At 39.4% G+C, this 288,358-nt stretch overlaps 3 protein-coding genes across 5 annotated transcripts; 1 reads left to right on the plus strand and 2 right to left on the minus strand.

Annotated features, from left to right (window-relative positions):
• Positions 1-1,443: 1,443 nt before the first annotated feature.
• On the minus strand, positions 1,444-8,180 carry EIF1B (eukaryotic translation initiation factor 1B). The gene is made up of 4 exons (XM_050320334.1): positions 7,933-8,180; positions 5,737-5,900; positions 4,926-5,027; positions 1,444-4,344 (listed from the first exon to the last, which is right to left on the minus strand). Exons 1-4 carry the CDS (start codon positions 7,961-7,963, stop codon positions 4,300-4,302), a joined length of 342 nt encoding a protein of 113 aa, XP_050176291.1. The 5' UTR covers positions 7,964-8,180; the 3' UTR covers positions 1,444-4,299.
• Positions 8,181-18,841: 10,661 nt separating this feature from the next.
• On the plus strand, positions 18,842-20,835 carry LOC126638299 (prolactin-releasing peptide-like). The gene is made up of 2 exons (XM_050312064.1): positions 18,842-19,007; positions 20,503-20,835. The coding sequence occupies exons 1-2, from the start codon at positions 18,860-18,862 to the stop codon at positions 20,679-20,681; spliced, it is 327 nt and encodes a 108-aa protein (XP_050168021.1). The 5' UTR covers positions 18,842-18,859; the 3' UTR covers positions 20,682-20,835.
• Positions 20,836-22,370: 1,535 nt separating this feature from the next.
• Positions 22,371-232,022, minus strand: MYRIP (myosin VIIA and Rab interacting protein). 3 transcript variants are annotated; one of them, XM_050312037.1, is made up of 18 exons: positions 231,780-232,021; positions 217,020-217,169; positions 141,091-141,312; positions 76,300-76,436; positions 74,566-74,649; positions 73,973-74,070; positions 73,564-73,644; positions 71,793-71,942; positions 60,200-60,377; positions 55,179-55,828; positions 47,288-47,527; positions 39,176-39,238; positions 32,875-33,069; positions 28,661-28,822; positions 26,921-27,025; positions 26,765-26,825; positions 25,837-25,955; positions 22,371-25,183 (listed from the first exon to the last, which is right to left on the minus strand). In XM_050312037.1, the coding sequence occupies exons 2-18, from the start codon at positions 217,127-217,129 to the stop codon at positions 25,151-25,153; spliced, it is 2,688 nt and encodes an 895-aa protein (XP_050167994.1). In that variant the 5' UTR covers positions 217,130-217,169; positions 231,780-232,021; the 3' UTR covers positions 22,371-25,150. The 3 variants fall into 3 exon arrangements, with proteins under 3 accessions (XP_050167994.1, XP_050168011.1, XP_050168002.1); XM_050312054.1 differs by lacking the exon at positions 26,921-27,025 and having other exon boundaries at positions 231,780-232,022; XM_050312045.1 differs by lacking the exon at positions 39,176-39,238 and having other exon boundaries at positions 231,780-232,020.
• Positions 232,023-288,358: the final 56,336 nt, after the last annotated feature.

The raw sequence follows: 288,358 nt of genomic DNA on the forward strand, positions 1-288,358 counted from the left end.
GTTTTAGAAAAGCATATATCAAATAACATTTGCACACTTTATTTCAAAACCTTTTGTTGTCTCAGCTCTGTAGCAACACTCCAGTACAGGTTAAGACTTGTACATTAGGAGATCAATGACAGTCAACTTTAAAAAGGCAAGCCAAGTACAAACCCTCTTTTGAGATTATGCTTTTTTTAATGTAGACTGAGAACAGTAGGCATGAAACATCTACACAGCAAACAAACATAAAACAAGTATGCCATTTTCCCCTTATTCATCTCAAGAGTTTTTCATCTGGCAACTGGAAAAAAACCTTCACGTTGCCAGGTGTGGAGGACACATTCCTAACTAAACAGTATGGATGTACGAAGAGTCATAGTACTTAAACACACATGACCCTCTAAGACCACTTCCATTTCCCTAGTGGCAACAGCACACTAGTCAGAGGAACACTCGGTGATACTAATCAACACTGAACACATAAAAGGGACAGTAACCCCTAGAGTGTCCCAAAGTGATCTATAAAAAAGGCCTCCTCCATTCTCTAACTGGCTAAATACTGATCTTGTATGTATTTTCACATAGTGTGAGGAACTACTGAGCCACTTAGAGCCTTCCAAGAAGGACTAAGGAAAATAATTGCTGACTGGGACTCAAGGTACATCTATCCTACACTGTAAACTTAGAGTAGTACAGCCTGTAAGAGTGCAGCATGTTAGACAAGATCTTACAAAAACTACACATTGCAAATAACACATGCATCTGCAGGGCAACTACACACCAACTATAAGCAGGATGGCAGTATAGGACAAAAGTAAGAATTCTGCCTAATCATTACTATTATTAATATTTGAAACTTAAGCTTCAACAACTCTTCACAAGTTTTATAATGGCTTTAGATGTATTTAGAACATTAAATGTCAAACTCTCAAGGAAGTTTAACTGGGATTTTTAAAAGATACAGAGACAGAAACAACGTTACAGAGGTCTTGCAGGTCCAGGAATCTAAGTTAATAAAAACAGACTTCAGAGATAAACGTATTTCCCAAGGTAGATTTTTTTTTTACTGCAATTCCCTCCTCTCTCCAAAGCAAAATGCTTTTCATTTAGACTGTGCAAGAATGCAGTGCAGGAACCAAGCTTTAAGCAAAGCCACTGAACCAATGAATAGCACACATACACACACCACTCTTCCACACAGATTCCTCTTTTCAAAGGTTCTCCCACTGTAGAAAATTATCTGCCCATCACTGTGCTCCTCATGCTCATCTCCAAGACACACGGTCAAATTTAGCAGGTGATGGTCAAGGGTCTGATAATTTACACAGCAAGAGGAAGTAGGCAGTTTACAGATTTAAATTACTAAATCTCATATTCTACAAATAGGGACTGCTGCCACTGTTTGGCAAGTGAGGGTTTCATTGCTCATAGCTGCATTAAGTAGATGCAGACTCAGAAGAGTTGGTTTAATGAATTTATTTATGTAACACCTTACTCCAGTGTATCAACTCAGAGTCAGCTACAACAACTATGCACAAGGCTGTGAATCTGAAAAACAGTTTCACATCCAATAACAGCTTCTGGTTAAGCCTAAGTATCACTAAGAAGGCTATCTTGATTTGCAGGTTTGAAGGACACAGACTTCACAACATTCCAACAAAAAACCCACCACTCTTTGCAGTCTGAGCTTGGCCAGCCTCAAGTCCTACTAGTGAATTTCAAAAGTGTTTTCTGTTATAAGCTCTTTTCCTGCCTTGACAATTACAGGCCACATCCTTTACCGTTGGCATAGATGAAAGACTGAAATCTGCCTTCATTGTGAAAACAAATTTTCATGGCAGCACTTTAAATAGTTCTTTTCCAAAGCCGTCATTTTCAGCATTCTTGAAATGTGAATATGTATTCCAAGTAAGTTTAACTTTGACAAAGAAGTTTCAGAGTAAGATAAAACATGAAATAGTAGAAATCTTTCATCTAGAACATAGAAAGATTACATGGTATGTTGCCACAACAAATCTCATCTCTTTAAACTTAAAATGTGTTACTTCTTACTTTCAATTTTGCCCTTCAAAGGTCATAACACAAGCATCTCCCCTAAAGCACAAAAACCAAGCCACCTATCAACTTCAAGAACAGATTTTTAAATGAGGAGGATGAACAAAAGGTTTTTATTTTTTATTCCAAGAAGAATGACTATGGAGAAATGACTCAAGTTTAGGTAGTAGAAATTAATGGAATGCCATCTGAAATGAAGACTGACTCAGTAACACGAGATCTGCTAGTCATTCGTTAATCTCAAATTCAAAGCCCACTAGAAGTACTCATATAATATCAGGGAAATAGGAGAAGATAATGCTTCTTTTTCCTCTTGGGCAGAACAAGCTTTAAATGGGAACATCAGTTTTTCTGGCATATGATAAAATGAAAATCACAAAGTGCTATGTACCCCCAAAAGATTAATTACTTTAGCACCTAAGAATCAAGACTAGATAAACTTGCAGTAGAATGATTTTATTCTGCTAATCTCCAAGACTTGCATAAGACTTATTTCTGTTTTTTTCATTTGGTGTGTAGGTATTTTGCATTTTGCAGCAGCCAGTCCTTCCTCCTGAACACATTATACCTTAATAGTTACAATGTTCTGGAACATCCTTTCTGTTGAACAATTAAGATCTGTAACACCAGGCAGAATTTGTGAGGACTGAGAGACTGGATACTGGATTCTTACAGGTGGAATTGTCTAGATCACATGGAGAAAGAAACTGTCATATAATGCTCCCCTAATTGTTGCTAGTGCCATAAGGGTTCATATCTGAACTCAGAAATCTAAAAAAAAAAGAAAAGTTCAAATGAGTTAAAGGTGAGCATTTCTGTTTAGAAAGGCAAATCTGAGTAGGAAATAAAGTACAGACACATGTGATATTAAGTAATATAGTTTTGCCTATTCTTGATGTTTATTTAGGTAGTCATCAATTTTATTTTTCCTGGCTAAATTACTAGTAAGTGTTAACAGTACATAAATGTCTCTTTCTTCCTTTCCAGAGAATACACGGTATTACATAATGTTTCTTAAACATTTCCCACTATTGTTATAGTTTTGCAGCTCATCGTATTTTGAATTGCTTCAGAGAAAACTTCCATGTCTATCTCAAATGGAAGACAAGATCTGCATTTTTCACCAAATGAATTAATGTCATTCTTCAAGAGACATGTCTTACAAGCAGAATATCAAATGCCTTAGTTAACTAAACTAGATTAAATGCATGGTGGAACAAACCTATTATAATTTCCAATAACGCTGAATTAATTGCCTTCTAGAAAAGTAGACTAAATCAGTTTTCTGTAGTATCACCCAAACTCTATTACAAAACTCTCTAAATCAACTTTTAATCCCAACAGAACTTTTCATACCAAGAAAAAGGTCAGTGTAGAGCCTGTTCCCTTCCTTACTTCTGCAGCTAACACTACAAGCTCATTAAAGCACTTTGCTTGTCAACATCAAATGCACAGTCATGGCCAAATCAATGTCTTCCCTCCTCACCCAGTGACAATATCCCATCCACTTCCTTCAAATATTTTGGGAGTACTGTGTAAGACCTAGATATTTAGCACATTGTCAGTAACAGTAGCCTTAAGTTCAGCTTATTTCACCCCTACTAGGCTTCATACTAATACCTCATAGTCACTGCAATAAATTTTAGAGAAGATTCAGTTACTTAGTGAACAATTTATGACTTATGCTGCTATTAAGATACACCTACGCTACAGACCTTAAAGCTCTAGTCTTACAGCTACAGGATAAAATCATATCAAGCTAAATCTACTGATAATTCAGCTAATACTTCATCATGTAGATTTTCCAATTTCTTCAATCAGCAGTGAGCTACACTTGCCATAAAGCAGCTCAGCCATTCTTCAGCAAGGCTGCTGTGCTAGTTTAAAACTTTAGCTAAAGCATTTCAGATATGCCAGAAAATGTATGAACAAACTTTTATTTTTAAGCAACAACACACACTATTTGAATACAACTCACACATTTAAGTCAGGTGGAGAGTACTAAACTGAACAATCATCACTAATACATTTCCATTGGAAATGTGGTAAAGTTCACAAGTGTCTTCGTTACCACCTTACTGAAGTTTTCTTATGTGTTTCTAGTCTACACACCACCTGTTTCATGCAGTCATGCAAATCTGAATCAAACTGTAAATGTTCAGGTAACAGGGAAGTCCATTCACTGCAAAGATTCATTTTTCACAGAAGAGCCAGGTTAGGTAAGACCAATACTGCAGGAGTCTTCATAAGTGTACAGGTATATTAGAAACCATGAACTTTCAGTTGTTCTTCCTTGACAATGCCAATCTAAAGAAGAAAAGCAACATGTTTTAGTAAAGCTTACATACTTAGGGTATTACAGCAATATCAAGTTACCACAGTCTTATACTTTGATTAAAGAAACTGCTATACAGTATATACTCAAAAAACATTCTTCTAGTTCCCAGACTGTTTCTGGGCCAGCCAAGCAAAAGAACTGACTACACAAAAAGAAAATCTTATCAGGTATCTAATTTCTTCTATAGTAATAGCCCTTATTCTTTGACAATGTAACAACTCTGCATTGTGATTTGTATCAGTAAGCCTCTTTCCTCTACAGTATTTTCAGTCTCACAATTATGGTTTGCATCAAACACTTGATTTTACAAACAAAGAGTTCAAGTTACATTTGCCAGAGAACAAGCAGTGTGTTGTGACAGGGTAAAGCCATTCTACAGTGCTTTGATTCTTACCAGAGGTTTATTCTTACTGTGCAAGCACCAGTTTACTTTCTGGCTTAAAATACAAAGGAACTATAGTGGACATCTTTAACTGGCTAATTAGCATCAGTACTATCTGTCACTCTACTGCTTCCAGAGAGGTTTAGATATTTATCTGCAGTCTCTCACCTCCAAGAGAAATTGGCAAATATTCTTCCTCTGGTCACCTTGCAGCTGGATAACTTCACCGTATTCAGGATGTTCAATCACAGTACCATTACAAGCAAATTTCTAGAGAGAAACATTCATATTGTAAGACATCTGATGTACATCATGATTTTGCTTAGTCAGTCTTTTCAGAAGAAATTTGTCTCAGAAGCTGCTTACTAAATTTTGATGACAAGCCAGGCAAAGGCTAAATCTATATTACTGGTTTTGAGAGCAAATGGAATATATGTGCTGATGCATACATACACAAATTAAGCTGCTGAAGATGGTAAATTCAGGCAATGACAGGATTAGCAACTGTGCAGAAGGAACTAGTCAACAGTCATTGCATGGATGAAAACCAAAGAAGTCCTAAGATACAGCCTTTCAACTCCATACTATTTTAAAACACATATTTTTATCCCAGCAAAATTAAAGGTCTCCACTTTAAACAGCAACCCAGTTGTCAACAGAGGCAGGAATGCAAAACCAGTTTACTTTAAACTGGTTTTATTCTTCACATCAACAAAGCCACATATCCGGGAAATTTTAACTAAACATTCAGAATGTATTTTATTTACTTCTTTATAGAATAGAAATATTTAACTTAGCAAATATCAATCTCACTAAATACTGATAGGTGTTTTGAGGAAGAAGTGAGAGAGATCAACCTGAATATGAAAGTGACGTGCATTGCCAAAAATGAAATATAACAAATATTCTGTTACTTAGTATTAAAAGCTATCATACTCCTTTATATATTTTTACTATCAAATCAGATCAGAAACTTTACCTTTTTGAAAGCTTTCACAAGTTTCTTCTTGTCATAATCATCTGCAATTCCCTGAACAGTTGTTAGTGTCTTTCTTCCGTTTCGTTGCTGGATCCTTATATGAATGTAATCCTCAGTCCCCGCCGGGAGTAAGTCGTCGCCCTTTGTTGCATCAGCAAAGGGGTCTGCAGGAGGCAAAAAGATTCATGTCATTCCCACAAAGGAAAACACCCAAGCTCAAAACTAACCAGGAAGTTTCTCACTTCACAACATTTATTGTTATTTAAGGGATAATCCTGATGTTTTCTCCCTGTTTAAAAACACGCTGTTAAAATCAGAGCGCTTTTTTCTACAGCTGTATCAAGTCTCATTCAGCTGCCTACTCAGGACAGCACTCTGTCTGTACTGTGCATCCAGTTCCTTCAATGCCTTCCCAGATATAAACATTTTTCTGCTATCAGTTTACTTCACTGTTTCTTGCAAACTGTAAATCCTGCAGCTCTGAACTTGAAAGCATGGTTCTGAGAGAACGTCAAGTGCACATAGGTTTTAGACGGTCACAGGTATTTAAAGCAAAATAAAGCAATCGTATCTCTTAACAGATCAACTGGTAAATACAAAGAATTAAAAAGGCTCTAGTACACACACTCCCTTTACAGGTCCAGAAGAGAAGTCTTATACTGTGATAACCACCACTCTACCAGCACTTTAAGGCATGGATGTAATTCTTGGCTACTAATAGAGACAAACCACAAACACACACCAACAGATGTCAGAGGCTGTCTGTAAACCAGCACTCTTCCAATCAGCTTTAGGTGAGAATTGAAACAAAATTAATTTAGGCTTTGATTACAGAAATGTCAGTTCTCTATTTCTTCCATGATTAAAATTTATCTAGCACAGATGAAAGGCATTTAGAAAGAAGGGGGTTTCTTCATTAATACCAGTTATTCTCTGTATTTCACAAAAATGTATTTAACACTCCATCTAGAAATTTTACAGATCTGCAAGTCTCCTAATCAATAGCTCAAAAAAAACCTTTAAGCATGAAGTACTTCACTACTTTTTAAGATGAATCACAAGTAATTTTTTATACTGATCAGAATGATATTGAAGAGTCCATGTAGGTTCAACAGCCATGCCAACTAAAATTTCCCAGACTTCCGTCCAAAACTCAGACCTAAAAGCACTGATCAAGCTTTGCTATCCACTCAAAAGAAATGTCCCAAATGAGTAAAACTTCAGCAGAAATGCAAAAAGTAGTTGTTCATCTGCAGACCGACAGACCTTTGTAGAAAGAAGAATGACAAGAGCATTAAAGGAACTGAATGCAGGATGAGGATTCAAGCAAAGAAGTACAGCACCGGGAATCTTGAGTAGTTTAGCTTCTACTAAGGCATTTGTTTAACCGTGGTGAATGTTACTGTGCCCCACAATTTGTGGGGCAAACACCAATAAAAAATTTTAGTCAAAGAAAAAGTGAAAGGAAAAGAGGACTTTGGCATTAAGATCACATGGCAGATTTTAGGACACGAGGGTGGAGATAAACCAAGATCATTTGGCAAGAGTTTAGGGCTCTAGGCTGGAGATAAGCCAGCACTTTAGGTGTTAACGCTGGATGTTAACACGGCTTATACATGCAGAAGATTAGAGTCAAAGCTGTGACCGAAAGTCTGACGATATTACTGTATAAACTGCTAACTTGCTCACTTCTGCTGCCTATAGATAAGGGAGGCGCCTGGCACGGTTAAACTTCCCTGCTGATACAAAAGAAATTACCTGCCATCTGCACAGCTCAATCTACAGAAACACTAACCTTTGCAGGGCTTGCATCACGTTTTGGGACACTGCTAAGGATGAGATGAGGCAGCAAATCAACAAGCAACTGGAACTGAGGAAATCACCCCCAAGGATACGAACCCTTGATAGGGGGTGTCGGAGCAGGGAACATGGCAGCATCTCCTAGGGGAGCAGCGAGGGGCTGAGCCTGCCGCCCCGGGTCTCTCCGCTGCGCACCCCGAGCTCGTCCCGAGGCCGGCGGCACGGGAGGACAAGGATGAGCCGCCGGCGCTGCCTCACGGAGCAACGCGGGGACGGCGACACCCGCTCAATGTCACCGCGGGGGCGGGGCACCGGGGCCTCGGGAACGCGGGGGCCACGAGTGGGGTTTGCTGAGGGGGTGGCTGCGGGGGTGGCGGGGGTGCCGGCGGCTCTTACCGAAGGATTGGAGGTTCTGGATCGAGGACATGCGACTCTGCGGCGAGAGGCTGGAGCTGCGGGGAAGCGAGTCCGCTCGGGTCACGGCTCTGGCTCCGCAGTGCCAGGAGGGGGCGGGGCGCGGGAGGGAGCGAGGGGTGGGGTAACAACAGCAGAGGAACGCGGGGGGGCGAACCTGAGAGGGAGGGCAAGAACAAAAGGAAGGAGTAAGAGGAGAAGGAAGCGCGATGAGGAATAACACGGGGAGGGAGGGACCCCCCGCCCCGCACCGCCCCACGGCACCGCTAACGGGCACCGCCCTCCGCGCTCCGCACAAAATGGCCGCCCGCACGTGACGGAGCCGTGGGAGACCCGCTCCCAGAATCACAGAGTCATTCGGGTTGGAAAGCGAACGTTGTGACCGAACACCACCGTATCAACTAGACCACGGCACGAAGTGCTACGTCCAGTCTTTCCTTAAACACCTCCAAGGATGGTGACTCCACCACATCCCTGGGCAGCCCATTCCAATGTCTAATCACACTTTCTGTGGAGAAATTTTTCCTAATGTTCAATCTAAACCTCCCCTGGCACAGCTTAAGACTAGGTCCTACTGCTAGTTGCCTGGGAGAAGAGAGCGATCCCCACTTTGCCACAATGCCACAAGTTGTAGAGAGCAGTGAGGTCTCCCCTGAGCCTCCTTTTCTCCAGGCTAAACAACTCCAGGTTCCTCAGTCGCTCCTCATCAGACTTGTGCTCCAGACCCTTTACCAGCTTCATTGCCCTTCTCTGTCCTTCCTCACCTCAGTCAGCTGGGGCCCTGACAGTGCCCCTGGCAGGTTGCTGGAGCCCCTTGCTCTCCACCCTGATGGCCATCAGGGACCCCTGTGCCCCGGCAAAGGTCAGCCCCATGGAGGTGAAACAAAGGGGCCTCTTCCATGCTTGCATCCCTTTGGCTTGGGTGCTTTTCAAGCTGATCTGAAATTGAGAGACCACTTTCCCTTTCCCCACTAAAATACATTGCAAACGTCCCTCCTTCAAGCCTCCCTTCCCTGGACAAAGTGCTGCTTTAAATGTTGAATATACTGAGGGAGGGAATCCGTGCCCCACAGACAGCCTGCATCCCCACTTTGGGTACAACTTGGAAACACAAGAAGTTCCACCTCAGCGTGAGGAAGAACTTTCCACTGAGGGTGGCAGAGCACTGGAATGGGCTGCCCAGGGAGGCTGTGGAGTCTCCTTCTCTGGAAACACTGAAAACCCACCTGGGTGCATTCCTGTGTCACCTTCCTGAGGTGACCCTGCCCTGGCAGGGGGGTTGGACTGGATGATCTGCGGAGGTCCCTTCCAACCCTAACAGTCCTGTGATTCCGTGAGCTTTACACCTTTGCCCTCCCTCTCAGGTGGGTGCAGGTGCCATTCCCCAGCCCTGGGGGGCAATGATGGATGGCTGGTGTGTGGCCCCACAGGGCACCCATGCGACAGCCTCCCACTGACCATCCCTGTTTTGGGAGAACATCAGCGGTAGTGGGAAAGGTTTGCATTTAAAAAGGTGTGCAGGTGTTAAAAAGCTTGCCAGTTCTCAGGAGATGATTAATGGCTTTGCAGATGTCCAATAATCTAGTTGCATTGGCTCAACTGCCAGAACCTGTATTTTTTTTCCCCTTTTTTGGCTTTTATGCTAAGCTTCAGTCCTCTTAAATCAGAGGGATATTTCTTTTTTGCAATCCAAGGCCTGGATCAGAACCGCAGTAGCTTTGTGAATGCCAGTGTGCAATGGTCTAAGCAAGTTTCTGATCCTGGCTCTTTGCAAGGAACCTTTTCTTTTTCCCATGGGGAAGGCAAGGCCATTTGCTATGGTACAAAACCTCTGCTTACCGTTTGCTACCATGATTGATGCAGCCTTTCACTGAAGATGGGCTCTAGAGGAGGGTTGTTTAAGTCTTTCCCAAGCAGCTGCAAAAGGCACTCTTGGGGCCTTAATGGGAGAATGAGGCAAGAACTTGAGGTACCTGCTTCAGTCAGAAACATGCTACAATCTGGACAATGTCTGTGGATTCAGGATGCAGAGCTAGACACTGAGAGGCCTTCTGGGAAGGTTGAGGAAGCTCAGGACACCCATCGTCAGGGAAATGACCCCAAGGTGTCTATAGCAACTCTCTCACAGAATTTACATTACTACTAATGTCGAGAATGTTTGTCTCTGATACATTTTTGCTAATTCTACATCTCTCTGTAAGACTTTCTTGTATTTTTTTCTCTCCCATCATCAACCCATGAAACATTTTCCTAGCAGCAAAGCAGGTCCATCATCCTTTTTTTCTTTCAGACACTGTTTTTTGTTACCTTGTCTGGGCTGGTCCTGGTGCTTGTGGGGCACTGGGATGAGTAAGATCTGCAAACTGATTTGAGTTAAAAAATGAACTCAAAGGTTGCATCAAATCCACTCCACTTGCATAATATTACAACAGTTGTGCTGAGACAACCGAAGAGGACAGAGCCTGGGGACAGGCCTGGCTATGGATGAGAGGACAGTGGATCTTCACACACAAATCCCAAGTCCAAGTCTGTGGGTTTAGGCAAGTATTCTGCTTGCTCTGTTTACTTTGAATCCCCATGCATTTAAAACAGTTTACATTTCTAATTCTCACTGCAGGGTTAATACAGTCCTATGGGCTCATTGGGCATCTCTGGAACTCATCCTACAGTTTGCAGACAAATGAGATTTGGTGTCTGGGAAGCAACAAAGCTCCTTTATAAGCCAAGAAGATGTGATTATTTTATCCTTAAAATGGATCCACAATGAATAGTCTTGAAGTGTATACCTTAGCAACTGATGAGGGAATGGAAAAAAACCCGAACTGCACAGCTTGACATATACTGGGCAGCAATTAAAACAAGGGTGGTGGCCAGCACCCTTATTGTTCTATTTACAGTCTATCACTGTCATGTGACAGTGTCTGTCAATGTCCACGTGCATTGGTGGGGTCTCTGTGGGGCTGTGTCCATGCAAAGATCTCTCTCTGCTGTCCTCCTCAGAGGGAGCAGCAGGTTTCCGTGTCACATCTGTCACTATGGTCTGACACAAATACAGTCTGTGCCACCACCTTGCGCAAAACTTTGGTGACTGTGGGCTGAGACAGGTGGCATCCTGCTGGAGACGTGCTTCTCTTGCTATTGCCCCTTGACAGCAGTTATGAGGTCTTTTGTCCTGAGTCCTTTGCATTGCTCTTTGAGCAGCTGCTCATGGCAACGGACCTGTGAAAGTCCTGGTTGCGAGGGCTTTCAGCCATCCTAGGCTGAAGAAAGGTGGGCAAAGCAGACATGGCAAACAGCAGCAAACGAAAGAGGTAGATGCAATTAAAATAGGTTTAAAACCTAAGTGAAGGCAAGAGGTGTTGTTGTTTAACAGTTAAATTTCTGATTACGGCTAATTGTCCTATAGCCAAGGCTGGAGTGAATCTCATTCACTAATATTAGACATCAGAGTTTAAACAATGGATTGGGAATGAGACTCTTGCCTCTCCATGACTAACATACACCCTGCCAACTATGGTGCCAGAAAAAAAGAACATCATCACTAATTAACTTGATCCTGGCTTCAAGCTATTTAAATGTAATAGTTGCAAGACCTGGTTATGAATTGCAAATAGAGATCCCTTTGCTTGCCTTTTACTGTATTTCACTTCATCTGTCAAGCTGCATGTGAATCATTAGAGGTTATTTATGACTAGATGAGCTGCAGGGATTAAAATCAGGGACTCACTGGCATACAGATGATAAATATAACATACTGAAGCCATAAAGTACACTTTAAAATGCCACCCTAGTGCAGAACTTCAACTTCACTGGGTACCCTCAGAGGTACTTCAGATGCCCTTGAGGAGCAACAGGTAACCCAGACCAGTGGGAGAAACTTTGTTCTTCCAGAGAATTGCTATGTTGGAAAAATGGGCTGGGAATGCCATGAAAAAGCCTCGCATGAGGAAAAAAACAAGTTACCTACACAGTAGGGGCTCATGATATGCTTTAGTTTAGGACTTACTATGACATATGTCTTTGGTTTTGTGCTTGCACAAGGCCACACTTACTTGCAGCTGCCCCTCTGTAATAACTAGAATGAACAACATTGTTTTTCACTTCCTGTGGACAAGATTGTAATATATATTACTATTATTTTCATGTGCATCATCATAATATTTTAAGTTTTATTTCTTAGCTGCTTTTACAAAGCTAAAATTTAATTTAATTAAGGCCCACTCCTGTAGGCAGATCTCCTGTACCTGGTCCTGCAGTCTACCTTACTAGAAAATGCCAGGCTTGCATGCTGACCTGTCCTCTGCAACAGCCTGGAAACCCAGTTACTGCTTGAAGCACTCAGTGTTCAAAGAGCAGTTAAAGTTGCCTGAAAAAGTGATTGTGCATGAAATGTGCAAATGGCACGTAGCAGCACTGATTTCCGTCTTGCAACTACTCTGTGCACAAAATCTGCTCCACTCCAGCACCAGAAGCTGACCTTTGCTGGCCTAATATTGGCATTCTGAAAATAATGTCAAAGTGCCAGATGCCTGAGAGATATGCAGAAATATTTCCATCCTTGATTTTTTTTTCTTGAACTTTAATCTTCCCTGCTCCCACTACATGATTCTACCTACAGTATCCAGCTCCATTTGGAATCTGGACATTCTGAACCTCTGTGCAGGAGGTTGCCCGGTGGTTTTCTAGCACAGAGGAAGAATAGCAAAAGTGTCTGGAGAAATCCTCCCTCTCCCATCAGGAGAATAGTTTCAAAGGTGGCTGTAACCATGCCAACCCTGACTTGTATTTTTCCATCCAAGCTCTTACTGTGGTGCAAAGCCTCCACAGTGTGCTGAGGAAGGGCTTGTGGAGGCTGGCTGATGTCCTGAGCTGTAGTCTATGCTTGAGCTGCCCAGCTGCAAACAAGTTGTTCCAATAAGCATGTGCTAACTGGGAGATTGGGCAAACTGGAAATTGTGCTGATGATAAACACCTGGATATCCAGCCTAACTCATGAGAATTGGGATTTTATGTAGTTTGGCTGAGCTTCAGTACATGGCCAGATTTCAAGATACACATGCTTTTGTTTGAAACTTGGGGGGGGGTTCATTCCTTGCTCAGTAGTGATTGAAAATAAGATAATTTTGGCATTAACCACTAGATGGTCCTCTTTCTCAAAGAAAAAAACTAGCTCCAAAATAAAACCAGTCCTGGCTTTTCTCTGAAGCTAAATGTTAGTAGAGAACAGTTTCAGTATAAAGCTAAATGTAATTAGAAGTTCCATGTAGTTGCTTGAACTGGTGTCTGAATAGGTTTGAATACAACTTGTCATGAATCCTTCAAACTCAGAGCAACTGGGCCTCTTATCAATCATGAGATTCTTCCTAGTTAATGTCAGTTAAGAATTTCCAGCTCCAGGCAGCCCAAGTGTCAGTCTTATCCCCTCCTCTGATTCAAAGAAGAATCCAGGATGATTTCTGTGAAGCTTCTGAGTACTGTACATAGCACTATGGTAGTTCACTTGTGGTCTGGTGGAACGAAATGGTGAAATCCAGTCAATGAGGATGGAGTTAAATAGTACTTTGGTAAGAAAAATGCCTGATGAGGCCCATTTAAACAGACAGCCACGCAATTTATTAGTCTTTGTTGCTAAGAACATTTTCTAGTAGCCTTTTATAAAGTCAGAATGACTGAAAGTGAAAATGAAAATACTTGAATGAAAGTGAAAATGGAAGTTCTTGAAACTGGCAAGTGGTGTGTCCAGAACAGGTAGAGAGCTGTAATCCTTCTGGTAGGAGAGGAAGAGCTGTGAAGTCCTTGGCAACACAATTTTGTGGATGCTGAGAATTTACATGGGTTCAAAAAGCAATGGTGAAAGGGAGGTAGTCCATCAAGGGCTACCTACCACAAAGAAACATTTGGCTCAAGGGTCTGTGAGAAGAGTCTAGTGGGGGAATGTCAAAATATGTTTCCCTGTTTTTAGACTTTTCCATAGATGTTCTTTGCTGTCCACTGTCAAAATCAAGATGCTGCAGTAGATTGACCTTGGGCCAGAATGAAGGCAGGCAGACCATATTAGAGCATTTGGAATGCTGGTTCTCCTAATAATGGTTTGGGTTTTTTGCTTGTTTGTTTTTTGTATGACATATTATTTTGCAGGCAGCATTTACCAAGAAGCAAAACATGTTCACATGAGGACATCGAATAATTTCGTTTTACATAGTAACTTCCATATAGGTGACAACTGGTGAAAATGACTGTGCTGTTGAAAGGCTCACACTGCAGTGCCAGCAAGACTAGAAAGAATAAATGGGATGAAAACTACTTTTACTTCTGTTTTAAGATGTTAGGGTCACTAGCAAAACAACAAAGCAAGACAAGATTCTGCATATCCTGGAGAAAAAACCCTCTTACTTCAGCAATTGCACACTAGACATTGAGAAAGGATACCCACATTTTCTGGTTAAAATAAATGTGAAAAGCAGTAAGGGAAAAGTTCTACTATGAGACGCCATGAAGAGTGTTACTTATTAAGCAGATACCCTCTTGCATGCATGCACACAAAATTAGCACAGCAGAAGCACAGCCACTGCCTGGTTCTTGGATACAGATTGATTTTTAGGTAGGGAGCGTTAGCAAGGTTCAAAGGGAACACGCTAAAAGGAGGTTTCTGAGGAAAGCATGTATATCTATTATTGATTATATTAGCTGTAAAAAGACTTTTTGTGCCATCATGGACTTGAAGTGCTCTTCATGTTTTGTAGTTGTAATCCTGAGTAGTCTGAGTAAACTCTTGAAAACTTGGATGAGAAAGACACTTCTTTTAGCTGTTGCTAGGTAGAAATTGGAGAAGAGAAAGTATTTCTCAGGCTTCTTTACCATTTTGGTTCATACATATACCCACAAAACAAACTGTTACCCAGAAATGAGAAATTTATTTTAATCCCCACAATTGGTGACTATACTCTTCCAAGGGGTGGTGGTGGGGTCATCTACTTGATGCCTGGATGCTGAGTAAGGGCAGGGCCAGGCAAAATATCAATCATATTTCCTCATATAAGTACCCAACAAATTGCCCCTAGGAAATAAAATAATCTTATTTCTTTTGGGAGGTGGCTGCAGTGAAATAGCATTAATTGTACTTTGAGGTGTTCCCAACTGGAAGCATCTTTATAGCAAAACTGAACGACAGATTTGCTATTGAACTTCCTCTTAATCCTAATGGGCTTTCAGCATTTCCTATCCAGTGTCAGTTTATAGACAGAGTCAGGCCTCAGATCCTCCTTTCTAAGCACAGCCTTAAAAATTGTTTCTTTAGGTAGTCAGTCCCACCAGGAGTGGAGCACAACACTGTGTCTGTGAAGAGAGAGCCTGTGGTTCCCAGGCAGCCCAGTAATGCTTCACATCTCAGCCTCTCTGCAGGATGGTGCCCAAGGAGTGAAACACCTGCCAGTTCAGCTGCTGCTCCTCTACAAACCTTTGTGGTAAACACGGTCTTAACTTTTAATGCAGTGAGGTCTTAACCAGCAAGGCTGTGATGACACGTTAGTCAAGAGACAGAGTTAAAAATAACCACTCAAAAGAGATGCCTATTGCAGAAATACAATATTGTTCGAGATAGTCTCACGTAGGTGATATTTTCTCTGCCACTAAACTGGTAAGTGCCTGCTTAAGCACTGAATTGCAACTGATTTCATCAGCTACTTGGGTGTTGTGCTGCAGTATGACCTAAAACTTATACGTGGGTGAGTTGACTCCAGCTGTGAGTTAGGGGCTTAATGAAACAAGAGCTGCCATCAAATAAGATCCCAAGCAAAAGCCAAGGATGGGACAACAGCAAGAGGAACAAGGGCTGGGGAAGGAGTGCATGTACTGCACTGTTCCAGCTTGCTGGCCCTGAGAGCTTCCCATTCTCTCCTCTTTCTCCCGATACCTCATCCCCAGCCATGAGTGTTTCCCCACTTTAGACGTGCTCTTCACACAGAGCATCTCAGCCGATCAGCACAGAGGGCTTGGCTCTCCTTTGTAGAGAACTTAGCAGCTAGTGCTGCTCTCGGCTGCTTGTGTCCCCTCACCCATAGGGACACAGCAACAGCCCCTTCCCGTCTGCTTTCCTCCTGGTGGGCCTGGGGCCTCAGCCCCGTGTCCTGCCAGGCCCCCCTTGCACACCCCTGGCGCTGCCCTCAACTCCTGCTCCCTGCCCCTTTCCCTGATCAATGGCTTTCTAATAGAGCCACCGTTCTCTACTCCTCCTTTTGTAAATTTAAATCCTGCTCACTAGTACTGCTGACGTCCTCCTGGCCCACCTCTTGACTCCCCCTCCCTGCTTCAAGCCCACTTCCCTCCAGTATAAAAGGTACATGCCCCCATCAGCCGCCCTGCTTCTACTTGGAGCAGCGACTACCTGAGAAGCAGCTTTGGTGCAAACAGGTGAGTGCCTCCCTCTATCTGCTTCAGTGCTCGTCCAGGCTCTTGCTGGATTTCCTCTTTGTGGGCTTTAGCTTACCTACACTAACATACACAGCTGTGCTCTGTGCTGAGTGACTTTTGTCCAGTTTTGTAGCAAAGGAGACTGTGCTGAGGCAATGTGGCTGAGCCCTCAGGCAGTGGTGTGTCCCTGCAGGGAGAGCACAGGCAAGAATCTCCAGTGCAGCCCTGCACCTCTCGTGCCACTCAACCCTGAAATGGGCCATGGTCCCAGGCCTGGGTTCACCCAGGGTCTGATCTCTCCTGGGTACTTCCAGGGCTGCTTTTGAACATGAAAGTTATTCACGTTTGCATTGCAGGAGGTGTACGCACCGCTGATCTCCAGTAAGATGCTGGTTTGGGGATTAAAGAGTTAATAGAATCTTGTTTGGGGTTTAAAGAGCTAATAGCACCTTGTCTTCCAAGGACAACCATGGTAGGTTTGTACCTGATGGATCTGCAGCAGAGCTTGAGTTTTGTATGCTGAGAGCCCCTGTGTGCCCAGAGGCAAAGCCAGGCTCGTCTCCCGCTCCTCATGTGAGGCAAGCTATGACACCGTGACTTCACTGTAACTTTGTGACTTCAACTTTCCCCTCTCATGTCAATGGAAGTTGCCAGACTACTGTCACAGGTGTTGTTCAGCCAAAATTTGAAGACTTACTCTGCTTAGGCACCAAGCAGAACTGGCAGGTTAACCAAATAGCAGCGGTGCCGAATTTTGCTGAGATCCAGGAGTAAAATTATTCCTGAAACTTTTGTGTCAAGTTTTGTTGCAAATAGTTGGTTTTTAAATTTTTTTATGATTATTTAATGGTTGAAAATGGATGGCACACAGAGTGACTGTATGAGGTCTTGTTTTTTTTTCAACTTTGCCTTCCAAAGAAAGCTGCAGGTCTGTGGGAACAGGGGTGGGACAATTAGGAGTAGGAAAAATGAGGGAGGATTAGAGATGCTGAGCCCCCTGATTATTTAGGGGTGGCATGTTACTGAGGAGCAGAGGGAGCAATATGCTTTGCAGAAACCCTAACCAGGACAAGAGTATGAGTAAAATGTTCAATAAATAACAGCACTGTACAAGGTGGCTGGGATGATTGATTTAGGCATAGGACAGCTGGTGGAGACTGAAACATGGTATGCTTAGGAAAAAGTGTGTGCTAAAAGCTTTACTCTGTATTTTTGTCTTTCATCAACAATGAGCTCCAGGCAAGCTCTTCCTTTCTGTAACACAGTTCCCAAAAAAAACACAAGACACAAAACTGCCTGGTAAGGAACTGTCAGGGTGGGAAAAAGCCCTCTAGAAACCTTCACTGAATACTAGGGGTTAAGGAGTTTTTGACTGCATTTTAATTAAAGGCTCAACCAGGTTCTCCATGTGCCTTTGCTGTGCTGCCTGTTTGGTGAGCTTGGGAGCATCTTGCATTAAAGATTTTCCTTCCTGCTCTGCCTGTGCTGAAAGCAGGCTATGATTTTGGCAGCAACGCAGGAAAAACCCCACCCATACATAACGAGAAGCCTCTGTGTAGCCACAGCTGAGAGGATTTTTTTATAGCTCTGTGCTTCTGCATCTCCTGTAAGTGATGCTTAAGCAAACAGGGCTCCTGCTGACTTCTGTAGGAGCGGCTCCAGGCTGTCAAATATATAGGCAGATCTTGCATGTTACAAGACAGACTGTCCTGGCATGTCAGGTGGGAGAACTGCTGCAGGGAAGTTTGTACAAAATTCAGTCTCTTTTATCTACATAAACTTTCTCTCAACTAATTAATAACTATATAAGAGTGTAAAGGAAATTAAGCCAAGGCAAAACCGCGACAGCCAGAGACAGTGGTAACCCAAGCCTGGGTTCCTTCACCTTCTGGATGCAATTTTCCCAGTTTAGCACTTTTTGTTCTGCCCAGCCTGTCCCATGAGGAGACATTTCTCATTCAGTTGCATCTGGGTGCATTTACAGGATTGCGACATCTATCAGTGGAAACCATAAATGGAAATTGTACTTTTGCACTCTGGGTGTGATGATACAGGAGGATCATTCTCTTTCATATTGAAATGCATTTAGTTGTAAAAAGACTGTAAAATGCAAATGTTAGACAAATTTTACAAGTGAGGAAAGGATGCTGGAGGTAGTGGCTGAAACAGACTTTGGTGTGTTTTACACACACAGAAGTCAGCGGTGAGTTCAGGGCCAGGACTTGACTGTCCTATGAAACCATGTCAGGGGCTTTCACTACTGGAAAGAAAAACTTCTTTTGCCTCAGTAGATGGCTCACTGCATAGCCTTGACCTTCAAAGAGAAATGCCCAGGACATCCACAGCATCAGTGTTCCACAGGACTTAGAGCCAAGGAACGGCTGTGTTGGATAGGAGCACGCTGTTACAGTTGATGCATTACTTCACCTTCAGAACTTTAACTCACGTGTGTTCCCCACGTTTGCTTTTCTCCTTACAGCCTTTCCACCACTGCTCTGTCATGTGGCATCCGATCTCCTGGACACCACGTGCCCAGTGGTCTCCGAACCGCTTAAAGCTGGTCACTGTCTATGTGCTGGTGCTCTTGGTGTCGCTCAGCTTTGCTTCAGGACAGAGCAGGCCATTTAAACATCAGATAGACAACAGAAGTAAGTATGAATCTCACCTGACGTAATGGTGACCCCACAGTCTCTGCTGCACTGAGGGATCAGGGTTAGGCTGTCAGGCAGAGTTCAGCAGCAAATCCATATAGGTGAAACGTTGGTGCTCTGTGCTTCCATTTAACACTTGTCAGTGCATATTCAGAACTTTGTGTCTTTCTCACAGCCTTTAATTAGCCAAGGCAAGTAGCATTATTGTTGATAAATATCAGAGAAGACACTAATGTGCAAAAGATAAGAAAATGTAAGGTGATATACATCATATATTTAAGCACCAAGTTTTCAGCTGTATTCTGTAGACCTGATGTAGTTCACAACCACTTCTATATAACAAGAAAGCAAGGGCCAGAAGCTTATGTTCACTTTACAGACATCTTCATTTCTGTCTAGGAGCACAAGTTGTCTGAAAGTCCAAATACAAGTAGTTGAAGTATCTCCATTTAGAGATGCTGTGAGGAAATGAGGCTGGCCAGGTAAGGGACAATACCATGTGTCCCAAGTAAAAGCTTACACACAGTCCAAAAGATTTTTGAGAAAATCGTATCAAGAATTCTCGTCTTTTCCCAAGGAGCAAAGACTGATAGTTGTATGTGGAGTGGGAGAAAGGTCTGTGGGGACCAAGGTGCGTGGGCTCTCAGGAGCACATCTTTCCCCATTAAAGAGGGCTAGAGTTGTTGGGAACCTCAGATTTTAGGTACATGGGTGAAAAAAAAATAAGTTACTTGGGTTTTGTTGGGTAGGAAGCTGAAAGACTTAAAAGATATATTTATGGAGAAATTTAAAGGCAAAGTTAATTTTTTATTTTCTCTGTTAAAGCATCAAAATGCACTGGGGAAAATCCTCCTGCCTTGCCTGACACTTTCATATCACCGGGATGATATATAATGTGCTTAAATTGTAGTCTATTCCTGTTCCTGACAGTTCTCTGGCTTCGGAATGCTTTGCCATTTCCTTGGGGTGGGATCATCTCCAGCACATTGTAGAATTTCCCTCTTGCTATATCTTAGTCTTTTAATAGAACTATACCCCTCTCCACACCTGCTCCAGAACTGCACTAGACTACAAAAATAAGTCAAGTGTCAGATGCTTTAAAAGGAAAAAGAAGTCACTCATAGAAACAATTTGCTAACTGAACAATAATTAACTTCTAATGTTTACCCATCACATAGGAATCTCCTCTGCAATGCAGTGGATTTGTTAGCATGTAGAAATAGTATACCTGGTATACACTGCACAAAAATCTGATGGATAATTTGGGATATGTTAAAAATACAGGTTGCAGACAAGATGGATGAAAGTTCATTTTGTGTCTGAATCCTCTTCTTTCGGAGTCTATACATAGAAAGCAATTCTCAAAGGCACCAGAAAGTTGGGTGTCTGGCTTCAGCCTTGTTTTTTCTCGTGGGCTACATCCTCAAGATGTTCAGGAAACCCTGCCTCTAAGTGCAGTGGTAGATGCCTCACTGACTGCTTTGAATTCCAGGTCCTGAGATTGATCCTTTTTGGTATGTGGGCCGTGGGGTTCGTCCCATCGGTAGGTTTGGGAAGAGGCAGCTGAGAAGCAGCCGTGGCAGCCTCAGGCCTGTGAGCAGACACCTGGATTTCATCTGGAACGCTTTGTGGGAGCAAAAAATGTTGGACACAGAAGACAAGGACTGGTGACCTCCGTTCCCCAAGGTGGTGACTCAGTCTCTGTTCTTTGAATTGTGCTCTCTCCTGCACCTCAGACCTGCAGTTCTGCTTTTACCCAGCAATCCCACGCTGCTCTTCTTTTTGCTCCTTGTGCAAGTTCATTCAAAAAGAAACATGTTCAGGGTGCAGGTAAAAGACAGTGCATGGACATAAGCACCGAGCGCCACCACAGCTTATAAAAATGTTTCTTCATTGTGCTTCCCCACCAATCTCCTGATGCTGTTCACTGTAATGGCAGGTTTATCCAAAACCAACACAGCTTTTGGGCTAGGATTTAAACTTTGCAGTGTTAAATGTATCATGAAACCCTCCTGTCACATTTCCAAGTCAATGGCTATTGATATGTAAAAATAAAAAGCAATGGTTGGAAGACAGAAAAAAAGGCTCTCACTGATTTTTAATGTACCTTCATGCATTGATGGAATGAAATGCTTGTTCTCTGTGTGTAGCTTTTATAGAGATTATTAACATCCACTCATAAGAATGTTGCCCTGAAGTATCCATTGGCCCTTCATGATTCTTCCTGTACTGCTGGAGAGATATATTAATGAACAAAGAGGAGCTCCTATTAAAGATAAGTATTTTCCCCTACAAGGAAAAAAAAAATTGGCTAATTGAACTCCTTGGAGTATTTTTGTGCCTAATGCATATAATCATGCACCATTATCCAAAAGGGGTAAAGGCTTGAACTACCTGATTACCTTTAAAACAATGTAGCTGTTTCCAAGTACCTTATCAGAGCAAGCTAAAGTCATTCTTTGAGGATTGCAAGCCATGTACCATCTACAACATTAGTCCACGTCAATAAGCCTGGGGTTGTGGCTCAATACTCGTGTTTACTCATGTTAATATAACCCTTGTTATATTAATTTCATAAGAAGTGTTATTTACCATGTGTTTAATATTGATTAATAACTATTAGCAGGAATAATGATGTTTAATCTATGGCTTATATCCAAAAGATATAGTTTACAATTTAGGTAATGACTGATAGTTAAATCCAGGCCATGAATCATTCTGCAAAAGACAAAGTAGAATGAACTTCCACTTCTAGTTGTGCTTTGTTAGAATTACTACTAAAGTTGAATCTAAACAGATATCTTAACCCTTTTTTCTCTTTGCAAATGGTCTGTCAGCAAGGGATGGATTTTTATTATAATAAGGTAGTTACTACCATTTATAATACAATATATCTGCTGACCCAAAGTGTTACGTAAAACATGCTAGTTTTAATGAATTCTTTCACGGTGGACAAGATATGCTGATAATTATTTTGATCAGCATTCATTGCACAGGACTTTGGAAATATGAGATTAGGATGATTGGCAGGGTTCTTGCTCATATTTTGTAGCAATCCCAAAGAGACTTAAAGAAATTCCACCTGAGAAACTGTTTGAGAAACCTAACAGACTTGATATTTTAGAGAAGACTATCCATCAAATGTTCCTGACATGATTCCTCTCACTCCAGCCCTAAGGAAGGGAGCCTGAACTGAGTGTGTCCCCTTTCCCTCGACAAAACACGGTACCTCTGTGGAGCTGCCCCTCTCCCAGGTGCGACCGTGTCACTTGCGGACAGGCAGCACCTGAGCACGGTGTGCGGCTGTGTGTTCTGCACGCCTGCTGGCCAAAGTGCACATAAATTGAAACAACAGAGAAGAACTTTTTGGTTTTCTTTATGAATCAAGTCCTTGAAAAGGCATTCTTTTCATAAATCGCTTTTACTCTTTTATAATTTCTCTTGACATATAATTCTTGGTGAGTATGCAGATAACAACAACAAGGCAAGCTTAATATTCACTCAGACTTAATCAAATAGATCATATAGTCTTGATTTTACCCATTAAAATATTTTCATTTATAAAAATTAATCTAATTATAAATATTAACACTAAAGATTGAAATCACTTGATGACAAAATAATTCTTTGTGTGCTATAACATATGTTTTTATGATTTTTTTAAAACAGTAAATTATATCTTTGCACATATTTGGCACAATAAACATTTGTAAAAATTCAAATGCCTTAGAGCAGGTGGGATTTTTTTGAATTTTTTTTTTTTTGCAATGCCTACACAGTACACATTTTTCTGTCAAAGAAGACTGAATATTTTAACATTGTAACACAATAATAGTTGCTTTTCATGCCTCTTAAGGAAAACGACCTATTCCAAACTTCATTGGCTTGTTTAAATCACACTAACAGAACAAAAGCCAAAGAATTATTCTATTAAAATTAGTCATTTCTGTATTGATATTACATACACAATATTAGTTATTATTTATTAGACGAATATGCAGACCAACCACCATTAAAGACATTTCATAACACGCATACCTGCATAAACCAGAACCTGGGGAATGTATTGTATACATACACAAGAACAGTCAATGGAGGAAGAGACTGAATAACAAAAAAAGTACTAGGCATCCTACTCTGTTTAATCTCCTTTACTGGATTGCATATATGAATAAAATCCATTTGTTTTATGTATATATTTATATATTAAACAGAGTGGGCCAAATTCTGCCCTGACATCTGTGCAAACCAATTTTAGAGAACTAGTTTTGTGTGAGAGTAAAAGAAGGCCTAATTTCACTCAGAATGAACACACTGGGTCAGATCTTGGGCAGATGGAAATTCCTTGAAGGGATGGATTGACGCTTATGTATTCTAGATGGGAAGATGGATGTATTTATTCCAAGGGTTCCTTACATGCAGCTGGACATCAGAGTATGACAAGCTAGATGTCAAGTATGGGTAGCAGATTTGCATCTGGCACCATTTTTCCAGCCAACCTGTCCAGCCATTCCTTGTCTTTCCCACTTGCCTTCCTAAATGCAGCCTAGTCAGGAAATTTGCCCAGTTTTGCCCATATTTGCCTAACCACAGACATTTCATGGCCTGGCGTCTGAGGGGACTGCTTTCCTGCTGTATGGCAGGTAACGTGGCACTCCACTTGTGGGTGTTCACTGAGAGCCCAAGGAAAGAAGGAACTCTCCTCCCTCCCTGGTACCCAAGGCTCTCAGGAGAGCTTGCCACTCCTTAGTGCTGAGGGGGAACTTGCCAGCCTGTGCCCTTTTTCACAGCACATTTCACGCCAACCCTGTCTGCATTTGGGTACCTGCTCTGCCACCTGTGTGGAAGCTTATCACCTCCTCTACCTACCTCCTTTGTATTCTTCAGAGCATAAAATACCACGAATTGGCAATGCCCTTCCCCAGGGGGGTGAGAGGAACACCCTGTAAGCATCATATTTCCTCCAGGGCTTCTGCTCAAGGGTCTTCCAGTTTGACTCACCTTTTAAATGTTTCAAGAAATGAAAGAAGAAATATTACTATTCACAATCAAATTCAGAGTGGTCCAGTGGTAGTGGGGTACATGTGGCACCAGTAACAGGACCCAGCTACTCTATGTTGGCTATAGACTAGTAAAGGAAGAGATTTCTGGGCTGTTTGCCCAGAAATTTGCCCCCTTCTCAGAAACACCAGGGAACATTAGAAAGGAACCTCTTACAGGCTGCAGTCACTCTACAACCACCAGTCAGTCAGCAGAGATCTCATCCACAACACTTTTACTTTCTTTTTCCAATCTTAAAGTTTTGGACAGAATTTATTCTGAACTACAGTGTGGTTGGCCACCGTCAAGAGGACAATGCTACCAAGAAGAACAAGACATACAGAGGTGTTGGTTTCACAACAGGCTTCAGATGTTTCCAGACACCAAGATCATAACTCAACAGACATCTGGTCCACATGTGTGGCCACTAATTCATGGTTCAGCATGACATCCATGTTCACCATGCCACCAATTTACCTAGCTCTAGAGCATTCAATCTGCCAAATGTACCCTCAGTGAACAGAGAAGACTTTGCACATCACATCTCCTCCTACAAACCCTCTCAAAACTTCCACTGACTCCCTGGGAGCAGAGCTAGGTACACTGGTTCTCCACACCCACCATGCAGCTGAAAAGCAGCACACACTGCACAGAATTGTTCTTATTGCTCAACAAGACAGATGCCTATGTGAATAGTAAGAGGCGAGCAAATATGGATCACAGGTCTGCTTTGGCAGATAATTTGGCCTATAATTATGACTGATTGAGTGTACAAAAACATACTGCAGTTTAAAGACAACATACTTCAGTACAATCAATAGGGAGAAAAAGTGCATCTTAAAATGTGGAGCCTTGCTTTTGAAACTCAGCATCCTGTCTAGAGTCCCATGAGAACTTTAAGGCAGAGTTTCCTGTAGCAGATCACAATGCTGAAGACTTGGACAGCTTTTCTCAGTGAGGTATCCAAATGAAGCCCTATAACTGAGGCTCTGGGTTCTTGAGGGTCCATTTTCAGCTGGACATACACAATGGCTGTTAAATAAAGGCACTCTAGTGTACAGCCTTAGGCAGTGTGTTATTGGCAGTAGGGAAGTGTAAATTTAGTACATCACAGCAGATCCTATAGCAGGTTCCTAGAACAGAGAAGGACAGGAAAGAAAACACAAGTGAAACACAAAACAAGCCTGCTGAAGCTCCATAGACCAAGGTCCTTCCCCTTCCCACATATCCAGTGTCAGACTGCTTCAGAACAATCAGTTTTTTCCCTTTATCCCTATACGGCTGCTGTAGAAGAAATGATTGACACCTGTCCAGTGGAGCCTATTTGTTCAAATCCTGCAGAGAAATACGTGGCCTAACTACCCCTTAAATTCCACTTAGGCAACACTGGAACATTTCTCAACAACTAATGAGAATCAAGGTGACTCTTACCTGCCAAGTTACAGCATGCAGCTGGTTCTATGAGGTGCTGTTTCAGAAGTCTGAATTGCAGGGGACCACTAATTTATTAATTAATTTGTTTAAAAGTAAGGGTAGCATATTCCTGGAGAGCTGGCAGCCGGGTACATTTTCACAGGCTGACATTCAGGAGCTGCTATACTATGTGTATAGTTGGACATCTTCCAGGACACTGGTCAGATTTGTTTAGAGCTGCCTCGGCAGTCTCTATTTTCTTTCCTCTCAAACTATCAAGAGATGTTTTGTGAAGATGCTGAAATATAGATGCCTACACATATACTGCTATCTCTCTACTTACTGGTTTTAACAGAGTTTTAAAAACATTTACCATTAAGTCCTTGGCAGTGCTCTTCCTCTCTTTAGTTCTTTGTGTTAGAGATCCTTGAAGCATGAAGTTTCTGTTAAATGTCCTGACAGTGGCAACTGGAGAACTATTTATTGTTTCACCTGAGAAAGATGCAAAAAGGGAGATTTTTCACATAAGAGATTCAGGCAGATGTAAAAGTACTTATGAAGAGTCACAGCTTCCAGAGAGATAAAACTTCCCCTAAGATGTATGAGGAAAGATGGATTTTATTTAAATTAAAAACAGCAGGCTGTGGTACTCCAAATTTATTAAAGTTTGAGACTATGTCAATCTGTGGAATTACAGAAGAGTAATGCAAGGTGAATCAGGTCCTAGAACTGATTTTTTCAGCACCATAGGGCTAAAAAAAAAACCAAAAGGAGAAAACATAAAAGAAAAAAAGCACTTTATTTTATGAAGCAAATTCACAGCCATTGCCTAACATACCAGGAACATTGCTGAGCCACATCCTATAGACTGAAATCAGCAAACACAAGCTTTAAGAAAGTGGTGGATTGTGGAGGGTGGCAACTGGCTTTTGGTAAGTAAACACTTCGACCACTTAGGTATCACAAACTACCCCCAGGCATGCTGGAGGGGCAGTATGACTCTTGCAAGTATTCAGCATTCCTCATTTTCTTTTTCTAGCCTTCTGCCTCTGTTACTGTTTGTTTGCCACTGTCACAACTCTCACTGAAGAGAAAGTGGTGATGTTTTTTAGTATGACAAATCGGTATATTGTATAATGCATGTACAATGGAAAATGAGGAGGATGGACATATTTAGGCTTTTATTTTGTAATGCAATCTTTCCTCTACTTTGCTGAACCATACAATGTACTGAACTTTTAATAAAGAGAGTCTCTCTCTCTCTCTCTCTCTGTCTAATGTACATAATAATCGAAGCGCACCTTTTATTGGTGGAGCTGGAAGTTTTCTCCTCTGCTGTCTTGATGTGTCTATTGTATGCATCTGTAAATAACACATATGCATTACTCAACTCCATTACAGAAAAAGAGGCAAGATTTCCCCAATGTATTTTTGAATACTACATAATGTTCTGGCACCTGGTTTGTTTGCTTTTGATCCCGTTTCCTTGTCAGGCGAACACAGGGAGCCACGTTCAAGCCTGCAACAGTGAGAGCTGATATTCTGCTCTCAATATCTGAAATCTTCAAAGAAAATAAAAGAGAGAGACAGACAGATGGGGAGGGGGGAGAAGAAGTTTTAAAATTACTGTGGATGCCACTACTAAAATATAACCCTCCCCCAGTCAAATCCTCTTTAATAAAAAAATATAAACAGATGGCTAACTTCTTCAGCAATTCTGACACTTCCCTGAATTCTTTAGTCCTGATGTTAAAAGGGGCTCAATTTGTTAGTAAAGATGGAGTAAAAGAACAATCCAACCTACCTTGTGAATCCAAGGAAGAGGCATTTTACTCCTTTTGAGGAAAAAAAAGAAAGGAGGAGAGAAAACCTGCATCTGCCATCTCCCAGTTACCTTTAGCTGCATAGTCACAATTTCATTCAAACTGTGTTTTTCAAAGGCTACATTCAAAGAATGACTTCATGGGACACATTTCCTAACTCAAAATTATTTCATGCAAAGTACATCCTCTGTCACAAAATCTAAACATTTGATCTTAAATACTTATAATTTAAATGTATATGTATATTAAACACAAGCATGCAGGCACACACTATATAAAAACACTGAATGGAAAACAAATTGTTTGGGGGAAAGTAGTCTGATATTGAGAGCAGTGGAAACAAGTGCTGACAAAAGGGAAAGAAGTATCAAAGAAGTCAGACATATAATCTGACTCCTGATTCACCACGACACATGAAGCTGTTCATTCTGCAGAAGACCTTCCATTGGCCTCCTTGTATAGCTTAGGCATCTCTCCTCACCTGTCACCTTCATTAACAGATTTAGAAAATAATGACCAAAGCCAACAAAACATCACTGCCAGTTTGCCAACTAGTGTGACAATGCACTTCTGGCATCAGGGAGATGTCAGACTCTCAGAGTATTGCTCAGTCCTGAATTAAGCACGCTTCTGCTAAGTAAAATCACCAGCTACTTCCTATTAGACCCTGTCACAGGCAGTTCAGGGTGTCCTGCTGGATACAGACTGGTCAGTGAAATCATTGGCAGTGCAAGCAGTGTCAGCACCCTGAGGTCTGTCAGCATTACCTTGTTCAGCTTTTAGCACCCGATCACGATGTGTTCTTCTGAGCCTTAGAACTTCTGGAGCCTGCTAGAGTGATGCTAGATTGCATGCCACAAAAGCAAGTGCCTTTTGGCTGGGATGTGTGCTGCTTAGCACCTAAATCCCACTTGCAAGTGCTAGGTCCTGTGCTTTGCTCAGCCTCTGCCATCGGCCTTTGTCAGTAGAAAGCCACCGACACTGGCTTCTTTTGGGAAGTGCTTTACGACTTGCTGATTAGATAGACTGCCTAAGACTGTATTTGCAGTCTGACCACAGCCACACACGACACAGTGTGCACCACGTGAGCTGCCCGGCAGCAACCAGTTGTTCAGTGTTAGCATTGCAACAAGAGGCTGCTGCACCCCCATGTCCAAAAACAAGCCGAGGGAAGACACAAACAAACAGAGTACATCTGTCTGGGCTGAGTTACATATCTCAGTTACGCTTTGCTCGGCTCATGTGATGCAGTCAGCATCCTTAAATCATCAGACCACTGCAGTACAAAAGAATATTCAATAAGTGTGTGTGGTGAGGTGAGTGCTAGGCAAGGCAGTGGGAAAACTGCAGATGGGGAGGAGCTGCTGGCCTCACCTGAAGCTCTGCATGATGAACCTGGGCAGCTGCTGTGGCCACCTGATCCTCCAGATCAGCCAGCTCAGATTCTTCAGTAACACTGCTGATCTTGCGTGCGGCATCTTCCAGGTTGGTGAGCTGCCCCTCCAGCCCATACACCGTGCTGGCTGTCAGGTACACCTGCAGGGCCAAAGCAGGGAGAGATGTCAATGACTTCTGTTTTGTGGACATGGAGGTTTGAGCAGACTGCATTTTCCATGATACCTTTTGAGTTCCTCTGCTTGCTAACCCACTACAGGGAGACTTACCCGGCAGGAGAAAGGCATGGGGGAATAATCTGAAGCGCACACACACCCACAAAGAGACGGGAGGAATGAGGTGGCTGCATTACAAATCTCATAGGTGCTACAATGGTGTTCCAAAACATATTCGTTCCAGATTGATCAGCAAAGAAAAAAGTTGAAAAGTTTGCTTTTTCAATATTGATATTCAATTGCACAACAAACCCCCTAAGTCTATAAGGGAAAATCAACAGATCACGCCTCATATAAAGCTGTGTTTATTAAAACACGCCTAATGCCTTCTAGCAATCAAAGGTGCATGAATAACTGTTCAGCAGCACATAATTACTAACTTCCTATAGTCTTAACTGTGCTTACATGTATAACAGTTTTCCTTCCCATACTTCTCTCACCCAAATGTACAGCAGCCAAAACTTTCCCACCTCCTGGGCCTTTTAGTGAATCCTTGGAGGATCAATAGACTTATCTGGGCCTCATAAGACAGAATTACTGACTTTCTAATTTAGAGTTCTTCTCTAAAAACAAACAAGTTTTAATATTTTGGTCCACCTACTATACCTATGATAACTACAGCTAAACGTTTCATTTTCCATTCAGCTCCTCAGAGCAATAATTCACGATACACTGCATTTTATTGTTTCTTTTATTTCACAAAGACATCTAAGGTCCATGGCTGAATGGAGGTCTCTGGTTTTTAGAAAAGGATAATTTTCAAGCATTAACTTTTGGCATCTGTGCTTAAGACTGTGCAGAACCATGTGAAAATACTGTTCTTTCTGCCTATTTACTACGTTATCCAAGAGATTATTTCCACGAGGCTGGTAACAGCACAGTGGAAATGAAATATATATTCTGATTTTCCACATTAGCAGCCTCACTAACTGTAACAGCAGTAAAGACTGTGTTGCTACAAAACTAGCATGAATTAAACATGTTCTGTGTCAGACTTTATCGTTCTGGGGTCAAGCCAACAGAATCTACAGCAGATCTTTGAGCCAATACCTTCATTTCATACATGTCTTTCACTCTAGTCATTCTATCTGCCCAAAATTCCTAGATCACACAGTCCTTTGACATAGCAGGTATTCAAATAATTTCTGGCCATGTTGTTACTTCATGGATCAAAAGAGCTGAAGAATAACCAGATTAAAATTTAATAATTTACTTTTTATTAATTTTCTATTTCATTATTGTTTTTTAATTGCTTGCAAAAGTGTTTTTTTTTTCCTTGTATCAGTTGTTTCAAGGCATAAATGTAGATAGGGGTTTTTTCATACATGTGACTTTCCTAAGAAACAAATTCACTATATCTGTACAAACTGCATCTTATAAGAACACAAACTAACTGCAGGCATGAAATCTTTGGAAAAGATATCTAGAACAAATATGTGATCTCATTTAACATTTTTGCTGAAGTACTTGGAGACACAGGTGGTCCATAAAGTTAACATGCTGATTTAAATAGAAATGCTGCTGGTTTTGTGGGTTCTAATTATTCTTTCCATTCATTTAAATGATATATCTTTGTGGTATAACATATCACACACACTTCAGATTAAATGGCACTTTTTTTTTTAAATTTCTCTGTCACATCTAAAAGCTTAGAGAAAGAAGAAGAAGAAACATTTTGAACCAAAGCATCTTTAAAAAATTAAAGAAAAGTTGCATTTAAATGCTGTACCAAAAATCTCTGCACAGTAAGACATACTTTTCAAGAGGGGGGAAAAAATCTAAAGAAAACAGGACTGATAGAAAAATGTGGAAAAGGAAGGTCATCAGTGTTTCTTTAACTCAATCAGCCCCTACATTCGTTAAATTTTAATGAACCCTTTCCAGCTAGATCTAAAGAAAAGATTTTTCTAAAAATATTCTCTTTACCTGAACAATTGGTGCACTTCCCAACAGCAACGGTGTCCTTGCAGGACTCCCCTAAATGACGCTCTTATTTATACACTCACATTCAGATGGCGCAGATCTATTTTACCACCATTTACGTACAGCTTCCACTAAAACCTGACCTTGAGTGGGTACAGGTGGCCCTACATTCTCCACACTGATGCATGCCCAGTCCCCAAAATAGAGAGAGCAAAAGTGAATAGTGTCGATAAACACCCAGATCCTCTTCCAGAATTTACTGCAAAGAGGATGTGCTGCATACGATGGGAAAAGTTATGGATTCCTGGATTTCTAAAGGCTCTTTAACTCTACCATGGAATGCGGTGGTGAAATCTTGAAACTGAGAATTCTTGCCACCTACTTCATGTCCTGTGTGTGACAGAAAGATTTACTGTGGGGGCACAGCAATGCTAAACTGGATACCTTACGAATTCTGCAGGTAGCTGAGAGATATGCTGCAGTGAGGGCAACACCAAAGCAAGGAATGCTCAGCCTCAGTGCCTGCTTTCTGCTCCGTGAGAAATGCTTGGCCCAAATGAACGACTAGCTCCACACGCATGGGAGTCAGAGTGCAATTGGGGAAAAAAAAAAGCACCTTAAGATAGTTTACAACACAGTTCTCTACAGAAAAAAAAAGTGTGGGAGTAGGTTTTCCCAAATTGCTCTCTGTCCTGCAGAATTTCTTAGTTTTTCTAAAGATGTGGTCCAGCCTGGACTTCAATTTTCATTCCATATTCACTCTCCTACCAGATGAATTCTGTGGTGCTTGGAGCTAGGGCACTTTAGTATTTCACGGGAGAGAAGAATCTCCATCTACTCATCTACTTCCATTATTCTGAAAAAAATTAACTAAAGTCAGCTAGAAGTTGCTGAGTTCTAGGGGGTGGGTAAGAGGTCATCCTGTTAGTGTGGGCAGGGGGAAGGTCTGAGGTGGAAAAGGTTTTGGAACAGATGAGGTTAGGAGGGGTAGGACCTAGTTTGGGAACCTCCAAACTGGAGCAGGGCTGGGAAATTTGAGCTCTGAAAAGGTGTAGTGAGAGGATTGGGCAGCTGTGGGAAGCTGTGACAGGTCTGGAGTTGACAGGTTCAGTGCCAGGACTGGCTTTTCCTGCCATAGATTATCCCCCACTCTGTTCTTAGCCTGGGGATGATGTGGAAGTGTGTTTCTGTGGAGGAAACTGATTTTATCCCCCAAAAAGAGATCCTGTCTGAAAATTTTCTGCAGCTAAAGAAACACAGGATTTGTTTTCTTGAATTGATCAGGATGTTATAATGGGACAGCCCAGATTTGTACAAGACCTTTAAGAGCCCCTAATGAAGGGAAAAATCACTGAAATGTAATCACTCATATGTGGGAAGAGAAAATCGGAAGTTACAAGTGTACCAACTCCATTAACTGGTTGCATAAAAATTTCCAATGAGTAGTGACATCCCCCTAAGATTCAGCACTGTACTGTCTCCTGCAGATGGCAGGGACTCATGAAAAAGGATGGATGATTTGGATGTGGCCAAACAAACGTTAGTTTAATTCAGATCCTCCAGCCTACTCTTTCTAACAGTGCAGCAGGCAGCTTCAGCTCCCTGGGTGCTCAGCACAGTGTGCTGGGGATGTGTGGAGCGAGGAAGAGCTTCTCCACTTCTCTGTGTGGCTGGGGACATGCTTTCCCCACCCACCCTTGGAATAATGAGGCTGTGCTGAGACTGGGAGACGTGGCTTCAGCCAGGCATGGCACAGCTGCACAGACACAGAGGTTCGGTGTCAACTTTTGAGACAGAGATTCTACATTTAGTTGTAAACACCAAAGCATCCAGCTTCCTCTCCCCACAGTATTTTAAGGTATGCATAAACCCACCAACACAGTTAAGAACCTGTTGAAATTGGATTTTTGGTTCTGTTTGTGTATTTGTTTAATAACCCCAGATTAATTTTGAACATCCACTGATGCTGCTTATGTGCCTTCCCTTTCAAGTTGGTGCACACACAGGTACAGTCACTCACGCATGTGACTCTGACATACTGACTCATGTTCTTACGTTTTCTTCCAGTGTGGTGAGTTGCTCATCAAGTCTGATGGGGTCTGTACCCAGTGGGAGGGTCCCTCTTCCTCTGTCCTGAATGTCATCTGGGAAATCACAGGGATCGGTGGATTCTGCTATTAGTTCTTCAGTGGCATTGATGACTTTCAGGACTTCTGTAGATATGTTGCAGAGAGAGACAGCAGAGTACTTCTGTTTTGTTTACAAGAGCAGACAGAGAAAACAACAGCATTAAATTAGCACAGGGGGGTAAGATATAAACCATCTTGCTAACAGCCACAGCTTTAGCCACGCTAAAACCATATCCATGGCTAACTGCTTGGAAAAGACACAAGAACCATGTAATGGAATTGGAATCTACTTCTCTTTTCCTCCCTCCCTTTTTCAAATATGCACACTGCTACAGCATGCAGAATAACATACACATGCAGTTCTTCTACAACACACCTCTACAGGACGGATGGTCCAAATCTTATCCCAAAGGAGCAAACAAATATCCAGCTTTAAAATCCAAATGAGCTAGATAAAGCTGGTTTTGCAATAGTGTTTTAAACGGGTTTTAAAACACAGTTTTCCTTTTTGGATACTGGCAAACAGATGTCTGTCGTATGGAATCATCTGTCTCTGTATCCACAGGAGCCACTGCATTGCAGATGCAAATATGGGACAGCAATCTTCAGCAGCCCTATGAGGACAGCATTTTGCTAAAATGCTTGCTACGAGTTAAATGATCTCCCCAAATAACCATAGTTTGAGCTATCAGTGTGTAAACACTTGTATCTTTATTTCTTAAAAATTTCAGTTTACCATTTTAAAAAATATTTGCGAAATAAATTATATCAAATACCAAGGAAAAGCACGCAGCTTTATCCATTTTTTTAAACAATTGAAAACGTTTTTATCACTGTTTCTTACTTGTAATTTGTAATTAACTGTCCTGATTCTGATGATTCTCAGATAGCCTTAAGCTTCGGGCCAACTTCCAATGGCAATAAAATTTCACATGATGTATCTTGAAGCACCAAGCTCAACATCCAAACTATACAGCTTAAGAGATTGAGCCAAAGCTTGTCAAAGCCAATACAAATACCGTCACTGAATATATGTGCAATACCTTTAGTGCTGCTTTGCCTAAAAGAAAGTGTGGGAAGTTTAGACCAAAATTTAATTAATTTCTCAAACCTGCAAACACTTATGCATGTGAATTAGGGGCCCAACCATCTATAAATTTTCTCACAAACAAAATATCTGCAGATCCATACTGAGGAAGCAGACAGTTGTTGGGATTTCTGTAGTAAATTATATAGTACAGGAAAGTATAACTGATTAAAGATGTCTATAGGCAGGATATAGGAGAAGTAATGTTCTTTTGATTCCCACAAACTCTGGTGAGCTAAACTGGAAAACCTCTTTTATTATCTCTTTCCTTTGATTAGCTGTTCATTTTTATGTTAGATAAGACTCTCACTGAAAAACCAGTTTTTCAGCAGCAGGTACTCAATTGTTGTGTATCAATACATTAAGGCATCTTTAGCACTGTAACTTTTCTGAATTGCAAGAAATAATTAGAAACATGAGATTAAAGAGGAGAAGAACAAAGCAAATACAGTATGTTACAGCACTCAGACCTTTAGCTTGTTAGGACAGCCAACATAGCCCTGAACAAGCAGGCCTAGGACTCTCTTATTGAGAACAAATACTTGAATCCCATAAATAGCCTACTGTTTTTTCCATTTATTTTCACAAGTGCCAATTAGGTTAAAAACAGATCAATAATTTTATAGGACAGAAGAGGAAATCAATGTTATTTGCTTCTACAAATTCTTACTCTATTCTGTGAGTAGTGGAAAAAAAAGGAGAAAGGCCAGACACTACAATTTCTTCATCATCTCTACTGATGTATGTTCTCAATTTCAAGAACTGTAGCCTTGCTCTAGTGTTCATTATTCCTTAAATTTTTATTATCCTTTGTAGTCAATGATGGATGTCCAAAAATATTAAATTAAATTAGAAAGAGGTGGTTTTATACCTTAATATGAGAATCCATATTGGCATTTTTACAACTTACAATGAAAGAGTTTTTTCTGTTTTCCAGGTAAAGTGGTCAGTGATAGAGATCTTTGTGAAATTAAGATTTTGAGTAAAAGATACCTTTCCTTCTCAATAGGTAATGGATAGGAAAAAAAAGCTCAACAGGAAAGAACAGAATAGAATAGATTATTTTTCATTTGGAAGATGATCAGTGATCACCTAGTCCAGCCACCTGACCAATTTAGGGCTGACCAAAAGTTAAAGCACATTGTTAAGGACATTGTCCAAAAACCTCTTAAACACTGACAGATTTAGGCATTGATCACCTCTCCAGGAAGCCAGTATCTGATCAACCCAACAGTGAAGATATGCTTCCTGAAGTCCAGTCTAAACCTCTGCAGGTGCAGAAATGTGATTTTTAGATTTTCTAGAATTTTCAGATAAGTTCTTAGTGGCAGACAAAGTTCCATTTATAAAACCAAAGATTTGCTTCCCATTAAATACTGCACAAGGCAACTAGGTGAATGTTCCTAAAGCGTGGCCATCCTGAATGTATCTCAATCCCAGCCTGCAGGTATTTAGACACAGGAGTCACAACATTAAAGCTTTTTATTTAAGCTTGTGAAACATCTGCTTTTAAAGTATAACAAGGATACAGGACTAGAGTTTAAACATGGTAAAGAAATACATGGCAAGCAAAATTGATTTTCCTTAGAATATATCTGGAGAGTAGATCTCCCAGAACTTAAGAGCACAAACAGTATTTCAATGTATTTAAATCTAACATTTGTCAAAATTTTCTGCTAAAGGGTATTTAGAATTCAGCTGTACCTGGGCTGTATTTTACAGAGAAGCAAGAAGAGACTAATATCTCCCTGAGGGAAACATAAAATCGACACCTGGGGAGTTCAAGGGTTCTCAAACTGGAAAGACTGGATATTCAATTAATGGTTTTGCCTACGTTTTAGCTTCTTTTTTGAGCAACTGTCAAAAGCTGGTAAAACAGCCCTTGTTCCAACATGGTCAGTTTGTAAATCTAGTGGGGTATTCTAGATATAATTATTTAACATCTGTAAGGGGGAAAAAACCAAAAGAAATTAAAAAAATAATAAAAAATGAAAATATGTCCCAGGTTTTAGTACTTCACAACCCTCTCTCCTCCCACCCACATCCATCTTAGGATTTATGAGATCATATAAAAATCCCCTAAAATTCACAAGCACACCAAGATCATCCTGGTATGTGGACCTTTCAAATTGCTCTAAAGACTTCTTGGCTGTCTAATTTATCTTGCCCTTGCAGGAAAGGCCATTATTAACAAACCTAAGTGATTCAGAGGGACAGCCATCATAGCGTGATGAAGACTCTCCTTATCAAGCAGGTCAGAGAACTAATATGGATGTGGTAGATGTAGAAAGCAATCTCTATCACAAATACCTAGCACAGAAAAGCTGAGTGCAACCATTCTTCTCGAAATACTGTGATGCATTCTGATTTCAACAGTGCTACCCTACTTCTGAATTAACACCAGCCCTCCCCAATAAAATCAATGCAGCAGATCCAAGTTTGAATGTTTCTATTGATTATGAGAATTTCTTTTTTTTTTTTTACTGAATTTGAGAATAAGAGTTTAATGGAATGAGGAAAGCATGCATTTATTCTTTTTGTGATGATTAATGTCCATGGTCACAAATATGTTAAGGACACAGTCAAAAGGAGATGCTCAATTTCCCTGAGTTCTTTGTGGTTGAGTTCTAAAACCAATGAAATAATAAAAAAGTGTGTGTATGCAAGCACATATACATATATGTGTGCATTGAATTTAACAAAGATCTTGGAAAACTTCTTTTCTGTATGTGGTTTGACAGATGGAAAGGATTCCTTTTCTGAGAAGATTGTGTTTCAGTGGTCTAAGCTACCTCTTGCTGACTGTTAGCCACTTCCCTTCTGCTGCCTTTCTTTCCTTTTCCTGCTGTTGATGCCAATATTTCCTTTGTTGTTTTACTCAAGCATGCTACACTGGAAGGTGCTTTATAGACTATTATTTTGCATTCTTGCACAAAGGATGATGAGTGACTGAAGGAAAGCAGGATGATTGAATGAAAGCAGTGTAAATGTCCGAAAGGCTACAAGTAGGGGAGCATTAAGTCCTTGTAGGCATCTCAGCAGCCTAGGACACTTTCACATCATTTCCTTTGCATGAACATTATTGCTATTAATGCTCTTAAAATAGTGAAGTTCTCTATCACTTGCACTATATTTTTCTCCACATTGCATTTTCTCTTTTTCTGCTACTATAATATTGTGTCATCACTAGGTTCCTTTAAACGGGCATGGGAGGCAGTGACTTGCAATTCAACAGAGAACAGTGACAGCAACAGTCAGATCAAAAAGTAGAGCAAGAATACCTTTCCATCACTAGCAGCCATGGCATATTGCCCCCATCCTTGATTACTTGTGGTGCAATTATTTTTATCTGCAGTCTCAAGGCATTATATCATGCTCTGAGTCGCGTGCCCATTGCGCAGTTGGTATCCCCCATTTTTTTGTAGGGAGCTGAGGGGTGAGAAGTCAAGTTTTGCTTTGCCACTGATTAATTTGTCCTTTCAGAGTAACTTGACTGAATCCAAGCCTGATGACAACACAAGTGAATCCCAAAACCTGTCTCCCTTATCTCCCCACCCTATGGGAGTTCATTGTACAGCTTTGAGAAGGCCCTGCAGAAAAAAAAAAAAAAAAAGCCCAAAAAAGCCCAACAGAAGTCCTTCATGGGAAAGCAAGATGTGAGACACAAGTGACAGTGTGGGAGGAAGAGAGACATCAATGTCCAACTGTCTGTGGTCTGTGGCAGTCATCAACCCTGACCTTCAAAAGTGTCCTAAAAGTGAGTCGTAAATCACTCATTACCACAAAGACTGTGGGGAAAAAAAAGGCTAAAATTTGCCTTGATATTTGATGGAAGACAAGTATACTATGATGAACTGTGATATTAAGGAATTATTTTTCTGTGCAAGTTTAAGACTTTCGGTCTTGACCTTTAATGTGAATATCTTCATTTATGGGCACTCTTTTACAAAAAGAATTATCTTACAGACTGAGAGCTATTATTCCAGTGACATTCTCCAAAGTAAGACACAGAGAAATACAGTCTCTCTTTGTGCTAGGTAACTGTGAATATTGTATTTTTACTAATTCAATCCACAAACTTAACATAGGAACAGATGTTATGCCTATTAATTTGTAATGCCTTATTTATTGAGACAAGTTGCCTATAGTCATGAGAAAGGAACTGATTTTCCAAGAGGTGAAATATTATGGGCTAAGTTGGGAATGGAAATATTTACATTTTAAAATCCACACAGAATTCTGATCTACAAGGGACACAGGATGACATTGCACAAATGGAAAAATAATTTCACTTTAAAATCGCCCTCGATATTTTTACAAAATAAGACCAAGATAATGAAAAGATGATTAAAATTCATAGAACAAAATTTAAATCTGAGAGTAAGAAAAAAAAGAAAAAGTTGGAAGGAGAAGTGTTTTGCTAAATTAAGCATCAACTTTTGACACTAAAAAGTGATTCTTATTTTATGACTGAGAGAATGATATATGACATACTAAAAATAGCAAGTATTTTAAAATATAAGCATATGTTTGCTCAGGGAATATAATGAAAATGTGTTTTAATATCTGATCCTCATAAGCTGAGATTCAAACAGCATAGAATATGAAATCTCTTTCTACCTAGAAGAATGATAAGCAACAGACACTAGCAGTAAAGTAAGAAAATATCTACTCACTGTGTACAAATGCTACAATGAATTAAGGGTTTTGATTAATTTTTAAATTGGGAGCTTAGAAAGATTTTTGAAGACCACTATGGTCAGAAAATTTCCATCCAGATTTCTTAATACAGGTGAGCACATAAGAATAGAAAGATCCTCATCTTTGTCTTCTGTTCTTCTTTACTGATAAAACCAAATTATCATCACAAAGCCAAACAAGGGGGCCAGTCTGCTCCACATGTTTACTTCATGCTCATCGCTCCCATCATAATACAGGACTAGATGTGATTATAAAGTAATTTTCTGCAATGATTATTGATTATGGCCAAAAGGTATGGTTTCTCAGGCCTGATATTTCCAGGAAAACGTTTGGAGTTTGAGAATGTTGGTTGGGAAATGTGGAAACCCTCAATATCACTTTATGGCATCTCTTACTGCATAAGAGATGTAAGAAGACAGACAAAACAAAGCTTTCTCACCTGCTGCAATACAGTGGATAAAAACTGCAGCTTTAAATGAAGATCAAAAGCCTTTTGTTTTTCCTAAATAGTGGGAAAGCAGTTAAATGAAAAGGCAGAAAAGTTATATTAACAGCTACAAAGGTTAACATTTATATAGGTTCAGACTTACAGGGAACTTTAGGATAAATAGCAAGGATAAAGAAACTACTAAGAATAAAATACTATAAAATTTAGATTTTACATTTACTAGTAAAATATTTAAAATAAAGCAATGCCTAATTTATTTTCATTTGTGAGATTTAGAATAAAAGACCTCATTAAGACAGATATTGCAAATCACACTTTTTTCTATAAAATGAAGCAGATGGAAAATAGTGATTTCCACCATCACAAAACAAAGTGGCACTAGCAATGGAAAAATACTTTTGCAGCAGTGTTAAGATGAAGAAAAGCCAGTTATCTTCAATTTTGGGGTGTACATGATTGCAATTTGGACACTATGGTGTTCCTACTTACAAAAGGTCTGTACCTCACTTAAGCTACTGTCAGATGCTCAAGTAGGAAACACCTGGGCTAAGTTAAGTAAGACGTCCTGTGCCAAATAACTTCCTACTGTTTTCTGCTGTCCCTCTCTTGGACTCACTGTCCCAAAACAAACAAGTAAAACCCTTCAAAATAGAACTCTTCAGTGCCCAGTCAGTAGGCTTACCATAATCCCCCTAATTTGCATAGGCCTGTTTAAACTAAACTGACTGGGTTTGCCCTGAAATAATGACACAACCACAGTCACCCTGTTGGCTGTGCTGGGACAGAAGTATCTTCCATCTGAGAAGCAGCATTTCCTTGAAACTCTTCCAGCTATATCTGAAAGACCTGAACTTTCATTGCCAAGTCTCTGGGCAGCTTACAATAATTCCATCAGCTTGCACTAATCTTCACTGATTTTCTGCAACTTTATCTGAAAAATGGCTGGTACATTTTCTCCAGAAGTAAATAAATCTTTGGTGATCAGAGGACTCAAGGAGATTCTCCTTGTATGCATGCTGGACAGAGCTGGCATGCACGTACAGTATCAAAATTGAGACTATAGAAAGAATGTTGTTGACAGAGATGCTGCATTCCCTGTGTGAAGCCAGCTGAAGTTTCACCAGAAGTTCCTGTACTTCTCCAGGTAGATCCAACAGGGCTTTGATTCAGTTGCTTAACCACAGGCAGACAAAGTGCAATTTGAAACATCTTGAAGTATGTGAGGGTTTTCAAACAGCACTGTCAGATATGACATGGACCTGGGAGATGCATTTTTGCTCTGGACTAGCAGCTTAAGGCCCTGTGGGACACTCTAAGGCATCTCAGATGGTCCGTCTATATCACTATGCAACTATATTAAGCCCAGAAAGTGTCAGAATTGAAGGGCCACAAACATCACTGCTCACTTTTGAAAACTTTAAAAAAGTAAATGTTTGTGGTCTCAATTCTTGAAACCAAAGACTCAGATTCTGACAAACGTAGGATCAACTTCATCTTTCATACCAAAGAGTGATAACTAGTACATGGGAGAAATTTCTTAAATGGGATATTTATCCAGCAAACCACTTAATCCTCAGTTTAAAACTGAACATATACTTGACTGCTTTGTTGAATTAGGAACTTTAAACTTTGGATCCATTAGCCCTATGTGAAGAGTATTGTATCATACCTCTTCTAGATGAAAAAGCCACTATTCACTTTCCTGAACCAAAATCTTTTTTTTCCTCTGCTGTCATTCAAAATCCTGTGCATAGATTATCTGCAGTTCATAAACCTTAGAGATCATTTTTTACAATGATGCTGACATTCAGTTTTCAACCCTGGACTTTGGGAGACTGCTCAGATAATCAACATAATCTTAAAAGCAATGACCCATGATCCAACACAAGAATTGGTCTGAGCACCTTGCATACAAAAATGTGAAACAAAAGACACAAATATCTTCTAAGCTGTTAACCCAGGAAGATATAATTGTACTACACTGTTCAGCATTATTACCATATTGGTAGCAATGCAGTAAAGCTACACTATTACACTATATCTATAAGTTACATATTTATATAAAGCTACAATATTACACTATTACATTTTCTTGCTTAAGTGACCCATGTGGTTCTGACTCCTTTAGGAATTTTTACTCAGACACTTCTAAAGCTTCCAGCATATGAAGCTGCATGGCAGTTTCCCATTAACCCCTGCCTGGACCAACACACCAGCCAAAATACCCAGGAGTTCAGGGAGTTGCAAGATAACAATCACAAAAACTACGACATCGTCCTCTTTGAGGGTAGTGCATGCACAGGCACAAATGATAAACAGAAGTCCAGCCACCAGGACACACAGGCTCAGCCTCGTTATTTTAGTACAGCTGTAGGGTGTCACATCAACCCTACTGTGATGCTTTAACAGGTCTGTGATACACAGGAGAGATTCACTGACATGAGCATGTCCAACGCCGTTCTCCAGCTCCATCAAGGAGCTGAGCATATTCTGACCAAGTCCCATGAGCCTCCCTTACCTGACCTCCCTTCCTGAGGCCTGGCCACCCTCTCCAAGGCCATCCCCAGGCACAGGCACCAGCATACACCACACCAGGGAGCTGGCTGTCTCTTCTGCTGCCATAACATGCACCCAACATGCACCGCAAGTAGCTAATGCTCTTGCTAAAGAGAGAGGCCAGGCAGATTTTCTAACAAGCATCAATCTCATTATACCAGTAGCTGAACAGTGGCGATTTACCAGGTGAAAAATGTAAGACGTACTCTCTTGGAACAAAGAATATAGGCCTCTGGCACAAATTGACATGAAAATGTTGTTTGTAGTACAAACCTTTCCCAAAATAAAGCTTTGCAATGTTTCCAGAGAATGGAAGCATAAATATTTTATGGAAAGATTATTTATGCTGTTATTCATACTGTCAAGAAACTCAGGAGGTTTCACTTAGGAAACAGGATCCCACTGTGCTACTTAACAAACTCACTTAGAGGTTGTCATTCAGAAAACAGATACTGTGTCATATAATAATTTCAACAGACAGCTACTAATCCTTGGTTGTAAGATTCTCTGAACAGAACTAAATGCATAAAGGGATTAAAAGAAATTCCTAAACACACAGCACGTTGTATATAGCTAATGCAAAGAGGAGAGAAACTCAACGTTACTACTGAAGTTTGCTCAATAGCATATCTTAAGCAAATTGTAGTACAAAGTAGAAGGAAACAAAGAGAAAAATACAAGGTTTAAACAACTACTTCCATTTTTATATTATGGGTCGATTTGCAAAAATGGCAGGGTCTATTCTGTTTTTTAAACAGTATCTCTACAGTTTCTGATAGAGTGGTCACAGTGATAGACTGCATTCAAAATGCAGCCTGCCAAAATTGCCTTCCAGAATGTAATTCTGGCATATACTATGAAATACAGACCCAACCTATTTATCTTCATGAAAGCATTAAAAAAGAAAGAGAATGGACAGAGGAGAGCATGAACTAAATACATCCCATTTATCATGCTTGCCACTCTCAGGATCGGTACCACTAAGACACTTCCAAGGGGATTTACATTTTGCTTTTTATTTCAGACATTTGCTTAGGGTTTGGGGGGAGTAAATCAAAAAGCCAACAAACAAAAAGCCCTCAACAAAACAACAACAAAAAAATGAGCACGACAGAAAGAACTGTGCAAATCATTGTGCTGGCACAAGATGTTTCACTAAGACAAAGTTTACAAGTGTGAATTTTGGTTTGTTCACACCTGAAGTGTAGAGGAGCTGAAGGCCAATTCTACCCTGAGCACACCTTTGGATGAAAACTGCTGCTATTCACTGCACAACTAAGACAAATGGACTTTTCAGGGCTCTGCATACCCCTGAAAGACCATGAACTGCTTCTGTAGCTTAATAAGCACAAAATATTTTCCATAAAAACAAGTCTGCTGTAGGACTATGTTAGCTTTAAAACAAGAGCTGTGAATTTCTACAAGAGCATTTTAGGCAATCACAAATTGAGAGATAATGAAAATGATTGTGCTGAAGTCTAAGAAAATTTAAATCTAAGCCACAAAATTACCTTGTGTTAATTAATACTCACCTTAATCCTCAAGTACCCTACATGAACTAAATAATTAACTCAAAGGTCTTCATATTAAAATTTGCATTTTAAAGGCAGACATACAACACAAAAGCTCAGTTTGAAGTGAGAACATAAATGCCCAACAACTTTAGCTAACTCTCCATTCAAGCTGTCTCAATTTTTACCATTGCTTCAGATCTTAATATACTAAATACCCTTTCAAAAGCATCAACTCAATGTGTGATTACATGATATTCCCAGCTTCCATTAAAAGCAGAAGACTAAATTTTTAAAGGTGCCAAGAGGTGAAAGTCTGATTTGCATGAGCACCAGGTACTTAATTTTCAAAAACAATAGATTTTTTTTTGAAGTCTTATTCTACAGGGAGGTGTACTAGAACTAGAAATTCCCAGTGATTTAAAGTTGCTAATGTGTTCCAAAATAAGTTTATGAGAACAGAAGACTAAAGAAAACAAAGACAAGCAACTTCACTAAAATATAAGCAAGAAGGCTAAAGTACAGTATTTATGTTCAGGAACATAAAGCAGATTGTAGGCACTCCAGCTCTCTTTCTAATGGCTCAGAATTAGCGCTTCTGTATACCTAATTTGAAACTTAATGCCCAGGTCAGAAGTCTGTCTCTGACCAAGAATGTTGAGTGCTAGTCTGAAAGATTTGTAAATTCCTTCATATGCATTCTCCAAAAATCAGGTTTCTTAAAGAGATAGCATATTAGGACATATGCCTTTGAAGGTATCTAAAATTACTGGTTCCCTGAAAATAGATTTTCTATGCTTGTCTTCACATGCCATCTACTCATCTTAAAGTTATTTAAAGTTATTTAAGATATTAAGTTATTAGCTATGTCTTTGTATTTTAGATTGTCACAATTGTTATAGCCACAACTGATATGATGCACTGTCATCTTCAGTATTTCATTGTAAGATGTTGGTCAGGCACATTTCCAGAGAAAAGGCACATGTCAAAAGATTTTAAATTGCCTTTAAGGACAACTGTCAAGAATAAGAATGAAAACAGTGTGCTTGTTTCTCTACAGGTGAAGGAAGTTCCCCTTATGATTCCACTGAAATCTAGACCATGATGAGTACTGGGGTGTTCTGGTTTCTTTATTATAGAAAAAAAGAATAAATACTGTCACCATTAATGACTAAGATTTTTTTTTTTTTTAATCCAAACCCAATAAAGAATCAGGAATTCCAAGCATTCCCTTTTTTGTTGAACATGGTATGCCTCTTCTTTCTTTAAATGTAAGAAAATTTTATTGAGGAAAAAATATTAGTCTTTATTTTAAAGAACTGACTTGCAAATGTTAAAGAAATAACAAAATTAGAAGAGGAAAACCCAACTAAAAATACTTTGTAGATGTGTGAAGATGATAAGTACACCACAAAACACACATCTGGCATTTTCTGTGGTCAGTTCACCATATAGGAGCATAAAGCCCTATTTACAGCCTTTAATTCTAGACTTCAGTTGCATCATGCTGTACCCTAGCTAAATGCCGTTGAATAACGTGGTATTTCTGTTTTGTCTTTGTAAATCAAAGAAAAGAAAATTGAATGCTGCTAACAAGCAGTGATGATAAAAGCTTTATGTGATTTCCTTGGAAAGGAAATTGTGTGTACATCGTGGAGGTACTACTCCTGTGTAGTCCATGGCTAAATAACTCAGAAACAAAGACTCACAGACTACTTAAATTTGGAAAGGACCTCTGGAGATCATCTAGTCCAACCCTTCTGCTCAGAGCAAAGTCAAATAGATCAGATTGCCCAGGGCCATGTCCATTCAAATTCTGATTATATCCAAGGACATACACTTTACAATCTCTCTGTGAAACCTATTCCAGTATTTTAACACCATCACAGTGAAAAAGCTTTCTGTTTGGGTGGAATTTTTTGTATTCCAGTTTGTGCCCACTGCTTCTATTCTTGTCAATTAAAAGAGTTAAATTTCCATTTCTTTATTTCCCACATCAAACACTCTCCACTTCCCCCAATCAGGTATTTAAATACATTGAAGAGATTCTCGCTGAGCCTTCCCTTTTCTCTAGGCTAGGCAATGTCAGCTTTCTCAGCCTCTCCTCACATGATGGATGTCCCAATTTTTTTATCATCTCCATGGCCCTTCACTGGACTTACTTCAGTACATTCATGTGTCACTTGTACTGGGGAGCCCAGAACAGGACACAGCACTCCAGAAATGGCCTCACCAAAATACTGAATTGAAGTGCATGAGATAATCACTTTCCAGGTGCAGGACTTTGCATTTCCCTTTGTTGAACTCCATGAGGTTATGTTGGCCCATTTCTCCATCCTGTCAAGATCCTCTGAAAACAACAGGACCATCTCATGTATCAACTGTTACTCTAAATTTAGGGTGCACTCTTTCTTTTTGTCTGTCAGTCGTGAAGATGGTAAATAGTACTGGGGGACAGCACTAGTGACTGGGTTCCAGCTGGGTTTCAAGCCTCTGATTGCAATCCTTTTGGCCCAGCAATTCAGGCACTTCCAATGCTCCTCACTGTCTACTTATTTAGTCCTCACTTGCTCCATTTGTCTGGGAGGATGCTATGTGAGACTGTTAAAAGCTTTGTTAAAGCCAAAATAAACAATATTCATCACTCGGAATGTCTCAGATTTCCATAATCTTTCAAAGATTAATAAGAGTGGCCTCACAATGACATGGGTCAGTTTCCCCAGGACTTTGTAAGTGCATCCCCATCAGACACCATGCATGTGTGCACATCCCATTTGTTGAAATATTTGCTAACCTGATCCTCCTCTACCAATGGTAAGTCTTCACTGCTCCAGGCTTTCCCATAGGTCTCAGGGACCTGGAATTCTTGAGGGAAAATCTTACCTGTAAACTGAGGTGAAAATGTTGTGTAGCAGCTTTTTCCATGTAGTAGTGAGCCCTGTTTTCCTTCATCTGCCTTTTGCTGCTGAGATACCTGTAGAAAACCTTTCTATTTCCCTTTGTGTCCCTTGGCAGATTCAACTCCAGATGGGCATTGGCTTTCCTGACCCCATTCCTGCACACTTGGACAGATCTCAATCGTCTACCTGGGTCACTTGATCCTACTTTCACCTCTCAGTGTATTAGTTCCTGATATAATTTGAACAAAACACCTTTCAAATTATGACAAACAGATTTCCTTTAGAGAGTTATCCACATCCTCTTTCAAAGCTGAGCTGCTGTGCAGGCAAGACTCCCAGAGGCAAGTGAAGATGCAGCAGACTAGGATGAGCCTAAGTGGACCCAAGGAGTAAGTGCTTGACTGGCAAGGGGGAGCACTGGGCTCCTATAGCACCAAATTCAAGCACACTACATGATCTGAAGAGAAATTCAGAGGTAGAATGGGAAGAGAGGAGCTGGTAAGTCCTGTAGAGTGACACGAAAATCAGATATTGCACTGTAAGGATGAAATGAAAAATCTCACATGTTACCAGAACTGACACTGAATTTCAGTTTCATTAGAAAATGTTACTACTCCCAGAGGCCTATTAGCTGACAGAGTAACAGGGTTGGAAAGCTTTAAAGAAGCCCAAAATATTTTGATAGAGAGACAAAATAATAATCTATGGCATCAGAATGAACTAAATGATACTAAAATGGGAGGATCAACAAAAAGGACAGAAAAAAACCACTTAAACTGCCTGGTTAGCAAGCAGCAAAAAAAGAAAACTGGGTATGTTTTTAAATGAAGGAGTGTAAGTCAATTCTCAGTCACTATAGATAAGACATAATTCCATTAAGATTGCTCAGTTAACAGTTTCGTTGCACAAGGCAAGTTCCCTGCTTGAAATTGATGCTGAAGGCTGTTCCTCACCGAGAGGAAAACACAACTTAACTGAACTTTTATCTATGCAAGGGTTTCAGGCTTAGACCCAGTATGGAAGACCTAATTTTTTTTTTTTTTTAAGCAACTATGTTCAGTTTTCTAATCGGAAGTTTCTATTTTTGCGTTCTAACTTTTACAGTACTGTTCCACCCTGCTACAATGAACACTTACCTTCTTTAACTCTTCCTGAATACTTCTGTCATTTTCTTCTGAGGACAAACTCTCCTTCTGGTTTTCAGGATCCATTCCAGGTTCTGACTCTTGTTCTTCACCAGAAGATGTTTCCTTGTCACTCATTTTAGCAGCAAGCTGAAATAACCTGGATTTAAGTTCCTCCTCCATAAGGTCAGGCTTGATATTTTGGTGCTGATCTTCATTGCTTATATCTGCCTCTGATAAATCATCAAAATCCTACAAAGAAATTAGAAGAACCATATAATTCCTGCATAGGCACAGAAAGAAAAACAGCTTCCTAGAAAATTATAGATATGATCACCTTGCAGGGAAGCTAGAAAGAAAGCACATTAAGTGTTCTGATAAAAAAAGGAATGACAGTAATACTTGTTGGATTATACTTATCATTCCGGCTTATTTTCATATTCCCTAAAAAGGAACTGTGAAAATCATTATGTATCTGTGTGCAACTAATAAAATACATCTAAGAGGCACTTTCCGTTCCCAGCACTGCCATCGCTCTCAGGTGTGGTGCAGGTTAAGTGAGTTGTGGGAATTAAATAACCTGTGACCTCACAGTTATGTTCAGCTTTTCGCTGAAAGCTGCGCTCACATGCCCTGACTGCTTGGTCTTGAGCTTTATCTGTGTTCTTCTTAAAGATGACTGGAAACAAGTTTGGAAAAATCTCTCTTTTATTTCATGACGGTGCTTAAGATTGTCAGTTTTCCCAGTGATTATTAGCATAGGTGGATCCTCTACAGAGACAACTGTTTTCCAAATGCCAACTTCCTTGGAACAAGTTCAATCTTCAGGAGCACCTTCTTTTCTGACTCTTGGATCCTTAAAGGTGGAAAACACTTAGAGGGTCAGTCAAGTACAGTGGGTGCTACAGACTTGATCACAAGTCCCTTACTTTGGAGGCTGAAGAGAAGAAAAGCAGAATTTTTTGTAAATCTGCTTAGCAGGGTGCCTGCCCTGCATTTAATAATGTGGAAAGGGGGGTGGTTCATCAGCCCTTGCAGAAGATCTGAGAATATCTCTGAGTTGTTCTAAAAACTAATGCCCAGGTACACACCAATTCATTTCCTGGATCTGTGCTGGCTGATCAGGACCCAATTTTGCCTGATTTCCACTACAGTCCCTGGAGAAAGACAGGCATCTCCCAGAGCAACTTATTCTGCCTGTAGTGTTTAACTGCCTTCTGGAAACTCTCTCCCTGCTGACTGCTAAGGGAAAGTTTTGAACCATTAGAGAGTTTGTTCAGTGTTTCAGCCAAGTCCATAAAGTAAGATGGAATTAGGTGGTTTTAAAAGTGATGAATTCTTTGAAATGGAGCATAATCGTGTAGAACCATCCAGAAGGAGGCTATGAAGAATTCAGCCTGGCACCAGAGTGGTAGGCACATCTCAGCAGGTCTAAAGGGATGATCTGAAGCAATTCTCAGAGAGCAAATTATTCATATTTGCTTTACGTTCTCATACTGTGACAGGACCAGACACTGCCGGAGAGACTAAAAGCTGTATTCTCTCTACCATTCATTTGGAAATACATAAATAGGAGATTTCCTTTGCACAGCTACTCTCTCTGCAGCTATAGCAGCACTGTTTATGGATGATCCAATTACCTCCAGTTCCCAGGGGAAATGTTAACCCTGCCAACTCCCTCACAACCCCTACCTGCCAAAGTGCTTTTAATGGATTGACACTTTGTGTTCATAATGTCAGTTCTCCTCTCTCATACAGCAAACTGTACTGTAGTGTCTAGCACTTTCACAGCTTTCTGGACAACTTTTTTTTTTTCCTGGAATTATTTGCCATTCAATCTATTACACAACTAAATTATTGGTTTATAGCTGACCTTCAGGAGGCAGAAGGCCCTTCTAGAAAATCAAGATTTGAAAGAAAAATAGAAATTTGAAAACTACAATAGTAGGGGAACCGTGAGTTTATGCTGAAATTCTTTTTCCAAACAATGAGCTTCTGCAGAATAAAAAGCTTTTTCTGCCAAACGAACGCTGAAGCTGTTCAATGATCAAGAATAAGATCTCAAATCAGTATGTTTCCACTTTAGTTTTATAATATGATGTGCTTTTATATACATGTAGAAAAGTGGTGCATTTCACAGTTTTCATTAAAAATCTGTATTTATCATAACGGCACTTCCTCAGGTTGTAAGTAGAGATGGTTTTTTTCAGACACATCTTGCACACTATTCAACAACTCATTACAACTTACAAATATGTGTATAAAATCTAGTGGAGTAGTGAGGGAAGCTGGCAGTCCAGAGAGGCAGATTTTCCCACATTTCCTCCTCACTGCTGTACCGTGACGTACTGACAGACTTCACTGTGCAGCGAGATAGGCATGATTCCTCTGGGGGCTTCCTACATAGATCTGCTTAGATTTAATTTTTTAGCAGCTTTATTGGAGTAGCAATGCACACATACCTCCATGGGAAGCGCCACTAGTTAATTTAAAGAATCCACATTAAGAACAGCAGAAAGACAACACCTCTTGACCCTGAAAATATCCCCGTCTTCGTAGGATAACACGTGGCAGCACCTTTTGGGTTGATCTCTACTGCCTCTATACAAAGCTCAGCAAAATTCCGTAAAGCCTTCCGGCTCATTTCCCATACACTTTGGAGGAAGGCATGGCAGGACAATACTGTCAAATTGCCCAGATTCAGCAGGATAAAAAATTGAGGTAGTTTTCTGTAACAAGCTAGTGCTGCTGAAAGAGTCATCCTGCAGCTTCCTCCTCTTTAATTGGTTGAAAGGTGTTCTGCAGGCTTGGCAAAGGGGTCCAAATGTATGCTAAAGGTGACAAGGGAGAGAGTGGACCGCACTGGAGGCAGATGGAGGGGAGGCAGGAAGGAAAACAGGGTGGAGGTATTCCTCTTTTGGCAACAGCAATCTGCAATGTTACCTTAGCCACGCGTCACACCATTACAGAAACAATGCAAATACTAACCTGTGCTTCAACACAAATACAATTTTTTCCTGCCTGTCTAGGAAACCTAGAGAGCTTTTTGCTACACCTGCCAACACAGGTAAGAGTCACGAGTTGCCTTGGCAACCCAGAAGTCTCATTCAACATCAGCTAAATTTGTGTTTTGAATTACACATAATTTCTTGGAGGAAGACTCACCTTGAGAGTATTGATTGTATTACAGCTGAATTCAGGAATGTCTATTAGCCCTTTCCTTGCTTTCCAACCTCCTTACAATGAGCAGGTGGATTATCTACGTTTACAAGAGCTGCTAGTTCCTGTGCACATGCAGAGATAATGATATCTTATAGTGCTACACTTCGTGGTTTCTGTTACTGTAGCATAGCTGATTTGTGTTTTGGGCTTTTCACATAGTAGCAGTGAGCTATTCCTGAGGAGATTATATATCTTTCATGGACTGACAAATTAAAAAATGCATTAGAAGCCATGACAACAATAAAAAATAAATAAATTGAAAGGTACTACCATTATTATTTATTTAATAGCTGCTGCCTTAAACTTCATTATTCTTTACTGTTCACATTTTCACTCTTTCTGGTAAGTTTAATGACATCTTTGTGTTATTACACAAATCATTGTGTAAATTCCCACTTGCATTTATCAGCAACATATAATACTAATGTCTGCAAACAAGAATAAAGGGCTATCATTTTATCTGAAAACTGAGCTTTAGTGAGGGCCTGGCAGACTGACACAGCCACGATCCCAGTCCCAATAAAAGAAAATCAAGTGTTTCTATGCAAGCATAAGTCCTTTAGCAGACAATGAAGAACCAAATACACTTTTCCTCATATACACTGTCCAAATCCTTGTATGGAAATCGCTCATGACTCAATGTAATCATTGTGAAAAACAACAACAACAACAAAGCCCCAAAATAAAGCAAGCCAGCAAAGTACTGCCTTGGAGGCTCCAGAACCAAATCCTGTTAAACTATAAACTCCTGACAGAAAGCCCCCTTCCTACAGGAAACCAAAAAACAGAAATTACAATTTTTAGGAGAATACACAAATGGTGAGGTTTGCAGACAGTTTCTCTGTGGCAAGAGCCACTGTGATTTCAGGGCAGCTATTTTCAATAAACACATCCCAAGCGCCATCCCGTGGGGACCGGCAGTCTGACAGTGCTCACCCCTCAGCTGGCAGCAGGGCTGGAATTAACAGGTGGGGTCTCCTGATCAAAGAAGTAAACTAATAATGAGGACACTTCTTTCATTTCAAGCAATTAAGCCACTTCACTTTCTGTCAGAAATATAAAAACAGCAGCAACATTAAGCAACATATCCTCCTCTCAAAAAGATAATGAAAGCCAATATCTCAATGTTTTTATTATTCATATTGTCAACTATTAATATAACTATTAAGATTAAAGGCAGACAAGGATTAGTGGCTTGAGTGCAAATTTCTTTTAAAAAGTTACAATTTGAAAAATAATCCTTATTAAAAGCAAGGTTGCACTTCCCAGTACAGCTTCCACAGAAACCTAAGTCTTCTGTGGTACATAAGTAATAAGATTATTAGAAAATTATTATAGTAGGGCCTTGGTTTTATCAGGACAGTTTTCATGTCTTGCTTCATGACTGTGTTTACAGCATCTCTACACATAACCCAGTAAAGTAGCTTGTTCTTCTACCTATTATTAAGGGGCAAATACTCAGATACAGTACGTTTTGGTATTTTTTCTCAGGTTTCCCTTATTAAGTCACTGAAGACTTTATAAAAAATTCTCTCTCAGTCACATAGTCAGCATTCCCGTGTTGAGTCTAAAATATATTTTAAAAACATGCCACAGCCTTATATAATCTAGGTACTGGATCTTGATTAGAAAATATCTGATTTTAAACTGAAATTCTGTTGTGAGTTATGAACTGACTGCAGCTGTTCCAGAACCTAACTACATACAATCCTCTAGACTTGGAGCAAAGAGGAGAAAGGGCCCATTTTCATTGCACTGAGAGTCTTGGAGAGCAGCAAACAAGAAAGCAACCTTCACAATTTGAAAACTAAAAAAGAAACCCCAACTTCTAGACTGCTAAACTGAAATCCTGCTCTACAATGCTGATGAAAACGTAACAGTTAAGGAATTATCATCTTATTAATACAATGCAGTAAAATACTATTAAAATATTATTAAATTATTATTCATATTACCAATATATTAAATTATTAATATTATTAAAAGGTTATTATTGCAATGCAGTAAGTTACTGAAAAAGTATCTTACTTCACCTCAATTTACATATAATCAGTTGCTCAGTGTCTAATATTTAGGTGCAACATGGTTTGTAAGAGTTTGTATGGTCTCTGCAAATTCTGTATCACCTTATCATGTGAAAATCTGCGTCTGGTTTAAGACACCACAGTGAATCTTCTTGAAGTCTATGCTGTCTGCAGTTCTTCATGCAGCTGCACTACAATTTTGTACAAACTGTTCACATGTAGGGCTCCCCCTGCTGCAGCCTCAATCATTTTACCAAGATCAATACATTACTTTGGGGAATATATGAAACCCTGACATCCCTTTAATTTCATTTTTCTAAGCAGTATAAATGATGTCTGGCTAATTCATTTTCACACCTTAAATCATATTTCTTACACTCATGATCATTTTAATTGCTTCCTAGAATTATTCAACCGTGCAGCATCCTTGCCATAAATTGTGGTAGTCAGTCCTGCTCCCAGCAGTGCTTGTGTACCAGAGGCTGGAGTAACAGTTCTACAAATGTGAGCACTGGTTGTCAAATCAGCCACCTGCAGGGGTGTGTGACCCCCCAAACACAAACTAAATGCATGCAAACCCACCCATACATAAACTTCCAAGAAAACACTAGAGAGATCTGGAGGCACTGCCCCTGCTTGCCCCACTGTGGCTAAGGGAACAGGAACAGCCTCTTTTAGCCCAAAGGGTAAAATGAAGGAGAGAGCTCCCAATCTTGCATTTTGAACACAACAGAGAGCTTATAAGAGGCAAAGCAACGCAAAAAAGAAGAATCATTTTCTGCACCAGCTTGTACTTTGAGGGACACACTAAGCTGCTGAAGGATGCCATCATGTATGTCTGGAAGCACCCTGCCTTTCTGACCTCCCCCATATGAATGTGGGGCAGGTTTAGATTGGACATTAGGAAAAATTTCTTCACAGAAAGGATTATTCAGCACTGGAACAGGCTGCCCAGGGAAGCGGTTAATTCACCATCCCTGGAAGTATTTAAAAGATGTGTAGTTGTGGCATGGTCTAGTGGTGGACCCTGCAGTGCTGGTTAACAGCTGAACTTGATGATCTTAAGTTTTTCCAACCTAAATGATTCTATGATTCTCTAATGTCTCCAGGACCTTCTCTGTGAGCTCAAATCCTCTATGCTCTGCAGAACAGTAGTACCTGAAAAGCCACAATATGAATACAGACACACACAGAATGTGCATAAATACACAAAACCAGAAAGGGAAATGTAGAAGTCTGCATAAAAGATATGGTCTTTGTGCAGTCCCTGGCAAGTTTTATAATTCTGCCTAATGTTCTAAGAAGTCATTAATGGCCACTGATGTGTTGTCAGAGCACATTATCATACATAACTCCCCTTCAACAACTGTTGATTGTAAATACATGAGCGCATGAGTATAAATAAATCAGTATCCCAAACACCCGCATCTCTGTCCTAAAAGCAGATGGAACAGCTACAGAATTAACAATCGTTTACCCAGCTGTAAAGCCCTGCTGAAATCCTAGAATCCTAATCTTGATTTACGATCAGCTGTACTGATGTCTTTCTATAGGAAATACAGGCTAGTAGCATAAGCAAAGAAAAACTATTCCAAGCATCCTAAATTTGTTCAGATAGCTTTAAGCCTGAATCAAGTTGCTTGTTGTCAAAGGCATAGAGAGAAGACAGCCCTCAGCTTCTTGATTCAGGCTTACCATTACTCTGCTGCAGTAATGACGCAGCTGCAGGATTTAAGAGAGGTAGGACATGGGAAATGGGACTGGACAAGGGGTCAATATTCTCCTCATCTAGTGTGCTTTTACTCCTAAAAAAATTCTGGGGGACAACAACATCCCTTACTTAGTATCAATCCCAGGCTTGGACAAACTCAAAACAGAGAAGACTTTTTGGCTTTCTGGTTATCTAACCCTTGTTTAAAAGAAAGTATTGACAAGAGTTTGAGAAGTACTTTGCTGTCTTCAAGTTGTATGATCAGTTTTTCCCAGTTTGAGCTATTACTTTCTGGGGTTTTTTGCTTGTTTGTTTGGGCTTTGTTTGTTTTGTTGATCAACTGACAAACTAAAATTTTTCCATCTGACAAATTTGACAAAATAAAATTGACAATTTAAATTGAGGTAGTTTGCAAACACTCACCCTAACACATCAGAACTCATCATAAGGTGACCAACTAAAAGCAGACATCATTTGGACTGTATTTTACAAAAAGCCCTTTCTGAATTTCTGCTTCTCATTAGCTTTATCCCTTATCAGGACTTTTGCAAAAGCTGCACAGCAGATTCCCAGGCATATGTGTTATTTCTTATTCCAAGAACAAAGGAGTTAAAAAACCCCCAAACAAACAGCACAAAAAAACGGTGATTAATTAACATTTTTTAGCTGTTGACAAATCCTGACTTTTTTTTTTTTTTTTTTTAGGAACACTGTATTTTACAGCATTAACAATGTCTTTGATCAGATGAAAGTGGCACATTTGAGAAAGCGGCAAAGCCTGCTCATGTAACACTTCACCTTTGCTTCTTCTCATTTAGGAAGCATGAGGAAGATAAAGCTTACAAGACTCTCCAACTCCCATTCAAGATTCACATGTTATTGCCAACATAGTTTAATTAGTTTAGTTCTTTTTGAGAGTGCATTTGCTAAGCTCAGATACAATTACCTGACTTAAATTCATCTTGCTCATTTTTGTCTGATTCTTGTCTTCACATAATTCTTCTGAGGTTGCTTTGTTCTTCCTCCACCTTCTTGATCTCTTTTCTAAATCATAATGGACCTCTTCAGTCTCACTGCTGTCCGAATACTCTAAGCTAGTTGCCTGTGGATTAAAATTTACATCCAGTTCTCCATGGAAGTGTTTCTTTTCCATTCTGGGCATATCACTTTGAGTTCTGCTTTGCAACCAGAGAAGTTTGCTAGGTCCTTTAGCTTCCTGGGAAGAGTTTACTGAAGATGTTTCTGAATCAGAGAACTGTGTCTCAGTATTGGTGTATAACCCAGAGGAGGGGGAGGTCACTGCCTGGTACTGATCACTGCCATAAACCCATTCGGTACCATACTGGGAATTAGTATAATAGAAATCGTCTGGTAATTGTCGAGGTCTCCTACGCAGCTTGTTCAAGGCCACATTCCAGTCGTAGTCATCCTCACTGTCTGAGCCCATCTCGTCATAGGCAGACACAACATTGGATTCATTCTCCAAAGCTCTGAATACCTGACTCTTTGGTTTGGCAAGCATTCGAGGACGAGGCAAAGTGACATTCTGCAAGGCCACCCAGTTTCCATCAGTGCTTTGCAAGACAGAAGGTGGACCTACAAAAATGAAACAAGAACAATCGTGATCACAGTGTGAAAGGCTCATTTTACATGGACACAAGTTGGAGAGTTCAACAAAACTAACAAACAAATGCAAGTATTGCTGCTACATGAACTCTTCCACGCTGAGAGCCGTGCTGCCATAGTACTCAGAAGCCACCACTTAAAGTTGTGGCGATGACTATTTAAAATGTGAGAGTACTTGGACCAAAGCTTTTTTTTTCTAAAAGAATCATTAGGTAAGGTTAATGGAACACCAGTACACAGACATGTATAAATCCTGAGTTTCGCAGATGTCTTTGATTCTGTGTGCAGTTCTGGTACCCCGTGTTGAAAATGAAAGATGGAAAAAGGATGAAAGAAAAGCAACAAAGGTTGCACCAGATTCTGAAACGTTGTCCATTCAAGGAATGATTAAGTAAACCAGAGCTCTGCCATCTAGAGGAGAGAAGAGTGAGAGGATACAGGCTAAAAGAGATGGCAGACTCTCTTCCAACCTAACTATTAGAGGACATGAAGAGAAGCTAGAGAAATCAAGGATCTAAACCAACAAAAGAGAGAAGTGGGATGCAATGGATACCAGACCTATGGAGCTTCTTGCCTAACCTGTTATGGATGCTAGAAATTATCTGGGATAAAACAGAGATGGCTAGGGATATGGAAGAGAAATCCACTGACATTAACTAAATATAGAAAAAAACTTCTAGATAAGTTGAAAGTTCTAGAGGTTCGGAGCCTACTCAGAGGCAGCATGAAAAATATGTGCTTTGTCCTAATCTTTCCTAGACTCTTGCTTATGGCTACTATGGCTGCTGTTGTTGTACCTCAGACTGAATACTAAATAGCTTTCTGTCTGACACAAGCACTGCTGCTCTTGTATTCTCACACTTTTTCAGAGTATGTTTTACCACTTCAGCAGAAAAAAAAGAGTCACAAATATGGTGAAAAAGTGCTGTATGTAATAGAAGGGTTAACTTTGTTCATAAAATCTTATGTGTATGAGGGAGTCAGAAACTTTTTGTTGTAATTAAACAAGATAAGTTTCACAGACAGCTTGCCAATCAAGCAAGTGTCAATAAACAACTGATAAGAACTGCATCTTTCATCTCTAACAAGTACCAGACGACCACTTAACAGCCACGAACTCAAGCCACAAACAAATTTACATCCAAAAACCCGGGACTTGAGAATATATAAAAGGAGCATTTACTACATTTCAGGGTGTGCCTCGGCAGGGCGCTTGCCCTCCAGGCCACCCAGCACTGTTTTGCTTTATTATCGCTTGCTTAATAAATTTATCAATGTTTAATTGGAATTGAGTTGTCTAAATTCTTATACTAACTTATAACACTGTATAACGCATATAACTCAGAGAATCTAATTTTTTTCTAAATTTAGATTCCATTTTTAATCAAACTTGAAAATACCCCTCTTGGGAAATACGAATGTGTGATGACTCTATGTTCTGCAGCAGTTTAATAAATATATAATGCCACGGATTTACACAGTAATCTCAGCCTACTGAATGAACTTTTCAGACTTATGGATTCCTCCCAAGGGTTTAAATTTACCATTTCCAGAAAATTATAGAAACTCTTAATATAAATATTAGTTTTCTCAAACTGTGAACAGAATGTCATTATTTTAAAATGGACAAAGTAACATCTGGATCTGTTGTAGATGATAATCAAGAATTTTGCATTAGATGATGACAAATACTTGGATGATAAGACTATTTCTTCCCTCCTGTTGTTCATAAAGAACACCACAATGCAGTAAGAACGTGTGTTTAAGTAAAAAAAAAAAACAGTCTGAGCTGCACTGCCACCACCAAAACACTCCCACAAAAATAAAACAAAAATTAAATTGTAATTAAACTTGGGAGCTATGCAAGATACAGAACAATTTTTGCATTTTTTTACTCATTTGAATCCTTTTGGCTTGTTTTCACTTCATGAGTTTCATGGCAATTCAGAAAACTTGAGAAAATACATCATTGAAGTAATTTTTACTCCTGCCTAAAAGGAAATTAAGTAATACCAGTTTTCTTCTGGCAGTGAGCAGCTGAGGATATAACTAAAGCCAGGTTTGTAGGGAAAACTAATATCTGTTCATTGTAACCCCTGATTTTGGAGAAAAAGAAAGAATCCAAGCTATCGAGCATAAAAAACTTCTGCTTATTCACTCTTTCCAACTGTGTTCACTAATCTGAGAATAGAATTATCTCGAGAGAAAAAAGACCTTTCCTGAAAAACATTGTTCCTTCAAACAAAATATAAATCTCCAATAGGAACTGAATTCAGCTGGACATGACAAAAACGTAAGGGAGTACCACATACTTTTTTTCTCCCCCAAACCATATCCCCTTATTTTGTTTTATAACAACACAGGAGAATCAGTCAAAAAACCTCGGTTAACTGAAGAAAGGACAGGGTAGTAGTTGATTATATCTTACAGGGCAAACAGAAAGCCACTGAGAACTCTATATTCAGAAAACTGACTCAGTTTTATCGCAGCTTCAAGCAATGTCAAGTGCTCCCTTACTCATTTTTCGAAACAAAGCCACTTGCTTGAAAGAATCATTTTTGCACACAATTCTTTGGGAATAAACTATAATTTTCATGTGAAAATGAAAAAATATTTAAGAAGTTTCATTGTAAAACTACTGATAAAAGGGAAAATCCCCCACAAAGTCACGATTTGGTTCTTGAGTCATCACTTAAAACAATACAAACTGTAATCAAAATGAACTGCTTTTTGGCTACATGACCAGAAAGACCATTGATGTTACCACTCCAGACTCTTGGTTGAGATTTCTTTGGTTTTCTGAATCCTAATACAGAGCTGCTTATTACTGCATAGGTGAGACCATATTTACAAATATTAGCACAGTCAGCTATTTTCTGTAAGCTCAACAGGTACCACAATTTCATCACAAATGTGATTTTTAGATGAAAGAAGCAGAACAAATCCTTTGAGTAGAGCACCTGAAAGGAAACTGGGTCAATTTATCGTTCAGCTATGGTTAAGCAACTGTTAAGTACTAAATTGCTCAACAGTTGAATTCAATGGGATTGAAGTGGGTTCTTAAATTTAAGCACCAAATTAGCTGCTTTACTGAAAATAGGCCTTCCACTAAAATGCCCAGGAAAAGAACGTTTCTGACAGGGGGTTGAATGAGCAGTTCACAAAGGGATGCATACTTAGTTACGTCAGCTTTTAATACTACTTTACTAAAAATTTCCTTATGGGGGAAGGAAGGTATTGAAACTGTGTAAATTTCAGTCTCCCGAGTTATCTACTGGCATTAGAGATTGAATGGATGGGCAGCCCCCATCCCTGGTCTCCACTAAATCCGAATACATGTTTTGGCTGCTTCTGCTTGCCAGCACCTGATGAGCCAGCTGTGGGGGTCACAGCACCAGTAAACACTCTATAAAAGAGAAGTTTTCTGCCTGTGTAGCTTCATGAACCAATTGCCACAGGGGTCAGATAGGTTCTACAGCTCTTAGAAGAGAAGAAGCAGGAACAAGCAGACTGTGTCATGGGAGGACAACACCTGGAGCCAGGGAATGCTGCTACAGTGAGCAGTTCAGCTCTTCCCCTTGTGCAGTTGTAGGGTGAAAAGTAACCAACTCTTCTGTGCACTCGTTGCCTGGTGCTACCCTCCTGTCCTTATGTCATCTTGAAATAAGCAGGGAATTGCATTCTATCCCAGGGTGCTGCTTCAGGAGTGGGGCTGACTTGGAAAGCTGCTCATGATCCAACATCCATACCTAACACATGACGACAGAGGACAAACCTAGGGAAACTGCTGGTCTGTGAAGTTCTTATTCACACACCTTCCTCAAATTCATATGGAAGCACCAGATAGTAGGGCTGCACATTTGTGAACTCATCAGGGTTGAAAATAAAGCTGCAAGGGGGAATTCTAGATGTGAATTGTTTCAGTGCTTGGTTCACCATGTAACCTCATGAACAGTTACCCTATGCAAACAGAAGGGATACTATGGACAGCTGCAAACCCTTTCAACTGGAGGACAGATTACAAAGGATTCTTGGGCTCTTGTGTCTTAGAAGCTCTGAAATGTATCCAAACTAGTTGCCTAATTTTTGTGACAATCCAAAACCAACTCCACAAAAGCCCAAATTTTTAATCCTTTTTTCAGATTAAAAAAGGTAAGATAAGCAATGACACAGCCCAATGAAATAGTGACACAGCATCATCAAATACACATTTTGCACGTGACCTCTGAAAGCACAGACGTCAGCAGAAATGCCCTGGAGAAGGTCCTTGCTTTAAGTCGTATTTATTCTGCATGTGAGTGAGAACCAAAAAGGAATCTTATTCGTACTAGAAATATTTACTTGTTTCATTTAGCCTGTCCACACTCTTCCAGCTGGGTAATGAAGATAGCTTGCGTTCCTTCTGCTTCCTGGACTGCCCCTTTTGCTGCTTCTGAAGAGCCTCGGTCACAGATGATGCAGAGTCTTGTCCTTTACTGGTCGCATCTTCACTAGCCAGGGAGAATGCAGACTGAGACCTCTGTGGAATTAAAAATCAAAGAGTATAATTTAAAAATAGAAATACTTAATTATCCAACTCTTTATCGTAATCAGTATTCAGTTACCCAGGGAAGTGTGGGATCTGCCAGCATCACAAATGGAATTTAATGTATTCAAAAGAATTGATTCAGCATTAGATTGCTTATTTATGTGCATTTCTGATGCCATGCAAGGAGGCAGGAAATTCTTTACACTATCACAGGCCAAACGGAAAGAAATAATTAGGGTGAAGTTATTGGGAATGTACTTGGTGAGGACTGATATCTAACTGCTGTGACTCAAGTTAGTCAAAAGGGATCCCACTGTGGTGAGACGTGATGATGTACTGTTGGCTCAACAGGCCATCTGGTGTAACAATTTGCAGAAGTTAAAAATTAAAAAAAGCAAACAAACAGCCTGTTCCTCAGAAATAGATATGCAAGTCAGATGATTTAGAATTCTATTTGCTAGGACATACATATCACCCAATATGCTGAGCGGTTTTATTCAGTCTTACTAATGAAGTGGCTAAGAAGGCCAATGGCATCTTGGCCTGTATCACGAACAGTAGGGCCAGCAGGTCCAGGGAAGTGATTCTTTCCCTGTACTCAGTGCTGGTGAGGCCACACCTGGAGTGCTGTGTCCAGTTCTGGACACTGATTTCAGGAGAACTCACACTTGCATATCAAATCACATATGTAGTTCCAGAAACAAGGCTACAGAGCTCGAGTCAAGTTGCCTCTGCAGCAGAGTCAGTAGAAGACTGTATACGCCAGGGATTCATTAAGAGATATGTTTTCAAGTGGCTCAGCTGCTTTGCACAGGCCAAGTTGGCACTCTCAAATCTTTGTACATTTTTGCTGATGTTCAAATTACAAATAATTAACTAAAACTGTTACTCTCAAAAGGGCCAGTCTTCCCCTGTATCAGAGCTCTGCTTTGCACTGGTGCAGATGAGGTAAAGGGGAACTTGACTTTTAGCTATTTTCAAGTCCCTCCAATTCTCAGGACAGTATAAGCTTTGTTGGGAGTCCTGCTGGCTTGAAAGCCACAGTAACAACACTTTCTGGCTGCACTTCCTCCCACCTGAAATGCTCCTGTATGGGACCCATGTACCATGCCAGAAGATTTAATGAACTGCAAATCTTCCTGTATCCTTGGCTCAGTGATAGGATTTCATAACAAATTTGATAAAAAGAAACACAAGGGTTTAGTTTGGCTTCAGAATTCTGGAGGAAAAGTCAGAATTATTGCCCTGGAATAAAATAATTTCTATAACTGCAGTGACCACATAACTTTGTTGATCTTTTTCATAATAAGATGGAGATAAGTCCTAATGGGATGCATTGGAGTGTTTCCTTTCAAATTCAGGGAATAAACTACTCACAATAAGCTCATCGTACTGTATAATTTTACTATAGGGAATCTTTCAGGTGAATCACTATTTTTAGCCTACACTTTATTCAAGTGTATATTTGGGCTGTTTCAAAGCAAACCTTGAACTAGATGTTCAATTGATCAAGTTCATCTGAATCCTCCTCAACCTGTAAAAGGGTTAATAATACAATACATACAGGTACATAAATTGTTTTGCTATAGGAAATTTGCTCATTAACTTTGATTTCATCCTGTCAGGATATATGGACATTATAAGCAATTCTGCCACAAGTTGCCACCTGAACTATGATGAGTTTTAGCTGTACTGTGGTTCATTTCCCTTCATTGTAAAGCAAGAACTACCAAACTTCCCATGCTTTCAACAAATTAGGTCCAGTACATATCTGTCATATTCTTTGGTATCTTTTTGTTAAAGTTGTTACATACTGTCACCGCCGAGACCCGGGTTCGATTCCCGGTCAGGGCCACTCTCGGGCAGGTGGGGCTCGTTAGCCCTTAAAAAGGCAATCCATCTACGTCCTAAGGACCTCGCTGCCACCGTCCAAGCTCGCTTGGCCCCGGCAGATGAACCTTAGGATTAAAGGGTGGGCTCAGTTCCGCGCACACTGTGTCTCACCTAAAAAATCCAATGCGCAGGCTGGAAGGTGGAAAGACCTTCCCCGGATCTTCGCTTGCGAAGACTGGCCATTATTATTTTTTTTTTTTTTTTGTTACATACTGAAAGCAGCAACACTATTTTCACAGTACCATGAATATTCCCTCGGAGCACATTCTTTTTCCACAGGAGATAAGAGATGCTGAAGACCCAGAAGAAGGAAATAGCCTACAGTTCTATCAGTAGTAGCTATTTTCCCTTATTACTTAAAGAACTGAATTGTAAGAAGAAGAATATCAGAAAAAACTAAGGTAGTCTGTCTAATGATAACCTGGACCCAGATAATGACAGTAACATATTTTTGTTATTATGTAAAATCTGCGGTTTTGACAACTTTTCTATTTTGTTTAAATGGCAGCTTCTCCAGTGCCTACTCATTGTCTCACAAAAAACACACTAAAGGCTGCATTGCAATGGTGGCAGCACCTGCACTTTGCTCTCAACTAACCTGAGAGCTGCCAGCAGACAACCCTTACAACATAGACCTCGGCATGGGCTGCAAAACCCTGCTTAAGGAGCTGGGCACTCCTGCCCCCAGACCTATGCTTACACAGCAATGCTGCCATCAGCACTGTCTGAGCAATTTAAAGCTGGCTCAGGTGCATCTACACTATAGGGCAGATAGAGTTTTCAGAAGGACTAGAAGCTACACAACAGCTTGAAGGATCTGAAAAGGAGAAGATGACCATAAAAGGCCTGACGGACAAAGGGCAATGAAAAACAAGGAAGAGCAGAAAAGAAATCAGATGTAGTCCCATGTGGTATAGTAGACTAGGATCTGAAATAAGCTTATCCAAACAAGCTTATCTAAAAAAATAAAGCTGATTTTTTAAAATTCTGTGCTAAAACTTTTGTGTCAGATCAGAGGGAAACTGCTCTTCATGGTTTCTGCAAGCTCTCTGTGGTGAGAAGGAAATTGGTATTTTTCAGGAACTACTGCAACTTCCCAGGAAATCTGATCTTAATACAGGAAAGGGTAACACTTTTGGTGCCTCCAAAGTTTGGCTTGAACCCATCCTCTCACAAAAAAGGAGTGTCATTAGCCAAGCCTGCTGTAGAACAGGAGAGAAGCATATCCTGGCATTAGAACAAATTGGCATAAACTAGCCATATCTTTCAGAGCACAAAAGCAAACGTTTGTCTACAAGTTTATCTCCAATCAATGAGCAGCCTAACTGGTGACTCTATCTGAAATGCAAATGGCTCAAGACCTCATTTGTGTTGTTTTTGCAATAAAGAGTAAACGAGAAAGTTAGTTGTTTTTGTGAGACTATGCAGAAGGCCTAATCTTGCCTGGCACATTTGTGCCAACTTCGACTATTCATCCCCACAGCTACAGCATGGGTTTCAGCATGGGCTACATTCAACATACATGCTTGCCCGTGCTGCTGACTTCACTGCTGTGCTTACCAGCAGCAGAACTACACGTTACTGTGCTGCATTTGTGTCTCCCTTCCTCACACAGGTAACAGCCCATCTGTAGATCCAGAGGGGACGTTTTTCCCTTGAAGGTATTTGTGTAGGAAGGAAAACACTGAACATAAGGGAACAGGATTGAGAAGCTGGTGCTCCATGAAGTTTCCCCATGCATGGATGCAGGGAAGTGCTGGAGGTAAGGCCAGCTACCACAATAAGCTCTTGGATCAGTTTGCATTGGAACAAGGGATATTTACTGATCAAACCAAGGAACCATGCCCCTCCATCTTTACCAACTGCCTACATACTTGGACTGCAACAAGATCTCAGGGCAGAAGAACCAAAAACATCCAAAAAATACAAGAGCCTAAATACAAATTTCAAAAGAAGGCAGGAATGTAGGAACTTTGGTCCCGATGGACATGAGATGTGAAGAAGGGAGCTAAAGCTACCCGGTGTCTTTTCAAACCAGAAGTTCTGGTTCATCAGCAAGAAATGCCCCCTCTTAGGCAGGTGCTATTTTAGGTGTACTCTTGTGTTATGAATTAAAAGGCTGCCCTGCAAGTTTGCAGTCAGACACTGCTAGTTTCTGCAGTAAATTAGTACATCAGCAGATGGCACTGCAACCCAGCAGGCCTTTTGCTGTGCTCACTGCCTACACTCCATGGAGGTATGGGCTGCATGCTGGAGCGCTGTGCAGCACAGCTCACAAAATATAGTTACAGCATTGGCAGGTATTTCCAAACACTTGAGTTAGATGAGTTCCCCACAAAATCTTTGCTACTTGCATCTGCTCCAACATGTTTCTTTCAAAATTAAAATTCCTCACATTATTATCATCTTTTTTTTTAATCCCTCTTCAGGGATTTCTGCTGAATAGTTTATAATGTCTGGATGGAGAGAACTCAGCCTTCATTTTTTACTGGGCTAGAACCAAAAGGAGTCATCTGTTTCTTAAATGGCCTTCAATAAAAAAAAAATTCTGAAGATTAAAAAAGAAAGGGTGAATAAAAAGTAATCACATCTTCTATTCCTTAATAAATATAGATATTCCATCTACTGTCTATAACTATTTAAAAGTTCATTCTTCTGAACACTGATAATTAAAAACAAAACAAGTAATCAAAGGAAAGAAAAGCTTTTTGTAAACCACTAGTGAATATTGAGTCTAATGTTGATAATCTATGGATTCTTTAGCTTGAAGAACTCTCTTATATGTAAACATACTGATAGAGAGACAACATGAAGATTTTGCACTACTTCATTCCTCAAAAGATGAAAGAGTATGGGTAATTCCTCCTTCTTCTAAAGAAAAGCCAAAATGTTAATTCAAAATAGGTCCTAACAGTAGCAATCCCTAAGCATCAGCAGCTTCTTATCCTTTGGTAAGAAAACTCCCACACCAGGAAGGAGACAGTATGAGCTTGCAAATGGTGCCACTCTGCCACAGCCTATTTATCCCTGGAAGTGATTTTCGCTCTGCTCAAATGTATGCAGTCCAGACATTTAGCAGTGGGAGTGAAATACCAAGGGCTTCAAGCATCTGTTCCTTAGTTAATCTTGTATGTGGCAAAGGATCTGTTAACAACCTTCTGAAAAAGGGCAAGAACAGGCAGATGAATAGAAGATTTTCACACTCAATTGAAAGAAAACTCCCTTCTTCGTGTCCTGACCAAAACCCTTGCGGAATATCACAGCCATCAGGGAAAATCCTTGAACAGCAGGCTGAGAGAAAGCAAAGATGATTGCTCCCCGTCCTGCAAAAGCCTTAGAGCAACATGACCCTCTACAGTCTGCCCAAATTGGCTTTTTGTTCACTAGTGACACAGACATAGCTTGGCTGCACGGGATCGTTTCTATCCTTCTAGTCACCTCTTAGACAGCTGATGCCTTTAAAAGCACTGTTCCTTTATAAAAGAGTACAAAAATTATGATTAGTTAATCACGAATGGGTCTGTCAGCAGGAATAAATTGCACAGCTGTATAATAATATGTAGAGCCACATCTGGGCGCACATTTATTTTGGTTCAGTTTGGATTGACTGATCCAGAGATGGAGAGAAGGGTTGTAAGGGAGAGAGACTGGAGGTTATTCCACAATAAACCTATTGCTACTGGGCATGCAAGCAGCCCTACACTAACACCCACAGGGTTTGAGGGACTGCCCTCTCCCTCCTCCCTCTGGCCCCACATGTGAAAGTGCTACTGCTTTGATTGAAAGGAATTCACAAGCTAATAATAAGGGATATTTTGTATTGTATGAAATTTGGCTTCATACATACGGTTTCATACATACTCATATGGTCCTGAATATGAGTATAAACATCCTTTTATTGCACTTACGGGGAGCTAACAATTAGGAAGGTGATAGGAGCATAAAATATAATAGTTTGATCAATGTAATGGACTTATGTGACCAAGTTTATTGCAGTTTGTGGAATAGAGGCTGATGTACCAATGCAACTGTAACCCAAGCAGTGCCTTTAGAAGGTACCCTTTTGCATTTAGCCATTACTGTTCCTCATATGGTCCCCCATGGCCCATTCTTTTTCCCTCTTCCCAAACTGGGAATATTGTATAACTCCTTTAAAAAAAAAGAAACCAAACAAAAAACAAACACTTCCCTGTTGCATAAAACCCTTACTTGAAGACACTGAGAGCTCAGTTAGTATCCTGTGATAACAGTATTACCATTATACTTGCAGAAGGGAAACCTAAGCAACAGCAAAAGCCAGATCCCTGGTTCTGGTGTAGGACAGTATGATTTTCATTTGCTTACAAGTGCATGCCTCTGGGAGAGTGTGTGCATATAGGAGGGTAGGGAAGGAGGTGAGCTGGCATCCTTGTCTCAAGTCTAATTGCAGCCTTACAAACAAACTCATCATTTTTGTCAAGTGAATACTCCTCACTAAACACAACTATTTTTTTTTGTTAATCTCTAGGTGTCTTAGTTCCCTCATGTCCTGTTCTGACCCTCATCTACAAAGTTGTGCTTAGCACAGCACACGCCCATCAGAGACAAAATCACTATATCTCCTACTCAAACAACCAACTGACAGAGGAAATCTTAAGTGTTCTGTGTTTATTTGTTTCTTGCCATGACAATAATCTAAATCTTGCCCTGCTTTAATCTAAAATAAAGTAGGACTTGTCAGGTAGCCTAGGTCTGGTTTTAAGTTAGACCTGAAAATTCTGAGACACCCAGGAATAAATCTGGGAGAACAACATATGACCTAAACTATTTGGAGAATAACATTATAGAATGACCACCCTTCTCTGTCCTCTCTCCTACTCCCTTTCATGCCTTAATACCTATCTTGGTTTGTTGAGAGTAAGTGCAATGTGGCTGAATGTAGGCCTGCATGGGCTTGATCATGTACCTAGCATCCAAAACTGTCTTCTTGAACGTTTGTCAAGTGTATGGATAGTACTATGAGATCAAAAATGAGTAATCTTATGCTAGTGATACATCTCAAGATGAAGTACATACTCGAACTATACAAACAACCTTCAGAGGACAATGCTGTTGTGTTTAGCCTTGCACTGATTATTTAGCAACCTGAGCCTTAAAAACTACTAGTAGTTGCTGAATCAGAACAGCAAAAGTAGTTGTATCCTGTCTCTCTGCAGCAGTGGAAGGAGGGAAATCAACCAGATTACTACAGGCAGAGTTGTCTTAATCTGAAATCCAGATCACTTCTGCAGTGAGATTACAATATTACAATGTCATCTGTGAAGTCAGCAGATGCCAGCGTTATCTGCAACCCGGAAAGTACTTAGAGAAATTTGGATTTTCACATAATAAATATTAATAAAAAAGACCCTTTTTTTCCAAAGCACTGAAAATGTACTGTTCTTTCCCATTCTGTGCAGAGGAGATGGTGCTGGAGTGGGCTTCTTTCGGAAGGAAACAAGACAGCAAATAACCCATCAGATCCAGCTGATGGGCTTCTGGATGAATGCACGCCTGCCTCATTGGTAGTAGGTCCCAGCAATACATGTCATGCAAACTTCTGATGGTAGCTCATGTATAAAAGCTAAAAGCTCCATCTTCTCTATGTCGTGATACATTTATTAATTAGACATAAATATGATGTTTCTGAGACAGAGTCATTGACAGGTAGTAACTGATGTCAGCTGGTATCAACTTTCTACAATGTGATGCCTCCCTCATCTGAAATCACTCTCCCACTGTGTTGTATGACTACTAAAAAGGCATGAACCTCAAAAAGGTTTTCTTCAAGTACTTGTTTGAGACAAACCTAGCAAGGTATTGAGTATCTGCAAAACCTCCTGCTTGCAGAATCTTCCTTCTCTTTAGAACAAATCAAATAGGTGAAAAATAAAGAAGAAAAAATAAACAACTGTCAGTACACTGTGGACCCTATAATTAGCTTAACCAGTAAATTTCTGCTTCCCCTGAGGTGCATCATAATGTGTATTTAATGAAATCCTCCTTTTCCCTATATCCCTAGCTGTTTTATATACTATAAATTATGGATGAGCTTCTGTTTATATGTGCAATCTTTTAGCTGTAAAATAAAGACCACTAATACAGCACTTAAAACACACCAGGGTGCCTGCACTCCATCAATGTTTAAATGGGATACAATATGCCAACTGGTCGTTTGCTCTCTCGTTTTCAGTGATGTATAGGGGGGAACTGGGCTGAGAAAGCAGAGGAGTATCCGCCCATTGCTCTAAGCTCCTCCTATCCCAACACTGTACAGCTTTTGCTTTTTGGTAATGAGAAACAGATGGTGCCATCCATCTCTTTTTATGGGATGGGGAAATAAAATATTCAGCCTTGTCTGACTATTTTTAGCATGGGCAAGGGATCTCAAAAAAATCTAAGAGGAAAGAAAGGGAAAGACAGTATCTATAGACACTACCACTCCATAAACAATGTTAAACAATCAATGCTATATTTGAGGGTGGGGGGAGGGACAGGGAGGGAGCTTAAGATATTTAATGATGATTTCAAAGCAAGTGATTTTGGATTAGCAATGGAGGTAATGTAGGGTTTCCACAGTCCACTGGAAGTTTCTGGCTGATATGGATGAGCTGCATGCAAATAGCTGAGATTAAAAGAAAAACTGCTTGGTAGGTATAACCACAAGATGATAGCTGGAATTACAGCACCCCCAACACTGAAAGTAAGTGACTTTGGTAGTAAAATGTAATGCAATAATAAACAGGGTCTGTAAAGGCCAGTGTTATAACGTTTAACTGCCCTACGTTGTATGTTACCAGCTTTACTATGCTAGCAAAACTGCATGAATTATTTTCTACACTGAAGACAAATAAAAATATTTTCTCTGAGAAAAATTTCCAGTTTTAAATTATGAAATCCTGACCGCCTTAATATTTGCAATCCTTACCTCCCTTTCCTCTGCACATCCATATTTTTGTTAATTGTTACTTCTTTCCTTTTATTTAATCTATCCTGTTTTTCCTAATTTGTTTGCCAGGTACCAAAGAAATACTTAAACAAGGGAAGTTCTACTTAAATAATTCTTATTGGGAAACATGCTCACATACATAACTCTGACATAGTAATAGTCACCTTGAGTCACATTTGATAGAAAAAAACCAGAACACTTGTTTTAATTTTTCCTTCTCTTGGGATTGCTGTGGTCACAATGTCTGTCTACAAAAACCTTGGTTAAAGTAGCAACACCCATGCTAATAAATTTGTTGCAACAGACATCTTGTCAGCTGTGGTGTGTACTAATATTTAAAGGTTTTTTTCATTACTGGCAGATCTCTGCTCAAACTAAGTCAACACACACTCAATGTTAGAACGTGTACACAAATCAAGAGTTTGGTTTTTTTGTTGGTGATGTAATGTCAACAGTTAGGAACTAAGAAAACTTCATATTTTGCACTGGAGCCCACAGAGATTTGCTGTTATAGACTTGGACTCCTGGGAGTAAGGAGCTTTGCCTGGAATGGGCATAGGACCATGGCCCTCTCTGCCAGCTTCTGTAGAAGCTCAGCTTTGTTTTGGAAAGAAAAAAAATAATTGCAATTCTGTTGGCAGAAAAGATAACTTTCTCATATGATATACAGAGGAGAAATTGGTGAGGTTTAATCCTGTAAAGCTACTGACAGATGCATGCTTCCCAATTGTTGCTGGATGAAAACGAAGTGGAATGGAAAGTGAACTTAGGAAAAGGAATCTGGGTTGTTTCAGCACTGTTGATGAGAATAAAGCAGGCTGTAACTGCTCTGCATTTGCTCTGCACAAATTGCCTTTCAGTAGGCTTTCCAGCAGGCCCTTTGTTAGAGCTTCTGTGACTTTAATTCTGCTAGTCTAACAGGCTAACATAACTGCAACTATATTAGCTATGGGAACAACTAGAGCTATACTCCCATTCCAAGGGTGTTTTGTCATACTAACAAAATTCTTCTGTTCAAAGCAAAGCAAAAATAAACACTTACACACTTCAAAGAACAAGGGAAAACAGTAAAACAACACTAGCAAAGCAAAAGGCAGAAACTAAACTTATGGGAGAGGTGAAAGAAATCACAGCAGATGGCCAAATTCATTCGTGTTCCTTAAAGCACTGTGGGAAGGCAATTGGAACAAATGATGACAAATGTAACAAAAAACCCTGTGAAGAGGTAGAGAGTCCTTATAAAGCACTGTACACATCTGGATCTCTAGTACTGACTGATGGGTATAGAAGTTTTGAAGCTGTGCTCACCTTAATGTGACATTTCTGCTACACCAGTATTTTTCAGAAAGTCTACTATTACTCAAACCAATGAGCCCCCGTCTGGCAAAAAAATTAGGACTAAATTGCTACTTTAGAAGAGGATTCCAAGCTTAGCTATCCAAATGCAGAGCACCAAGCTTCTGGTATAATGACCACAGATTTGAACAGCATATTTCTCTAGTTCCTGTCCTTAAACTCAAAAAAGAAACCTCAGCTGAGTCAGACACAAAATTAACTCTCTGTCCTGGCTCTTATATTCTGCAAGCAACTGGCCTAGGAGTGACAGAGTAAAACTCTTAAACATGCTCACCCTGACTTCTGATCACCTGGTTAACAGCAGCATCTTATAGGCATTACACTTCCCATTCGGATAGAGGTGAGGGATTAGAATGCAAGTCTGTATCTCAGCAATTCTGGTATTCTGGCATAAATCTATTCTCATTGGGAGTGTAAGTGGGAATTAAGACACAGCCCACATTCAGTTCTGGTGGTTCCGCTCAGCGAGGGAAAGGTGATTACTGGCACAGCAGCAGGACACTTAAACCACAGTATCAAAATGCACTGGAACTAACTTGTCTGTCCCTGTCTTTTCTGTCCAATTGTAAAGCAGCCTGTCCAAGTCTACAGCTTATTTTAACTTCTTTTTACTTGCCGCTCTTTTAAAAGTGTTACTAATGCAGCTTGTCAGATTTTCTTCAGCTTTGTAGCAGGAGCTAAACACATTACGCTGCAAAATAAGTGAAAGGAGGAAACACTCTTTAGTGTAAGACATAAATGATGCTCTAGAGTTGGGTTTACTTTTTCTTTGTAGGTGGCAGCTGTTTCTTTAAGACTGCTAAAGAGAAAAAGAAACATTACAGAAATCTAACATTATACAAAAGAAAACATAATGCTCAACAAAAATCTAAATCAAAGCTAAGCAAGCAGAAAAACTGTTTAGAAGAACAAACACTGAGGCATTGAGTCCTATTAACATTCAAATCAAGCAGTGAGATTTCTCATATCTGAAACTTAGTACTCCTCAACACAACACAACGTCTGTGATGTACTTCCATGGCTCATGGGATGGTAGGAAACATGGGCAACACTTTGTCCAGCCATAGGTTTAATGTCTGTTCTCTATAAGTCTCTACACACCATTCCAGGCAATAAGTATACTTATCCATGACCACAATCTGCTGGTCTTGTGCATCAGAAAACATCAATGGTTGTGCTGTGCCACTCACCCATAACGTGTAGGACCCCCTGCGGCTCCCTGGAAAAGTCAGCATGCTCTGATCTGAGACAGCGACAGATGCCAGGCCGCTGCTCCTGGATGGTGGCCATTCAAAGTCAGCCTCAGCCTGCTCGGTTTTGCTTTTCTGCTTCTTTATGATCTGTAAGGCAGGAGGACAAGGGGTGGGAGAGGAGAGAAAAGAGGGGCTCAGAAAGTACTGTCTGAGCTGTACGGAGAAAAACTACATTAACCCTCTGTCAAGGCGACCTGCCTAGGAAGAACATTTGAGTTTCCCTTTGCTCTTGCTCCAGCTCATGCAAAGGATGATTCTGACAACTTGCATGCACTTCTTCTCATCTGAAGTCATACTGCTTGCAAGCACATAAGCATTGATACAATAAATCAAAATCAAGGGCTGTAGGAACAATAATGAAGGTGAATTAAATAAACATGGAAATTTGTTCCTACGGCAACACTTTAAACATTAGCAGTGTTTAAGTGTCAAGTATTTTCTCAGACAAGACTTTTTGCCAAGAATCACAAAATACTACATAGGAGGGGAATTTCAAATGCTCCCATGACATCTAGACACATTTCTAGTGAAAACAATGAGGTCTTAGGTGTCTAGGAACAATTTTTTTTTTGAGAATCTACACTATCTTAAGAGAGAGAGAGATCATGGAGGCTACCTGTCTCCCTACACTGACAGATTATATCCCACTGTACTTAATTTCCACAACTTTCTTTGACTCAAATATAAAATATCTACAGAATATTATTATATGGCATAAAAGATCTTATTAGGCAGCTCTTGACAAAAGCAGTAGCAATTCAAGCTTGGCTGAGGCAGGTTCCTGACTATGAAAGACCCAATAAGTAGAATTAATCTTCTAACATCCCTATTAAAAAAGAAGGCAGATTATTTTTCATTGAGAAAATGCTGCTCTTCTGGCTTTTTTTGATAGCCTTATAAACAACATGTTTCTCTTCTGGTGTGTGATACATTGTTTAATGCCACACCCCATACACATATGTGGCAACTAGCTTACTTTATATGGAAGGAGATTATCATAGCAGACTGGTTACTTTACTGATCATAGGAGCTCAACAGCACTCTGTTCATGCTAATCTTGCCTTGCTCAAACTGTCCAGACAAACTCAAGGGGTATTTGTTCCCAGTAGCCCTCCACTTTTGTTCTTCATCAGTGCCAGCTGCGAGCTTTGCAGGGAGAAGAACGAGCTTTATGGAAAAAGCCACAGATATCTGACATGCCAAGGGTTCTGTGATTTTGTCTGTGTATGTGTCTCTAGAAACATCATTAACAAAATTCTATTTTAATGGTTGATGTTTTCTTTGAATGTATTGCAGATGCAGGGTTCAGGAGAGGGTATGATCAAGAGCCACAGCTCTTGCCACTGGAAAACTTCATGCCCTTGGGGAAGTGAAGTACAGATGTAAAATTCCATCAAGCAGGGGCCAAGAAAGGATATCACAGACCTCAGGGAGTAGTACCTCTCAGCACAGACCTCAGGTAGTAGTACCTCAGCTCTGAGGGTGTAGGGCATCAGGTTAAGCACTGGATTAATCTCATTTATAAATTGATTTCTCTGTCAGATGTAGCTGACTAAGCCTATACTGTCATAGTTGAAGTTTCAACTTGTCATTTACTTTACTTTCTATATTGGTATCATCCTTTTTGCTGTTAGCAGAGTTAAAGTTCACCAGACTAAAGCATTGTGTTTCGGCTATTAAACAAGCTAAGGAAAAAAGCATCCCATACCTTTTGCACAATGGTTGTGGCCAGCTCTTCTATGAGGTCCTCCTTGTGCTCCTGCAAGTAACAAGCTTCATTCTGCTTGTCCTGCATGAAAATGGATATCTGTATTTGCTAAAATCATATAAAACCAGCCTTTCCACAGAAGTTGTATAGACTGGGAAATGGATAATATGCCCTACTGGCACTGTGGGAAAAAATTCCAGGCACTTAGATTGCATGTCACCTTCTGAAACGTAACATGCATCTTGGATACCAGTTCATAAAATCCGTGTCCAACTCTTTAGGTATAGCACGGGATAGCCACTACCTCTTTATGTTTTCTTTTGTATCTACTTGGTTTTGTACCACTACCCAAATCAAAAGAAACATAGTTGTCCTATTTAAATTAATACATTTTGTTTGAAATTGTTACCAGGCTGTCACTGTAGGTCTCTGCCTTAGAAATAGCTTCTTCCACTGCTTCCTCTGCAACACGTAAGGCCACAGCAAGGGTATCCATCATGCTGTGTCCTAGATGAAGAATAAGATAAAACCACCATGTTCTTTATATATGCACATTTTGCATAATGAGCTCCAAAATTCAGACTCATATTCTGGACATACATTAAAATCCTATACTGTTCATGATAAAGTTCATTTCCTCAATCTATATTTATGCACAGCAAAATAAACAACTTAAGACAGATAAATTTGTCTCAATCTCCATGTTTCTTCCTAAATGTAAATCTTAAATACAGGAAAACAGAGTATTTTTTATGTGGCTGTTAGAAGAGAAGTAAAAAATTAACATTAAGGAAATCACACTAGAATAGGCGTGTATTAGCTGTACACACTGAAGCAAAATATCCCAGCATGGTAGGCAAAAGACTTTTAGTATCTTGTTGAATGTTTCAGCCAAAGTATTTTTGGATCTGTGAACAAGACTTACCAGCGCTCTAAGCTAAATTGTCCATTAATTCAAAGTGTAAGGACTGTGTTTAATCAAAAGAGTTTTTAGCAGCATACCTTCTGTCTGTTGGTAGAACGTAGAGTCACTGCCACAAATGCTTCCTTCATTCTCAATGCTTCCTTCAAACAAACTCCCTTCGGCTAAAAGGAAAGAAAGACAGAATTTCGTGTTAGTATTAGATGTACCCATTAACAGTAGAGGCATTATTAGATTAGAAGATTCACTCAAGATAAGGTGGCAGTGCAAACAGCGAGGGATAACTGGAAAATTCCTCCTAGCTGTTGTATAAATCATGACTGCAGCAGCTTTTGTACAAAACATGTTTGCTTTTATATCAAAGACCTCTCATTCACTTTGGGTGGAGAAAACTATTACAACAGTAAAAGAGAGGGGAAGAGGTTAGTAGGCATAAAACTCACATGGTGGAAGTACAGGGAATTTGCCTTTACTATGACATTTTGGGTTCAAATAGATTCTACATTTTAAAGGGCAATGTTGTATAAATAAGACACCTATACAAGTATTTATCTTCAAATGGAACAAAAGGTTTACTTTACATTCACACAGAGAGTTGCAGAAAGTTAGCAATGACATTTAGACTCAAAGGCCTTCCTCAGAAAGGTCTCACAGAGAGTGCACATGCCACTGCAACTTATCATGGCACCGTTCACACTTCCATTCAAGGAACAAGTGACACTATGGCTTAAGTAAAGAACTTTCATCATAAAAGTTCTGAAGCATCCGTTGCCACAGTTTTTACTTCCATTATTCCACTTTTGCCCTCAATGACACAACTTTGCTTGTCTTCATGTGTATTTATTCTCCATTGTTAAGGAAACTTCTCAAGAGAAATAGATTTGATACCGAGAAAGAAAAAAGACTAATAAATCACAATTTAAAACATAGGTCACTTCTCCCTAGAAGATTTTATGTCACTTTCATAAGAAACACCTAAAATTTCCACTCAGGTCTAGAGAGTCTACTTACGATCCTCTGTAATTTCAGAAAAAAACAAAGTAAAGACTGTAGAATAATTACCAGTCTCTGTACAAATGTTAAAAGAATCACATTAGTAAATTATCTAGTCAAATATATCCAAAGAATGTCAAATATTCAGCTAGCTGTGTTTTGAGTAATTTGCTGAAGTTACCAGTATGACACCAAACTCCACTTCTTCCAACACATTTTATATGTCCAGTTACTCTTCTTATGGGGTGAGGTATTAGAACACCATAGTTAAGGGAGAATTGTATCTTCATTTAAAAGGATGATGCCAATACTTTATCAGTATCTTTTAACTATTTATAAACATAGATAAAAAAAAATGTGGCCAGTTTCAGATCCTTAAGCATGCAAAACTCTTGGTGAGGGAATCTAAGCTTTAGTCAACTTGGATACTGAATGGATCCCATGTTAATCAGATTTTGTTTCAAGCACCACAGAAATATGCTCTAAGATCAAATGTGGTGCACAAAATTATTTTCTCATTCACTGACCACTCAGGAATGTGAAAAATTTTGGGACACAAGCTAGAATACAAACTGTAATTTACTTTACAGACAGTACTGTATCAGTGACATAATTAAGATAAAACATTCTTTAAATTCTTAAACAGCTCTCTAGACACTTCACCTATTTTTGCTCTCCACTGAGGCATTTCTTTTGCAAGAAAAAAAAAATTGCTTTAAAAAGATCTCTGTTGAAATAATCTCAGAATTTCCTTTGTCTCAACTTGTATGTTAGAGTAGATATGAATAAATCTTATAAGAAATCAACACAGCTGTTCTTACCTACTGTATCAGGACAAACTCCGCTCTCCAGCCTATGCTTTTTGTACAGGTTCTTCAGGACCTTGGCACTTCCAAAACACTTAAAGCGGCTTTTGACATTATTATAGTACCAATCCAGAGACTGGGTCCTTAGGAGCCTAAAACAGAAAAATAAACTACATATTTAGAATGATTCTACAACAAATAAATGTGGGGGAAAAAAAAAAGAAAACAAAAAGAAAGAGGATCTTTTAGACCTCACAGCATAAACATATTAACTTCTTTATTGTTTGTAGTTCACAAGTGTCTGGTATATTAAGGTAAAAAAACCCACAATGTAATTCATAAGTAAATATCTTATTCACTTTACTCAAAGTTTTATTTAGTTTTGGTTCTACCAGAAGAGGTGGTCTCCCTTTTATATTATAATGCCAACACTACAGCCTCTTAGAAAAATACAAACAAGACTTTGAACAGCACAGAAAGGTTTTAAAAATAGCCTTTACACAAATATACAGATACTGTAGGAATACCAGCCCATTAATGCACCACAAAAAAAAAAAAAAAAAAAAAGAAGACATTTACATAAAAATACATCACTGTTTTTATTTGGGGAAATCCATATAGTAGAGAAAGCCTAATCAGAGGACCTCAAAGCAGAATGAGCAAAGAATGGCACAACTGCGCTTTGGTTTCTGACTTTCAACAGGAAGCATCACTGACGTCAATAATTCATCCTGATGGATTTCTCCCCAGAGTTCTGATACTTTTTATAAAGCCATGAGATACTGGCAAGCTCTGTATTCTTCTCAATGTAGTATGTGACAACTTGCTTCACCTGTTACTTCAGCAGAGTGTGGAGAGAATCTGTGCCCTATTCCCAGGCAACAGCAACCACAGGTGATTGCAGGGTAACCCACAGTGGGCCTGTACGTTTCCTACCAAGGGTGTCACTGGAGAGGGGGGATCCTAGGGTTCTTCCTATAAATTAAAGCTGACTTATTCTTAGCAACAGGATTTTAGAGAACAAAAGGCTAATGTTAGTATCCAGTGTCACTATAGGAACTCCTAAAGAAATGATGTTACTATCAGGAGTTCTGGACTCACAGCACTTCCAGACCTGGACATATTCAGATGATTTAACTCCATTTTTTTAAAGCTGGGGCTATGTGTGAAAAACAAAGTAAAATGAAAGTCCCCCTGTAACCTTTAGATTCTCCTTCAAGGACTCTGCAGTTTTCTTTATAAAGTGCAAGGCAAGCGACAATGCACAATTTTTGTTTAACACACAACATTTCATAAGTAAATAAAACCTCACGAATTGACAGACCAGCAATGTAGTTCTTACTCAGCGCCGAACCTCAGGAGACACTTGTTAAGAAACAAATATACTGAACCTGGTTTCAACTAAGCGCTTCCAGTCCAAATCCAGATGTTTTAAGTTTCAGTATACTGATAAAAAAGGAACATCCACTTCACAAAAAGCAGAACAACATAATATGGTCCACTTTTCTGTCACCACTGGAAAGCGTTTAGTAGCAAACACTAGCAGTGGAAAATTAAAAATAAAAATCAGTGAAGCCTATCGTATTCAAACTGTGAACCCTTAAAGTTACATTAGCTGCTCTACTTAAGTCAACTGAAGAAAAAGCACATAATGGAACAGAAGTCTATTTTTTCTGTATCCCGTGCCAGCAAGTAGATGAAAGAGAGGTATTTACAGATAATGTAATAATATTAGCCCTTTACTATCTATTTGCACAGTAATATCCCAAGCCTAACTATGGCTCCCAGGAGGCTGATCGGTTTCAATATTCACCATTTTACAAATATAACTAACATGTGACAAGAGCAAAAATCCTTTTCATTTTCTGGAAAATATCTTTACATGTGGCACACAGATGATGGACATCTGATAAAACACTAGTGTCCAGAGCACAAGCAATGCCTTTGTCTGCCTGTGAAGTACAGAATCTCTGAATTCCTACAATGCTGACACCAAGAAATCTGTTAAGATGGCTGTCCAAGACCTGACCCACTGACCTGGGCTTGGCCGCTGGCACAGTGATGAACCTGAATGGACGCAAATTTCTCTCTCAAACCTGCAATTCTTTGGCATTTTGAGAACCTGCCTTCTTTGTGGGCAGGAACCACTCGCTCTCATGGAAACTGCATCAGAATACTATACCTTCTGCTTGCTGAATTTGATTTGCTTTTGTCCACTGAGTTTCTACAGGTGCTGAGAGTACAAGAATTCAGTCAATAGCACAGAGACACAATCATTACGATGGATAAAACTGCACTGATGGGTTGGAAGGGACTTAGCAGGAGTTACTGACCAGAAAGGATGCTCTTCTGCCCAGTGAATGCAGTGATCCATGCAATTCACAAAACAGTTTCACAGCACCATCACCATGGATTCACAGCACTGGGAGTCCTCAAACACATTGCTTTAGGGCTTTCAAGATCACTACCAACTACCTTAGCATGTTTACCAAGCAACCTCAGCTTTGCTAGCTCAAAACGCCAAACTTGTTCTTAATATTCAAACTGAGTGACAAGGTAAAAAAAAGCAGAGAGTCACCTATCTTTGTATACCCCATGCGAGTTAAGATAGTTATGAATGCTGACCCAGCAGCTTGGAAAAAAACAAAAGATGGGACTCATTGCAAGCTTGCTTCCTCACCTCTTTCCTCACATCACCATGTTCTTCTGGGTTTGATCAATACTGCTTCTTTAGAAACAGAAAGCTAACAACACTGGATTTTTTTATGAAATAAAGAGTATTTAGCAACTAAAACAGGTTTTGTACTTGTAATGATTACATTTTCTGTACGCAAACTTCAGAAGATTCAAAAGGATAGAGATTATACATCTCAAAGCAACAATGAACAGAGATGCTTGCCTCTTCGTACTCGTTAATCTGGTGTAAACATGAGGATTGGGATTTTATTTTTTAGATTTCCTCATTGCTGCAAGATTAACACTTCATGAGTAACCTAATCATGTCATGCTTCTCTCCAATGTGTTGGAGAGATACCAACAACTCTAAATCTATGCCTCTGCCCTGTACATGTTTTGTAACAGATTACAATGCCTCCTCTAAAGCTTTTCAGCCTCTTAACTTTCAAGTAAGTCACAATGTCCCTGCTGATTCCTCCTGGGGAGAAAGGATTTGGAGAAGAGAGAACTTCTCTTATAGGTACTAAAATAAAGGACCCACTCAAAAGAGGAATAAGAGCATTTTCGCCTTATTTCAAAATCCTTTAATGTTGACCTATATTCTAAAGCTGTTTTCTGCAAAAGCAGTCCACAAGTCCAGAATAATGAAAGACTATGACAGCGCTAGCATTAAATTGTTGGAATGAAACCCTCCCTTATTAAATCTAATAGAAAGTGTGAAAGTTCTCTCTGTGAAATGAAAGTTCACACTTTAGGGATATTAGTTGTCTGCATTTTAAAGAAGCAGGACTGGTTGAAGCCATTTCTTGCTCTTTCTGTACCACAAAGACTGTTATGTCCTTATTGCTACATAACAGCTTTAAACACTAAGGACATTATTTATGTTACATAACATTGCCATGGAGTTGAGTTGCATTTTGATGTGTTTTTGGCAGAGGAGAATACTGTGATTTTAAAATTCTGCCTTCCTAGCAAGTGTGAAAGCTAGGCAGACACTTCTGATTTAATAACATTAAAATTTGAACGAGTATTAAAAAGCCTCTGTCCTTTTTATAATGCAGCAATGCATTTGTCTTAATCAAGCAGCACCATAAAAGAGGATAAGTCCATTAAAATCTTTACAAGTGGTTTTCAGTACAATTCTCACCCGCAGCACCCAAATAGTAAAGTTTTAATATTTTCCTGAGGGAAAGAAGTACATCAGCTGTGCCAGGGAGTGGCAACATGAACCATCTCTCTCATTATTAGTGATTGCCACAAGAAGATCACATGAAAAACATCACTCACACAAGTACTCATTACTCAAAGCACAGGAGGTTCTCTAGTGACTGATTTACCACTCTAATTCTTTTTTGTTCTAAAAAGTTGTGAGGTTTTACTTGCTCTAACGGCAGCATGAAGCTTCTTCAAGAAATTTTCTCAAAAGGTTTTACAAACTTAATATTCATAATCTTACTCTTACTTTGTAATGCAAGCTGGACTACGAGGAAGCATTTTATAATAAAAACATTTTTCCATTTTCTATTTTTCCATGAAGTTTGTGAGAAGTTTCCCCCCACAAGATGAACTTGTCACTTACTGAGCTGCAGCCTTTCTGTAAGTCCAGAGGTGCTTCCTGAAATCCGAACTTACGTTATTTGTCAGAGTGAATATATAGTCACTGGGAGTTTCCTTGGTGCTGACTTGCACTGGAAGATGAAGCTTCCTTTTTCAGCTTTTCACATCTATGTTAATGCATCTTCAATAGCTTTGTGCTGACAGTTAGGCCAGTAAACTCTTCTAGCCCCTCAGTGGCCATCCTATGCCTCTCCTGCTGTGCCAAGGACTTAGTGTAACACCCAACCTCAGATGTCACTTGAGATCTGCATTCAGCAGTTGGCTCATTTCACTCAGGAAGGGAGCTGCTTTACAATTGCTGACCTTTTTACTTTTGCGGATGTGACAATTTTTAAAAATTAAGTAAAGAAAATTTAAAAAGTCAAACAAACCCACCTCTGAAATATAGGATTATCCACAGATCAGAATTGCTGCTCTGTAGGAGATTACAAAACACAACACAACCACATCAAGCTGAAGAAATATTAGAAATGCAAATTGTTAGTGGAAAAGCAACATCAGTGTTTAGTTTTCACTCTCTGAAAGCACTCCCAAGGCTTCTTGAACTGCCTTGAGGCTCAGCCATGAGTGAAGTGATGGACGGAGTGGAGTGGGAGCCAGGAGAAGACTGCCTACTGAACTATGTCAGACTTGGGACAGTGGTGGACAGGGCGCCTCCAAAGCAGACATGCTTAGCCACACTGCTGGTCTGGAGGCAGAGCCATGCTGCAGTTAAATATTATATATTCTTGTCTTTAACTATGATGTTCCCTCACAGACAGGTGACTGGTGCTGTGGGACTGACATCCTTGAAGCCTTGGCACCTCCTGGGGAGCTGCACATCCATCACCCTCTGGCTTGCATTCGTGCCATGTTATGCATCAGTGGTTGGGAAACTCCAGCTAATACAGATTAAGCTGTCTCAGGCACACCGGCTGTCACAGGCCCCCCCGACATGGGCTCTCTCCCCATACTGACTCACAATATGAAGCTCAAGGCCCTTGTTTTCATTTCCCAGCACTAAGTGTCCTCAACCTGGTGCCCAAGGAAACAATTAGGATTTAACCTGTCGCTTTTCATTTACTCGTTTTGGAGTAAAATTGCTTCAAACTCAACATCCTAAAATATTCTTTCTCTGCCAATAGCAATATTTGCTTTTCTCCTTGGGCTGATGTTTTAGAGCTTGTAATGTACTGCTCATTGTAAATTGCTGAATTAGAGGGTTTCTGTTCCTTTCAGTTTCAGTGAAATCAAACATACTTCCAGGTTCAAGAATGCAACTTCGCCTTCATTCCCTTCAGGATGAATCATTATTATAGCACACAAACAACAAACACATGAATATCTTGCAAAGGCTCAGTTCTCTAAAATCAGACTCTAAAAACAAATATTGAGAAAGTTCAGCACCCTGAAGCCCTGAACTTTGGCCAAGCTCATGTCATTCCAAGATGGAACTTATATTTCCCCGACTATTTTGCATCTCTCCCCTGCCTATGAAAGGCAGTTGTTCACACCTCAAGACTAAGAGTTCTTAATCATTCAGTCCAGCATGCCACTTTGAAACACTTCCTTCCCAAGCTTTAAGTTGAAATTCTATTTATTTTTTTCTTCATGGCATTCTGCAGATCACCTATCACTCAAGAAGCGCTGTTCCAGAAAATTTCTTCCTCCAATTATCCACAGCAGGGGGCTGCACATGGATTACACTGTGACATGTTGAAGTGCCATGGAACACTGACTCTGCAGGTGCTTTGCAGGAAAGGCTACAGCAGTGCACGAGGAACACAGTGCTCTGTGGTCAGCAAAATCTGAGTAACAGCAGAGGAGAGACCATCTCAGGTCAAAGCATCCACCCCAGAATGAAAACTGTGCAGCCCAGTGAAACTATCATCTGTCTTTCTCACAAGTGGAACAAAGGCAACTGGCCGTGTCGTTCACAGTGAAATCATGACTTTCCTGTGCCAGCCCAGTAACTTCACTGCAGTCTACAGTATGTTTGTTAATTATTCAGAGAGCTCAACCAACAGTACAGCACTACACAAGGAATTTCCTAAAAAACCCACATCCTTCCAACCATTCCCTGAGAAATTCACTGCTTTGATTGGGTTTTTAAATTCCAGCATGGAGCAACATACATGAAATAATAAAATAAGGTTAGAAGAGAGAAAACAAAGCTGTATTTGTTTGTTTACAGAAGACAGCTGTATATGTAACCCTCAAATTTACTTACTCTCTCTCCTTTATCTCTGAAACCAGCAATCAAGAAGTCGGGTGAGGGAAACAGACTAGATTTTATACCGAGAACCTACATATACTTTATGCATAGAAGAAAGACCAAAACTCATAACAAGCTCACCTAATCCTGGTTCTTGAAGGAAGTACTAAAACTTTTACCACCCTGGCCCCTTTAAATCAAGCTTCAGTGCCTTTCTGAAGGGAGATGACAAGGACTATTCACGGCAGTGTGTGCCAAAGTGCTGGAATCACTTGCTGTGTTACAAAGCAGGCTCCAGTAAGTGATGGCTAGTTTGTAAAAATAAGATCATGAGCCATATTAGTTCAAATAAAGGCTTCACCTAGCCTCTTACTCTTTCTCTGGCCAATGGCAGATGCTAGGGAAGAGATGACAGAAAAGCTGCAAGTGTGGAGAAACCCTGCTTTCAGCACACTCTGCACTTCTCAGCTCAGGACTCTGTGCTTGACATTACACCAAACCACCCTCGGAAGACACTTATTGATGGACTTACATTCCATAAGTTTGGCTATACCTTACCTAAATCTAGGAATACTTCTGACCTGCTCAAAGCTCTCTGATACTAAGAGTCTGCAGGTACATGCCATATAGAGATGCTTTGCCTTTCTCCATTTAAACATCCACCTCCTAATTCTCTGGATGGGCCATATATGCCCTGACGTGGGATGCTGCAGTAAAGCTGTGTAACACTGGTATGTAAAACTGGGAGCAAGCTTAAGTGAAAATACAGGCACTGTAGAACACCTAAGGAAAACCATCAGGTAATGATCTGGTTTGAAAATGAGTCCAAGTTAATGTAGAACCCCATTTTCCTTTACTGGGAAACATTTCAAAGCCCACTAACAAATGAGAAATATCTTAAATAGGTGTAATGCAGAATTCACTAAAAACCCTTTCTCCATTCACAGACATTTCTCTGTGCCATAGGTTTGTGACCCATATACTCATTGGTAGTCTTTTCTAATCTAATCTATGTTAAAATAAACCATGAGATTGCTGATCCTTAAACATATAATTCAATTACTGGACAGTAATCAGTATGTAAAAATCAGGAGTCAAACATATGTCTCTAACAGTCTTTTTGAAAACAAGAATGGAGAAGATACAGGTGACCCTCTTTTAAAAAAATCACAGACTTTAACTGTATTTTATTAAATAAAAGAAAAAAAGAGAAAGATTAATGACAATTTGTAATCCCTATGCTAATCTTTCTTTCCTCCAGTAGGAAAACAGACACAAGAGTAGAACATGTCAGCATTTAACTGAGCTATTTTGCCCTGTATTTTCCCTGTGAGGCTGTATGTCAGGAACTCCTGGCTCACAAAATTAATGGTCCCAGAAAGCATGTTTTGTTTTAGGATAATCCAAGTGCAGTTATAAAAGTCAATTTTTAAAAAGAAGAGAGTTTTCAAACCCAGTGCTCCACTGTAATTTAGCTGACTATAAATGCCAGGGGTGAAAACATGCTCATGGAGAGTTAACAGCAGTTAAAGCAACAACCTCAGAAGGGGCAAGACCTCTCTTCAGGCATCTACCAGCAGTAAAAGACGTAAGAATCCACATCCAATACAGCTCCTGACATTATCTCAGCAAGAGCTAATAAGATTTTGCCATAACAACATGCTTATAAAGACATTTGACATGTCTTACAGTCACTAGTGAATATTCTTTCTCCATTTTTGCTTTGTAAAGTGAGCATCAGTTGACTGGTATTTATTTATTCAGAGCTGACTTCTGAACCTGTAAGTTCAAAAGGCTGCATTGCATGAGAGCTCACAGTACAAGTTACTGCTATTTTCAAGCCACTTTGGCAGAGCCTTAGGCCATGAAAGAAATGTCCCCACACCTGATGAGCTATACCTGGATCACTCCCAGCAGATATACAGACAGCCTGTTCTTAATGACTGCTGATGCTGCAGAGCTCCTCAGCCATCCACTCTGGTGTTTTCCTATCCTAATGTTAAAAGGTTTGTTTAGCATTAAAGCTGAACCTTCCTTGTTTCTATTTAAACAAGACAGTTTAAGATGTTTGCTCTTTTCCTTTTTCATTTTTTAAAGGTTAATGAATCCTGTTTCATCCCAGATCGTGTTTTAGTAATCTAATCTAATCATTCTCACTGTTTTTTTTCCTGGGATGAGGAAGAAAATACCCAAGTGGTCTATAGTGTTGTTTAAATACAGACCCAGAACTGCTAATTCGAGGCCATACCAATACTCTTTCAAGAAAACCAAATGTAACTGTGGAGATAAGACTTAGCACAGCGTAGTCCCTATGGATGACATCCCACCAGATATGCCACACTGACATTGAATCTGGGCTATGCAATGCTGTGAGTCACACACATCTGTCAAAATCTTGCTGAGACTTGCACCATGGAAACTGCCAAAAAAAAAAAAAATTCTGGTCAAACTTAGTCAAGGCTATTTTCACTCCACCTTTTCTTTAAACTACAATTACATGGATGCCACTTTCCTAAATGACGTTTAAAGATCTCTCACTGGCACTCAGCTGCTACACCTTGTTATTGACCAGCAAACAACTCTCCTGCATAAGAGAACCATGAAGCTGGCCCTTCACAAGAAGCCTTATGGTCATATCCATAACACTACGAACTCCACATGCACAAAAAGCCCAGTTCTCATCATTTTACTCTTGCTTTCACTTCTAGGTTGGTGTGTAGCAAGCCACTTAGGATCACTCAGTGGTCAAAGCTGGTCTATAGACCTTATCACTAATTGTGTAAATGAAAACTAAGAATTTGTCCCCTTCTCTTATCAGACCTTTTAGGCATTTCATTCAATGCCTGGAAATTTCTTCCCCACCACATTGCCAAATATTTTCATTAAAGCCTTCCATTAAAATGCCTTTCATTAAAATGTGTATCTTTACACAGCTCATTAATACTACCTGTCAATCCAGACAAAAATTAAACACGTAGCCACTGGATATTTGAAACTAATGGAAACAAGTCCAAATACCTGTGTAATAGCTGGAACACTCAGACACTGCAAAAATTAAACTTTCTACATGTTCACTTCAAAGTGCTTTTGGTAAGGTTATTTTACATTACAGAATACTGTCCTGACATTTGTATATGATCCACAGGATTTATTTCATGACACAAAAATCATAAACACACAAATAAAATATTACCATTGACATAAATCTTTCCCCTTTAGCAATTTTCCCCCAAAATTAAATTCCATGTAAAATTTTGGTTTTTTCTGGTGTTTGTATTGTTTTAAAAATCTTAATTTGCAGTAAAATACATTTTCAATATCCCACATTTTTCAGAGGAAAGAAATTCTATATCCTGGCCATCTGAGACTAGATAATTTTCTAGGCAAATTGTAAGAATTAATCAATACTGCATCACTAGTAAATTTATGACACTTGCATGCACACAACATGCCGAAGCAAAATGCAAATAAACATGAATCAAAGCAAGTTATTACAGCTACACTGAACACACATATATTGGCTTTCTCTGTCATATTTGTTTTTGCTTGCTACAATGCATCAGCGTAATTTTTATTTCATATTTCTGAAAGACGACAAGCAAAAAGAACAAAAATCCACGCTGACAATACCTCAAAATGAATATATCCTGCTGCTTTCCTTAAGAAACAACAACAGTAATAGATATTAATAAATTCTCAATTGGAGAGACATTAATTTCCTGCTGTGCTATTACTATGAATTTATCCTTTGCACCTACCCACTGAAGTGAAGGAAAATTCATACAGAAACCTCATGTAAATAAACTTCAGAATGCAGAGAGCAACATCAAAACACCCTCAGGAATATCTGGTCATTGAACTTTGCAATCATGTTACCGAAACAAAAGTATTTACAGTCAAAATGCAGCTGAACATAAATGGCTGTGAATAAATGCACCGTTTACCCACACAAGAAATGTCTTCCATAACCACAGAAGATACCAAATGAAACAACAGAACATAAAGGCACTTTGATACACTACTCATATTACCTAAGTGAAGGCTTTTCTTTCTGTAAACTTCATTTTTAATCCACAGATTCTCGAAAAACAGCTGAACAGCAAAAAAAAGTACAGACGATGAAGCATAAAAATTTTCACAAAAGAGATGCAAACTCTGCTCCATCAGAAAAAAATTCCAGAGGATAAACCATGCAAATTAATTCTGTAATCCTGATTAGAAAAATACGCATGGCTTTTAATATAGAGCTCAAGAACACCAAAAAGACAACAATCCTCTGCTTGAAGGTCTGTTTCTGTTCTTGTACTGGGAGAAAGCTGTGAACAAACAGCTGTGAAATGCCAGGGAAGATGAGAATATTCATCACCACGTAAAATCAAAGAGAAAGTTGGGCTCATTTCAAGATTATTTAAAAAAGAAAGGGGGGGGGGAGGAAAAAAATACTTTAAAAAAGGCACCAAAAATCTTAACACTTTGCTGGGAAGCAAAGTGCTGCAATTCCAATTCCTATCTTTTGTACTGGTTATCTCACCCTGCAAGCCCAACTTCTGCTGAAGTAGGCTGCACTGTTTTTTTCCAGGAGCTGTGCACACAGTGATTCCACCACCCCTTTCTGAGATGACATACTTGTAGCTTTGTGACTCCATAAGCCACAGAATAGCTTAAGAAACACCCTGTTCAGCTGGAGGCATGACATCTCCAAATCCAAGTCCCATGCAGGTCCCTAGCTGGGAGGTGTAAGAAATGTACTTCCTTGCTTCCCACCCACCACTGTGGAAGGAGGAACAATTCAACAGTGAGGGTGCACTCCCCAGAGAGAAAACTACCCTGACATAGTTCAGATGTTTATCCAGAAGTTTAAAGCAATAAGATTTCCTTGAACTATAATGGAAAATGGGCTAGACGTAGAATAGCTGGTCAGCCCTGGGAGGTGGGCTCAGTCAACCACTGCACCTCAGCAGCTCTTCCCAGAATGAACCAAGGGCAAGGTACTGAGCGAGGGTATCTGATGCTGTGTAACAGTACTCTCTACTGCTCTGTGCAAGTGAGCATCCCGAGCACCCCATGTGTGCCTCCTAATTTGATTACCATTCTCTTTCTGCTTTTCTGTATGTTGTGCTACTTGTGAATGGCACTGTCTTTGATTAAGCCTTTGAAACATCCTTTATATATATTTTTTAAAATAATTTGTCCTTTTTCAAAATGATTCCATAGTCACTGCATTTAAAATGTGGAGGTTTTCCGGGTTGCAGAGAAAATATTTTTAGTTAGAAGCTTTATTGTGCAAGCTGTCTAGCAGTCTGACAAAAGCTAAATTCCAGCTTATGGCTGAAAACCGTAGGAAAAATTCCAAAGCCTTTACAAATTATACAAATGAGACTTTAATCCCAGCTGGCCTCACTAACAGGGACTCTACATCTGGGCACACATACAAATGTACTTTTCATATGGATTTTCAGTTATTTGAAAAATGAAAAATAATTAAAAAAAAAAACCAACCCCAAACCAGTATTTTTGCAAATACTTGTATAACAGTAATAAAAAAACCAAGCAGTCCTGCAAGCACAGATTAGTCAGACTGTCTGAGAAATACAGCTGTTTCCCAAAACTGGTCCTGCTCTGAGCTCTTGGGTAAAACTGATCTACTGTTCAGAGGATTCACTTCTCTAACAAATAGAAAGCTTCAAAGCCATTCAATCCTCCTGTCTTCTCCCAGGCAAGCTTATTCTCATCTGCACAGTGCAGGGGGTATTCTCATAGGGTCACCCAGTTGTGCTAAAATGCATGTTTGTGATATCAGCAAGTGTGAACAACAGCAATCAAGAAAAATGGGAGGAACCAAAATAATGAGCATATTAACAAGAGGGATGAAAACAGGAAGAGCTGCAAAGCTACCTTGGTCATGGACGTAAAGATGACAGCATGCAGTGGGTCTTTGAGTCAGTCCCTTAGTGCTGGCCTTCAACTGCTGGCAGTGAGTGGAGCGCAAACATCACAGCCCTTCTCTGCTGATGTCCGCAATGCTTGTTTGAGAAGAGCCCCCACTTCACACGTGCCAAGGACTTCTGAGTTCCCATTAAACTGGGATGAATATGTGGTAGCCAAAGGATTCATGTAACTTGACCTAGAAGCCTCTTCCTGCTTTAACTGCACGAGGCATCACTACCACAACTTTTCATGGTTAAGGCAAACCCAAAGAGGTAATTTTTTAAAAATAAGAAATCAAGTTCTATCTAACATTTTTCCAACCATGCTGCTTAAGGCCCTAAGTGACTGAATGCAGAATTGCTGCATACAGACATGCTTGTAGTTTCATCTGACAGTGGCAGAAAATGTCCCATTGCAATAACAGGAGGTATCTTTACTTGAGCATCCCTCCTGTGTGTGATAACCACAGGAAGAGATGCTGCCAACAGAAGCTATTTGTAATTTCTGAGACATCATTTACTCTCACCTCTCTCCAAAGGGGAGGGAATTTAGGTCCCTTCTAAAGCAGAACTCCTCTCATAAAAGCAGAGAAACTTGACAGTAGTTTCTGGGGAAGCAATCCTAGCTACAGGAATCCTGCTACAGCAATCCTGTTGAAATGTCTAGTATATATAATGCTTAAATTTTATCACGCAGCAGGTGCAATTCTGCATTTGCCCTGTTGAAAAGACAGTGCAGGTGCTAAAGTAATTTCTGTTACAGGGGAAAATAATTAAATAACCATTTTTAAAGGACGTATTTATGGATCGAGCACACACATTTTCAAGCACAACAAGTTAAAAGGCGCCGCGCTATCACCGCGGAGACCCGGGTTCGATTCCCGGTCAGGGCCACTCCCGGGCAGGTGGGGCTCGTTAGCCCTTAAAGGCAACCCACCTACGTCCTAAGGACCTCGCTGCCACCGTCCAAGCTCGCTTGGCCCCGGCAGATGAACCTTAGGATTAAAGGGTGGGCTCAGTTCCGCGCACACTGTGTCTCACCTAAAAAATCCAATGCGCAGGCTGGAAGGTGGAAAGACCTTCCCCGGATCTTCGCTCGTGAAGACTGGCCATTATCAATGAGACACAAAACAGATTAGTCTTTAAGAAGACAGATTAATCTATATGGAGTCAGATGGATACATTAAATCTGGTAATTGTGTAAAGGAAAGTGAAAAGATAACGCAAATTATCTCTTCTGGATATGAAACAAACAAACTTTGACTACTCAAGGGTGTTAACCCTCAACTTTTCCTTTAGTTATGATGAACTTTTGTTAAAAAAATACTCTTTCTCATTTTTCATTCATTTTTGAAACTGAGTACAGACCCCAGGGGTAGAAACATGAGGAAAGGAGGGAAAATACACAAAAATCAGAAAAAATCCCCACCTGACTTGAGTTTCAAGATGGAAAAAAAAAAACCAAGTCATTCTTCTCTCCCATTCCCCAAAAGTAAGAGGCTGTACTAATATAAATTATCAAGAGTAGCTACTTACTTTCAGCATATTATGGGAAATAATAAAAATATCTATATTCACGGACCTTTGACTCCTAGAATGAATCATACTCTCAATAATGACAGGTTAGTAGTGCTGCTCTAATATATTTAGGTTTTATACATCTGATCCATCTCAATATTATTAAATAACACAGTCTCAGAAACAAATACGTTTCAAGCTGCAACAATGGGACTACTTATTAAGTATACCTAAAATAAAAACACAGGTAGTGAAAAGAGATTTTCCAGTAAATGTCTAGAAACAGAGTTAAAAATAAGAACTTCTTTAATAAATAGTAACCAAAGTATTTTTCAGAGCCAACTATTAAGCCTGTGATACAATCTATGATCCAATTCCTAATTTTTTGAGAGATAAACTCTGTAAGGGACAAAGTGCCACAATTCTACAGTAGGTGAAGCAGCTAATAAAACTATTTTACGTATATCCTATTTCATGCTACATTTTTATATGGTTTTTTATTACTTTTTACAATCAGTAAGTATATACCATATATCACAGTTATTTAAAGCTTACTACCTCATTTGACAACACCATTATTTTAAAGCAATAAAGATTTTTGAAAGGAATCTGACTAAAATCACAAGAAGTAAATAAAAGAAATGGCCAAATATCCTTTAAATCCATTGAGGCACCAAAAGACCTGCTTCCATTTACTTTGGAAATCCAGCACATTGAGAAAGGAATTCCGATATCTTGATTCCAAAACCTGCATTTTCCACTCAAGTTGACCCCTTTCTAATTTTGATCCAGGAAATACTTGTCTTAAAGCTCAATTTTCCTATCTGCAATTTGTTCAAATTAGATATTTTAGACTAGATACTTGTGTTGAAGAGAAAAGGAAACCAACACTCTCAAAGTCTTCATGCACAAAGAATTGTGAGTGAGATCAAAGGGTCGAATAAGGCAGTGTGACAATGCATGCAATCTCCTTCCAAATCCACCAGACAAGCAGAGTATCTGAACTTGGAAACAGCCGGAAGCCAAGGATTTTGCAGATTGTTTTGTTAAGATATACAGCAAGAATTATTAATGGCTGAATATGTGAGGACAGATGCAAATCTTGAAAAGTGATCATCTGCAGTAAGCCTATTTAGCACTTCTACTGCAACAGCTACACTGCTGTGCTCAGAATTGTATCAGAGAAATAAGACTCTCATATTTTAGAGCCAACAAGCCTCAAATACGTATCATATATCTCAGCCACCTCCTGCCCTACAAATTCCCTTGTGCAAGCCTGAATGCCCTGTATCCCAAACACTGGCTTTATTCTCAGATGATTTGGGATGACACAGGAACCTATGTGCCCACACCTATGGGCTTCTTTCAGATATTTCATGCTGCCTCATTCAAAATAAACTATCACTGCTCAAGACAATAATTATTGATGGGGAAACATATTTCAGAAATATTTTTTTGCCAGTGTGATCAAAACCATTCCCGTTTCCCAGGTTATCACAGTAGCAAAAGTCAGATCAGCCTAGCTGAATGCTTTTAATTATATTCACTGTGTTTTATACACAAGATCATCACTCCAAGTTTGGACTTATTGAAACTTATTGAGTCCCAGGGTAATTAAAAGCTCCATAAAATAGCAGATTGCAGAAGAAAATTGAATTGTTTACTCCCCAGTATCACCCTCAGATCCAATGTCACCTCTGAATCCACCTGTAGCATATTATTTTGGGTAAAAGCTTTCATAACAGTCTTTGATCCTATTAGAAAAGAACTGCTGTATAACATTCATAGCTAAATGTGTCCGCCACTGTACAAGTAAAAACATATTTGGAAAATTAACATCAGTGCCCTGATTTAACTTTTGTACTAACATGCAAATTCAGAACAAATCAGCCACCGTAAGCCATTGGTCAATACATTGGGATATGAGGACAGCAAAGTCATCAATAAAAACCAAGGGATGGTTACCAGCACTGTCATATTGGACCATACAGTACAGAACCAAACTGGAATATCCACCTCCACTCTAAACAGTTGACATTTTCCACACATCCATATGTATGGTACAAGTCATAGGGAGGGAGCATAGACACATACAGTACTACACATGTACACATCTTGTGCAGCACCACAGGACCATAGTAGGTCTACATATGCTGCTTTGCAGCTACAGAAGACACACACGCAAGACTTCTCTGCTTGCCAAGCCAAACTACCTCAACCAGTACCACAGCACTTCAGCTGGGTTATGTTCAAACTACCCATCAACTTACTGGTTGTTCAGTGCAACCACGAAAGTGGTGACTGGAAGTTGGCGAATGTCACACTGATCCACAAAAAGGGCCGCAAGGAGGACCCAGAAAACTACAGGCCTGTCAGGGTGACCACAGTGCCTGGCAAGGTTATGGAGCCAATCATCCTGAGTGCAATCACACGGCACCTACAGGATGGACAAGGGATCAGACCCAGCCAGCACGGGTTTAGGAAGGGTAAGTCCTGTCTGACCAACCTGATCTCCTTTTATGACCAGGTAATCCACCTGGTGGATGAGGGGAAGGCTGCTGTCTCCCATGGCATACTCCTGAAAAAGCTGGTAGCCTGTGGCTCAGACAGGGGCACTCTGTGCTGGGTTAAGAACTGGATGGAGGGCTGGGCCCAGAGAGTGCTGGTGTACAGGGCTGCATTCAGCTGGTAGCCGGTCACTGTGGTGTCCCCCAGGGATCAGTGTTGAGCCCAGTCCTGTTTAACATCTTTATTGATGGTTTAGATGAAGGCACTGAGTCCACCATTAGCAAATTGGCAGATGACACCAAGCTGGGAGGAGTGTTGATCTGCTGGAAGGCTGGAGGGCTCTGCAGAGGGACCTGGACAGATGGGAGAGATGGTCTGATTCCAACGGGATGAGGTTCAACAAGGCCAAGTGCTGGCTCCTGCACTTTGGCCACAACAACCCCTGCAGCGCTACAGGCTGGGCACAGAGTGGCTGGAGAGCAGCCAGGTGGAAAGGGATCTGGGGGTGCTGATTGACAGGAAGCTGAACATGAGCCAGCAGTGTGCCCAGGTGGCCAAGAAGGCCAATGGCATCCTGGCCTAGATCAGGAACAGTGTGTCCAGCAGAAGCAGGAAAGTGATTCTTCCCCTGTACTCAGCGCTGGTGAGGTCACACCTTGAGTATTGTGTTCAGCTCTGGGCCCCTCAGTTCAGGAAGGATATTGAGGTGCTGGAGCAGGTCCAGAGAAGAGCAAAGAGGTTGGTGAAGGGACTTGAGCACAAGTCCTATAAGGAGAGGCTGAGGGAGCTGGGGTTGTTTGGCCTGGAGAAGAGGAGGCTCAGGGGTGACCTCATCACTCTCTACAACTACCTGAAAGGAGGTTGTAGCCAGATGGGGGTCAGTCTTTTCTCCCATGCAACCAGCAGTAGGAAAAGAGAGCACGGTCTCAAACTCTGCCAGGGGAAGTTTAGTTTGGATATTAGGAAGAAATTTTTACGGAGAGAGTGATCAGACGCTGGAATAGGCTGCCCAGGGAGGCGGTGGATTCACCGTCCCTTTTTAAGATGAGGCTGGATGTGGCACTCAGTGCCATGATCTAGCAACGACGGTGGTGTTGGATCAAGGGTTGGACTTGATGATCTCAGAGGTCTTTTCCAACCTGGTTGATTCTATGGTTAATTGGAGGAGGATCAAATTTCTTCACAGGGAAATTAATTTCTGTTAACCAAACCTCTAACAATAAAGGAACAATATGTTGCTGCCTTTGGAATTGAGTCACTTCAGTAGGAGGACAGTGAGGATTAAGAGAATATTGAAAGCTTTTTCCAACATTAAGTCTTCAAACACATCGTCACCCAATTTGAACGGATGCCAGCCATTCCTTTTGGCAGACTGCGTGATGTATTCTACAGCCAATTTGTTGACTCTAATTAGCAATTTGGGAATAGAGTAACAAGAAAAGAGAAATAAAAAGTTTAGCGTGCACAGTGCCAGTTACTATAGTGAGACACACACTCTTTCATTATTATTTATTTAATGTAGCTGAACATACGTTGCATCCAGCTGTTTCTTCAAAAGCAGACATGGACGTGAGTAGTTCCACAGAACAGAATAGAATTGTTTATACCGGAAAAGGCCTTTTAAGATCATTGAGTCCCACCCTTAACCTAACACTGCCAAGTCCACCACTAAACCATGTCCTTAAATGCCCCATCTACACATCTTTTACATACCTGCAGGGTTGGTGACTCACCCACTTCCCTGGTCAACCTCCTTTCAGGTAGTTGTAGAGAGTGATAAGGTCTCCCCTGAGTCTCCTCTTCTCCAGGCTAAGCAATCCCAGGTCCCTTAGTCGCTCCTTGTAAGACTTGTGATCCAGACCCTTCACCAGCTTTGCTGCCCTTCTCTGGACTCACTCCAGTGCCTCAATGTCTTTTTGTAGTGAAAGGTCCAAAACTGGACACAGGATTCAAGGCGCAGCCTCACCAGCGCCGAGTACAGGGGGATGACCACTGCCCTGGTCCTGCTGGCCACACTATTTCTCAAACAAGTCAGAATGCCACTGGCCTTCTTGGCCACCTGGACACACTGCTGGTTCATGTTCAGCTGGCTGTCAAACAGCATCTCTACATTCTTTCTGCTGGGCCATTTTCAGCCACTCTTCCCTCAGCCTGTAGTGCTGTGTGGGACTGTCATAACCTGGCACTTTGTTGAACCTCACACAATTGTCCTTAGCTCATTGATTCACCCTGTCCAAATCCCTCTGTAGAGCCTTCCTACCTTCCAGCAGATAAGCACTCCTGTTCCTCTAAAAATCCTTATATTCTAGTATTTTTACCTTTTTTTTTTTTTTAAGTGATAAATGAAACAAACTGGTGGAGTCAACACAATAAACCCTACAAGATACACTTACACCACCACTATACTCTCTCACATGAACTACTACATTTATGTTACTATGTTGTTTGATGTGAACCATCAGAACATTTGCAATCAAATATCTTTAATATCCTACTGAATTTGAAAGATTAATGTTTTAAGGTAAGAAAATAAAAGGCAAAAGAGAAAAGACTTTGATGATTAAGCAAAGAAAAGAGGCACATCTGTCTGTTGTTTAGTGTGTTTTTTCTTCATTGTATCCATGTTTCTTTCAGGGATATTTGGACACAAAGTTCCAGCAGATGGAACCTTTTCTAGGGTTTGCTATACAGTATCCATAATGCTTTCCTCCAGAAGCAGATCTTTTGGGCCCTTGTGCCCAACTACTGCTATTTCAGAGAAATTAGTTTTTCCCACAGCCAAAAAAACTAATAGTTCATCGCCTCTGTTCAGCTGGATGCAGGGCCTCACACTGCCTGCAAATGGCCTGTTTTAGCTGAAGGGGAAGAAGCAGTCGATGTCACATAAGGTCCTCAGATGGTCGTTGCTTCAGTGAAATGAACTTTCAGCTGGTGACTTGGACTCTCCCCTGAGGCTTTCCCAAGGCCCTGCCTGCCTCAGCTCAGGCAGCATCTGACTAAGAAGCAGCAGCAGCAACGTCCATGATCTCTCAGAGCTCCATGGATGCTCTTGTCTCTCTCCAAGTACAAGACCCGGGTACCACTGCCCTTTGAAAGATGTGGCTAGAGAGCTGTCAAAGAAAAGCAACGTCCCCTCTCCTGTATGTATCACAGGTAGCACACACTTCATATGAGAGAACGAAAAGGAAGTTTTAATCTTCTTTCAGGTGTTTTTTGAAGGGTATTTTGCAACCTCTGTTCCCTTTACAGATGATGGGGGTGTGGGATGGCAATCACAGAAGTATGAATCAATGCACCTCAAAGAGATGGATGAAGCACTTTGATATGAATATCCACCCTAAAACAGTTTCCCTTCCTCTTCAATGTCTTCGCTGTCTAATGCCAGACTACTCTGACACATGCAAAAATATAAAAGGAACAACTCATGCTGCTCCCACCAGCACCTCTCCTCTATTCTCAAAACTCATGTTTTTTGGTTTTGGTAAAGACAGCTGCTATCACAGCTTTTGTTGCTGGCTGAGTACAGAGCACTTCAAGCAGCACAGGTGGCTATAAGACACTGATCGGTGCTGAAGCAATTTTTCATCATTTCTTTCTCAACAAAAGCAAGTATATCTCAAACAGCTGCCTTTTACAGAGAAAGAGAGCGAGCCAAAAACTTGCAATGACTTTGGTGAGAATTGACATTAAAATGTCAGAGACACAAGAGTGCTTACATGGAATGGATGAGTACATTAAAAACTACAAAGAATGCACAAGTAATAACAATTTTAATTATATGCTTTATAGGAACATTTCAAATCTGCATTTTTAAAAATATTGTACATTCCTAGTGAAAAATGACATTTGATTTTGAAACACTAACTCAGGACAGTTAGCCCTGAATATTAGGCTGCTAAGATATTTGTATCTCTTTCAGGAAGAAAGAGTTTCCAAGGGGCATATTTCACAGAATCATAGAATTGTTAAGGTTGGAAAAGACCAGTAAGATCATCAAGTCCAACCACTATATCAAAACCATTAAAATTTACATGATCACAGTAGGATTACATACAGAACACTCACAAATCATGAGCAATTAAAGAGGTTATACAATTCCTGTGTACAGAGTTTCTTTTGGGTCTCCTAAATTTTGCCTTCACCCTCTCCTTCTTAATTCTGTTAGAACAATAGCCTTGCTGGCATGTGGTAGCACTTCAACCAGGCACAGGCTAGCACATCTACTGGCAGCTGCACCCCTTGGGCCAGCTCACATATTTTTGGCATGTGCAACAGCTCTTGCTGAGCCTGCCAGCCAAAGAGGTGATGAACACAGCAAGAGCTGTGGTCTTGAGGTGGGCAGAAAACAGTGGGCACGAAGCAGTACTGGATGTATCAACACAGGCGAGAGTAATAGATGCAGTTCAAACAGGCGTTTACTTATTGTACATCCCTACTCTGAAAGATTTAGGGCAAACCAAGCTATAAATTTTTACTATTTGTAGGTGTCACCACAAGCTACTGTAATGTATTAGAGCTATTGCAAAATATAGGAATATAACAAGCATCCTTTCCTCTAGGGAGTAAACACAGTGAGTGTCATAAACAATCACCTAAGTCTTGGGAAATTTTGCATGCCTCTGTGTGAGTGTCCTAAAAGCTCTGGTTCTATGTAAAAACCTTTGCTTAGTACAGCAGATAACAAATAAAATGGGTTCACTGTGCAAACAAGATCACAAAGTTTGACTTGAGGAGTGAAGAAACCCATTTTGAAAGGTCTGTATTTTTTTCTGCACCTCTTTGGGATTCTGTTAAAGGCCTGACTCATGTTGATGCTTTCACCTGGACCTATTTTCAGTCCTCAAAGCAGGACTAATATGGTCTAACTGATGGGCAGGTGTTGTAGTAAAAGTCTAATACAGCTTCTGGAGGTGAAGTGTCAGAGTTGTGAGAAAAGGGGGTTGGGTTCATCTGTGCACCACTTCTTCCTCCATTCCCTCACCATCTTTGTTCTAATTCTTTTGCAGTCCCGCTCAGAAAGGGGTATCCAAAAATCCCTAACTCTCTCTCAAAACAAAATGCCTTTTTGAAGTCTTACTTCTGTGCATTACACCCACCATGCCAAATTCACATCAACACTTTAGCCCACTAACATCCCAAGCCCAGCAAACCCTACTATAATTAAATGCCACCTCCTGCCTTGGCTTCAACAGCTGATTCCTATGTGTCTGCCAATTTTTCTGGCTCTTGCTTTGCATGTACTGATACTCTCCTTAACTATCAAATTTCAAAGAAAATAAAAAAATGCATATTATCAGATTACAAAACTTTTCTCCACTCTAGGATGACTTAAATTTTTTCACCTAAGACTTAAGGTCTCGGGCAATCATCAGCAGCTTGCTGTTCACACTTGGTATGCTGGCATGAGAGTTAACTGAGGGTGGCCAAGGAAACCAGCCACCCACTGCCCACATCAGACTGTCTCACTCACTTGCTGGAACAGAATGCCCCCCACTGCCAATATGTTGGTAGTGATCTTTCACTTTACTGCAGGTAAAAGAGAACAGAATAGATTTTATGTAAGTGTAGTCCAACAGTGTGCCAAGTTATGATGGCAGGAAAGCTGAAAGGATAAAATGCCACCAAAAATTTCTTCCTCATTCTTTGAGAGAAAGGTGGATTGACTGCACTTGGTACAGCACTGAATCTGCCAAATAGCATGTTCAAAATATTATACAAACTGCAGATTTATGTATTTCAGAAGGTTATGCAGAATTAGTCTTTGAGAAGCTCTTTCCATATACATACACTATAAATGCTTGCAGGATGAAAACTGTCATGGGATACAATGTACATATCTATTTGGTTAAATGAGAGGTCAGAGAGGAGTATCACAGAGACAGAGAGGTTAATGACTGCCTCAGTTCATTAGACATCATTTCCATGCTTTCTGTCAAAGTTCAGCCAGACAGTTCAGAATAGTATTTGGACCACTATTATTTCATGATACTTGATAGGAAGAGATTTGCAGCAGCTTCTGAAATTAATTTCTAAATTGTCAGCTCACTTGTATAATTTGTCAGGCACTTGTGGTTTCAATAGCCATTAATAAATAAACCAAAGGTACAGTGGCTGGACTTCTAAGATACAAACTGTGATTCATGTTTATATGCAGGCCCAAGGAAGGTTAATGATTCGCAAATATACAGTATGTAAAACTAGAAACATTCTGTGTTACAGATAGCCCTCTGCCCCAGACACCAAATTACTGCAAGTACATGTAGCAGGTAATATTAAAGGGGTTTATTCTTAACAATTACCTTAGGATTAAGAAACATGACCACAAGATTGCACACATCTGCATCTTGCATATCTGAGATAGCCCTAGAATGGTTTTTCAGACTAATTTGGTATCTGATAAAGGGAAAGACAAAGGATTAAGCAAACTTTTGCAAGAGAAGTACAACAGAAGAAAAAGTAGTCTTTTTCTATTCCACTTACTACATTTTCATTGCAATCAGAATTTAATTGCTTGTTTACAGAACATATATACGGGCAAAAAGGAAGTATTGAAATTGAAGTAAGATGACTGCCCTACTGAGGAAAAATTTCAAAGCATTTGTTCTGAAGATCCTTCTTACAACAGGTATAAATCTCTGCTGTGTAGGAGACGAGACATTTGGAAATAAATCCATAAGATTTCTGTAGAACAAAAATCGTATCTTTATAGTCTGACAGATTAAAAGATATTTCTAATACCAAATTTGTTCATGTCTTGCTACTGACAAAGCTTGTCTGGATGAAGTAGATGGTTCTGCTTTATTTTTGGATATAGCTGGTTTCTAGAATTCTTAGGATTTATATCTTAAAATGAGCAGGTACTTTTATTCATTAGAAAGTGACACAAAACGTCAGGATGAAAAAATGCTCCAATGAAAAAAAAATTACATATGGGCTTATCCTCTTTATTCTACATGAACATCTTTCTTAGCATATTTATCTTGGTGTTATTATGATCAGAACTGGATTCCTGAAACTACATATATTCATCTGCCTCGGTGGCTGTGAAAAGACACTGCCATAGATGTAAAACTCTTATTGGAGTCTTTGATGAGTAATAACGCACAAAAGGCTCTTGCATGGGAAGGCAAAAGTGACCACCAAATCACAGATTCCAAAGGCTGGCAGTAATGCAAGTCCCAGAGAGGAACATTCTCGAGAAAACATGTTGAAATCTATGCTGGGTGGCAGCAACTATTCAGAAAGGCACTTAGACCTGCAATGGAGGTACAAGGCTATTATTACTCTTCATAGTAGTATCTGTAACCCAGAAATAAGAGTGGTGGCTATTCTTAGCTTTCTGTACAACAAGATCTAATGAATTTTTTATTATTTAGCACAGCACCTTCTTTTTACTGTGAGGAACATCCATTTACAAAATTGTCACTAATGGTAACACTATTTTTCAACCTAAGACAAGATACGTGAACCACTAACAACAGGTTCTTCCTTTTTACTTTGCTCCTGCTGTCCACTGAGAGGACATAACTTAAGCATGAGTGTGTTATTTCACATATAAAATCTGGTGGGTCACCTTGGCCAGCAAGCTTTCAGTTATAGTGTTTTAACACCAGTATTGTTGTTTGTGGACTTCCTACAGAAACATAAAAATATGAATGCATGTACAGAGCATAGAGATAAATTTTGCACTACAGGATATCGGGCAGAACCTGAATTTTCCAGGAGCTAGAGTTCCCATAAAGTCATGAAAATTGAGATATTGCATTACAAATGCTGCTGCACTGATCACTGTGGAGTAAAGCATAGGTACTGTCATAGTTCGTATTTTTAGCAAAGAATTTTTCTTTCCTTTCCTCCTGCCTGTGTGTGTGCTCTGTGATGGGCCATTTTAGTTGAACAAAAGAATCACCCGGAGCCCTTAACGATGGAGATTTGTCTCCTTGACAACGAAGGGGGGAGTTGGCTGGTGTGTGACTGGAAGGGGGTGGAGGCTGGGGGGGGAGGAGACTCTCTCTCTCGCACTGCCGGGGAGAGAGGCTGCTGCGGGCTGCAGACACTGCCGGGCTCCTTTGTTTCTTTTCCTGTCGGAGGGGAGTTTCTGGCGGCTGCTCTTGGCTCACCTCTGGCTGACTACAAGCTCTGCTTACAACGGACCCTAATCAGCTGAAGTTTGTGAGTTTTCTTCCATTGGGAGAACTTTCTGTTTTATTGCTGTTGTTCCCCCCTCCCCTCTCCCGGTGGCAGCCAAGGATCCAACAGCGCCACCTGGTGACGGGCACTGGACATTACAAGTTCAACTCCTTCAGTGATCCAACAGCGCCACCTGGTGACTATAATAGGACACTACAAGTTTTTTACACCTTCAGTGACCCAACAGCGCCACCTGGTGAATGGTACAGGACATTACAAATTTTGCATCTCCAGTGACCCGACGGCGCCCCCTGCTGACTGTGGTTGGAACAGCACCAAAGGGTGCAAGAAATTGAACTATTTCTTTTTTTGCCGGTTTATCAGTTTTGTTCTTGAAGGGGATTATTGGTGGGTATAGGAGTATTACTTAGTTATTTTACTTGAGTTTTTTTTTTTCGTGTTCCTGTTAATACACACATACCTTTTAATAAAGGGCTGTTATTTTCCCTTTTCCATAATTTGTTTTCCTTCAATTGGAGCCTCTTAATTTTGGATTTATAATTGTTTGGAAAGAGAAGTTTGGGTCTTTTCCTCCTAATTCATCCTCAGCAAAAGACCCTTGTCTCATTTAAACTGGGACAGGTACACTGCCTAATTTCTATGTAAAGCATCACATATATCAACTGCATGCTTTTTTTTCAGCCTCCAAAACATACAGAGTCCTTCAGCACATCAACACAACCAGTCCCAAATAGCCTGGTCATTTAGGACTCACATTTAAATCCTACAAAAATACATAAAGGACAAGGATGTTTAAAGGAAAAAAATATTTGGGTTTAAATTCATTAGTGTCCTCAAACAATGATGTGCAAAAAGGGACAAATTTGGGGGAACTGGAGCTCAAGAAGTGGAACTGTTACACAACCCTATTGACCAAAACAGAGTAGAAAAGGGTTTTCTACGAGATTAGCAGCACAGCACAGGTGGGGAACCCACCCTGACAGGGCTAATGTCCTCTCAGTTTCTTGAGCTGTGCATTAACATGCACAAGTACATTCTTTCCCATGGTGCTGATTTATAAGTGTGGGGTGGTGAAGCTGAAAGGGGTACAAGACACATTGCTCACATCCCCACACCTGCACCAAACAGAACAACACATCACCAACTGAAGCATCACTGAAGGTCATTATTACGCAGGAAGAAGGAAACCCATGTTCCTTCCAACTATTACTCCTTCTGCCACCTATTGCCCAGGTATCTGGCATTTGCCCAAAGAAGTGAAAACATGCCCCAGCAGGTGCTAACAGAGGGATCAATCAGAGAAGATTGTACCTGCATGTGACCCTCTGTCTCGTAAACATCGTGTTGCCTTTGCAGAAGACTGGCCAAGTCATTCACCAGCTCTGTATCACGGCTGGCGTAACAGGAGAAGGAAGGGGCAGACAAGCAAATCCAGTAAAAATGAGTTAGACGGAGTCTTTATCTAATGACTCAGAATAACAAGTGAATAACAGGGATTATGAAAGTACAGACACTGCTGCATGAGGCCATTCATTTGACTTGTGTTCCCCAGTGACGCAAGAAGCAAATGAACTGAGAACTATTGACAATGTACGATTCCTATCTCACTGCCTGCAATACAATTTAGAGGCTGCTTCCAGAGATAGTCTGAGCCAGAGATAAAAAGTGACATGAGGCAGCTGGTAAAGAAAGAGAAACAGACTAAGTTGATTTTTTTCTTTTTTGTTTTGCACTGTTTCGCCACCAGAGAAATGGAAGTAAACTGATTGCTAAAGGCTTATCAAATGGGGCTTGTTCTTCTAGTGGCAGTGCTTCCCCTGGAGAAGCAGAGAAGTTTTCTGCATGACTAAGGCTGTCTGGAAATAGAGCTCCTCATAGCCACACGTGAATCACTTGACACTAAGGAGCATCTTTCTCCACTGGTCGGTCATGGGCAGGCATGAAGACCAACTGAAAACCCAGCTAGGACTTTTCACAGACCCCAAGGTAATTACACAAGCCTGAATTGCTGTTATTCCTTCTAATAGTTCAGCAATTAAAAAGGATGAAATCTTAGCCTCCATCACCAGGATTTAGGGGTTGAAATCCCAGAACATCGCTTAGTTTGTATGCCAAGAAAATACTAATGGTGACATTGCCCAAGGCTTTTGCAGCACTTTTTGATTTGCATATCCAGAACCTCACTGTGTGAATTGTCAAGTCTTACCTCCATTTTACAGATGGGATAAAAGTATTAAGCACAGAGAGGAGTGTTCAGTGCATAACGGACTAAAATCTCTTGTGCATGGGGCACACAAGTGAAATGGTCACTCACTGATCATATCAAAGGAGTCAATAATTGCCTTGTCAATAATCAGTCCACTTGCCTTGTATTTCTCATGTCTGACAAAACGAAGTTTCTTCAAACTCGAAATACCTTACAGTCAAGTGATAAACACACTGAGTAACAAGTGATAGGGAACAAATGATAAACAGTTCAGATTAAAAGATGACCTAGTGAATAGAGATGCAATGTTACCATTTTCCAACATGGAACAGAACAAACCCCATGAAGCAGCAGCATTGCGTGTCACTGGTCTCTACTCTGCCTGTGGATAAAAACCTCTTCAGAATGGATGGTGCTGCTTTCACTGACCTAAATTCTCCATAAGAAGTCAGGAAGGAAGGGAAGGTTTAAAGTGCACGCATTCTACTAGTTTATTTTGCACAAACTGCATGGGGCAATCCTACGAAGAACTATGCTTTGAATTCAAGAATTCCAATGAACTATGTGTTACACTGGCAAAATACTGGTAGATTTAGTATTTTCTAGTATGAGACAACACTACATGAATGCCTTTACCTCTTCCCAAAAAGGTAACTTCTTTGATAAAGTTGATGAGCACTTTTAGCCATTAGGGATCTTTCAGTCATTGCTCAAAGGCTACTTTATTAACTCCATTTTATCTAACCAAACACTTCCTGTAATTTAGGCATTCTTAATCTCTCCATTGTACTCCAGATAACAAAAAGGAAGCCTAAGATCCAATAGACTACCAAAATATTGTTCTCATCTGGCGTCATACTTTTTGATAGAGACTTGTTTTCATAAAATGTATCTGATTAATTTATTACTTAATGAGTCTAAACATACAATATACCAGTTTTCTAGGCCACTTTTTTGCAGAAGAGTTGTTACTTTTCATTAAGAAATCACGACAGCCAAAGCAGAGCAAAAGCTACAGCTTGAATGCTACAGAAAAGGCAAGAAGTATGCCAAGCTCATTAGAAGCATTAGAGTAAGAAAGTTAAAAATAACTCTTTCTCTGCCCTAATGACAGAATCACATTTGCTTATAAATTGCAAATCTTAGTGTCCATCCGTGGCGCGATATCAAAACCAGCAATACCCCTCCCTTCCCAAAAACACCCACAGGCTTACAGACTGACTCAGCCAATGGAGTTTCTAGACCTTGCCCTCTCTTTTAACTGGGGCTAATTAAAACAACAACAATAACACTTCTTTCTTCTTACATTAATTACATAAAAGGTTATGAAACTCTGATACAGCGGCCACACAGATATCTGAAACAGAATCTGTATTCATTCCCACTTCTCTTTAAATCTTCTTATTGGGATTTCCTTTTGTAGCTAATACGATTAGCAGCACGAAAATCTCAGCCTCAGCTTCCTCCCTAAAACCACTTGTTTACTACAAAATTTGCCTGAGCTCTTCTCTTACTGCTCCCGTAATGCTTCCAGTCTGGTCAAGTTACTAAGCTACTGAAACTCTGTGGATCAAGTAGGATCATTAGCTCTGCAGTTTCTGAAGAATGCAACATCTTGGAAACTGGGCAAGAAAACACCAATTCCCATGTATAGTTGAAAGTCAATCAATGTGTTCTAGGTTTCACATAATGGATGTGTTCAGGAGTTAAAAATGGGTCTCCTGAACTCAGCAGGGCTACACAGCAGGCCATGGTTTCTTCTGAACTACCAGCACACCACACAGCAGTTCTGTGAAACACCACAAGGATCCGTTCAAGAGCACTTCAAAACTTCACACAGCTTGAGTGTGTTTGAAGCAAGGTTCCTGATACAAAAGGGTAGGTCTAGCTTTAAGCTATGTTTGCTTCACTTCACATTTCCTTCATTCCTCAGTTGCTTCTGTGTCTCTTTAGAAAGATTTATTCTCAAGCATATTTAAAAGGTATTAACCTATGCTTCTAGAAAGCAAATGTGCTCATAAATTGTTTCACAGAAGAAAAATCACTTTTGTCAGTTACCAACTCTTCCTTCTCTGATTTATGCTGTAGAGTTCACTGGCCTCTGTAAGCATCTCACAAAATCGGAAGCTGTTGTAAAAGCAATTTTTCAATCCCTTACTCTAGTAAAAGCGTTACCAAAAAAAACAAACAAAAAAAAACCAAAACCAAACAAAAGAAACAAGCAAAAAACCAAACCCATCAAAACACCAAAGCCCCAACTTTCTCCTCCTGAGCCATCACCAAGAAAAAGCATCGAAATCACACTGTGCTGACACAGTATTACAGAAAATCACAGGAGAACACCAACAAATGTAATAGACTATTTCCCTTATCAACACTGGGATATTGGTTCTTAAACTTCAGAAAAGATTGTGAATCCATAAATGACATCCCGGAGCCCTTCAGAGAAATGCATCAGATCACAATCGCTCATCTTTCTTTGTGTGATGAGCTCATATTCTGAGCTGAAATGCCTACAGGCATTAATAATGTGAAAGTCTATAGAAAAGTATATACCGACATAGGAAGTGTAGAAACGACCTTTAAATAAGCTTTCTTTTGGTCAAATTCTACTTTTTATTTTAAATTATTAAGTTATTTCATTCCCAGACTTCTGAAATGGTGATCTTATATTTCACTTCAACTAAGATAGGTTTTATAGGTAATACATTTTAAAATGAAGAAAAAAAAATCAGGTATTGAAAAAGTATAATTTGTCATTACTGTCCAGTGCTTTGGGGTTTCTCCATTTGTTACAGTTTTTCCTTTCTGAACTTTTCCACTTCTATCCTTTCTTCTGATGCCCTACTTTTACCATGTTATTCCTACATTGTCAGAAAACTGAGGAAGCAAAGATTTAAAACAAAATTGCTCATGAAGGGCAATGCCTCTCTAAATCTTCTTGCATTATGATGGTTCTACTCTCTGTATGAAAAATTTGATGAGCATTACCCTGTACAGAAGCTACAAACACAACTGCAGGAAGACTCAAACACAACTGTTTAATACAGTCAACTGTCTTTCAAGTTCGTTTTGCTTCCATTAAGAGATCAGACCACTTTTCAAATACCCCAATAGCCTGCGTGAACATGATTAGGATCACTTCAAATAAGTGGCCTTATTATGAACTATATGGGACCCTAAAGATGGACAGCAGCAGCTCATGGATTAACCATTCAGAAGTCAACTTGAAACTTTTTGTCACCTGCAGGGTAACTCAATGACAGCTAGCACTGAGAAACACGAGTCTCTTGTGTTACCATTGTGGAGCCTGAGCAGCTCCATTCACGTGTTGGCCAAAGTAGACCATATTCTTCAGAGTGACTGATCAGAAAGGAACAAATGGGGCGTTTTGACATGAGCTGAGCTTTATTTATGGTTGCAAAGGGAAAGATGACACACTGAAAGAAATAATTTTAAGTTGCTGACAGAGATCACCAAGCTCTGAATTAAATGTGTGCAAATTAAAAAACAAACAAAACAACAAAAATCCCTGAGTGAATAAAATGTGCTTCTACATTCACACAAATAATACCTTCATACATACAGTTGATAGAGATAGAAAGATATTTAGAAACTGAAGAGATCTGGGTATCTAAAGCAATCTAAGTTGCAGACCTATAGAAAGAGGCAGTGAGAAGTGGATCAGCTCTAACCTTGAACTGAGGCATGATGAAAATTACAAAAAAGGAGAGTTATACATGACACAGTGAAAGAAGAAAGGGCTGAAAAAAGCTAAAGACTTAAGTCCACTAAGATTATCTGTGAAACAGATCATTAAAAAAATGCATGTGTCAGACTGAAGATTTTTTATGAAAATAACAATCAGCACGTTTTTTTGTCACAAAGCAGGAGCTGCAGCTAAAAGTTCACAAAAGGAGCTGCACAGTTAGCATTAGATACCTAAACTTCAACAAGACCATAGTCTAGAACATATAGTGTTTCACAACTGGCAACAGTGCTGTAGATCGAGTTTGTTGATGGTGGTGCTTGATCCTGGTCTCCTGGAGAGATGGAGACTCCAGGAAGCCTGTCTGGGATCAGTGAGCTCCCCAGAACAGTTCTTAATGCTGGCGAGGAAGGAGCAAGATGACATGTAAAAAGGAAAAAGCCAAATACTAAGACATGGCCTGCTGCCTTCTACATCTCAGCAAGGGAATGGCAGACTTTCAGATTAGTCTGTAAAACATAAAAACACTGATCCAGTGCAGTGGTAAGTTTATTCCCAACAGTGCCTGCTGCCCCCAGGGCAGGGTAGGACCTGAGCACCGCAGCCAAGAGTTACCTGCAGGATTTAGTCTGATTAAAAAAAAAAAAAAGTATATATTATTTGTGGGTTTGGGGTTTTTTTGTGTTTTGTCTTTTTTTCAGTTTTCTGCAGAATTGGCACATTGACCAAATCTGAGCATTGTAATGACTTCAGCTACCCATCTCTCAAAGGAAAACTTTGCATTTAGTTAAGCTGTAGACAATTAACAAATTACAGTCTTCAAGGCTGTTTATTCTTTCTGAGAGACTAACAATTTATCACGAGCATATTTAACAATTTGTAGGACAAAAAGGAGGTTGGAGAATTCAGTAACTGTAATTAGACATATGTAGCTGCTTTCATTAAAAGGCTAAATGTAATAAAACACAGTTAACTAATTTTTTTCTATCATTAAACCAATTCTTACAACTTTAAAGGCAAAAGTTCTCTGTTAATAAACTGGGGGCTGTGGGAAGAGGGTAAACAACCACAGGTTGCATTTGAAATAGGATGAAACAGTAATATTTGACACTTTGGATATTACCAAAGAGAACCTCAACAGGAATAAGCAAGGGTTAATTTAATGAGTTTGATGAAGCTTGTGTCAGGAAAGCAGATTGAATTACATGTTCCAGCATCAGGCATGAAAAGGCAGTATCATCTCTAATTCTGAACAATGATTTCATCCAGGGAAGCCCAACTTACATTCCAATGGTGGGGAATACTACTACCCACTTTTATAAAAGGGAAAACTAGGACACAGGGGGCTAAACTGGATGTAAGCAAGATTTCACAGTTGCAAAATTACCGGACCCTGTTTAGCAGCTTGTTATCAGCTCAGTCAAGTTGCTTCCTAATACTTTTCATGTTTTATTTTAACTGTGATTATAATCTAGCTCAGTTCTTTAATTAAAAAACTAACTAAATATGTACTAATTCTTATAATTGAAAAGGGAAAGAATTTTTCTTTGGAACAGAACTGCTACTGCTTTACACACATGGTCAAATGACATTGAAAAAATTCAAAACTGATGATAATTAGTACAATATTTTTGCCCAGATTTTTTTACTCTGCTTTGGTGAATGAATGAATTTTCCTTTTTTTTTTGCTGTAAGGGATCCTTATTCTTTTCAATACTTGAACATTAACAACATGCAATTATACAGCATTTGTTCCTGCTCAGGAGCCTTTACAGCAACAGAGACTTCTGAGCTATGATTGTGATAAAAATCATTAATTCTTACAGAATACAATTTTTCAGAGTCCAAAGGAAATTAGCAGCTCATTGTTATTTCCTGCTCAGCCTAAAACCACCTGAAAAAAATTAACAAACAAAATCAAAATCCCTCAATTTACAAAAAAAAGTTCTTCAGAGGGATCAGAGTGACTAGAAACATAAGAGTCTAAAAATATTCAGCCTAGTTATCCTCCCAAAGTGAAGGAAACATCAGCACGGTCACTGAGACTGCAAAATGATTATCCATTATCACGTGATTCTTTTATGTATTTTTTCCTTTCATCTACCTGTTGCAGCTGGAATACAGACCTCAATGGGCACTTTATGGTGCAAATAGCAAACACCTGCACTTCTGAATGTGGCAGTAGCTTTGCCATGGACTGTCATGGTGTAAAATGAGGTCATTAATGTTGGATACAATGGAGCATTTCTGGCTGTCATCAGCCTCATCCCAACAGTAACTAACAAAATGACTGAAAAGCTTTTGACTGTTTGGTTATGATTAACTCCCCTTAGGGTGACACAGTCTGTTGCAATACATCAAGGCACTATTGAAATGGGCTTGTGACAAATCAGTAACTTATAGTGCACATCAGCTCTGTGCAGGAGAGACCTTTGTGTTCTGCATCATAAACTTGACTGGAGCAATGCAACAAAGCTAATTGTATTCTTGGCATCATTCTTCAGTGAGTGCTGGCAAAGTGCTTATTCTCCATTTCTCTAAATTTATTACCCAGCTCTTATAAATGAAATTAACCAACAGGTTTTCATCTTGCCAACTACTGGTAAATGGCTATAATATTTGAAATAAGATTCCATATCTAGCCAGATAGATGGGTTTTCTCCTATATTTTATGCCATAAGAATGACTGTTTTTCCATGTCTTTTTCTCATTCATATTATATATTTATACATGTACGTGTATATACATGTTAAGAGGTAAAAGTAGGCATGAATTGTATTTTGCTCTATGAACACACACAAAATAGTGTGCCGTTTGTATGAATCAGCAATAAGCATCTTCTAGTATCTATATACACACATTCTTGTATTTTTTAACTTGCTTGAATATAGTGAGATGTATTTTATCAGTTGGAGACATACTGGAGAATCTATCAGAATAGAAAATGTACTTTAAAATTGCCATTGTATAAACATTTTGTCCATTACAAGAATTCACCAGTTTACAAAGGTATACAATAGGATATTTTTCTATGGTTTGTTCCTATTGAGGCTTTTGGTTGTTCAATGCTTTCCTGAACAGGAGAGCATAAGAAAACCCCAAGATATTTCTGATATTTTTTTCCAGATAACAAGAATGCGTTCAAACATCACTTTCAGTTCAATATATTTTAAAAAAGCATCTGTCATTTGCTATTTCAGCAGTTCACAAAGAATATTTTTATCGGTAACTTTCTTTGAAATACAAGTTTAGGATGGGCTAACTGTGTAAATTTTAAGATATGCAAGGAGGTCTTCTCTCTTTAAATTCAATTGATTTTTTCCTAAATTCATGCATAAGCTACAAACCCACCTTTCCTTTCTAATTCCTGATAATTACAATGACCACTGGATAACAGAGGTTTCTGCTGGGGAACTAATCGTAACAAGTCACTTGTGAGAGTAACCCACTATGTAATCACAATTTTCACCCTCCTCCTATGCAGTCAGGGCAGGAGCAGGGCCAGAAGTCCAGTTCCACTCCTCCGGGTAATGTCAGCACTTGGAGCTGATGACCCTGCAGGCCCTAACTGGCTTTCTTCTGAAACTGTAGGCAGAAGCCTCCCTTGATCCTTAAGGCTTCCCAAGAGTGAAGGCTGAGCAAAGAAAGCTTTATTAGAAAAACAGAAGCTAGGTCTAACTACTCCTCAGAAGACAGGGGAGAACGGCACAGCGAGAGAAACCTGACTGACCTGGCACTGACGATGGGGCTGGTACCCTTCCCGTGCAACCAAATGCAAAGGACAAGCTCCTAAAAGTCACTCAACGAGATGTGAAGAAAGGAGAAGGTGGAAAGGAATGCTTAGCACATGTCAGAGCTCCAAAGACACCTGCCAGCATCCTCCATCACTGCAGGCATTTCCAAGGTAAATCCATGCTCATAATATATCAGCAACTGAATCTAGTCCCTTTGTTTTCCATAGTACTGCTTTACTTTTGCCTCCTCCTCACAGCACCGTACAAGCCCTTCTGTTCTGTACTGCATCTAACATCCCCCTGACAACTCAGGCATTAAAAGTGTGCCAATGCATGCAATTAAAACACCTGAAACCTGATGCATGTGTTACTCTGTACCTGCAGCACTGCTTTTAAAAGCGCAACAAAGACAATATTTTTAGCTGAACCTGCTGGCACATCCTTCTATTTAGTCTCTTGCTTGAGAGAGGCTGAATAACCAACCACGTATTGTGTGGAGCCAAAAAAGTAGAGCAATACTCTGGTGGGTGTGCCAAGCATTATTTTACTAAAAACTTGAGGAGGAGGTTGAGGCGGGAGGCCCTGACTGGTAGGTTGTTCTGAACTCCCGCCCCTTGCCTGTGGCTCCCACTCAGCAGCCAAAAATTCATATGGACAAACAAGTGGACCTCACGTCCCTTCAAGGATTTCCTCTGCTGCCAACCTGGGCATACAAAGATACAGGTAGTTTCTTGGTCTCTCCCTCAGTCTTCCCCTATTGTCGCACACTCTCCAGCAGCTCATGTAGGTTTCTCCACTACAAGGGCTTTCACTTCTAATTGCAGAAGCATTAGCAGGGATGGCAGAAATTTCTCATTAGCCTCCTGGCAAAGGAGGGAGTTAGGACAGAGTTGTTTTCCCGAACTGGATATCAAGGGAGGAAACTCTGCATAAATTTTTATAATTTAAAAAACTGGGGTCCCAGGGCTAAAGCCTCTTTAATATCTTTGCAGCTGCTTTTTCTACTGGTAGCCAGAGCTATGCTGTCTGTTTCCTCCAGAATGATGAATAACTATCAGTTATTCACAGCCCTATTTTCTACAAACAGTACAGAGAGAGACTCATGGGCAGAGACAGTAAATCATCTCCATAGCACAGGGAGCAGAGATGGGAACAACTCAGCAGCAACAACAAGCTTAAGGTACAGTCTCTAATGGCATGTCCTGTGCCCTGTGTCAATTCAAATTGCGTATATATGTGAGAGAGACATTACATCCTTTAAAGCTGTCCTTAGAGAAGAACAGGAATATGTTTCACAATGACCCAAAACAGTTTGTTACTTGAATGTGCCTAACTTCTTTTTTTGCTGTCCATCCTACAATAAAAACAACCATCCAAGATATTGAGGCTGCTGTAGCTGGCAAGATAGAACATAACAGAGAGAACTCTCCTCCAGTACATGCAGTGTAATAATGTTTCAGCTTCAGCTCACTTCTGAAGTTGTGATTCCCCCTACCTTATTGGGATAACATACCACTGCTCTAGCATCACAACACAGATGCTATGATGCATCTGGTAAGACTTCACATTGATGCTTGTAAAACCTGTGTTATGACTGCAGCAGTAGAAAACAGTGTTTCATGTTAATGCAGCTTCCTAGAAAACAGTTAAAAGGCATTAAGAGAGAACATCTGCAGGAGCACTACAGAATGTTTATCACAACACTGCCAATACAAAAAAATATATGCAATGCTGAAGGAAGTGTGTCCTACATCAGTTACAGAGAACACTATGGATCATCGAAACGACATTAAATCAATAAGTAGTTTACTTTGCATCAGTGAGCTCTCAGTACATCTATATGTCTGAGTAAACTACTGCTATGGTTGTGTCCACAGAGCACTGCACTGCTTGGGATTTCAGCAGTGCCAATAAACACTGACTAAACATTTGTATTTACTCAAAAATTCAAGAAGCAAAATTATTTTACTCATGTAAGCCTCTCTGTTGCAAAATTTGTTTTTTTAACTCTGCATTTGGGGACTAAGCTATTTCAAAATACTTTTTAAAGTCATTATAAATGTAAAGATAAACCAAAGCATCCTCAGGAAAATCAAAGCTCTCCCTAGATAATCCAATAAATATTATACAGAGATTTATTTGTCACAAGTTCAAAAAACGGAAACTTAACATTTTTGTCATGTTCACTGCATCTCAGCATTCAATATCGAAAGGTACTCCCAATCTTATGATTAAATCACACATTAATGTTATGAACCGAAAAAACTGCATTGCAAGGAGTGATGCACAACACAAGGAATGAAATCATCTCATTGTAGTACCATGCATGACAAAGATATGGGTATCATCATTACAAATGACAAGAAATAAAGCAATAAGCAGATTTACCTGAAGTAGTAACTGTTCTATTCCTGCTCTGTTTCACATTCCTTTCCGGAAAAACACCCCTAAAGTATATTTCCCACTTTGTACTAATATTTTATTCATAGCATATGTATTCTTCACTACTAAGTGAAGAACTGTAAGGCTTTCAGATGGAAGGTAGAGGGTGGGGGGAACAGAAGTCCCCCCATTCTCAGCTCTCCCCACTGAACTCTTATGATGCAGGTGGACAGAAGGGTTCTGCTGAAGGGAAGTTGCAGTGTATGCAGCTTCTCTCAGCAGCGCTTCTCTCCCCAGCAAATGCAGCTCACTCACAGTGGAACAGCCTGCAGTAGAATAACAAGAGAATTTCTCAAGTGCTAGTGTAAGCGAAGGAGGGGGTGTGAGGGAAAGCAAGGAAAGAGAAGGCTTGGGAAGCTGCTTCTTTCTTCAGCTAAGGCATGCTGTACATCCCTCTTTCCCCGGGGTCTCATGAGGATAGGCACATCAAAGATTTTAAGGTTCTAACACACAGAGTTAGATAAAATAACCAAGGTTAAGGAACATAAAATATTAAGTTTTCAACAGCAGTATCAATACCTCCCTGTTATAACTCCTGTAACATGATGTACATTTTGAGACAAACAGCAATATGGTGTGAGATAATGTCTTTGGCCTGAAATCTAGTTGCGAAATCAGTCTTGCTGCACTACCCCTCCTCAAGATGCATTTACCACTTTTTAAATTCTGTCTGAATTTACAGATACCATTTTCCTTAATGTATTCTTTAGTATTTTCTCCCCTCTGATAATGAACAAACAACAAAGGTGATTAGACAGTTCTGTTTACAGCCCATTGTTGAATAGCAACTTTAGTGACCATACAGATGAAAAACTACTTTGCGCGTACAAATTGCCAGCAAATCTACACAGCTTGTGCTAAAAGATCAGACTTTTTTTCAGATGTGTGCAAGGCTCATCCAGGCATCATGTAACTGCAGTGTAAAAGACCTGCTGAGCCTCATGCTATGCATGAGGGCTATTCATCTGGTATCCCCTCCTGCAGCTCCCAGGCAGCTCCAGGGGCTGAGATGATGTTCAGTGTGTGTGTGCTGGCGCTTTCCTCCAGCCCTGATGCCCCCTTCCCTGGGGCTGGATCCTCCACATGCAGTCTCACAGTTAGCCCCAGTATGTTACTGCAAATAGCACCTTTTGCACTGAACAGGAGCTGAAGTGTTTCTTCTCATACGTACATTGCTAAAAGATAGCAGATGTTTTAAGGGAACTCTAACTCTTAAATTACCACAGTCTCTTGTCCATGCTGACTTTAATGACCAGCTCTAAGTGATATGAACCCAGGTTTCCGTCACCCACCACTTCAAAATAACAATATTATTTACAATTAGTTGTTTTAAAAAAGCAATGGTAATGGCTATTAAGTGTTAATACTATTCACAGTGATAGAGTAATGACTATACTTTGCAATCCAGTAATAATAACTCAGAGAAGTTTCTCTCAGGGAGAACTGTCATCCCCATGTGGTTTATATATGCTAATTATTATGCAAATTAAGAACCCACTGACACATCCTATTATAATACTTGTCCATTTTGAACATGTATTTGGTGAAATCATCACAGTCATATTATGCTTTGGAAGATGAACACATCCCAGCCTGTATTGTTGCCACGACAAGAGATGAGATATGGATCCATCATGGGAGTGTATCCTCCACTTTGGAAAGTGGGTGTTTGCTACAACTAAAATGGCATGGACAGTGGGTGGCAGCAGGTTATAATTTCTTTCCTACATTATGTAATTAGTTCTGTCAATCCTGACCTCTTAAAAACTCAGAGTATAAGAAATAGAACTAACTGCCGTATTTTTATTTATTGCTTCAATATTCTAGCATTTTAGATTCATATTTTCTGTTCTAAAGAGCTGAGCATCACAACTATTTTTAAAAGAGAAGCCAGAGCTTTCCATCACTGTAGAAACTGAAGCTTTAAGGGAAATCACAAGATCCACAATAAAATCATGACTGCCAGGAGCCACCCCACATAGCACGTGAAGAAGAAACCCCTTAGCAACATCATGTTGTCTCTAAATACAAACTGCTGACAACTTACAAGGAAGAAACAGCAAGTAATGCAAGCTAGACCAGGAGTGTCATGTTAGTGTATGACAGAGCCCGGCTGGGACACTTCTGGATGGGAAAGGGGAAGGAGCTCATGGTTGTGAAGGGAGTGACACAAATGTCAGCCCAACAGGCAGTGCCATATGTATTGTACTGACAGTGCCTGCTCTGGTGAGAGTTGTGAGAAAAGGCAAACAAAATTGCTGAAAAATCTTTCAAAAGAAGAGCACTCCCTCAAGGATGAATGACTCTAACAAGTCAGGATTAAGGAAATCATGAGCTCACAACATTTGTATGCTGCTTACCTTTACAACAGCTAGTTAATAGTGGGTACCCTGCTTTGCTTTTACATGCAAGCACAGTAGTGCATGGCTCCAACCAGTCCTGAGTGAGGACAATACTGAACATTCTCTCTCTTAGCTCATGTAGATCTAGATCTCTAACGTGTAAGGCCTTTCACTGTTCCAGACTCCAAAGAGTAATGCAGACAGATCATGCAAGGGTATAGGGGATCAACGCTTCCAAAACCTATTACATGGCTGCAGCCCTGAGTATGAGCATACCTTGCAGATATGCAGGGCCAGCTGGTTGACAGAACACATGCCAACTGAGCACATCTCACTCCTGGGCCACCCACACGAGCACAGGGCATGTCACACTGCTGTGTGTGTGACACCGGTGTCACAGAGCAGGAACAACACTTGTGTGAGTCCTGGTCTAGGCTCTGGAGATGTGATGGGTCTGACACATCAAAAAGAGAGGAGCCTTATCATTATAGCTCCCTGTTGTACACTATTAACACAAGGGCCAGGAACCTTTGAGAGGATTAGGCTCCTCAGATCTGTATATGAGAGATAAGTGGTAGAACTGATGTGAATCCTTATTGTTACAGGGTTGGAGACCTCAAGGCCTCCAACAAAACATAGACAACTGTACAAACAAGAGGCATTCCTTGCCTAGGGGAGCTAATCATCTAAATGAAAAAGACAGGCAGGGAGTTGGAGGGAAAGCAGAAGCACAGAGAGGTGAAAGCAATTTGCCCAAGGCCACGCAGCCAGTCAGCGAGCAAACCAAAAATAGAGGCTGACCCCCTTGATTGTCAGGCCATTGTTCCCTCCACTAGACTGAATCTCCCATGGTGAATGTGACATTAAATTGGTATTTCTGTTTTGCTGCTGTCATTTTTAAAAATAAAGCATGACGACAATGTCTCTGTACTGAGCTGCTGTAATCGAGGCCACGCAAGCACTTAGAGAAACAATACCATGGAGAACTTTTGTTAAGAGAAGAAAGCAAGGCCACTGGACACAGGGATTAGAGAGCATATTCCAATTACCAGCTACTCCTCTGCCATTAAAGACAAAGGTTACTGCAGTTTTGAAAGTTCTAAGCATCAGTGCCGTTACCAGAGAAAACGCTGGACAAGAAGTGCAGCTGAAGAAGAGCACGAAGGGCAGACACCATTAAGAATTGAGAAAGGACCCAGATATGCAGACGATTGTAAGGGTGTGTGGAGTAGCTTTCAAACTGGCAGGGTAAAATCTGTGCAGAACTTGGCACTGCACATGAACTATTGCTGATGACTGATCAAGATCATGGCTGCTCTGGACACTCCTCCAAGATGCAGGGCACTTGTTCTTTTAAAGCACATGTTTTCATAGTCTTTAAATGTCACTTTAAAATGCAGTAAAGTCTTCCAAAAGACCCATATCTACGTTTTTAATGGGCTGCACCAGCGTTACTTCAGGCACTGCAAAACAAGACTTCCACCAATGTGTACCTGAAGCAGTTTTTCAGATAACCCCAATGAGCATATGACCGTGGAGGCCTCAGCAGGAAGAAAAGCCTCACATGCTGTCCTCATGGAACAGGAATTACCTGCATTCCAACACAATGACAACTTTTCCCAAGTGCACTGATATTTTATTCCATTCATTTCAAAATAAAATCGCACAGAATTACTTCAGTTACGTTTTTAAACACACCTCCTTGGTACTACATGCATAGCCTTCATTCCCCAAACTGAAAGATAGCAAATGTCTCTCTGATCTTCAAGAAGGTCAAGAAGGTAGATTCAGGGAATTACAGGCTGCGCTGCCTCACCTCAATCCCAGGAAAGGTAATGAACAAAATACTCCTGGAAAGCATTTACAAACACATGAAAGACAAAGTAAGTGGGAGTAGTTAGCCTGGAGTTACAAAGGGGAAATCATGCAAGACCAACCTCATTGCCTTCTGCAGTAAGATGACTGGATTGGTGGAGAAGTAGAAACTAGTAGAGGTTACTTACCTTAAAAATTTGATACTGCCTCCTGTAAGACCATCACAGTCAAGCTGACAAGGCACAAGTTATTTACGCAGATGCTGAGGTAGATTAAAAACTGTCTGAATTGTTAAGATCAAAGGGATGTGATCAGATGCACAAAGTCCAATTGGAGGCAAGTCACTAGTGGTGTATCCTTTGGGAAATACCAACATCCAATTGATGACCTGTACAATGGGATGGAGGGCACCCTCAGTAAGTTTGCAGGTAGTGCAAAACTAGGAGGAGTGGCTATACAGCAGATTGACGTGCTGCCATTCAGACTGACGTGCTGCCATTCAGAGGGTTTTCAACAGACTGGAAAACTGTGCAGAGAAACTTCATGAAGTTCAACAAAGCGAAATTCAAAGTCCTGCACCTGGGAAGAATCACCAGGACAGTCTGACAGTTCATTGGTTGGAAAGCAGCTTTGCTGAGAAGAACCTTGGGGATCCTGATGCAAAAGAAGTTGATCATGAACCTTCAACATACTCTTGCAGCAAAAAGACATCAAACAGCATCCTGAGCTGCATTTAGGATAAGCAGATTGAGGAAGGTGATTCTTCCTCTCTACTCAGCACTGATGTGGATGCATCTGGACTCCTGCATCCAGTTCTGGGCTCCCCAGTACAAGAAAGATAAGGACTTACTAGAGCAAGTCCAGGGTAAGGCTAAAAAGATGATTAAGGTCGATGAGGAGAAGCTAGTAGAGCTTTATAATGGAGAAAAGACGACTGGTGTGTGGATCTTACCAACGTGTATAAACATTTGATGGGAGGGGATGAAAAACAGTCAGCCCTGCTTTCCTCAGTAATGCTCAGTGACAGGACAAGATACAATGGAGGCAAATGACAACAGACAAAAAAAATCTATCTAATCATAGGAAAACACTTCATTTTTCATTTTGAGGGTGGTGAAACAGTAGAACAGGTTGCCCAGGAAGACTATGGATTCTCCATGAAGATATTAAAAACTTGATATGTTCTGGGAAAACCTGCTCTAGCTGACTCTGCTTGAACAATTGGGCTGAGCAAGGTGATCCCAAGAAATTGCTTCCAATCTCAGTGATTCTGTGATTTGCTGGTGCTTCAGTACATGAACAGCAGCTTTACCTGCAATGACCATACTACAGCTGGTGCAGGTGTATGCAAATACCTCACCATGGTTTCTTGGTGCACTTTCTCTCCTTCTGCCAACAACAGATTGCATCGAATTTAATTCTAGTCTGAAGACTTGAATGGGACAAGTAATTAATTTCTTAGTTAGGTGTGCTAATTCACCTTTGTATTTGTGTCCCTGTTACAGCTGCTGTGCATATTCCACTACTTCTTACCTTTTGGTACGAGAACTGCACTCATTTACCTCATTCCCACTGAAAATGAGAATGCCAAAATTAAACTGAAGGTAAGTATGTAACTGTGACTTCTGTATAGGAAGTAGAGGATACTATTTTAACAGAAGTAATCATGTCTAGCACAAAAGTTGCAGAAATTTGTGAAAGGAGAGTGAAACAATTCAATTTATAAAGATATTGTAGTCAACTATTAATACAGGAAAGGTACAGGCTCACCTTCAGACACTGAAATGTGTCAGAATACCATACTTTAAGTGAAAGAAAGGAAGTATTTAAATACTTAATTTACCAATGCTAAAGCATTTTAACCTTTTTAAGCAATAAGCTGACTGATTTCAGCATGTTATTAAATAAAAATATACAGTACTTGTTCCTCTCTTGAGAAAAAAAGGATAAGAAAACTATTTTTCTGAAGAGTAAAACTTTCACTGTTCCTAGACTGACTTAATTGAGAAATTATTAATCCTAGAGATCTGTAATAAGGATTTCTCTACATCTACTAGGATATCCATATACAAAACATATTTGAACATAGATGGCAGAGGCAGTTTCATAATTCCACATATCCACATTTCCAGTACTCTCTAGGAATGGAGTCCTTTTCATTATTACAGGGTGACACAATATAATGTCAGAAGTTCAGAATTATACAAAACAATGATGCATCAATTGACTATAATTTCTTAAATGAAATGAAGTACAGATAAAGATTTTACAGAATTGTATGCATAGTCTGTTCTTTACTTTGAGAAAGTACTGCACCTTTCCATATATTTGGCTAATATATTAGAAAATAATAACAGAGTATCACCAGCGGAATAAATATCGCCAGTTTCTAATTCTTTTATGAGAATCCTCTTGTCATTTAAATCAGCAACAGGCTTAAGAAGATTCACCTTATTGGAAAAAATAAATTTCCTCCATGTGTAGCTTCCCATAGCACACTCATTTTTGAATACAAGTTCTGTGGCTATGATTGACTACTTTTTAAAATTAAAAGATGTGACAAATTCCTAAACACATACAAAGGACTTGATAAGGTTTAAGAGAAATTTGTTACATGAACTTAAAAGTAATAATTCTAAAATTACTTTGAAACCCTTTTCTTTTGAAAGACAGTTCTGAAAGAGCAGTTTTGGGATCTGAGAAATAGGACGGGGAGACTGGAGAGGGATGTGGGACTTCCTATTACCACAGGAACTGAAACAGTTATGAGTTCCCATTTCTTGTTTTGACATTATCTATTAAAGACCATAATCTACAAGCAAATCCCTAAGACTCATACTTGAACTCCTGAACTTCATTTGACAGCAGCAGAAAAAAGGTCCTCTCATTTAAAGGGTTTTTATTAGTTGTTTTTTTTTTCCCTTCCCAAAGGATCTGACTATATTTAAAAATAATATATCTTACAAGCCAAATAAAATATTGACTTCTGTATTATGATGACAACTACGGCAACTCTGGCTTCCTATTGTAATCTGCACAGCACAGCAACACTTCAAAATATAACATTGTCAAAGTAGACTTAGAAAAAAAAGGAAGATTGGGAAATTTATGTAGTGTAATTTCCTGGAGAAAAAAAATTTAAAAACCCTAGTAAGGTGGCAAAGTTAAAAGGAGGCTTTCCAAAACAGTTGAAGTTCATAACCCAGATCACTAGTAAAGTAAGGAAAATAAAGCTGTGGCTTCCCTTCTGTCTGTTCTGAAGTCCACTCTATGTTTAAATTGCACATGGATTTTACTTCAGTAGAGTTCAAATCCTGAAAACTTGCCACTCTCAGGTCAATACTGTTGTGTAATCAAGGAAAGCAAGTAAGAGACTTGCCACAGAATAACCCCCAAACTAAATTTTCGTTCTTGTATACTACAAAGCTGACTACCGTGGCTAGTTTACTTGAAGAATTAGTACAGGAATAGGTACACTTGCCTACAGGAAAATATAATTCTTCAGGACCTCTGGATATGCAGCACTCTGTTGAAAAAGTAGTTTCCAGCAAAAGAAAACCAGTTACTCTAGGCGCAAACCCAATCTGACAGCAAGAGAGCAGAAGTATGGATTAAGATTTCACAGTACTAGTTCCAACAGGTTTTTAAAATAGCTGTGCATATGCTGTTCTACCTGTAGGTGAACTGTTTTGCCCAGTATCATAGAAAATTTTTAAAAAGATGATCACAACTGAGCATTCTTCTACTAGAGGAGAATGCATGCATGAAGCTGTAAATTTTCATACTTTCCTCTACACAAAGTCCCATGTAAGAACTACTATAGCTGTTGTGTTGTATGCTTTCAGTAAAATTAAGTCCAACACTGATGAGGACAGTAATATTTAAGGAGGCCTTTGAAAAACAAAATTAAGAGTTAATACATCCCTAAGACTTCAGGTCTCCTTTGCAATTAAATTTAAAATCCAATGGCTCTGAAATAATCAACAAATATGTCTGCAAATTTAAGACGTACAGCTCAGATCATGTGCAATCGCTATTTAAAATGCTCATATATGGTACATATATTGTATGCAAATTGCTCCCTTGGGCCTGGAAATAGTATATGTATTTATGCAAGATATGTTTCATTAAGTAATGCTGACATGAAGCTTCCATGTTAGCTCACATAATTAATGAAAAGAGTTTTGGAATGTGCATGCAACAATTTTTTTTTAAAAATATGTTTCATATATATAAATACATAGACATAAACACTTATTGTTTGAAATTATTAGATAAGGGTAACATGGGAAAAAAATCCTGTTAATGTACTTTCACATTAGAGCGGTTTTGATCATGTGATCTTTGATTAAACTTCCTTAGAAACAGATGATTACAACTGATAGCCTAGAGAGCAAAATTTAAAGAGAAGCTGGCAATACTTTTAATTAAAACTTCAATATGGTCCACTGTTTGCAACGTCACCTTTATATTCAGAGAAGACAATCTCTCCCACTACTGAATTTTGCCTTACATGGTTAACACTTAATGGATCATCAGAAACAGTAAAAGGATCTTGAGTTCAGCCTGGATTGCAATGACAAGAGAAGCCACATTCACATGATCAAATAATCCATGCTGGAACAACTCCCAACTCTGTGTTAATTAAGGTTATAACTTGATTTTCAGGCTTTAAAGGAAATTTCCACAGAAGGATGAGAGGACGAAAGCAAACCCTCCAGACCTGAAGGAAACCAGTATTGCATATCACACAGAATTTCTGCAGCAAGTCCATCAATATTAAGGCCCTACCCCACCTGACAAGAAAACAAGTATGAGGAGATACCCTCTGTAGAGAAGAGCCCACAGTCTGGCAATATGTGGAACAACCTACGAGAAAAAAAAAAAATTTACTGATCTACCAGAACCTTGATGGATGTTGCTAACCAGAGCATGTGGAGGCTCCACTACAGCAATGCACTCCAAGATTTTGACTAGGCTGCAGCTAAAGAAGTCAAAAAATTCTGCTCTAGACAGGAGGTTTTACTTTATATAAACTCACCCTCCAATGGGAAAGAAAACTTTCCTACCAGCATTAAAAAAAAATAGTTTTTGATGCATTCCTTTACAGACAAGAAACATGGATATTTTCATAGAGCACCTTACAGCCCTGAATAAATTCCTTATCCCCAGGATGAGAACAGAAATGAGGAAAACAAGTGCTCATATCTGAAACAAGACTCTTGCTTTCTGCTCTTTTTCAGCACCTGCTGGTGTCTCAATGCTTTTCCAGCAAATGAAACAGCACTGCAAAAACTGGCAGAGTTAGAATAGAAAGCAATATGGCTTCAAGGCAGCGTGACACCCTTATGGGGTGGCTCCCTTGCTGAAACCAGCTACTTAAGTGTAGGGAAAGGTAAATATACCCTGTAATGTAATTAGCTTCTAAGCACAGTGATCAGAAGAAGGTTTATTAGCATCACCAATGAAAACACACAGTAAGAAATGAAAACACTAATCAGTGGTAGGAAGTGTGTTGCTATTAAGTTAGCTAATTAAATGGTTGTCAAGAAGTGGGCATGTAAGGTCTGAAGTATATTGTAAACTGGCTTATAATTCACTGCTACCCTTAAGATTACCTGACATCTCCATCTGTTGTTTGTTACTTTGATAAACTTCAACTCCTTTGAATCAATTGTGTTGTGTTGGGAATTTGCCTTACATTAAATATTTGGAAAAAAATACCAAAGTTGTTCCGCAATTTCTAAGGATGAGGCTAAAGAACAACATATTTTTCAAAAATACGGGAACATTAATCTTCTGATTTTTTCTTTGAGATGCTTTTCTCTTGCATGGGTTGGAGGACAGCTTCTGAAAGACACCAGAAAGTCTGTGAATCTCCATGAAAAAAAAACAACACCAACTCGGCAAAATTATGTGATTTTGAGAAACCACAGTGAAGTTTACAGAGACTTTGCAGAGTTGTGTGACTTTGCCAACACACTCTATGTAAAAATAAACGCTCACTAAAGCATACACCCTTGCAAAGGCAGGAGCAGAGACTGAGTCATCTGCTGTTGACAGATCTCTAAGAAACAAACTGACAAAGCATCCCGTTTTTACTCCCAGGCTGCCTCTCAAAGGGTAATAACCACATGCTACCCCTCTTGCCTCCAATGCCAAAGACCTGCAAGGTTTTGAGAAACGTGCAGGTGTTGCCAAAGATGCACACAGATCTCAGTCTAATAGAACGTGAGGAAGACTGCTTTTGGTTTGCTCTTTTCTTTGCGAAAAGACTACAGAAGCTGTGACTCCTCTAGAAATGTAAGCTGTGCCTCCAGGGCAATTTTTGGCTTATTGACCACATTACTCTCAGCTTCTGAAACAAATGAAACAAAACAACTGCTTTAGCCTTTAGATAGTCCTATTTTCTCTTCTGCAGTGGGACTGCAGGAAGGCAGATGTCCTGTGGGCAAATCAGTAAGAAATCACGGTCTGAAAAATTATAACGCACGTCTGAATTATCCCTTCACAATATTCTTAATCACTGCAAAATATATCTTTCATGTGCTCACTATTGCAACTTAAACTGCTCTTTAAACATCTTTGTGTGTGATTTTTTTTTGTAGCCCTCAAGCTTCTACAAATGTTAAAAATGTTTTTAAGAAACTGAAAAGAAAAAGATAACTAGATCATTACAAAGATCACTGCAAAGAGTAAATCTATTGTATTAGCTGATAAAACATAACGTTGATAAAAATAACCAGGGCCACTACAATTGACCTAACTCTATATTTTCTCAACAATAAGTAACACTTATATTTCAAGGTAAAGTTACTGAAAGGGAAAACAGAAAAGTGAAATGTTATCATGGAAATGTTTGACACTAAAGACAAATGGAAAGTCTCTAGGAAAATGGCTCAAGTTTTAAGTAGTAGTATCCAGTGTGTGCACAAAATCCTAAAAAAAGGAATCTCTGTAGAGTAAGTTACATTTTTCTTTGCATTCAGTTACTTATCTGTTTATTTGCTCTGAGTTTTCTCAGTACCTCAACTATTCTTTACAATCTGGAATTCCTAGTATTTTTACTGGAAAATGAACTGCCAAAATTGTCTCCAAAAATTCAGGAATGTTTTTACCCCTTTCAAAATTTCAACGCTTGGTTCTAAGTTTTAAGCCTATTTCAATCTGGCATTGGCAGTCAAGAGTCTGTAGAAGTAAACTTATGTTAAAAAACCCCAAAATATCTGTAATTTTGTGCCTTCTATCCCAAACTATAGCAAACTAAAAGGTCAACTTACATCTGAAACATTAAGGTAGGTAACTGTAAGGCAGAATTACTTAAACAACTAAAAGCCTAAAATTCTATAAGGTTCACAACCCCAGCTTAGATTTTTAAGATTTTTAAAGAGTATTTTCCATGCCCACTCATATTGTACTGTGGCAGAACAAAAGTTGTGGTTCATTTGGGATGCAACATGAATATGCCGACACTGAACACAGCAGGGATAGTTTAGGGTCACTGTCTGTTCCAGACAGCACTTAGTTCTAGTCCCTTTAAGAAATCAGTGAATAATGCGTATTTTAAAAGACTGTTCTGCTGAATGTAAGTGTAGGGGGAAGTCATTTTGAGACAGCAAAGGGATTTTAAGAGTTTGTGTCAGTGAAACATTATGTTTTAATTCCCTGCTGAAAAATAAATTTCATTATAGAGAATAGCAGAAAAATCATGACCTAAGAGCAAATTCTCCAAATATACCAAAAGGTTTCAGTGATTTAGTGAAATGGGAAGTCTGCACAGCTTGCCCTGTTCTGCCATTATGCTGTATTATGGACAGAAATTATTTTCAAATTAGATTAAATTCAAATTAATCAAGATACTTATAAAATTTTCAGAATATTTACTTCAAATCCCTAAATGTATTTGTTAATCTTAGTAGTAATATGAAGCATCCCTCTTGTGAAGTATCCTTCTTGTGGAGCTCTGCTTCAAATATTAAATTCATTTTAACTTCAATTATGGAAGCATAAACAGTATTGACATAATAACATCAAGTAAATTTCACGGAAGATGTTTGGGAATATTTATTTATAATGATTATTTATTTATATAAATGAAACCAGAACCACATGATCCCATTAGACATATGCACACTGACTCTGAAAGGCAAATTTGGTTTTAGAGTGTTTTTTCCTCTCTCTGACAGCACCACTGTGAATTTTTAAACATACCAAATTAGCAGTCCTCATGTCCTTCTTGTAATAAGGCTGAAGAGGTTGCAAATACACAGAAAAGCCATTTAGACATGGTACTTTTACATACAACTAAATCCTTGGCAACAAATTAAACACAGAACAAGAAATGACATTTTGCAGAGGTTTTGTCTAACCCAGTTAAAAGGCTGTAAGTATTTTGTGATCTTTCACTGTAAACTTATGACAGTTGGACTAAGTGGAGGAAAATAACCAAAAAATGAGATAATTTTGGAACAATAGAAAACTAGGCGACTCACCTCATGGGATGAGCTTATTATCTCTTGGAAAAAAATATTTTTCTATTGCAAACTCACGTATTAACTTAGTGATTTGTTAAAAAAAAGTGAGATGGTACAGCTTCCTGTCAAAAGAAAAAGCAAAGCTCATTTAAATCCTGATGTCAGCTCGAATTAATTTATTTTAGACCCATGGCAATATTCCCTGACACTGCAGGTTTTTTAATTATTAGGCATAAAAGCAGCATTCTTAATAAATCCCAACAGTAATGATAATGGCAGAAGTATTTTACTTTCTGCAGACTCTCAGAGACCATAAATGCTACATTTATTCTGAGGGCAGTGTTCTGATCGAGATGAATCTGTAGGAGCATCTGGAGACAATTATTCAGCCAGAATTAAAAGCAGAATAGACCTGTGAGATTTGAGTCTGAAAGGAGGAAGCCTTTCTGCACTGCGAACAGCACTCTGCCAATTTTCTTCTCTGAATCTTCTCTGAAGATTTGGTTTAAGGGTTTCAATACCACAGAACGTTTTACCTTATCTAGGAAGATGGTGCACTAGTGAAAGCTAGTCATTTTAAATGAGGAAAAGAGAGCATTTTCTGCTCATCTTGTGTATATGTCTAATAGGGAAAAAAGCCAAGCAACCAATATGTTGCTGTTCCAATGGGAGTAGGAAAAGTCACATCCCAGAGAAGCAATAAAGCTATTTTGCACCTGGTTCCCCACCCCAGCTCTCTTTAGATTTGTCATAATCTTTGCTACCAAAGGGAAAAGACATTTTTAGCAAGAGGAAGGCATCTCAAAAGCACGGTAGGGCAGTTATGGTTTCTGGCTTAACTTAACAAAAACTTCTCACTACTGAGGAAATCCTAACTAATACAGAGCCCTAGTTAAAAGCATTCTCTGATTAAGCTAATTCTTTCCCACCACATATTGGGGGGTTTTTTGGGGGTTTTTTGACTTTTTTTTCTTGCAAAATATAAATAACGGAATTTGGGAGGTTCCATCTATAAAGCTTAAATAACAATTTCCTCAACACACAAAAGCATGCCTGCAGAATGATCCAGATCTTACTAATGAAGGGCATCATTCCATTTGTTACATGCTGATTTTCTCTAACAGGTTCTCTAATAGGTTATAACAATGCAAGCAACATGCAGGATGAAACATGTAGGATATATATCACAGAATCACAGGATATTCTGAGTTGGAAGGGACCCACAAGGATCATGATGTCCAACTCTTAAGTGAATGGCCCACAGAGGGGTCAAACCTGCGACCTTGCCATTATTAGCATCATGCTCTAACCAACTATGTTAGCTCACTTTATTTCTACAATCCCTGCTAAAAGGAAATTACTTACAGAGTCCAAATTCTCACTTATATTAAGCTCTTATTCCTGGCCTGGCTCCTCAGATATATCTTCTTTGTAAACTTCATCTGCTGGTCCCCCCACCCCGAAAGGACAGGAGTATCTGCTCTTTGTATGAGTACACCCAGATCTGATTTCATGAAAAAGATTTGCTATGATTTAGGAAATCCCATCACAATGGATCAGGCTACTTGTGAAAAATTCCATTAGAAGAGAATGTTAAGAGTTTATTATATCAGTTGTCTGATTTCAATCAAATCAGCTAGCCTCGGACACAAACCTTAAACAGTCTGTTAGTTAGAATGTATGATGTCTATCTATGTGATATCTAGGAGAAGCACCACTTTTAGATTTTTGCTTCACTATTAAAAAAATCATTAAAACCATGAAATCTAGCAGCTAAAGACAGCTACTACGGAGGAGGTGTTTCCCCTCGCTAAATGCAAAGCTTTATTTTTATGTTTGTTTTTTTTCCTGATCAAGATTTCCCATCTGCTATGTTAACAACTATGAATTTTCCAGAGAGGTCTCTTCAGAATTCACTACAATTATTTGGACAGGAAAGGCTGCTTTTCCCACAGGTGTCTCTCAGGTTCAATTGCAGTGCCTTGACCATTGGAAAAACATCACTGCAGTAACAGCAATAGTTATCTACTTTTAAAAGTGTGGGGTTTTTAGATCTGAAGGCAGAAGCCCCAGTTCTGTGTCCCCCGCATTCCACCATTTTCCCATGTTATAGCACACAGGGGAGCAAATTCTGAGCCACCTTGATGCTTTTCTGACCATGAATCTGCCTGTGGATAAAACAAAGTAACGTGCTCTTCTGCCTTGGAAAGCCCTTCTTCAAACTCATGTTCTGCCAAAAGCAGGCACAGAGCATACATGGACACACAGTAAGGCTAAAAGAGAAAAGTAGACTGGAGATACCCTACTTCTGATAGATGAGATGAGACTCTGGATTGATTCTTACAGAGGATGCAGAAGGTGAAAAGCTTTAAAATGTCTGACTTAGTTAACTGGATGGTGTATCTGTTATTCCCCACACAAGACACAGTAAGATTAACAGAACCTGGAGCTTTCCAGAACCCTAATTTCCCATATGGAGCCTGTCACATCTCTGTTTTTCATTCAAACATTCCAGGCCTGTAAGACACCAAGTAATAAAAAAAAAAAAAAAGAGCACACTTTATCAAGGTAGGGATTACATTTCTGTCATAATGGAGCAACAAAGTGAAAGCCAGAGTGACCTACTCAACACCAGATGGGGAGCAGGTTCTGAGTAGGAAGCAGAACCCAGGTCCACCTGGGTCTACTTCCTCATCTGATGAATTCTGTCACCTACAGAGTAATAAAAATATTTCCTCCCTTCATGTACTATAAAAAAATACCTACAAGCCCTCATATAGATCTGTGATATAAGATATGTAGAGACATGGAGGAAACACTCTTTTCCGCTGTAGCAGGATCTATGCATTAATTTTCTACCTTTAAATATACACCAAAGCTATGTTTTGATTTGAAGTTCTTCTACCCTTCACAGACCTTTCAAAGACATTTGAAATGCACACAATCAGCATCAGCAACCATTCAGGAAAATGAAAGTGTCCAAATAATTTTGGAAGTAACAATGATGCCTTCATAACCTAAATGAAAAGTGTGCAAATATCAGATAGCTCATGAGATTCAACACAATTCAGAAGTCATTGCCTGGCTTCAACAACAAGAATGCATACATTCACTTTTTACAAAGTAGTTCTGACAAGACTTTTCAGCTTAAGCAATGCTGCAATGACAACTTTTCCATGTGCCCTTTAGTAACTGGAGTGGTACATTTGAACTGAGAGAAGCAGAATCTTTGTGTGACAGGAGCTAACAAAGCCCATGAAAAGGTCAAACCACATACTCAAACCACATACCCATTTATGAGAGAATTCTTACGAGAGAAGTGGTGCTGATCGGTATTTACATTCTGGTAGCACCCATGAGATGTACTGTGTACCTGAGCTATGAGCCAAATTTAGAGGTGGCGCTTTTCCAAGAAGTTTTATACTTAAACACAAAGGAATTGTCATCATCGTCTATGTCACCAGAAAGGACCTGGGGCAAGCAAAGTTTAACACAGCTGCCCTTAGATAGAGACCATCTGAAGGAAAGCCAGGAGCTAAGCCCTGACTTTCAGAATTTCAAGGCAGTAATTTCTTCACATGACTCTCTAATATCAGTAACTGGTGCATCTGAGCAACGGCAGCTGTGGGAAGGACACTGCCAAACTCAACACAAGCCTTCAAGAGGTGACATATATGCTCACTGAACACAATACTCCGCATCCCTTTGAAAGTCAGCAGATTTAAATAAAGCCTGCTAGGCTGAAGTCCTGGCTGCCTGAGATCAAAGAAGGTTTCTGTCTTAAAACTCCTTCCTCCACGTTTTTCACATTCAGCTTACCCTAGCTGCTATTACTGCAGCTAGTCCACGCTGATCACCTGAGAAGTTTATTTGTCATCCATTAATCCTATCAAAAGTGAGCTGTTGCTAAAAAAAGGTATCAAAAAAGTGATATCACTGCAGCAAGCTCAAAGTGTATGGTTTTGAATTTACACCTCTGCATTTTTCTCAGGCTCTTTTTTGTAAAGAAAAAATCCATGAAAAAAAAATCAAGTATGCAACTTTTAGTTGCAGTCACATAAATTACACATAAATGGTCAGGTGAAGGTTCTGGGGGTCAAATCACCGCCCACAACTACCCTGTGGGAGGATTTAGAGAAGGAAGTGCCAGACTATCCTCAGAAGTGCTCAGGGAGCAACAAGAGGCTATGGATGCAACCGAGGACATGAGAAATCCTGATTAAATATAAGGAAACATTTATTCATCACGACTGTGTTCAAACACTGGGACAGAGGCCCTGAAAGGCTGCAGGATCTGCATCCTTTAAGAGCTTAAAAACTTGACTGGAAAAGTCCACAAGTAAAATGCTCCTCCTCGTCCTGCTTGGAGAAGGGGATTAGGACGGAAACCTCTGGAGATCATTTCCAGCCTGAATTATTCTGTAATCTTCTTCCCAGAGACCATCTTAAGGGGTAGGCATATGTGCAAGTGTAGCTTCATCCCACATCTGCTAGCAGCCTTCAAGCTGGTTCAGCTTCCAGCGGTGCTGCCTTTACAAGCCCTGTACAACCTGCTGTGAATCACTTGCTCTGTTTCACCTTGGACCTCCCTTATCACCAGAGAGGGGCTCACTGGAGCCCCAGCCACGACAGCCCAGGGAGGAGGTGGCTGGCACAGTACCCTGACACCTGAGGAGGAATAAACAGTGTGATTTTTCTGGCTGTCTGTCCTTTTTTTTATAAAGTCTATTCATGCAACAGGCATACTGTAAAGTCATAGCCGGCTACCTATGGAGCTGCAGTTCCGGGTTTGCTAAGACTAATTCTATTAAGCAGTGGAATATGTTAGTGTATGGAGTATATGAGGCAGGCATCTGCCAAAAAATTTGCTAATTATATACTGGTAGTGCTGTTCAAGATCCCTCTAGTGTTACTAATCCTTTATGCAGACATGTGCTGTTTAATTGCCAGTTGGGAATTACCATGACACGTTACATGACTAATTTTTCAAACTACAATCGTGCTATTTCCCCCACCCTCCTCCTTACACTTTTCTTGTCAATCTCCTTTCACTCTACTCTGTTGCTGTTTCTCTTGCCAGAACCACCTTCTTCGGTGGCAACTGCAAAACTTTGAAAGTGGAAAATACAGTATTTAAATGTTCTGCACAGAATGGACTCAGAAAAATATGCTTTTGCAGGTCTCAAAACCAACCCTCTCTACCTAAACCCTGTGGAAGACTACTTTGAAAGCTGGTGTTTCTCAAGAATATTCAATCTCTAATTATAATTTGCATGATAAGAAAAATAAACCACTATTACCACACTATGCTTAGGAGTAACAGAGATACTAAGTTACGTATGTTCTCTGTGTGAGCAGTCTAGTTTCTGTACTCAGATATAGTTCCAGGGAGCAATGGTGAAACAGACATGTTCCAAATTATTAACCCTAAATTCCCTTACACCCAATAGCCCTTTGATCCTAGAAGCAAAACACAAAAAGGCATTTTATCATAGGTCACAATACCCATGACTTAAAGGCACCAGTTGTAATGTGGTGGGTTTTTTTAAAACATGTAACAGAACTACTTCCCCCAGAAATGAATGGCTCAGAATTTCCGGAGCATAGGAGGTACAGGCATTCAAAATGTAGCTCACAGTGGACACTTCTCAGTAGAGCACTTTACAGATGTTTTTCCCCCTTGAGACAATTTCTAAAAACATTTTTCATTAGAAGTATGCACTGCCATCACAAACAGAGCCTGGCTATTGGTGAGTTTGCAGGACTGGGACAAGTCATCACAATTTTTTTCCCTGCTGTTAAGAGATATTAATTCACTTTTTATCTTGCCAGAGTTTAAAAGTGCTTTTGACAATTGCAGAGATTGCAATTGTCTACCTGAGATACAGAGAACTCAAGAAATCCCCTAGGTTACAAAGTCCTGCAAACACATCAGTGAGACAAAATCACAGCTATGACTCCTGATACAATTTCTACCACCCTTTAAATGGATTTCCTCTACATCACAAGCATTCATTCAAGTTTCAATACTCCAGGCACTATTCTACAAAGCCGCTACATTGACAGCCGGGAAAAATCATGATCACAAAGCAAATCCGTCATCAGCAAATTGAAAACAAGGTGAACCATGATATCTCTATTACCCTATTAACCTCACATACAACCTCAGACTGTGAGAGATAATGGAAAATAATATTGCCTAACTTGATGAACAAACTCTCTCATTCAAGCCTAATTTTCTCTTGGGAGCCTCATGAAAAGAGGATGGCCTTCTCAACTTGAGGTCTGGAGAAACATCCCTCAAGTCTTCACATCTATGAACAGAAACAGAGACGAAACACAAACGAACCACTACAGACATCTAACTCCCACATATTGCCAAGAGACACCACTTGATGAATTACAACAACATGGTTACAGCATATTAAATTTCAAATCAAAATTATCAGGGCCAGCAGTATTACAGGTCCAGCAGCCACGCCCACATCATTACCTTACAAAGATTCCTTCCCAAAGCAAAAGTGTTCAACCCAAGAAGTAAGACCCCTTGTTCACAGAACAGCCCCCCTAAAAAGTGACTAACAAAACCACATCAAAGAAGTGTTAGCAACTCCCTGTTGGCATCCAGCAATCTAGAGACAGAAGTCAAACTGTAAACCCATACCATGTCTTAAATTATGGAGGGGGAGGGGAGAGCTATGAGGAGAGTAGAAGATATATTTGGTAGGATTCTGAAGAAAAGTTTTAACTTCATTGCCCATGTTTCAGGCAACTGAACTGCAATCTCTTACAGATTCATTTTCAGATTTTTATGTCAGGCCTCATCATTTTCCTGTTAATGTGAAGAATTTCACTTTTACTACAACAGCTTTCTGATGAAAACAGTTTATCAAAATAAATCCCAAGAGCCCTATAAATCCAATAATCTGAAAACGAACAGGAAATTTTCTTTTGCTATGTTCAAACAGCACTTTCAAATAGTTCACAGCTTCTGCATGCAAAAGTATTCTTGTTTAAGGCAATTTTTATTTAGGCACTATCTCAAAATTTGGTCATCATTTTTTGAAGCTGTTTTTGGGTAAAAAAAAAAAATAGAACAATCTGAAATGAATGGAGATGCAAACTCAAAGACAGCTTTAGATCATAGTTGGCTTTTCCCCCTTCGTTAACATTATCTTACTTGTGAATACAAAATAAATGAAAGAGCTGCCTGTTAACTCCCAGGTTGAAGTGAACAAGACATTTGTCTGGACAGCCAAAGCAAAAGACGTAGGTGTGATGCAAGACAGGAAAAGGCATTAAACATACTTCCAGTACAGGTAACTGGCAAACATTACCACTTATTTCATGATCCACAACTGTAGGGTCATATTTTGAAAGTTGAGGGAGCGGAAGATGCACACAAATTTTGAAAATGTCATCTTTGGCAGAAAGACAGGGCAATTGCTTTTTCCACCTTCCTTTTCCCCTGACTTACGGAAGCAGGACAAAATATGCAAACATACGATCTCACGCATTCTTACTGAAGATACTAAGCAGTGAGTGCTTTGCTACCTGTTTTGTGGAAGAGGTGGGCCTGAGTAGTAAGAACATTGAGTGACTTATTTATTGATGTGGTCAATCTTCTTTAAAATGACAAATTAAGTTCTCGCTTTAACTTCTTTGGTAACACAAGAATGTTTTAAGAGGGTAATATTGCAAACTGCACTAGCTAGAGGAAAGAAACATTTGTTTTGCCACATTTGATTTGCCATTCACTGCTGGTGGCTACAAGTCTGGAGAATTTCCAATTTTCTTGACAAAAAAAAAACAAACCCTGTGCTAACTACAGCATTTATAATGCTTCTAAGGGTACACACACATAATTGGGCAGCTAATCACAGTTAACAGGATAAATCTCTTGGAGTAAAGAAACACTGAGGAGGCGCAGAGGGTCTTTATCCATAGGAAGTGGGATAAAAATAATATAATTTGGCAAAGTAATCTGAATTTCTCGTGGATTGCCAAAATAGTCTTCATATAAATCTTATAATGACAGAGTCGGAGAGGCATACAATACAGATATAAGACAGTCTTCCTTCCTTGTAAGAGGTGTACAGGAGGTAAATCTATATGGTGATTTAGAGGGAGAAGACTCTTCCTTCATGGTAAACATAGCATCACTCCTCTTGCCCAAGAGACATCACCCCACAGTTCCTCAAATTCACAGTGGGTCCCACCAAACATGAAGAATAGAAAAAGCAAAGAGCATGCATACAACATGTCGCTTGGGGACTGGCAGAGTACAGGCCAGAAGCTGACTTCACTCCTTGAGGTGGCAATGCTAGAATCAGTTGGAGCAAGATTTCTGTACTTTGTTAAAGTTTGACGTTTGCATAAATGCAACAGAAGAAAACATGATGACTCAGCAAATGTTGAAACAAACATACAACAAACCAAGTAGCAATCTTTCATTATTAATAATGAAAAAATGTTCAGTAATATGTCTATGTGAAAGTTACTCCTTAAAGTTACTTCAAGAGTGTTAACCACAGCATGACTTTGTGCTTTACTACGTTCATTTTATGATGTGAAAAGAAGTAATAGGGCAAAATAAGACTTAACAAGTCAAATCTGATTTTCCCTTTTCAAAAAATAATCCAGCATAGTTGCCATTTAATAGAGACCAGAAAAAAATGAAGCAATGATATACAAAGATACTCTGATTTCACCCAAAAAATCGAACATCTGATCTAGAGGAGCAGTCATGAAAAATGCTGCTTATACAAGTTTTTTCTATTAAAAAAAAATCAGAAGATTTAGTTTTAAATTTTCACTTTTTTTTTTTTCAAAGGAGACTTTCACCGGTACTAAATCAGTGCTCTTTAAAATAAAGAAGTTTAACAGATTTTTTTAACAGTTTTTTCAGATTAACATGTTTTGAAAAACAGTTTTCAAAGAACATTATGATAAGAGGATTTTAGAAACCCAACACAGAGAGGAAAAACATAAATCAGAAATCAGTCTCTGTTAGGCAAGTAAACATACAGTGATCCTGAAGAGGACAAGGAAAGGGTGATGATTGCCAGCGCTGAGGAATATCCCAGTGTGTTCTAAGGCCAACAGATAGTTCAGTGCTGCTGCATGACCTCGGGAGAGGGGCAGGGGGGCTGAAATGCCTGGGCAGCAAATGTCTCCTTCTGAATGTTACAGTTTGGACTGACTGAAAAGTGCTTCTCTGAAGCCCAGTGTCTCACATTTCAGCTAATGTTAGTACAGAACAGAGCCAAAACGCTCTCCCTTCTCAGGAAACCAAAAAGAACTCACTTGTGACCTTCCACAGGGTATCAGGGAAACACTTTAAGTGTCACCCAGAAGCAGACAGCAGCACCAGTTGGAGAGAAAAAGAGAACCCAGCATGGGTAAATCAGAGGGGTTTATTAGAATCCAAAGCTGCCTGGACACACTGAGTTTATCATAACTATCAGAACTAACACTTGTCTCAGTTTACTCAAAAATCTTCCATAGTAGAGGAGTTGTCAGAAAAGCAAACTTCATCCCTTCTGTCAACCGGGAAAACTCCATTGCAACACACAAAAATATCACCCTACTTAGACTACATATGTCCAGGAACAACTTTCTCAAGATTGAGCATCTGAAAACATGAAGCCATTGGCAAGACAGTATGAAAGGAAGTAACCACTTTCTTCTTTAAGACAGAAAGACAGCAGATTAAACATCTGATATATTTAAAAACATTAAGAATAGTTACACTACTGATACAAAGAATTAGTTGAAGTGGTATTGCTTTAGGCAGAACCCCTGTATTAATGAGGGATGCATAAATTTGATATTATGCTTCAAAAGGAAGAAAGGTACAAGTATTATTGAGTCAACCACCCAGGAGGCAGAATGACAGACTATTTTTTGACAAAATTTTTTTAATTCACTCTTGTAGGAAAATCTCGGCTTGCGATCCTTTACCTATTTGTAAGTTTGAGCCCTCTAGTTATTGTCATCTCTTATTCTTCCTTGTTTGACCCCCATGAACCCTACGTCTTTCCTGAGTGCCACCAACACGACGTAGGGGCTGTGGTGGCTCACAGCCCTCCAAGTCTCCCGCAACAGCAGTCAAGGACAAGGTGAACAGCACATAAAGTTCCAGTTGCAGAACTGATGCAAGGGAAGTTCTTCCATAAATTGTGCTTGATATTTAACATCTTCTATATCAGCTACTGTAAGGCATGATGTTCCCACTTGACACTTAAGTGCCCACAATTAAAGAATCCTATGTAATTTTAATTAGCTCTCAGTTTGTCACCTTCACTGAAAGTCCTTCAGCTTTTGCAAAACTGAAAGTCGAAGTCCAATCTATAACTTATATGCTGCTTATTATTGTGGAAAAACTGTGTTACATCCTCTCATATTCCACTCCTCCCAGTTTAGCAGTCCCAATATTTTTGCACACTATTTACAAAATATTCATTCCTGCTAGAGAAGATGTTTGATAACTTTTCCTACTATGACTTGCCAAAGGTAGGTGGAGCCAAACACAGGCAAGCACTTTTATATTGAAATTGAATATAAAGTTGTGGTATTCTACCCTCATTCATTCTCTGCAAGAATCCAAGCACTTACTTTTCTGTGCGGCTAAAACACAAAGGCTTTAACCATGCTGACTGCAGCAAAACTACTATAATAGGAGTACATTTATAATACTTAGCACTTTACAGCAATAGCATTTAACTTTTCAACCATCGACTTCCAAGAGCTCAGCATCATCAAATCCATTCTGCACATGGGGAAACTTGACACATGGAAACTATCCCAAGGTCACTTGACAGTTAAAACTGGAATCCAGTACTTCTAAACCACTAATTAGTCCTCCGGGCACTCAGACACATTCACTTCCAAGGCTACTTAAAGCTAGAAAAGATCGCTTAATTAGCACTCGTATTTAGCTGTTTTAATAGACCTCTCTTTCTTACTCTCCTCTTCAATTCCATTTTTAGATACTTTTCTTAAAGCTCAGTGTAGCATTGCAGTCTGCTGTATGTTATGCAAGTTCAGCTTTATTCTGTCTAGCAGAAATGAAATTCTTCACAGTGCATACTTCAAAATAATTAACACAGATCAGTATAGCAAAAAACCTAGCAGAGATCAACCTGTCAAAGCAACCAGTTTGCACATTCCTCTCTCTCCTCCTCCAGTCAGGGAACAACTGAATAAACCAAAGACTGTTCTTGGCTCTTGTGCAAAATCCAAGCTCTTGCCCTTGCTCTTCACGGGTACAGTGAGAAAAAGGATATGGAGTCTATGATCCACTGCAATGCTAAAGCATGGTTAAGGAGAAGGAGATCAAGAGACAGGATACAAAACAGAGAGACAGTGGTGGTAGAAAGAGGAGGAAGAAAATTTGAATAGAGCAGCAGGCATTTTTGGAAGCAATTGCATCAGTATCTGCAAGTACATACAGCTGAGAAAAATAATTTTCACTGCAATGTACTTAAAATTAGTAAATCCCTTAAATACAATATGAATAGGATCATTCAGAGGACTTTTAAAAAAGCAGAACAAGATCCATATGGGTCCAATGAGGACAACATGCACAAGGTAGAACTAAGACTTTATCTTCTGTGCTATGCCACACAGCAAGTGAATCTTCCCATACAATTCTATGATCTCGGAAGAAAAAACACATTTCTTGGCATTTATGTGACAAAGTCACAGCTTCCAAGTTCTATAGAAGTTCTCTCTAATGTCAGACAGGGACCTCAAACTGCAGAAATAGCAACTGTCACAAAACTATACACAAAGCTCCAAGCAATGGCTGAGGCAGACTACCTAAAATATATTTCAGCTTCCTTTTACCAGATGGTTTAGCCTGCTTGAAAAGAAAACAAGATTGCTAAGTCGCATTACATCTTCATTAGCTTTCCACAACTAAGTCCTGAAATCGACTGTTACGTTACAGCTGAACACATCAACAATCAAATACAAGGTTTAGTTATTAACTAGGAGTACTACTTTTTCTCAAGTTTTTCCCAAGGTTTTGTCAAATTTTGATGTTTTTCTTTCTTTTCCCCTTTAGAGACTTTAGTAGGTTTTACACTAAAACTTGGATCAGCTAAGCAGAAGATATGTACCCTCTAGCAGGCTAAAATCCCATCTACCATCAACTTTATCATGTTTCCACAAATACCCCCTCTGTTCTGCTGACATTAAAGCACATTGCAGCATTTTAGAGGGCCCTACGAATTAAACCATGTGAAGTATAAAGCTTTTATTTAGAACTGTTCCTGAGGCTGGCAAAGCTCCTTTCTGTTTGAGAAGTGTTCTGCCTGCTAAATGAACCTAGACTTTTATTTCCTGTTGCAATTTTTATTTTATCAGAAACATTGCTCCCTTTTTACATTTTATCAGAAGCATTGCTCCCTTTTTACATTAGCATTAATCCCAATAAATGCTAGTTGTAGACAAATGTACTGGGCACTGCAGGTAGACTAACCTTAATAGATTTTCTTAAGTCTCATTCTAATGCACATTAATAAACCCTAATGTATATCAAATTAATCTAATTAATTTTCAACTTCCAGTAAAACAGTAGCATTTACCACTGATGCAAGTTGTTAGATTCTAGTTAGAATCCTACTTTTTAACTGGGTACCACACCAAACTCAAAAGAAAATGTAATGAACATTAATCAATAACTCCAGATTGAAAAGTTGATAAAGGTAATTGTTATTGCCTTGATTTTTTTTTTTAAGCAGCAGTCAAATCAGAAGTATAAAAACAAAACAAAAGAAAAGAGCAGTTCTCTTAAACATTCAAATAAATCTGTGTTGCAAACCACCAGTGTGACAATTTTTGGGTCCCATTTTGAGCCAGAACACTACTTTACATGAAGTCAGTATAAGAAGCACGACTGTGTTTCTCATTAGTTAACGACATAAAGAAGAAAAGGAGCAGTGACTGGGTCTCAATCTCTAAATAACTGTCATTAGCAAAAGACAATTAACAACAAAACAGCTCTTATAAAACAGAATAATGACTTCCTGCAGACAAGGTGATGCCCTCTTAGCCACAGCCTGGCTCAAGGAAGCTAAGCAAGAGGCCACTAAGTGATGACCTTTCATCATCTGAGTGAGAGTTTTGAGAACAAGTGAGAAAATCACTCAACAGGTGGATGTGAAGCCATGAAAGGATTAGGTGTCCATGCTCCCACTCACAACAGAGACAGTAATCTTTTGATATGCAAATGGAGAGACCAGAAGAAGGGAACTAAGAATGAGGGGGGACTCACGAATGGTCGTCATGAAAAGCTGAGGTCCACAGCCAGATGTTTGGGTACCTTATTTTGGATTGGAATCTATATACTCATCCTACAGTCCCAAAGTAAAGTGTGACTGGTTTAGAAGACCTGCAAAAACGTGCATTTTAATGGATTACAGTTTTTTGTTTATTATTAGTATAGGTGTTAAACTGGAAAGCAGAGTATCACGAGCAGGGTATTCTGGGATGGAGTTCCTTGAAGAAGGGAAAAGAAAAGTGTTCTCAGACACATGAAAAGCATGCCCTATTTCTACTAAATGAGCAAAGAACCTCTGTGTCTGGCATCAAAAGCATTAATCCAGAGGGCAAAGAAACTGCCTGGAATCTACTTAGCCAAGAAGATTTAAGAAGTACAGACCTCAGCAAGCTGCCTAAATACATTGTACAAAACTTTGGAATAATCAGAAATGCTCTATACACAAATCAAAACCTTGAAATTAGTAATATATAATTTTATCATAACATTAAGAAGACACACATGAGAGAAAAAACCTCTAGAAGATTAATAACGGTATCCAGGGATAAATCTAAATCAAGATGTATTAGTGGAATGTGTGCTAAATCTGGAAAATTGGGAAACTGAAGGAAGATTCTCCAGTTCCTCACAAGATCAATACAGACATTGCTGTAAAGACAATAAAAGAATAAAGAAAATAAAGAAATAAAGAAAATATTAGTAACTTATTTACAGGTGGATAATCAACTTTAAGGGTCAGAAATAGCATTTTTATCATATAGCTACAAATTTTTCTTCTGAAATTAAATTCTTCTGAGACTTTTTTTTTTTTCTGGAGTCAGTAAAAGCTATTTTAAGTGCAGTTCATCAGCATCCACAAACCGGGATGCCTGTGCTGTTGCTCATATGGATGAACTCAGGATAAATGGAAGACAGAGGTGTAATACGAAATGGTTGCATGACTAAAGTAGAACAAAGCACTAGCTCCATAGTTCTCTGTGTTGCTGGAAAAGATACTCCTATCATTCATCTGCCTCCTCACTGGGGGAAAAGGGGTGCCTGTAGGTTTTCCAGAGTAAAAGTCAGAGAAGGATCGGGTGCCCTAGAGAACACAACCACCTTTACCTTCAAAGACTGGCATTTGGAAACATGGTATCATCTATCTGGGATGCCTAGGATTTTAAGGCCCTGTGTCAAAGGGCACACACTTCATTCACAGATATCATAGGAAAGCTTAAATTTCAAGTGGGTATTTATGGGAAACATAAAGAAGGAGCAATGAGTCTTTTTTGAGCACAGGAATATCATCAGCATTGCAAAGGAACTTTGCTCTTGTCTTCATCCTGTGTTCTCCACTAAAGGGAAAGATGAAGAATAAACAGCTATCTCTGTCACATTTGCTCAGCTGCTTTACTTACCAATGTTCAAAATTAACCCACAAGGAATTGAGTCACTGCATTCACCCTTCTTATCTGAGTTAAAAGGCCTTGGTCAGTGCTACATCATCACAGATAGGGCTGCTTTTGGAACTTGGCCTGCAGTGCATACAAGGACTATCACAGTTGCCATCCAAGGAATGGCCCCTTTGCTGCTGTAAAATATTTGCTTGAATTTGCTTTGTTTTTCTGATGCTATCTTTAAATGTGGTGGCTCTGTTACCCTCAGAAGGGTGAGATACTGAATCCCTGATACCCTCTGCAAATAGAAGCCTGGTAGCATATTCTTAACAGATGTTGCACTGCTGTTTTCTCTGGGAACTTGCCAAAGTAAGCTCAAAGCATCCCCACCAATAAGCTGGTATTTAGAAAAGCACTCCAAAACAGCCACAGCTGGATGATCTATTCACCAATATTCTTTTTTCCATTCCCCACCCATCAATGGGATTTGCTGCAAAACGATTAACTGCTTTACCACCATCTGTGCTCAGGTTCCATTAGTAACCCAGGTGTTTCAGGAGACCCCAGTCCTGCACAAGCTATGTCCAATTACTGCTTGCTGATACATCAGTTCAGCTAAGCAAGCCTGGAAAATGCAACAGGTGACCAAACACTCTCAGAACAAATTAACCTCTACAGAAACCAGGCATGTCACACCTCAGGAACAAATCAACTCCTACATAAACAGGTACTTCATGTCCTATCCCACCAGATTTAACTACTGACAAACAGAAGGAAAAGCTCCGGTCAGGCCACAGTTGCTTTGCACAGGTTGCTGAACAGCCTTTACCTTGCTTGCTGACAGACGCTGCAAATCCAAGCCTTCTCCTTCTTCTGGTAAGTACTGCAGTTCTTGCAGATGTTGTACTTGCAGTCTTGGCACTGTCGCTTGCTGTTGATAAGAAATGTGAAAGGGGAACAGCAGCGAATACAGCAGTGCTCATTGAACTTCTGCTGCTTGGAAAGGATGCTGCACTTGTTACCCTCTTCATCCAACTTCTGCTTCATCTCACTGGAATGAAAAGCAAAAGAACAAAAATGTAAACAAAATTTCAGTGGCAAATCATTCTCCTCTCTCCACATATTCATTGCATAATCTTCAAATAACTTTTGCAGATGTGAAATAAATGTCAGGAACGCATATTCTAAATTTAGAATTGAGAAGCAAAAACTCCTGCATTCCTTCGAGTCACCCACGGCCAACCCATTGAAACTCTCTGAGTCACAAACCAGGGCAAAATTTACTCTGCTCCAGAGAGACAACCCTCAGGAGAGCCAGGCTGCTATGACAGGTACTCCATTTGTACCAAACATTAGTGTCCTTTAATAATATACCATTTCAGAGAGATTTGGGTGCTTAACTAGTTAGGACCAGTACTAAGACAACTACCAACTGTGAAAGTGTTTGCAGACAGTCTATATAAAGTTTCCTGTATTCCAGCAAAAAGGCTCACTTATAAAAAAAAAACTAAAATAAAATGTGTATGCATGGTATTAAGTACTTTGCTATCTTCCACTTTACAGTGCTTTTGATATTTACAAATGAGGCAATATATTCCATGATAAGAGTAATAAAAAATCATGCAGAAGGAAGAGCTGTGTAAGCAGACAAGTCTGTAAATTCATCACACATTTTCTGGCATGTACAACTAGGATATACCCTAAGAGAAGAAAAAATTAGAATTAATGAAAAATATGTAAAATGAAAGACTATAAACCAGCATGCTTACATTCACTCTTGTAGTTTCTCAGAATTAGTGGTGACTATCTTACTATTTTCAATTGCTAATAAAAAACAGTTATAAGACTAGAGTGACACAGAGGTCTAAACAAAATTTAAAGGTACCACAAAACATAGACTAAGTTGCAGGAAGACAAGAGTCATGACATGCTGATTTACACTTAAATTAATGCTTAAATGTCTTGCTACAGGGAAAAAAAGGAATACACTTATTGCATACTTATTCAGGAACTCAACCAAGATAATCTATAAACATCATTATGAGCCAAGCCCGGAACATTAAAAAGGATCACATTATTGGGCTATACATCTTATTTGCCACTTCTGCCTCAGATCCATAACTCAAAATAAAACCAGCCTATTTTTTAGACTGTTTTAGACTAGCTGCTCAAATCCAAATAAATACTCTTTGGACTTCTAAGTAAATAATCTTTCTTTGTGATTTTTTGCCCAGATGGTAAAACACGATCCTTTTCCCACACTTTTAAAGAATGTAAAAGATGAAAAAAGTAAGATATTATCAGGTAAGTGAGGAAATATCTTCTTTATGCAAGTCAAACTGGTTTCCTCGTGTAAACTGATAGAACTACCCCACTAGTTTGGGGGACTAGTTTGTCTTATCTCCACTGCTCCCTCCTACCATGGTACTACATGGGCAATCTCTCTAGGGGAAGTGAACTGTTCTCCACGTCGCTCCTCCATCCATAGCACACATGCTACTCCTCAGCAACGGAGCGAGACAGAGCAGTGTTCCTTCACAGAAGGAACCTTCAGGTGACCCTGGGTCCCAGAAGGGAAGCTGATGAAGGTGAGGGCTCTATGATTCGCAGAGGAATTCTGGCATGGAAAAGTGTCAGCAGCTCAAGGTGCTGCAAAATGTGCTTCAGGATGGAGACTGCAGGGCTCTAATGCATGATAGCAAGATAAACCACAGCAGCAAAGCCACCAATTAAAGTGCTCCAATAACGCTCACACAATATAAAACCAGGCAGTTTCATTCTTGACAGAGCTAATAAAGCCTGATACCTAGAAAAAGCTGAGCACACACTGAACCTTATCATCAGAACAGCATTAATTACATCTCTCTCCTCCATCGGGCTGCCAACATTCATTACAGTGGTAGAACCTCAATATCGTTAAGGCATCTGCCTCAATGTTAAATAGGACTAAAACTGGCCAACGGATTAAGAAGGTAAATAGGATAGGTCTAGACAGGCTGGCAGATAGAGAGCATGACAGAAAATGCCTTATTTCCACAGGATACCAGGCAGAACAGAAAAGAAAGCAATGCACATCTCTCTGATGGCTATAACAAATTAGGGTTCTCATGCACTGCCTGCCAAAGACTTCTAGTTTCTATAAGGAGTCAAATGGCAAAGGGGACTGTCAACTAGACTTGTCATTTCAAGCCAAAAGGCTATGGTCCACACTCTTTCCTTGAAAGCAAAACATGCGTTTCACATGAAAGCAAAGTGCTGCACAACTCTGGTAGGCAACTCAACTTGCCTGGCTTGAGGAAAATTAGTCAAAATGAAAAGTTAGTTCTGGTTTACTCCCAGCAATATGAGAAAACCTGACTTGCACATGACTCCAGCTGGATGATTACTGTGAGTGGGATGATTAATGCGGGCTTTAATCTCAATACACTGAGAAAGCTGCACTGAAATTCAGGAGTTACAAATTGAAGCTCAAGGCATCCTGAGTTTCAAAGTCTCAGGCTTTGCCTTCAGGACATTCAAATGGCTTGGTACAAGAAGATTGCAAGAATGGTCTAAGGAAAGGAGAGCAGTCAATCTCTCATGCAGTAAAGTGCACTTCCAAAAAGACGACAGCCGCCTGTGCAGAAGCTATTCCTACAAAGCAGGTCAAACCACCCAGTCATTGCAAACATTCCCCCTTCCTTCCCAAGCAACACCTCTTCCCTCCACAAAACACAGATGAGGGGGATGGGACAGAGAAAAGAGGGAGAAGCGCACATTCATGTGTGCTTACTTCCCCAATGAGGGAACGTAAGGTATTTATAGATATGTATATATACATATTTTGTGTGCAAATAAAACAAGCAACAAAAATGACTGCACAAAAAATGTCCCTTTTGGGGAAAGCACAGAAGAGTGGGAACCACAAATGATAGAATTTATTCACATCACAAGTCATAACTGATAGTGCTCAGCTATTATGGTTATGTGTAGCATAGTAATAAGCATCCGTGGAGAAGTCCTGCTGTTTGAATAAATCTCACAATGCATTTAATTTTCAGTCTCACGTGGTTGCATTTCACTGACTGCTTACAAAAGAAGCAAAAAGTACTCAATAGATACCCAAAACGTCTGTCACCAAAACTAATTCTGTCAAAAAAAGTTTTACTGAACTATAAGTTCAATACATATGCAGATGCATATTTAGATTCTTCCAGAGGCTTTTATCAATTAATTTACATTGTTTGCATAAAAAAATATGTAATTAATTTCAGTGAATGTTTTGGGTGATAAAATCAGAGTATGCAATTCCCATACAGGGTAGGAATACTTTCCAGCACACTGTTTTGGATGAAGGTTTCGCTATTATACTCTGAGGGTGAATAGTTGTCTTCCCCTCATCACTCACTACGTTTTTGTGACTTTTTAAAATATAAATTAAATAGCTTTAACTGGCATGGTTTGTTTCTTCTTAGTGTCTTTGAGGATTTTAACTGAATTAGTGAAATACCTTGTCTGATAAGTCACCTTTGGACCTTATGAATGGCATCCCCTTTTGTTTCTACAAATAACACTACTATAGACTTGTAAAAGTAGGATGAAACTTGGAAAACTGAAGCTACAGGATTGCCTTCCTTGCTCTTCACTGCCACTGATTTACAGAGTGATTTGTCCAAAGTCAGAAGGTTTTTACATGCTTCGTTTTAACTGCTGTACAATATCAATAACAGTAAAAGTAACAATGGCAATAATAAACTTTTCTTGTCTACATATATAGATAAATATATCATAGAATCATTTATGTTGGTAAGGACCTTTAAGATCATCAAGTCCAAACGTTAACCCAGCACTGCCAAGTCAATCACAAAACCATGTCCCTAATTTGACAGATCTACATGTCTTTTAAATACCTCCAAGAATTGGTGGCTCAATCACTTCCCTGGGCAGCCTGTTTCCATGCTCAATAACCATTTAGGCGTAATATCCAATCTAAACTTTCCTTGGCACAACTTGAGGCCATTTCCTCTTGTCCTTTCCCATGTTATTTGGGAGAAGAAATCGATCCCCACCTCACTTCAAACCTTCTTTCAGTTAGTTGTAGAACACCTTTGCAGCATCTTTCATTTAGTGACCAGTCGAGTTTCCTTCCCTGGAAATATTCAAAAGCTGTCGCTGGTTACAATCCTGAGTACCATGCTCTAGGAGACCCTGTGTGAGTAGGGAATGTTTGACTAGATGACCTCCAGCAGCCCTTTCCAACCTTACCTATTCTGTGATTCTGTCATACAGTCTTCTCCACTGGTGTACTGTAGTAAGCAACACATTTACAACTAATATTCACGGCAAATGACCCTCAAACTTTTCTTGCCACAAGACCTGATTGCCTTATCTAGATAAAATTCTATTTCAAGTCATTTTATAGTATACAGCAAACTGAGTTCCTACTTATAAGCAAGTAGGATAAGATGTATTCCATGCATTATTGTAATACTGTTTTTACTTTGGACTTAATACTACTTACTACTATTCTGGTGGGATTCAACAGGACTGAGGCATTTTTTTCTGTGCTATTGCAATGGCCTCAGCTTCAAAAACAGGCTGGCAGGTTTAAGTATAATTCTTTAGTGTTTGCCTGAACAATGCCTTCTCCTCCAATAAATATCTTTAGAACAACTGGTATTTTGCATGTCCTGAATACAGAAACTTTTTGTTTGTTTGTTTTTGCCCAGCAGTGTGAGAAGGATCGTTTTTTTCTCTAAGCTACAGTTGGATACTCACAAAGCTCTATGACTGTAATTATTCCATATTTTAATAAATGAAACAAATTCTAGATGACCCTGTATGCTTCCAAGCAAGGGGCATTACTGTGATTACATACTCAAGGGCTGGGGCAGGTGGGGCTATAACCTCAAACTGCAAAGCCAACAATAATATACATGTTGGCAACTTGCCATAGTAAGACGACGCTATGAAGTTTTAAAAAAAAGCTGGAAAGAAGCCTATGATGAGTTTGAGAAACAGTTTAAAAAAGTCTTTGCTGCATATATAAGGTAAGGATGATCAAACTCCAAGCCTCTCCCCACAGTGCAGCAATGGAAGGGAGTCCATAAAACAGCAGGCCACGGTCAGGTATATTACAACATAATGCTACAAAACCCCACCTGTTTTTCATGTAACAAGGAGAAGAGTTCCTGGTGAAAACCTGATAGCTTGAGCTCCAAGACAGAGTCTGTACAAGCTTACTCTTGTCTCACACCAGTCTCCATTTCAGATTGCAACCTGGCAGTGTAAAGGTAAAGTCCAGCTGGACTGCTTCCCATTTGCTATGTTACTTCCTTGGGTGATGGACAAATACAATTTTTCCTACTATTTAATCACCTTTTATTTTCCTTGTAGAGTAGAGGTTAAATCTATTCTAGCTCCCTGCACAGGATAAGAGGAAAATGGAGGGACAATGTTCCTAGGAGTTACAAAAGAATCCTATTTCCTTCACATCACTCTCTCCTGCTGAACAGAGGAGCAGTGCTTTGATCACAAGTTATCAAGGACAGGTGGAAACTCTCCTTCCGTACTACAGATGAGGGCTTCTGTTTCCTGTCCTCTTGATTCAAATTACACCTGTTTCATAGCATAAGCTACTTTTTATCCATTTGGCATTGGAACCTTTTTCCTTCAAAGAATAATGAGTAGGCAGCATACACTGAAAAGTGCTTTTCTTAGGGGAGCAGTGTTCAGCTCAGCTGTGTAACTGGTTGCCTCTCTTCTCTGCATTTGTTTGCCCTAACTCCCAAACCAGAAGATCACCAATTTGTCTCAAAACTGGTTTTAATCTTTGTTTGACAACTGTAAAGAGCCTTAAAACATTGTTTCCCTCCACAGAAGAGAATGCCTTCAGACACTCTTCTATCCAGGCATCCTTAATACTCACCTATACATAACAAGCTATTGAGGCATTTTTCTTAGCACAAAATGCATATTCTGGAGAGCAGGTGAACAAGTTCTGATGTGCCTGTTCCCAGTCCGTCAGAGAAATCATTTTTACTAGCTGCACCTCATGTTTTTCCACTACCACAGGCAATCTAAACTTGGTCTGTTGGGCTGGAGTTTCCCCGGGTTACAGAGATCAGCTAAAAATACAAGTTCCATCAGTACTCTCTAAGCTACAACGGTGGAGAACAAAGGGCTTTACATATTCACAGGTTAACATGCATATAGTATTCCCATCTCTGCTCTCCTTAGATCTGCCAGATGTGCACCAGATGCTGGAGTTGGGGTAAAGATCCTTTAATTCGTAGATAGCATGATGTCTCTTACTTCTTCGCTACTAATGGCTATTAAAGAAAGTTTCCTTTTCTGTTGCTGGTACAAGCACTATTAGTTGGCATCTGTTATCAGCTGGAACTGACTGATGTGATAAATGAAATAAATAATATACTAGTATTATTTTAAATTCCTCCTCATTTTATAAACCCATAAATTGCCAAGGGACATTGTATTTAACCCCATTTTCTTTTGTCATGTTGGATATCACAGGAGCACAGTCTATGCAACACATTTACCTGAAAAGCTTTGAAATCTTCTGTGGATAAGTGGAGCAGCGAGGGTGAAGCAGGTTTTGCATTACAGAGTAGATATTCTGGAGAGCTCTGGGGATATTAGAAATCTCCACATGAAAGCTAAAATGATCTTTTCCAAGACACAGTGCTGAGAGTACGGACTCCTTTGCCCTCCCATTCTAATACTGCCACATGGGACACATGAAAATAAATCTGGGTTTTAACATACCTTTTCCCCCTCACTCTTCCTTCAAATGTGCTCTCCTATCTCAGTTAAAGATTGGTCTTCAGCAAGGCAGGGTGTTCTGAGGTGAAATAATTAGTCAGTGTTGGGGACAAGCCCTTCTGTTGCAGGTGCAGAACCTTCTGGGTAAATCCTGGGTTTGACTGAGAGTAGCCAAAAGGTTTATTATACCTGTTGGACATCAACCACAAGCTAAAACATTTTCCCCCTTTTCCCTATTTCCTTCATAATAAACCACTGACCACTACTATCTGAGTGATTTTTCAAATAATTTCACCTGCATATGCCACAGCCCCACAACATAACTACAGAATGGTAAACTACAATTATCATTTACAAGAGCATATTGTGACACCTTCCTCTTAGATTACAAACATATAATACTTTGTGATACTACCCTATTAAACTGCCTAACAACATAGCAAAACATCATTTGTTTTACCGCCTTTCTTATATGCCTTCTCTGCTTTTTTCCTTCCCACATCTGATAGGGATTTATAGCAACATAAACCTTTGCCACATTCCCCTCTATCTCATTTCCTCTCAATAAATGTCATTTTGCTCTCCCCGAAGTGTATTTCTCACTGCCTGCCTGGTATCTTTTTTGAACAAGTATATCAATGTTTCTTGCCTCTTTTAACTAATTATAGTAGAATTTTATTTCATCCTTCAATGTCCTTTCCAAGTAATTTCCAGAAACAGCAAGAAGTTTATAAAACTGCACTGCATCAACAGCACTGATAACTACTTACCACAGTTTATTTGACCAATAAAATCCTCCGTCTAAAAGTGTTCTATTCCCTGCCATTTACTGTTATCCTACATATTAAGCAACCAAAGTGCAGTTCTAAGTCTCTCTAATGCATTATTTTTGTAGCAGTCATTCTCTATTTACCATTTTGCAGCTTATAATAGTGTATTTTATCACATACTTAATCCTGTTTTTCTTCTCCTTGTAGCAAGTGGAAAAAAAATAGTTTAACAGAACTAATTGTCACATGCATCTAATTTTAAAGGGATAAAACCTGAATTCCTAGCCATATATTTACCAGATTCCTCTGATTATTTCACTGTAGAGGAAAGGAAAGTATTAATGAAATGCTGGTACATTTGCACAATTGACCTGCATTCCCCCCTGCCATTTGTCACACTTTGTTCCTCTCCCTGTGTGCTTCTCACTCGATAATTTCACCTTTCTCCTATCAGGTCCTGACTTTCAGTACAGGGTCATACCCAGAGAATGATAAATACAGATAAGCATTGTTTAGAATAAAGTATTGTTCAATTCAAAGAGACCAAAAATATTTAGTGAAAGAAAAAAAATTTTAAATGTATATACTGTCCCATCATATTTACATGCAATACATTCTTTGTATCACTGGTGGCATCTGTGAGTCTATCCTTCTTTGAGTCTATCCTTCCAATTTTATGCCCATATCAGCTTGACAAACTTCATTTAATAATAGAAACACTCCTACTACCTTAACAGTTCTCTCAGCACTCCTTGCAAAGTGCCATCTGGCTTGACCTTGTGAAACACAATTCATAGCCTGGCTAGTGTACAGCAGGAGAGTAACTGAGACATCGACTCTGAAAATCTCTGAAGTATTCATTATGAGTCATTCTTCCCTCTTCCTGGCTGAACTTTCAGCAACACAGACCTACAAAGATTTGCTCTAGAATCAGTGCTGTTACTTGGCCCTTCCCAGCACAACACACAGCACAGTAAACAAGCACAGGCAGCAGAGCAAACAGCAGAGCTCACTAAGAAAACAGGTCTCACAGCCTGACAAGTCAGAGCATCAGAGACTGGGTGTGTGCTGTTAGAAAAAGCAGCACAAAGATGTTCATCCTGGTGTGTGTACAGACAAGATGAGTAACGCTACATACTCAAGGGCTTTCTTCCCCATGAAGATGGCTTTAAAATTTGCCCATCCCAACAACTGCCTATCCAGAGAGTGGCTACCACTCCAGAACCCAGGTGGGATGGACACACTGGGAAAGTCACATCCCCTACAAGCATGGGGAACACAACACAGACAAATCTGTGTGAGTGTCCTCCCACATCAATGTCCACTGAGTATTTTGCCACTTCCTGCAACAACCATGAGAGCCACAAGGAGAAAGCAGAAGGCATCACAAATGGGCCATCCCTGGGATTGTTTCTAGTGAAATCCCTATGCAATCCTAGGAGCACACAAGAGGTTCCCATTAACTTGGTCTCTGTGTGAGTTCCTAGAAACTGTAGCACTTAATTCTGTATTTTCAAGAAGTCCATTTGTGCACAGCTCCCAAAGTCCCCTTCCCTAGTCCAACACCTCTTCATGATGCCCATGCCTCTAACACACAGTAAATACTGTTCTTAGATATTCCATGCAGACTCTGCAATTCAAATAGCTTAAAGATTGCAAGCCAATTGTGATTCCAAACAGCCAACAAGTGTCAAAAAACAGTAGCTTGACATAATTAGCAAATTTAAGCCTATAAACAATAGTAAGTGTATAGTAGTAGCCTTATCTCTATGCTCTCTTAGGTATAGAGATTGTTTGCAATATCCATGTAGGTTTTGTTTGTTTGTTTTAAAGACAAAGACTTTTAAGCTTAAAATTACCACTTACCTGTATCGTACACAAGAAAGTATTTTGGCAGACAAAAGAATCTACTTTCACAGGATGCATTTTATATTTAACACGATGTGGTTACCCAGGTGTGTATCATATTAACAATTAATATTGTTAATATTAACAATATTAATACCTTCTGAAAGCAGTATCATATCCCCTAGAGATATGTCTGCAAAGGGGCAGGAAATATCAATAGCACCTCCACCTCCCCACCCAAACACACTTATTTAGGGTAGTCCTTTAAAAAATATTGGCATAGGCTATTCCTACAGTAACACCTATACTTAACAAAGACACAATCTTCACTTAACACTTGTATAATAATTCAGATATCTCATAGCTAATGTTCGTAATTTAATCCGGAAACTTTTTAGCATGGGAATGTTTCTGCAAATTTAATAACAAACTGATATTTTAACATATAAAAGAATATACAGTAATGGATTGAAAGCCAATCAGTAAGCAACCACACACACACAAAAAGGACAAGCTAATAATTCAGAATTTATTTAGAAGATAATCATCTTTATTTTGCAGCTGCAGCTACAAATGCAGCTTTTTAGCTTTATTCTGCATCTGTGTGTGAGCATGCATGCACATATAGATAAACTGCATTGTTCAATATTCCTTGCAAGTGAAGACTGGGAATCTCACCCACCTAATAGTCCCCATCCCCATGGAAACACAGTAGTAAGGACTGTCCTTGACAAGGCAATTCAGCTAGAGAAGAGGAAACACAGCCAGGATACCAGACAAATGGGATAGTATGGAACTAGTAACTAAAGTCCTGTTGTGCAGATGCTCCTACAGCTCGACAAATCCCAGTAACTCTTCCTCAGCCTCAAACAGGACACAGAAGGTTACAGACAGTGAACTTTACCAGAGGAGAAAGGATGCAGAGCCTCTTTATGCCCTCTGCTCTTCCCAGTTAGGGATTCGAATTGATTCCCATCAATTTGAAGCACAGCAAATACACTTCAGTGGGATGGTTTTGATGAATGGCAAAAAAAATTGAAATAACACAAAAGCTTTAAAAAAATGGAAATTTGCCTCATTCACGATTAGAATTCAGAAAGATGATTAGGTGGTGCATATTTGGAAAAGACAGAATGGTTCTTCACTGTTCTCCACCATTTTTTAATTATGTGTTTGAAATTTTAAAAATGTCAGGTTTTGTTCTGACTTTTTCATAATAAAAGAGTTGCAAAAACTATTATTCAGTTCTTCTGTGGATAGTACCATTCATGCCTCCCTTCTCTCCCTTGTGCATTTTCTGTCTTCAAAAGCAGCAGATGGAAGACATTTCCCCCTTGAGGAGCTTATGACACAGTCAGACCCCAGACTTGGTTCACGTACTTGGCGCAGACCCTCTGGCTATGTCTGAATTTGCAAGATCTGCTTGCACCAGGAGCAGATCAGTAGACTGAACCAGACAATGCTGAAGGCCTACACCTACACAGCATATAGTTCTGCAGCTTTGCTGCAGGGAAGACAGTATGATTCCCTGCACCAAATATTCCCATATTGCACACAGTTTGAATCTCTCTGTGTGATTTACTGGCTCAGAAACACACTGACTCAGTTACTTCTGAAAGGAATCTACCTTGTGCACACCAAAACCAGCCTGTGACATAAACCATGGTGTGATAAGTGAGGAGGAGTAGGCTTGCTCCAAAACAGCTCTGAACTGAAATGCTATCATAGCTGCAGTCACAGACACAGACTTCTACGAAGTGACTCTCTCAACACAGGTTGAGCAGGTCACTTGTCATTAACAGGACAATAACAAACTTATCTACTGATGGTTTGGAAAACCATTTTGATACCTGCAATGAACCTGGCCATCACTTACATGTGGCAATGATTTATACATCTCTACATCTATCTTGCTGATAGTTAACAGAGATGCATGATGCTGATTTCTAAAGATATATAAGAAGAAGTAGTTTCTGATTAGGAATCCTTTTTCTTTTAAAATAATTCAGCAGGGCACAAGATTTACACATGGGCTTTTGAAAATTTCCCTTGAAATAATATTAGAAGTTCAATGCATCATACACCCACTTCATTTCAAAACATATTCTGGATTGGAATACTTAAAATTTAGCTTTATAAAGCATTACCAATAGGATTCAAATTTGCACCAGTTTGTACAAAATACCTTTAAAAATAACTGATCTAATTCTCCATAGCACTGCATTGGTTCATGTTGCTGTCACTCCACAAATTTCATCAACACTGTGGAACAGCAAGACAAATAGAGTAATGGAACAAGGAGACAAAAGCTACACCTGAAATGCTACCAGAGGAGGGTCAGACCCTCAGCTTTTATTCAGCAGTAGAAAATGGGTACAGAGTAACCTAGGCATTCTCTCAGGAAAACACATATACCTTTTCTCAGACTTTTCTGCTGCCTTGCAAATGTCTGTGCTTCCAGCAAATCCTCCTTCCCTCATCATGCTTTCAAATGAAGCCAAAGCTCTACCAAGCTGCTTTCCTCATAGGTAAGTAAGTGTAGCTTGGATTTACCTTCCAGACTCAGCAGCCAGACTGACAGTCTGTGGGCAGAGAACCACCAGCAGACTGTCCTCTTCTAAAGCCCTCATTTGCACTGATGTAGCATCACCTGAATTACAGATCAAACCTGCTTCTGATGTGTGACTGTCAGTGATTTAAAGTTAAATACATCAAAAGGAGAATTATTGCTTTAAGAGTAATATTTTGTTTTCAAAACCAAACATTTATTCTTAAGGAAAAAAAAGAGTGACTATGAAACACTAATCTTTCAAAATAGCCAAAATATAAAAGCATTGTCATGTCCATAAATTCAGGACTTCAAAACCTGCATGATTAAGTAGTCACAAGGGAATATCTCTGTAACTGAAATATTGCTTGATTTATAACAAAAAAAGGTTCTTTACCCAGAGGGTGTTTGGGTACTGGAACAGGCACCTCAGGAAAGTGCTCACTGCACCAAGCCTGACAGAGTTTAAGAAGCATTTGGACAGTGCTCTCAGGCACATGGTGTGACTCCTGGGGATGGTCCTGTGCAGGGCTAAGGGTTGCACTCAATAATCCTTGTGGGTCCCTTCCAACTCAGCATATTCTGTGATTCTGTAAATGTAATTAAACTGAAACTGGAGAAAGATCTGCCAGTGGGAACCATAACAGTATAAGGATTAAAAATTCTAGTGTTCAGATTGAACACTAGTTCAGTTGAGTTTTATACATTTAGTTGTAAGTACATGAAAAGACTAAGGAGTGACCACTTGATGCTCAGAGGGTAAGAGAAACACAAATGGAGATCTCCTTCAAAACAGTTCTAAAATGCATATTTAACCAAGATTTTACTGCTTAGAAAAGGTAATACTATGTTTCCCGTAAATATCCCTTAACCGTGGAGGTGTTCTCTGCTTGAAATGTGCCTCATCTGTCTCAGCAGCATAATTTGGGTGCAGGAGGGTCAAAGCTTAGCAAAGCACATTTTGCTGCACCATCTTGTGTCAAATAAAGGGGAAGAAAGGAAACCTTTTTTATTAAAAAGTGACGGCTATGGCAGGTAGTGCTATATAACACAATGTGCCCAAGAATACAGTACAGAGTTGTTCTGTGATGCAGATGTCACAAATAAACAAACAAGAAGGTTGCTGGAGTATAGGCACTTCAGTTTCAAGTTGGATGCATACAAGGGTGCTGTCTTGACCTCCCTTCTTCCCATTCCTTTCCCTTCCACAGAAAGTAAAACAATAACATTATTTTTTTTCACTTCTATCACATACCACACTTTTTACAGCTTTTACACTCTTATGTGTTTTTTGCCTAAAGCACAAACATCCTGGACCACAAGAATCAAGAGTCAAGTAGTTATCCCCAACAGCAAGGGCGAAAGCAGCACATAATCAAGAGTTAATTGTTGGCAGTTCAGCAGCCACTTATATTCAGTCAAGAATATAACAGAAATATTATATATATCAATAAAAACAAGAAAATATTAAGATAGAAAGATGATGATTTTCTTCACATACAGAGCTATATAATTTTTTACCCAATTCTGTACTATGCTCCTAGACGTATTTCAAACCACTGTTCTAGGCCAAGGGTACAAATTTCAGTTACTACAGTAATATGTGCAAGTCAGACATAAAAAAGGAAGTATTTCAGAACTTACAGGAAAACACAAAATTTTTCTAAAAAATCTTGATTGGCAGCTGATTATCTTTACTGAGATTGCACAAATTCTTGCCTAAAGCAAAAGGCTAATGATATACAACATTTTTGAGAGCTCTAAAACACAAATTGGAATGCAACAATACTTATAATCAAGGACTCCTCCCTAGAGCAAAAAAAAAAAAAAAAAAAAAAGAAAAGAAAAGCTTTAAACCAGTATGCTGGTTATATGTATGTAACTACAAAAGCAGATAAAACAAAAGCTCAGTTTATAATCAATAGTTTATAAATCAAAGCAAAGCCTTACTTCAAAAACCAGAGGACCAGAGGTAGACTTGAGAAGAGCTGCTGATTTATAAAAAACATTATTTGAAATCAGCAAGCAATTAAAGCAAAGCATTTCTTTTTCCTCTTATATAGGCAAAGTACACACAGGGTCTAACACACATAATCAATGATGGAGAAAGCTTTAGCATCTGAAGTATTTCCCCATTGCAAGAAACAATGAACTTACAAAGATTATCTTGATTGCAGTTCAGATCTTTTTCTGAACGGTGCCACCACAGTCTGCGTCCAAGAAGTACTTAAACCACTCTACAAATACAGTTAAGTTCCCAGCACACTTAAAAAGCTGAACCTGTCTCTAACTTTGCAGAAATACCAGTTCAGGCTCACATGGGACAGATCGACATCAGTTACACCCAACAGCTAGAAAATGAACAGATTGAGCTCAAATAACAACAGATAAATAACTACAGTGATGCTGTAAAAGCCAGCAGCAGTTTCAGAGATTTTTGGCCATTCAGTGCCCAGCTAAGCCTCAGAGCACAACCAAGCAATGAAAAGCAATAAAAACCCCAATCTCATTATTAGATTTGGTCATCTATGCTCTGTGTTCAGGACAAGGTTTTCAATATTACATTTTGAATGTTTTCAGTCTGACTGTACAGATACATACGGATATTAGATAATACCATTCATGCACTGCGTATAACTTGAGCTGGATGATTAAGATCGGATTTTTGGTTCCGTAGTTATGGAATGTAGAATGACACATGCTCTACTGGAGCTTGTTTTCTAGTGAAGGCTTAGCCTTTCTGGAAAACCAAGTCCCTTAAATTTCTTTCCCTCTTCTTCTCTCTTTGCATATGTCAAATTTTAAAGATCCAAAGGCATTGATCAAATAGAGTTTTTTACTCTCTATTGTTAATTAGTACAATATCATCTTTTTTCACACTCCATTAAAATGGGTTGCATTTAACCCACTATAATTTATCCAGAATATTTGCACTTTTTTTTTTCAGTCCTAAATTATATTACAAATACCCAAGCAAAAGAAAATGCTGTACTGAAGTAAGCCATTTAGATTGCCTCTACTCTGTGTAGCTGAGAAGCTTCTTCAAGAATGTTTGAAAAAATCCTCAATGACTTCAACTTCTTCCAAAGCCCAAATGATAAAGTATTTGTTAACAACAGGGTAGAAATCCCCAGATTTATTATTTAATCAGGAGAACATACAGAGAAGTTTGTAAGAGATCAAAGAAATACAGATGTAGTAAAAAAAGCAGTAAGCTACATAAATTGGAGAAACATTTTAAAATATGCATTATATGCCTGTTACATTTGCATGTGTCCAATTATAACAACCAAAATCCCAACCAAACTCCTTTGACAGCATGCAAGTATATTATTTATGGAGGTCTAATCTTCTATTCAATAAAGCACAAGTGACTCAGATTTTGACTTCCTAGTTTACCCTATTAAAAAACCCAAAACCACCGCACACACTAAAACCCTTATAAAACAAAACCATGTAATCTCTATGTAATTAGGACCCCGATTTGCACATCTGAGACTGATAGGCATTTTGCCCTTCATTGAAATAAGAGCATAATACAAGCCATTTAGCATAACCCACACAGTATAACTACATGTGATCCAATACGAATGACCCAAAATCCACCTACTTCAGTATGTTAATATTACACAGTACATCAGATACAGCAAATATAACAGAATCTGCCACTTGGAAGGAACAAAGAAAGGTAAGATAAATGGTATTTATTTAAATTAGCAGGCTGGGTATTTCTAAGATGCCTCTGGCATCTCAGTGTCAATTATCCTGATCTATACTATTTTATCAAGCCATTGAAAGTGTACCTTCAAGGGCAATTATAAAATTCAGAAGCTCAAGCTATCTAAGTTCCCTTCAAGTCAGTGAAAATACTATTTTCCCACTCAAGGGGATATCTTTCTCAAGCCTGGATATGTATTTATATCAAATACACTGTTTAGGATTCAACATTTTACTTAGGATACTCTTCCCAGAGCACCAACAACTGTTTTGCCATTTCTTTTACTTCTTTCCTCCAGCAGCCTTGTGTGTTTGCAGGTTATCAGCTAACAGTACATATGCTGTAACAATGCTAAGAGAAACAACTTCACCCTTCAGCTCAGCTCCCCCTCCCCCAGTTAGTAGTGGGGTTGTGAAAACCATCATAACCCCACTACTAATTATAACAGACACAAAACAAGTGACCAAACCAAGCTGCATTCTTTGTTTCGGCAACAGGACCAAATCACAGTAAATCATAAACCCTCCCCCCAAATTTGACTAAACAACCTTTTACTGCCCTATTACTTTGCATTACAAAACCTTGCTTTAGCAAGCAGAGGCAGGATCACCATATTAAATTGTCACTCAGAAGAATGGTCCTTCCACCAGATCTGATGTGAGGAAAATTCACAGTATTACATTATTTGTCTCATAGGAGACGCTCTGCCTTCCCACAGGCCGTGGTCTCTCCACTCTCAGGAGCAAGTGGAAGTCAAAGGGAGAAGCTGCTTTAACTTTTATTTCACCATATTATGGTTAATTGCTATTATTCCTCTTTTCCTCCTCCTGTTTTCTCTACCTTCTGCTAATGTAGCAGTCCATCCCATAATGCATGCATGCAATGACTACACACACACCTGTTCTCATAAGGGGCTTTGTTCTGGCACATTCAGAAAGGAAGTCATGGCAACTGATGTATTTCTGAGAGCACCAATATCGCTTTGCAGATGTGTGGCCAGTAACATTTACCTCATCTTACATTAGGCCTAACTACGCAGCAATGATTCCCACTTCATTTCACATTTCCAGATGTTGCTAAGAGAAAAGAACTATAAAGGTGTTGTTACAATATTGCCCTCTGGAAATACATTTTGCTGTTGCAAAATGCTTATTCACTCGAATATTGCTCAACACAAACTGTCTCAGTTACATTTTTCACCCATATGAATTTTAAATCCTATTATCCGCCATTTTGCTTCATTAAGTAGCAGCAAAATTCTATCTTGTTTTTTTCTAAGAACAAAATTAGTTTCAGATTCTCCAATATTGTTAATTTAATCTTCACTTTTAGATTTCCAGTGGTCTTTTCGAGCAAAATTCTCAACCTGAATTAATTAAAAATCATCTGCCTCCCTTAAGGCTTTTGTTCAGTCTTCTGAGTATTAGAGCATTGAGTGCATTCCTTTATATGGACTCTAGAGTACCTGGTATTGTTAATTGTCTGCCAGAGACCAAAGAATTCATCATCATATTGCAAAGATATCAGACACCCTAGCACAGAAATTTATTGTGTACATATATATATAAAAATCAATATGCTCCTGCAATACACCATATATTTTCCATGCCAGCTCAAACCTATTTGTCTAAAGGAGGTGACATACTGACTATTTACTGTAGATTGTGCTCTTGCTGTTGTTATTCAGAAGCATTATCATTTTCTCCCTTCTGCTCTCAGAATTCAGATTTTCACACACATCAAGCTTGGGAGACTTTTAAACTTCTTAAAATTAAATTTTTAAAGCTTATTTTCAGTGAACCATTTAAACAACAGCTTCTTCATTCAGCCTTCACTTAAAAACCCAATCTCAGGATTAAATTTCACCCATCTCTTTCTTTTGAAACACATGTAATCAAAACCTGCAATCAGTATTTCAATAGTTTGCCAAGGCTGCATCCTGGGCTGTCTGTAACAGACTCTGAAGCTTACACATACCTCCCTCACTTTGATCAGGGTACCTCCCCTGCCTATTCTTTGTACGGCTTCCCTTTCCACACCCTCCCTGTATTTCAGTTTAGTGACTAACAGTTGTGAAATGATAGCCTTCAGGCTTGGAAAGTAAATTCCAAGATGGACTATGATCCCTGCAACACTTGGGTTAGATGTCTGACCAGACAGGCAGGGATCATCAGAACAGAGGTTTATTTGGTTTATTTGTAACTTCCCTCCCTGGCTCTGCCTGAAGAAATAGTCTTATTCTTCAAAGAGTGAAAGTTGTTATCATATTGAGGACTTGTAACATGAATTTTGTCACTTGTCTGTTCAAAAATCCTGTTAAATCTGAACATCAATATTATCTGAAAAATTAATTCCCTAGCCTAACCATGTAAACATAATCAGAATTATGTAGCGTACATTTAATGATGGTACATTTGTTATCGAAAGGAACTAAAAGAGCACCTAATTCTATACCACATAATATCTTCTGTAGTTTGATTGTGTCCTTCCTTGTCTCTTCTGTAAGGCAAACTCTTAAACTCTCATGTTTTTTTAACAAGAAAGAGGCTAATGAAAGCTCTCATTATTACCTATTAGCTTCTATCCTGATCAGGAGCAATGACTATTTCAGGCAACAAGGTACCTTCAGATTACTAGTGGAATTATGAGAACATCTGCACTATATTCTATCATAACTTTTACATCCTCCAGTATTTACCTTGCACAAGTACAGTTTTTGCTGAGGCATCTACCTGACTATTTTCCATGAGTTTTCAAACTCAGAACAGCACACCTCTATACAGGTGGCATTGCCCAGCATTTGACAAAAGGGCAAAGAGAAGAAAAAAGAGGCGAAAAAATAAAAAAGAAGGAAAATAAAAATCCCAATCCAGTCAGAGCTTGAAATAAAATCATCACTGGATGTGGCACATAGTGCCATATTCTAGTAACCATGGTGGTAGCGGATCAAGGGTTGGACTTGATGATCTAAGAGGTCCTTTCCAACCCAGTTGATTCTATGATTCTATGATTACCTACAACCTTGCAGATATTTTTGACTTCATCTAATCTAAATCCTTCTGTTGCTTCTGAACATCTTGCCATTCATTTCTAAATCATTGTTTAATAGGTTAAAGAAAAGAAGCCCTTTAATATGAAGCCCCACATGTCTCTAAACAAAGACGAAAATTCGCTGTTGGCTTCTACTCCTTAATTTGGTTGAAGTTTCCAAGCTTCTTTATTTCTAACCTCCTGACAACATTGTGACCTTTTCTTCATATTTTTTCTTCCCAATGAGAATTTTTTTTTTTTAAAGTTTTTTGGAAATCAAAAGAATTAAATCCTGTGGAATTAGGCAGTGCAAATAGCAAAAAGGTTCAAGACTAGAAACCTAACTATAGCACCTGGAGCTTGATATAAACTATAAGTGTTATGTCTACTGTTTTTAAAATGTTTAAACAAACACTAATGGATGATTGAAATTGGACACAATTCCTTAACAACACAATCCTTCAGAGCACTGGTTTTGTTCTTTCTTCATGGGCTAAATGGAGACGATAATATTTACCCAACTCCTTTGTAGGAAACCATCACACCTACAAGTGAAAAGTGCTATAGGAGATGTACATAATGGATGCATTGTAATTTATTCTTTGTTGTTAGAGTCAATGGCATTTGAAAACATGCTTTAATTTAAATGTAAGGTAAGATGATTCCAAATCTATTATAATTTCTCATTTTATTAATTAACGGGTAACATAAAAATAGCTACCAATATTTTTATTATAATAACAACCAACCCCATTCAAATACTTTTCAGAATAACCAAAGTAGACACAAAACACTGCAGCCTGTAGAAAATCAGCTGAATTCCAAACCATATAAAAATGTTGTGCTGAAAATGATGGTGAGCTTGTCTCCTGAACCATGAACAACCCCATCACGTATTCTTTTGTTCAACTTATTCAGACATGCCTAAGAAAATGTTATCTCCCCCCAAAATAAAATATATACTTTTCCCCTGCACATTTAAGCTTCTATAGGAGAAAACATTACAATCAAAACTATTTCAAAAAATTTTTATTTTTAATAACTTTAAGCTATGGAAGCTTAATTTTCAGCCTCTGTATAGGCCTAAATAAATAATTTTCTACATATTTATTTGTGATCTGGTCACAAATCTTTTCAACCTTTAGTAAGCAAAAATGGCTATCAACATTTGAATAAAGAAGCAGAATAAAAATGCTTTAATAGTCTTTAGAAATGGCTGAAATTGCCTTCCCTAATGTAACAGCACCATAAATCACAAACTGGGCACAAATTTTTCAAGTAGGGGTGCATTAAGATGAATTTTATATCTTTGCAAAATCTCACTGAAGCCAGTAAAAGGCTTCAGCTGGATCAAAAAACCTTTCAGTTGAGGCTGAGCCTGAGACACAAATGGTCATACTAAAACATAACTCTCTGCTTAATGAACACCATTTTCATTAACACTTTTTCTATGATGGATTGCATTCTCCCTACCAAAATATTTGTATTACAAGGGTCTTAAGGTTGTTTGTTGCTTTTCTTAAAATTAAGGAAACATATTATACATAGGAACATTGGTGTGTTAGTACAGATATATACATATGTATTACAAAATTTGAACTTATCAGCACTCAGTCTCAGATGCTGCTTTGCTGCCCTGTCACTAAAGACAAGAAGTCTCTGTGCAACTTTTCTCAACAAACTTGACAATTTCATTATTTATTCTTTTTCCAAATAGTAATAACAGAGTTTTTAAAGGAAATCTAGTAATCTCATGTTAATGAAACTAAGGATTTAGTCCTAGTTTTCTGCCTGCCACAATTTTTAAAAATCGGCCTTTAATCCATGAAATTCATTCCCTCTTATTGCTCAAAAGCTTCGTTTATTCAAGAGCTTCCACTGAGCGAACTCATTAAAATCCTTTTAAATCCAAGTGTAGTACAGTAACTTGGTCACTGTAATTCATGTTTCTTAGCTCCTTCAAGGCCCTCTGCTTGATTTACAAGGAGTGACTCTGCCTCCAAAATCAGGTGAATTCCTCCCCAGTATTCCTGGTTTGAGTATGACTATTTTCTTTATCAACTTCATCATTCATTCAGCATAGAAGTCAGCCTTCCTGGCATGCAGCTTCCCTGTTTCTGCAGCCCCTTTTAGAAACTAGCATCACATATCAAATCCATCCATTTTCCTGTTATCAAGAACAATTCAGGAGACAATTTTCATATCACAGTTCAACCACTGAATTTTTGAGTTCCTGTGGAACCTGTGAGCAATTGCCATCTGGTTCTGGAGACTAATTACTCTTCAGTGACTTAGTCTAAAACTTACTCTTGACACTTCCAATTAAGGAAGACCCCCACACACTGAGAGACTGATGTGAAAACTCTTCTAAACTCTTCCAGAAAAAAAAAAAGCCAATGTAGAGTTTACTTTGCAGTCATTAACTGACTTTATCTTCCTGTTGTGCTCTTTCATCGTCCTTTTCAGATAGCACACTCACTCAGAGATTCTCCAGAAATCTTCCTCCTGATATCTCTGCACAAAATTCTGTTTGTTTTGGGGTTTTTTAATTATTCTCCCCCATTTTTAAAGAGCGCTTTAGTTGTCCTAATTCACTGGTAGGATCAGTCACCTACGTTACAGAAAACCAAAGGAAGTAATCAAAACTGAATTGCTAATTATTCCACAAGGAAACTTCTTTTCCCTTTCAAATCCTAGTAACAGGCTGCTACTTCTCTTTCCCTACACATTTTGATAACCAAAAATACAGTTAACACCAATGGCACCCTTATTGCCAAATGAATTGATACAAATGGGTCAGTTTACACCTCCAAAACATCATTTCAGCTTTTCTACAAATTCAGCAAACATGATTTGTTTGATCCCAGTCATGTTTTCCAAAGCTTTCTCCATAAAGCAGCTCAGTTTATTTCCCTGATAAACAACCAAAATTCTGGCCAAATATTTTGCTCAGATTTTCAAAATCAAAGGGGATATGCCTGCAGGAAATCCTTCTTATATGAAAATAATCACATTTCAAGAAAATGCCAAAAGCATTTCAGAAATAAGTAATCTACTATCACTGACTAACAGAAGGGCACCATCACCTATGCAGGAGCTTTCAAAATACTGGAATAAAATATGATCCTGCATTCATGGAACATCCTAAAGTCTTCCAGAACTGATGATAAGATGAATAATAGCAATAACAAATGATACACTGCTATTTTTTCATTACTGAGTAATTCACTTTAGAAGTCATTAGGCAATTTGAGTTTGAAATGAGATGCTGAGCTACTGCTGCTATATTTTTTTTAAGCTTCAGATTCCTGACTTCAGCCTGTAGTTATGCAATACTGTACAAGCAGATCCCTCTGGTTTCCAAGAATAGTTTTACTGAGTATACAATTAACTAAGCAAGAACCCAGGGGTTCTATAAATGACGTACTGCTGTTTATTGTTTATTATTTCTCCTGTAAACCTGATTATTTCACCAATAAACCTTATTAACTGAGGTCCTGTACAACACCAACAACATAAAGACTACAAATAATACTTTGCTTGTGCTCTTAACTGTGTATCATAATGTTCTGCTACATTACCTGCTGCAGAAAATTAAATTATACGTTTACTTTATGAATTTTCTCACCTGCCAACACTGGAAAGAAGTCTGCTATATGAAAGAAGTTAATTTATATCAAAGGTTATCATTAAGTACAGATTGGTAAAAGATACCGCAATTACCATTTTACTGGCTTTCATTAGCAAAAGAAAACGGAAGAATATACATTACTACTAAGTATTTCTGACTTAATTCAGTAACTGACTCTGCTCCTTAAGTTTGCAAGCAGGCAACATAAATGTTTAAATCTCAACAAATTCAGTTACAATGGCAGTTTCCCATAAGCCAATCTGTTACATTTTGGACAGATTTACTATAATGCTACAGGAGATTTCTCCACCAGAAGGGATTGAGAAAGCTCTTGTAGAAAACCTCCAAGAGCCCTACAGTGCACACAGTCACTCATCAAATAGTGAAGGAGCCAGGGACCTTTGCAAGTGAGGCAAGTTTTTAAAGAAAAGTCTCGGAACACCCTCTGTAACAGGATTATCTCCTTGGACATACCTGATCCTCACTTGGACAAAGAATTAAAAGCAAAGTTAAAATACAAACAAGTCTATGCTTTCTGAGCCTAAGCTCCTCCATCTCATGTAAATGAAACTGAGCCCCCATGTGCAAAGGAAACTACTCAAAGGTCATTTTGTGGTTACTTGGATCTCTACTTTTTCTGTGCACGAAAAATCAACTTCCATCACTTTTGCAAAATGAAGATATGGAGAAGAACATTGGATTCCATATCTTCCTCAAAAGGACTCTGTTTAAAAATTCATTTATACTGAAGAAAAAAAAAAAGTAAATTAACCACCCTACCACAGTGACATAACCAACATAAAATGAATCACATTAAAAATATAATCATTTTAGTTGCAAATATCTGTATAATCTCACAAAAAGAAGGCAGAAAACTGAAAGAGCCATGTGCAGCACAACAGGACAGAACTGCTCCATTTGATCAGCACGGAAAATTACATGAAACCAGAATAAAGACTGGACAGATAAAGCAGAATCCAAGAATTTGCATTATTTTTAAAACATCCGTTTACTCTTCTTTATAAACTGACAGATCTTCAAGGAACTAGCATCTTCAGTCCCTAAGGTGATCAAGCTAGTTTGTCTGTGTCACTCCACCAGTGCAAATGAAAACTGTTTCTCAACAACATTTTGGAGGTTTTAATTTTTTTAAGGAGCAGGTTTCAAGTGTGTAATAAACAGCTCCACCTACTGTCCCAGATGCAAGGAAAGAATTTCCCAAATCTACATTTCCAGGCTGCGGCAAGTACAACAGATCCCTTCCATCCTGTCCCTTTGCAATGAAGGGCTATGTTTGAAAAACATTAATATCAAAGAAAAAAGAAGAAAAGAACCAGTCATGTAAAATCCCACTCTGAAGTTCTTCACATGTCCTTTAGGCAGATGAAGGTCCCCATCCAAGTCAGAAAAAGTGTAAGAAACCCACTGAGACGCAGACCCTACTGCTCAGCTCCTGACACAATGCTAGAAGAGAAGGGAAAGACGCTCCCCAGCAGGTCCTGGTTTCTTGATGTCTTGCAAAAATAGCTGCCTCTCACTGCCGTTGTCTGTCTCCCAGAGGGAAAAACACATCTAACTTTAAAATAGTAAGGCACTACATAGGCCAAATCAAAGGCTGACAAAATCTGTTGCAGATTTTTCTGAATTTTGAACATGTAAGATTCTTGTATATGAGAGGGAGAGTATCCAGCAAAAGGAAAAGACAGCTTGAGCTTGGATCTTCTGTATGACATCAGGAGCAATGCTGTATCAACCCCTATCAAATCAAGGGCCAAAATTTATCTGACCAATTCCTAACGTTTTGGAGTAGCTCAGCTTTTTAATGCAGCTTTTCTCTGCATTAAAGGAGAGTGAAACTCTCCTTTACAAACAAATCAGATATCAGATATCTCAGATATCAATGGAGAAGAAAAACAGACTGTACTCACTTCCCTTTTGAGTATGACAAAAATATTCAGATACTACGGTGATACGGTACTCAGAAAAACACAATTTGCAGTCTTTGAGACTGTGTCCCAAACAATGGTTTGTAACTCACATAATTCTTCAAAGAGAAAAATAAGTATATTTAACTTAACATTTTAAAAGCAAAGTTTCCTGGTTTAAGTAACTAGCAACTCAAACTACAGAAAATTAACCCAGATACTATTTATATGCTCTATAGGACAGTCTGTTTTCTTCTGTTCGAATTAAAATAATATAGTCCACCCATAACTCCTACCCTAATCAGGAGGTTTTAAGTACCTTTGAAAAAACTGAGCTACAACCTGCTTTTGAAAAACTCAGAGCACAACTTGCCCAGACAGTTCTTTGAAAAACGTCATGAGACTTCCCAGTTGCAGTGTCCTGGCAGCACTCATCACTATCTATCACCCTAGTGTGGAATGGTACCACCAGATTTGTAACTGCAACCAGTTGTTTGAAATTACTCTGACTTAAGATGGAATAAATACCTTTCATGCAAACAAACAAACAAACAAACAAACAAAACGCAAACAAGATAAGTTTTTTCTCTTTTGACTGTTTTTTGGCTGTTTTTTTTTTCTTTTTAAAATAACATAAGACTAGGATGATTCAAATAAATTACACTGAGGTTAACTTTGTTAGGAGTTGACTTTTGCTCACATGACAGTCAACGGGCACATAGAGTCACGTCAACTGATTGTAATACACCTACTAAAGGGAAGAGTAGTGCTGGGAATTTGAAAATAACCCAGTTTCATTTGCTGGCACTGGGTGACACTGAAGTAATGACATTAGAGGAGAGAGTTGGACGGAACAGTAGCAGTAGCCACAGTAGCAGCATACAGCTTATCTTTCACACAGTTTTGCCATCTTCCCCCAAAGCCTCAGGTTGATCATGAGTCACACAACTTCACCCTGATGTTCGCTGTTGCTATATACGTCACCTGCCAAATGCGAAGCCATCAAATGCAAGGCTTACAGCTCAGAATGCAAACTTGCACTGAACATACTAAGATCCTTATTCCAGTAATCTTTCTCTGTCTCACTCTGCCTAGAGTCTGCTTTAGGTCCTAAATTTAGGATCTGACATTGTATCAAGTAGATGGCACTGCAAGCTTTTATGGCTGAGTAACAGTGGGGTGCACACTCAATAAGAGTATATGTCAATAGCAGCACAGTTCAGAAGGATACCCATGCTAATAAAAACCTGCCTCTAGGAAAAAGCAGCAAAACCTTCTTACCCTTTTCATGAGATGCTAGCCAGAAGGGTAAGTACAGTTACAAGCAGCACACTGCTGCCAAAACCTTCAAAAACAGAAGTTGCAAGAGTAACACTCATTTTTCCTAAACAGAGATCTAGTCAATAAATATGAATTTTTTTTTTAAACAAGGAGCAATTTTTATTAAATGCCTTGTATAGCATCTTTGTCCATAATTATTAGGATAGCAAGTGTAAATGTGTCCATTTCAAGGAAGTCACAATTTTTTTTCCCTCTCCCAGCAGTAAAAACACGGTTGGCGAAAGCCTGTCTTCACCTCAGGCATCCACAAGGACTGTCCTGCCTTAAGTTATGCCTTGCCACAACAGCACTCCCTTTGCCTGCTATTATCTACTCTCTCTCAGGCACACTGAGACACTCAGGAACTAAGTATTTTGATACAAGACCGCACACCTTGCTTCATGCTCATCAACACTACACCATTCAAGCTGAACTACACAGTTCAAGCTGACTTTTAGAGGGTGGTCAGTACCATCCATGCATGCAGGGCAGCACAGATCCCCACCCAAAAGCAATGCCCATAAATGCACTGGTGAGCTGAACTAAATTCCATGCAATTTCTGCTACTTTTCAAGTAGAGATATATGAATTAGCTATGACATTGGGCACAACCTGAACTGATGTGACTGCAGTGAAGTTGCAGTTTTCCTGATCCATCTTGTTTTGATTTCCATGTCCAGTGAGACAGAAAAGTCACAGCTATTCATTCACTTATGCCATTTAATATTTGTGTCACTGCCCACTGCAAGACAAAAGCTCAGCAAATTCAGCTGCAAAAAACAACCAGAATTTAACAACCCAGCTCTAAGGAAGCTATTTGGACCAAAATTTTTGTAGAGATTTCCAAGTCACTGCGGGTGTTATCAAGTCTCATTAACGTGTGCCATGAACCAGGAACAATCACCTTTGCTGCAGCAGAGTAAACATAGGGACTGTCCTCCTTTAGAAAAGTACAGTCAGAAAACAATCAAGACCCATGGGCAAGCTGTATCAGTGTCCAGCAAGAAAGTTCACTTTGAACCCCGTGATAAATGCAATCCCAGGCAAAGCTTTAGCATCAATGTAATAAAAGTATACATTGCAATTAAAACTAATGGTAGCAATCTTATGCTTTGCATGTGTCTTAGTCTGAATAAATTGGGTCAATCCTCATTTCATTCTTTCTTATGAATAAACCAGGTAAATCCTGTATTTCTTTAGATGGACAAAATGTGAAATACTGTAAGATCCTGGTAAATACTGTGTCTAAAAGTCAGTAACATACAGTCAGACTCACACAATGTACTTAGAAGTCTTATGTTATTTCCTCTATTTTTTGTAACATCCTGCTTTGCTTGGTATAATAAAGCAAGTCAGAAAAGGTGCCTTAACAATGATTCTGGGATGGTGTTTTATGAGAGAATTTATATTATTTTATCAGAAAGAACAAGCTAAGGTACTATGAAAGATTTAGTATTTACTGTCATTATAAACTTCTATTCTCATATATTGTAACGTTATTAACTGAATAATTCTAACATTCTCAAAGAGTGTAAAAATATAAGACAAAAAATGTGGATGAGAAAGAAAACACAGAGCCAAGAACAATGTGCATAAAATAACTTGGTTCATTATTGCCACTTTATTATTAAAAGGAACAACGAAAGCTGTACTGTACTGAAAAAAGTAGCAGTACCTGTTCAGATGCCAAGCTTTAAGGGCTCCATGTCTTATTAAAAAAAAAAATCATCTTAGTTTATTAAATTCCAGAGGCAAAAAACGTTCATAGCAGAAATCAAAATCATGCCTTTTGTCTTCTTTTTTTCATGTTGTTATTTAAAAATAAAAAAAATAAAATAAAAATAAAAATAAGGCAAGAACAAAAAGACTGGCACATGGGAAGACCACTCTGGCTGTATCTAGACCTGCATCCTAAAAAGGGTCAGAGTACAAGCTAACCCAATGTCCAGATGAGGTCCAACAGAGCATGAGGATGAGCTGATTCAATACAAGAATCACTCCTGATTCAAAAAAAAAACCACAAATCCTCTCTCCCTCAATTCCTTACATATGCAATGGGAATACTTCAGAGCACGTTAAGGAAATAAAATTCACTTAGGAAATTAAAATTCACTTAATAAAATTCACTAAGGAAATAAAATACACAGACATGACAGGCATTTGGGCCATTAGAGATTTTTTTATTTTAATGTAAAATATTGGTTTCAGAGTAATTCTGAACTTTCAAAAAATTTCACGCCTAAGGACTACTGATATTGCAACTATGATTTACATCTTTTCAGTGTGTTTCAGAATACACTGAAATACTGCCTGTACTTCACAAGTTAAAGAAAAGATCAGGGCACAGTTCTGTTTCTCACAGTGGTTAGGTGAGAAAACATTGACTTTCATTTGGTTCTGGACACCTTAAAACTTCATCTGGCTAATTTTCAATATCAAGACATTTTACTACCTGGCTGAAATTACTTACAACCTTGGTTGCTTGTAGATGCATTAAGACTGAAAAGATAATGCAAACCAAAAAAGACTAAATTAAATGTTTCATTAAGTGTTCATAGATCTTTGTATTTCATTAAACTTAACTCTAAGCTTTTGTGGCTGATGGGTAGAAGTATACTAATTATAAAAACTATGTAGGTCAAAATTTGACATTGTTTTTTCCCAAGTAATATGGCAGTAGAGTATCTGGGCACCTTGTATTCAGCTGGTTCTTCTATTTTTTTTTTTTTTAAATAAAAACTTTGATTTTACACAAAATTCAAAACATGGAATTTAGAAAACCTTTTTAATACTAACTCTATCAGTTATCTTCAGTGTCCTACCTCCTGTCTTTTGTTCTACTACAGAGTGGGTGACTAAAAAGTGCTTCGAGCAACAGCAGCAAAGGTCAATGCAGCTGAAATATCTGCTTTGGTGCTTCACCTGACATGCTGGAACAGAGAAATTTGGGCAAGGAAGGGTCTGTATGAGAACATTTAGTTCACACCTCTCCCAAGGTAGAATAACTTACTATATAGCTTCTAGTGAATATTTCCTTATTCCAAAAAAAATTTTAGAAATAGGAATCCTGCAGTTTTTTCTGGGTACAAGGTCTCACTACCCTCAGTGTTTAAGGGTGCTTTAAATGTGAACTTTCACTTCAATTTAAACACATTAATTCATATCCTAACACCAGCCCTTTAGCCCCTCTCTTATTCCAAGAATCTTTTTACTTATCAGTCTACACAGTACATGCCAGCCTGCTCGTGCTAGCCTGCAGGAGCTCCGAATGAATGAAGTACAGACTCATTCTTTGGTGCACACTATATTTATTTCACCTCTCTAAGTGAGGTTTCTCTGTGTTACAGAGCTACTGTTCAACAAGCATTCAGGTTTAAAAGCTATCGGAGCTGTAAACCTCCTGAGGGACAGCTCCCACCTTCTGATGCTTTCACTGTACCTCAGAAATGGTCAAATGGGTCAAATGAGGACATGGGAATACCACATATGTTCATGTTTTCTAATTCAGTACACTTCGACCTTCCTTCTTTTCATGTGATGGTCAGGAACCATTCATCCTTTTCTGAGTTCATGCCACTGCCTTTCACACCTTACTAAGCGCCAGTCAAAACAAGTTTATATCTAAGAAACTGTAGAGTAGTAGTTTGCATGATATGTCACAGGAGATACAGTGAACTGAATTTGATTACTGGGGAAACTATCCGCTTTCTGTGTTACAATTAGGTCTATAATACACAAACTTAATGATGTCACCCTCTCTTTCTCCCCAACCCCACTTAATGAAGTCCAGAATGGAAAAGAAAGTGCAAAATAGCTTTAGTTTACTTACTTCTCAGTAGTAGTAGTACTACTACTAAAGGCTAGTAGTACATGATAATCCTTTTAATGAGGTTGGAATAAGGACAATTTATTCTATTTGACTCAAGCATACATATTACATACCAGCTCAACAAGACCAATCTTTACACAGGAATGGACATGGAAGGTCTACTAAAAATTTTTGTCTTACTTTTTTACAAAGTTAAGAAGTACAGAAAGTTTTGTGAAATACAACAAATCCTTCTAAAACTCAAACTAATAACTTCTGCTACTCTACTATACCAACCATGCAATTAGCCCTTGTCCTGTTCTTATGTGCTCTAAGGATATTGCTTTACATTTTGTACTATGCACCTCACTGACTCACTCATTTGATCATATCTTGAGACACAACAAAAATATTTCCTGAGTAGATCACACAAACAGGATTATTCTGAAGCCATTTCACCCAAGCTGAAACCACAAGACACAAAAGAGAAGAGGTCACAAAATACTCTTCTCAGAAAAGGATGTACATGCAAAAGTTTTCCTCTAAATAGAAAGCAGTTTAGGGTTGACATAGTGCCCAAAAGGCAATAAAATCTCCTACAGAAATGAATGCTGGAGAAAATAGGTAACACTGAAACACTGCAATTTAAGTAAGTGATGTGGTATCCATCTTACAGAGATGGAGTCCTCACAGCTACCTTCAATCTTAAATAAGTAGAAACAATAACTCAAGATCTCCTTAAAGCCCTGAGTTCCTATTCACCCAAATTGATCAGATTTTTCAGGAAAGACTGTAGTATCTTAACTAAGCAAAAGCAGCAATAAAGATGCATCCACACTATGCTACCACATTCATCCAAAATCTCAACTGATCAATCGGAAATCTTTTATTAAAAATAATTAAAATACAGAATTCCATAGAATCAGAAATAGAGAAAATCTACAACAGCAAGTTGCAATCTATTTACACTTTATTTTAGAAGTTATTTCCTCAGGCAGCTAACTGAGTTCACATTATCTTACTGATCTTGCACTGAAATTTCCCAAAAAGGATTCTTATTTTCATTTTAGTCTGACATTGCAACAAAGAGCACAACTCTTACAGAATTTCTTGTATCACACCAACATGGAACTAGGCTTTAAACTTTGGGTAGATGAAGAGTACCTGGTTTTGATTCCTTGAAATTCACATTCCCCATAGTCTCTCATCTCCAGAGCTCAAATAAGACCTGCTTTATAATATTCTTAATGCTGCCCAAATTTTTATCATACAGCAAACTACTACACAATGTAAATCAAAAATACATATGTTTGGTTTTTGATAGAGGTAAAACATCCAACAACAAAGCGGCAAAGATGAAAAGGTTTTCCTTTGCTTCTTACAAATCTACATCTATAATTACTCATGACAGTTTCAGTTAACTGAATTTCAACAAAGAAGGTCAAGCCATAAAGGCCTAATTAATTTTACAAATACTCAGCAGGATAAATTAAGATTTCCCTGTGGAGTTAGAGAACCTGAAAGGACTAATTAAGAATATGATGTGGTAGCTTAAAATTATGGAAATTTTGCATACATTTTCACTCTGATCCAAACTGGCTGGAACTCACTTCAAATATTTCACAGAGTAGTTGTTACAGAGTAAATCAAGAATGTTGAAAGGTTACAGAGAAATTATTATTTCCCCACTTCACTTATCTTCATTTCTGAAACTAAATATTTCAATGCTTTATATACATATACATATATATATATGTATGTAGGACAGAGTTGGACAACTAGGGGTTTGTCTGGTTTCTAGTTTTACAGTGTTCAGTTTTCTGGTTTTACAATAGAAGGGAGTTTACTTACATTGCAGCTTCCAAAACCAAATACCTATATGAAATTTAGACCTGTTTTAAGTGAAAACCAGAATGGGCTATGCTAGAAATAACAAAGTAATTTAAATTTTATTCTGAAAAATAATCCAGCTGATGTCAAGATACTCCTTTTCTGCTTTCATCCAAAACTGATGAAATAAACAAAAGGTATCTTCAGTATACATTGGCATGATGTGTTCAAAGCACATAGCAATACATATAAAATTCTTGCCATCCTGCATTAAGAGAAAACCTTGGGAAGAAAACAAATTTTATCAGAAACCTAAAGTGATAGAAACCTCAACGCAAGTAACAAAAATACTCAAATTTGCGTTTTATTTCAAAATTCTGTGGTTCATGATGTTCAACGTTTCAGGCCAGGTACATCAAGTTCATCTTATGATACTGCCTGTCAAGTGAATAGAGTGAGATAAACCCACAAAATCCACTCAACAGTCTCCCATTTCACAGTGAGAATGAATAGGATTACGCAATATATATAGTTCTACTTTGTATGTAGGGGACACGTGATACCCTGTGGACATGTCCTGTTCTGCCAGCAGAGACAGAACAGCAATTATAATTAACAGTACTTTTTTCCCACTGGATGGATTTCTACACATATCACCCCCCAAACAAAAGGAAAATTGACTTTAATACAACAGAATAAATACAATGCTACAGAAATAGGGTAAAATAATGCTATTTAAAAACCAGCAGAGATTGGAATTTATCATGGGGATTTTTTGTTGTTTGGTTGTTTTGTGTTTTTTCTTTTTGAAACATCTTATACCATTTTTCACATCCCAAAAGTGCATAACTCAGCTCAGGTTGGTGTGTCTAGGCTTCACACCACCACTGAAAACACAATATATATTAAACAATCACAGTAAGAGTGTCAGTAAAAACAAAACAAAGCTGTTGCAAATCACTCACAAGTGCACAGATTACTCATAGCACTAGATATACCAGGAAACAAAACTACTTTTGAAATTACACATTGCTTTGCAACTTTTAAACTTGTAATCATTTGCTGAATGATCTCACAACACTTTATGTGATGAATCTGGTCATGCCATTATGAGACAAACACAGATCCATGAACTCTGAACATGTGGATGTTCTTGTCATATAGGAATAAACAGAATCTCTCAGATTTGATTATATAAAGCACTTCTGGTGAGCTTCAAGCTTCTTTGATTTCAAATTGCTTGGACAAAAAATTAAGTCTTATTTTATCCTCAACAACCACCACCACCAAGACAGAATAATGAATTTTCAAGAAATGTTGTTTTACTTTTAACATTTAGAAAAAAGCCTTAGGGTTTGCATTAATATCCCAGAGACAGTTTCACAGTGTTCTTTTTTTAGATATCTCACAATCTTACACCACCTTCTGAGGAAAAAAAAAAAAAAGTACCTTTAATAAAGGTTAGGGGTTTCTTTAATAAAAATATGCTCAAACCCTTGTTCTCTGGCTATTTAGGGCTGACAAACACAGAGTTTGCCACTTCCATGCAAATTAGTAAAGAATCAGCGATATCTGGGCAAGAAATGTAACTCTCTCATAGAAATAACCCTTAGCTATTGTTTATTAAAAGGACCATTAAAAAGATTCTATTTATAAAGTCAAACAGTCAGTGAGTTCAAAAATATCTTAAGCTACATTTATGAAGACATGGAAGCATGGAAATTTATCTGATTTGCTAACAAAATGTAAGGCTTTCATGACAATCCCCTCCCATTCATATACTAGAATGTTTCTCAGAGAGGTAGAAGGGTATTTAATCATTTTTTATGATGGCATGCATTTTTCTCCAGTATCAAGTACGAGAGCAACCAGTTTAGAGATCCAGAGTGGAGAAGAATCAGAAAAGGGGCCCAGCTGAGGCAGCATTCAGGGCAACACCTACAGCAGTGTCAAGGTTGAGAAGCCTCAGTGCAGGGTATTTAGCCGTGCTCCCACGGGGTGCCTAGGCCACCTTTTCTGATGCCTGTTCCTTCCTGATGTGCACAAGAGACCCTCTCTTGTACAGGACCTGTATCTTTTTTCAGTGTTGGAGAGGTCACATGGTCATCTTCGGAAAGTCCTTCCTGAATACATTTGGGCTTCAAGTGCATCACCTTACTAACCTTAGTCTCCAGTCATGAAATGGGGACAAAAGCACCTTCTTACCTCAACTTGGCCATTAAGGGAATAAACAATAAAAGTTTCTCAGGTTCTCCAAAGCTACAGCGACTTTCTTGAGTAAGGTGGGAGACATCCCACTCAGTCACATCTCACAGAGATTAAAAACCACCAGAGACAAAACAGAAACTAAAATGACTTTATAGGCAAACACACACACTGACAGAATTAATTGTAAAATAGAAAACATAATTAAACTATTTTTTATCAAACACAAGACGGCAAAAATTCTCTAAAATATAAATAGTAAAGATGGCAACATTTTAATTTTCCCAATCTTTTGTTGGGTTTAAGTGAGCGTTTATATGCTTTTTGCTCCAACACATTCTATTAATATGGAAAGGTTGATTCTGCATTGACTGAGATACAAGTAGAGCTTTGTGCAAACAAAATAAGGTAAAATTGCTGCAGTGTTTTGCTTTCTCATTGAACACCTCAGGGTGTTCAGGCTTTTGAATGCTTTACGTACGAGCACGTAAACCAGGAAGTATGCTCAAGTATAACTGAACATGGAATACAATTCACTAGCACCTACATATAAAGCAGTTTTGATTTTTCATGGAAACCTGCCATCCTTTGCATCCCAAATAACTGAACTTTACAGCACGCAACATTAACCCAATTACCTTTGCTAACCAAGGCAGTAGAAAAAAGATCACGGAGCTAGTATACTGATAACTACATTAGATACTCGTTACTCTTATACTCCACAAAAACTGCAAAACATAATCACCACCACTGATCCATTTAAACACTACTGAAAGTATGTTGCATTTCATGCAAATGTTATCTCAGTAAGGCAAACACGATCCTTTGAATTTGGAATGTTGTATATTTTAAAAATATTTACTCTGGAAGGAAAATGAGACATTCCATTATGATCAACCATAAATTCTCATACAATTTAGATTAGATCTCACCTTTTTTTGTGTGTGTTTAGACAACATAGCCTAGAATGAAAACTTACCTCTGTGTTGTGATCCTTTTAGTAATTGTGGAATGAGAACTAACTTGGAGGATTTAACACTTGCGTATAGTCCATGTAAACAGCAAAGAAGATAAGTGAGTGATGTCATATGGACTTCTGCATATGCTAGGTCCAAGTTTCTGTGTGTGATGAATTTTAAACTGTTTTCCTAAATTAATGTAATATCTGCTCAGCTTAGGAGATGTCCCTTTGAATATTCCCAAAATATCCATCAACAGTGCTACCTACCCCGGAAAGGGAAAAAAAGACAGGGTAATGTACAGTCCTAGATAATACAAGAATTAATTCAGCTGTAAATAAAGAAGCCTCTTCTAGGACTGCAGTTTGATTTCTCCATTTGACATTAACAATCTTTTACTTCCTTCAACAGAAAATATCCAAAATACTCAATCATTCAGAAGTAATTAGTATCCCGAACTCAGGAAAAAAAAGCTATGGAAATGTAATTATGTATATTCAACAGTCCTGGCCTATTAGGTACATAATATGCATTTTTCAATATTGCTTAACTACAATTCCAATCTCTTGGGTAATCAACAAACCAATGAAAAACACACATCCGAAAAATTCTACCTGAGAGAATAGAATTAGAATCTTTAATCACGGAAAATACTGCACGTTCTTTACAACATTTTTTTAGCTAACCAGCACATTATCCCATTGCCTCTCTTCACCACAGCCACCATAAACCTTTATCATTTAGGGATTAAAAGTCACAAGATCAATTGAAGTTATTAAAAAAAAAACAAACCTCAAACAATTAATTGTCATTTATCTGGTTCGTAAAGCTGTGCCACACTACAGTATGTCCAGAAAGGTCTCTTTGAAGTTGTGTTTTGCACAGCTTACAACATGTGTTCTCTCTGGCATTAAGGTTTTTCACAGCTAGGAATATGCTGTACTATAGGCACTATACAAAGGTATAGATAAGAAACAATAACTGTGCCAGTAACTGGTCTTGCCTGCGCTGCCTAGTTAGGCAAAGCACTGAAAGACAATCGGAATTAACTTGCCAAGACTCACACAAATACTTGGTCACAGAGCTCACAATGTTCTCTCAGCTCTCCCAAGACCAGAGCTGCCTTGTTTCTGGGTCACATTGTCCCCTTCTCACAGAGATTATCTTCCCCAAGGAAGGCGCATTATGAAGGAAACGGGTGATACAGGACGCAAGCCCCGCAAGCGCTTTAAAGCCTGGCAGTATTAGGCAAACAGTTGGGATCCTCTGCAGGCAACAATTTTTTTCCCTAATGAAAAAAGTTTATTTCAACTTCTGCCTGTGTCCTTATCTCCAGATTTAATGAGGAAGCAGCCTCTTCGCTGCTGTTTTCCAAGTCTCTTCGATCTTATGATTACGTACATACTCATAACGGTTGCTTGCCATTATATAGAGCCTAAATAATGTATATTGATGCTAGATAGCTCTGAGTACACTATGTACCCAGGAATAATGAAAAGCTACTTCTTCTGTAACAGGGATCTTATAAGCAGTTCAAAATGCTTGGTTTGGAGAGGAGGGACACATAAAGCTGTCCCATGGTGATTCCATGCTTGCTCCATGTCTGCATAGCCCTAAACCACGTGGGAATGCGCAGGGCAGAAACAAGAAAACAAATTGAATTATTAAATATTAATTTTTGAAATACCGTTTATTCTACTCTGTTAGATTAAAAAATTTATATCATAATATAAAGGGAAAAGATGCTACTAGTCAAAAATCCCAAGGAAAGTTAGCTTTTATATTTTGGTCTAAAAGCACCAAGCAATATATCACAAATTTTTACATTCTAAGTTTGCCTGTATCTCGTTTGCTTTTGCATCCATAATGTGCCAAGTCTCTAAAGGATACTTATTTATGATGCTTTCATTAGGAGGGTACAAATTTAGATACACTAGAAATTTAAGATTCAGGATATGCACAACTCCACAAACAAGCAGTGCTACACAGGACCTTGACACAGTGAATAAAAATAGATCTGAAACAGAAACAGACAAAACAGGCTACTTCTGTGAACAAATTGTGCTGTAACTTCTCTGTGCACACACACACACATTCAAAGAGGTGGAAAAAACCCATTATTTCTGACCTGTTTCCAGCAGTTACTGAAAGAATTTATTATACTAAAAGATGGAAGGACAGCATCATTGTCATAATAACACATCTCTCAGTTGCATATTTTGCACTCTGTTCCACACTGTGGAAAACACAAGACCTTGGAAATGGTTGTTTCAGAACAATTATGCAGGTGAAAGATGATTGCCAGCTTGGGCTAAGGTTTGGTCAGAGGTAGTGACTTGCACTACAGAAAGTTCCTATGTGGCATCTGACGAGTCACTTGTCTTCTGGACTCCAGGCCCCATGTGTATCCCCAATTTTAACTGGCTATCATGTAGTCTTAGGGATACATAAAAGGTTGCACAGACTAAAGATCAGAGTATGCAGATGCTACTGCAATTAAAAATTAGGTAAATGCTAAAATTAAAGAGATATATAGAAAATCTTGGTGTTTGTCAAAGCCTTAATAGGAAACAAGAAAATGTAATGCAAACAAAGAAACAGGTGCTGTAATAGCGAGGGGTGGAGCCCCTGCACAAATAGCATGCAGCCAGCTCTTGACATTCAAAAAAGCATCCCGTGTTTCCAGACCAGAGCTATGTACTTGACTCAAACTGTTGTTTTAAACCCACAGTGGTATCCAACGAAACACCTATCACCTTCAGCAAGAGGGGGAAATAGTTTCCTGAGCCTAGCAAAATGTATGGCTGCTGAAAATAGAGAAAATCACTGTTATTTCTTGAGGCTATCATTGTTAAAATGTCAGTTGTAAAGAATCATTTACACAGAAATGTGGTTGCATAATTTAATTATGTAGGGATCCTGATACCATTAACTATTAATTTAATCATATAGGCATTTGTATGATCATACACAATTATACAATTGTGTTTGCAGGGAAGCTAGCTTTCCCCAATCTAAATTAACTAAAATACTATTGAATAAACATTACAGGAACAAAATAATCTATGCTCACTGCTGCTGTGTTTTCCTGTAGTCATAAAGGTGATACTTCAGAATCCCATCATATTAATTAGGAGTACGGTGATATAGAAAGAAATCACCTACTGCAAAGGCAACTTCAACGGGTTGGGCTAAAGACAATACAAACCACAGGAATCATTCAAGACACAAGAACCTGAAAAAACAGTAGGCAGAACTTTGTTTTCTAAAACTGAGTTAAAAGGACTAAAATCATAGAGGTCTTCAACCTTTTTCACAATGGAATATATAGAGTTCTAATTCACAGCAGAAGTCAAATCAGAAAAAAGATGCCTCTGTAGGACTTCTGAAAACATTTGAAATAGTTTACATCAAATGCACATTTGATAAAATATGCAAGGATGCAACCCACGAACATTCTTTCTTTATATGATGAAGGTACCAGTCAATACAACTTGATGGGAAAAGGAAGGAATGATTTTGTGCTTTTTGGTTACCAATGCAATGAAGAACAACAAAGTGGAGGAAGGCTTCCTAGGCTAATATTGCAACTAATGTGCTATTATACAATATGATCTGGGCTCCCATCTTCTTTAATGTATTCAAAGGTGCTATGAAGATGAGAAGACACTTGAATGCCAATTCTGTTTTGGAGAATTAGACTTTACTTAGATAAACACAGCAATATGATTGCTAATGCTCACTGCCTGTGATGACAGGAGCCCCATGTCTGGGCTGAGCACAGCCTTAACATCAACTTCAACTCATCAAACTACACTGTCAGGCTTGGCCCTTTCAAGGCATTTAGATATTTACCTCGAGGAAATCAATGCAAGTAAGGAACTCAAAATATCTCCAAAGGGTATGGGACTAAGGTACTTCCCCAAGATCAAATATTGAAGTCTTCTGTATAACTCCACTCCAACTCCGATCACAGGATTTTCCATCTCTTCTATGAGACCACAGGTGCAAATCAGGCTGTATAAAGTGACTGAGGAGTTCTTATCAGAGTGAGGAGTATCAGGTCAAAATTGCTTTAAACGGCCTCCTATACTACCTCACTATATAATTTGGCATTTCACCCATTTCAGTGAATAGGGTGATGTAGATAAATTGGTTTTATAAAAAATACACTTTAATAGCAGGCAACCCAGCTTCTAACAGAACAAAGAAATAGTGGCAACAATTTAATTCTTGTACTATCTCCTATTTAAGTTCAATCTACCTGCAGCAACATCTAACCTAATCAGCTTCCTTTATACAATTTGCAGTAACTGCATCTGCCAGAAAAAGCTGTTTTTACAAGATTTTATTACAGTAGGAACTAACTCTGAGCTTCTCAGCAATCTTCATAAAAAGCTTCTCATTTACCCCTTGAAGAAAATTTTACAAGCTAAATATTTAGGTGTCATTTATAAAAATCACTAAAAATAAAGTTGAATTAATCTGTGCTGCACAGTCTTGACATAAGAAATGTAGACGCAGAACGGACTGGCTAAGTATAGACAAAGAGAAGCTGTCAATTGATCCCTCAAAATGGAAAGACAGATCAAGTGGCACTGCAACCTGTTCACTCTTAATTAATGACGCTGAAGAAAGAATATGCTTGTTTGCAGATGACAAAGGCAACCAGAAGAAACTCAAAATGATCGAGATTATTGATAAATTGGCTGAAAAGAAACCTCTGTGAAATTCTGCAAGGGTCAAATCCAAGGTCAAAGACTTTCACGGGGAGAACCAACTTTGCAAACACAGGATGAAGACAGTGGTGAAGTAGTAGCTCTTCAAGGATAAATTCTCCCAGAAAAGCAGCAAAATCTGAGTATAAGGCAACAATGTTTTCAATACTATTGCAAAACCACAAAGCATTAACAATGTAACAGCCTGAAAAACACATGAAATCACCTCGCTTGGCACAAATAAGGTCTCAGTTGAGTTCATTAAACCAGGGTAAGGTACACTTTTTCAGTAATATAGGCACCAATCGAATAGTCAGCTGTTTTATCAGATTAAAAACTGTGTAAGAGGTATTTAGAAGTATACATTTTGGCCACAGAGTTGCAGTTATAAGAAAGATTTGGCAAAAGCAAAAAACTCTTCATTAATACTTAAAAGGAAAAAAGCTCATCTCCCATCCAAACAACTGCTCTTTTAAAAGAATTATAAATAATAATGAATAAGACATTTATTTATGAACAGTAAGTGTCAGGAAAGCTTTACATTTGACATGACTGGAGAAGCTTAGTTGAAGCAAACCGCATGAAAAATTAATTCTCCCTAAACATATCTCTCAACACATCCATTTGTGCATTACATTAAAGAAGCATGCACAGATCTCTGAGCTTGTGCTCCTATCACATCTCAGCTTCAGAAAGAGTGGGGGCAAAGAAAATACTCAGAGGCAATCCAATTGGGCTTGACTGCTGTCTGACAACATATTTTCAAAAATAAACACACTTTATAGGAGTCAGAGATTAATTAAGTGTCCAGATGCCCACTTAATTCTTACCCTCTGGCAAGCTTGATCACTGCCGTGCCATGTGCTACATAGGCATGTTTCCACACAGCTTGAGGCTAGGACCAACAATTCAAAGACAGACTGCTTAAGTAGAGAGCAACTACTTCGTCATTGCCAATTTATATTTGAATTTGAACTTGTGATCTTCAGGTGAAGAGCTGCATATCCTGTCATCAATGTATTAAAATTATTCAGTTCTTTAAGCATTGGAACAATAATGTAAATGGCAAAGGCTGGTGAAAAAATTAGTGGAGGAAGCGGTCTGTAAAGTCATTGCCATGAAATATGATGCACTGTAGTGTACCTTTCAGGTTTTCCTTTCCTTTGCTGATGATACTGTTGTGATATCTATTGCTCCCACCATAGGCTAATAGAGATGATGTTATGCATCCGGTCTTTTTCAATTCAAAAGACTGAAGAGCAGAAGTGCCTCATATTTTACTAATAATCACAACATACAGTCCTACCCAATTAAGGTGAGGAGTTCTTTTTAACCACTGTATGGCTTTATTACTGGCAATTAAATTCTTTGTCACTAGTTTCATTCTCAAAGGGTGACAAATGTACATGAAATTCTAAACTTCTACATTTTGCAATTAATTTTAATGAAGCAGTGTTCCTAATTATAAAATTCTTTATGTAATTAAGTCCCCAGAGTCAACATGACGTTAGTACATATACCTGTGTGCCACCATCCTTTATATTACCATAATACATGCAACAGTATTACAATAGGATGATACCTTTTTATTTTATTCTTTTCCATTACACTCATCTACAGCATAACACCATGTATCTACTTACCACTTCTGCTTTGCTTTTAGTGCAGTAGCTTTCAAATACAGTGTTTTTCAGACTGGGTTGCAAGGTTTTCTTTTACTCTGTCATTACTTACTTACTGTTGTATCAATACTGTGCAACAAATGCTACTGCCTTTAGACACTACCACAAGCACAGCAATTACAGGAGCATTTACAAATAACAGAATCACAGCATGGTTAATGTTTGAAAGAATTCTTCTGGAATTCCTCCGGTCAATCCCTCCTGCTCAAAAAGAGCCACCTACAGACCCCTGCCCAGGTCTGTGCCCCGACAGCTTTTGAACATCTATAAATATGGAGACTTCAACACATCCCTGGGCAACCTCAGTCACCCTCATAGTGAAAAGGTGTTTCCTGATTTTCAGGGGAAATTTCCTGTGTTTCAGCTGGTGACCAGTGCCTCTGGTCTTGTCACTGGGAAGCACTGCAAGGAGCCTGGCTCAATACTCTCTGTACCCTACCTCCAGGCTGAACAGCCCCAGCTCTCTCAGGCTTTCTTCATAGAAAAGATTTTCTTTATCCAAAAGGGAAAGCTAAGCTATCCTGCCACTGGTTTGGTAATCACTGGCAGGCCTGGCAGCAGGAGCACCCCAGCACCCCAAGAGCACCAGCAAACTCTCCTGGTACTGCTCCTTGCCCAAGAGCCACAGGAAGATAGGTGGGGACCTAACATGTCTGGGGTGGAGAGGACACAAATCAGGCTGTCACTGCTCATGTAGAAGTTTCTCTATACTCTAGTATGATTTTAGGGGAGATGGTTTTAATACTATTTTTTAACTGCTTATAGTAGTACAGAAAGAACTGAAGTAAATGAAAGCAAAATGATGGGATCTTTCAGGAATGAGACACTATTGAATGAATACTGCCTCATTGCAAAGCCTCATTTGACCCTAAATGCAGTAAAAAACTGCAACCTTGATAAAAAGAAGTGTTAATTACAGTACACACTGTATAATAAAAAAACCACCCACAATAAACAAATTGAAACAAAATATGTCGAGCAATAGCAGTCCAAGTTCACTGGCTCACTTAAGGAAGTAATAAGAAACAAACCAGAAGCTCTGATTTTCACAGGGACCATGGAAAATATGAGGACATGAAAGAAAACAAGCATTTTACGTTTATTAAGTACAAAAACATTAATGAATTAGCTACTGTAAATCTGGGAGAAACGTTTCCTGTTAACTTTTAAAACAAACGGAACCCAGTCAAAAAATTGCCACGCAAATTCTAATACCCATTGTTCCAAACTGACACCACTGAATTTCCACAATTAATACTGCAAGTCAGCAACTCAAGGCAATACTGAAGTCTGTGTCTCAAGCAGCCCACCAGTGACATGAAGTCGACAAGTTTTGTCAAGTAGAGTTTAAAGAGGGAATGTGCTGCCCCCTTGCCTTTAGCTCTGAGAATTGGCTGCAGAAATGAACATTGTTTCTGGTCTTTGTCCTTCCCTTCCATGTGTTCCTTCTCTGTGGTGTCTAAGAGAACCCAACTGTGCTCGAACAGCAGCAGCAGCTATCCCACGAGGGTGAGGCCTCTAATTTCTCCTCCTTTCCTCTAAGAAAGTATTAGTTAACGCACCTGTAATATTTTAACCCCAGATTTGTAATTATATGACACAGAAATTACAGAAAGAAATTAGTTATGTATTTAACTGTATTCTTTTGTTGGGTTCTTCCTTCTCAACACTAAAAAAAGTTATATAGATTTATTTTTTTCCCCAAGCACTGACTGGTTACTTTGAATCCAAGTAGATGGAGGCCTCAGTACTCAGACATTTATCTAATGACCAAATCTTGCAGTACTACAAAATAGCATTAAATACCTTTCCTTTTTTTATCCCGTTTGTTCTATATAAATTCATTTAAACTCTTGAGAGAGAGAGGTAGGAGAGAATGCTGCCCTGTACTATAAGACCTCTACCAATACCCAGTGCTCCCTGAGGTAGACAATTATGAAGCTTAATGGAATTCCAGTTAATTAGAAGTCACCAACTAGGTCTAGCTAAACAATCTTGATCCTGAGATAAAGTAAAAGGGTAATAAAAAGTAAAATGTTACCTTAGACAATGTCTTTCCAAACTAAAATTTGAGTCAAGTATTAGTGCACTTTGCTTATTCTCCTTTAGAAAAAAAGACAAAGTTGCTCTATTATTTATATTTAATGAATCATTTAAAGACACCGCTTGTGTCTATTAATAATTCCAGTGTTTAAATATAGTGCACTGATTGCTTCTTCCCTTTTTCAAGTATGACATAGCAATATCTGGGAGCTTATTTTTGAAAACAAAAATCAATAGACCCTATGAATTCGAAATCCAAGTGGCTCTTAATTGAGGATGCTGACGCTGACTGGTAGTTAACAGGACTTCCAGTTTCGGTTTAGGTCCACTGAGGTCTCACTCCTTCAGTGGTGTCAGCACAGGAAAGCAAAGGTGGAGCCCCAAAGAGGCCCACAAAGATGGGGAAGAAAAGAAAGGATAACTAGGGAGAGATTGTAATATTGTGTTTGTAGCCAGCTGATGCCAATTGCTCCTTTCTTCTCCTACTCCCTCAGTTTTGACAATATTTCTATGTCCAGCCTTTTCGGGAGGGTGTTTCCTCTCTGCTATACCACCAGAAAAGGGATTCTTGTCATTGCACTTTGTGAGAACTGCAACACATAGGGTTCCCTATTTCCAGGAAGTTTTTTTTTGAATAAAATGCTGCTTCTGGAGCTACTACTGCTAAAGACAAGCAATAGAGAACTAAGTTTTCTGCTAGACAAGGTTGTCTCTAGCTGCTGATGGGTCAGCATGATTCTGCTCAGCCCACTAGATCTTTCTCTTCATGGTCTCTTCCTTGGAACCCTCCATTATAGCTCTAAAGAGAGGTCTGTGAAGGTCCTGGGAACTTGCTTCTCTCGGGGTGGGAGAAACCAGGCTTGCTTTCCAACAACACTTCGCTCAGATTTGGCAGGGCTTCTGTGCCCTCTCCATACACACAGGTATCCAGTTTTCCATCTGTACCATTTCTAGTTATTACCTCTTCCTTTTCACGCCGTCATAAGAACAACTTCTGCACTATTTAAAAGGCACAGAGCAATTTCTTATTCTCACACATCACATGTTACAAACCCCCACCCTCCCCACCATGCGGGACCCATCGCAGTAAAAAGTGAATCCCATCCAATCCATGCTGTATGACATGTAAGACACATACACACCCATAACCCTGACATCCTGAATGCATGTACTACTGAATAATATAAACATACTTACAGTGGGGGCAGGGGGAGGAAACCCCAGTCAAGATCACTTTTACAAACAACTCAAATCCGGACACCACTCTAAAAATTTATTGAAAGCTACAGCTACCACAGGGAACTTTTAAACAGCCTCACTGTACAGTCAGCCTGCTCTCCAAGTAAGAACCAGACACAGTAAAATGAAAGCAAATAACAAATAAAACTAAAGACACTGAAAGTTTTACGTCTCAGTGGAAAGTATCCATTTGCAATTAAGTATCCATTGAAATAAGCCTGTCTTTTCTATTGAAGCCACTGCTTTATGGTGACTGCTAGAATCCATTTTGGCCTTAGTCAAAGCATCCTTATACCTAGAGGTTCATTTCCACAAAGCACCTCAGGCCATCTGCCATGCTGAGATCATGAAACAGGAACTCTTCTGGGTGTCAGGAATGTAAAGGTATAACTGTTCTCCTGACACTTAACAGGATCTAAAGGCTTTTATTAGATTAATGCAGGTTTGTAACTAAATAGTAAGGTGAGGTTGTACATGGTGCACTAGGAAAATAAGGATGCTGGGTACTCTGTATATCTGCTTGGCAGTTCTCCACATCCAGCATGACAGTGTCCATCTCACAGAGCTGTTCACCTTTCTTTCCGAGAGGAAAAGAGCCATTTAAGTGGTTATGCCCACCCAACTTAATTGCAAAGATGGATTTCAAACTACAAGGTCACCAACCAGTTGCTCTCAACATGGTGGCTGTGTACCAAAACACTGCTTCAACACCCCGTTCTGGTTCTTGCTTTTCAGCCCTCCTGAGTAGTGCATGTTATTTGTTATATCCTCCTGAGTCACCCCTCTGAATGACAAGATCCACATCACTGTCTGCAGCAACAACTGCCACTCAAGTAGCCCCTACTCCAAGGGGGTTCAGTGTTCAAGGTTTGAGCAGACAAGAATAAAGTCAATGGGACAAAAAATGAAGTTACACCAAGATGGTGGGACACACTTGAGGAAGGATTAAGGGGTTGGGAGAGAATGAGTTAAGTCCTTACATCTCCATCCTCAAACTAGAACTTCGCTTATTTGGCTTATTTGGCTTAATATTCAATGTATTTTTCCAAACAGAACAATACGATTGCCAACTCCGTATAACTTCATAAGGATTTTGTGAACTAAAAATTACTGCTGTGTAATTATCCAACCTGACAAATTTGAATAACTAAGATGATCTGCAACTGAATGAAAGGGTCAAGTAATTTCCTAGTTGAGATTTTCTTTATTTTTCAGTGAGGTAAGCAACAATTGGAGGAAGGAAAGGCTTAGGCACGACATCTCAGAAGTTGGAAGCTGTTCTTGTAAAACCAGGAAAACCACAGGTCAAAAAGCTGAAAACATTAAGGTGTGGGGCGGAAAGAACCAAAACATTAAGAGTCTAAAAGACTAACAAAACAGCATAAGCAACTAGAACAAATGTATCTATATAAGCAGAAAAGTGAAAAAAAAAAAAAAAAAAAAAAAACGGAAATCTGACAGGGCATCAAACAGTAGGATAAAGAAACAAGAGTTTTGAAATGGTCTATTTTCTTTCTTTTAGGAAATAAATGTGTCAGATTTTAACTTTCAAAAGGAAAAATGAATTTGCAGCAGGGTGAGGTTTTTTCCAACAGTATTCATGTTTAATGAATAGAACTTAGCAAGCCAGTGAGCTATCTGTTCAAATCAGTGATTCATTAAACAAGACTACTTTAATTATTCTTAAAATACCATTGTTACATTTATATTTTTTAAAGATTTATCAGTGGAGAGTGCTATCATTTCCAGACTATTTGAAAGATCACAGGGCATATATGGAAGATTTCAGGAACTGCAGAATGAAAACAAATATGAACTAGTCCACTCCTATATACAAGAAAAAAAAAGGATTAATTACAAGATATTCACATATATTAAGCAGAGTGCAGATTCTTCTGCTGTTTGAAATAGTAACAGTTTTTATGTCTAGTACAAAGGCTAGATGATTCTCACACACCCCTGCTTACTAGTAGGTCTCCTTTAACTCCCTTTTGAAAGAGACTCCATCTCCCTAACAGGCGCGTCAACCAGACTGTCTTTCAGTTTCCTTCTCTTCTTTAGTTCCCCAGCAACTAATTGCTAGTTTCTTTAGCAACTCATTAATCTAACATACTGCAGTATGTATCAACCAAGTTTCTTTAAAATGAAATGACCACATAAAAATATACTGAAGTCATGCTATGAAACAAAACAATATCAAATGGAGACCTTCTAGATTTTGTAATAGACTGTGGCTTTTCTCAAGGAAAAGATGCAAACAATGCAAAAGACATCTGAGTTTTTACTAGGCTACAATTAGCTGTAAATATGGATCTAATAAATTGGTACACACTATATGAAATTGTACAATATTTCACAATTACACATATTAAGAACATGCAGACTTCATCAATAAATAGGCTATATATTTAGAAACAGGGATAATCACTTTAAATCTTGTAAAACTTAAAAGGTATAGCCTACAAAAAGTAAGATTACAGTAAAATGCATTACTGGTTCAACAGCAGCCACAAAGATTAAAAAAAGAGTAAAACAACTGGGCCGTTGACAGAAACACATCAATCCGTAATGCCCACACTATCATGGAGCCAAGGGGTCATTTGAAGAAACAGGTAGAGATGCAAGAAAATCTGCATTCCAAAGAAATGCTTTTCCTTTGTTTAAACTATGCAACCATACATAATTTATATGTTTATTTAATCCACAGTAATTTCTACAACTTGGTTATTTGAGAATTTAATGCAGCAGGGGAGGTAAAGAAGAAAGATACATTTTTTAGACACACAGGGCCTTTTCAGGCTACTCTGACTTTAATAACTGTGACTATTAGTGTAATGATGGACATAACCTCTTCCTACAGACCTTATCTTTTTTTTTTCTGTAGACAATCTTGACTGCACTGCCAGTACAAACAGGCTAAGGTCTTTGAAGGAAGAGAGTCATTGGTTTGTTCATTCATTTGCTCTTTTTAAATAACTTGTTTCCTCCCTATTCAGCCACGTACTCTAACTCACACCATTAATGCAAAATGATGAAAACAAAGTCTATATTCACACTCTGTACTACATTCAGGATTCAAAAAACCTATCTGATCTACCCCCATACCACTGGGATTTTTCCTAAGCTGAGAATTTTAGTCCTCAGACAGACAATACTTGAGCAAACATGACAACCTTTGCTATACATTTACTATTGCTGTAATATTTTAAAGTGTTAGGGAAGTGCACAGTATTAAGAAATGGATGTGGTATAGACTCACACATTCCCACAAGTCAAGTTTTCTGGTTCTCTATTCCTTTACCACTATATTGTCAACATCCTTCTAGATTCAGTAGTTCAGTACCACTGAGTACGGTAAACCAATTCCTAAGTCCTTCTTTGATGGCAACAGCTGATTTACTCATTTAAAGGTTAAAGTTTTTAAGGCTTTTTTTTCCCCTTCACCATGTACATTGCTGGGTACTTACCAAAGTTTAATTCATCCGCATTTAATTACTGAAACTACAGAGTCCCACAGAAGTTTTCCTAGGTGCTTTTTATTCATAAGTATCCTTTTCCATAATGAAAAAGCGACAACATATTGGACCTCCTGTCTAATATTTCAATGGGGAAAAAACTCTTGAATTTTTCAGACATGAACTCCAATGAAAAGATACTTAAATTAGCTGTGCTGCAATCACATTATCCAGCAGTAATGTCTCCTTTTCATCCTAATATTATCACCTCTGTTGACTCCCTGGACAAACTTGTTTCTTGCTTATTATGTATTTATTAATAGTTGTTATGCACTTAAAAATTTGGCTTTGAAATATTTAATTTTTTGGTATTTTGTCTTTAAAATGTCAGAATTTACATTCTTTTCAATTTTCTTTGGTGGATAATGTTTTCACTTTTTAAAGGATGTACTTTTCTTTCATTCTGCTTTTGATGCCTTTTTTTTTTTTCTTTTCAGACCTTATCCTTTAACTGGGACACATTTACTTGAGTCTCTGCCTTTCAACATTATTAATCCTGACTCCAAGCACCCTCCCTTTAAGCTGTTCCTTTTATTTTTTTTTTAAATTAAAATCCTTTTTGTATCTCAAAACATTAGACAAGACAAAAGTAAACCAAGGGGTACAGCACTGTGCCACTACCTCCTCTGCTGAAAATGTTCTGCAAAAAATAAAAGGTTTTCATATTCACAGCCATTGTTCCTCAGTCTCAGGCAAAAGAGACATAGGATCTAGTCCAAAAAAAAAAAGAAAAGTTTTAAAAACTCAGGGACACTGTTCAATTAGTGACATAACTTTGACGATGAAACTTGCTTAGTCCTACCATTGAATGCAATTTGAACATAATTGTGTGCTCACAGTACAACTATTCCAGGATTACACACAGACTTGACTTCGCAATGCAAAGCATTCCTATGCTTAATTAATAAAGATTATTGGAAATGTCAAGCCTTTTTTCCTCTCTTCACCCTCCCCCCCAAAAAAAAATTTTATTTAACTTAGCTAACTTTGTAGAGGTGCAGCTAAGTCATCCCCTCTAAAGAATAGAATAAGCTTCTTCAAGGCCGAGTGCAGTTCCTGCATGTGCTCAGGGCAATCCCAAGCACAAATACAGGCAGTGCGGAGAACGGACCAAGAGTAGCCCTGCTGAGAAGGACTTAGGGGTGCTGGTGGATGAGAGGCTGGACAGGAGGCAGCCATGTGCACTCAGAAAGCCAAACATGTTCTGGGCTGCACCAAAACCTGCGAGGCCAGCAGGTTGAGGGAGGTGATTCTGCCCCTCTGCTCTGCTCTCCAGAGACCCCCCCCTGGAGTGCTGTGTCCAGCTCTGGGGTCCCCAGCATAAGAAGGATGTGGACCTGCTGGAGCAAGTTCAGAGGAAGGACATGAAGATGATCAGAGGGCTGGAGCACCTCTGTCATAAAGGCTGAGAGAGTTGGGGCTGTTCAGCCTGAAGAGAAGGCTCTGGCGAGATCTTACAGTACCTTCCAGTACCTAAAGGAGGCTACAAGAAAGCTGGAGGCGGACCTTTTACAACCGCATGTAGTGACATAACAAGGGGGAATGGTTTTAAACTGATGAGATATTTGGAAGAAATTCTCTTCTGTGAGAGTGCTGAGGCACTGAAACAGGTTGTCCAGAGAAGTTGTGGATCCCCAATCCCTGGCACCATTCCATGACAAGTTAGATGAGGGCTCTGAGCAACCTGGTCCAGTGAGAGGTGTCCCTGCCCATGGCAGAGCAGCTGGAACTAGATGATCTTTAAGGTCCCTTCCAACCCAAGCCATTCTATGATTCTTAAATTATTACAGAATTGGAATCATTGAGTGGGAAAAAACAAAGAAACACACCAAACATATGTAGGCTTGGTGTTGTCTCGCTAAATAGGTAAAACATGTAAGCCCATACCCTACACTCTAATAGTTTACTTAATTTAATAAAGGTTTGTAATAATTACATATTACTATTACTTAATTCTTTGTTTGGATGCAAAGATAAAATTTGAAAGCTTCTAGCTTGTTCATCCTTCTTACTGCTGTTTCTTCAGTGATCTCCAAGGCTCAGCCTTGCCACATAAACTCTGGCCCTTTACCTGTCTGGCATAAATAGTTCTGTTAGATCATAAAAGACTGAGCTCCCAAAAGACATACACAGTAGAACATAACACTTTTGACACACAGTGGAATATAACCGTTTTTCTGTCAAGAAAAGATAAATTACAGAAATTAAAATAACCAGTAACTTCAATACATAAACACAGCTGGTTAGCAAGAAATAACCAAACCAAGAAGAAACAATTCAACCCACTCCAAACTTGGGATTTCAATAAGAAGAAATTGGGATCTTGGGATCTTTCAATAAGAAAGAAAGAAATGCTTCTGCAGTAGATCTTTCAGACACAATGAATTAGTATTCCAGGATGACTTCCTGCAAGTCAGCCTCGCATAAGGGATCATTTATATTTTGAGAAAATTGATGATATGCAGTTGAAGCAAGCTGCTCATGCTAAAAAGCTGGGGTTCAATAAAGGAAAAAATGCCAGTACAAACTGACTTGTACTAACTCTGACTAGAGTAACATATGCTAAGGTAGGTTCACAACATACTGTAAAGTTCTGTTCCCTATAAATAAGAATATAATAATTAATAAAAATTATTTAGGCCTAAGGCCAACTTAAATGAATGTTCTGAATCATTTAAATATTTTTCACAATTGGTTACTGTGAAGAGGATTGTGCTGTCATATGCAGAGGATTAGGATGTCACGTTGGAAGTGATCAGGAGCGGATGGATTTATAAGAACCACTGATCTGCTTTTATGTGAAGAACACAAGCATATCTTTTCATACACTATCCAGAATGCAAGAGCAGGAATATTTGATAGTGAATTTGTTATTATGGGATCTTTTTAAATAAAAATTTCAAAAAAGTAGAGAACAAAACACAAATAAAGGGTAAGATGGATATATGACTACTGAAAACTCAGTTCAGAAAGTCAAACTTCCTGAATCCTACATCTGCAAGAATTCACTTGAGCCTGTGCTGTGCCTACAACATGAACCTTGATTTAATCCTCCTGTAACAGTATATAGTATTCCAGTGCAAACTGAACCAGTACAAGACCTCTTCCACACCTATCCTTAGAAGCATAATTCAAAAGCAACAAACATTCACTTGAATCAAAAGTGCACTCATAGTTCTCTGAAACAGAATAGGAGTTTTACTCTACCTTGTCTTCTTAAAGCTATTAATAAGTTTGCCACTTGAGGCACTTTATGAAATGGACTGACTGTTGTCTTTCTAATATGAAAAAATAAATACATACCCCTTCATAAATTAGAAATAAGCTGGAAAGTACCGAAACAAAGCTTGCCCTGTCCCACACTGTCCTCCTCCCCAGCCCCTATTTAGTACATTTTTCTTTGAAATTAAGTTCTCAGTAAAAGGAAAAAGGGGTAAATTGAGGTCTGGCACATCTCCTTTTTCCTCTGTCATTTTTATACATAATATGGTAATTTATTAAGTGAAGCAGTATCTTTCTTCAAGAACCATCTCCCTATACCATCACTCCTGAAAAGTCAGCCTGCCTGCACACCCACACAGGAGATGCATCTTGTCAGTGGGACTGGCCTTCCGGAGATGCACAATACAATTCATGCCTTTGACACTTCATGGGACTGGTTGCCCCTTCTTCTGAAGGGAAGAAAAAGCCCTGTAGGAGACTGAAGCATTGCTATAGGTAAATCATGTCATCTATTAGTTATCATGCAAAAAATGTGGACATCAAACCTTGAAACAAACGAGTGTCCACAATATCCATAAGAAACTGTCAGTTCTGGGCTTCCACTACAAGTGAGAGACGAGCACACTGAGGAGCCCAGCAAAGGCCCACGAAGACTATTTAGGTATCAGGGCATCTCTCCTATGAGGAAAGCTGAGAGAACTGGGACTGCTCAGCCTGGAGAAGAGAAGGTTCAGGAGGGATCTTGCCAATTTTTCATAAATATCTGAAAGGAGGGCACACAGGAGACAGAGCCAGGTTCTTTTCAGTGGTTCCCAGGGACAGGATCATAGATGATGGCTACCTTGAACATCAGAAAACAGCAGTCACCTCCATGAAAAGAAAGTAATGACATAGGTTGCCCAGGGCGGTGGGAGGGTTTTCTTGGAGAAATTCAACAGCCACCTGAACACAGCCCTGGTAAACTGGCTCTAGGTGATCCTGCTTGAGCAAGGGTATTGGACAAGATAACCTCTGGAGGTCCCTTCCAACCATGTTATGATTTTGTGAACATCAGCTAAGTAAGATTTAGCATTTTCAGAATAAACTACACTCTAAATTGCACATATTGTTCAAATCTCAGTAACGTTATTAAATGCTGAGTTGCAGTTCTCATCAATGCAGCACTTTTTAGAACATGGTTCAATAAATACAGATTGGGAAAATTCTAAATAAGTATCACTGTTGGATCAATACTTTAATTAAAATGGATGAAATTACATTTCAAAATTACTTTAAGTAGTAATAAGGCAACAAATTTCTGCTTTGTTACTATGCTTTGATATTAAATATAAATCACAGCAGTTAATAAGCCTCTGGCAAGGTTAATTAATAAGGCAATAACAATCAAATACGAAGTTCTCATGGGACCAATGACACCCATGGCAAAAACAGAGAACAAGAAGAGAGGTTCATCAAAAAATAAAAGCCAGGCAAACACCACATTGCTTCCAAAATGAGACCCTGGACTGGACAAGCATAGCACAAAGACAACATTTTAATACAGTACTTTAATGCACCACCTAATACAATAACTCTAATGCAATAATTTTCACATTAAACTGCATCTGAATGGAAATACCCATCTCCAGTGTGCCAGTTTAAACATCACTGGGCTTTCCCCATTTTAAATTTAAAGTCATCAATTATTAATCTTCTATGGAATAAAAATCTGGAAACAAACATATGAAAAAATATTCCCTGATGCCCCAAGGCATTCAATCAAAACTTTTGGAACAGCCCCACAGTAGTTCTAGGCTTCACATGAAATGAATCACTAATTTAGTCTGACTACTCAAAACCATCTTGCTTAGGCTCAAACTCATTAGCTTTATTATCTATCTCTATGCACAGGATACACTATTCTACAAGTGCCCTCTGATTACAATGCCCAAGATTATGAGGGGGGAAAAAACAACAAAACATTTCTGAGACCATAAATTATATGCAGCTCTTACAATTTTGCACCCTTTCTGAACAAGATGATATTACAGGATCCATCTCCTCACTGAGTTGGGGTCATACACCTCATCTGCTGTGCAGGTACTGTGTGCTTTCAACTCAGTGAGAGAATTAGAGCTAGGGGCACTTAGTACTTCTCTGAATCAGTATCTTAATGAGAGAGGACCAGATAGCATCCCTGACTTCATTTACTGAGCCTAATGCATGGAAAAGACAATGATGAGAAAATTCTTCCTGACAATGAAATTTATTTTTACTTCCAATTAAAAACAAATGAGAACTCTATTGAAAAAAAGTAGCATCAGAGGATGTCACGCTTGCACAGTTAAACAAGTGTCAGGAAATACATGAATTCATACAGAATGTGTCATAAGTTAATTCTGCATTAGGAGTCAGCTTTTAATTACACTATCTCGTGCTAGAGCTTCAAGATACTCCTGCGCTCTTCCACTGATAAAGAGTCTTGATGACCTTCAGGGTATTTTTGACTATTCAATCAGGTACTTTCAGTAAGAAGCTGTCTTTATTTCCCAGGCTGTTGTCAGAAGCCATTGGCATCAGAAGGCTGATGGAACTCTACTACAAAGGTAGAGCAACAAATGTATACAACCACCAATATACGAGCTTTGCTAACAAGAGAAGCGTTCCCAATACTCACTAGTTTAAAAAGGTAGTTTGAGTCGGAACTAAAGATGTCCGAAAAGGAGCAGAGAAAGAAACTTGGAGCACTCAAGCTGGCTAGCCACCTCATGCTGCCTACTTTCAACTTTCTGTATGTTTGCCAACATAGAGAGGGAGGAAGGACAAAAGCCATTGTTTATTATGGAAGGGCTCTAGCTAAAAAAAAAAATAAAAGAAACCCAAACTATTTAACTTAACACAGAGAGAAAACCTACAATATCAGAGTTATTGTTCATGACCAGTGACCCTGGAATATGAAGAACCTGAACCTAATAAATTAGTATTTTTTCTATGTTATCTGAAGAGAATTATTTTTATTAAAAGTAATCTAGCCTTTATGAATCAGATAGACCAAAAGAACAGTTTCTCCCTACAAAATTACCTATAGGAGGGGAAAAAAAGGACATGTTTTTACTCAACAGATCCACTTACTGATACTTTCAGTCAGAAAGATAGCCAATAACTTGCATGTATTTAAAAAAAGGTCAGAAAAGATAACATTCTTGCACAGTCAGCCTTGCTAAGAAGGAGCACAAGCCACCATTGGTGGCTTTAATCCCATTAATTTAGATTAATGCAGTCATTATTGCCTCAACTACTCCAATGTGCAAGGGAAGAGACATTCTGCAGGACACTGTACTCAAGTGACTCTCAGTTGGGTAGTCCTGTTACTTAAGCAGAGGGACCAAAGATGCTGTAAAACAAGACAGATCACAGGGAACACACAATTAGGCTTGACTTGAGATCTAGAAAGAGATTTATCCACAGCCAAGAAGATAAGAGGTTCCGTAAGTGAAAACAATAGGAAATAAAATCCAACCAGTGCACAGGCAGTTACTCCCAAAACAACTGCCTTGAGAACTATAACACAAACTAGGCTGTTGTTGCATCTTCATAAAGGGCTTCACAACCTGACAAAACATTGTTCAGAAAATATAGATAAACAAAACATTCGTTATTCCTGTGGCATTCAGGTAATGAGGCTGAAGCTTTAAAAAAGGTCAGATAATAGTCCTGCTGGATGTGTAGAAGGTTAAATGCCCACCACATCAATTGCTGTACCTCTGTCTGTTGTGAGTTACTGCAGCATACACTTCAGTTCACAAGAAAGATTACAAATTATTTTGACAGTCTTTGCCACACTTTAAATCATTTCTCAAACACTGAAAAATTAAAAGTTCAAAATTTAGTGGAAGACCATGAAGACAATCCAAATCTCATGTCCTCCATCTACCATTCAGCAACAGCTGTTATTCCAACACTGGATTCTAATTATGTTTTACAGACATACTCATGCCAAGGTCAGCAGCTTTGCAGAGAACCTGTCCCAGTCAGACTTTAAAGGAACAACATATATACTTATGGACAACCTGTCACTTATAATATATACGTTCTGAAAGCAGGATTGGAACGCTTCAGTTTCAGAGACGTCAGTTAAACACTACATGTTCAGCCCAGAGAACACTGTACTTGAATGCTATTAGCTGAGGGTGGGGGCTGTCAAACATAGAAAATAAGGCACCTCTGGAAACATTAAGATTTTATCAATATTTTGGAGAAAAAAAATTGCTGAAAACCAGTTATGAGTGAACTTGCAGATACATGCCAGCAACTAACTTAAATTCTTACTAACAAGATGAAAAAACCCCACAATAAACATGTTAAACAGAAGTTCAAATAATATGAAGCTTGAATATATTCTCTTTACATGCACATACCACTTCCTTTTCGAAATTAACATTACAATAAACAGATTGCAAAGGACAAGTTCAATGCAATGACCAACTCCACCTGCGAAAACTCTGATCAAAGCCTCATATGGATCAGACATACGTGTGCATAAAATGCTCCCCAAAAGATATACACCATCTTGGAATTTTTGACTTTTTTTACAACACACTGTAAAGGATATGCCTTCTAGCATTTCTAACATTTAGAAAACAAGACTGTATATTGATGAAGGGAAGGTTAAAAGTGAAAAAAGAAGTATTCAATACACAAATTCTTGAATGAGATGAAGTAAGAATTGATTGTGATTGCAAAACAGAATGAAACTAAAGCGGGTAGCAAAATAGACATGATAAAATGATATTGAGTTCAAAGTTGGTCTTACCACCTCCCCACACACTGCCAAAAACCCAGAAAAAAAACTTTCACACTCCAACTTTTTTTTTCCCAACTCTTCTAGCTATTAGGACTAATACTAAGTGTGTTAAAGTTATACACAGAGGATGTTCCAGATGGATAAATCTGTATGCAACACTAATCTGACTTGCCTTGCTTCATTTACTGCAGCCTAACACAGGAAGAGTTATTTGTTCTCCTTTGTCCACTACCTCAAAGAAACTGTTCTGGCTTGAGAAACTCTCTTTTTGCCAGGATTCTCTATTCCAACATTTATTTATTTATTTATTTTCTTGACTGAATATCCTTAATTTGGAGGATGGTTATGCAAACACAAAAACACTTGTTTATATATTATTACATTGAAATAAAAATAGAGTTGAAAGCTTATTGACAGAATTCTTTAATACATAAAAAAGGAAAACCCTCAAGTATAAATGACTGGACCCATTGTTACAATGTATAACCAGTACTAGCCAAGGCAGCAACAATAGCCCTCTTATGCTCTGCTGAGAAGGTCACATACAGGATTAAAGTTGACAAATCTCCATGGGTGCATGGTTCCACAGAGCTTGCGCCTTCAAGATTAAACCTTTGGGTTTTATTAATACTACAAAGAGTAAGAACAAAACCTTGTTAAATCAGAAACATAAGCTTATTTCAAGAAGCGTTACTGTTCTAACTCAAACTCATGAAGCTAAAGAAAACCTCAAGACACTCTCAGGAAGGCTGAGGCTGGAGCCCAGGTCATTGTACCCAGCTAATCCCTTGCTAAGTAAAGGTCTCTGCCCAGCTACAGTCCTTGTACTCACAGAACACTGTTGGTTTCCTCAGGTCGAGTATGTGCTCTGCTAAGCTTGCAAGTCTACTAGGTGAGGATCAGGCTTTTTTCCCAGGGTGCTTAGACTGGCTACCAGCTTCTCCTCTATTTATGTCAATCCTGTCCAGTTTCAAATTCCTGTATGAAGAGTCAGTAGCCAAACTGAAGACCTCCAAGAAGCAGCACAATTCAGAACCAGATGGGGTCGCCAGTTCCAGAACAACATCAAAGACCCACAAAAGTAAACTAGTTCCTTTGTTCCATGCTCCCCTGAGGCAAAGCAAAGTTAAAACCAGTTCTGAATTGGTGGAAGAAACATAGCAGCTAACGGCAGAGTTAACTTCAGATGAAATACAAATTATTTACACTGTACTAGAGCTGCCCTTCAGATATAGTGAGATAAGTACACCTTGCTCCTTGGACAGGTTCAACCCTCTTCTGCTTCTTGACTCATGCCATAAGGCCCAGGAAGGAAAAGTTGCAAGCCTGCAAGGGAGAGAGGCTGAAAGTACACACAGATTAATCAGAAACTGGTAAGAATTAGACATACAGCACAAACGTGACTTTTCAGACAAACTTTGCAGTGAGATCAGATGAGAGAGATGAAGCCAAAGCAGCGCTGTCACAACAGCAATCAATAACGTTTCACGCAATTGCACTAACACTTCAGAACTGCAAAGGTTACATTTTTTTCTGTGAGATACTTTATTCCGGTAACTACAAAACTCACCAGAACACTTTTACTGCAAAAAGATCAGAAAACTGGTTTTAAAAAACAGTTTCAGGAGATGGGGGAAAGAAAACAAGGAACGCACTCAACTCAGATTAAGTTTATTTCCCCAAAAGAAAGAAACCTTTCTGAACTCCCTCTGACCCATGCCTCTGTCATCTATGGTACCTCAAGTACTATCAAATCAATTACTGGGGATTTTATAGAACTTAAATAACCCAGAAAGGTCCTGAATTTATCCTTGCCAGGTATGTGTGACTACCATTTTCAAAAAAGGCCACTGCAACCCACTTGGTAGCTAAGTATATTGTAACCAATTATCACTGCACTACTTAGGTTCTGGTAAGTTCACCAAACTGAAAGACTTGTCTGATATGCTGTAAAGGTCTGTCTTTCCAGTTCAATGAGAAATTTATAGCTGTCATAAAGCTAATTATATTAAAGCAATCAATATAAGCCTGCACATACTGTTTACAATAATAAACATTTTTTAAAACTTCAGCCATGTTTTAGTGTTTACATTTAAAAGAGCCAAGTGCACTTTCATTATATCAGGAATAGATTATTTAACAATGTGACACATTTCAAGTTCTAGATGAACAAGATGAGACACATAAAAATGAGAAACAGTGCATTTTTTATTTTCCTCAAGTGTTTTTGAAAGATGACAGAAACACTCCTAAAAGTGAAGTTCTACTTGCCTAAGACCAGATAACATTTTAGGTTTTGTTCTTCTACACAAAGTAGAAAATATTATTCTTGGACTTAGAAAGGAAAATTAATAACTCTTGCATTCTTTAACCAGAAATCTCGGAGAAATTTACTGAAAGGTGGGTTGTATTTTTAATACATAAGTTGGCCACACTGATGCAATTTAACTTGTCTTGTACATACAATTACAGCAATAAACCATTTACACAAAAGCAGTTGGTTCTCTGTTGCAAGGCTCTTTCATGTAAGCAGTTTGCACATGTTTTTTTAGGACTGCATCTATGCCGGAGCACAGTGAGATACACAACAGATCTGTTTGACTCCAGAAACAATTTAGTCCTGTTTGTACTGCCTGGGAGCTAGGAAGCCCTGCAGGGACAGATATATGCCCCTTTCAGCCATGGGACCCTAGTTCTGCTTGGTAAGATTCAGTACTGCTGCATGCTACATTACTGACTGTGATCTCTGCCAGCTTTACTGCCCAAAACAGGTATTCCCTAAGCAAGAAGCACAAAAAAAGGCAGGTTGATGGGCTTAACGACTGAGAGTCGCATCTTCCAGTCTGTGCAACTGATGCATTGATCTGTAGGGAAAAAGAAAAGCTCTGGAAGGAATTCAGAGAATCTGGCAGTCAACGCAAGAAAGGTCTCTCTTCTACAAGTGTTCTCAACCTCCTCCCAGTAGGTGGAGACAAGCAGGCTCTCCCATCTCTTTGCTATTGGGAATAATTTACTCAAATTGTCTACTTCCACTCTCTTCAGATCAGAGTTAATGAAACAATACCAGTCCAGTTGGCAAGAAGTACAGGAAGATGCAATTGGAACTTTGATTTGTCCCTGGAAGAGTGTCTTGGCGCCAGAGGTTGGACCCTCTCCTCTTCCTGTCAAGATGGAAAAACTGGCCATGGCAATGCTTCAAGAATGTTTAAGTGAATGCCTCTCCCCTTCCAGAGCGGTGGGGGTATTTTAGCTACTATCTACTGAGTTGTGAACCATTTCTTTTATACAAGCAGATAAACTTCTTCACACAGTCATTTGCCAGTGAGGACACAGACTTCAGCCATCCGAAGTTCCCTTCACATGAGCAATAAAGTTTTTACAGTATTATTCCACAGATAGGTAAGTATCCTTACTGATATATTGAACAGGGGACAACAGCTACACAGAATGTTGAACAACTGCCTCAGTGCCAGATGCCAATACAATGACTATACTGCATTGCTGTGCTTGGTCACTAAATAACAAATTTTTAATCAAATTTTTTAGCAAAAAGATATAGTAGACTGGAGGTTGAAACATTACACTTGCCCAACACATGAAACAGAGGAGAGTGTAGTTGTATCATCTGGAAGCAGGGAGGAGAAAAAGGAAGGATGAGCACATTCTCACTTGGTCTACAAAAATAGAAAGAAGGGGGGAAAAAATTGCACTTCCTCCACCTCTTAGTACTTCACAAACCTAAGTATAGGACAATCAATTTTTATAGCCTAAATTTAATAAAACAGTAAAAATGTATCTGTGCTATGATCAAATGAGAAATTGCTACAGAATATAAATTCTGAGACACTTTCAACTCTAAGTCACCACTTGTGACTTTCTCTACAGCAATTTACTGCATGTTGTATAGAAAATACTTCATTATGGATTGCAAGTAACAGCAATCACAGTGTAATTCAGTGTTCAGAAAAAATTATGAAAAAGCGCTATTTTTACATATTGCTTACCAAATCCTTGTCACGAGTCTAAAAATTTTAAAAAAAATTCAAAGTATTTATAGTACATTCTGCACGTCATACAGATTTTATCTTTTTTGTTTGTTTCTTGCAGAAGACAAACATTAGCAGGTAAAAACCTTCAAAGCCTACTTCACTATTTTAATAAATTCATTTTTAGTTACAAAAATTAATGACAGATTATCTGCCAATGCTAGTGGAAATCAGGTAAGGAAGGGGAAATACGAATATTGTGCACTATATCCATGTTTGCCATAAACTACAATCTATCTTTCATGGGACAATATAGTTCTTTATCATTAACATTCCAGTGACAATTGTAAATGGATGGACAAAAGACAAATAGCCATGATCCCAGTTCTCTAAATATTGAAGATTTAGGTCTATAATGAAAGCTAAAGCTTCTCATATGATAGGTTCATTTTAGGAAACAGATGCAGAAATGATACTTGATTTGCATCTAAGCCACAGAGACTAAAAACATCAGGACAATGGTAAGCAACAGGTCTTAAACAAAAGGCTTAATACGTCTAAAATTTTAACTTTTGAAGTGTTAGTGCCTCAGGTGTGGATTTGTGAGATGATGGTTCCAGAAACATTAACTTAAACTGAAACACAATTCTCCTATTTTTTTATCCTGCAGACTCTCTCCCAGCGAGTATTCAGTCATACTTGTTTGATGAAAATCAGTATATAACTTCTTATTCCTCAGAAGCCCTGAAGACATAACATTGCTAAATTGAAATACAGATGGTTTTATTACTTCTTGTGCAATATTTTACAAAAAAAATCTAATTACCCACAGTCATGCAACCCTACTGCTGATGAAAAGGTTGCCAAAGCAATGCTTCCATGTAATGTTTAAGGAACTTTAAAAGGACAGTAATGAATGAAATTGAAAGAATTTAGCTCCACTTTTGCAGCAGCAGTCAAGTTTTGCAGTTAGTATCAAGGGGATAGAGAATGCATTTGGTAAAAGAACACCAAGAAATAGTAAATATAGGACTTCGAATAAGAATTTTTACATTTAAGTTTTTTCAACCAGGCATACATTAGAGGCTTTCATTAAGTCAAACACAATCACAACAGCAGCACCTTGCTAAATCACAGTCCGCCAACATCTGCGAAACCACCTCCCCAAGGTAGGACAGAGATTTTTGAGTCTATTACGGCAACACATGGAAGAGCTTCAAGATCACACCTCACACCCTCTGTGCACGAAGACAGACAGTCACTTCAGTGAGAAGAGTACAGTTTTTCTCCCCCTACCAGACGCTTCATGAGCCAAGGAAGAGGCAGGATACTAAGAGTAGCATGACAAAATCCAAGTGCTAGTTGAGACCTTCCGAGAACAAGAAGAAAGTTCCTACATCCACAGTGCTTTAAACCAAAAGCCAGGACCACTGCAATGCCAATGGTATCTATGTTCTGGTCCTCAGGAAACATCAGGCTTTTCTGCTTTTGATGGCAACTGGTCATTGTGCAAATTCCTTCTGTATGAGGCTCTCCTTCCAGTCAGTTTCTTGGGTAATTTCACCAGATTTCATAAAACATGGAGGGAAAATGGATTCCCTACCAAATGATTCCTGTCAGGAAACAACATCCACTTTTAAATAACCTCTGATGACTAAGGACTAAGCATGAGCTTTATTCAAGTACAATATTTTCATTCCCTTTTCTGATGTTGATAACAGAGAGAGTAAGTATATAACCCAAAGGCTCTGTAATAAATACCACTGTGTGGATTATTATGGCCAGAGAAATAGATTTACTGCCTCAAAGTTTAAAACTATAGTAACCTGTGAAATCTTCTCAACATTTGCTTGTCTATTAAAGCAACCCTAAATATTTTTTCTAAGAAGCAGATCACGTGTATCAACATGAGGCAGTAAATAGTAGCTCACAAGCCAAGTAGGAAAATGGACGGAAGAATTTAAAACTTTGCAAAGCAGAAAAGTACTTGGAAACATACAAGGAGTTCCAAAGGAGAGAAGACTCATACAACATGTATCATATAGACAGCACTCACACATAAACAGTTTCCTCTTTTTCTCTACAGAAGTAAGTTCTCTAAAATCAAAACCTTCTAAAACTTTTATGAAATGTACCTAAATATCTTGATTTTGAGAAGAATCTACATGACTTTACACAATGAAAGATGACTGGCAGATCATCACGGTATGATCCTGTATTTCAGGCTTATGTCTTTTTAATCCACTTTCTAACTTATCTCTAACAGAGACAGTATTTTCAGTTGAAGTAATGATGGGAATGAATCTATTACACAGCCAAAGGTTTACTGTTAACAGACAGAGAAAGGTTGTGCTCCATTGGTACTCAACAGTTACCTCAGGTTACTCAGTGCAATTCATTAGAAACACAGGACAACAACACGGGCTCTCCACAAACAGCTTTCCAGACTACTATATAGCTTTTAATCGAGGTCTGAGGAGTTCTACTGGCCAGCTACTAAGAGACGTAAGGAAACAAAGAGTATTATCTACTCAGCCCCCTCATCAAGTGTTTTCAGGGAAGACCAGCCTCTTCACCAGCAAGGAAGGACCTGAATTCATCTCTTCCCTAAGTGAATTGCTCAAATTGAAAGAAAGAAGTCTGGGCAACTCTTTATACCCTCAAACCTTTCTTCTGCAATCCCCAAGTCATAATAATAAGATAGCTTAACATGCTCGAACATAAAGTATCTGGTGATGTTTTACTCAGAACACGGCAACAATAAAATATAACTGCTTCTAAGTCATGATATATTTTCTCATCACAGATATCTGCGCAGGATATTTATTTTTCCAAGATTTGCGGCATGTAAAAAGATATAATGTTTGTTATTTCTGTCACCCAATTCCTAACTGCTTCATGAAAGCTAATATCCACTATCATCTCTATAGCAAGCTGTTTCAGTCTCAAGTTTTGCTACATTAGGCATCTAAAATGTTAGGTAGGAGATAGGACCAGATTCTTAAAATGCAAAGACTAAAATACATATGTTGGAGTTGCAGTGCCTCATTGTTTGGCTTTTACTAGCCAGAAAGACAAAGACTAAGTCTTGACTTTACATCCTCCATGCTAATTGCTGTTATCTAGAATTAAAATATTTGTTTGAGTGAAGAAAGAAATCCATAGTACTGAAGTTTTATCCATGCAGAGCCAACCAAGCTAGACTCATAAACCACACTAGAGGCAACCAAATCAAGAGAATATAAGCAGGATAAAGGGACCATCAGATAACAGTGACTTCCATGGTATTTTCCCCTTCCACCCCTTTTCCAAGCTCCCTTGTCTCAGATAACCCAAATCACTATTACAAAGTGTTGTAAAATGCTGAAGCAAAGTAATCAGGAGAGCTAAATGTGGAGACATCAAATATATGACTGATATGCTCTGCCAAATTTCTGAGATTACTATTCTGCAGCAAGCATCAATATTAGAAGATTTTTTTTCACTGAATGAAAAAAGCATTATAGCAGTTTTCAAAATTCTTACCTCTTTGTATACACTGCAGTTATGTACTGGTGATTTACTCATCACATCAATTGTAATTAATGTTAATGTTGATAATTGATGCTAAAGCAGCAATGTTTGCAATACCAAGATAACATATCTATTTAAGGTCATCATTTCTGCTCGAAGTGACAACATTGAACTTTCCTTTTGCAAAATTATCCTCTTGCCTAATTTATTCAAAGTAGATGTTGTATGGACAGGACTGTTTGCTTAAAAGAACATTTTTAGGTAGAGACCTGTAGTTGGGTATTTCCTGTTCAACAGTCTACAAGACCTCTCAACTGCTGAATCTCAGCAGTTCCAATCACCATTCCCAGCAGGAGTCACTAATGCATCCAAAGCCTACATTACTTAACTCAGGTATTGTAAACATGAGACTGGAGGGAATTTTAAGAACAGCCTATGTTATCACAAAAAGCGCCAATGCTATCAACTTCACCAGAGAAATGTAGGTCAAAAGTAAATTCTGTGATGGTAGAGTTGCTGTCCTTTCTTCTACAAAATTGAATCCCAAGTTGATTAATGGAATGCTGCATCTTTTTAAATTACCAAAGGGTACAAATGCTTTGCACTAGAGTGCCTGGAACTGTTTCTTCAATTGATTAAAAACAAATGAAGTTTGAGAGAACTGTCAGTCAGGAGAATAGTTTTTGGTGATCACAGACTCTGCTAAGGACTAGAATAATATTTTGTTTGATTAGGAAGAAAAATTATTCCCTCTTGTGCTACTAATACTTATTTTCTGTCCTCATTTTTATTCAGAATGTTAAAAAGATAAAAATACCAGCCTAAACTAAAAGTTTGGCAAATGTAAAGAATTTAAAGGCTGCTCCTCCTCAGACCCACTAAAAAACATTAAGAACACCTTTGAGTGCTACCTGTACAGTAAAATTACATTTTTCTTTACCAAAATGATCAATTAGTTATACACAAAACACAAATTCACATTCCACATTTATGCACTAAATGCAGCTACCTGTAACAATATAACAGTGAAAAAACAACAGGCAGCACTTATGAGGCATATAGAAACTTCAAATGGTATTTTACGGCATGGAGCAGATTTCTTTACTAGTGACATTATTTAGATTAGTCTTCTATCTAACAAGAGATATTCTACACCTGCCATACAAATATGTGACTATTTTCATATTAGTCCACCATTCATTAAAATAAAGTTTTCAAAAGACAGTCACAGGTGACATCTTTCCATCAACTGAAGCAGCATCAATTGAAAAGACAGGTTCATTCTTTTGTGAGACCAAGGTAATGGAAGGATTACCACAGGATTATCTCCAGGACAACTGACAGTCTAGACGGAGTTACAAAAAAGCCTTTAAAATTAACTATATTTTCAACATTCCTACCAGAACAATACAAGTTTATTTTTGTTTCCCTAAACAGGAAAGTAAAGGAGAAAAAATGCATGCAGTCAAAATGGAAGCAAGTAACTCATCGCTTCCTGCAGGTTCAAGAACTATGAAAAACATGGGACCACAGTGGCAACATTGATGAGCTGCCTTCTTTTAATGACAGATCTTTTATCACAATACAATGCCCCCGCCCCCAGTGCTATGCTCTGAGCAAAACCATAAATGCACTGTCCATTATGCACTGATGGAAACTCGAGGTGGGGAAAAGGAGAGAGGTGTCACTAGCACATAATCAGCTGCCCTCACTGACAAATACTAGAGTAGCCAAAAAAGGTATTAAAAACTCTTTTTTTAAGTCTCAACCAAAGTGTTTCCAAACAGCAGAAAAATTTTGTTATATCTCTGCCACCTCCAATGGGCATCTCTTTTAATTGCTTCCTGATTTAGAGTTCTTTTGATTGAGATGCAAACACTGACTTCTGTGCTTCATTCCACTTCCAATTTGCTTCACAAAACCAAGATAAATTCAAAACATCCTTTCAAGCTGGAAGTGCTGCAGAAACACTAAACCACATGCAGCCCATATCCTCCAATATTTACCAGTCAAATTATAATCCACACTGTATCAAGAACCATACACGATTTGCCATAAAGCAGTATTAGTTTTGCATCTTCATAATGCACTGAAGAACTGCATTAATGAAGCCTTACTATGATTCTCGAAGATACTAATCCTGTTGTAAATCAGTTTTATAGAGATATTTAATATTTTTCTTTATGGAGTTGGTATAGAAGAATGGGTAAAATAAGTACCATAGAGCAAAAACCTTAAAAAGGTATGTTTGAGGTCAGCTGCTTTCAGAAGAACTTTAGGTCATTGCTAAGAATCAAATTATTACAGCAATAAAGGAAAAGAGGCATAAGCAAATATACTGACCAGTTACAATTAATTTCAACCAAAAATAAAGGACGAGCCTGTTACACAGACTTCTCTAGTTGCAGTTCAAAGACTTGCTCTAGCCTCAGGCACAGAGCCAAATACATACCAACTGTAAATAAAGGCAACAGTAGATTAACAATTTACCCCAAGTCAAATTACAGTAAAAAGTATGACTCTGTAGTAACTGCCCATATGTTAGTTCCTTCCCCTAAGCAAACATGAAGCTCATTATTGTAACCCCTCGGGGGTAAATTAAAATTATCTTGCATTTATCATGGGGTAGGATCATATACTTCAGCAACACCCATTGCAGCAAAACTTTATGGTATGTTAACTTGCATAATACCTTCAGCTGAGACACAGCTGACAGTTTTTGTATGTCTAAAAATATTACAAATGCTAAATTTAACATGTTAATTTCTACCACTATTCTTTTTTATTATTTTCACAAAGGTAACAAAAGCAAATCCATTTTATTTCACGTATGAACCAACAAGTGGTAGAATGTGTTACAGTAAAAAGTATCTCCAAAGGCATCTCTGAAGCTACACTCCGGGAGTGTTGACAAAGTGTTTTGACATCTTTGGTATTCTCCCACACATGCATACCCCTCTTTCACTTAGTGGGAAATGTTTACCAATTTCAGTTAGAAAGAAAAATGTTGAGAAGTTTGACATTTGTGAAACAAAGATCAGCAATCTTTAACATACACCTCAACTCAGTCAGCTTTGTTCCCCTCCTAGAAGTTGTCTGGCAGTCCTTGGAACCCACTATAAACAGAGAACATGCTTATAAACACTAAAAACTGATCTCACATCTAGCTACACACTATGTCATTTCTGGAAAGCAAGCAGATCATAGTTTGTAATAGTTCATTTTGAAATGAGCTAGAATAGTGAAGAATCTGAACCAAGTAACTTACAAAGTAGTTATCTTTTCATAACTTCTCAAGACACAGGTTCCTAGACTTGGGTCAAATTTCTAAGAACTAGTATCCCATTTAGCATAGCTCATTCCTCTGGGACAGCTTTAAGTAGGAAGCTGCACAAGATAAGTTCTAGAGAACCTGAAGGATGAGGTGTTAGGTGAATACAAACTCACCAAAGTAATTTATTAACATTCCTTCACCTCTGCTAATTCAGTAGTTTGAGGCAGATCCTGTGACATACTCTCTAAGCCTCAGCATAGTGAACAAAAACCTGAACTTGTGCTTTCTAATACATTGGTCTTACCTTCTCAAAGTGCTCCTTTCACATATTTTTATCTGTCGTGAGTATTTTTTGAACATTTATTTGTCACGTGGATTACGAGATGCTTTCAGATTTCATCGGCTTCAGAAAGGAAGTATTAGCAAGTATTCAAAAGGCACCTTCCTATAATTAAAAGCATGGACAGTAGGATACAGCTCCCTACTTAGTACACAAAGGTAACTCAACTTCACAGCAGCCCTCTTCCACTCTGTCACCTTCCTGCTGTTACTTACAGCTATTCTTGGTTTTACTCACAACTGTGGGCACTGGAACTGACCACAAAAAATTACCAGAGAAAATTCATCATCTATGAAGAACACAGAGCATGGAAATTCCTGAAGTAAGCAAGGACAAAGATGGTCCCTTGATTCACCAACAATACTTGAAATAAAAATATCAGCAAATCCAACTTCTAGTCAATATTACTTTCCTTAAATCTACTATCTCTGAAATATTATAATACTTCTTAAGAATGGTTACTGCTTCATAGGTAGAAGTACAAGTGTTTTCCTTTCACAGACATTAGTGTTTTTTAAATGTGTCCTTTTACACTTCCACAATGTATGTTTCTGAAAAAAGGGATTACAAGTCAAATTTCAGATCTAAATGACAAGTCTCATTATTCATAATGATGAGCAGTACTTCTCATTTTCTTAAAAACCAAAGGCGAGTACAATGAAGGTAGGAAGCCATGCAGCTTCAGCAGATCCATCCAGATTCGTGCAGCCAAGGACAGGTCTTATATTGCTACAGAAACTTACAGTAAAACTATTCCTTTCTGACATAAAAAAAAAAAAAAAAAAAAAAACACAAAAAACCAACAACAACAAAAAAAACAACAACAAAATACACACACACAAAAAAAAAGAAACCAAAAAAAAACCAACTGACATTTTAAATACAACACCTCTTCCAGAACTAAGACTTCGCACATATTACTTACAACTTAGTGAACGTTGTATGGAAATGTATTCAGAGGACTCCTGTTCTCTAAACTCTAACATGAAGAATAAATCCTGAATAGGTTACATTATGCAGCCATTCTTTTCACATTTATTTACATGTTCTACCATAACCTGAAAGTACTACTAATGGTACTGTTATAGTAACACCTGAACAGAGAAATCAATATTTAAGGTAGACTAAATTGTAAAGACGGGAGTTCATATGCAAGAAAACAACCCGCACCTCAGGGTTAGTCAGGTGAGAGAAGATTACTCCTACAAGTCACGTTTAACAGCTTAGAGTCTTCATACACAAGGCATCAGAGATTAAATATTGATTTTATATTATAGCCATTCATTATCACTAGGAACACTCACTTCTTTTAGCTAAACTGTAGCCAATAATTTGATTAGTCATAAACCACAATGAAGACTCAATTACATTTAAAAAAGCCTGAAATAAGCTTTATATCATCTCTGCAATATCATACTGCTTCCTTTTAATACTTACCCACAGGTTACACAAGTTTAGCACAGTGGATGCCAGCTGTGCTTCAGCTCTATCTCCATAGTCTGTCCAATATTAAAAATGTTAGCTGGGGACACTTCTTTCTGCACAAGTTTCTGTAACATTCCCTTATGAAAAGCATGAAGAAACATGAGAGGTGATGCTTGGTTCATTTTCTCTCAGTTGAAGCTGCATTTGTAAACACATTTTGAAAAAGCCAAAACTCACATCTGGAATTGCCTGTATTCAAACACCAGGCATTAAGAACTTATTGAGAAATTCCATCTGTGCTTTTGCTATAGCATCTGCATGTCATTCAGGTAACAGGAACAGTCATAGTAGGTTCCCATTATAGTCACAAGCATGCACAAGCGAGATGCACAGAACTTGCTTTAGAGGCACCTAAGCTCTCTGGAAGTACCCTGGTATTTTTTCCTCAATTAGAGAGAAAAAAATCTGGACCCAAATCTGTAACTTAAAGAGTTGAAAGTTCTTTGCTTCTAATGCCAGATTCTTTCTAGTGCCCTGATTTCTCTCTTGTAAAGCATAAACCAGAATCTACCCTCTCATCAACTGCAACCACTTTCTCCACTCATAGGTGCAGAAGGGACCAGTGACGAGTCAGCAGAACCTACATCCTCACTACCTTTGTACCAGGACCCTGTGGTGTCAGAGCAGGGACTTTTTGGGCAATTCACAGAAACGACTCAAAACACTGTTGCACTGCACATGAAGTAAGATGTTGTATCATTGCTGAGATGCCTACTTCCTTGTCTAACCCCAAACACAGCATTATTCCACAGCAAGCAGAACACTCGGATCAATATTTCCTGAAATAAATGGCAAGTTAGAGTTTCTAAATGCATTTTAAAGTGCATCCTTACTGACTGTAGCAAAAACAACCATTAACTATCTGACTTTCATGTAGAATTCATCCAAGTCAACGTTTTTTGATAAGCAACTTATCTTGACCTGAGAATAACACTAAGGGGTATCTGTTAAAATATTAAACACAACTTTTGAGAGAGGGAAAGTATCTAGTACATAGATCCACTACTGACTTAACAACTGACTATCCACAACTCTTAACTGACAGTCTGTGTGAGCTAGAAAACAGGTTTCTTTGCATCTTGGAACATTATGTAACAAAACTGCTGATAAGCTATAAAAAAAAGATGTCTTGCTCTTAATCTTGTTAATGAACTCTTACTTCCAGGAAACAGCTGTAGTGCCCTAGATATGTTTTAATCTTGTTTTATAAGTCAAAGCAGTTACAAAATAATGTATTAAGCTGTAGATACGATTCTAATGAATTATTCTTGGCACTCAAAAGTAATTTTAGACATTGGAGTGCTAAACTTAAGACAGCTCACCAGAGCCTTGCCCTGGAAAAGCGTGCAGCTGTTTTAACACAGGAAGCACAAAGAGCACCATTCTCAGAGAAAGAGTAAACCACTCTAAGACCTTTCATCACAGGGAGAGAACATGTCTGTCAGGACAACCCATAAACACGTGCTAGTCATTAGTGTGGCCTTATTCCCAAGCCTCACGAGCAGAAGCAGGGATATGATGCAGTATTTTACAGTCTCCTTCTCTGGATCCCTTGAGGAGTCAAAGAGCAGGCACAGGAACCAGAACAGTGACTATGTGCTCGGAAAAAAAAAAAAAAAATCAGGGTAATGGACAGGAATGCTCTTTGGGCTCACTCCACACTGTTCATCAGAGTGAAAGGTAGCGAGGCTGACCTTATGAAATCACTTGAAGTAACAAGGTATTGATCACAAGTCCATCTGCTGTAACGCTGAAGCTTGTGACAACGAGACCAATCTCCTGTTCCTTCCTCACTAGGAAAACAGCTATAAAATGGTTTTGCTTGGAGGCAAGGAGAGGAGGGAAGACAGACATGTTTTTTTTTTTTGTTTGGTTTTTGTTTGGTTTAAGGTATTTGATACAAGCCTGCCACAGGAAGGAGGAACAAGAACTGATATGTAGAATCAACAGATAGCTACCCAAATGTCTGACTTGGCATTTTGTCAGTTTTATATGACTCACACTGACAATATTTTGATTAATAGAGTTTGGAAGAAGTTCAATATTTGATCCACTATAAGACCAAAGACACATACTGTAAAAACACCAAAGTCTACTGTAGTCTGACAAGAAGAAGTGTCAAACTGGTTTCTGGGTTTTGTCATGTATGAGAATTTGTTTCTTCAGAAGTTTCTTCACAGGCCTACTCATGCTGCAATGGAATATTCTGAGAAAAGAGCAGAAAGAAAAAAGCAGGCAAAAGCAATTTTCAGTTTAAAACATTTAATCATCTTTTACGCAAGGCTCTATTCTAATCCCTTAGCATTCTTTGGCTAAAAAGATATTTAGAACAACCAGAGTAGAGAGGGTCCTCCAGTGAGCACAGACATCTAAATTTTTTTTCTGCAAATAAAATACTTCTGGGGATTTGATCATGAATCACTGTGTTTGTCTTTACTACAACTGAAAATGTGACAGTATGAATAAAGGTAGCAAAGTTGATATTCACCAACCCAGCTATGAAAAACACTGCGATGGTTCTGCCTGTAGGTGACAGTCAATTCTCAACACCTCCCTTGTGCTATTCCAGCAATTCCACATAACTGTTTTAAGTTGTTAATGTGGCACCATAAGGTCAGTAACTTTTCTTTGTAAATACATTTTCTCAGGCGAGAAAACAGCAGTGGTTTAAACAAAAGAGAACCATGTTTCCTGCAAAGAAATGTTTTTCACCTCCACCCAAATCAAGTTTTTAAGGTTTTTCAATAGAATACCACCACACAAATAGCTAATCCAGCATTCACTACCAGAATGGACACTTTTGTTAGGCAACGGTTATAGAAAGACAGCTTAAATCACTCTGATCATGGCCTCCTAAAGTAAAGTAGCTGCTGACAGGCAAAGCATGTGCTCTGTTTGCAGCTGATCAGCACTGAGCCTTTTCTATGCCTGCCCCCTTCCACCCTTCTAACTTTCCTCCCTTTGCAGTTGTTCTGAATGCTAAATTTAGAATCAGAACAGCCATATTTCAACCTGTCCACACGGCTAAAATGTAGTAGGTTGGAAACATACACCACAATATGATGACTCACCAATTATTTTCTGTAAAATTATAATTTCCCTTATTTAAAACACCCTGACTTCTCAGCATTCTTGACCTAAAAAAAATAGACAAGTATTTTTAAAATACAGTGGTAACTATAAAAACAAATGAACGTGGGACTTGATTTTGTCCACATTGGATGAGAATAAACAGTGGCACATTTAGACAGTCTCGAAAACAGCATAAGCAGGCAGTAAATGGCAACAAATAAAAGACAGCAAACTCTTTTACACATCTGTGTCTGTAAAGAGAAATATCTCACAAACACAAATTTGGCCTTGTAAGTTCTTGTAAGCTCTCCTCTGTCATTTCTTTAAAAAAATTAAATAAAAGAGCACACAAACCCCGCCACAAATTGCAGATATGACAAAGCAAAACATTAGATGTTTAACTCTCAACACAATCCAATCTTCCCCGCTGCGACATTCTGCATCTGCATGGAGGTTGAAATTCAAGATTAATACCGGTGCACATGAGAAGACCAATCATTACCATGTCCAGTCAACTTCCTCAAAAAGCCAGCTATGATTCCTAGTTTCCCAGGAGCCCAGAGACAGCCTGCCAGAGCTTCAGTGGCAGAGGGGAGGTACACAAGTTTGTACTACCATAGCCTAGTTCCGAGCACACGTGAAAAGCAACTCAAAGCAATCACCTTCCTAGTTATGCCAGATCTGCCTGGTTTTTCTACTTCAACTGATTCACAGTAAACTAAGCCCATCTATTTACAAGTCTGTGTTATAGTTTTAGCCTCAATGGCTCTGGATGACTAGACTAACATTGAGAGTAAATAAAAACATAGCACTACTGCCAAAGAACAGAGCCAGTGCATAATCAAAACAGAAAGATAATGGGTGAACAAGGGAAAAAGAACAGTAAATATCATTAATCTGATGCCAGGCTGAAAGCCATTGCAAAAAAAAAGAAACTAAACCGATACGAAGCAGTAATGCATAATAAATCAACCACTCCAATCACTAAATATGTGCATATGTTTATCTTATTGTTATCTTACTATTTTTAGCCAACCTTTTTCTTTCAGAAAATGTACAAGGAGGCCTGTCTGATATCACTAGGATAAAGTTGCAGGAAAGATTTAAATCAGAGAACCACTGCAAAAAATTCTCATTGCAGAGAGATTCAATATAGCTTTGCGATGGAAAATGCAGATGGATCAGTATAGCTTTTCTCCACACATTCATTATGTCATTTTGTTTACAGAATATGGAAAAATAAACTAGATGTAATAACTGCAATATCATAAAAAACATTGGCATGTTAGCTCTAAAACAGTTGCCATTTTACTTCACTACCTTAAAAACATTTAATAGAAGTAAAGATAAGCTTCACTTTTCGTAGTATGTTACTTAACTGTTCAGCTGACACTAGCAAAGCAAAATTGAAGCCATCAACCACTCACAGTTCTCTTTACTTTCATTGTTCTCCTGATACATTGGAAATTTATCAGATTTTCCCTTAAGTAGTTCTTGAATCTTTAGACATAATTGTTACGATAGGAATAATCCAGAGAGAGATTCATGAAACAGCTACTTTAGTCTTTGTGGTGAAAAGCACCCAAAAATAAAACTATCTGTGAGATGAAGAATTATACAGAAGCCCTATTTTGAGAAAGTATCACATGCAAAAACCAGTTCCATTTAAGGACTAAAGCTGCTACCTCAAATTAATTACAAGAAAAAAAAAAAAAAAAACACAAAAACATACCTTCAGATATAGCCTAGTTTTGAATTTGTTAACAAAAGTCTAAAAGTCTAACATATAAAATGTATATGCCGATTTTTTTATCCCAGAAAAGATCACAAAGTTTTACAAAGCTTCACTTGTAAAGTGTAACTATACTTTAAAGCCTGCCAGTTGATAACTTTCTAAATACAAATGCAATAGAGCCAAGAACATCAAATCAGACACAAGATCTAATCCGTTTTCTTACAGGCTGAAAATCTAATCTATAGCAAGATCATAATAGTTCCTTATAAGATTATATTTTCAATCACATAATAAGACAAAAAGAAGTGTTGCTACATCCTTCCTTTAGCACTGTATTCTAGAAAAAAACCACCCAAAACAAACAAACAAAACCACAAAACCCAACCAAACAAAAAAACCCACAACCAAAAAAACCAACCAGACTAGCAGGATTTAAAACAAACCCACAAAGAAATAGCTTTTAAGTCAGAAGTAAGCTTATAACTTCACAGGTAGTTTTTAAAGTCATTAAACTACTTAAATACATATCTTAAATATCAACATCTACATTTCAAAAATTCTACTTTGCCAGTACAGCTCATTATTTGCAGCACTCCAATATACTTTAATACTTGCAAAAGGCATGAACTTTTCAAGAAGAAAAAAAGTACATAGTCATATGTAAGCTGAGTCTATGTGTTTCTTCTACTTCTCCAGTGGTTTAGCTCTCTTCTCACACCAGTTTTCTACTTGTGATCAATCATTCAATTATCAAGTCCAATGAAAAACTTTAGCAGTAAAATGGTATAACATAAGCACCAGCAAAAATCTATCCAGGCATGCCTTACATTTTTCCTCTTCCTCTTCCCACTATACTTATATAGAATAGGCAAGATGCCCCAGCGTTCCCTAATTGTGGTATGCTTGCTCCAGTAAGATACAAGTCACATTATAAAAAGCCAGAGAAAGCTCATGCACTCACCCTCCGAAAACTGCTTCTAGAATCTCTTGGCTTTGTTGTGAAAGATTACCAAAATAACCAGTACAATCCACGACACAACAAACAATCATTAAAAACCATAAAAGATCTTTGTGCCATCCTTATCCAGTCTTTCCTCCCTGCAGCAAGCTTTCACTACCAACCCAATCAAGAACTTGCACAGCATGCCAAAACTGAATTAGGTCTATGCTGCAAGCTGCCTTTATTGTTCCTAATGTTCCAAGCAGCTTTAGAAAACACTAACAGAGAACTGGCAGAGACAAGATTCCCTTAGTTTCAATTGTATATAAGACATATACCTAGTTTTGTGTTTATTTCAGTCATATTCCTGCTCCGTTGACTTCAGCTTGATGCTAAATGCCTGAGATATGAATAGCACGGTAAGAGAAGGTGCATTTGCCAACCATAGGTAGAGACTTCAGAGCATGCTAGGTAATAAACAATGATGTTTTCAAAGAATGTAATATAAAAATCAGACATAATAATTCAAGGAAATGCTGTTGAAACTACAAGAAAATATTGCATCTACCAATTCAGGTCTCTGTCCACAGTTCCCTTGTCACATACGGGTTCCTGAGTGTCCAAGGACTGGGACCAGTTTATCACCATGTGGGTATAACCAAGACTGTGTATTCTACACCCTCTATGTAATTTCTGATGGACTGTTAATAGTGGATCGTTTTCAGCAGCTGCCCAGGGCTCAACTGACACCTCAGGTTACAAGCTAGGTGTTAAAAAAACACTGCAAAACCGAATGTTCTTTTGTCTTCACACCAATGACTCAGCTGTGATAACTCCCCTCCGGGGAGGTATTAACACTTTCACACCAAGCCTGAGGGGTCATCACTGCTAATGGGCCACAAAGAACTGGTATAATAGGCAGCTGCAATGATCTAGACCATCAAAGATTTCAAAAATATCCCATGACTCACAGAGTTAAATCACCCATTGTGAAACTCTCTAGAAGTACTGGGCACTACCACCTGAACCTGAGTATATATAATCTTGGGGTTTTGAGACTTCAGGTACAACTCATCAAGTCCAGAAGAGGACCAGAACTTCGAAAGGACTGTGACTGCCTCTCTTGACAAGACAGCGACCATCGTCTGGATCAACAGGTTTCCTTTTGCTTTGCACCCAGTGGAGCCACGTGGTGCTCAGCACAGGGACTAACAGACACAATTCTGTTCTTGTCCCAGGGGTTATAAATCTGTCCTTGTGGGTTAAAACAAGGGGTTTTTCCTCCATATCATTGTATTTATTGTAATCTTTTAGGAAATTGTAACTTTGACTTGTAGTCTCTCTTGAGTTTTGGTTCATTTCTCCTGCTGGTTTACTTTTAAACCCGCACACTGGGTTGAGAAAGTTACCTTGCCAACAAATTCCATTTGTTTTCTTCTGGGTTGTTTCTGCTTGCAATCATTTTGTACACAGACTATTGAAAGCAAAATTAAAATTCAACAGACAGCTTATCCCCTTGATTACTTTGGGGAAAGAGATAGATTGAACTTCTTCACTTTCAGATGTTTGCATGTAGACAAAGTTTGCTCTTGATAATGTCAAACACTAGTTAGCCTCTACCCAGAAAATATACAGAGATGACTTAGAGATCGTTGCTGGGGTTTAGGCTAGGACAGACTAAACACAAAAATGAATTACTACTCAATAATTGAATTCAGGTGGAGGACACTGGATGTTTCTTGCTTGTGTGACAGGAATGACTATTAATGCATAGAACACCACAAAAAAAGCTGTCTTTTCCAGTTTCCTCCAAAACCAGTTTGTAATAATCCAAATAGACAAATGCTTTTATTCTTACCTCAGCCTTTCTTCTTCTTTCTTACGAAGGCTGAAATCTCGCTGAACCACCTGGAGTACATGCTCTGCTTCTTCATCAGTCAAGCCAGAAAGATCCAGTTTTCTCCCCATTATATACTGTGTCCTGGATATGAATGTCTATAAGGAATATCTGAAATCAGAAACAGAAAATAAAATAAAATAAATTGAAAGCATTGATATTTTTCACAAGAGTGTTGAGATCACAGGCACATCTTCCTAACAAAAAGAAAGCTGCTGCCACAAACATCAGAAAACAACTGAATCTTTCTGGTTGGAAAAGACGTTCTATGATCATCAAATCCAACCGTTAACGCAGCACTGCCAAATCCACCACCAAACCATATCTCTAAGCGCCACATCTGCACATCTTTGAAATACTCCAGGGATGGCAACTCAACCACTTCTTTAGGCAACCTGTTCCAATGCCTGACAAGCCTTTCAGTGAAGAAATTGCTCCTAATATCCAATCTAAACCTCCCCAGTACAACTTGAAGGATTCATTTCAGAATTATTTTTCAGGTTCCATCCACTGAAAGCAATCAGCCCCAACTTAAACATAAATGCAAAAGATAAACTATTTGGGATATTAAGAAATGTTGAGGGAAGATCTCAGTGTTGCTTGCAAAAAGACACATTTTTAACTAACTCAGGTGAAATCAGGTTTAGACATTTCTGAGGATTTTATGCCATGATTTTGCAAAATTGCTTGCAGTGTGACTGTGACTGTGTATAGACAGAGAACATACTCTCCTGTAACACTCAAAAATATTTTATGCTATCAGCTACAAAATCAGGAATTAAAGAACCATTAAAAAGAAGCAAGCATATGAATTTCAAATGCATTTTCTGAGTAGCTGGAAAGATTTAGATGCCACTATCACCACTGTATCATTATTTCCCATATTTGGGGGAGAAAAAGTGTAGTCAGTATTGTGTCTGAACTGAAGGTACTAGAAAGTTTAAATTAGAGCTTGGTCCATTTAATGTCACTGATGAAATTCGTTCTAATCTATTTTTTCATGACTTTTATTAATTTAAGTGAGTTCTAGTAAATTCAGCTCTCAGAATATTTTTGTAATTTGATTTATGTAATTATTTGGGCAATCATAAAGGTGTCCACCTCTACACTGTGTTATGGTTTCAGAAACTTCAGACAGTTTTTGCATCTCTGTTATGAGCTCCTAGCAATGTATATAATTATTATGAACATACTAAAATTCCTACACTATACAGAAGAGGCAAATATTATTGCCTCTTTATCCCTTATGAGTGTCAAGTGAATGAGGCTATGTAAAGCATATAAGCTGGTTCTGGCTCAAAAAAATCACCTCTAAGCAACACTGTTATAGCATACAATTAAGTGCTCCAAATACTATAGCAATCAGAAGCATTGGGGTAAAAAAATCAGCTTTATTTTCTAAACATAACAACCCATTTGCCACTCAGACAATGATGTGGGATGTGGTTGGTTGGGTTTTATTTGGGGTTTTTTGTTAGTTTGGTGTGGGGGTTTAAAACACAACCACATGAAGGGAGAGTACTGCTTATTTTTTCTATTTCGGTTAGGCTATCCACAAAATTTAGAATAAACTCTTCATTCAAGAAAACATTTCCACAAAACCAAACAGATGGGAGAGAAGCTTAGGTGAAACCAAGATGACAAGACCCCTCCAACAAGACTCATGCTCACAATACAGCTGAAAAAGAGGTCACGGTATTCTGGCTTGACTCTGGATCTACTAAGGAAGCCGAGAGTGAGTTAATAAAGGCTATAAAAATGTACTTCTAAACAAAATTTCCCTGATCTGTGTAGAAAAAAAAGTGCCACAGAAACAAAGCACTATATGTAGTCTTCACTGATCTTGCTTGCAAGACCAAGAACATACAGTAAAATTAAAGGTTGGCTAAAACGCAGCAAGGAACAACTGGCAAGATTTTTTTCCATGCCACACAAACACATAAATCTTCATGAAATTTTCACCAGAACGTTAAGATATTCCCCTTTCATCCACAGTCCTTGTACCAAAGCCTCACTGAGCACTGTCAAGCATAAAAACAGGTGAGGCAGGGCTTGCTGAGGTTACGCTTACGTGTTGCAGCTCAAAGACAGAACACGAAGTGCCCTGGCACACATCCTTCCCTTCAGGCTTTGGGACAGCTGCTGAGCTCTTCCCATGCAAAGCACTTGAGTACAAAGGCACCTCTGACTTTCTAAAAGGATGGAATAGCTTCACTACAGGAAAGCCACATTCGTAGGGAAGTAGGCAGGACTTTTCCAAGTAAATCCTTTCTTGCACACATGCACTTTAGGGGAAAACACAGAACGCATGCTAGAAGGAAATAAAACTTTTTTAAGCGATCGCTGGAGCCAGTAGAGACACCTTCGTGGTAGGACTACAGTTTTTGAGACACAGAACAATGAAGACACTGGGAGATCAAAGATGCAATTCCTGTTACCTTAAGCATCAAGTTAACAACTGTAATTAACATTGCCATAATAAGTTCTTCCTTCAGGTCTTCATCAAAATGTTTTTGGAAATGGTGTAAAAATCAATACTGTTTTTTTCACACATACAAACTGGTTCATCAGTAAAGAAAACTATCCCCTTGATACAGCTGCCATTGTTGATTGTGAGCATGTATTAGAAGAGGGAAATTTACATCTAAATTTGGAAGTAAGTGGGCAGCCCCACCACCTCTGATTTTTTGGGGTTGGCAAAGTATAATTTCAAGTATAGATACGCTTTAAAATCACAAGCAACTTTAACTTTTGATTTCATGTGGTCTATTTCCCTATATGACTCTCAGTCTGCATTCCAATATTACATTAATCTGCTAGAAACTAGTGCGTTTTTTCCCAGGTAATAATTTTTCATCACATTACTAAATCACCTCTGATCTGGGAGTATCACAGCAGTTTATAAATATTTATAAACAACTCTCAAGTGTCCTTTTTTGAGTAGATCCGGATTATGTATTTTGGAAATACACAATGGGAAATTCTCTAGAGGAAATGTTACACTTGGAAAAAAAAAAAAAAAAAGACAACAAAATAGCTTCTCAGCCTAAAATAACTTCTGGCCTCAATTAAAATAACTTACATGAGGCTGTTCAAATGTTTGCCTTCATGAGTAACTCTTTGTTAAATCTCAAACTGAATACAAAATCTAAGCTCTCACAGCATTTACAAGAACAGTATCATTCCCTAGAAAATGTTTTCTCACCAAATTAAAACACTGTAACAGAAAAGCCTAGTTTTACAAGACATGATTGGGTATTGTTTGAGTAACACTCTTGTCTTAATACTTCTTACAGTCTATTTTAAAATCTAATTAAAACTTCCGCATTGAAAACATTTCCTGAATTTAACCTTAAAACCAAAATCAACCCCCCAACAAAACCAAAAACAAGCAAATGAAAAGTTTTTCAACAACTTCGAGAAATGCTTCTGAATTTTAAAGTGGACAAGGGATCAACAGGAGAAATGAGGGTGAGTCGTGTATTTCCTCATCACTCATATGACAGCTAAGCTGTCTGGACTTGGAGTCTCAGCAGATGACTAGCATTACTGGGAGGGAGGGTAGAAAGCCCATAAACATTTGTGGGGTTTTTTTAATTTTTAAGTGTCAAGTAGTATTTAAAACAGATTCTCTGCTTGACAAAGAGCCACCTTATAAAGTTAATTATGCAAGTGGTCACACTGAGTACTGTACAAGACAGACTTCATGCTGTAGCAAAGAAATCAGCACAAGCGAGGCTGCACCTGGAGCGTTGTGTCCAGTTTGGGATTCCCCATTACAAGAAAGATTCTGACTCCAGTAAGTCCAGCTTAAGGCTACAATGATGGTTAAGGGACTGAAGCATCTTTCACAAGTGGTGATGCTGGGAGTACTAGGACCGCTCAGCCCAGAGAAGGCTCCAGGGGGCTAAACAGTATGTATCTGGAAGAGAGCCCCCCAATACACTGGAGCTGCAAACAAGAATATCCTACACTTCTTTCCATTTCTGAGCACATTTCACATTTTCAATCAAGATTTCACCTGTTTCCATAACATAGTATAATTTTTCTTTAAAATGTTGCTTATGTGCATTGATGAAATGTGATACCTGAGGAACCAAGACCACAAACTCCTTCAACATAGCTATTTGTTTTTGAAATATTTAACAGAGAATACCTTTCTCCCACAAGCTCTCAGCTTTGTAGTCACTAAACTTTTCATCACAGCTTTTCTACTCTGTTCTGCTACTCTCTAGGAAGAAAATTAAGAAGAAACATGCTAGCAATTATATCTTTGATTCTGTCACTTACAATCTCATCTTTACTTCCTTCAGTAGTCTGTCAGGACTCAATCTGTCTTGCCATTATTTGTAGAATTTTTTTAGTACCATACGAAATTCTTTGTATAGTCTTGCTGGTGAATGTTTTCCCCTTTGGAATCATAAAATAAGATGATCACCTTTCTAAGCCAAAAAAGGAAGACAAGCACTTTGTCCAACACACAGGCTCCTTTATCACACCTCATATTTTAAAACGTTTACTGAAAGTCCAAAAGAAGTGCCAGCACAAGGTCATTTTGGTAATTTTTTAAATGTAAACATCACAATATTTAGCATATAAATTACATAATGTTGCACACTTTATTTGATGACAAAAATAAGACCTGAATGCTTAAAGTGCTTTGATTTATGTAAACACACTTGAACAAAACAGGCTTAGCTAAAAAACATCTGAAGAACATTACTGTCCAAAGTAATTTCTACTACAGCTAGCAGAACATCATTAAATCTAAAATGAGGCATAACTAAAACTGACCACAAGTTTCTTAATCTTTTTTAAACTCCAAGAATGTCTAGAAGCTGCAGTAAACAAGACTTTTCACTGAAAAATACTTTTCACTGGAAGTGAACAAATGTCCCAAAATAACGATATACTCATCAGAAATACAAAGTCACCTCTTCAGTTGAAAAATTAGGTACAGCCCAACAGATTTCAACATGGGGACTTGTATCTGGTGTGTCACGTTTTAAATGAGATGTTAGAAAACAATTTCAAAGAGGATGTTATTCTTTGTAGCCACACTGATTTTAATTGAGTTTTACTGTATATATTTCCTGGTCTATAACCAAAGCAAAAAAAACTATCTTCCTTTCAGCCTTGCACTAATTTCTTTTGAGATTTGCAAGTAGCAAAGAAAACAATTTGCAAGTTCCTGGGCAAAGTTATATTTGTTTCACTGGGGGAGTGCAAGGGGTAAAGCAGCAGCTTTTAAAAAAACCTTGAAGTTCATTCAGTTCCTTCTGGGAGAAATGTTCCTTATTAATGAAAGTTATTACAATAATTGTATGTACTTTTGTCTAAAAGAGTGCTGGGACATACTATAATGGGGGAAATTGTAAACCTTAAAGATCAAAGTTTAGTATTGCATGGTTTTAAATTTCCATCTATTTAAGAAATACAAGTTTCACACTCTTCTTGCTTCTATACTTTAGGTTATTTTAAGTACTGAATATGAAATAGCAGAATGTCCAGGTGAAGCTGCAATAGAGATAATTTTCTTCTTTGTAGCTGGTACAGCACTGTGGGGTTAAACCATGACACAGAAGTAAAAAACCTCACTAAAGTCCCATTTTATTCAAGAAAGAATGGCACCTCTCATCTAAGGATGGCACTCTCCCAAAGGCAGAACACAGTATATAAAACTGTTTCTAAAAAAAATAGAAGCTATTTTATTTAAATAGCATAAAAAGAGAAAAAATACTTTTAGAAAAGACTAAAAATTACACTGTAGGACTTAATTTCTGTCATCTACCTTTGATGGATTGAAAAAAAGTCATATTAAAAAGAGAATCTGAATAATAAATCATTACTATTTTATACTTAGGTATCAGGCCTACAACTGATACACAAGTAAGAAACCCACTGGGAATACAAAATGTGATACAAAAGCCACATTGATTGACCAGAATAAACTTCTCACTGGTAAAACTGAACCAGAGTAAAGGCTTATCCAGAATTTGGCCCTACAGCCGCTAAAGATCACAGGTTATCTGCCATATAATATTAGCACATATTTCATTGCAATTGGATTTCTAGTTACTGTATATTCTCATTCTACTTCAGTCTCATCTTCCATTGTTTTGCTGAATTTAGGCAAATCATGTTCAGCTCTATTTTCTCTATTTAGGAGCAACTGTCTTATTGAAGAATGCGTAGTCAAGATGATGTGTCTGACAGTATTCTGACTGTGTGAGACTGTCTATCACTCTTCCAGAAATGAAGAAGACAGCTTGGAGAAAGAGACAAAATTGGAGCGGTAATGCGCTGACACACAATTGTATCTTGGATGATTTCCCTCTTTTCCATGTGCCTTCAATCTAAAGCATAAAATGCAGCTCAGTACTGTAATGGACTGTCAACCAAACCCAAGGTGAAGCATCACAGGTCAGGAAGAAAGTTAGCATGTGCACTTAGGGAATGCAACTGATCCCAAAGAGCCCAACGCAATCAGAAATTTGCACATCCGTAAGCAAGGGCTTCCCTTTGGATGCCCAACTTGCAAAGCGGGGCTTGAAGCTTAATGCTCTGTACCCAGACTCCCTGCACAGAGAAAACAGCAGCCACTGAACAGAGTTACGTCCCTTCTTCCACCTTCCTGTCAAAACTCAAACCAGAATGCACCTGGCAAATCAGTTCTCACACTGCACTTTCTAAGCTTGAGGCAGCATGAAGAGAATACTAAACAAAAAGCTCATTTGTATTCCCCCCTCTCTCCTCAGCATTAGTTCAAGAGGAAGGACTGCAAAAATAAATTCACCCACCTGTGTTGTATTACACATGCCACAACCTTCTCCTGAGACATCTGTCAGTCCCAGCATTTCGCAATCAATGGTCCTCAAATGAACCACACAGAGTGAAGGCACATGAAAGAAACAGTGAATCCTTCTTTGTTCCTTCAAAGAATTGATGGGTTTCTATCTCATCTTAAAAGGCAGGCAGAGAAGTGAGCACTCGCTTTACCAGTGGAAATACATGTAAATACCAGTCTAATACATGCACTCAGAAAAAGACTCAGGTTCAATGCCATGGGTAGCCTGGGAAGGCTCAAATACTTATCTCCCTCCTTGTGGAAGAGTATATAAAAGAACACAACTCAGGATATTAACTTGTTCATCAATGACTGGGATAAAGGGGCAGATGGATCCTCAGCAAGTTCACTGACAAGACAAATCTGGAGGAGTGGTCATACCCCAGAGTGATGTGCAGCCCTAAAGAAGGACCTCAACAGGTTGGAGAGATGGGCAGAGAAGAAATGTCTGAAGTACAACAAAGGCAAATACAGGGTCCTGCACCTGGCACATAATAATAACCCCTTGCACCAGTACAGGCTGAGGGCTCACCTGCTGGAAAGCAGCTCTGCAGAGAAGGACCTGGAGGTCCTGGTGTAAAACAAGATGTCCATGAGCCAGCAGTGTGCCTTTGTGGCAAAGAAGGACAATGGCATCCTGGGGTGAATTAGGAAGACTGAGGCCAGCAGGTCGAGGAAGGTGATCCTGCCTCTCTACTCAGCCCTCGTGAGGCCACATCTCTAGCTCCTCAGTACAAGAGAGACATAGAGTACCTGGGATCGGTCCAATGCAGGGCTAAAGATGATTAGGGGACTGGAGTATCTCTTTTATGAGGATAGACTGAAAGAGTTAGCCCTGTTCAGACTCAAGAAGACAAGACTGAGAGGGGATGTTATCAATGTCTGTAAGTATCTGAAGGGAAGGTGTTAAGAGGATGATCTAGGCTCTTCTTGATGGTACCAAACAACAGGATGAGAGGAAACAGGCAGAAACTGGTGCACAGGAAATTCCACCTGTATATGAGGAAGAACTTCTTCAATGTGCAGGTGACCACGCCCTGGAAAAGGCTGCCCAGACAGGTTGTGGAGTCTCCCTCACTGGAGATGCTGAAGAAACATTTCTGTGCAACGTGCTCTAAGATGACCCTGTAGGAGTATCCTACAGACAAAACTGAACAAAACAACCAAGAAAATATAGGTCCATTAAGTTAAGTTTTTCAACTTTAAGATGCCAAAGCATCACTATTGGGTAAAGCAGTGGTAAGACTTCTCATCCGAATTATTCATACCTTTAATCTGGAGAAGAAAACATCAAGAGGGAAGGTGACACTTTTGTAAAAGCTTAAACAGCTCTGGAAGCACTAAACATTTTACATCTGCATTTAATTTTGCACTTCAATAATACATGCTAAAGGGTTATGATAAATTAAGAATCTCAAAGTTTGAAAGCCATATTGTGATTAATCCATGCAAGCCACAAAAGTACACATTAAAGTGTGGATTGCTTGACTGCTGCAAAACATCCATAATATAAATCCAACCAATATGCAAACACACCACAGGCACACTTAAAATATTCTACACAATAAAATGTATTTTTTCCCCACAACACATGTTGCACTAATTGATATCCTGCGTCCCTCTGAAGAAATATCACTCATGAGCATATCCTAAAGTTTGATCCAAGAATCAATCTTTGACTGAGAGAATATTCCTGCAGGACTAGAATAAAGACAAAAATTCTATTTTTAGAGGTAAGAAAATGCTTCCAACAGCAGTTGCCACAATGAGGCAGTATTCTCTTGTGCTGCCTGATGTGGAAACACATTTAAGACAGTAAATCACTGTTAATTCAAACCACTGACAGGAATCCCCGCTGCAAATTACGGAATTTTACAGATTAGCAAATAAATGAACAAAACAAACCCCAAGAATAATTTCATAAACTGTGCCTTCCACATTCACTGTGACACCTACAAAGTGTTTCTAACCCTGATTTACACTTGAAGCATGAATCATAAGAGGTACAACAATAAAGAGTGATATCTGTAGAGCCACATGTCCCGTTTCACTGAGACTTAGTGATGAGCTATAGTATGTTGACACACAATTTATGCCCCATGCACTGAAAAAGGGTTTCAGTAGCAGGTCATCTTTGATTTGTTTAGACAACCATTTGTCAAGTGACAATAAGCAAGAATAAAGTAGAGTCAGAGCTGTATGAAAAACCAAACTAGGAGCTAGATTAGTCTGCCAGGTGGGGGAGTTAATAGATTCCTTTGTTGACAATGGAACCTACTCCACACTGTGCTTAGAAGAGACTCTGCTTTGGATCTGGGTTTGACTAAGTTTTTTATATTGACACTACACAACATGGAGATAACCTGAGCCCAGACCAACAAACACAAACCTGAAGTTCTGGATCCCAAGCTTATACAAACAAAGAATGTTTATATTCAAGCATAAGACCCTGTCAGGCCTTTTCTTCAAAGGTCAACTTCACTGTCAGGTTTTGACTGCTGGTTCACTTATATTTGAATCCAAACTGGAGCAGTCTCACAGGTCCTTTAGTTTAAACTACAGAACCAAAGCAATTCATCCTCTTACAGGTTGGTTGAGGGAATCATCCAGCCAGTACGGACAGCTTTTTGAGTCCCACATAACCTGTTATTTGAACAGCATAATCAAGTTAAGCCACCAACTTTAAGAACTAACACTTAATCACACGTGCACCTTAAGACCACGGTATTTCCACTGATTTGCCTCTTTTTGACCTGTGAGACTACCCTGAAGCAGGAATATGAAGCCTCATCATTAAACACTAGAAAAGGAGTGTGAGAGGTAGAATAATCAGGTTTATCCTCCTCTAGAGATGAACTGGTTTCTTCTCATTTGGGACTCAACCCACAGCATTTGTGCTTACAGTGATTAACACATGAACAACTTTTGGCACTGCCTTTTAGATCAAGATCAGCTGAGATCGTGAAAAACAACATCACCAAAATATACCCTTTTGAATCCTCCCCAAAGTTCTTTCAATTGTTTTTAAAACCTGATGTTGCTCCAATTCACGCACTATGGTTTAACTTAGATCCAAGTCACGGTCTGTCAAACAAATGTCAAAGCACTTATGACAGCTAGATGCAAGAATTTTGCGATAACTTCCAGAAAGGTACACCAAGCATTCCTGGGGATGATCTCCGAGGAGCAGAAGGATCAGTGCTTTAAAGGGGGAAAAAAAGAGAAATCAATCTCTTGCAAGATAAACAATGGTTAGAAAAATAGGTATGCTCTGCAACTGGAGATATTTCAGGTCAGCATTAGCTGCATCTCAGTCAACAGCATTTAAATCGTACACTGAACATCCATGCCACAGCAACTAATGAGAGCGGCACAAACCAGCACTTTCCCTTTTGGATTACCATGGGACACAAAATCCTGTTCACACAGCTCCAAAGGGACAGAAGAAAACCTCATTGAAACCCATTTCAGTATCAGGAGCAATGCCCAATAAGCAAAGAAGTTCTTGTGTTATTTTCAGAAGAGACAAAATTCACCACAAGAGCAGAAAAGAAAGTTTATTCCATTAGTTACAAATATATTTTGCTTTTCTTTCTTTCAAGAAAGAAAACAACAGATTATGTACTACCTTCCTCCAAGAACAGAAAGTTGGTTTCCTACAGCAAAGCCACATGCTATTCTGCATGGAGACAGGAGGAGGGTGCTGGGGAAGGGCTTGTTCTGTTATCGAAAACCTGCAAAAATTGCAGGCTATTGCCTGACTTCAAGACTCATTAAAGCCAGCAAGAATGTTATGAACTTTAACAGCTTTTGAATGAGGCTCTACACTTCAGATTGCTATCACAAGAGACTACATCTCATTTTCTACAGTAAATTACCTCAGCACCCTTTAAACAGACTTAATCCAGAAACTATGGGTGCATTAAGTCACTAATCCATTTATTCTTCTCCATCAATAAACAGCATATGTTGCTGTCCAGGAGAGCCCAGAAGGAGATTCTTGAAACTGCTGCACAGCAGAACTTGAGCTTGGGTCTTCAGCAGAAGGAAAGGCAAGAGCTCCCTTCCTGCCTGTTAGCCAGCACCAGCAAAACTCAAGAAGACTGCTTAATTGACTACTGTGCGTCAATTTGAGACAATACCACTGAAAGTGTCTCATCTTCAAGACTAATCTCACAGTAGTTAGCTCCACTTTAATGGGTGATGTTTTATTTGGAAGTATACTTTTTTGAAGAATGTAAAATTCATTTCCTTTGATAAGGAAATTAATAAGGTTTATATCTTAATAAATAAGGTTTATATCTTAAAACAACCAGTAGATAGTAATAACTCCAATAATCTGAATACCACTCCTCAACATTTGTTTTTCATTTTATGATCATCAGTTGATCAAAAGGTAAATGAAGCATATAGGTAATAAAAAGTAACAAGAGATCTTGTTTCCTTCACCTAGCTCAGGGACTAATGGGTCAGTAAAAAGAAAATGAAAGACGAGGGGTTTTCTTAGTATAACATTCATAAAAAAAAAAATATTGCTTTGCTGTTAAAATTTAATGCATATTGGCCTGGAAATTTGTCACGTTCCTATTCCCAGAACAGTATCTGTAAGATCTAAAAATCTGTCATTATTCCAATAATGCTGATATTAACTTTTGACCAGTCAAAAGTTAATACATATACCCTCTTCATCTAGGACATATAGACCCTCTAGGGTCTACTGTGAGATTAGTCTTGAAGATGAGACACTTTCAGTGGTATTGTCTCAAATTGACGCACAGTAGTCAATTAAGCAGTCTTCTTGAGTTTTGCTGGTGCTGGCTAACAGGCAGGAAGGGAGCTCTTGCCTTTCCTTCTGCTGAAGACCCAAGCTCAAGTTCTGCTGTGCAGCAGTTTCAAGAATCTCCTTCTGGGCTCTCCTGGACAGCAACATATGCTGTTTATTGATGGAGAAGAATAAATGGATTAGTGACTTAATGCACCCATAGTTTCTGGATTATAGATTATACCCTCTTCATCTAGGATATATATACCCTCTAGGGGTATATATATACCATCTAGGATATATATACCCTCTTCATCTAGGATAAAGCTTCCAGGTGATTCACTAAACTGCTTTCCATTATGGTGTGTTTTATTAATTAATTTTCAGGACACTGAATGTCAAATATGACATTTACTGTCAAATATGACATTTACTGAAAATGAAGTTTTAAAAAAATGCAGCATGGCATTTTTCTATAAGATTATTAAAAAATAAAAAAGGATAACATGTTTCAGTTGAAAGTTAAATAGCATGCCCATCTTGCCTAGAAGGCACAATCACTAGGCTTCCATACAAACAACAGATCTTACTAGTGTGCCAAGTTTCTCTTGGGTTTATGTAAAATTACATAAAGTTTGGATATAGGCACCTTTGATCAATCTCACAGAGATACACAAAACTAGACTATGGCTTGAAATCTTACCAAATTACACTATATTTAGACCTGCTGGAAAATTCCCTGGTTATATCATAGATAAAGGCCAAGTTTCTTTGGTAATTTAAGCAACGGTATTGCATGCTTCACTTCACACTGAAATATAGCAGTCATCTTCCTCTTCCCTTAAGCCCAAAAATCTTCTTTTGAAAGTAAGCTGCTATAAACCTCTTGATATAAGAAACTCAGGGTTGGTTTATTCTCTGGCTGTCAGTGGTTCACAGGTAAGCCAGAGGCCTTTATTATCTCTAAGAATCTATCTAGAAAATAACCTACCTGGATCCAAAACGGAAGATGAATTAAAGCATTCCACAGGAAGGCAGCATTAGTCCACTCAAATTAATGGGTTGTCTCAAAGAGAAAAGCTGCCCCTACTGTTTTCATGGAACCGTATTCAACTTGTTTCTGTCAACTTGTCCAGCTTTCCATGGGCAAGTTACAGTGGTTTATATTGCCAAACAGCAGTTCCCAGTCTTATAACAATAGGGTATGTTAATGTTGGCAGCTATACAAAGGAGTCACATTTTCATACAGTTGTACTGTTTATGAACAATAGTGCATTTGGTATATACAGCTTTTCTTCAGTATCACCCATGCATACTTGGTGATTTTTTTTCTTAAGTACAAGCCCTTCATGTGTTCTGTTTACTCTAAGTATGAAGTGAAAAAGGTGAGTTCCTACTGTATTCATACAGTTGGGTACCACCCTATGTAGTGCACTCAGCTGTATTCATCAGGTTAGTGTAGAAGCAAGAAACCAGCTCAGGAAAATAAATGGAAGTTTTAGATTAGTTTTCTTGATCCTGTTTTTTTCTTGATTCAGCACTGGTTCAGATGAAGAAAAAAAAAAAGGAGAATATTGTGTCGTTTGAATCAGTAGCAGGTCCAGGAGGCAAATCCTGTCTCAGGGTGCAGTGCTCTAAGTATCTCTTGCCCCAGTAGGGGCTACTGGGGTGGAACTGACTTCTGTGAGTTCTCCCTACAGGCAATTAACGTATCACAGCTGCTGAAAACGCTGCTCCCTTGTTTCTAACTGCTCAATGCATTGTACTAAGTAAACTGACAAACTCCACAGGAAGGCTGCAGAATCGCCATGCACATTTTTAGACACTTGGGCATAACGCATCAGTAAATACGTTCAGATACAATCCAGTACCTGAGTAATGATGGGTAAGGCAGTAGCCTGAGGGTCTACATACAGGATACATCACCTTCTGCTTTTTACACAGCTCTGTTTGCTTTCTAAAGGTTGAATTAAGCGTCAAATACTACAGTGTGACATTTAACTGCAGGGACTGAGTCAGTGGTCTCAATGCAGTTCATGGGGAACAGCTATCACCATTAATAAGAAAATATAAAAACCTTTCCAGCTTAATGACAGGTCCCTCAAAATCATAAAAAAAGTCTGGTAATGTGAGAACTAGACTAATTGTCCCTCTGTTCTCTCTCTCCAGCCTTCCAGAAAAGGGTTATCAGAGGATCAAGCAAAAGCCTTTATTGCCAAAGTCCTTGCTGTGCCTATTCTAAGAAACTCCAGTCTCCATAGCAAGACAGCTACCCACATTTTCAGAAATGCAGGAAATAGTAAAATGGTAGGTATAATGCAAAAACAATCATTTGTCAAAAAAAGATTACTAGATACGGTTAATGTGCCTGCAAACATGCCTGAGGAGGGCTGCACATGCACTATAAGGCATTTTGCAATCTAATTTGGTTATGCTTGCCTGAAACATAACACAAATCCCAGCACAACACAGGCTCCTACTTAATTAGATTCCCTAAGAAAAGTCAGTCCGAGCCATATGGTATTTTCCTCAGCAGTTACGATAAACTGACCTTGATACTAGAAAAACGCACACTGCTTCTGTCTGAGGCATAAATTACAAGCGCAGAGTGGCGGGATGCTCCCGAGGAACGGGGGCAGCGCCAGTGCCACGCTGAAATCCTCCCCGAGCTCGCGGGGAAGTTGATCAAGAGTGAAACACTCCAACGATAACGACGATGATGATGCACTGCAGTGACAGCGCTCGAACAGCCACGCGGTCAGCAGAACGCCGCGAACATCTGTCCGGTAATTAAAAGCAAGCCTAATGCCGCGCTGCAGCGGAGGAGCGGCCCGCCTCGCCCCCGAACGCCGCGGAGGGCGGCGGCCCCCGGGCCACCAGCGGGACCCGGCCCCGCTGATGACCCCTCACCAGCGGGGCGGGGGGATCCCCCAAGGGCCGAGCGCCGCCCGCCCCCCGACAGGGCTCTGCGGCCCCGCCGCTACGGCCCTGCCGCAGGCCAACCCACGGCGCCGCGGGGTCGCGGCGAGTGAACCCTAGCCCAGCCCCAGCTCCGGCCCCAGCCCCAGCCTCAGCCCCGGCCCGCGGCGGCCGCGCCCCCGGCCGTACTCACCCTCGGCCAAGTGCGAGGGCTGCACCGCAATGGCAGGAGGACAGCGAGTGCCCCGCGCTCGGGGCACGGGCAGAGCCAGCGGCGGCGGCTGCGCCCCGTCACTCATGCACGGCGGGGTCTGCGGCCGCCACCTGCGCGGAGCCGCCGGGCACAGGTGCCCCGCTCCCGCCCGCACCGCCTGGCACAAGGCGAGAGCCCGCAGCCGCCGTCTCCTCCTCCTCCCACTGCCGCCGCCGCTGCCGCCGCCTCCAGCCCTCCCCGCTCCGCCGGACGCGCCACCAAGTGCTGCTGCTGCTGCGGTGCCGGCGGCAGCAGCTCCCGCCGCGCACCGGCACCTGCCCGGGCGCTGCCGCCAATCGGCGGGAAGGGGACGGGCGGAGGGCGGGAGGCGGTGTGCCCGGCAAGCGGGGTGTTGTGGGGGGGGAGGTGCGCGCACCTCCTGGTTCCCAGCGCACATCCCTAAAGCTGCGCCCCCGAGAGGCAGCACCGCGCTCCCGGGGCCGCTCGTCGCTGTCGCACCCCTGGCCAGGGGGAGACACCAAAGCCCCAGCTGGCCCCGCAAAGCAGGGAGAGGCACAGGTGCTGCTAGGCGGTGCCTGTCTGGGCTCAGCCGTGGTGCGGGCCGTGCGTGGTGGGGTCTAGCAAAGGGAAAGAGAGGCTGGTTGTTGTGAACGAGCGAGAATTCCGTGCTTATGGATGCAGCGTACCGGGCAGTCATAATGAAGGTGCGGCCTGGTCAGTCGTTCAGCTCATCAAGGAGTCGCCGCTGTAACGTGGCCGCGCTTTTTAATGTCCTAAATCACTGCAGACTGTACTGTATCAAGGCTAATTACTTTTCCCCTGGTGTTATTTTCCATCCCCGTTTTGTTGGTTTTTTTTTCATGCTTGCTTAACTTCATTTTAAAATAGCTGCAGCTGTTCACTGCAAGGTACAGGTTTATTTGATCTCAGCTGAAGTGCTCTGTCAAGACAGATGCATTCAATAAATCTTGGCAGTTTTTCAAGGAAAATATTTTCTAGGAGAGTATTTTTGTTTACCTTAATTTCATGGTATTACAAATAAACTCGTTTTGCAAATGTTTGCTTCTGTGCTAACCTACACTTGTTTGTGTAGTAAAACGGGTGCCACACTGTGAGGTAGAGATCACATTCATTTCAAATGTGTATGCAAAAAAAAACAAACCACAAACAAAAACAACTTTGGGAAGTACTCTGCATCAAACATTATTTTGTATTTCTCAAACACACCTATAGGTGAGTACACGTCTGAGTGTTTTCCAAACAGATGAAACTTATTACTTCTTTAAATAAAACTAAGAAAAAGAACAAGTCATTTTCAGCAGTAACATTTTTCAAGAGCAACATGACACGGCAACAAATCGAGGACTGACTTAAACAAAAGGTCACCCATTGCCTGTATTAAAAGAGTAATCAATAACACACACTGAGCATTTTTAATAATTGAAAAAATATTTGTAGAGAAATCCCTCTCCAATCTTACAGTTTCAGCTGAAACACTGAAAGAATAATGTTTAAAAGTCAGTCATCAATACCAATTAACTATAATGCTTAGGAATCCACAACCATGAGATCAAACAGGTGAAGCTATCCTACCTCTCACTCTCAAGATACTCAGCTAATATTGAGTTCAAAAGTAATGTTTTGCCTTTGCCTCAACATTATGCAATTAGATACACAGGAAGGTTATTCCTTTCTCTATAATATTTCACATTCTTATCCACTGGAGATAAAGCATTGGACTAGAGGCTCTTCTGTCCCACACCAGTACAATAATCAGTACGTTTTTACACGTTTATGCTCTTTTACTGCAACAGTACTCCAGGAGGAAGGTGTTAACTTAAGGCACAGCTAAACCAGCCAATAACTTACAAGTTGCAACTGAAAGAGAGTAAAGAGAACAAAGCATAAGTGCAGCAATATTGTAATGGCCTTATGAATAGTATGCTGAACTTCTCTACTTGAGTGCATCCCCTCCCTACTTCTTGGATGCCTTATTTGTCCTCATATACAGGTTTGGGTGTCTCACTTGGAAAGAAATATGCATCCATATGCATCCATAGCAACTATTTTTTGATGGATGCTGTTTGCAGTAAAAAAATCACACACACACACAAAAAAACCCCATAACATAAAACCACCTAACTAATATCTCTTTTTCAGAGATAGATGGGGAAACTGAGATATGCCAGGCTTTTGTCGGAATCACATGAGACACAGCCACTGAATAATTAAAATAAGTACCTAAATGAGCATGCAGAATAAAGAGAAGTCTAAGGAAGGGAAACTATTCAGCCATAGACAAGTCCCAAGTGGTAGCATAGAAATTTTTCCCCCATGAGCAATATATGCCCAAGCTCCTTCCCAGTGCCTACAACTGCAGAGCAGAGCAGGGCACTCAGAGGTGCAAGGGATGCTGGCAAGAGTGAGCAGTCATCAGGGAAATGGGAATACTCTGTATGTTGTGTCATATCCTGTAGCTCTGAAATTCCCAGTTCCCATTAAGTTCACAACAGTTAGGTTAAACTGCAGGCCATACAATCTTTCAATGATAATAACCTCAGTATAGAGAGAAGTAAAAAAGAAGTCAGACCCATGGTATTCATCTATAGTAACAGCAACCATGTTGCCATATGGTGCTAAATAAGCAGTAGCATGAAAAAAATCTTGTAGAAAAATAGGACAAGAAAATATGTATTTTCTTGCTGGTGAGTTTCTCTTGTCACAATACAGCCTTTTTCTATAAAGAAGAAAGTCAGCCAAATGTAGACTGAAATAAGCAGGCTGGTATTGCTTGGAAAGCTCAGCACTGAATCCAGTGATGCCATAACCTGTATGTGGCTTATGGGGCTGCAATGGCCAACAGGTGACTCTTCAGCCTGTCCCCAAACTTTGCTGTGTAACAAGCTGGCTGCACTTGTGTAAGGAGCTCAGGGCAGGCTGATGCCAGGGCCTGTGGTACCTGCCTTAGTCCCCTGGGGAGGAGGTCCCTCTCTAGCAAAAGCTTCCCTTTGCCCTCAGCATCCATGGAATGAGGCCCCTAGGCACAGGGAAGATTTCTGGAGCACAGTTCATATGGTCACGAATTACGGCCACCTTTTGTACAGTATATAAATTGGGTTTTGGGAAAATAAAATTTGTGCTGGTTTGGTATTCCTTCAGAGGATCTACAGGGGGATGCAGAAATATATGTTGGCCAATGCATGCAGTCATGCTGCTTTATTGATTCACCATCACAGACCACTCCGGGAGAACTTTGTGAAGTTTGCTTTCCGAATGTCCCAACCTTCTCAATAATGGTAGGGTTCTTAGTAAGGAAATTGGACATCCAAATGTAGACAGTACCTGCTGGAAAGCCACAAGCTGCTTTTTTAGCCATGGAGACCAATTATGAATTTATTCCAGTCTATTGGTATCTCAGGGCAGGAAATGAAGACAGTAACAAGTAATTAGAAGTCTCTTGCTTTTGGATGATCTCTTAAGACTTCAGAGTATTTTTACAAATTGTAGTTAACGATAATTTGATGGTAATAACTGGAAGTCATTGTATCTTTTTACCTTAGGGTCTCAAAGAACTTCATAAATAAAATTCATTTTATAAAGTGAGTATGCAAAATATGGACTATTTTTATAAATCAGTTGAAAAAGGTAAGTATTTCGTAGTCAGTCCATAAGCAAATAAGAAAGAAGTGAAAGAGCTGAGAAGAATGGAAAAAAATTTAATAGTAATTAATATGTAGGGCATACAATTTGATACAGCACCTTGCCATGACTTTTCTTTGGAGATTTCAACAGGCAGGTTCCCTACCCTGCAAGCCTCACAACACATGCAGGAGCTCTGACAAATGCTAAGTGTGAAAAGAGAAAAAGGAAAGCTGAAAGAAGACAGAATTAGGGTTATAAACCTACACTAGCAAAGGAGACAGCTTGAGGAGGTTTTGCTATTTAACTCGCAGCAGCAGAACTTAAGCAAGATAACACATTTAAAAGAAACAAACTTATCAATGTCTCACAACTGGAATGGAAACACTAGCAGACAAACTGTAACTGACAGTAAAAATTATTTGTTATGATCAGTGGGGGGAAGGCAAGGGGGAGATTTTTTTTTTCTTTTTATGGTGGTGATGGTTTTGTGGTCAATGAAAAGGTAACAACAGGAATATGAGTTAGTAAGAGAGATGGTAGAGAAAAAAAATTATGGTAAATGGTAAGAGCTACCTGTCATTACTGGAAAGAGTAATCAAAATGAGAATAAACTGCAGAAGAGAACATGCTGCTGGACTGCATCACTGCTAACACAGATTTCCTTATTAATTCAGAGTGCATAAATGCAAGCTTGAAGGTATCTGCAGAAGAAGCTACATGCAAAGAAATGAAGGGTCTTCACTTATGCCTGCTACCAAATGCATATGGGTGAGGACAAGATTTAACTGCAGGTAAATGGCCGCTCGTTTCTGCAACTAGAAAGAAAATTCTTTAAAAAGTGTGATGAATTCTTCAATTTCCTTTCACTTCATTTTGTGGCAGTGGCTGAAACACATGCAGTGAGTGTCCTTCATCCTCAGGGGTTTTTTTAGCTTGTTTGTTTAATTTTTACATCAATCATTTTCCCCACCTTTCACGCAATAACTCCCTCTTGCTCATCAGTCTGAGGACAAGCAGTTTCAGGAGGGATATGGTCTACTGAAGCTTTTCTTTAAAGCTGCATTTGTGTCCTGTGCAAAGTGGTGCTGAGGATGTGGTAGCACCTTTAGTGTGGTTCAGCTCTGCTTTCTTCTTTACAAATTAAAAAAAAAGTGAAAAAGCTGTGTGATGCCCAGGGGAGGAATAGGAAAAGCCATGAAAGTCTCCAGCTAAACAGGAAAATGCTCTTATTAAATCAGTTTTGACTTCACAGATTCAAGCACTGAACAAACAGGAGTGAGTGTTGGTTTAGCTCTTGATCTTTTGTGTTCAGTGGTATTTTCTTTCAGCCTCATTTGATTTCTTTGTACCAGAATCAACAGATAGCTGTGAAATTTTGGGTTTAAAACAAACCCATCTAAAACTATTATGCCTGCAGCTCTCTGTTGTGTTTGTTGGTTCAATTTTTTTAGCACCATCAGAAATTTTTCATTTGCTTTTAAACATAACTTTTACTTAATGCCTCCGCTACCTAGAGCCAAGTCTACAAGACTACAATAGGTTATTTTTCATAGAAAGACCTATTAAATAATTCTCTTATTCAAATGAATTGTGCTTTTTCATCCTTTGAAATTATAAACATTTAAATTTTAGAAGCTGTCATCAACCCAACTGCCTTGGACTGAAGGTGGCAAATGTAGGTGATAGTGTTAAAAGCTTTTCTGCCCCTTATTATAGCTCTATACAGACAAATTATCCTCAGATGCTTAAGTATACTTTATATAATTCTATGCTTATATTTTACAAGCAAAAGCACAGCAATAATTAACAAATCCTCATGAACAGAGACTTAAAAATCCTAGGCAGTACAAAACCAGTGAATTCCTTTAAGCAAGATTAGTAAAAATTAAAATACTTTATATTAACTTCTTATATTTTAGTACCTCCTGAATAAAGTAGTTTTCATAAATTCTTGTTTTGAAAGAAACCCTAATCCTGACAGTAATTTCTGCATGGAAATGAGGTCAACAAAACCAGCTCAGAAGAATTTTCCAACCAATTATTTGGGGATATAGGATTTAACCACTTCTGAGTCAAAGAGAAAACTCAACTTTTCCCTTCCAATTATACCATTGGATAGAAAAGGTACAATTTCATCCACATTTACAAAACTTTCATGCATTCATCTTACATCCAAGTCCCTTCTTCTGTGATATTCATCTCTTCAGAATCAGTAGCACACTGCTGAGGAAAACATGGATGTTGTGAACAGCAAAAATATCTGTTGACAGTGAGGCAAGTTCTTTGCAAATGGCACAAGCTAGTTCATGAATATTTCTGAGCCAGGGAAGCAGACCATATTAATTAGATACTTACTGACTGGTAAGATTTACTCAGGCACAGTAGTAACAGATATTCTGAGGAACTTTCCTCCACAATGGAGGTATCTAGCAGAGATGGACACTAAAATAAAAATTATGGAGCAAGAGCTATTTCCATGATGACTCTTTCAGAAAGGTAGTTTCTCTCTTCCCAAACCCAAAGCCAAGAGACAAATTCATAGCAGCAATACTCATGGCAATTGAAAGAAAGCTGCCTGCCAGCACCCCTTTACAGAAAAGAACTGAGTCGAAGTATTGTGAAAGTAGATGTGGTGGATGCTGGCACATCTAATCATGTTATTGTTTGACATATTCTTGCACAACCTATCACATGCCTTGATTATGCTCAGTACCCTTTGAGCTTGTTCTGTACAAACCCATAGAAAATACACTGTGCTTGTTTCAAAGAGCTTACCCCATGAATGCTTTAATTCCTCTCCCTGGATTTTCTATAATCAGTTTGTTCCTTGGTGTTTTCTCACACACAAAGCAAAATTCTTCTTATTTAATTTACCCCCAAAAGAGCATGGGATGTACTGGAGAAGGATTATATCTGTCACAAGCTGCAGAAATGACTGTGTGGTTTTATGCAAATCAAATCCTCTAGGGATTGTCCCAAATCCACACAATTTTTTTTTCTTTTTTTTTTTTTTTTTTATATCTGCCTTGGGACCCAACAGCTGGCATTTTACTTTTAAATCTTGTTTTAAAAGTATTGTGTCTGACAGGACAGTGTCCCTTACTTCACCTTGGCTTGTCCTCGTGGAGGGTGCGGGCACCACATGGATGCACTCTTCTGCAAGACCAGCATCAGCCCTGCAAGACTTAATCCTTAACTCGTCCCACCCTGCCCAAACGAACAACAACTAGACTTTAGGGGTTACTCATTTTTGTAACTCCTCTGACAACCACCTTTCCAGTTTGCAAACTGGCAAGCACCAGCCCTCCAGTAGACCCAGGACCAGGTGACATACGTCTTTTTTCCCTGCTCAGCTCTGAAACTCTCAGCTCTCAGACCAACAGGGTGTGTCACTCCAGACAATATTTATATACTGAGCTTCATTTCCTTATGCAAGTTCGTCATGAATGTATAAAAATACAGTCATTGGAATTTTAAAAACCGAAAATACTCACATCTATTAATTAAGTATTTAATGGGAGAGACTGGTCTCTAATTGCAAAGCTCAAACTGTTCATTTTCCTATGGGTGCCAATTATTATTGTTCTCCTTGGTGGCATCTCCGCTGTAGGGCGTGGGGTAATGAAGACAGATGAGTAAATAGTGCACATAAGATATCTGTGAATCATTAACAAAGCCATTAAAATGATCACAGATAATTTGTACTGAAATAGAGTCTGGCACAGAGAATAGTTAGTCTTCTTGTGCTCAGGCTGTCTGATAGAAGGAACAGAAAGCTCTAGCACCAAGTCTTAATCCAACAACCTTTGTGATTAAAAAAAAAATAAATAAAACCAGCCCTATGATATTCACTTTGGAAGGCCTCAGTTGTCTTCTTGTGGTTATTCTTATGAGGGATTATTCTGATACATTGTCTATTTACTGAAAAGCAGCTCTTTATCAGGAAAGATGCCCATGACCCCTGCAGCAGGGCCTGGGAGATCTAACAGGCTGGTTAACCAGGTGGGAAAGAACTGAACCCTAATTGTAAGGCAAATATAAAGTTGCAGGCTGATGTTTATTTACTTTAAATACACTTAGGCATGAGCATGGCCATCCATGGCCTTCTTGGGCAGGTCAGTTTTCCTTGTGTTGGTTCATATCAGCATGCTGTACATATGGTACCACGTTCCCTGTAACAAGTTCCTGTTGTCTGGATCCTCCCTGTATGTGGACCTATTTAGAACAGGCATCTCTCAGTGGCCCACAGCTCTTACTGGAAAACTCAGCCCTTTTTATTTTAGCGCTCCTGATTCTGTAGCTTTATCTCCTCATGCCTGAAGAGTAAAGCCAGAGTGGTCCTGACCTGGCATTTGAAATGCAGCGCCACTCCTATTCCCACACCTGGCTCAGAACAGTGAAAAATTTTCTGTCCTTTAATGAAAGTATCTTTGGTGAAGATAGCACTTTCTTAGAAAGTGCTATGAAATATGATCCTTGAAAAAATAACCCCACTATGATTATGTACTGCTGTAGTAGAAGAGACAATGTTTCCACAGCAACTATTAGTGGGGACTCAGCATATACCATGAGCTTTATGTGACTTCATTTACTTCCAAACCATTCGCTGATCTACATTAAACAACATTAACGGGAATAGATTCAGTTACACTTTTAATACCCAGCTGATGTACTTGATGTAAACAGCTTTACTGCAAGCTATAATTCTTTCCAAGAAAACCAAACCCTCAAACAGAACAGCAAATAAATTGTTGAGCCAATGTTCCTGTAAGACTTCAGCTTTTATATCTGATGTTCATTTGTTTCACTTGCGCCTATATTGCCCTTTCTTTCAATTTAATCTTAGCTCTACTGGATGCATAAATGTGTAAAAAAATCTCCATATCAAGTACAAAACAATTTAAAAGTACTCTATCTTTGAAGACATTATCAAGGCTCTTCACTTGGTGGAAGGGGTTATTTTACCAATGGAGAAACGAAAGGGAATGCAAAGGGATAAGCTGAGAAAATTCAGGATCCCAGACACAACTTTATCTGTGGAGTGAGATTCTCTGGATGGAAGATAGTGAGGATAAGGATGAACTCTTGATAAGGAGCAAGACAGAAATACATGGGGTTTTACAAACTGCATGATTCATAAAATTACTTCAGTTTGTTGAGCAAGTGTAGTTCAGGAGCAGGACATTAACATCAGCTTCAGTGATCAGCTCTAAGGCCTCAACACCCTTTCCTACTTAGTGAGAAAATTATAGAGGACCAGGTACACACACTCATGGAAGCTGGTATCTCAGATCTCAGGGGCTCAGGGAAAGGCAAAAGGGAAATTATAAATGCAGTACAAATTTATTATTGTTGTACTCTGTTCAGTTGTTAATGGAAGAATTCATTACCTGGAGCATTAACTAACTCTAGCCCATAGATCCTCCCATTCAGATAAAGAAATGTTTGTAGATTTCAGGGAATCTGCTAAAACCTTTAAAATATTTTCCCAATAATTTGTGGTTAATATGGCACCTTAGCCAACATAAAATCACAGAATCATAGAATACTTTGAGTCAGAAGGACCCCACAAGGATCATCAAGATAGCCCTTGAGTATAGAGACACACACTAATCAGTTGTCTTTCCAGACTCATTCAGTGCCTCTTTAAAGTCACTACAGGAACAGATAAAACCCATGTAATATCCAACTTCATTTTCCAATCTCTGCTTGTACTGTACCCAATATGTTAAGAGAGATGGTTCTGTTATAATAAGTGATGACAGACTACAGTCAGTAATTTCCTTAGGCAGAAAAACTCATGCCTTTCAAACTTCCTTTGTGTGATCATGTTGTGACATAATTTATGTGTTACTTTGCAGGACTACCATTCACATATAGGATTACTTAAATTTATTATTGAAAGTAAAATTTATGTGAATGGCTGACTTCAGCAATATGAGAACAAAGCAACAGTGAAACAGTTCAGGTAATGGTTGAGATCAGTTCATCCAGCAGAAGCTCAGCTCAGGAAATACAAAATTGTGAAGAGGTACAGGAAGAAAAAAAATCCCTTAAAACATTTCCGAGAGCTCTCAGCAGCAACGAACTCCCATTTCATAGGACTCACAAGTCATTTTTTGAGAGGTCATACCATTGTTTCAGAACAAACTCTGATTCCTCCCTGCCATTCCACTCCAAAATCACAGGATCTCCTTTTGACTAAGAGAATCCACCTCAAAGCAGTGAACAATATTCTGGCCTTGTTACAGAAATTCCAGCAGCAGCAGGACGCTGCAGTGCAGCTCTGCAGCCTGAGGTAGCCCTGGTATGACCATGTTGCACAGGCTGGAGTTGGAAGCTCAGCATCTCATTCCTTTCTTCCAGGTCCATAATGTCCCAGGTCCTTGAGGCTCTGGAGTAGACATCTAGGCTGATTATTCCTCTGAAGCTCCCCTGACACGGCCCTGGTAGGGGACAGAGCTTCCCAAAGGTATTGCTTATCAGTGAAGCCAATGCTGAGAGAGCCACACAGTTAAAAGCTACCATCATTCTGCTATGAAAATATGCTGCTGACTTCAACTTTGTCTTAATATTTGATATCATTTGCATTTTAAAGTAAATGCAATCAGACCCAGATACTTTACAGACACGAAGGGAAGGAGAGAATACACTTTACATTGGAAATGGCAGTCACATCCTTTTCTACAAGAAAATGAGAATAGACTGTGCAACGAGAACAATATCTAAATCTGTATCAGAACTACTACGTTTGAAATAGTGGCATCAACAAGGTGAGTCTCAGACAACCTCATTATTCTCTGGGTGTGATTACTTTGGTAGTTCTTCTCCTAAATTCCTTGTCTTGCAGGGTCTGAATGTGCACATTATCCTGCCCCTCTCTGCCTATGCTGTACCAAATGTATTATGGATGAAAGTGACAACTTCAGTCACTTTCCAAAATTTGTATGTGACTACACATATCATTTTGCTTATTATTATGTTTTATTATTTTGAAGATTTTTGAATGGTATTCTGTGACACCTCACACATTCAGAAGATTAACTTGCTTGAGTTGTAGCAAGCAGTTCACATGTGCAAAAATAGTTTCTTTTTACTTTGCCAAATATTCAAGTGTATTTTTTAGCCCTGACTACTAAGAATCTGCTTCTCAAATTAAACTGTTCTTTTTTTTCCCCTTGTCAGAAAAATATAGCATATACCTAGTATTCATTACCTTTTTAATGAATAGAATGATAAAGGGTATCAGCAAAGGACCCAGCAGCAATGCAAATAACAGTTCTTGCACTCTAACTATGGAGATAAATTGGACATTTTTTCCCCCCAGTAAATCTTCACGAAAACCTCTAATTTATGTCTTTGGCCTGCTTTCTCCCTCTACTGGTCTGAAACAGAATCTTTCCTATAGGAAATTTCAAGGCCTTCCATATTAAGATCTGACCTTTGTTTGTAATACAGCAAAGAAAGCACGATGACCCAGGAGTTCATTCCATGTAGTTCATGGATAAGGACAATAGACATCTTCAGTCGTCTGGCCCCATTTATGATATTTCTTCTTACAATACCTCCTCTCTACAGGGATTTAAGCTTGAATAGTCATGTGATAGCATGAGAATTAATCACAAATTCATGATTTATACATCACTTTGAACCTCATTCAAGTGATGTGAGTGAATTGCTGTTTGAAGTTTGCTCTCTGTTAAGTAAAATGGAACATATGAATGAGAAAAGATGGGGGACAATTGCCATTTTTAACATTGTAATAGCAAGAACATCACAAATTCTCTGAGGCTGAGTGTTCCTTACTCAAGAGAAGCCAGTCTGCATGGATGCTCTATTCAAATCATGTTGAGACTGTGCTCTTCCTTAGTCATGTTTTTCTCTCTCCTTTGGCAGTCACATAGTGAGTTAGCTCAAGGAATGTGTCTGGCCAAAATATAGTTTTTAATATACCTTTCAAAAAGTTTTTTTTTCTTTTTATCCAGCAACTTCACTTTGGTCAACTTAATGAGAGAATGAATCACAGCCTGATCACAGTTCTGACATATTCAGGTTCTCCATTTTCCCTTAATATAGCCTTCATTTCACCTACCATGTGTTCTCTTTCCAGAAGGACCTGATCACTCTGTCCCTGGTTTATCTTTGTGCCTGAGAGATGTCCTTTAACTTACAGTGCCAACACAGGTGAACATGCCAACACTGAAGTCCCCTTGAATGCTCTGCTGGATTAGGCCACCATGTATTCCTATGAGATGTGGGGGAGTATGCTGGTATGGATCATGCTCAGATCAACATACCCTGGACATACATCTTCCTTATGATCCCTTCCTCCAACCTAGAGAGGAAATATTGATTTTCAGCATGACTCATTGACAAGTTTTTACCTCCCTGTTTGCCACTGACAAAGGTTTGTGTTACTGTCTTGCTTCAACCACAGCAAGAAAGTCAGATGATCTCCTTCAAAGCTGAGCTCTCCAGAGGCCAGCGAAGGTGGCTGCTGCACCCCAGCAAGTAGCCATGTCACAGCACTGGGATGCTGAGGTTTTTATTCCAGGAGCAGGAATCCACTGCATTTTCACAATCAAGTGGACAGGAGAAAGCAGAGCCACAGGGAAAGTTTCCAAGTCTGGGCATATCGTACAGCTGTTTGCATGGAGAGCCCAGATTAATTTCTGCAGTGCAAGTTGTTTTGCTTTTACTGGTACAACCTCAGCAAACCTAGTTATTCAGGGCCTATAAAATTAATGGCCTTTTTTTTTTTTTTCCTGCCACAGCCTGGGAGCTTGCAGCTTTGAGTGTAGAAACAGGGGGAGATTACTAAAATTAAATGTAAAAAACCTAGCTTGTAAGCATCATTAGGCTTGATGGCAATGTGAAATGTTTGCTGAGCAGTTCAGAGATGAGGTTCATATACTTGACAGTGTGAGAAAGTATATAACCTTGCTGTCAAAGGAGAAAAGACTGTTAAGATAGATGAAAAAAGCCTAGCTCAGCGTCAAGGATGGCTAAGCAAGTGTTTAAAGCTCATCACAATTTGAAGAGGTAGCCAGGAGATGCAAGGCAAGGAAAAAAAAAAGATGTTAAGGCTAAACCACATGACCAAGGAAAGGAAAGAAATACTCTGTAAACAACCCATAAGCAGCAGAATTAGTTAGCTGAAGAGCACATCTTAATTGCAATATTTCATATACTCTTATTTGAGGGTCTTTCTGGCCTATTCGTAGACAAGAACAGGCAACGATATGAAGGCTGCCTGTCTCCAGGTTAGGCTCTTGCCTTATGCCACTGATACTGAGGCAGGTGTGAGAAGTCAGCCCACACCACCATGCTGATCTCTACATGTGCCTGCATACCCCACACTGCTGCAGCCACCCAGACTCATCTGCTCCCCACAGCCAGCTTAGGTTGCTCCCATCCAGGGGCCTTGGGAAGCTGCTCAGGACTAACACAACCTGCAATCCCTCGTATTTCTCCCTTCAGCTGCATTTCTTGAAGTGTAGCCCAACTGCAGCCAGACTGGGATGTTCAGCCTTCCTCCATGAGGATAAAGGAGGCAGGCAGAGGCTGGGTCTGCACTAAAGAGCTGGGGCATTTCATAGCCCAGGCCTTGCACTCCTAAATACAAGTTTCTATTGTTGCATTAAAGATAGTTAACTGAAGTATAGGGTGTAGACACCATACTCTCCTGGCCTCAGCCCAGCCAGAACCTCACCTTCCAGCTGTTATGGTGAACTGTAACCAGACTGGCTGGGCTGAGTTAAAAATCACTACTCGGGAGTTTCTCTGAAAATAATTACAAACCCTTGTGTTCTTTCTTACTGTTTGGTTTGACGAAGGCAATGACATGACCTAACAAAGCACACAGGCTGTACAAGGAGGCATTCATCTTTCCATTCTCTTGAAAGCATTTGATGTCACATTGTCCATCTTTTGATGCCAGGATGGGCAAGAAAGCAAGAGGAGCGGGGTCTGCTTCCTCCCACATGACCCCAAATGGAGCAGTTTCTTAGAAGAGGAAATAGTCTGCAAGGAGCAGATGTGGCTTTTCTGTGAGACAGGGTAAGAGAGACAAGGACTGCAGTGGGTGCCAAATTCTTCTTTACCGACTCAAACAGCCAGGACCAGGCTTTGACTTCTCAGCAAGCACCAGCTGTCTTAAAGCTGACTGCTGTTCTCATATATTCCCCACAGTGCTTAAACAGAGCAACTGGGCACTGTCTGCACAGAGATTAGGAGCAAAAATGCCTCCTGCCTTGGGTGCATGCACACACAGTGGGTCTGATTGGGAGCCAGCCAGGAGAGAAGGGAAATGCCATTGGAGCTGGCTGTGCCAAGGGAAGGGATGCACTGTGACTGGGGAGAGATGTCTGTAGAGTGAGGAGGCACGAGCTGCCAAACCAGGGTAGCAGAAATTGTGCGAATGGCTCAGACAGGTGCAGAGAAACAGCCCTGGCACACAATAAAATATGCCCAGAGCTTTCTGCTTGGCTGCCATTTGCTCATATCTCTCCATACAATTATAGACATTTAAACCTGCCAGTTTAATATCCTCTTTGATTTCCAGTGACTGGAAGGACCCATGTCCTCTCACCAAATTAACTTGTGATCATCATTCAGTAGCTCACCCTGGATAAACTCCAGTTTGCATTGCACATCTCAGCCTGGCAGCTCATTCAAGGGCTACTCCTATTCAGCTGTAGGTTTCAGTTTCATGGGGAGGGGAGTGGAAGGGAGGGGAGGGCAGGGCAGGGAAGTTAAGGGAAGAGGGGAAAAAAGGGGAAAAAAAAAGGAAAAAGAGAAAAAGGAAATAGGAAAAAATGAAAAAGGAAAGGGAAAAAAAGAAAAAAGGGAAAAAGGAAAGAAAGGAGAAAAAAAAAAAGAAAAGAAAAAAAAAGAAAAAAGAGAAAAAGGCAAACTGGGGGAGGAGGAAATAAAACTCATTGTGTTTCCAAGCATGGCTTGAAACTGCTTGCCATCAGACCCTGACAGTGCTCATGTCATGTCGGCTGTCTGCTTACTACTTGAATTCCCTCTACAAGTTACTCTAGTCAGAGGAAAATAAAAGTGACAAGCAGTGCTGACACGGACGTGCTCTGAAGAGGACAGGGGCAAAGTCCTCTGTGAGGTTTTAAAAATAGATGTGCTACAAAGGGTACAAAAAGATAGAGTTTCTTTCCCCCACATGTAGCTCCTTTTGGCACTTTGAATGCTGATAGGGTTGCCACATGATTTACCATATGTGTTTAACTACTATGGCAAGCCCCACTGCTAGGTGACTGTCAAAATGCAAGGATTTCATGGTTTGGGATCATTATGTAATCTGCTCCTCCAACACTGCAAAAAAAAAAAAAAAATCGTATAGCTTTTGTCTTAATTGCTTACACAGTTTCCTGGCACATTTCTAGTAGAAAAATTATCACATCAGTTACACCAGATCAGTTTGATATACGTATGATAGATTAAGAACTTTAAACAGAGCAGGGATGTGTTTGTGTTTGGCTGGGCTTCTCCCCTCTAGAATCATCCTTCTAAGCTTCCTGGAGACTACTATAATATACACAAGTCCTGTGTTTTTTGTCTCCCTTCCTAAAATAATAGGAGCAGTGCACAATATCACAAACTCTTTAACCAATCAAGCATACAATTAACAACCAATTTATGTGTTTTCTCTGCAATTTTCCACAGCAGCAGCTCTAGTAGAGACTATTGCGCAGTCTTGGCTTGGTTAGAAAGATCAGATTTGCCAAGAGAGTTGCAATTGATTGAAAGTTGTTCCTATTACCTCTAGAGGTGGCTGAAAAGAAACTATATACTCATCTCTGCCTACCAAGAAGAAGGCATTCACAAGTCTAAGGAGATGATATCCATGCTATTTAAATAAGTTTTTATCATGGCTTAGTGGAAGGTTGTACAAGGTAAATTAAATTTCATATCGGCATTAAGACAGAGAAAACTGTTGTGATAGGAATTCAAAAGCATTATATTTAAATACTTATTTTGCAGGGAAAATATATCAGTGGAAAATGGAAAATCCTCCAGTTATCAAATGCTCAACTAATGCATACTAAAAATGAGAAATACGCGTAGGAAATTCACTTTAAAAATACACACTGGGCTCAGTAATTCTGCACAGTCATCAGTGCATTATATTGTAAAAGGAATTTTGATTTCAGCACCTTAATTCTAGGATACAAAATAAGAGCTATTTTACTGAGGAATTTCAACCAGTGCAGGCATTGCAGAGACCAACAGAAATATTCTTCTGGGGACTTTGGTAGTCCTGCAGGAATTTATTGATGTTGGCTTACCTGCCAGCCCCAGATGTCATTATGTTTTAGCAGATCTCTGAAGCTTACATTACTTTTATAAAGTATCACACATAGTAGGCCTTATTCTTACCTGTGGATAGGTCCAGAGTATCAGTGGAGTTGACCTGGCTTAAGTGGGAAGAGATTTCTTCTACATTTGTGCACCACACAGTCCCAGAAAAAATAAGGGAGGTTTCCTCATCTGCTTCATTTTAAAAAGGAATCCCAACTCGGGGTGCTGAAGAACAGCAGATGATATCTAGAAGAGGAAATTAATTACTCCTATTATTAGTGAACAGAAAAGTTCATATTTCTGTAAATCTTTGCAGGACTTTTACAGGTACACTCAAGTTGTGCTTGCACTAACTGTAAGAGAAAGCCTCCCACCAGCCCCAATTACCAAAAATTAGAGGACAATACCAGAGAACTCCAAATTCTGTTGTAATAGGGCAGGGATTCCTTTCAGCTCTGGAAAACAGCTGGGAACAAAGCTCAGAGTCATTTACTATCCAGAAGAAAAGGTGGCATTGCACATTACAAGCCAATAACATAATCAATGTAGAAAAGGAAATAAAATTACCCATATCTGGCAGAAGCCAGTGCTCTTTATCCATTTTACATAAGCACTAAGAACAGAAACCCTTTCTAGCAACAATTCCTAACTGAAATGCCTTCAACATCATGGTTTTTTCCTAGCTACATTTGACTCTTTGCAGTATTCCTTGATAAGCTTCTTGTTACTCACAGGTGTTTTAATACCCAAATATTACGGATCATACTTTCCCTAAAACTGTGACAATAAATTCCCACTTTAATCTATTATGCAGTTCATTTTTGCTGCAGGAATATATGTCCCTTTTATCTCTCTCCCAAGTAATACCTTTATAAATTTTCTTTTCATTCCTTCACTCCTTCAGAGGAGCTTAACCACCCACAGGCTATATTTTTCCTCGAAGAGCACCAGTCTGCTGCTTGTTCAGTTGTGACAGATCCAATCTAAGCAGAGACCTTCCTCTTAGCAGGAGATTTTCAGTCCTTCCCAAGCTAAGCCCACAGTACAGGGTACAGTATCTCTGATCAAAATGCCACTTGCACTGTTCCCCTCCATTCCCCTTAAGAGAGGATGCCCTTTGCGCATAGGCTTTGAGTGGATGTGTTTGCATGGGTTTTCCACCAGTGACGTCAGCTTCTGGCTCCTCCATCAGAAATCCCTTTGGTTCCAAAGCACGATCTGCTTCTCACCTACTCCTTCTGTCCCTGTAGAGAAACCAGGCATACTCCAGCACTTACATTTTTCAGCCCAAAGGTCCCAAGGAGTGATCCCCGCACAGTCAAATAAACAGCCTCTTCTCTGAGACCTTCACCTCTGCATTTATCCTGGAGCAACATTTGTAACGATGCACTGGCAAATTTTCTCATACAGATGTTATGCATGAGATGAGACTAAGCATGTTCTTCATAATGTGACCTGTCAGTCTTAAATCATCTAGATTAAATAGATATGCTTGCACTCTGAAACACACACGCAAAAAAAAGCTCTAGGGAAAAAAAAATAACGCTGTGCTATTTCTGTGTTCTATGTGGGTACACGGAAACCCAAAGGAAGCTCCTTTCAAAACCAACGTGTTGCTGCTGCCCTAAGCAACTAGCCTAAAAGTCCTAGTTTGCCCGTGCAGCAAACTCACAGCTGGAAGAGATACAGGCAGGCCTTGTTGCCTGCCTAGTGAAAGATGCTGCACCAAGGAGAGCACATTCCTTCTGCCCTCCCTGCCCCAAGCTGTTTAGGGATCGGGGGTGGGCTGGAGAAGGTAAGATGTTTGACCCCATATCTTGAGGTTTTGATTTAGGCTGAGATTTGCTGGATCACAGAGCATCCTCGAATGCACCCCACTGTTCTTCATCTGCATGAAACATATCATTGTCTCAGCTTTTGCACTGGATCTACCTGGAACAGCCACCCTGTTCCTTCTGGAAGAGAAAATTAGTGATCATGGTCAGAACTGGCCTTTTGGGGATCAAGGCTTGTATTTTGTACAACTTCAGATTCTAAAACTAGCTGTGGAAAACCTGAAATTATATTCCTGTTATGCAAAATGCTTCAGATTCCATTTTCTACCTGGAAGCTTTAATGAAGGAATAACGAAATCACTGTTCACAGACAATCCCCCTGAAATCTCACATTAATATAAACTTAGACATAGTGTATGAGGATATTAAAACACACCCTAAGAGACTGAAAAAGGAAAGCCCTACAGTTGGGGAAAGAGCAGCACAGTAAAGACTGACCCACTCCCATAATTTCTCTTTCGTAGTTTAAACAATTCATACAATTTAAAAGTATGTGAGAAGGCTTTTTTCAAAGGTGAGATAAAAAGCCAAAACCTTTTCTGAAGATGGCTTTAGTCAGATGGACAAACTAGAAGTTTTGGAATATGTAGTCTTTAAAGGTGGTTGTTTTCACTATTTTTTGTATTATGAACTTAATTATGCCTCCTCACAGATTTGATACAGTTTTTCAGTAATGACTGCTTATAAACTTCTGAAAAAATCCTTGGACAAAGTCTTAAAAGTAAAAACTGTCCCCAGATAATTGCTATAATGGTCTTCAGAAACAGACAATTATTTTTTAGAAAATTAAATTTCATCTCATGGATTTATACAAAATATCACCATTTGTTCCAACCTGAATTTCCACACTGCATAACAAAATGTGTTCCTGAGACAGGCTGATAAATATATGTCAGCTTAGACAAAAATTTAATCTGGCAAAAAATAAACACTAGGCATATGCTTAATTTGCTTAATTATCTATATTATATTTAGAACTTGCATTTTACCTATGCAGACTTTTTAGATTTTCCTGATCCTACTGAGATCTGACGAACTTGAATAATATAATATTTTAAGAAAGAGAATATTCTCAGTTCCTTTTAGTAGCAGTGCAGTCAGAGTGGGTGACTGACCCTATAAAGTTTGGATTGCTTTTCACATAGCATAAGAAGTGGAAAGTTGTGAGGCTTTTCCTGGCCCTGAAAGGGCTGTTTCCTCTCCAGATACTTCCTTAATGATCCATGAACATAAATCAACTGGGACTCACAGAAATACTGCTGAAGAGAAATCTTTCTCTTATGACTTGGCAAGGCTGATTTAAACACCAGATGGATCAAAAATAATAATTGGAAGAAAAGCAATATCTTCTTCCACTGGTCCCCCACAATCTTTTTCCTGTCTCTCACACACACCTACACTCTTACAGTCACATGCTGAATGCTGCTGCTCTTGGTAGGAGTCTGGGGCACCAAGTGCTTCCCATTAAATGTGCCCAGAGATTTGCTCTGTAGTGATCCTTCACCAGCTGTATTTAAGAGAGTGGTTTTATTTAGCTAGGTTATATGGAGCTGCTAACCTGTCCAGTGAGTCTTCCAGGTGCTACTGATACAACCCATGAAATGGACTGCAAACCAGTGGTATAAACCCTTATGGCAGGTTGGAAAGTGGGCTGGTTCTACTGTGCCCAGACCCACTGTTTCTACATCGACTTTCCAGTTCCTCTGGCAAAGTCATGCTTGCTTGAGCCTGGAGGGGCAAAAGCTACTGTAATTGTGTCTGTCTTGAATAGCAAATCCTCTTCCAACCTGTCTATTTTTATAGATGTCACATTTTCTGTATGGATGACCTTTTCCTTTCCTGAGTTTTCTATCTGGCTTGGCATGGGGAGAAATGTAGTCCAGTATTCTGAGCATGGTGATGCAGTAGCTCTGGAATGACATATGCTGTGGAAATGCAGTGAAGCCGCTCTTTTCAGGCTCCTGATTATAGGACTGCATTGCAAGTACGTTTGGCAGAACAATACGAGTGGATGGCACAATCAAAGGCTGGCTGAAAGGAACTCATGAAAACTGGTACATTAAATTGTTAAGTATCCTTTAAAAAAGCTCACAGATCAGCTTATTGTAGGATCAGCTTGCTGACTAACAGAAATTTATCAAAATAGTTATTAAACACCCACAAACAAAACAAGCCACATGATATTTTTTTCTTAATGGAAAATCTCTCCAAGCATCTGCAGGCTCAAGTGTCACTTGAATGTTTCCCACAAAGATTTGCAGATCTGACAGAGCTGCTCAAAGTCTATGGGTCACTGTATAGAGAGCTCATTGCAGCTACATCTCCTGAGAGCCCTACAGCATGCCCATGATTGAGAGCCTCCTTGCACAGCACCACTGTAAAGGGAGCACATCCAGTTTCAGAAAACATCTGCAGTGAACAGACCTAGACTGCAAACACCCAAAAGTCCCAACTGGACAGGCTCTGTGGGGCAGTAGATCAGCATGTGAGTACATGGCTGGTGTTCATTTTATGGATTAATCATGTTGCTATCTGGTTGGTCTGTGTGCTGGCTGCCCCTCTGGGGCTACAAGGGGGGTGATTACAGGAAAACAGTAGCATAACTGCCCTTTTGGCCTACTGAAAACCATTTTCCCTGCAATTAGGGAGCAGAAATAGAGCAGATATTTTTATTGCTTGAGCCCAGAGATAATAAACAGAGAGACTAGAGAATTCAATACTTTTAAGGGCTTTTTGGTTTTTTTAAATTGAACACAAATGACTCTTAAGTTCCAATTCACCCCCACCAAAGCAACAATCAGATCCCAGCATTGCTTGAAATATGCCTTTTCTCAAGCTGTGCTAAAACAGTTAAAAAATCATCACTGCTTAGGTGGTGATTTTGGACAATACCACTCTGGTGCTTCCCTTGAGGATCAAGGTAAGCACATTTTTCTAACGATTCCCTAAGAAACTTCAAGTAGTGAAACTAATCCTTAGTGAGCATATCTGCTTATCAGATAGTCCTGTGGCTTTTGTGCATAAAATCAGGACATACAGAAATTACGGTTTTTATTGTGTCCATGCAATAGAAGTTGTGATACTGGGATCTCTGACCATTCTTTCTATGCTTTCAGGTTACCTAAAGGTGACCCTCGTTTCCATTTTCCTATTGTCATTTTCAAAGACATCACCTTAATTCTGTTTTCTAAACCAGGGGGTACCACAAGAATAACAGCTCGTTTAACTTTTATAGTGGCCTACAGCATAAGTTACAGATGAGAGAGAAACAAATATATCCAAGGCATTTTTTTCTGAAAAGTCAGTCTTGTAAGCTTACGAAATTCTGAGGTCTATTTTCCTTAAGGCACTGATGAGAGTTAGATGTTGATTTCCAGCACCCCTGGATGCATGCCCGAAGCCTTGGGCTGTTCGTACACCAGCAGTTCTGCAAATCAAGTATTTTACTTCCTTTGCCTTGATGTCAAGTGCCTGAAAACAAACAGCTTCTTTCTGGGAAGACAGTGTGTTTTGCTGGACACAGAGCAACACATTTCTTTACTGCTTCCATTTCAGGGAAACTCTCTCACTTGCATCCAAATTCAAAGTTGGGCTTGATCCAGGTGGAATTTCCTATTGGTTTTTTTTTTTCATCTTTTAACAAGGTAACACCCACATAGCCACCCTCTCCCTTGGTATTTGGGTACCTTGTGGTCTTCTCTCTCTTTTCCTTTCCTTAGAGCTGCTCAGCACTACAGCCAGCCACAGAGCTGCCAGAACAAGGCTACTCTTAGAGGCTAAAGGAGTTAGAGATACACACAATTATTTCTTATATTAAAAGGCTGTCATGTCAAAAAAGGGCTTTTCTAAAATAGACACTTCTCTAAACAGTCACTTTGAACTAGAGGGAGAACCCCTGTGTCCAAGTTTTCTTTGCGTGCTCTGCACCTAGGAAAGGCCTGCCCTAGGCAGCCTTCACAGCCAGAGCAGCTGGTTCTGAGCCAGCACGGAGCAGGCAGAGAAAGCCTGGATGCCCCAGCTGACCTGGAACTCATGCCCAGTGCATTGCTGGGGCTGCCCCCATTGCGGAAATGCAGGAGGCTCAGCTCTCTCACAGCCTGCAAAAAAACAAAGGGGTATCTGAGAAACGTCCAAGACCAGCCCTCTTATCCACGACATATCAGGAGCAACAAATTCTTCTTGCTGGACTATTTGCAAACACTTTCCTTTAAGCTACAATAGACATAAACAAGCACAGGAATAGCCTCTCGGTTTTGCATAAGACTGAAACCAGGCAGACATCAAAATGGCAAAGCGTGTTTCTATAAAGAGGTTTAAGATCACACCGTAGTTAGGCTTTGAAAACCTGAATTACATTTTTCTAGTTTAAAAATAGCCACACACAAATCACAGAATCATAGAATGCTTTGGATTGAAAGAGGCCTTAAAGATCATCTAGTTCCAACATTCCTGCCTTGGGCAGGGAAATCTTCCTTTCCATTAGACCAGGTTTCTCAGAACACCATCCAACCTGGCCTTGAAGATGTCCAGGGATGGGGCATCCACAGCTTCTCTGGGCAACTTGTTCCAGTGCCTTACCACCCTCACAATAAAGAATTTCTCCATCATATCTAATCTAAATCTACCCCCTTTCAGTTTAAAGCCATTATGCCTTGTCCTATGGAAAAAAATAATTCATAACTTGCCAAAAGAAGTTATGAAAGGTAAATCATGATTTTCCTTAGGAAGCTACAATGGGTGTGCCACAATCCCCCTTATACCCCAACCACCAACCAGTCAGTCCTCTGATCACAGCCTGCATCAGCCTGCCTTGAAGTTTGGCAGACTAACTGAGCCTAATGTTTAGCACAGGCAAGTATGTAATTCATGCTGTAATGCTGGTTCTTTTAAAATATGTGGGTTTTTTTAAATTTTAAATGTGGTAAATATGAACCATTCTGGCTAAAATTTTGAAGATAGGCTTGCTTGCAAAAATGTAGGGAATGTTTCAGCTGAAATTTCTCTTGCATTCCTCTGAGTGATGCTAGGGGGAAATATTTTGGTTTGTCTGTTACACTAAAAGTTTTAGTATTTCTTCCTTTACAATAATGAAATGTTGAGAGAGGAGATGTCCTCCACTGTAAATGGTTTGTGTTGTTATTTTCCAATGTAAGTGGACAGATAACTGACTTTGCAATGATAATTCATTTTGGTTACTTTTTCTTTTTCTTTTCTTTTTCCTCTTATCATAACTTATACACATTTATATTAAAAGAGGGTGTATCAGCGAAAATAGGAACCTCACAGAGACACTCAGAGGCAAAGCAGTAAAAAACCTTGCAGACAGTGCATTAGCAGGCCTGATGGGTGTATTTTGTGATGCCCCCTGATTGTGCAATCCCGTTTCATAATAAATTACTATTTTGTGCAGTTTATTAAAAGATCTGAGCAGAAGACTATATCCAGCTATTACATTTCAGACTCTGTATATATTACTTTCCTGACAGCCCAGAGCTGTTCTCAGTTTTTAATGCAAATGCTTTATGCTACTGGTCAGTGACACATTCTCTTATCCTGTTTTTCTAAGAATAGAGGTATGAAATGGTCTTATCTGTCAGTGAGTGCCTACATAATTACATTTAATCCAAAGGACAATTTCAACCACATCTCAAAGAGAAGGAGACACCCCACAGCCTGTGAAAACATGTGGATGTGCGGACGGCAGAGGGGCAGCAGAGCATATCTGGCGAAGGACGAAGGGGAATCATCCTACACGCAGCCAGAACACCCGACTGACCCCACAACACTGGCACAATTCTGCTGAGACATGCGGGGGGAAAATACAGGAGCCAATAACCCAAATCTCTAGGAAAGCAGGTTTCCTTGAATCTGTTACCAACAGAACAGCTTAAATTGCTGCAGGGTAGTCACCATGCTGCTGTAAAAGAAATTAATCAAAAGGGCATGCTTTCTGAAACCTTTGATTCCTACAGTTGTTGAAATCCAAGTGAATCACTCCTATTTTCTGTAAGTTATGTATTTTGATACTTATGGTCTCATCTCTGGGCTTCAATGAAAACTGGCTACTCTTTAGTGAGCAGCCACAGACTAGGTATTTCTTTTTTACTTTTTCTCCGGAGGTGGATGTCATCTCAGGAAAAATATACATGGATCTTAGAAGATCATAAACTGTCCAGCAGAAATACTGCCTTTGCCTTAGCAAAACTTGCTAGCTAAAAGAGGAAAAAAATAACCAAAATACGTTGACTTCCAAGTTCTTGATTTTTTTTCCCCCTTCAGATGCTGGTACTGAAAAAATTCTTTGTAAGAGAAGTGAAAGTTAGAGAAAAGTAACCAGAAGTGAGAGGTAGCATAAGAGGTAGTTAAAATATTTCTCTTTTTTTTTCAACAATAAGTAAAAAGCAAGGCAGAAAAGATTAACTGAGGAGATCTAGAATGAAAAACCCCTACCAAAGATGGTACTGCTCATATCCCAGCAGGCACCCTTCTGTTCCTGTTCCAACCCCATTTAGCTCCAGGGCTGGATGTATACAGGAAAATGTTATGTCGGGACCCATGTTACACCTCCTGGTAGGAACCAGGGGGTCATTGAGACTGGAGGGTCACTGGCTCTGGCCCTCTGAAAATATCAGCAAACCTGTATGTGGTGTTTGGCACAGTCAGTCCCACAGCAATCCCAGGCACTACCACCCCTTCTGTACATCTCTGGAGCACATCCTTGCAGCCTGACAACTAGCTTAACTATAAAAAACAACTTAAAAAGGCATAACGCTGAGGCAGAGTCTCAGCTTCATCTAGCATTCAGCTTTGTCAAAGCATGGAGGGAACAGCCAACTGGCACCTCAGAAACTCCAGCACACTGCATCCTGTAACTCACCTTTACCTCCAAGACTGGTGGCAAAGGACTTTCCCTGCTTGCTCTGCTTAGACAATTCCTACGACAGGTCTGGTTTAGGTGCAAGAAAACATCCCAGAGTAGTTAAAATGCAAAACCATTTCCATTTCTGTTATGCTACATTGTTCTTACAGCTCCTAAACCAAAAAATAGAAATCATGATAAAATTAACTTCTGGCAGTGTGCTCAAGATGTCCTCTCCCTCACTGTACTGGTATTTTGCACAGAACTCTCCTAAGGCAGAGAAACATTCAAATGATTGAAAGAAATAACTCCAAAAGATTGTTTCAGAGTTGGGATATGCTGCAGATTATTTCATATCAGATGCAGATTATCAATCTGTGCCATCCCAAACTGCAGCATTAGTGTGAGAGAGATGATTAAACCTAAGAATCTTATTTGTATTAAATTGATGCAAAGAATATTTCTTGTTCAAGTACTGGAATATTATTTTTGGTATTGGAGAGTATCAAGGGAATTTTCTTTTGCTAGACATTGACAACAAGAAAAAAATAATATTTTAATTGATAAAGTCTCATAAAGTTTCTGTATGTGTTTTTGTGAGTGGTTTTTAATTCCCTGTATTACCCTTTCTGTTTCTACTGTGAATCTGCCCCTTTGAAAAATTAAGATACCATGTCTGCATCTCTGTTGCAAAATATGTATTCTTGTCTTTTCCCTTCCATACCTGAAGTGGAAATACCTTTAGGAAAAGGGGAAGAAGCAATGACAAAAAAATTGCACGTTTCATCTCATACATATAAGACTGGCAAAGTAGATGAAATCAAATTACACTGTAACTTTGTTAGATGAGTTGGCAAAGAAACTCATCAGCTCAGATTGTACAGAAAACTTGACCAGCTCCCAACTACTCCTAGCCACTCTTTTCTAGTGAGGGCCAAAACCAGATCTGCCATCACAGAGAGAGATGTACCCTCTCTCCCTCAGACAACTTGAATGATGTTATGATAGGTGTTTCCTGTTCTTCCCCATCTGTATCTCACCTACTTTGAGGTGCTTCTCCTAATTTTTCAGTCATGTTTAACAGTCGCCATGCTTGATTTCACAGTTAAATCCATCCTTGCTATAAACGAAAGTGCATCCAGGCAGGCTGGTGGGAAGGTGAGTCTTAACTACATAAAATAAATAATAAAATGTTTCTCTGCCCTCGTGGTGCCGGGTGAGCTGGGAAAGAGAGCTGCAGTCTGCCTCGTCTCCTCAGGCTGAGCCGTAATCTTTTCCATGATACCTGTGGGATAGCAGAGCTCCCTCCCTGTAATGACAAGTGCACCACTATGACACAGCCGTACTCTGAAACCCTTGCCTACAAGCAAAGTGGCTTTCCCCGCTGCTGGTTCGTTGGCTCTCACACACTGAACACCAGAGCCAGGGTTTCTCCCAGCCCCTGCTGTGACTCAGTTTACAACGTGTATTTATGCCACGCCGTGAGGCAAACGCTGCGCTGCCCTGCAGCCCAGCGGGGTGGCAGCTACCACTTCTCTTGGCAGAAGAAGGGCCCTCCCTCACATGTAACTGGAGAGCCAATTTTCACCTCTGCACCCATTATCTCAGAGCGGAAAGGTGACGTCACTTTGTGACACAACATGGAATAGCTGGAGCAGAGCCTCTGTCTCAATTGCCTACATCTACTGAGGTGGTAGCCTAAATTAGAGAAACTGCAAAATGCTTTCTCAGTATTAAACCAGTTGAATGACAGCAGGAAAATCAGCCTCTCACAGCTTAGAAGTGGATAGGCTTACCTCCCTACACTACCCTCTTGAGCTGGAACAGGTGTTTCTTGCTAATGAAATTGCTGAGCTCTAACAATTCAATATATACATGTACACAAAGAATTGAAAAGGGTAAAAAAAGCTGTGAAAAAAAGTGGGATCACTCCAGAAAGAATTGTGATTTTTGAGACAATTATTTCTAGGGCCCCTGTTCTGGTTTGGCTTTTCTCCTCTGCTTCCCTGGTAAGACTTGATATCCTTCATTAAACCACATCAGATACCTTGAATTAGATAATCAAAATCTTAAACATTTCAAGTCTCTCATTCACTTTGACATTCTTGGACTTCACATAAAGGCATTTGTTGAGTGATGATTTTTGGTCCCATTCAGATTTCAGCACCCTCCAGCCAGTTTGTATTGTCTCAGGCGACACATGTCAGGATGGCACAGACAGCACAAACCTATTTCCCCTGCAGGGAAATTTCCTCATTAGGAGAACATGCAGTTATGAGAAACAGACCAGCCACCCCTGATGATTTTCCTTCTCATGAAACATAGGGGTGTTTCTACCAAGAGAGCTCTGGAGGAACTCTGAGTCACAAGGTTTTTCTGCCACTTTCTGCAGCCCAAAAGAACACCAGGATTTTCATGACTGGTCCATTAAGGTACACAAGCATGGCATCAATGTCCGCCAAAAAAAATGACATGTTTAACTGCCAATCCCAACTCTTCATAATTCCAGAGCTGATTTAATCATCTGAGCCAGTGGTTTCAGGGCCAAATTAAATTACAAAGGTGGCAGAAGGGTCCAGTGCTGCTTCCCTAAATAGCACAAATTGTTCTGACCTGTCACAGTAGATCAGGATGAAGGCTTTAGGCTAGCAAGATAGCCATGAAGATCAAACAGGGATGAGGGTAGAGAAGAACTAATGTGTATTTAATCCCAGACACCCTATTGTGACAATACCTTTGTTTCTAAAAGTTATTTGAGGTGGTTCTAGGGATGGAGTGAGGGAGTAGTCATCAGACCCACATGGCTCTATCACCTTGTCCAGACTCCTACACCATCCCCTCAGCACTCAGAGCAGGAGACAGGCAATGACCACTAGACTGGCTGCTGTCCCCTCCCTGCCCAGTCTTGGCTAGCAGGAAGAACCCTGGAGAGGGAGGATGGCAGTGCACTTCTGGTGCAGAAGGGGACAGAGGGATACCATCACAGCAGGCCCATGGTGAACGCATGTCACTTCACCAGATGCCATCTCACCAGTGATACTGAGGAAACGTGGAAACTGAAAGGGAATTTGCAAGCTAAAGGTAAATTAAAGAGGAAAGCGAGGCAGGAAATGTTGTTTCCCATACTAGTGCAGTGTTCAGAACACTGATTTAGGCTGTGTGTGTGCTAAGCTCAGGGTTAGAGCTGTTTTCTCTTGCCTCTCCAGGGCTGCCTGTCCCAGGGGGTACATGGACTGGACATCTTAGATCTCCCAGTGCTGCTTGATAGTCCTTTAATGAACTGCTTTTCTTCTCTAACTCTGGCCGGTGCATCTTAATGCTTGGAGGAGGTTAACAAATAACAATAAAAAGACTAATGTCAGTGTTTGGGAAACTGCTTCTGTGCCTACAAACAGTAACCTCATCAGATCACTGACCAGGAGCTTAGTAATTATCCTCCAAATGAGATGAATTAAAAGCAAAGGCACTACGCTCAAATTCTCAGATTTACATGAGTATCCAAGTAAAATAATCACCAGCACTGCTCTGAGTGGCGAGGAGGATGGGGATGGGGGAGGCAGAGTGGTAGCAAGCCATCTAGAAACCTCACAAACAGAAGCAGCAAATATCAAAGTGCCATGAGGAGGATGGATTCGGGTTCTGCAATTGCTTCATGTTTCACTGAACATGATATTTGTGCTTTAATGTTTTTGAGTGCTGGGGGCAAAGTTCCACCTGGGGTAAAGGTTAAAAGAACTAATGTCTGGAAAACTCCGTTGCTGAGAGACAAAGCTCTGGAGACAGCTGCTGGGACTGCCCTAAGCCCAGGGGGCTGGACAAGGAATGGAACACAAATTTAAGGCATTCTGGAACACTGTCTACTCAGATATTTAACCAAGAAAGCCTCTGGAACTCTCTCTTGTTCAATTATCCTCGCTATTCTTGCATGGAGCTTCTGAGATACTGTCTTTTAGGGTTTATTTTGTGCTTCTCCACTTCTATGCAGTCTCCTTACTAGCAACTCAGCACGTAGCAAACATACAGGAGAAATCGAGTGGCCACGATTCAAATACTTCAGGGCCATCTTTACACATCATCACAGATTCCCTCCCACCTTAGCAAAACATTTGAGCAGAAACTTGCCCTTGGTTTTGGTCCTTAATGGAAAGAAATAGGACATGATTTTCTGTGCAAGCAAAGTTAATCGCTACCGGTTTTCTGGAATCATGGTTACATAAGCAGAATGTATCTCTGGAAGTCAGACCTCACCACATGGAGGTCCCTTAAGTCAGTTTAGCCAGATCTTGCTGCCTGTGAGTGCTGCTAATCCTGCCATTTCTGAGGTCTGCTACAGAATTAACTACACTGACCTGTGTGAAAACATGTGGTAGTGCAATTCAGTTCTGGAAACTCTGTGGCAAATTTACACATTTTCAAAATTAGGTTACCATCATTTAACATCTAGTTATTTGTGTCCCCAAGGAAAAGTTTGTATTAGTATAGAGTGAAAGTATTCAGATTTTAAAAGCGAAAGAACAAATGAGCCAACTAATAGTTCATAAAATGATCTTCCCAGCTTGCCTTGAATGATACTGCAAAATTAACATAATGAAAAAAGCATTAGAGGACCTTGATCAAATACGATCCTTCAGGGTTAAGGAACCTCATTTTCCTGCACGCGGATACAGTTCACTCAATGCCGCAAGATTTCATACCACATGAAGACATCAATATTTTCTGCAAAATTGAGCAGTGCAATTAAATAGCTACTCTACTGCTACACCATGGAAAAATAGAGTTGAAAAGGATCCTTTCATAGAGATAGCTAGTCCATTCCTAATCAAGGATCAGGTAGTCTAACAGTACACCTGCTACGAATGAATGCTTCCCTCTGCAACAGCTCAGGCTGCCACACCTAGACCAGTCCTAAAAATCCTTTGCAAGTGGTTTCTCTCTTTGCAGGAATGTGAAGTGACTTAATGAAGACCAAACCACTTCCCTTGTCAACCATTTGTTAGTGAACAGCCACAACAAAGTGGTTTAACAAAACTGGAGTGACCAAATTCACTCACACGCAGCCTGAGGAAGTAGGTTTGCTTACTTTTGAGGTGCTGTTATTAAGCAAGTTGCTCTCCAGACACAGTCAGCTTTGGAGGAATGCCAGCGCAGTCTCTTTGAGTGCTTCAAGCTGCGACATACAGTAGCTGAGACACGGAGAAGATGTAACAAAGCAGAGGGAGTGAATGAGAAGATCCTCTAGAGGACTGTCTACCTGCTGTGGGTGATATTGGTCTTTCAGAGCACACATACAGCATGTGCAAAAGAGGAAACCACAGACATGTTATGGATTTGTCACTGTGTGGATGGAGCAAGTCAACACTAACAGTGTGCTAGTGGTTTTTGGCCAAGCCCAGTGAACAGACCCTTGTGCAGCAGTTTGTCAGTGATGGGATGCCCTGCGGACAGAGGCAGCGGGAGCAGGTTTGATCTGCTGTGCGTGGTGCAGGTTGAATGCAAGTAATCTAAACACTTATGAGAATCAGAGAAACAAATTTTCTGTTTATGACTAACAATCCTCTCCATAGCACAAAGCCCAGATGGATGGTTTTATAAAGTCTCATCGGTCAGTGATTTTGCATCTATTTAGATAGGCTGAGCTGCCCCAAAATAAAAAAAAATAAATTATGATGCTGCAAAGCCAATGCTCAGTGCCTCTAAAGACTTCATCTGGTGCTTCTACCACTGCTGGGTGCTGGCGTAATCAGACTTTTACCCACTTGTGTCTTATGCACTGAGTTTATTGTATCTTCATGGAGTTCATGGAGTAGTTAAATTACTTTCCCAGAATCACATAACTCATCTTTGTCAGAATGGAGACAAGAAGCCAGGTGCTCCCATTGCCACCCTAGACTCCAGGCCCTAATAGCTAGATTTTGTGTTTCCTTCTTTACTTTACTTCATAGCTTCAGCTGGATGAAATGTGAGAGCAATTCATCCTGCACTATATGCAGGAAAGGAAGCAGGAATTTGAATAGTTGCCATCTGCTGGAGTTGCTTTGATTTATTGCTTTCCAGCATCAGCTGAAGATCAAACAAGCTCTAGAGAGAACCATTTCCTTAGGTTGTCACACTGTGAACATCTCTGCTCAATACTAAAGTAAGTCACAAGGATATGAGCAGAGAACATTCCCTTTCTTCACCAGAATAATTTATACCTTTAATTCAGTAGTTATAATCAACAGCCCAAAAGGTATTGTTGACTCCATCCACAGGCATCAATTTTTCTTTCTGCTAACATCAAATTTTAAATTGGATAAAACAATTACGCTTTGTAGTTCCCTGTCTGGCTTATTGTGTTTTCTCAGAATGGAACTCTCTATCCATTAGAAGCATACTCCTATCTTTCTTCAAAATGTCACACAGAAAACAATAATTTTATGGCATTTCAACCCATCTGTCTACATTTTTAGAAATAAGTTTTGCACTCCATGTATTTTCATTTCCTGTCCAAGTCCAAAGCCATATAACTCTCCAGTTAATTACTGCTACTGTTTCCTTCAGATTATATAATTATTTTCCATGTCTATCTAGCTGTCCTTTCATTTGTAGTTTTAATGTTGATTAAACACAAAGTGCTATGCCACTGCTAACTTTACTTCAAAGAGTGATTTTCACAGTAGGGCAAATAAAAAACCCCACTATCCATATCTATGCATAAAGTAATTTACTTTTCCATTAATTTTCTGTACTCTCTCAGCCCCTTTGCTATTGCTCAAGATCTTTGGTGTTTGAATTAACTCTGTTTCTTTGGCTCAGGTCCTGAGCACTGGTAATAGCTAAGAGGTACTTGATGGACCTAAAGGAGAGTTTCTGGCAGAGTCCTACCTAGAATGTTAGCGTATGTCCTACCAAACAGGGAAAACAATGTCAGTAATTGGATCAGAAAACAATAAAAAAATATACCTTTTGTGTGTTTTCTCTGTCAATCTAGAATGTAAGGAAAAAAATCATTACTTCCAAAACAAATAATAAGAGGTATCAATAATAATAAAAATGGCAAGAAAGATCTGTAAAAAGTCCTAAAAAACCTGTAGTAAGGCTTTGCTGGCTACTGTCCACAACTCTGCTTTTTTTTTTTCCTTTTATTTCTTTTTCAATTACATGAAAAAAAATGAACATGTGGTTGTACATCCCTTGTGTGAGTGATCAGTGTTTTCACCAGCATGAAACAGAGCTCTCAGCCTTACAGCCTCAAGTTGCTTCTCTCAGCCCACAGGCTTTGGGACAGAATAACACTGTACTACCTCCCTTAGCCTGGGTCATCGCATAAGACCAAGGCAACCCAGAATAATTGTCCTAAGTGAAAGTACAACATAATCCTAATAATGAAGATTATAACAGAGGGTATAACAGAGAGAGAAAAGACTTCACCAAGACATTTCCTGTATGCTTATCGAGCAGCTTTCTATCCTTTAGAAGAGACTTTGGATGAGTCGGGGTTCCCAGGAACTGCGTGAAAAGCTGGCTGTCAGTCCCTGCCTCCAGCTCCTCTCACCACCTCCTTGCCAGAGTCCCTCTGTCCCCACGTTCGGATATAGGGTGAGGAACCCAGCCAGCTCTTGTGTTACCCTCCAAGATAACAAAGAGGAGCATGGCAGGGGGAAGCCTGGCTTTCCTTCCCTCTGTGTAGCCAGCCAACCATGCCTTGAAGGGGAGCCCATTTTTCCTTACATTAAACATCTTTCCAGCAACGAGACAAACATGCAGAGTTTGATCTAATGTTACTTCCCATCTGCACCACTGACATGCTGAGGAGCCCCATGCCAGATGGTTGTTTCACCAGGAACTGTGCCAATGCAGAACGCAAAGAGAGTTCCTGTCCTCAGATACATCAAGAAATAGCACTGAGAGGAAAGAATGTCAGTCCAGGCAATAATGAATAATCTTAGCACTCCAGCAGATTAACAGTTGGCAGTTTCAGGTATGTTAGGCACTTGTGGGCATTAGAGAAGGGAGATCTGCTTGTATAGGGATTTGAAAGATAGTGCTATTCATGACTTAGGTGGTACAAAGACAAAGCAGTGCTGGCAACACCAAAATATCTCCATGCTTGTCATTCTTTAGCCAGGACAGCTAGGAAAAATTCAGGTCTTCATCCTCAAGACATGGTACTAATGGAGACCTTTAAAATCAACAGCAGGTTACCAGCTGAAAATCAGTGGACCCAAAGGAAAGGATTCTAACAGCACACCATCTAAGCCAGAATCATAACCCATGTATCCTTGGGTCCAACCACAGCTTCCCTCTTTTCCTCTTGGCTCCAGTATGTCACTTCATTTAATTGTCTTTGAAGTAAAAATCACACATCATTTATGACAATTCTTACATTCCCTGTACTCCTAGGAGACCTGCTTTATTGCATTAAATGCTTTAATGAGGTTTGAAACACAGTGCTTCTCACCACCGAAGTCACGACCTACATGAATGAAACAACTTTAGCAGAGCCTCAGAACAAAAGTATTCAACCAGTTCTTTCAGAAAATACTCTACACATTCCATTCTTTCCTCCAAAATAATTTTAAGGCAGAAATGCCATTGTACTGTGATCATTCAAACACAGCAGTGACAAAACCTATCTGCAGTAGGAAATAAACTTAAGAATCCAAGACAAACTCTAGAAGATGTTCTTTCGTAGTCCTTGCCTAAATATACATTTTCTCTGGCAGATTTAAACTTACTCGGAATGATTACAGTAACGTGGAGGCATTCAATTGCTTCATCAGTTTTAAACTCCCAGGAGGACAAATGGCAGAACTACAGCAAGGATGAAGGTAGAGTGTGGGTGCCCAGCAATAAGCTGTCCAGGTCCCATGTGTACACCTTAATTTAAAATTCTGAAAGAGATTCTGATCAAAGCATTAATTGTTGGTGTTTAAAATATTATAATTAAGTTATTGCTTTTCATCTCCTGTGAAATGGGAAAGTCTTGTCACTTCCAATCTCTCTTGTTTTGTGCCAGAGATTTCTAGTAGACTGAAAGATCTGTGATGTTAATGTTTGCATTTGTATTCACTCTGCAAACAGCTAAAATGTTCACCTCCTATGAATATTCAGTCTATAAAAATTCAGACAACATTTTTAACTTGCAGGACAATAATTGAAATAATTTATTCACCAGAAGATCTGAACTACACCTACTTGAACAAACATCTATCTGTCTATGTATTTATCCATCCATCCATTCATCCATCTAGCTGCTTGAACAACTTGTTTAACTGCAAATAAAAGTTGTGAAAAACATCCTAAAACATTTAATCTAGAGATCTAGAATGAACTTCTACCAGGACCAGTAATGGGCAAATATGGTAGAAGACAGCAGATAGGAGATACACGAGCTTCTAGAGGCTTCACTTTCCCCTGGAAATAAACCCAGAATGCTATGCTTGTGCTTTAAATCTTACAGAAACGTGGAAATTTGTAGCTAGAGATTAAAATGATGGAAAAGTGGTGGCAAATCACAGAGGTGAACTGGGTAACCTTGTAGTGGTGTACAACAGGAAACAGCAAGTGCCTCTAATACAGGGTTATGGCGAGCTGATGGTACCATACAGAGCTTTGCGTTCAAGGAAGAAGCAGTTGTGTTTCCAAAACGTCTGTGGGCACCGAAGAGGAGTACCTTTCATTGCAGGAGAGAGTTTCATGTTAGCTTTGTTAATATTGCCGCTGCAAGCATGTAGTCATCGGTTTCACCTTTCTCTGAGTATCATGTGCCATCAGACTTTGCAGTCAGCCCTAACATTGCCTGCAGTTAGGCAATCCTAACCTGCACCCACGGCTCAACTCTGCAGATGAACTGTCAGTATAACTTTAGTTCATGTTAGCGACCCATGACTCTCAGCAAATTACGTGAATTACACATCCTAAGATATCATCATTCACTCTAATTTGACAAGGTAGATTTTTTTCACAGCATAGCAGGCTGTCCATAGCTGTCTGGAGGTCACCTGCAGCACTGAGAGCTGGTGTCCCCAGGGTGAAGTAAAAGCCAGAAGTACATGCTGATGAAGGAGCTGACAAGGCAGAAGCCAAATGCAATTAATATGCATCAGAAAAAGCTTTTCTAGAAGAGATAGGAAACTATTAATGCTAATGCAGAAGCAATTGCTGGTGCCTCATCTATGGTACAGTCTACTTCCCTGGTTACTTTGAACTAAGAGAATTCAAACCAAGTTGGAATAATATCTAAAAACAAGTGGAGATGTTTTTGTTAAGAGTCTGAAAGATCTGGGCTAAACTGACCTCAAAAAACATCCTTACTGCTCTTCATATGGAGTTTGCCCAGCAAGAACAGTCTGGCACATTTGCCTGCCACACTAGGGGGCATGACGCTGTGTTCCCACAGAGTCCCTTCCAGCCCTTTGTTCAAAACATTGTGGTTCTGGAGTATCCATCTGAGGCAGTAACTCAGTGACAAAAAGAATTAATTCTTAAGAACAAGAAGATGCACGTCAACACTGAACCATGTTGGAAGCAATGCCTTATTCTAAGCAGCTCAATCATCTGCATGCAAAAGTCAGAGATTTCAAGGATGGTACAAAAGATGCTGAGGGGAAAGGACTCCCCTGTTCCCCTCTGACTGCCTGTGTAGAGAGAAGCCCTACAGAATAATGCATTATTCAGATACAAAATGCAGTTCCACTAATAAACTTTTTAACGTCAAAGTGGTATCAGTAGACTGCAAGCAAGTTGCGCTGATTACAGAGTAATTTCCTTGAGAGGCAACTGATTATAAATAAATAAATAAATGCAAAGCTGTCTTCCAAGTTGGGTGAGTTCATTCCTTTTTTGCAAATCCTGTGGTGAGCTCTAGCAGGACAAACAAAGACCAAACAAAAAGAAAAGACATGCTTCTTAATTACTGGTTGCATCATGATCCCTCCATCTGCAAAGTGACTGTAGGAGAGCATTGGGGCATATTCCTTGATTAGCAGAGGCATCCACAGATACCAACTACTTGGTCCTGATCTGTATTGTGTGAGTGCTATCTGGCAACATGCTGGTGGGATGGCCTACTCAGGTCCCATGTATGAGGCTCTTTGTGAGCAGAGGATTGGGAAGTGCTCCCTGAAGCAGCTGGAACAGCAGTTATAACAGGCATATCCCTCTAGATAAGATTTTTACAACTAGTGCAGCTGGGATGGATTCACATTGGTGATTTCTGTGAGAGATTGCAATGAGCTAAGGGGACCAGCCCCTGGAGCTAAACCAAATGCTCTCTTCCCATGGCCCAGGATCTGCACTTTGATAACAGGAGTGCTCCCATGAGCTAGGTTTTTTCATATGAAGATACAAAGGAGGTGATAAGAGAAAGAAACCTCTCACAGGTTCTGATAAGTACTAGAGGAAAGAGTCCTTGGTGATCTAGGGACAGAGCAACTATTTAGGTTTCCTTCCTGCAACTAACTCCTCTTCACAACTCTGAGCTCTGACTTCAGCTGCTCTCAGATCTAGGCCTTGAACATCTCCATGCTTATTTGAATTCTACCATGTTTAATCTGAATATCATCATATGCTGTGTGTAATGACATTTATTAATCTCTCTGGAAAAAGATGTCTTCCAAATCAGCAGCAAGTGCTAAATTCTTTCCCCAGTGACCAGTACTGACGTCATTCCATAATACTGCAACAGTCTTTTCCTGTTACGTAGATTCCCACAATTCACAGTGAATAGATTTCTTTAAGACAGATGAATGCACCACTGTAGGCCAGTTTTATGAATATTTCTGGAACCAAAGTAAACAAATGAATATTTAAAGAGGAGATTTGATGTATTGCCATTTCCCTAATGCTATTGTAGCAGAAATGCCTGTATTTCTTATTGTCATTACACTATCCTCTTGGATCCAGCATGGAGAGGTGGCATTACAGCTAGATCTGAGATACCCTTCTTTAAGTTTCTTTACATGTCAAATGAAATATTATTTGAAATATCAAATGAGACAGTAGCTGCTCAAAAGAGCTTCCCACATGAATTGAAAAAAGTAAACAGATGGAACCCAGAGAACCTGACATATGTGTAGCCCATTTATTGCCTTAAGATTGTCTTCTGCTGCAGTACTTTACTTTTGAATAACCCTTCTTTTGCTGAAAGACCATGGTCTTTAGAGTCTGCCATGATAGCTTACGGCAGGTACCTCTCCCCACTTCTCAAGGGACACAGGGCAAGTAGCTGGCAACTGTGGATCAAAATCTGAGAATGGTGTGAAATCCCAAAAGGAGTAAAAGTTTCAGATTTGAGAGGGGAAGCATTTGGCTGATATGAGAGGATCAGAGGAGCACAGTAAGTGAGATAACTCTCTTTGCCATGAGATACTGCTCTACTGGCTTTCCAGATTGCTTTAAACATCAGTTGCTTCATCCCTGCCTTTCCGTATTATCATAATATCATACTGGGCACTCTTATTAAATAGAGAGGTTTTTCTGTCTATTTGTTCAATGATGAAAATGTTTATTCTGCAGCCCTCTTGTTGGTGCTATTTCTTTATGCGTTCTATCTTCTGTTACATCCAGGTTAAGAGATTGACAGGATAAGATGGTGGAATTCCTTGCAGAGTTTATAATATTTGAACATCAAAGGTTTCAACTACTACGTTTGAGGAGTAAGATGTTCTTGCTATCTCCTACATAATTGTAGGTGAGTGCTTATCCATCTTTTGCAGCCATTGAATTCCATACAAAATAACTTTTATTTTGCTTTTGATCTGTGTATATCACTGCATCTGTGAGATTCTTGCTTGTGGTTTTGTGCTTTATTTGTATGGAACTAAAATACTTCCATTGAATGCTCACAAAAGCTTCTCCACTGATGGCAAGAGACAATGATGCAGTAGTCTAGAAGAGATTGTGTAAGCTGTGCTTGCTAATGTGTTTCAACGGTTTTCTGTGAGGATGCTCTCAGAGTTGTGAGAGATAGGGCAGAGAAGGTATTCCAAACACTGGCCCATCTGCTTCATCAACCAACAAATCAAGATGTGTTGCTGCCCTTGTTCACTAGGACAGCTTTTGTGTTCATCTAGCTATCCCACTGATTAGCTCACTTGCCAACATGTCAGAGATGCAAAGCCAAAAAGAGCCCTGAAGACACCTCAACACACTTCTGCTAACATCACTAGCACAACATCACTGGCACATTGCTGGTTACAGGAAAACAACTGGAAAACAGCTGGAAACCCATCAAGATGCTAGTTCCCACTCCTCAACACAAGCTGGTAAAGGGAATTTCCATTTTAATATTAATGCTTAATGTTTGACAAACAAGTCAGCAATAGCCCTTCAACAGAAAATCTAGGGATTTCCCTGTTGTCTTCTTGAAAAACTTTCTACTCTGCCTTGACTACTGAAAAATTGTTACAAAGTTGTTGTCATTCCATCAAGACACCTCACTGAAACACCAATATGAGGAATTCTGGGAAATTTCCAGCTGGTTTTCTGCCTGTTCATTTCATTTCAGTTTCAATTAATGACTTCTAAAAGTAATAATAATAATAATATTTCATCCCATTTAAGTTTAATTGTGTCCTTCATTTCTGACTGCATTGCTCAGTGAGGGGCACAGGCTGCACAGCCTTAGTTTTGCTCCCTGGGTGAACTGAAGGAACACAAGCACTGCACAATTTGTTCGCACTTTCCCCAAAGGGCAGTAGTTTCAAATATACAGCTCCTGGTGTTAGGAAAGCTAAACAGTGGCTGGTCATTACAGCTCCTATAGGAAGAAAACAGCTGCTAGTTTTCCAGGTTCACCAAAGCATGGTTAGGTCAGACGGATTGCAGCAGTGTCGGTGTAAGGAACACTCACATAAAAGAATGGAAAGGGGTAGTTTTTCTCTGTGTTTGCTCTTATATATATTCTTTGCCTATAAATCAGCAAATCATGGGTTGAATCTTTCCTATGGACTTTGTATGGCCATGCCTAAATCTTGTAGATTGCACTAGAGATGCAAAACTCTTAACTAAGGTTGATGTTTCCAAAAAGCCTTTTCCAGAATATTTTGCTCTGCAGAGAATCTAGTGTCTCCTTGCACCTCTACTCACATTTACTAGTTTTAGATATTTTTTTGAACAAAGAATAAGCTGCAACTATACCCTTAATATTGAGATTATTAATTTTTTTATGTCCAGTTTCAGGGCATGGATAGGTCATTAATGGGACAGGGAATAAAGAAAGTTACAGCAGAAATAGTACAACCAACATGGAAGTGTTTTAATGACTGATTCATCCACTGTAGTTAAGACACATGGAACTTTCTTAGAAGGAACTATTTTGTAAAGACTTAAGCAATGTGAAAACGTGTATTATGCAGCCTGTCTAAATGCTGCTGGATTGTAGAATTCAGGGAACTACTTTTAATGCAATCAGAAACTGATGAGATAGGATTTCAATGAAGCCCAAAAAAAGCTGCCATATGAAGTTTATTACTCAGGCCAAAACAACATTAAAATCTCTTTTTAGATCTAGCATTAGTAGGCATTTCTGGATTTAGAGCAAAATTCCAGTTGCAGCTGGGAGGTAAAGATGAGGGGAAGAAGACTAATATTAGCTCTATTGCTTTAGGCCGCTGTCATCTTCAACCTGTGAACTTGTAGGTGCTTACCAGAAAGAGCTCTGAAACCAGGCAGTGCTATACCATGTAAATTGTCTCACTTCTAGCCCAAACCCTACACTTAACTCTTATTTTAATCTGCCATTCTAACATTAAAACCAGAAAAACAACCACTAACATACTGAGTCTGATTATACACAACTCCTCTCCCATCCTTCTGGCATGGATTCCAGTATGAACCTCAACATTATTTTTGGACTTGGTCAAGCCAAATTTTGGGGAGAAAGACTTTACAGGCATGTATACCAACTCCTGTTCCCCTTACCCTGGTCCAATGCCTCATCTCAAACATTCCTGTTCTTAGCACTTAAAACCAGTTTACAAACCTAGAGTTAATGCTAGCACTGGCTTTAAAGATCCCGTCTTCAAAAATCTTCATTGGAGCTAGGAATTACTGTGGGATCAGGAGGCAATACTGGGCTACATCTCAGGTTTGCAATCATCAAAGCTATGCCAGCGGTGAGCTGGTCTTAAGGAAGGTGAAGATTATGCCTGTGGCTGGGTAAAGGCTTGACCTGTGAGTTTTAAGGGTTTCATGCAGTGCTGCTGGGCAAGCACTTTGGGAGGCAGCACTATCAGCATTTTCCTGCATCACCTTGGCATGCTGCCTCTGCTATACCCAGCAAAATCCTGACCAGTGTTTGCCCTGTACATGCTTCACCTGTCCTCTGCCTTTCACTAATGGCCACATTTCTGAGCTAAGTAAGCATAGGCATGCTTTCCCCCTCTTAAGTCTCTAAGTCAGTTAAAAAGGACATCAGCTAAATATTAATTTAGGGGAACAATAAGGAAGCCGCTGACTCAAGAGTGGGCTGACAAACCTTGGGAAGGTTTTCTCTCAAGAACTGAAATTCCTAGTTTAGTTTCTTGCCAATTCAAATTGCTGCCAGCAATAACTGCCCATGAGTCATTTCATCTCTGTGTCCTGGCCACTTGGGTGTATTTGGCCTGCTTGAGCCACTGCGGTTTTCTTTTGTTAAGTATCAAATGGCTTTTATATCATCTAGCAAGGCACTGCATATCACTGAAAACAGCCCTGGAACCCAGCATCAGTAAGTGCTGCAATCAAGGTGGTTTTTTTCTTCTTTTTTTTTTTCCTTTTTTAACATCTGAGCTATTTTTGAGCTAAACAGAGGGCTGAATGCTATAATGTCTTCCTTCCTGTGACTACACCACTTATCTGATTACTAAATATTGTCATAAATTGTGCCCCCTACAATAACTTTACATAACCTGCTAGAGATGCAGTGTAGAAAAGGGACTGTGATTACAATAGGAAGATTACAACCAAAGTAGTTTACTTACAAGATATTTTATATAGTAGTGGAACACTGTTATTCTTACTGCGGTTTCACTATTTGTTTTTCAGAGATGAAATACACATACTAGGCACAAGTCTCTGCAGAGGCCTGTGCTTTGTACCTTATGTTATGGCTGGAATTAAGCAGGGCAGAAAGTGAAATCAATCTGATCAGGCCTCAGGTTTAGTTTCAGGTTGGGCACAACTTAGGGTAGCTCATCTGAGCCCCTCTTGCAGTTCCCCACTTTGATCTCATATGAAAATGAAATGTCTTTTCCTCTTGCTGCCTTCTAAAGGTGGCGTTAATATATATGGTGCTCTCAACCGGTGTGCTTTGTTCACATGTGTCGCAAAACACAATTTTTGATACAAAAATGCATCAAGTACCTGGGTCAGGCACCCACCTTTTCTTCGAGAAAACCCATCCAGCAAGTAGTTCTGTCTCCTGGTCTCTGCTCTTCCTACACTCTTGCAACCCTTATCAGGGCTGCTCTGATTTAGAGCAGTGTATTTTTAGTGTTACTGTGGTTTTGGAATTACAAACAGACTGTGGGTCCCTGGTAATCCAAGGAGGCAAAGCTGTAAATCCAACTGTTTTGCCTCTGTTGATTTGTACTTGTTTCTGTTCTCTTTAACACACAATTCCTTTATATGATAGATTGCAAATACATACAATATGGGATTTATACGGTAGGTATAGCTCCTAAGGATATTGCTGTAATTTCCATTGAAAATAGAATTTAAAAGAGAAAACAAACATTCAGGAGTGAGTTAAATCCAGATGATACCAGAAAGTTGATGCATTCTTGATTTTAAGTTTCCACAGTTGAGGATGTCTGGTCTGCCAAAGTTAGAAAGGATCAGCGTTCATTTAGGCCTGCATATGAGATAATCCCCTTTCTGGTTTCTGAAAGTCATACATCCAGATGCATGGGGTGCTCCACCCATGACTGGGGAGCTTTTCCACCCCTTGGGGCACACCAGTTTCAGAGGTGGGATGTCCAAAATGAGGCCCTGGGGGACCCACAAGTCAGAAACACATCACTGTACCAGGTGGTACCACGTGGGCTTTGCACTGCTGGAAGCAATTCAGCCACGCCTGTGCAGCGCTGCACGCATCTGCTGTGGAGTTAAAGTATCCCGTGAGTATGGCTATGTGTCTTCTGTGTCGGAGCTGGTACCTCTGCACAGCTTGGTGTTGCACTGCGTGACAATACCAGGGAGGGATTAAGCAGCCTGAAGGAGCTCCGCACAGGAGCAGGTAATTCCAAAGATCCTGCACATGGCAGTCTCCTGCCTTACCAGAAGCCAACAGTACCATTGCAAGATAGGCAGAAGAGCAGCACAGCTGAGTTCAAAGTTTTCCACTTTTAAACATGATTCAGAAGTCGTGATTAAGAAAAAATAATTATTTCAAGCCTTCACACAGAGAAAAGGTCAACTTCAGTGGATAAATGGCTCCTAGAAACATTTCATCCATTATCACTGTGGGAATCCCATCTTGGACTTTTTAAAGGTACTTGTAAACTTCGCCATGTTCTCTGATGTAAAAATACTTTTTGTGTCTCTCTTACTAATTACTGAACATTTAAGAAAGCAGAAAAGACCAACCAAAAAACACCAAAAAATTCCCAAGTGCTTGGAAAGTCAAACACTCAAGAGCAATAAAGAAATCAGATGAGTGCTGCCTCTATTATTTTAATTATTATGCGATAATTCAACTACATCCCAATAAATGGAAATTGACTTGCCTTACTCTAGGAAGATATAAGCTTTCCTATCCCTTGCAAGGACTTACACCAGCTATGGAGGAAAGAGAGTGCAGGAGTGTGAATTCAACACTAGGTTTAAGGGAATTTGAAAAAAGTCATCCTAAACCTGATTCTCACAACCATGTATTTCAGGGAGAATCTGCGTATTTCCACCTTTTCCACAAACTCCTGTGCCCATAGCAAGATTTCAGACCTTCACTGCCATGTTACAGGATAAGAAGTAGCCAAGAGAATTACGTCAAACAAATTCATGTCCATTTAAATTGCAAAGTAAAGCCCACAGCAGTATCTTTTTCATTAGTGTGATGATCCTGTCTGCCAGAAACCAACGTCATTCATAATGCTTATCTCTCAAAGTAGTTATATGTATCAATTTATATTTCAGACCTATCTTGCAATTAAATTTCTAGGCTTAAAAAGCCAGTTTTCCACTCCCTCCCCCCTTTCAATTCTATGTCTTCCAAGATTAACAAAACCTCCTCTGTGGCAGCAAATTAATCACATTACAAAACTAAACTGTTCATTAGAGACGCAGCACACCACAACTGCCATTAAAAACTCAATATCTCTATTTATTGTCTTTAATCTTATGGTGATGTTTGCAGCAGCCTCTCCTCTAAGTATATGCAACACCACAATAAATACAGTGATCAGTCCTCAACCCTGATGGGTATTGGTGTGCCATGAGCTTGCAGTGTGTTAGGACACAAGAGCCCTTGTCTAGGGGCTTTTCGATGTCTACAGTGTGCACATTTTCACACAGATCAGCTCCCATGGGATTTGCCAACACACCTCCAAAGCATCCTTTTAGTCCATGTTCACTGATGCTTTGCTGCAGAGGAAGAGCAGAGATGCAGCTGCACTCCCAGTTTCAGCAGTGACCTTGCCAGTACCCTCTCCCTTTTTCTGGCCTTTCATAGAATCATAGAATATCCTCAGTTGGAAGGAACCCACAGGGATCATCAAAGACCAACTCCTGGCCCTGCACAGGACACCCCAACAATCCCACCATGTGCCTGAGAGTGTTGTCCCAACACTCCTTGAGCTCCAGTAGCCTTGGGGCCATGACCATTGCCCTGAGGAGCCTCTTCCACTGCCTAACCACCCTCTGGGGGAAGAACCTTTCCCTAATATCCCATTTAAACCTCCTCTGACACAGTTCCAGCTGTTCTCTTGGGTTCTGTCACTGGTCAGAGAGAGCAGAGATAGGAGCTGCTGCTCCACTGCCCCTTGTGAGGAAGCTGCAAACCATGGGGTCTTTTTTAATTTTCTCATCCCTCACTTCTTCAGAAAGAACTGGCTGATTCTAGTGAACAGTGATGAGTTCCACAGGGTCTCCTCTGTTCCCAACTCTGGGTTTTGTAAGCTGGCTGGCTGTAAGCTCAAGCATAGGTCAGCTGCCCTTTCTACCCTTTCAGCCTGGGAGAATGTCATCTGGACATTCATAAGCTCAGCTCCTCATGAGATTTCATTTTTTAATTTAAAATGTCTACTTTTTTTTTTTTTTTTTAATTTGTTTTGCTCTTAGGAATACATGGCATTTTAAACTTGTTCTGCAAAGGTAATGCTGTAGAGAAAGGGACAACCTTGTATTTTGTATAGAAACAAGGTGGCATCCTGTGCTTATGTAGAAAATAATGAAAATGTTTCATAGTTTTGGACAATCAGGATAAAAATATGAACTGTGTCTTATCTGCCTGCCTCTGTTCAATCAAAAGCTGAGCTCCTTTGCCCTGAAGGAGCTGAAGAATATACCATGGTACTCTGCTCTTAGACATCTCATTTGCTATTTGGCAAAGAAAGAAACCAAGAAAGCAAAACTGCAGCCCTTAAACAAAACACGGACATCAGCCCTCTCAAGGACTGGCTAGATCTACCACAAGTCTACAAGAAAATGCAGCAATCCCATCAACAAATCTCCATCTACCCTGCAGTTTTCCTGAGTCAGCTATTGCATTAAGCACTGGAAGGAGTCCTCAGGCTTAGGCACCTCTGACTTGCAGCTAAATTATGCATGATTTTAAACATGCAAAATGAATCCTGGCCTCCAAGCCTTGTGTTGCATAAAGATTCCCTTTAGAGACCTTAAGCTTAAGCAAGAAGGTCTTAACCTGAGGACAGCAGAGCTTTGAACTCTCTAAAAGGTACCTGGGCCGGTGTAGGCTGCAGTCCTTACTTGAAGACAACAAAACCAGAGCTTTGCTGCAGGACTCTCCACCACATCCTACTCTCACCCTTGAGGCACAGAAGGCAGATCAAAGGCACAGCAGGATCTACAGCCCTGGAGAGTCATCCCTCTCCTTAGAAGCTGTGGGAAATCACCAGAACCTCACTTCTCCCCTGGGAAAAGCATTTGCCATGTAATTTCAAAACACCTTCTTGCCTTCCACCACTCCTTACCGGAATGTGCAAAGGGGGAAACAATGAAACATATAAAACACAGATCTCCATCTCTTGCTTACAAAATAATTGTGTTAATCTTGTAGTTTTCTTGCTAAAGCAGTACAGAATAGCAAATCAGCTTAAGTTTTCAGATACTAAATACAGTGTCCTGCATTCAACTACTCTGATGAAATATACATCAACAGTACTCACGCATTGCTAGCAAGCTCAACTACACAAAACACTTCCTCACACCACTGTCTCTATCTTGCATGTTAGAATCTTATGTGACATTTCAAGTTGTGTAATATCATCATTTGGACAATGAACCACAGCCATCTATTTGGCTTGCTCATAGCATTCCATATTAAAATCTGCCCCAAATTACAGGGGCACTTCCTGTTATGCCCGTAGGAATAGCAGCATATCTGAAGTGCTTTTCTGTCCTGTAGACAGCTTTTTCAGCTTTACTGGACACTTCAGGTCCTGAACAAAGACTCCAGGACTCATCAAAGAGGTTTTTCCTGCACTTATCAGCAAGACTGTAACAAGCTTTCTTTGAAAGCCAGAAACACAGGGCTGCAGCCTTGCTCTCTGGCTCCTGCTGCCCAGCCATGCACTCACAGCCTGCCAGGACTCAGTGCCAAGCAAATTGCTTCTCCCCAGGCGTGTTGAGGGATCTGCTGAGATGGTGGAGTTTTGTTTAACTCCCAATGTGCTGTCAGGCACTGGGAGCTCCAGGGTGTTGCTCCACTGCCTGCACAAGCACCTGGAGCTGGAAATCAGATCAGAGAAGGGAGGATGCCGGAAGGGGAGGAAGGAGAAGCACAAGTGACAAAAAACTAAGGTTAAAGCTAAACTGATTTTGCATGAGGGCTTGAAAATGTTAATTAGTCCTCTCTGATAGGAGAAACTTTACAAAGGGAAAAGAGCAATCCTTATCCCAGTGCTGGGGCGTGAGGAGGTGCAAAGGAGCTCACTTCAATCCTGTGGCTCTGTCCCTGGACAGACAACTCAAATACTGCATCAAGGGTATGGCAGTGGGATCTCTAAAGGGACCTCTACTTGTCTATCCAGCTGCAGCTTTCCCATCCTCTGTGTTTTATTTTTTTCCCAACAAACAGATCTGTTTCCTGTGGTGATATGCATGATACTGTGATTATTATTTTTTTGAAGTGTCTATCAAAAAGATCATCAAAGCAACAGTTTTTTCTTAGATTTCTCCTACTTCCTTGTGCATGTGTTTGTATATTTGTGTGTATCTGCAGTAAAGAGAACAGAAGTAAATTAGTTTTTTGTTACCCTCATTCCTGGAGCACATGAACATACTTTACAATTTTATGTAATGATTTTCTTCAGATAATGGTACCACACAGAAACAAGATCTAGAGCAAAATATCTTTCTGTTGGTGCTGGCAGACCAGTGATGCAGAGAAGTGAGAAGCTCCTTTTGTTCTTCAAAATTTGTTTTACAACACTCTGCAGTTCTGCAAAATCTATGGGTTGCTATTAAACCAGCTCTGTCATGGTGTGGGTGGTTTAAAGTTTAGGACTTTCCTTATCTGTTTTCACTGCCTCAGACTTTGCAAATTCATTTGCATTATTCCTTGGGGAGCCACGTTTTACACCTCTCTCAAGGTGTGAGAGTGGAATCATTCTTCTTTAGCAAAGCAGTAACATCTTTCCTGACCATGTTCTTTCTTCCTTCTCCCTAGCACATGCCCCTGCCTCCCTTCCCTTGCCAACACAAGGAACTTCAGGGTTGCCTTTATGCTCTTGCTCTAGACATGGCAAAACATGGGCTTGGGCACCTCAGCTTGAAACCTGAACCCGTTTTGTGATCCTGGTAGGGATGGCAAATGTTTTGGCTTCTCTAGAGCTCAGCTCCTCACCCCTTGCAGGTCAGAACTAGTTGTACCATGCCTCCTGTCCGCTTAGACACCCAACACTCCCACTTCCCCAGGGATTTTGAGAAGCCCAGCTATACTGGAGAAACAAGAAGCACGTCTCTCGCTCTCATCCATGGCCCTGACAATGTGGCTTACGGTCAAGATATAACCTCACATCTAAATCTTCTCTAAATAAGATTCAGTTCAGAGTCTTTTAAAAACCAAATGTGGTCAAGGGGAAACCTCTCTTTTCTGTCCTTATATAATTCAAAGGATACTAAACAAAGTTTTGCTGGTCAATCATTTTCCAGGTTGGCTTACGGCTTTGGGCATCCAATTTAGAGCAGTTTCAGAGGGGATGATTTTCAGAATGAGCTTAGTACCAACGTTATTCTGAAAACCCTACTCTCAAAAGAGTCTCTCATGAGGGAAGGTACACAAACACCCAACCTGACCAGTGCACTAAGAACCCCAGCCTTGGTGCCTATGCTGTCTCCAACCAAGATGCTCAGAGACACAAACAATTTCTACAAACCAAGAAAAGCCCCAGTGACAGAATATAATACCGAAGAAAACACTGGATTCAGAGCCCTGGAGATTAAAAACCATTACTTAGTGACAGCAGGTTTCACAGCAGAAGCACTTACTAAGAAACTGTCTCAGAAAAATAGGTATATCATAAACACATTTCCTCCCAATCACTATAAAATCAGTCCATAATTGGATGAGGAGATCTTCAGACACAGCTCCACTAATTAGCTCTGTGCCAGTGCTTTGCTCCTGATCTCCTAGCAGATATGAAGCTTTCAGACACAAAATATTCCTGGCCAGTATGCATTTTTCCATGAGCAGGATGATTTATTTCTTAGTAGGATCATGTTTGCTTGCTTGGGCACTTTCTTCCATGCATCTCCCAGTCAGAATACCAATCAAGTGGAAATTTCTTGAGACAAAAATCTTGAACACAAAAGCAGAAAGCTATTTTCTGCCAATCAGCAAATTCCCATTTATGGTTTTATACTCTTTGCTGACTTCTAGTCTGTATTGGAATCAACCCTTTGACTATGATGAACACAACATTTATCATCATTATCTGGAGTCTGCTCTTTCTGTGTCCCAAAGGCATCTGAGCTTTCAATATCTTTTAAAGTTCAGCTGAGCTAAAAATGGTCAAAACCAACACTGTGGCTTTAGAGAAATCACTGAAAGCCTTTCTGAGGTTGCAAGTAATATTAAAAGCTGTAATCCTTGTTTAAACTCTGATGATGAACATTACTTAGCCCTTTCCCTGAGGCCAGTTCAGAGTTTTGCATCTTGTCAGTGCTAAGCGACGTACCGCCTATCTGGTCTTCTTTGTTTGTGAAAGGGCTTGTTTGGGCTGACATTGAAAAGAAGAGATCTGCATGAGTAACTGTGCAGAAAAACACAAGCCTGTGCTAGCCAGAAATACCAGCCAAAACAGTGCCAAAATAGAGACTGCGTGGCTGTATCAGTAGGGCACCAAGTTCAAATGGTCTTTTCATGAGGGTTTGACTTCCACAGGCTGTGATCAGGCAACCAGATATTGCATATTTTGAACTTAGCAAGGCCTTTGGCATTCCCTGCTACAGTCTCCTTGTGACCAAACTGGTATGGTATCAACTGGAGAAGTGGAACATAAGGTGGGTGGAAACCTAGTTCGTCAGAGGGTTGTAACCAACAGAATAAAATCCACTTAGCAGCCCACTGATACTATAGAGCCACTATTGCACTTTTGCTAACACCAGAATAGCAGAATGAAGTGAGACCTCAGCAAGTTCACAAAACACCAACCTGGGGGAGCAATGGGCACACTGGTAGGTCAGATTGCTGTTCAGGGAGCTGGGCTGGGCAGGCAGGAGAGAGCGTGGATGGGAACATCCTGAAATTTAGCAAAGTCACGTGTCTGGGAAGTGACAAGCCCTGCAGCACCACAGGCTAGGATGGGCTGACTGGCAAGCAGGGATCAGTCTGGATCTGGCCTCCCAGCCCACGTGGTGTGGACACCACAGCTGGAGGTGCAGCCAGGTCCCACAGCAGTCATATCAGGGCACCAGCACTGCGAGCTGACGTCTGCAGCAAAGATCATGAAGAGTGAAGCACCATGCAAGAAGCTGGGCAAAATTGTTCTGGCAAGTGTTTCTCCATATAAGCCAAGTGGTGTAAATATAGACCTGGCATCCTGTGCTCCCCCCATAAGAAGAACAAATGTATATGGGACGAGTGGAGGTGCTACGGCACTGCTGTCCTTGTCCCTTGTGCAGCTTGTGGCAGCTTCCCTGGATTAAGACACAGCTCCCTTTCTTGTTGGGGTAAGCCCACTGCCCCCAGCCTGGCCAAGGAGCCCCTCCTGGCAAATCAGCCTGCTCCAGCATTGAGAAGGGATTTCTGTGTCTGTTTCTGTGAGGGTTCGTCTTCCATTATTTGTCACCCAACCTGAGGGCTCTGTGTCCTGCACCCTATGACTTCACAGGGAAAGGCACAAGGCTTCTGCTGAAATTCTGAGATGACCAAAGCTCAGGGTGTGAGCTCAACAGGTAACACACTAGCGGAGAGTTCCATCCGAGGATATGCAAGTGCACTAATAAACATGTATGTGCTAGCTCATGGCACATCCAGTTATCTCAGGATGAAAAACTCAGCACTGACAGCACTCTCAAGTCCACAACCAATCTAATACCCTATTTCTCTTCCGAAAGATTTTGAGGTCACTGAAAATGTTCAGTCTTTAAATTTCATGACTACGTGATTTTCCTTCCTGTCCTCTTTTAACCTCGGGATAAAACATTTACTGATAACTTCAGTATAGCTCTTGCTTTGTGACTCCTCTCAAAATGAGGCAAGTCCATCAATGGTGTATATCCCTCTATTACTTACCACTATCAGTTGAAAATGCTTTTGTGATATTTCAGAGGATATTTTACAACCTCTTCCTCTAGCTGAATACAATTTGTTTGGTTCATTACTTAGAAATAACCCTTGCCATAACAAACATACTACTTCAAAGCAAGGTTAACATGTACTCAAATGACATTGCTCTGTTATTACAAACACGAACATATATCGAGAGAAAATTACAGTACTCTGTTATTACTAACACTAAGGTAAATTGAGAGCTGTACTTACATAAGCGTAGGATAAGGTTTAACTGCACTTGCTTTTGTGCAGAAATCAAATTCTGGCATGGAAAAATACTGTATTTTGCATTCAGAAGAACTGAGCATTTGGCTGTAGATGAAATGCAGTTTTGTTTTGTAAGCAGAAGTTAGTAATTATCAGACTTGCCCATGGCTGTTTCATGGGAGGTAGGAATATGAATATATTCATATTTACTGGTGCTTTAGAGGGAATTACAGTTCATGTTAATACATCTAAATTAAGTTTCTTTTTGAATGAATTCCTATAAACGCAGACAACTTTATACAAAATTTGTAGTGAAACTGTCCAACATAGAAACATATGGAAACCTTTCCCTTTTAAAAAAAGATATTTTACAACAGACCTATTTTCCTTTTCTCTTGTCATGCGTCTGCTTTGCCTTCCAACCTCCTTCTCTGCTTCTGCTTTCCCTCTCTCTGTTCCCCTTTACCTTTCAGAGCAGCAGCATCTGCAGTACCACCCACAGCTGAGCTTCCCCATCGCTGGCTCTAGGGGAGCTGGCAGCAGCTCACCTTTAAATCTCGGGCGTGCGGCAACTGCGTTTGTGCCTGCGTTTTAAAGCAGGAAGCTTATGGAAAGGTTCAGGAGAGATAAAAACTAATGAAATGCCACAGTAAAAAAAAAAAAAAAAAAAACCAAAAACACCTGCGAGCGCGAATTTTCCTTGACGCACCAGGAACGCTGAGAAAACCAGTGCCGGGGAATCTTTACCTTGCCACATCTAGAGCTGCTAAACCTCCTCACGGAAGTGAAGGTCTCTGCCTGTTATTTATAATTAACGCCTATGCTCCCTAAGGGCTCTCACGACAAGCAACAGCCTCCCTGCCCCAAGGAGCTCGTTCTGATGTGTGTTTGAGACGGGAGATATCTGCGGGGCAGACTGGGGCATGAACGCAGGGAAGGGGGGGCAGTGCCGCCTCGCACAGTGCACATCAGCATCCCATTCCCCAGCCTGCTCAGGGTTATCCAGCCTTGTGCGAAGCTCAGAGTGAGGTCTGCTGGAAGAGTTTTTGAAAATCTGGATTTATGGTCATTGTCAGGGTTTTTCTTTTTTTCTTCTCCACTACAAAGAACAGCATAGGAGAAAGCAGAAAAGAACTTGATTGAAAATTTGGCAGATGAGTGACAACAGACGATGCTCTCAGCCAAGAGGAAGCAGGGGGATACAGTTTCAAAATGCTGATGGATGAGAAAGGAAATAGGATATAAAAGGTCTTTGGGTCATAGTGACCCCAAATCTGGCCCCACTGGGACAGCACCCCCCATCTGCAGCCAACATCTGGGGTGGGGATGCAGGACTGGTCTCTACTTTGGGAGGAGAGATTTCTTCCTGCACAAATGAGGCAACACTTTCCCTTCTTGGAAAGAAAGTGGGAGACTACCTGCCTGTTCCCAGGAGCCTGAGCTGGCCAAGTAAATAAGGAAAATAAAATTCACACATAACTGGTGCAGTCCTCGATATGTGCTGAAGGCTTTAGGGAATTCATTTGAGTATTATCATGCATCCTGTTATCACGCTAAATCTCAACAACTCCAAAGAAGTCAATATTTAGTTAATATTTATTACATCGGCATCTTTGCTAAGGAAATGCAGATGAAGTTTCCCCTGCAGATATAGGTACCAGCTAAAGATTCACTGAATTCTCTACATGAGAAAATACAGCAATGATATCCAGAGAGATTTTTATTTTATCAATTTTTTTTTTTCTCCTTGTCTTTCATTCTTTGTGCTGATTTTCAACCCTTCCTCTCAGGTCAGGACCTCAGTCAAAGTACAGAGCTAGACTATCCTACAATTCCTTTTACTAGTTCCAAAGTTAAAAAAGCTTCAGAAAGTCAAAATGAAAATCATGAAAGAGAAAGGGGGGGGGGGGGCAGAACCCAAACTTACTTGTAATCCTTTTATTTCACATTTAATGATAGAAAGGGAAAGAAGGGGGCACACAGGAGCTCCTCTTTTGATGAAAAATCCACAGGTTAAAAAAAAAAAAAAAAAAGAAGTTGCTCATTTTGATACACTTCTGAAGGAAAATTGTTGACAGAAACAAGCCTGCACTCCTGTGTCTTGGAGGTGTGCACGGTGTGCTGACTCCAGCTGCATGGCATCAGTGTGACTGGGTCTGCCAGGGACTGCTGGAGTCCCCCATTTTGTGAAGTGGCAGTCCCACAAAACCACATCTGTGCTTCCAAAGAATAAAGAAAGAAACTCTGGAAGAACAAGCCTATGGGATATATGCCTGGTGTATGACTCTTTCACAGCCAGAGAAGCAGCAATTTTTGCTTGGGCACTAAATCTGTCATGTTTTACTGGCAGCGGGGAAGGGGTCACAGTGAGGAGCTGGTGAAATACAAGCTGTTTGGTGCATTCATGCCGACAGTGCCACCCAGACTGTGCATTCTCCTGTTCCTCCCACTGCACACTTCCTTTACTCACCTCCTCCCAACAGCAGGAAGTTTGACGTCCAGCACCCTCTGCAGCATCACACAACTAGCAGAGCAGCCTTTGGAAGGAAAAGTAGGTGGGGAATAAATTGGGTCCTTGCTAAAAAAAGAACAAGCTGATAGCAAAGTAGCCTCACCTGATGTAAGGAAACTCCAAATGATGATCACCTCCCAGCTACTCTGAGCTCAAGCTTGAGGGAAAGGTGTCTGACCATGTGTTGTCGTTGAAAAGCTGTGCTAATATTGACATTCAGAAAGAGGTTCCTGATGGTAAAGGCAAGAAAACCACATCTTGTCTTCCAGCAGGGAAGTGCTGGAAAATATCTTTGAAGGCAGAAGGGAACATTAAGTAGAGAAGTGCTACTGCAGGTAAGAGCAATTTTAGGTGTCCGTAGACAATCAATAAATTCTGATTTTAAATAGAGGAGAAAAAGAAAGAAGGGAGGAAGTAGCTCTAGGTGAATCAAATACAGTGAAAATTGGGCATTTCTTACTGCAGAGCAGGCCACAGCTGGCTAAATACGCACACATGACTCTGGCTGGAAAGCTGGCAGCAACTCTGAACATATGGCTTTTGCCATTGGGCAGGCAGTTGCCTTTATGAACACGAATCTGTCTTGCCCAAGAGGATGACTTTTGGCAATCAAAAGGCATAACAAATAGACTCAAAAGTGAAGAAAAAGTGATAGATATAAAATTGTTTTATGGTAAAAACATTTTTGCAACAATGTGGGGGGCTGCTCCACTCACAAGCAGCAAAGCTACGACTGAGCTATGCAGGATAACTGCAATATCAGTAAAATCAGATGATTTTTCCCATAATTTTTCACATAAGCAGGAAGGGGCCCCCACAGATTTCGAGCCCAACCCTGTCCCAGTGTTGACTACCCCAGGTTAAAAGACTTTTACCTTTGGGAAAAGATTGTTCCTTAAAGCTAATTGAAGTCTCAGTTTCTTCAGCTTGTGTCTGCTGAAGAATATTAGGTCAAAATGCCTAGATTTTCTAAAATGCCAGTATTTCTCTCAATGAGTAGGCTGTACCATGCCCATTTTTAGTTTTGATTTCTAGTGTGATCACTTGAGAGGACAGAATGGGAAATACAATAATTCAGACACAGTAGGAAGGAGTAGAAGGGGAAAAAAAGCACATAGAGGGTACCTAACAAATCATTCTCTAGAGGACAATTAATTTTCTTTGAAATCCCAGTGCAAGATAGGATAAGAAAGGCTGGCTGTGGGACATGAGAAAAAGGTCTTGAGGTTACAACAGGAACAAAATAAATTGGTAGGGTATGATTCAGAGCATGACTGTCCTAAGGAATCTGTAAAAATGACACTGAGGAAAGTTATTCAGAAATACTAAGTAACCTGGAAGAGTCTTGTCTTCCTCACAGCTCCCTTAAGGCAGACAATAAGCTGTTCAGAAGTATTTTATACATAGAAATAAATCACCTCTCTATATTGCTCCATAACTATCTTCACATCACTGGGGAAACATAATGTGTTAGAGAAAAACAAGTCTAAAACTTTTAAACAGTATCAGCTAAAAAAATGGACTTCTATCATAAATTTTAAATGAAAACCTGTAGTTGAGTGAACATCCATCATTTCTCATGGCAATCACTTTTCCGTAACTAGAGTAGATATTTCATGGTAATAAAGATAAGTTCTTGTTCTTAAAAATTGTGTTTGATCAGATTTAGAGAGTAAAATCTATTTCCAAAGTCAGAGCAAGCATGCTGCTATTCAATCCACAAGTTCAACTGTGGAATAAAAAAAAAGATTAATAAAAGAGAAATGCTTTCACAGTAAGCTGTCACATGGTCCCAGCTGCTGTTACTTTTCTGTCTCTACTGGAAGAACCCTACTTGAATCTCTTCTCCTGATCCTATAAGCCAACAACTACAGCTTGTTTATCAACATTCACAATACTACAGCAGCTCTCATCTGCTTCAGATGAGGGTAGAGTGAATAAAAGGCATAGTTAAGCGAGAAACAAAGGTTTCGAGACAAAATCTTTACATCTTTACCAGATTTTGACAAGGGTACTGCAGTTAACACCCAGGCATTTGTTAAAAGAGAGAGATTTACTAACTACAGAGAGAAGGTCTTCAAATTTATTTTTTTTCATGAGAGTATGCTGATACATGTTGCTAGAGAAAAAAAGTGTTTCAGCAACAGGTGATCAACAGCAGTCTGATGTGGTTCTCTGACTTTGCTTTTCATCTGGGTACTGGGAGAGCCCAGACTTCGACTTGTGACTGCCAAGGTAGAGATTGTCCCAATTTGTGTACAAACCTTGCTTTCTTCACTTGCTCATCCCTAAAATCAACTCTGAATACCAAACAGGCTCTGTCTCACAAGGTCCTAGGGAGACCAGAGCCCAGGCTCCAATGGCTGTCTCCCATATGAGTCAATAGCACAATCTGCAGTGGTTCATTTATAGTAATGCTGTCCTAAAGGTTTTAGTTCAGCTTCAGTGGAAAGTCCCTGTAAATTAGAATCTGGCTGCAAGTAATCCTTAAAAATTAAGGAGTGCTCGCAGGTAACTATTTCCTGATTAAAGGATGGTTTCCACACGCATTTTCATAGAGTTTGGAGTTACTTGGTTAAAGGCCACACCAAAACCAGAATTCTGCCATTTCTGTAATCTGTGTGTATGTAAATAACAGTTTATCATTATGCAACATCCAAGGGGGACTGAATCCATCCCTGTACATTATATGGATGTAGGGAAACTGCAGTGATGGAAATATTTTGCCAGTGCTTAGGGACTCTCTTGGTAGATAGCTCCAACTCTGCAGATATTCAATTGGGAAATCCAGAGTGTGTTTTAAAACCTTGCAGCTACCAAACAACCCAGTTTCAAATCAACCATCAATGACACATTCCCTCATGCCACCTCTAGTTTTTGGGTTTTTTCCCTTTAAGCTGTATGTCCCTATGCGTGTTTTGTTACCGCAGCCATTTCAGATAAAGCTGTAATTAGGTAAGCAACTCGTAAGCCTTTCAATATGTCACCTTCAGCAAAGGCAGATGATGAATGCTGATGAATTTTACTGTAGTCCTACTCATTATTCAGCCAATGCTGTCTGTACCTCCCAAAAATAAAACACATGACAGCCTCTTGTCATTTGCTGCAGCACAAACTACTTTTAAGAGACAAACCCCCAATTTTAGTAGGAAGGAAGCACAACTTTTCATTTATCATTAGCAAGACTAATAATAACAGCTACTGAACTATGTCCACAAATGAATCATTTCTCAGAGAAAGGCAATTAAAATCTGAAGTGACCGAATATCACAGGCAACTTCCCAGCCTATTCAAGTGCCTCATCATCCTCATGGTAAAGAATTTCTCCTGCATATCTAACTTAAATTTCCCCTCTTTCCCCATTACCCCTTGTCCTATCACTAGTTCCAGATGAAGAGTCCCCCTTCAGCTTTCTTGTAGGCCCCCCTTCAGTATGGACTGTCCTGTACTTATTAACTTATTAACCTATGAACCCTCAGGTTTTAAAAAGCAGGCCTCTAAATACCAGGGGAAAGACATCTGAGGAGGAAAACTACACTTAAAGCCACGACTGCCCTGGTTTGACGTTCTGATGATAGCACTGTGCAAATCTCTGCTCTGGTGTGCATCTCTGGATTGCTACAGACTCTGCTTGTAGGGTCTGACCCATGCCTTCATCTTCAACTTGTATGGGGTCAACGTTCAAATCTGAGAGTAAGAAGTTGCTTGGGTCTACAACTGCCCCATCCTCTCCAACGTTCCCCTCTCATTGCTTTTCCTCTTAATATCTTGGCAGGCCTCCTGCAAGCTAATCAGACCCCACTTACCTAGCCAGCCACTCTCTCAGTATTCATTCAGATTTTAGATATCTCAAGCAGCATCTCTGTCTGATTGCTAGATGGCTGACTTGCCAGATGCATAAAATCTGGGGACGGGGGGAAAGTAAGAATAAAACACAGCCCTGGTGTCAGAAAGCACTGTTTCTGAGAAATAGTCCTGCTTGATTTTGTCCCTTCATTACATTTAGATCTAAAGAGAAAGTAGGCAGATATTTTTGATTCTAATTCCTTGTCTTTAAAAAAAGGGATAATAATAATAGCAAAATAAGTGTTTTCAGGCAGAAGAAAGTGAATAGCAACATTTCTTAAACTGTGTTAGATAAGAGTGAAACAAGTGGCTTTTATGATCTTCAAATGTCACTGCAGTGGGCTGACTATAAGTGATAAAATGGTTTCATGCCTCTTATGGCAAAATAGAAGTTAGAAACATGTATAAATAAAATTATTC

Source organism: Myiozetetes cayanensis, unplaced genomic scaffold, assembly GCF_022539395.1.
Source record: "Myiozetetes cayanensis isolate MyiCay16 unplaced genomic scaffold, myiCay2020 scf1, whole genome shotgun sequence".
NCBI classification, from domain to species: domain Eukaryota; kingdom Metazoa; phylum Chordata; class Aves; order Passeriformes; family Tyrannidae; genus Myiozetetes; species Myiozetetes cayanensis.

Coding starts and splice junctions, on each gene's coding strand:
- EIF1B (XM_050320334.1), bottom strand. CDS start 7,963: ATGTCCTCGATCCAGAACCTCCAATCCTTCG. Junction 5,028..5,736: donor TTGTGAAAGCTTTCAAAAAG/GTAAAGTTTCTG, acceptor GTTTCTCTCTAG/AAATTTGCTTGTAATGGTAC. Junction 4,345..4,925: donor TTTGCCAATTTCTCTTGGAG/GTGAGAGACTGC, acceptor TTTCTTCTTTAG/ATTGGCATTGTCAAGGAAGA.
- LOC126638299 (XM_050312064.1), top strand. CDS start 18,860: ATGTGGCATCCGATCTCCTGGACACCACGTGCCCAGTGGTCTCCGAAC. Junction 19,008..20,502: donor ACATCAGATAGACAACAGAA/GTAAGTATGAAT, acceptor TTTGAATTCCAG/GTCCTGAGATTGATCCTTTT.
- MYRIP (XM_050312037.1), bottom strand. CDS start 217,129: ATGGGGAGAAAACTGGATCTTTCTGGCTTGACTGATGAAGAAGCAGAG. Junction 76,437..141,090: donor AGCGTCTGTCAGCAAGCAAG/GTAAAGGCTGTT, acceptor TTTCTGTTTTAG/GCTCCTAAGGACCCAGTCTC. Junction 39,239..47,287: donor TTCAGGAAGAGTTAAAGAAG/GTAAGTGTTCAT, acceptor CCCACTATTTAG/GAAAAACAAAAGGCTTTTGA.